Source organism: Oncorhynchus tshawytscha, linkage group LG21 (genome assembly GCF_018296145.1).
Source record: "Oncorhynchus tshawytscha isolate Ot180627B linkage group LG21, Otsh_v2.0, whole genome shotgun sequence".
NCBI lineage: Eukaryota > Metazoa > Chordata > Actinopteri > Salmoniformes > Salmonidae > Oncorhynchus > Oncorhynchus tshawytscha.
Window position 1 is genome coordinate 14283219 of NC_056449.1, and position 269615 is coordinate 14552833.

The following is a 269615-nucleotide window of genomic DNA, read 5'->3' on the forward strand; positions in this document are numbered from 1 at the left end:
AGTCCACCAGCAGGGACTTATTCCACATTTATCTTACAGCAGGAGTCAAACAGTAGAATAAATGTGAGGTGAACGCCAAGCTAGAAATATCCCAATGAATTCATTAGAAAAGTGATAAAATACAGGGTTTTGATGGCTTTTCCCCTCATATATCTAACTCGCTCAACATGCCAACGCCCCAATAAAGAATGTCTCATTCCAGGGCACCCTACTGACTTTCATTCAGCTTTGACACACGTTTGCATAAAATGGCCATGAAGATATTCAAAACTTTGGTGGCTAGGTCTAATAAAAATAAAGACGTCTCTTCCCTTAGGCTAAACATGGGTACATTGTAGTAGCTGAAGCATATACACAAAGTGAAATTGGAATGAACACACAATTTCAATCAGTCTTTGTAGTCATAACATAAATGGAGTTTCTTCCTGGAACAGCGCTGCCTGCAGAGGTGCTGATAGCCAGATGCAAGTATACACTCTGAGTGCATGATGGGAAATCATCTCCTCTGTGGAAGCGATGAAAAGTCAATTAACGAGATGGCTAACATTAAACTAATAATAGAAATAATGTTACTCTCTTATCAATTTCACATTTGCTGTTTCCTACCTATTCTAACTGAAAGACAATGCCAAGACTGTGTGCACTGCCAGGCCAACTACCTAACAGAAAACTGGAAGAGCTGGAATTCAACTGAAATAGTTTGCACCGATTTGAGACAGTTTCAATCAGTAATCTTTGTGTTCATTCTGCTTTTTATGCACATTGCTCTAAAACAGTGTTTCTAAAGACAGCTCCCCCACACATCCTAAATTCCATTTGAACCCTTTTCACCCAATGAACCCATAAATATGAGCCGGAACCAAAGATATTAGTCTTACACCGTTGTTTCACAAGTCACAGTGTAAAAGAAGCATTCTATTGTCAATGGTGTATTGGAGGCGAAGTCAGGTGCAGGAGAGCAGAGTATAATGAACAGGTGCACTTTTAATATTGTTCCAAAAATGAGAGCATTTATATAAATCAAACGTGCTCAAAAAAACGGAACATAAAAGTAAAGCGCGTAAACTAACACGACATAACATGAAACAATTACACACAAAACATGATGGGAAACAGAGGGTTAAATACAAGTAGATTGATTGGGGAAATGAAAACCAGGTGTGTATGGAAACAAGACAAGACAAATGGATATATGATAAATGGAGCGGCGATGGCTAGAAAGCCGGTGACGTCGATCGCCGAACGCCGCCCGAACAAGGAGAGGAGCCGACTTCGGTGGAAGTCGTGACATCTATCATGTGATTCTGAGATGTCAGTATTTTATGAACACCTTTATTGCTGAGATGAATTGGCATGAAAACCTGACAGGTTTAAATACATTTCTGAGGTAACTGTGGATTTTTTGCAAAATTAGCTTGCTGCTCAACACACAACACAAACGATAAGCTACGTCAATCATGTAATGTACTGTCGTGTCTTTACTATCATTAACTGAAGACTTTATGTTTTTATCAAAAATTCTCTGTAATTAGCATTTCGTAATGAACTAATCAGGCAAATTAACTAGGAAGTCGGGGCACCAAGCAAAATATTCAGATTATGAAGTTATAGTTTTACTAATATAACTTTTCAGATATTTTATTTCTAATCAATTAGTCTTCTGATTAATTACTTATTTATTTTACCTCACGTTAGTCTCATTCCAAACGGCGTAAATTGTTGGTTATCTGCACGAACCCATTCTTCACTATGAGTCATCCATACATCAATTGTCTTAAATCATTTATTTACTAACTAAGTAATTCACAGAAATGCATAAACAAACAGTAGATAGTTACAAGGAAATGATAACGGAGTTTTCCTAGTGGGATAAACCGGCATCGCGGCTTTGTGTACAAAAGGGAAGTGGGGGTCAACTGAGATAAGACAACACACAGTTGATAATTATAACAATTGATATGCTAATCCTTTGCACATGAACGCTCACTCATTCAGGAGCAATTGCAATCAATATATATTTACGCTCAGTGTGTCGTCGGGATCTCTGTTGAAAAGTTTGTTTCTGTTGGAGAGCCTGTCCGTCCTCTCTCTCTCTCTCTCTCTCTCTCTCTCTCTCTGTCGTGGTTAGAATGGATAGTTCAGAGTGACATTCATTCATGTCGTTATGGATAGATGTTTCAGTGGTTGTCGGTCTTCGCGTTCAATGATACCGAATTCTTAGCTGCAGACAAGTAATTAATATAAAAGACTTGTTCTTATTCGGTCAGTATCGATAGTCTAAGAGTTTATTAACCACGAGGGATGGTTTAAAAGATTAATCCGTCTGGTCTCAAACCTTCATCTCCTCCAGGAATTTACGACTTCTCTCTGACCAGAGCAGCCTGTGTGTAGGAGACAGGGAGAGGGGGATGGGGCTTGCTGTACCCAAAGAGGGCAACGTCATGACAGTACATATCCCTGTGGCGCGTGTGCGCCCAGATGAATTTTTAAAAAACTTGGTTTGTAAAACTGTTCCTCCTATGGGAAAGTGGCTGCAAAAGCAGCGTCACACATAACTTTTTTAAATTAAACTCCCATTGGCTCCTCACCGCACACTGTTTTGACCTTAAATAAATAGAGTAACCAATAAAAACTAACGGGGCTACTAAGGATGGTTCCTCCATGAAAGTGTTGAAAATATAACAAAAACTACCAAATCATCATCCCTCCATTGTTTGATGGTCAACACACATGACTCAGCAGAATTATAAAATTATAATTGTCTATTGTCAATGGTGTATTGGAGGCGAAGTCAGGTGCAGGAGAGCAGAGTATAATGAACAGGTGCACTTTTAATATTGTTCCAAAAATGAGAGCATTTATATAAATCAAACGTGCTCAAAAAAACGGAACATAAAAGTAAAGCGCTGAGAGCCAATATATAAAGAATTATATATTAAAACATGACCTACGTTAGCACCGTTAGTGCTAAAATTCATTGCCTCAGGGGGCGGCAGGGTAGCCTAGTGGTTAGAGGGTGGGACTAGTAACCAAAAGGTTGCAAGTTCGAATCCCTGAGCTGACAAGGTACAAATCTGTCATTCTGCCCCTGAACAGGCAATTAACCCACTGTTCCTAGGCCGTCATTGAAAATAAGAATTTGTTCTTAACTGACTTGCCTAGTAAAAAAAATAAAACATATAATTGGTAAGCTGCCAAGTGCAACCAGGCCACCGCTTCCTGCTATTGAGTTCTGTTGTTGTTGTACCTTTAAAAACAACAGCTTTGCAGACAGGCAAAGGCTAAATGGTTGTAAAATGGACGTGAGACTTGAAAGTATGTCTGATACGGGCCACCCAGGTCTCAATGGTTGGTTGGAAAACATTTTCGCCACCCATCCATGTATTAAGTGATCAAACATGTTATTCAGTTTAAGAAATATCACACCAAGGACCAACCAAATACATTTACCAGAATTGAAGGTGATATGAGACACTTCCAATTTGACCTTGAACATACACAAAACGGCCAATGAGAGCAACAGAGTAAGAGCAACAGCCCAGGTCTGCAGGGTTAAGAAATATACTACTTCTATGCATATTCTTAATCAATTTAACTAAAAGCATGTTTACTTTTGCTTCACAGAACTATATTATAGACATATAATGTGATAACAACTAGGTAAAGTGATTTGAAGTTATTTGGGAAACATATGTGGGATCTGTAACACTTCATCGTCTGATTTAATGAAAAGTTTGACTTGTTCTAAATGAATTTGAGACAGTAAAGCACATCCATCTGTGCGTTGCTGTATGTCTGACTGCTTTTGAAAGTGATCCATGTTTTTGTACGCAGTTATTGAACATTCTTGGACAGTCAAGAGTGCGGAACGTAGGGCTGATTCATCTACAATAGTAAGTGGTTATGCATGATGCATCATTATCAACTTTTTTTGTTGGTATGGACATGAGAGAGGAGAAGATAGTGCTTCGAATGACAACCATCTCGATTATCACAAGTATGCTATGGCAGATATTATTCTGAGTTGTAATTGTTGGTCAGGGGTTGGTTGCTGTGGCGTGTGAGCCGGTGATTGTCAAGCAAATAACTGCCGGTCTCACGGTAACTGACCGTTAATTAGCATAAACACATTAAGCATCTCCTGGCTTCCAAGTATAGCCTACAAACCACTGATGCAGACCTTTGGAACATCTACATAATTTTAAAAAGTCAAATAAATCCGTTTAATATAGCCTACCCCATCATCAATAAGACAGGTCGAAAGAAAACGTGATATGAATAAAATGTAGTCTATTTCTGAATAACAGAATAGCATGCTCCGAGTTGTCCTTATGTTAGGCCCTGATATGGCTATGCCATATGGATGTGGACTCCATTAGTACATTTTCTCGAAGTGATTTCAAAGGAAGCACATGTGGGTATTCTGTGTTGAGCGGTTAACAACAAAACTGGTCCTCCTATATGCTTAATTTAGTTATTTATACAACTGTAGTTGTGAAAAATGTTGGGCTATATGTTTTGATATTTAATACGTTCTAAGGCTGCATGATGGGACTCTAATGATGATTTGAAAAAAGTCACAAGCCAGCACATAGTGTAGGCACACTAATCTATAGGCCATAGCAGGCCCACACCCTAATCTAGAGAATATAGCAGGCCTCCACACTAATCTATAGGCTATAGCAGGCCTCCACACTAATCTATAGGCTTTAGCAGTTCTTCACACAAATCTATAGGCTATAGCAGGCCTCCACACTAATCTAGAGAATATAGCAGGCATCCACATTAATCTATAGGCTATAGCAGGCCTCCACACTAATCTATAGGCTATAGCAGGCCTCCACACTAATCTATAGGCTATAGCAGGCCTCCACACTAATCTATAGGCTATAGCAGGCCTCCACACTAATCTATAGGCTTTAGCAGTTCTTCACACAAATCTATAGGCTATAGCAGGCCTCCACACTAATCTATAGGCTATAGCAGGCCTCCACACTAATCTATAGGCTATAGCAGGCCTCCACACTAATCTATAGGCTATAGCAGGCCTCCACACTAATCTATAGGCTATAGCAGGCCTCCACACTAATCTATAGGCTATAGCAGGCCTCCACACTAATCTATAGGCTTCAGGCCCCACACTAATCATAGGCTATAGCAGGCCTCCACACAATCTATAGGCTATAGCAGGCCTCCACACTAATTTAGGCTATAGCAGGCCTCCACACTAATCTATAGGCTATAGCAGGTAATCTATAGGCTATAGCAGGCCTCCACACTAAATGGCTATAGCAGGCCTCCACACTAATCTTTATAGCAGGCCTCCACATAATCTTAGGCTTTCCACACTAATCTATAGGCTTTAGCAGTTCTTCACACAAATCAATAGACTACGGCAGGCCTACACACTAATCTAGAGAATATAGCAGGCATCCACATTAATCGATAGACGATAGCAGGTCAGATCTCCACACTAATCTATAGACTATAGCAGGCCTCCACACTAATCTATAGACTATAGCAGGCCTCTACACTAATCTATAGGCTATAGCTTGCCTCCACACTAATCTATAGGCTATAGCACCACCAGTCAGGTGCAATCACATTGGAGTAGTCGTGGCAGCTGTAGCTTGTCAGCCGTGATCGTTCTGGCCCAAGTATCATGGTTAGACCAACCGGTAAGGAGCTAATTTCCTGGCTTAACAACAGTATATGCTGACAATGGTCCTCCTATTTATCCTATCGTTTGTTTGATATTATAGCCCCAAGAGTACCCTGTTATTCCCCAAGTTGCTGCTCCTCACTTTGATTTAGAATTTCACCCCCGTGTAACCTTGCCCTTTGACCCTAGGCAGGATATTCCCTCAATACTCTAGGTACCCAGGGCTTACGGTCCACTGGGACCTGTCAAGCCCTTAATTGCTTATCCTCGTCTGCGTTCAGACGCTCGTGACATTCCAGTTTGTGTGTTGTAGAAGGAATACTAGAGGCTTTGTGGCCTGCTTCTGTGTCTTGGACATGAACACGTACAGTCGGGTCGTGGATGGATAGACGGGTGGGTCAGGGAGCCTGAACCAGGGCAAGCCCAGTTGTGACCGCTGTGTGACTGCTACCCATGTTCCTCAGTCTGCTATCTGAAGAAGACATGCAGTACTACATCACACTGTACTATGGGTGACAGAGCCCACAATCATGTAACAGGTTCTTACAAAAGTGTTATGGTGATGATTCATCTACACTCCATATTTTCAAGAAGGCATTATAGATTGCACTTGGTTCTTTATAATGAGAGTTGGTATGATTTTAAGAATAGTACGGAGAGCTTTTGCTGACCACGCTAACCCATACAACATAGTAATAGGTTTTAAGTTGAGCTGACTCAGTTAAATTAACTCTCCTGCGCTAAGCTATAACTCTGAGAGCTTGTCGTCAGTCTCACAATCCCACAGTCCCAATGCCCAAATAATATCCATGTTGAGTTAGGGCCTGCTCCGCCAGAAACTCCTAACCCTGTCCAACATTCTGCTCTCATGTCCTTGACGGGGTAGCCCCAGCCCCAGACCACATGCTCTTATTCTGGGAGTCCTGGAGCCTGGTGTGTAGTCAGGGTGGTCCTCATTGGGGGTCTGGGTCCCCCATAAAAACGGTGGCCCTTTTCTAAACAGGCATGGACCACTCACCTTAAACGCGGATCTTTCCACAGTGATCTTCCTGTCTGGGTTGGTGCCCCCCCTTGGGTTGTGCCATGACTGAGATCTTTGTGGGCTATACTCGGCCTTGTCTCAGGATGGTAAGTTGGTGGTTGAAGTTATCCCTCTAGTGGTGTGGGGGCTGTGCTTTGGCAAAGTGGGTGGGGTTATATCCTTCCTGTTTGGCCCTGTCCGGGGGTATCATCGGATGGGGCCACAGTGTCTCCTGACCCCTCCTGTCTCAGCCTCCAGATGTGCTACCTGTCCCAGACCTATTATTTGACCATGCTGGTCATTTATGAACATTTGAACATCTTGGCCATGTTCTGTTATAATCTCCACCCGGCACAGCCAGAAGAGGACTGGCCACCCCTCATAGCCTGGTTCTCTAGGTTTCTTCCTAGGTTTTCCTAGCCAACGTGCTTCAACACCTGCATTGCTTGCTGTTTGGGGTTTTAGGCTGGGTTTCTGTACAGCACTTTGAGATATCAGCTGATGTACGAAGGGCTATATAAATACATTTGATTTTATTTGATTTTGCTTCCTACTGCAGGCTACAAGGCTGTTTTTGTTCTTCTTTCCCACATTCAGCAGAAGTTCAGCTCAACTTTGGAAAAAAGACACAGCTTCTCTTTCAGGAACCGCACAATATCCAAATCCCTTCCAACGTGCCACAGGCTAAGAGGGCAATGTAAAGATTTATGCTCAGCTTAAGTGATTTAAAAGTCCTTTAAAATATTTCACTGGGCTGCTTATACTATGGGGGTATAAATATATGGATGGGAGGAGACGGAATGGTCTAATGGCACTGCCTGCCTGTTCCTACACCAGGAGACACATCATTTATTTGTACTTTAGGTGTGCATTTATGGATAGTAGATGGGGGTGAGGTAATATCAAATTGAATGATTTAGGATAAGGTAAATCACAAATTGCAGATATGAGAATTGCACAGCACTGAGTTTTCAAGCTAGGCCTAAGAGTGAGGTATTTTCTTGGCCCTGATAGATGGAGCAAAAAGGGGAAAATCTTGGATCCATTGAATTGACATTGATACATTCTTTCAAGAACTCCTAACTAACCTCTGCTGAAAACTGCTGTCCTCTCCAGCACGTTGCCACACACTCAAACAAACACATTCAGTCTTAGTTTGAGGTTTTAAGATCTTTTTGTAACTAATTTGTTCACACATTTCTTTTTGTGCTCTTATAGCTTTTTCAGATGATGATAACTTATTGTGCCAGTAAGAAATGGCGAAAGCAACTCAAGGGAAGACTCAAAGAAGACCAAAAATTAAAACTAAATGGACAAAATGATTATAGTATGTACGTTATGAGGATCACAAAATTCTAGCTCCGTGTTCTGCAAGCTAACATGGTTAATGTATATTTTCATGGATGATGTCAGACAGTAGAAAGCTTCCAATAATTTCATCTCACTATGGTTTGGAAATAAAAAATAAATTGTAACGTAACAACATAATTCTCTCAACAATATACTACTGCATTATGGTCAAGGGCATGAAAACACCAAGCTTTCTACAACAGATGTGGGGATACGAACTCAATCATTTTCATTGATATGGTATCCCACCATCTAGGAAAAGTTTTGTAGGAAAATAGATCAAGACGTAGACTGTCAACTGTACAAATCCTACAAATTGACCAACCTCACTGATGTTATGACAATGCCTACAGTACATAGACATTAAGTTGAGGATCCAACTCCAATCCCTAATGGTTAAGCCCTTATACATTGAAAGGACACAAGAACAGCATACTTTCACAGCTCCACATTACTGTACGTGTAACTTTGTCAATGTTGCATTTTCACATCACTAGATGGCAGCAGTGTACGTCAATAGGTATTCCATTCAACCACTGGAAAAACTGAATATTGATTTGCAGAGAAAGAGAGTGAGTGGGCAAGTCATAAAAAAATCTAACTCTGGAATCTGGCTCTTTTTGTACTATAGAGTTTGGCCATTTCTTAGTTGTGAGCAAACTGGTTCACTATGTTACCTGCAGGCTGTTCTGCATGTCACATTTCACTGCCTTGTGCAGAACTGACTAACTTCCTCGTCAGGACAAAGGACAAACTATAGGAATCCAGCCAAAGGAAGGAAATAGAAAAAAAAGGATTTTTCTTCTTCTTCTATCTTTTACATGTTGGAGTGATGTTTGAATGGAAACACCCAGGAGTGATAAGGTGGGACGTCACGTCTGGCTTCCATCATACCCCCAGTCTCCTGTATGTTATTCCCTTGGCTGTGTGGAGTGAAGGCTGGAGCTGGCACTTGGCTGGGGCTGCTTCCACACTCCCTCCCCACTGAATCAGTTCCATTGGAATTTGAGGTCACTCTCCTGAAGGATGGACGAGAAATACGGCACACACTTAGAGGGGGAGTTGGAAGTGCATATATCTAAGAAGGATCCAACAAATGCCCGTAGACAGCAAGGAAAACCACAGTATGTCAATTAAAAGAAACTTGTTCTCCGCGGGACCAAAACTAAGCAAAACATTCCCATTGAGCAAAGCCTAAAGTAATTTTGTTCTGTTGTTTCTAAGTTTCCCTTGATTCCAATAAAGGGAGAATCACACTTATTTGTTTACTTCAAGGGGAGGTCCATGGTTTATATCCACAAATATCTCTGCTGATTCCCCAGAGGCACAATTCATTTAGACTACCTTTTTATAGCTTTCAATAAAACATGCTTTAAAAGATGTTCTTTTCCTTTGTCTCTTACTCCAGATTTGATCATCAGAACATCCGAGCCAAGGCCTGTGCTGATTTATTTTCCATTTCAAATAAGATTTTACACATCATTGTTGATATTCAAGGCCATTCATTCCTCTGTGGACTCCCTTCACTGAAGCATTTGGATGTTAGTTGGTGTTCAGTACGGATAGCAGGCACAGTAAATTATCCAACTCTGTTTGAATTTGCTGTCTCCACTTCAAGAGGAGTGTAAATCCTTACCTGTCTTTTGGGATAAGAATATTACAGTACACTAATTTATGGATCTCACTCCTGGGAAAACCCTCCTCAGTCCCGCACCCTTCTTCCTTAGTGGCTTTGTTTTGTCAGACAGATAAACTGAGAAGCCGCTTGTTGTTGTTTTTTTTCTCACAAGGTCCCAACTATTTTTCATGGTATGGTTGATCTTTGATCCAGGTTCTCAGGTCAACACCCATAGATCACATTTTATATTTGAAGTGTGCACCATGCGGACCAAAACAATGGGTTAGCTGTTGGACGACACACCCATCCATCAGAACTTCTGCTTTGATTGTGTATCAGAATAACAAATGGCCTCTTAACAGAGCTCACAGTTGCCTACTAAATCAGACTTAGTAAGGAGGAGCGGTGAGACAAATGTTTCTCCTTGACAGTGGGATACTTGTGCCTGAGCCAGAGAAGGTACCATTTTGACTACAGTATGTGACAAAATGTACTGAGCATTTGCGTGCTGCACTGTAAGCATTTGATTGATTTTAGTAGTACAGTATTTGAATGTATCGAACGCTAGCTAATGTATTGAAGTTAGCTTAAAAAAAAATAAACTAGGCTTCACTGTGAAAATAACTGTCAATTTTGACTGTATCTGTATCCTGTATCCTGAAACCTAAATACACTAAACACTCTTCACTCTGCCCACCCATGATTTAAGCACCTCTCATAATTTAAGTACCACAAGTTGAACAGACGGACTCTTCAACATCAGCCACACCTGCTAAAACCCATTTCATAGAACTTACAGGAATGATACATTACATGAAAGCAGTGTTTCATGGGTGTTCATGTCCACACACCTGTCCAGCCATCACTAGAGTTAACACTTCCAGCTGTTGAGGGCCACAGTATCAACTTCAAGGCTTTCTTTTAATTCAAACATGGTTAAAATATTCCTTGAATAATGGGCTGCGGATAGGGTGTAATGGAAAGGTCAGCTTTCAAAAGCTATAATTTCAATGGATTTTTACTGTGGATATATGCCTTGGGGCTAGCCTGAGAAATCTGTTTATGAAAATCTCAGGCTGGTTACTATGTAGGTTAATCTCTATGAGCAATAATACCGCAAACTGACGAAGTGCAAGACTTGAAAATTAAATGAATTTATAAGCAGTGATGTAGCTCTGTTTAGTGTTTCTTGTCTATCAATCTCTACATACATACTTTTAAATGTATTTCACCAACCTAATAAGATTAGCCAACTTTTGTCAGCATTTCAGATGATGTTAGATGTCTAGCATCCAATAGTTACAGCAGAGTAATAATCCACTCTGTTAATTCATGGTTTCCATCCCTATTTATAGTCAAGACAGAATTACTAATTGATTATGAAAACATCTTCAGGGAGATCTGTCTGTTTGAAAATGTCCCATAGGTTTAGATTAGTTGGCTTTCTTACAAAACTCCAGAATTAATCTATTCCCTTTATCTCCAATTCTGAGAAGAGGAATGGGGCTCCACATGGCATGGCTACAGACAAGGGATCTTCATTTGACTTATATTGTCACAGCAAAATAGTCCTTTAGTTACAGGGCCTTCCTAACAATGCAGACAGAAAAAAAAGAAATAATAGAAAAAATAACACAAGGAATAAATGCAAAGTGAGTAACCATAACTTGGCCATATACATGGGATACCACTATCGAGTTGATGTGCAGGGGTACGAGATAATTGAGGTAGATACAGTATGTACATATACGTAGGGGTAAAGTGATTAGGCCAGATGAAAAATAATAAATACTAGCAGCAACATATACTAGCAGCAACAAAGTATGTGGATGAGTCAAAAGAGTTAGTGAAAAAAGGGTCAATGCAGATAGTTAAATAGTTAACCAAATAGCTACTCGGTCTTAAGGCTTGTTCAGGGTCCTATTGGTTCCAGACTTGGTACATCAGCATCGATACCGTTTTCCGTGAGAGAAGAATCTATGACTTGGGGGGCTGGAATCGGACAATTTATAGGGCTTTTCGCTGACACCGCTTTTTATAAAGGTCCTGGATGGCAGGGAGCTCAGCCCCAGTGACGTACTGGGCTGTATGCAATACCCTCCTTAGCGCCTTGCTGTCGGATGCCAAGCCGTTGCCTTACCAAGCAGTGATGTAATTAGTCAAGATGCAGTAAATCTTTTGAGGGCCCATGCGGAATATTGTCAGAAGCATTGTGGTGCCTTCGTGAAGAAGCATTGTGGTGCCTTCTTCACGACTGTGTTGGTGTGTGGATGATGTGGACACCGAGGAACTTGAAGCTCTTGATCTGCTCCACTACAGCCCCGTCTTCTACAGCCTCCGTTTCCTGTACTGTACTCCACGATCAGCACCTTGGTCTTGCTGACATTGAGGGAGAAGTTGTTGTCCTGGCATCACCCTATAGGCTGCCTCATCATCTTCGGTGATCAGGCCAAACCGCGTCGTGTCTTCAGCAAACATCATGTTGATGTTGGAGTCATGTGCGGCCACACAGTCATGGGTGAATGGGGAGTACAGGAGGGGACTAAGCACGCACCCCTGAGGGGTCCCCGTGTTGAGGGTCAGTGTGGCGTTTGTGATGTTGCCTACCCCTACCACCAGGGGGCAGCCTATCAGGAAGTTCAGGATCCAGTTGCAGAGGGAGGTGTTCAGTGATGTGCTTTGAGGGCTCTATTGTTGTTGAACGCTGAGCTATAGTCAATGAACATTATTTCCACATAGGTGTTCCTCTGGTCCAGGTGGGAGAAGGCAGTGTTGAGTGCAATAGAGATTGTGTCATCTGTGAATTTGTTGGGGCACTATGCAAATTAGAGTGGGTTCAGGGTGTCTGTGATGATGATGTTGATGTTAGCCATCACCAGCCTTTCAAAGCATTTCATGGCTACAGATGTGAGTGCTACAGGGCAATAGTTATTTAGACAGGTTACCTTGGCATTCTTGGGGACAGGGACTATGGTGGTCTGCTTGAAACGTATTAAAAACTGGGTCAGGGAGAGGTTGAACATATGAATGTTAATGTGTTTAAAGGTCTTATTTACATCGGCTATAGAGAACGAGATCACACAATCATCCAGAACAGCTGGTGCTCTCATGCATGGTTCAGTCTTGCTTGCCTCGAAGTGAGCATAGAAGGAATTTAGCTAATCTGGTAGGCTCGTGTCACTGGGCAGCTCGCGGCTGGGGTTCTCTTTGTAATCTGCAATCATTTGCAAGCCCTGCCACATCCAACGATTGTCAGAGCTGATGAATAGAATTCAATCTTAGTTCTGTACTGATGTTTTGACTGTTTGATGGTTCGGCAGTGGTCGTAGTGGAATTGATGGCTCAACAGAGGTGGTCCGGACTCCTTGAAAGTGGCAGCTCTAGCCATTAGCTCAGTGCGGATGTTGCCTGTGATCCATGGCTTCTGGTTGGGATATGTACATATGGTCACTGTGGGGACAACGTCATTGATGCACTTCTTAATAACCTCTTGATCCTACTTGAGACGCAGACGTCCCAACTAGAGCTCTGGAAATGCAAATGCGCTACGCTAAACGCTAATAGTATTAGTTAAAACGCAAACGTTCATTAAAATACACATGCTTGGTATTGAATTAAAGCTACACTCGTTGTGAATCCAGGCACCAAGTCAGATTTTTAAAATGCTTTTCGGCGAAAGCATGAGAAGCTATTATCTGATAGCATGTAACACCCCAAAAGACCCGTAGGGGATGTAAACAAAAGAATTAGCATAGTCGGCGCTACACAAACCGCACAATAAAATATAAAACATTCATTACCTTTGACTATCTTCTTTGTTGGCACTCCTTGATGTCCCATAATCAATACTGGGTCTTTTTTTCGATTAAATCGGTCCATATATAGCCTAGATATCGATCTATGAAGACTGTGTGATAAACGGAAAAAATAGCGTTTCATAACGTAACGTCATTTTTTAAAAGTTAAAAAGTCGACGATAAACTTTCACAAAACACTTCGAAATACCTTTCTAATGCAACTTTAGGTATTAGTACACGCTAATAAGCGATAAAAATCATCAGGAGGCGATGTAAATTCGATAGCTGGTCGTCTGGAAAAAATGTCCGGAAAAACACCGGGCCAATACATCAAGTTGGTGGTCGGAGGGAATCGGTTCCCTTTGGTCGGTTCTACCAAGAATCAAATCCGAATCAAATGAAGACTCTATACATCCTGTGGAAGCTGTAGGTACTGCAACCTCGGCCTCATTTAATACGGTTCACCTTTAACAATGGGTTGAAGTGGCGCATGGATATTTTTTTCCATTTCCAGTGATCAGATTTTCCTGCGCTTTTCGATGAAACAGACGTTCTGTACTAGTCACAGCCGTGATTTAACCAGTTTTAGAAACGTTAGAGTGTTTTCTATACACACATACTAATCATATGCATATACTATATTCCTGGCATGAGTAGCAGGACGCCAAAATGTTGCGCGATTTTTAACAGAATGTTCGAAAAAGTAGGGGGTAGGTTTAAGATTAAGGATCGGCGTTCCGTTAATGAGACAGTTGTAAATCATGCAGCACGTTATGTCAAGATCGCAGATTTTAGAGAATAAATGTCTGTACATATACAGTTGAAGTCGGAAGTTTACATACACCTTAGCCAAATACATTTAACCTCAGTTTATAGCAATTCCTGACATTTAATCCTAGTAAAAATTCCATGTGTAAGGTCAGATAGGATCACAATTTTATTTTAAGAATGTGAAATGTCAGAATAATAGTGGAGAATTATTTATTTCAGCTTTTATTACTTTCATCACATTCCCAGTGGGTCAGAAATCTACATACACTCAATAAGTATTTGGTAGCATTGCCTTTAAATTGTTTAACTTGGGTCAAATTCTTCAGGTAGCCTTCCACAAGCTTCCCACAATAAGTTGGGTGAATTTTGGCCCATTCCTCCTGACAGAGCTGGTGTAATTTAATCAGGTTTGTAGACCTCCTTGCTCGCACATGCTTTTTCAGTTCTGCCCACAAATGTTCTATAGGATTGAGGTCAGAGCTTTGTGATAGCTACTCCAATACCTTGACTTTCTTGGCCTTAAGCCATTTTCCACAACTTTGGAAGTATGCTTGGGGTCATTGTCCATTTGGAAGACCCATTTGCTACCAAGCTTTAACTTCCTGACTGATGTCTTGAGCTGTTGCTTCAATATATCCACATCATTTCCCTCCTCCTGAAGCCATCTATTTTGTGAAGTGCACCAGTCCCTCCTGCAGTGAAGCACCCCCACAACATGATGCTGCCACCCCCGTGCTTCACGGTTGGGATGGTGTTCTTCGGCTTGCAAACATCCTCCTATTTCCTCCAGACATAACAATGGTCATTATGGCCAAACAGTTCTATTTTTGTTTCATCAGACCAGAGGACATTCCTCCAAAAAGTACGATCTTGTCCCCATGTGCAGTTGCAAACCGTAGTCTTGATTTTTTAATGGCGGTTTTGGAGCAGTGGCTTCTTCCTTGATGAGCGGCCTCAGGTTATGTGGATATAGGACTCGTTTTACTGTGGATATATATTCTTTTGTACCTGTTTCCTCCAGCATCTTCACCAGGTTCTTTGCTGTTGTTCTGGGATTGATTTGCACTTTTCGCACCAAAGTACGTTAATCTCTAGGAGACAGAACGCGTCTCCTTCCTGAGCGGTTCTGACGGCTGCGTGGTCCCATGGTGTTCATACTTGCGTACTATTTTTTTTACAGATGAACATGGTAACTTCAGGCATTAGGAAATTGCTCCAAAGGATGAACCAGACTTGTGGAGGTCTACAATGTTTTTTTCTGAGTTCTTGGCTGATTTTTCCCCCCATGATGTCAAGCAAAGACGCACAGAGTTTGAAGGTAGGCCTTGAAATACATCCACAGATACACCTCCAATTGACTCAAATGATGTCAATTAGCCTATCAGTAGCTTCTAAAGCCATGACATCATTTTCTGGAATTTTCCAAGCTTTTTAAAGGCACAGTCAACTTAATGTATGTAAATCTCTGACCCACTGGAATTGCGATACAGTGAAATAATCTGTCTGTAAACAATTGTTGGAAAAATTACTTGTGTAAAGCACAAAGTAGATGTCCTAACTGACTTTCCAAAATTATAGTTTGTTAACAAAAAATTTGTGGAGTGGTTGAAAAACGAGTTTTAATGACTCCAACCTATGTGTATGTAAACTTCCGACTTCAACTTTGTCTTATATCGGCTGAAAGCTTAAATTCTTGTTAATATAGCTGCACTGTCCAATTTACATTAGCTATTACTTTGAAAAAATGCCACGCTATTGTTTGAGGAGAGCTCCTAACAACAAAACACTTTTTTCACCAACGATAGGTTTGATAAATTCAACTCTGAAGGTGAAATGTGTACTTACATTCTGAAATCTTGCTCTGATTTACCATCCAAAAGGTCTCAGAGATAACATGAAGTGTCGTTTTGTTAGATAAAATCATTTTATCATATCCTAAAAAGGTCCATATAGCATGCACAATCGATTTTGTATTTCCACACGTTCAATTTGCAAAGAAAACAATCTGTGAAAATCTCACCCATAACCTTGTTTCAACGAGTGAAATCACGTTCATATCTATTCCTCGGAGATCCTAGAAGGTAACAAGACTTCACTATTTCATTAGGGGTATAGTATATCCTATAGGACACCATGTTTGTTCAGAGAGCGACGCCTTCATGGCACGCCGATGAAGCGGGCGGCCATCACTTGAACGACTGTATTTTTGTCAAATAAGCACCGATCGAGGTGAAGCAAAGCTAGCTGGATAGTCAATGAGCTGGGCTTTACAGGGGTATCCGGAAACCATGTATATGTCGTAAAATGTAGCTACTAACCTTGTACGATAGCATGCATTTTGGACAAAAATTATAAAGATATGAAAACTGTCTGTTTTGCAAATGTTGAACTTATAATATGGCTACTAATACTTGGAAAGCTAAATCAAGTCCAAGTATACAGATTTAACAATATTCTTACAGAACAATGGAATATGAATACGAATGTCTCCTTCACGACTTGCACAAATGTACATGTAACGTACATTAAAAGTCTTGATGTTCACTTATGTTCACTTAAACTTTGCACATACACTGCTGCCACCTTGTGGACACTATCAGAATTACAACCAGAGTGATGGCTAGAACTATGACCTTTCTCTTGCATTTCAAAGATGGTGTATTTTGTTCTACCACATCTAATGTTTTATATTCTCCTACATTCAATTCACATTTCCACAAACGTCAAAGTGTTTCCTTTCAAATGGTACCAAGAATATGCATATCCATGCTTCAGGGACTGAGCTACAGGCAGTTAGATTTGGGAATGTCAGTTAGGTGAAAATTTAATTAAAGGGTGCTATCCCTAAGTTAATGAAGCCGTTGACTGATGTGGTAAACTCCTCAATGTTATCAGATGAATCCCGGAACATATTCCAGTTTGTGTTAGCAAAACAGTCCTGTAGCTTAGCATCCACTTCATTGGATCACTTCCACATTGAGCTTGTCAATAGTACTTCCTGTTTGAGCTTTTGCTTGTAAACAGGAATCAGGAGGATCTTCCAAATGGAAGGCAAGGGAGAGCTTTGTATGAGTTTCTGTGTATGGAGTAAAGGTTATCTAGAGTTTTGCACGCTGGCGCAAATGAGGTAAAATGGATTTCAGTTTTCCTGCATTAAAATCAAAGACCACGAGAAGCGCCACTTCTGGATGTGCATTTCTTGTTTGCTTATGGCCTTATACAGCTCGTTGAGTGCGGTCTTAGTGCCAGCATCGGTTTGTGGTGGTAAATAGACAGTTACGAAAAATACAGATGAAAACTTTCTCGGTTAACAGTATGGTCTGCAGCTTATCATGAGGCATTCTAACTCAGGCGAGCAAAACCTAGAATCCCGGAGTTGGCGTTAGGTCTTGACGATGCAAAGAAAACCAGCTAGATGTACAGTATATTATCCATGTCCTTGTTCAGCCACAACTCAGAGAAACTTAGGATATTACAGTTCTTCAGGTCCCGTTGATAGGATAGTCTTGAACGGAGCTCATCCAGTTTGTTCTCTACTGATTGTACATTCACCAACAGAACTGAGGGTAGAGGCAGTTTATTTACTCGCTGACATAGTCTCGTCAGGGAGCCCGCTCGTTTGCCTCTCTTGCGCCGTCTCTTCCTCTTTCGAGTCCCGGGGATTAGGGCCTGCTCCGGAATGAGCAGTACGTCCACAAAAGAAATCGTATAAATCTTCATCCAAATCAAGGTTAGTGGTCACTGTTCTGATGTCCACAAGCAGTTTTCGATCATAGGAAATTATATCTGGAAATATTATGTTCCGAAAAAGTTTATATCAGCGTAAAAAAGCACAACAAATACTGCATCTATCAGTCTCTCTTACCCAGACACTCTGGTCCATATACGGATCAGTCTCTCTTACCCAGACACTGCAGCGCCATCTTCATCAAGATGACCGTTGAACGTTTAGACACATAATGTGGATTGAACGGTGGTTAGGCTATTAGCTGGCCAAAAGTAGACTGCATGACAAAGGGAAATACTGTTAATATAATCGTGTGGGTTTTTAGTGAATTTATATAGATCTGCATTTCCTGCGGTGCAGTAAAATTCTCAACAACAAAAGTGATCAAATTAACGTCCTACATCTGTTTTTGTCAGTATTTATTTATGTTTTAGGAGGTCTGTGCTGTCATTATAAATCCATTACAGGAGGCCTAACCAAAGACAGTCCAAAGGTTACAGAGCTCCTCTTTTATTCTGCACAAATTACTTACGTGTAACAGTTCATGTGATTTATGACGTGAAGAGCACTGAGCAATATACTGGGCAATGCAAACAATGTGTTTTTTAAAAACTTTCTTACAACCGAAATTTGTGGTATTGCGTATAGGGATAAGGGGGAGACAAGTCAAAGCACATTTCATGATAGGGTTATTTGAGATTAAACATGGCATCACATTGTCATTTGACGCTATGTAGTATGTCAATTGATGAGCTGAAGTGTACACGTGATTTCCACTGTATTTTACACCATTGTCTTCTGGTTGTTGATTGAGTTTAAATGGAAGCTGAGTTGAATAGAACCCTCCTCAGTAACATCCATTGTCAACGAAGCCTATCTCAAATTATTGCAAAGTATTGCAGGAACATCTAAACTATTCCACTACAGGAACTCAAAAGGGGGAAGTGTGAGGCACAACTTAAGGATGAAAGTTTACAGAAGAGTAATCACCAAGTGAATAACAGATGTAACTACTGAAGGTAATGATTATTTTTTTTAAATATGGTAATTAGCCTTCCCTTGGGGTTATCTGATCTAATTCTATATTAACTGTTTATTATATAACCCAAAACAGCTGTGAGGCACAATAAAGCCTTTTAATAACTATTTAATTCCTGTGTTGCTCTTTCCTCTCTTCTCTTTCTTCCCTCTCTTCCTCCTCTCCCGATGTAATCCTGCAGGAGGCCTGATTAGAAACGGATGCAATTTGGCTTTTCCAGCCGCAGAGTTGAGATCATTGAAAATGGAAGACGAAAGTCAAAAGATTTCAGTCTTGATTAGATTTGCACCGATGTGATTGATTTGATGTCTGTATTTACTACCACTTCATAGTTGTCGGTTCCAAGAGAGAGATGTTTCATGTTTCATGGGAAAATGTCAAAGCGTTTGTGCAGATCAGACTTTTTTTCTTGCTCTGTGCATAAAAGTGGTTTGCAGTGAGGAATGTGTGATGTCTTAAAAAAAGGTCTATTTCACACAAATGCTGTCGTAGCTACCTTTCTGCTAGCCAACTCTGGGGTGGAGGCAGTGAGTGGTTGGAAATGGAATTATGGTGATTTCTTCTTCTCAACAGGGGTGCCTGGCCCAAGAATGTGTCTCTCTTACCCAGACACTCTGGTCCATATATGGAGCAGTCTCTCTTACCCAGACACTCTGGTCTTTATACGGAGCAGTCTCTCTTACCCAGACACTCTGGTCTTTATACGGAGCGGTCTCTCTTACCCAGACACTCTGGTCCATATATGGAGCAGTCTCTCTTACCCAGAAACTCTGGTCCATATACGGATCAGTCTCTCTTACCCAGACACTCTGGTCTGTATACGGATCAGTCTCATTTACCCAGATACTCGGGTCCATATACGGATCAGTCTCATTTACCCAGATACTCTGGTCCATATACGGATCAGACTCTCTTACCCAGACACTGGTGCATATACGGTTAAGTTTCACTTTGGAAGAATACATCTATGCCAAACTCCTAACTTTCATTAAGCACTTTCCACTTAGCACCAGTGAGAGGCATATTGCCTCCTCAGACCTTTATGCATTATCAGAGTACAAAACATATTCCTCAATCTGCATGGAGAATCTCACTTATCCACCCACAAGTAATCGGGATTGTTATAGCCTGAGTGTTACCCAATGCACAGAAAGGCAGGGCCTTCTTAAAGGGAGTGCCTGCCAACTAGGGCGATGTCACACTGGCACCATCAAAGGCGCCATCAGCGGCAGGTGGGTGTATTAACATTCTGTGGTTTAGTGCAGTGCATGAGGAGGAAGATGTGCGTTTTCTCCTCCACATGTGTAATCACTGCATCTGGTCTCCCAGAGTTCACTCCCTCCTCCTTCCTCTATGGTTGCGTCATTTCTTCATGGAACAAATTTGATAACATTTGGTAACACTTAAGAAGAGGAGAGGGATACACCTGTTCAGTGGATTATATCACAGAGGGTCAGTGAGCTATGAATCTTAATAAGCGTGTCAGAGTCTCTGTTATGGTGCTCAAAAGCTGTTATGGTGCTCAAAAGCTAACGATGATGTCTATTATGGTGCATGGGAGAGATGATGTACCTTATTATATTATTATGATGATCGAAGCCTGCCTAACCCCCCGATAAAGCCTAAACTTAACCAATCACATTCATTTCTGCCCCTGAGGCAGAGCTTCCCTCAGAACAAGAAAGAACAATTCCAATCTGTATTTAATTCCACTATTTCATACCATTATGACCCAACTTCCCACCGGGCACAGATGGCAGTTCAACATCTAGTTTTGATTTACATTTGGTTGAGTTGCCAACTAACGTGAATTCATTGTGAAATCAACTAAACATTTCTCCATGCCTTTGAATCTAGGTTAAAAGTTAGGTGACAAAAATAAAAATAAATGCCCATCTGTTGATGATTATTTGCAAATCCAATCAGTTTTCTATGTTGATTCAATGTCATCACATTGAATTTCGGTTGTCGAAATGACATGGAAACAACGTTGATTCAACCTGTTTTTGCCTAGTGGGTTGTGTCTGTGTTGTTCCTGTATTCAGCTCCTTAGGGTTTTTTAATTCACAAGAAAAGTCTAACTGTTTTCTGTTTAGAGAGCATGCAAGAGTTTCTAATAAACGCAAGCCCTTCGCAACAGATGCTATTAATTGCCAACAGGAAGCTCATTTAGCTCCTGGAGGTAAATCCGGGGATCATTTTGGTCACAGTCGAGAGAGAAAGCCATACACATCTATGGTTTCAAGAGTGTGTGAGAACAGAGAGACATCTGTCCTGTTAAGCCGCCAGTTCCACTGCTTTCATGCTCATGAGACTACCATTGCCCCTGCCGGTGGTAGTTCATTTGGGATTTTGGAGGTGGTGGAATTGTCCCCAAAATGCGGGGCCGTTTTGGCTCTATGGGTTTCTATGTGTAACACGTTCACTGGGTAACATGCTAAATGTCACTGTTGTTTAGGCCTGCAGTAGGCTTTAGCCTGCTGAATTGTCTCTTTTTTGTATTTTTCAAGACTTTTATTTGTATTTATTTTCTTAGGGAGGGGGGTAGACAATTATTTGTGAGCTTGGGACTATAAGGTTCTATCTGCAAATATATGATTTTGATATAATTGGCTTTAATGTTCATTGGTTTGAATGGAGGTATTTAGATAACTATATAGGTAGAGAACATTGAACAGTATGAGGCTGCTGTGGGGGTCAAAATATGTGTTGCCTTGTTTTATCAAAGGTCATTCCATTACTGTTCTTTCACCGTTTCCTATTTAAACCCTTTTGCATTTCTTAAAATATTTGCTTTCTTTTTCTGTGTTTACCTCAAAAGAGGTCCCATAATGCATTATGTTCGACCTGACCCTAATTCACCTCACACTCAATCAGATAATTCATTTCATAAGTTGAGGTTATGGTATTAGTGAAACAGCCACAGCTTCAGCCAATTAAATAAACAATATTAAAGAGGAATACCATTGATTTATTCAGCTGCCATGTTAGAATCAGCATTCATCTGTCTTTTATCTTCAGTGGGCAGGGCTCCAATAAACAGAGCGAATGAAGCATATTAGTTTGTAGGTCTTTGTTGTGGGAAAGGACCCATTCTGTGTAATGGACAACATTCCAATCGGCACATACAAGTAGTTTTTATTTCCTCTCATGAGTCACCAACGGCCTGTCAAATATGCCCGTTTAACATGGTCTGACTGCAGTTCTCATGTTGCTCCAGCAGATGAGCTCGTTAGACAGATTCTCACGCTCTCACACCAAACGCAAGATATTCAACTCAGTCCTTCCTCCTCATGCGCATGAACTCTACTGTTAACTTTTACTACTTGGAAGTGACCTGACATTAGATGTGGAACTGCATTGCATGGGAAAGTTTGTACGAGGAAATCAGTTCCGCTTGGTTATACGGCTTCCCCTCATAAGGGTACACCTGGGTGTACTCTGCAGGGCCTGAAATCAGGCATTCGTTTCTCCTTGTAGGCCTTACTGGCCAATGAAATAAAAGAAGAATGAAAATCTCAGTCAAAATGACTCCGCTGCTGCCAATGTAACCTGCAACCCCCTTATCCTTCTGTGGCTTCTCCATCCTCTAGGTCTCACTCAGTACAGTACAACACTGGTTTGACTGGAGCAATCCTGTCAGGATAATTTCACTAAGATTTGTAGGCAGTGGCAAAACAGGGGTGGACACTTTCACGCAACCAGGATATTTAGGGAACATCTTTCCAGGAAAAGGTTATGACCAATTTCAGGCCTTCAACGTGTAGCGTCCTGTGTGGCCAATATTGATGGCAGGGAACGTACCACAACAGATGTTCACACAGTGTCCCACAGGACTATCGTTTTCGTTAAAAGGCAGCAGACTTGCAGTACTGTGGACAGGCATTATTGATTTCAAACAAGTATTTGCTATTCATAAAAATGTTCGTAACATACTTGTTTCTTTGCAACTGTTAATTCCATTGTGGAATTATGGTTAAATAATTCAAGAATGATAGGCCTATTGTGTTTATGATAGCTGTATTCAATGGCATTTACTATCGTCCAGTACATTCAAACGTATTTCAGTGTTCAAACCTCAAACCGTTATGTTGTATAACCTTCAAGAAAATCATCCTCACCTGAATGTTTTAAGAGAGTGTTGTTCTGGGTCAGTTTCTGGGTCAGTCTCTGGGTCAGTCTATTCAGATGCTTTAAAAAAGTAAACCTTCCATTCTTTATGAATAGAAACATTTGGTTTTCACCAAGTGGAGAAAATGCAGTGGCGAAACTGCAGAACCTTAGTCGAAGAGCGATTTCAAGGTTCAGTTCTGGTGTGATTTATATCTGTTACATATATGTAGGATATTCATTTGATTACTCCTGCAAAGCAAGAAATGCAAACTTGTGGTGTGTTTGATTTTTTTTCAAGTTTACAATTTCCACTTAGAAATTTCTGACTTGATTTACCCTAACGAAAAATGTATCAACTCCTTTAAAGATTCCATTAATTACACTTAGTATACAAAACATTTAGAACACCTGCTCTTTCCATGACATAGACCGACCAGGTGAATCCAGGTGAATCCAGGTGAAAGTTATGATGCCTTACGCTGTGGCGTACGCTCAAACACTTTTTTAGAACGTCCAGTTTCGATTGACGCAGCAGTCAGCATTTGAGCTAGCCACACTCTTTTTTTCAAAGAAACCTTTTGCACAAACACATTTTTGGATGCAATGTTCAGACATTCACAGAAGTCGCAACAGCATACACAATCATCCAAACTGGAAAATATAAGCTACATTAGTCCTAGCACTAACTGAGGAAATATTGACGTATCACAATCGGTCATATTTAGATAACTCTCGGCTGACAGAAACAACAACATGAATTAGCTAATAACAATTACTATTTATAATTAATCACATCACGGGTGAGCTCAACACTGATCAAAATAATTGATGAAACACTTTATAGAAATCGAAAGTAACCCAATGATGGGTAGTTTGTGCGTGTCACCATGTTTGTTTTTTGTGTCAACCAAAGATAATAAGAAAGAAGAGACAAGATGAGTTTGGTCTGTTTGCAGTATGCATGTTGAAGGGGGTGTGTCATCTACGATCATTCACTTCCCTTCATTCACTTCTGGAAGTTTACCCGAAAGATGAGTGAACCATTATTTCACCTCATTATATCTTCTTTGGTCTGACAGGCGTTTACGTGACACCCAGAATGCATTGTATAATGTCAATAAACGTGCGCCACACATAGTTGGCAAATAGCTTAGAATTAGCTCATTATAATCAGTACAAACCTTCAAAAAAGTATTTTACACACATCATAGGTGTCCATTTCAATCTATGCAATAATTGGAATGCATTATTTGTCACCAGTACTTGAAAACATGGGAATAAAACTGTAAATACATTATGCTCCATACATACATACATACATACAGTGGGGAGAACAATACACAGCCGATTTGGCAGGTTTTCCTACTTACAAAGCATGTAGAGGTCTGTAATTTTTTATCATAGGTACACATCAACTGTGAGAGACGGAATCTAAAACAAAAATCCAGAAAATCACATTGTATGATTTTTAAGTAATTAATTTGCATTTTATTGCATGACATAAGTATTTGATACATCAGAAAAGCAGAACTTAATATTTGGTACAGAAACCTTTGTTTGCAATTACAGAGATCATACGTTTCCTGTAGAAAACCTGCCAAATCGGCAGTGTATCAAATACTTGTTCTCCCCACTGTACATACTGTGTGCTCCTACAGTAGAAACGACAGCATAATTTCCAGAAAATAAGGCACTTACTTTGATAGGAACTCACACATATCCAAAGTAATTATTTGTAAGGAAAACAACAAGGAAGGATATGCGAGCGCCAGCCAGAAATTGTGCTAATTCGTCCAAAACTGCGCAAATGTCTGCATACTTGATCTGCGGAAACATTAGTGAAGTGTGTGGGCTCTCCTCATAAAGAGAAGTTTGTCCGACTAAGTAAAGCCTCAAACATACATTGTCCACAATGCTGAAATGGGCTACTTCTATGCGAATTAATGAGGAGACAGAACGCACCTGAATTCAAACTGTTGTTAGAAAATACAACTTGTTATCAAATATTTTGAAATTGACAAGTTGAAACAGCCTATAGATAATTAACAGGCAGCGTGTGTTAACTGTGCTGTTACGTAACAATCACATTTTGGAACAGTGAGTGCATTCTGACACTAGGTGCATAAAACAACTCACGCTGGTGCGACCATTAGAGATATTCAGAACTCACTTATGAAAATGTTAAATCCACTTCAATCAGTGTAGATGAAGGGGAGGAGACAGGTTAAGGGAGGATTTTTAAGCCTTGAGACAATTGAAACCTGGATTGTATACTGTATGTGTGCCATTCAGAGGGTGAAGGGACAACACAAAATATTGAAGTGCCTTTGAATGGGGTAGCGTAGTAGGTGCAAGGCACACCGGTTTGTGTCAAGAACTGCAACGCTGCTGGGTTTTTCACGCTCAACAGTTTCCCTTGTGTGTCAAGAATGGTCCACCACCCAAAGAACATCCAGCAAATTTGACACAACTGTGGGAAGTATTGGAGTCAACATTGGTTTTTGACACTTTTTAAAGTCCATGTCCAGACAAATTGAGGCTGTCTGAGGACTTAATATTAGCCAGGTGTTCCTAATGTTTGTTACACTCAGTGTATAATCCACATAATAATTCAAATGTCCTGTTGCTGCAGGATTATTTTCCTTCTGTAGCAAACTGGCCTAAGGTAAGATCCTACATCTGTGCAAGATGACAAAGGAAACAACCTGTACAATGTTAATATGTTACTTGTCATAATAATGGCGTGAACTTGAATTAGAGGTATTTTGACACAACCTCTAGTAAAATGTGTTGACTGTCACAATATATTTTACCCAGTCAAACCCCAGAAACAAAATCTGTTGCTTTTGAAAAAAAGACCACAATAGTCCAATATAATGAATATCTAGCTACTCAAATACTGTCTTGTTTTGATGTAGAAAACCCCTAAGTAAATGCAAAGCTCCCAGTACAAAAAATATAAAGGAACCTTTCAAAATGACTGTTTTGTGGCCCCTGATGTCAATGGGTTGTGGATTACAGCTTGTTTGCTAAATTCTCTGCGATCCGCAAGTATTGGTCCTCTTGCTTTAATTTCACAGCACTCAATTTCCATAGTACTTCAAATCAAATCAAATTAGGGGCTCGTAAGTAAGCAATCAAACTGCTTCCTTACGAGACCCTAACCAACAACGCAGTTTAAAAAATATATATATGAGAAAGAATAAGAAATAAAAGTAACAAGTCATTAAAGAGCAGCTGTAAAATAACAGTAGCGAGACAGGGGGGTGCCGGTACAGAGTCATTGTGCGGGGGGCACCGATTAGTTGAGGTAAATGTACATGTAGGTAGAGTTATTAAAGTGACTATGCATAGATGATAACAGAGAGTAGCAGCGGTGTAAAAGAGGAGGGGGGAGGAATGCAAATAGTCTGGGTAGCCATTTGATTAGATGTTCAGGAGTCTTACGTGTATGTTTATCAGTGAACTTGGGATACATCCTTTCATTAAAGTTGGTTCTCAGCCTTTCTCCAAACTTTTAATAGACTCCTAACTGGCATGACTGACATCAAGATAGATTATCTAGATTGTATTTTCCCATGTGATCCTCCTACAACAGGGTGGATGTTTAAGTGATAATGCCAGAGAAGTTGGTATTTGGAGGATATTTTGGTACAGGTGTTTTTAGGCCCGAGACGTAGTCAAGAGCCGGCAAACTGTGTCAATATATCCTCCAAACACCGGCTTCGTGGGCATTATCACTTTTATACAACGGGTTACCAAACATATACTCAACTAATGATTTACATATTTTTATTAAGAATGTTATTTTGATTAATTTATTCAAACAAAGTAGCTGCATTTGCTTAAGCTGTTTTCTAGTGACATTTATTTGGATAAATCCATAACAATGAGCCAATGAGGCGCGATTTCACCTGGCATAGAAAATGTGGTCTCTCGTCAGGACACTGTTTTTCAGAGGAGCTAGCCAACAACACAGCTAACACAATCACTTCTAACTGAAGCTGGAAAGATTGCAAACTAGTTGCACTATGGTTCATTCTACCTGTTTTCTATTGATATTTCTTTGTATAGAGGCTCTGATGCTCATCGTATGTAGCAGGGCTTGAAAACTATTACTGACTACAAAGGGAAACCCAGCCATGAGCTGCCCAGTGACACAAGCCTACCAGATGAGCTAAATGCCTTTTATGCTCGCTTTGAGGCAAGCAACACTGAAGCATCCGGACAACTGTGTGACCGAGTCTGTAATACCTACATGTTTCAAGCAGAACACCATAGCCCCTATGCCCAAGGAAGCGAAGGTAACCTGCCTAAATTATTACCACCCCATAGCACTCATGTCAGTAGTCATGAAGTGCTTTGAAAGGCTGGTCATGGCTCACATCAACAGCATCATCCCGGATACCCTAGACCACTCCAATTTGCATACCGCCCAAACAGATCCACAGATGACGCAATCTCAATCGCACTCCACACTGCCCTTTCCCACATGGACAAAAGGAACACTTATGTGAGAATGCTGTTCATTGACTATAGCTCAGCGTTCAACACCATAGTGCTCACAAAGCTCATCACTAAGCTAACAACCTTGGGACTGCTACTCACTGTTCATTATCTATGCATAGTCACTTCACCCCTACCTACATGTGCAAATTACCTCGACTAACCTGTACTCCCGTACATTTACTCGGTACTGGTACTCCCTGTATATAGCCTTGCTATTGTTATTTTGTGTTACTTTTTAAATCTTTTCTACTTTTTTACCAATGAGCTGAGATAGGGACAGGGCTTTACCTAGCAAAGACTTATAGATGACCTGGAGCTAGTTGGTTTGGTGATGAATATGAAGCGAGGGCCAGCCAACGAGAGCATACAGGTCACAGTGTTGTGTAGTATATGGGGCTTTGGTGACAAAACAGATGGCACTGATAGACTCCATCCAATTTGATGAGTAGAGTGTTGGAGACTATTTTGTAAATGACATCGCCGAAGTCAAGAATCGGTAGGATAGTCAGTTTTACGAGGTTATGCGTAGCAGGATAAGTGAAGGAGGCATTGTTGTGAAATAGGAAGCCGATTCTAGATTTCATTTTGGATTGGAGATGCTTAATGTGAGTCTGGAAGAAGAGTTTACAGTTTAACCAGACACCTAAGTATTTGTAGTTGTCCACATATTCTAAGTCAGAACCGTCCAGAGTAGTGATGCTAGTCGGGCGTGCGGGTGCAGGCAGCGATCGGTTGAATAGCATGCATTTAGTTTTACTTGCATTTAAGAGCAGTTGGAGGCCACGGAAGGAGTGTTGTACGGAATTGAAGCTCGTCTGGAGGTTTGTTAACACAGTGTCCAAACAAGGGCCAGATGTATACAAAATGGTGTCATCTGCGTAGAAGTGGATCAGAGAATCACCAGCAGCAAGAGCGACATCATTGATATATAATGAGAAAAGAGTCTTGAGATTTGAACCCTGTGGCACCCCCATGGATACTGCCAGAGGTCCGGACAACAGGCTGAAGACTGAACTCTATCTGAGAAGTAGTTGGTGAACCAGGCGAGGCAGTCATTTGAGAAACCAAGGCTGCCGATTATTCTGCCAATAAGAATCTGGCGATTGACAGAGTCGAAAGCCTTGGCCAGGTCGATGAAGATGGCTGCACAGTACTGTATTTTATGGATGATGGTTATGATATCGTTTAGGACCTTGAGTGTGGCTGAGGTGCACCCATGACCAGCTTGGAAACCAGATTGTATAGCGGAAAAGGTACTGTGGGATTCGAAATGTTCGGTGCTCTGTTTGTTAACTTGGCTTTCGAAGACTTTAGAAAGGTAGGGTAGGATAGATATAGGTCTGTAACAGTTTGTGTCTAGAGTGTCTCCCACTTTGAAGAGGGGGATGATTGCGGCAGCTTTCCAATCTTTAGGGATCTCAGATGATACGAAAGAGAAGTTGAACAGGCTAGTGATAGGGGTTGCAACAATTGCAGTGGATAATTTTAGAAAGAGGGGGTCCAGATTGTCTAGCCCAGCTCATTTGTAGGGGTCCAGATTTTGCAATCTGGATTTGGGTGAAGGAGAAGTGTGTGTGTGTGTGGGGGGGGCTTGGGCAAGTTGCTGTGGGTGTTGCAGAGCTGTTGGCCTGGGTAGGGGTAGCCAGGTGGATAGCATGGCCAGCTGTAGAAAAATGCTTATTGAAATTCTTGATTACCGTGGATTTTTCCATGGACTTTACAGTGTCCCAAAACTTTTTGGGGTTTGTGCTACAGGATGCAAATGTCTCTTTTAAAAAGCTAGCCTTTGCTTTACTAACTGATTGTGTATAAGGTTCCTAACGTCCCTGAAAAGTTGCATATCGCGAGGGCTATTCGATGCTAATGCAGTACGCCACAGGATGTTTTTGTCCTGGTCAAGGGCAGTCAAGTCTGGAGTGAACCAAGGGCTATATCCGTTCTTAGTTCCAAAAAAAAATGGAATGAGGCATGCTTATTTAAAATGTTAAGGATTGCACTTTTAAAGAATAACCAGGCATCCTCTACTGACTGGATGAGGTCAATATCCTTCCAGGATACCCGGGCCAGGTCGATTAGAAAGGCCAGCTCGCTGAAGTGTTTTAGGGAGTGTTTGACAGTGATGAGGGGTGGTCGTTTGATCATGGACACATTACGGACGCAGGCAATGAGGCAGTGATTGCTGAGATCCTGGTTGAAGACAGCAGAGGCCTTCAATCATCCCAAACTATCTTAATAGTGAATCTGGTTGACAGAATGCCAAGAGTGCAAAGCTGTCATCAAGGCAAAGGGTGGCTACTTTGAAGAATCTCAAATATGAAATATATTTGGACTTTTTTGGTTACTACATGATTCCATATGTGTTATTTCATAGTTTTGATGTCTTCACTATTATTCTACAATGTAGAAAATTGTAAAAAAAAATAAAGGAAAACCCTTGAATGAGTAGGTGTGTCCAAACTTTTGACTGGTACTGTATGTCTCTGCAAAAACAAATCAATGCTAGCTAGCTTCATTTTTCCTCACAGAACTTGTGTTTATGTTTAATCTAATTTCGGTTTGTGTGGTTGTTGGTTTAGCTTTCTGTAACTTTGTAGCAAGTACGGTCTGCATGTGTAGGCACTTATTGCGTCATTATTGCAAGGTTAAGAATAATAAATAAAGGTAACTAGTATTGTCACCCAAGCAGGGTTCTAGACTAACTTTTTCTACTGGTGGCACATTTTTCAGTTGATGGCACCAGAACGTGATTTGGTCGCACCAATTTGTATTTCCAGTTAATGACCTGAACTGTTTCCAGGGGTTGAAACCAAAATTATTTTCCAATCTGTTCCCTTCCGCTGTTCCGACCAGCAAAATAAACTTCTGAACCAGTTCAAACTAGAAAAAAGTACAGTTTTATATAATTCCTTTATGTTTCTTTTTATAACTTGTGAAATCAAATTCAACTCAGCAACAAAAAAAACATCCTCTCACTGTTAACTGCGTTTATTTTCAGCAAACTTAACATGTGTAAATATTTGTATGAACAAAACAAGATTCATCAACTGAGACATAAACTGAACAAGTTCCACAGACATGTGACTAACAGAAATTGAATAATTTGTCCCTGAACAAAGTGGGGGTCAAAATCAAAAGTAACAGTCAGTATCTAGTGTGGGCACCTGCTGCATTAAGTACTGCAGTGCATCTCCTCCTCATGGACTGCACCAGATTTGCCAGTTCTTGCTGTGAGATGTTACCCCACTCATCCACCAAGGCACCTGAAAGTTCCCAGGCATTTCTGGGGGGAATGGCCCTAGCCCTCACCCTCCGATCCAACAGGTCCCAGACGTGATAAATGGGATTGAGATCCGGGCACTTTGCTGGCCATGGTGGAACACTGACATTCCTGTCTTGCAGGAAATTACGCACAGAACGAGCAGTATGGCTCGTGGCATTGTCATGCTGGAGGGTCATGTCAGGATGAGCCTGCAGGAAGGGTACCACAAGGGTACCACATGAGACGTTTTGCCTGTCCTGTGTGGTCCAGTGACGGTGGGTTTGTGCCCATAGGCGACGTTGTTGCCGGTGATGTCTGGTGAGGACCTGCCTTACAACAGCCCTACAAGTCCTCAGTCCAGCCTCTCTCAGCCTATTGTGGACAGTCTGAGCACTGATGGAGGGATTGTGCATTCTGGTATAACTCAGGCCGTTGTTGCCATCCTGTAACTGTCCTGCAGGTGTGATGTTCGGATGCACCGATCCTGTGCAGGTGTTGTTACACGTGGTCTGCCACTGCGAGGATGATCAGCTATCCATCCTGTCTCCCTGTAGCGCTGTCTTAGGCGTCTCAGAGTATGGACATTGTAATTGCCCTGGCCACATCTGCAGTCCTCATGCCTCCTTGCAGCATGCCTAAGGCACGTTCACTCAAATGAGCAGGGACTCTGGGCATCTTTCTTTTGGTGTTTTTCAGAATCAGTAGAAAGGCCTCTTTAGTGCCCTACCGTCTGTAAGCTGTTAGTGTCTTAACAACTGTTCCACAGGTGCATGTTCATTAATTGTTTATAGTTCATTGAACAAGAATGGGAAACAGTGTTTGAACCCTTTACAATGAAGATCTGTGAAGTTATTTGGATTTTTATGAATTATCTTTGAAAGACAGGATCCTGAAAAAGGGATGTTTCTTTTTTTGGTGAGTTTAGTTTTTCCATTTAGCTCATTAAATGTATCCACCAATCGGTGCAGAAAAAGCAGCTTTCTATGGACCTGGCAAGCTAGTTGTTTACATGCTTGATGGACAAACATGTGTAGGGCTCTAGATGCGACTGACATTTTGCAGGGTGGGAGTGAGGGAACATGGAGAAGGCTTGGCTTGAAGCGCTGGGCATCATGATATGATGTTCATTGTAATGTGTTTAGGATATTAGTAGTAGGCCTATCATTACTTCACTGAATTACATAATTACATACTAGCTAGATACCTACAGAGGAGCAGCTAATAATGGAGGAACTTGAACGTCCGGGAGATGGCTCAACGCAGAGGCTAGCTCAACGCCCTGGCCCAGAGCTAGCTATGATGCTTGTGTGTACAGTGGCACCAGAATTCAAAACAAAATAAATCCAATAAGAAACGTGATAACTAGTTAATATCCTTAAGGGCTAAGCCCCTTTTTTCTCAATTTACACCTGAATGACATGCCCAAAGTAAACTGCCTGTTGGCCCTGAAGCCAGGATATGCATATAATTGGTACTATTGGAAAGAAAACACTTCGAAGTTTGTAGAAATGTTAAAATAATGTAGCAGAATATAACACAATAGATATGGTAGCAGAAAATCCAAAGAAAAACCAACCTGAATTTTTGTTTTTGAGAGAGACCGTCCTCTTACAATGGCAAGTATAAGGTCATACTGACAATTAGCTCCCTGGATGCAATTCCTATGGCTTCCACAGGGTGTCAGCAGTCTATGTTCAAGGTTTCAGGCTTGTAACTTCAAAAACGAATAAGAAATATCAGTTTTAGTACATGGACAGCCTTGGAGGTTCATGATTGCACGCGCCATGAAGACAGGACACACCTGCTAAAATCGGTTTCCTATTGAACATACTTCTTTCCGTAAGAAATATTATAGTTTGATTACTTTTTAGGGTATCTGAGGAGTAGATAGAAACGTATTTTGACTTGTTGAAACAAAGTTTAGGGGTAGATTTTTGGATTCCTTTCTCTGCATGTTGAACGAGTGGATTGCTCAAATCCATGGGGCCAACTAAACAGACTTTTTGGGATACAAAGAAGGATTTTATCTAACAAAACGACACTAAATGCTAGAGCTGGGACCCTTTGGATGACAAATCAGAGGAAGATTTTCAAAAAGTAAGTGAATATTTAATTGTTATTTGTGAATTTATGAAACCTGTGCCGGTGGAAAAATATTTTGATGTGGGGCGCCGTCCTCAAACCATTGCATGGCATGTTTTTGCTGTAATAGCTATCGTAAATCGGACAGTGCAGTTATGTTAACAAGAATTTAAACTTTCAACCGATATAAAACCTATATGTACATAAATGTTTAATTTCCATCATTTTTATGATTATTTATTTGAAATGGCACCCTCCAGTTTCACCGGAAGCTGTCCCACTAGCAGGATGCATCGCCCTAAAAGGTCTTAAACTTTATAAGGGTTTTGTTCCGAAACACTATAGATCACTTTCTTTCCCAGTTCTGTTTCCGTTACTTGGAAAATGTTGTTATTTTCCGGTTTTTGGCTTCTGTTCCCTGAACCGGTTCCAACCCCTGCCTGTGTGTCACATTCTGACCTTAATTTCCTTTGTTTTGTCATTATTTAGTATGGTCAGGGCGTGAGTTGGGGTGGGCAGTCTATGTTTGTTTTTCTATGATTTGGGGATTTCTATGTTTCGGCCTAGTATGGTTCTCAATCAGAGGCAGGTGTCATTAGTTGTCTCTGATTGAGAATCATACTTAGGTAGCCTGGGTTTCACTCTGTGTTTGTGGGTGTTTGTTTCCGTGTCTGTTATTTTCACCACACGGTACTGTTTTGGGTTTCGTTCATTCCACATTTATTGTTTTTGTATTCAGTTGTTCATGTGTACTATTTCTTATTAAAAGAACCATGGACACTTACCACGCCGCATATTGGTCCTCCGATCCTTTTCGCCTCTCCTCTTCGGAAGAAGAGGAGGAAATCCCTTACAGAAACACCCACCAACCAAGGACCAAGCGGCGTGGTAAAAGACAGCGACGACAGCAGCAGCAACAACAGCGGCCAGCATCACAGGACTCCTGGACATGGGAGGAGATATTGAACGGAGAGGGACCCTGGGCACAGGCTGAGGAATATCGCCGCCCCAAAGCAGAGCTGGAGGTAGCGATGTGAGGAGGCAGCACGGCAGTGCGATAGGTACGAGAGGCAGCCCCCAAATTTTTTTGGGGGAGGCACACGAGGTGTGAGGCTAAGCCAGGTAGCAGACCTGAGCTCACTCCTCGTGCTTATTATAAGCAGCGTGTTACTGGTCAGGCACCGTGTCATCACGGTGTCGCCAGTACGTGCCCATAGCCCGGTGCGCTTAAGGGCAGCCCCCCGAGAGTGTCATGCGAGTGTGGCTATCCAGCCAGGGCGTATGGTGCCTGCTCAGCGTGTCTGGTCGCCGGTACGCCGTTTTGGGCCAGGGTATCCTGCGCCGGCTCTGCGTGCTGTGTCTCTGGGGCGCTGGGAGGGTGCAGTGCATCCTATGCCTGCGCTCCGCTCGTGCCGGGCAAATGTGGGAGTGGAGCCTAAGGGAGAGGTGTGCGTAGTAGGCACTAGATCTCCTGTGCTTACCCACAGCCCGGTTCAACCTGTGCCTGCACTCTGGAGGGTCCGGGATAGAGTAGTTATCCAGCCTGGGGAAGTGGTGCCAAGGCTGCGCACCAGAGCTCCAGTGCTCCCCCACAGCCTGGTCCTTCAGGTGCCTCCTCCTAACACCAAGCCTCCTGAAGGTCTCCCCAGCATGGTGGTTCCTGTGGCAGCCCCACGCACCAGGCTGTCTCTCTGTCTCCTCCCTACAGGTGTTCCCGCCTGTCCAGCGCTGCCGGAGTCTCCCGCCTGTCCGGCACTGCCGGAGTCTGAGGCGCCAGAGCCCCTCAGCCCAGAGGCGCCAGAGCTTCCGCCCCTCTGTCCCGAGCTGCCCCTCTGTCCCGAGCTGCCCCTCTGTCCAGTGGGGTCATTTAGAAGGGTTGCCATGGTTAGGAAGCCACGGAGGCGGACAATGAGGCGGACTAAGACGATGGTGAAGTGGGGTCCGCGTCCCGCGCCAGAGCCGCCACCACGGACAGACGCCCACCCAGACCCTCCCCTATAGGTTTTGCGGCCGGAGTCCGCACCTTTGGGGTGGTGGGGGGTACTGTCACGTTCTGACTTTTATTTCCTTTGTTTTGTCATTATTTAGTATGGTCAGGGCGTGAGTTGGGGTGGGCAGTCTATGTTTGTTTTTCTATGATTTGGGGATTTCTATGTTTTGGCCTAGTATGGTTCTCAATCAGAGGCAGGTGTCATTAGTTGTCTCTGATTGAGAATCATACTTAGGTAGCCTGGGTTTCACTGTGTGTTTGTGGGTGTTTGTTTCCGTGTCTGTTAATTTCACCACACGGTACTGTTTCGGGTTTCGTTCATTCCACGTTTATTGTTTTTGTATTCAATTGTTCATGTGTACTATTTCTTATTAAAAGAACCATGGACACTTACCACGCCGCATATTGGTCCTCCGATCCTTTTCGCCTCTCCTCTTCGGAAGAAGAGGAGGAAATCCCTTACACTGTGTCCCATAATGTACCTGCATTCCATTCAGAACCAGGCCAATTATGACTAGCCATTTTAGAAATTAGCATGCCCTTGCAGGGTTTGACATTCAGGTGAATTTGCCTGTGGCACACTGGGCCAGTGCAAACTGAAAGCTGCTGGCCCAAAGGAAAAGAATACTGGCCCGGGAAAGCTGATGATGCGCACATAATTTAAATGTTATCTTTAATTTGCGGGCTGAGCAAGTAGCCTATAATGACCTCTCCTACCCTCCATACATAAATCATTTTAACTTGACAATATCATATTTACAGTGATTGTTTGAATTTTGAAAATATACCTTTGCACAATCTCAAAAAGGTGTTATTTTCAGAGATTTTGAATGATATAAATCATTATTACATCATTCTGCCAAGTAGGCCAACTTTGCAGTCAATTGTGATGTTTTTTGGGGAAAACATTTCAAAAATGTTATTCAAACAGCCATGATGACTGAATTGTGCATCACAAAGATTCAATAAATGTTTGAATAAATCTTGAAAATAACAAAACTGTGCAAATTGTGAACCAAAAACGAACGTGACCGGCCTTTTTTTCACTAGCATCCTAGCGACCAATAGAAATGTGTGTTGCAGAGAGCCGCAAATGGAAGTGTTTTGGTAGCAGTTTTGTGCCCTGATCCAAGCTAACCGTGGTTTCCTCATTGAGTTTCATCTATCCATCTCTAGTCACATTCAGCTGATCCATCTCCTGACTTTCCAAGTGTAGGAATAGAGAGCAATCCTAACTGAAATTACTTAGCTGCTGCTGTATTATCAAACACATTGCTGAAATAATGCTCATAGGCTACCACAGCCACAAAGTATTACAGTTCGACCCCCTGCATGTGGAAATGACAAATATTCTGAATGTGGTAACTACTGTCCAAATTATTACCAGCCATTGGTGTTCCCAAAGCACACTATGAGTCAGAGCAAAGCAGACCGACTTCCTGGAAATGTATCTAGGGCTGTGTGAGTCTCCAATGGCACCCTATTCCCTATAGTGCACTACTTTTGACTAGATTCCTATAGGCCCTGGTCTAAAGTAGTGGACTCCATAGGGATCTAATGATGCAATAATTTCAAAAATAGCTTGAGATTCTAGTTGTGGTTCATTGTTACATCGTTTTCTGGGATTCCTGTGGAATTTGATGTTGTATGCACATGGGCATGTGGGTACAATAACAGGAAGGGGAAACATAACATTTTTTTGACCAAACATTACACTTCTCAGGAATCAAATCTGGAAGGTTGTAGACATGGTTTCTGATTCAAATCCCTCCTTCTTCATTTAAAAATGATTTCAGTGTATCTTTTGCTGCGCTCCTGCGATTGAAAGCAGCTGTCCAACAATCCGGATCATATGTGAGATATTTTGTGTAAATATTGCATCGCAGGATCCCTGCTTTACACAGGAAATATGTCAGTAACCTGTTTCTGCCTACTGATGCATCATTTATTGTTTGGTTAAATGTTGTAGCATAGAAGATCACTTCACTATTCCATTGATATACTTTGAGGGACTGAATGATTTTAGTCAAGGCCCTATCAAATAAATGTTTCTGTCCAAGGGCAATTATCTCATTAACTCACTCACTCCATTAACCACCAGTGGTATCTTTTTTTTTTTTTTTACTTTTTCATTTACAAAAAATCTCTCAGAAGTTAAAATTGGTAAGTCGCCTGAGAAGTTGTCTTTTATCATCGTGTCTGGTGTAGGGTCACATGGTCTCATGCATTATGCACTCAGTGGCTTGGATAAATATTGGATTCCAGCTGCAGCTTCTGCCATTGATCCACTATGTATACTTCCAGCCAAAAGTGAAGCGTGAGGATCATCATGGTCTCTCATACAGTATATAGTATGAGACCATTTCGCCATATGCTCCAATCCAATTCTCATTTGTCCAGGAGATTTTCAGAACAGAACGTTGAAGAAGTTTCTATCATGGTGGACAAATGACAATTGGATTGGAGCATATGGCGAAACTTCCAACTTTTACAATGGGCCTCCTTCTCAAGCCAACATTCCAGAAGTATTGCACCTCATCAGTAACACAGCGCTTCGTCAAAACTCACAAGCCACACTTCCATGTGAGGGCACGTCAATTGCACCCTCCATAGTAATGGGTGAAAGTTCAGTTCAGCATCGTTATTAGTAACAAGCACACAATGGGTTCAGAATGGATAGGGTCAAGAAAGCACTCGCTACTTTTACTGCTACCCATTTTAACAGTATCCAGTGTGCCTTGCTTCCAAATGTGATATTTCTACTTCCATGAAACACTGCAACTTATGCCCATGAATAGCTTTTGGCATCCGGCGAAGGTTTTAAAGAGCCAAAACATGCAAAAACACAAAAACATGTCCAGGATTCAAGCCTTTGAACAATACACCTCTTGGCTGGCAACCATAGGATTACATATTGTTCCAGAGACGCAAGTTCATGTTTATATAAAATGAACGGTTCCCTTAAATTATTTAGTATTTTAACAGCTTGCCGTTTAATGTTTTTTTTGGACAGGCCAAACCTTCTTTGATTGATCTACACTTGGGTAATGTCATTATTTTAAAGGGATATCTGGAGTTGTAAAACATGTCTAATATTACAATAAATACGTTGGCACAACACTCCTGACTACCACCCGAATTTTGCTAAAATATCTCAGCCTTTCCAGTACGACTTAGGGTTGTTTACAACTTGTGAGTACCTGTGCTGTGTGTTTTGGCTTTCGTGCCATGGCGCAGATGATTACGGGTCTCGTCCCGTGTGTTAATCATTGTGCTCTTGTGTTATTTATTCGAGGTACTCCTCACTCTTTTGTTTGGGTTTCTACCCTGTGTTTTGTATAGTGTTTGTTTGGTCTTAGTCCTCGTGCCTTTACACGGCACGCCGTAATTTGGGTGAAGTAAAAACCCATATTACGCATTTCTGTGTCTGTCTCCCGAATCATTCAAACCAACATGACAAGAGGGTTCATGGTGAAAATCTCACAACAGTTTCTTTAAATTTACTGGAGGTTGCATGAGACCTTAGTAGACATACAGTGCCCTCCTTAATTATTGGGAACGGTGAAGCATTTTAGAAAAATATATTCAATGACTATGAGGTTAAAGTGCAGACTGACAGAACTTTTTGTATATATTCCCCCCATTTTTGGGGACCAAAGGTATTAGGACAAATTCACTTATGTGTATTAAAGTAGTCAAAAGTGTAGTATTTGGTCCCATATTCCTAGCAGATAATGATTACATCAAGCTTGTGAATTAGAGTAACTCCAAAATGATACAATACATTATTTACCATTCATTTTCAATTGGCCACTAAATAATCTGAAACACAACCAAAACAAACAGCAAATGCATCCAACAAATATGAAGAGTCACAAGCTTGATTTAACCATTGCGTGCTAGGAATTTGGGACCAAATACTTATCTTTTGACAACTTTAATACACATATAAGTGAATTTTTCCTTATACTTTTGGTCCCCTAAAATGAGCGGGACTATGTACAAAAAGTGCTGTAATTTCTAAACGGTTCACCCAATATGGATGGAAATTAAAGCTGACAGTCTGAACTTTAACCTCATAGTCAATGTATCATTTCAAATCCAAAGTGCTGGAGTACAGAGCCAAAACCCAATAAATATTTATGATGTTATTAAAAGGCTCTACTGACAAATGTTCCCGCTCTCCTTAAATACCTGTGGACAGGGGCACTGCAGCGCATCAGAGGGATTACCTTCTATTGGAATAAAGGCACTGCGTGGCTGCTGACAACCTGAGGGTTTGCTATGATGCAAGCGAGATCTACTCAGGGTTTTCTAAAGCTAGCTGGCTCCAGTTAGATTCACATTCCAGCTCAGGCTTCATCCATATTACGACGGTATTGCTTGTCCGCCTGCCGCTAACTCTAGCTTTTAGAAAGGTTATGTCTTTATGTTATTACTTATCGTTAACTCTGTCTTTGGTGTTTTACTGTGTGTGACCTTTCAAATGCATCTTGTCATTGCTAAATGTGTAATTGAGAAGTATTTTTAACATTAAAATTTTTAACAAAAATTATATTTAATCAGCCATCTTCTTCAACTGAAGGGATGATATACACAATCTTTGAGCGAGGGCGGGAGTATGATTTCATTGGGCCTCAACTCGCTGCTCAGATACTTCATTCAGGATACATGGAGTTAACTATGAGTTAGTTTGTCTCAGAGCTGGTTAGTTCTGAAGGATTCGTTGTCATATGCATTTACCAGGCTAAAAGGAGAGCCACTTTTGTGTCACAGGTTTTCCTGAGTTGAACTCGGAGTTGACCAAAGTTACTTCGCTAACTCCTCAAACCAGGTACTCTTAAAGGGCTCTGTTTATTGCTTATTGCTGTCTCTCGTGAATCGCTCTCCTATGGGGTCCTTCAGGTTCAACAGACTGTCTCTTCAGATGGCCTGTTCAGTGGATCCATCAAACTAACCAGCAAAGGTTCATATCACTTATCAGCCCATATTTCACCGGTGAGTTATTGGAAAAGAGACAACTCTTCCTTGTTCGATGGCCTGCGCCTGTCAAAAAGAGTGAAAGCTTTATGAACGGAATCATAATATTTTTAGTTTGCTTCGCTAGAAGGCGGCTGCTAGCCTTTCAACTTGTGTGGCATTGTTGCCTATTCACAGGACCGCCGCCCGTCGTTGGTACGGGTGAAGCCCTCTGGGTCCCAGTGGACTGGTGCTCTCTGTGGGTCAGTAAGGGTGTTCTCGGTGCAGGCCTGCTCCGGGGCCTACGTCTAGTCACTAGATAAACACTGGATGGAAGTCTGTCTCATAACGATGTCCAAACGTAGCTTTGTTTTCACAAGCCATAAATCCCGCAGCAAAAACACGGTGGGCATTCCTTCTTAATATGTCCACATGCGTTCAGGGTTGGACAACCGCAATTGGGGCCCATGGGCACCGACCTACAGGGCCCGTCGGAGGTCGATTAGGGGAGGCTAAAAGAAAATGTTGCCGTTTTAGAACAAATTTCCTGCAATTCTACACTTTTTGCGATGGGTCCTAGAGAAAAAATGTGTTGTTTTATGCTGTAGCTCATCTCATGCTATTGTTCACATTTTGCCATGAAGTTGAGAGAAAATGTTGCAGTTTTAAAGCTAATTTCACAAAAAGCTTGATTCAGAAACTATGTGGGGCTCTGACAAGAGGCTGGTCCATCTGGCCAGCCTGCAGTTTTATGGCTTACAGAGCATCAATGGTTGAATGTTTATTTCTATGATTTGCTTTATAGTTTAGCTGTGGGGCAAAATGTAATCTTGAACATAACAAAGAATGTGTTTTCATGCAATATTTTCTATATTGTCAACCGGATTAAATTCCTCACCACTATGAGCCGGAGATGCAGAACATTACTATAATCCTCTGTGAATGGTAATCCTTCATGTGTTTCGATGTTCATTTCATTAACATAAACTACTGTCACTCTGAGATTTTTTTTTTCTTCCAAGAGTCAGACATTCTTAAAATCTTGAGGTGCTTTTGTCGTATTAGCGTTTATTCCTCATCCACTGTCTCTGAGGGCTTAGACAGGATCTTTTATTACTTCCCAAAGGTCAGAGACCAGATGTGAATGTAATGGAACATTGCTGCTCTGAGAAGGCTATCCTCATCTTACCTGGAAAATATCTCCTTGTCCTCTCTAATAATGTAGACAGTGTTGAAAAGGCCTTCAATTGAAGAAGCTAATAGCAGTTGGCTGACACTTTCCTACACCATTCACTTAAGTTTTTCTTGTATAGAGTGAATATAAAAATAGGAACAAAGACTGTAATGAAGTAAACTCTTCATTGGAAACAAAAACAAACATGGTCAATGTTCATTGTCAGTTTTCTCCAAATATTTTTGCCAGCATCTACAGATGTAGGATCTTAATTTGAGCCAGTTTGCTACAGCATGAAAATAATCCTGCAGCAACAGGAAATGTTAATTACGTGTATTAATTAATGGACTTGTTTTCTAGGGGTTGAGTCGTGTTTTTTCGTTCAGACAAATCAAGTCTGTCTGACATTTTAAAGTGGAAATTACAAACAAAGCCTTTTTAAACCTTGAACACACTACACATTTGCAATAACTGCTGTGCAAGAAAATGATCAGCAACAAAAGAGTAATCAAATTGAAATACTACATCTGTACCACCATCTATAAATAAATGATTTAAATGGGGTGGGTATGTCAACGTCTTGTTCTGTTTCATCTTTGACCCTCCACCACATCCACCATTCTTGTTTTCAGAGACCAATTCAATTATTAGAGGTAATCCAGCAATTATTACAAGTCAACCATGTCTAACCCCGAAAATGCCAGACCACTGCATGCGATCATTCATGGCTCTCACATTATTGCATGCCTTACTGGCATTCGAAATAATTTGTTCACAATAATTTCCCCTTGTTAATACATCTTTATAGGCACCCAAATGAACGTAGTTTCTGTCATTACATAATAGATCAGGTAATAGGTGTCCACATCACGAAGGATCTGTCATGGTCCACACACACCCACACAGTCGTAAAGACGGCACTATCTGTCACTTTATATCAAATCAAATTTTATTTGTTACATGTGCCGAATACAACAGCTGTAGAACCTTTTGAGGATCTGAGGACCCATGCCAAATCTTTTCAGTCTCCTGAGGGGGAATAGGTTTTGTTGTGTCCTCTTCACAACTGTCTTGGCGTGCTTGGACCATGTTAGTTTGTGGACTCTCAACCTGCTCCACTGCAGCCCCCTCGTTGAGAATGGGGGGCAGTGCTCACTCCTATTTTTCCTGTAGTCCACAATCATCTCCTTTGTCTTGATCACGTTGAGGGAGAGGTTGTTGTCCTGGCACCACAGGGCCAGGTCTCTGACCTCCTCCCTATAGGCTGTCTAATTGTTGTCGTGCGATCAGGCCTACCATTGTTGTGTCACCGGCAAATGTAATGATGGTGTTGGAGTCGTGCCTGGCCATACAGTCATGAGTAAACAGGGAGTACAGGAGGGAACTGAGCACACATCTCTGAAGGGCCCCTGTGTTGAGTATCAGCATGGCGGATGTGTTGTTACCTACCCTTACCACCTGGGAGCGGCCCGTCAAGAAGTCCAGGATCCAGGTCCGGAGGGAGCTGTTTAGTCCCAGGGTTCTTAGCTTAGTGATGAGCTTTGAGGGCACTATGGTGTTGAATGCTGAGCTGTAGTCAATGAATAGCATTCTCACATAGGTGTTCCTTTTTGCATCATCTGTGGATTTGTTGGGGCGGTATGCAAATTGGAGTAGGAGAGGTTGAAAATGTCAGTGAAGACACTTGCCAGTTGACTGGCTGGTTGCATCACTGCCTGGTATGGCAACTGCTCGGCCTCTAACTGCAAGGCACTACAGAGGGTAGGGCGAACGGCCCAGTACATCACTGGGGTCAAGCTTCCTGCCATCCAGGACCTCTATATAAGGCTGTGTCAGAGGAAGGCCCTAAAAATTGTCAAAGACTCCAGCCACCCTAGTTATAGACTGTTCTCTCTGCTAACACACGGCAAGCTGTCCCGGAGCACCAAGTCTAGGTCCAAGAGGCCTCAAAACAGCTTCTACCCCCAAGGCATAAGACTCCTGAACATCTAGTCAAAAGGCTACCCAGACTAATTGCATTGCCCCTCCCCCTGTCTTTACACCACTGTTACTCTCTATTGTCATATATGCATAGTCACTTTAATAACTTTACCTATATGTACATGCTACCTCAACTAACCGGTGCCCCCGCACATTGACTCTGTATTGGTACACCCCTGTATATAGTCTCGCTATTGTTATTTTACTACTGCTCTATAATTACTTGTTACTTTTGTCTCTTATTCTTATCCATATTTTCTTTAGACTGCATTGTTGGTTAGAGGCTCGTAAGTAAAGATTTCACTGTAAGGTCTACTACACCTGCGGTATTCGGCGCATGTGACTAATAACATTTGATTTGATTTGAAGTTGGGGGCAACACTTTATAGTTAGAAGGGACCTCTGATATCAAGGGCCCCGGCTTTAATGTAAGGCTATGAGCCGTTCACATTCCATGCTGGACATAAAGTTTCGAGACCAATTCTTGGTACTAAGCGGGACTAGTAAAACACTTAAAGTACTCACAGCATCCTTGATGCCCACTCAGTACAAATTCACAGTAACCTGATCACCCATTGAGAATAAATATTTTCACAGCCTTTAGATTGCAGTTGACGTTGGCCATTTTCAAAACCAGTTGTGTTGCGAGGCTAAGCAGAGGAAGTGCGTTCGCTGTGAGTCTGAAACACAAAACAGGCATGCTCAGAGGCCATGAGGGGGCGGCTGTTTTAAAGGTGTTGCTGGACATTTTTTAAGCTATTTTCATTGTAAAAAAAAATAAAAAAATGGAGTGATTTGCCGTGTGTCGGTGCACCATGATTACAAAAGCAGTTGTGTGAATTATTTGAGAGAGGATGTTAGACTAGCTTTTTACAACTACAAGTGAAGTTTCTGTTGATCACATATGGATGTGTTTTATGCAAAAGTAATGTCTTAATACAATGGTTGTCCTTTTAAAAATGCACTCATCTCTAAAGTATTTCACAATGAATAGTGATGTGTATCTTGGGGAAGGCGCCAAAATCGCCCAAAAATGTTTTGAGTGCATAACTATTGTATACATTTCTATGTTTTTAGGGGAAAGAGGGATATCTAGTCAGTTGTACAACTGAATGCATCTTCCTCATTTAACCCAACCCCTCTGAATCTGAGAGGTGCAGGGGGCTGCCATAATCGACAGTGGGTTAACTGCCTTGCTCAGGCGCAGAATGACATATTTTTATCTTACGGTTACTGGCCCAACACTCTAACCACTAGGCTACCTGCCGGGAGCATCTAAAACAATGAACAATTCAAAAAGTATCACTCCAACTTTAATGGAGGCTGTTGCTGCAGGTGCTCTTTGTGCTTTGTGGTCCTAGAACAGATCACACCTATTAGAGGCAATAACATACCTAAAAATGCTCTCACAACGAGAGATTTTTTGGTTTGATAGACTAGATACCATACATCCTGATGGTCTAAATTATCATTGACCTTTGTTGTAGATTATATGGCAGCGCTGTATTTTGAATGCTTATGTATAAGAATGTCTTCCTACATTCAATTACAATCTTTCTATCCAGATGTCTATTTTTTATACCCCCAAGCATCTATTTTTGTAGGCTTTACTGTGCAATAGGAAGTAACTAAATGCAACAAAACTGTCTTAAATATCCTATATGTCATCATCACACCTAGATGCTGATCTGAGTATTTGTATATGTATGTGTATGTATATTGCAATAATTGTTGGTTCACTAATGATTTTATTACCACTATGTACCACCCTCCCACAGGTGAGGGCAATTGTAATTAACAATGGCCTTGGCACATCTCTTGATGCTCTGATGAAGGCAAAACTGCCGAACCGCACTTGGTGAAATTAAAAGGTGAAATGAGGTGACGTCTTTTTTGTCATTTCTATTAAGGAACTTGGAGTGTCGCCGTTTCCCAATGTTTCTTGAACTTGGGATTTCATTTGAAGTTATTGTTATATATGGCAGAGCACCCAGCTATTAAAGCGGTATAGCGCACCTGTTACCCACTACATAATTGTCCCTCTCTCAGGAAGAGGACTAGTCGATGGCATGAGATTCAATCTCACACACTTTGTTGAAAAGCAGATATACCAAAAATATACATGAATGGCTAAATCCCAGCAGTTACCTTGCAGATACATCCACCACATGCATATCATATGTTTGATGGAGCTTTGCATATACAGTACCACAGCTCACAAGACATGAGGAAATGGGATGGACAATAATTTCTGTCTTAGACTTGAATCAGAGTGGAGTACCTAATTCTTAATATTTCAGAATCTTAAGACTGCCAGGTGTAAATCCATTTGGGTCACACTCACTAGTGGGGATTTGACAGTCAGGGGATCTCATAGTGAACTTAATTAAGTGGAAGTCCTGAAGCGGCTTTTAAAACGCAGAGTGTCACGTATCTTCCCACAGCAGATGGGAAGTTCTGTAGGCCTCATTTGATCGATGAGCTGTACGGTGCACCTGGACCACTTCTTTACAGACACTTGGAGACATGTCCCCTGGGTTTGGCTCTTCCTGTATTAAACCAGACGTTTTTGCTTCTAACTTAACACAAAGAGACAGTTCAGCATAGTCATTTAAGGTCTTGTGATAGTAATCCAACCTGCACTACGCTGAAACCACACAATGTAAATAGTCAAATCCCACTGGGCACAAACTGGTTGAATCAACATTGTTTCAACGTAATTTGTCAACATATTTATAAGGTGGAATCTATTTGGAAAATACATTGGACTTGAAAAAAGTCATCAACTGTTGTTTTGAGGGTGACATTTCAATCAAATGATAGTATATTTTTGGCAACCAACTTTCAACATAGACTGACCTTGTTGAATTTGTACCTATGAAACAATGTCAGATCTTCAATGTTATATCTACAGCAAACCTTTGATTTACCTACAGATACACTTTGGTCTCCCATTCAGGGTTTTTACCAAGCCCAGTCCTGTTTAGCATTGATATTTGTCACTGACTACTACAAATGTGCTATCAGCCAGAGCCCAGACTTGAACCCGGTCGAACATCTCTGGAGAGATGTGAAAATAGCTGTGCAGCAAAGCTCCCCATCCAACCTGACATAGCATCAGAGGATCTGCAGAGAAGAATGGGAGAAACTCCCCAAATACAGGTGTGCCAAACTTGTAGAGTCAAACATAAGAAGACTCAAGGCTGTAATCGCTGCCAAAGGTGCTTCAACAAAGTACTGAGTAAAGGGTATGAATTCTTATGTAAATGTGATATTTCAGTTTTATATTTGTAATACATTTGCAAACATTTCTAAAAACCTGTTTGCTTTGTCATTATGAGGAATTGTGAATAGATTGATGTGGGGAAAAAACAATTTAGTCAATTTTAGAATAAGGCTGTAACGTAACAAAATGTGGAAAAAGTCAAGGGGTCTGAATACTTTCCGAATGCACTGTATATCATCAATAATACTATTTAGACCCATATAGCATTTGCAAAGTCATCAACAGCTATTTTTTCAATTCAACCCATGATTCAACTAACAATAGACAATTACAATAGGACTAGCGTTTCAAGCACTGGTTGATTTCAAATGCAGTCTTCAATTTAATCATTAATGTTGTATTCACGTTTCCATCTCAACCAAATATCTAAATTAAGGTATAGGACTAAATCAAATCAAGCTTTATTTAGCGTGCATTAAATAATGATATGTACAGAATCTCAAACGGTATTGATCACTTGCACAATGTACTTTTAATGTAATTTCAACTGCAGGTAATTTCATTGTGTTTTTAGATGAAACAGTCATAAGAGAATACATTGTTGTTGTATAAATACAAAATATTTGACATTGTATTCCCATTGGGATTTGGTTGTGCTTTTAGATGGTTGAAAGCATAGTGATAACACATTTTGAACTCAACAAACTTCTTGAGTGGGTGAATAAATGATTAAATCACATTGGTGACTGTCTCATACAATGAGGTGGTGTTCCCAGTGGGAATGGTCCTAGTGTCAAGGTCATTATGAACACCGTCCTTAATCCTGAAAATCTGGAGAACTCAATAATTAAGCATTATTACATTAAAACATATATTTGTCCTTTCTGTAAGCTATTTAAAAATGTATATATTGATACAATCTTCAAAAAGGGGACAAGTTTGTCTCCCAAAATCTCCTGAAAACCGTTACTTTTGGGAATGTGCGATGGTATCACAGCCAAGCAATTTCAGATGGCAGATCCCAGAATTGCTTCCAAATGAGTGTGAGGTTCCGGCCTTATCCCCACTTCCATTTGTTCCAGGTTTTTTAGGGAAAACCAAACATGGATCTCGAGGCCTGCTGAGATCATTAGATAACAGGACCTCTCTCTCTCCACCCAGCTTCTTTTTCATTGTCTATGGTTTTATGACTCTGCCTCTCTGTGTGCTCTTGAAAACTTCAATAGGGAACTCCCGACTCACCCTGCAAGCTGCTAGCAGGAATCTGGAAACAATATCAAATAACCGCAGAACTGCATGAAGCTTTTTGTTCCCTTCGGGTCTGACTACACTCACCGTGAACTCCTGCTCCAATGAGAGCGCTACCAAACGCAGCCCTCATGGTCGATAGCCAATCGCTGCAAGGCACAACCAGTGGCTCTGCCAGGCAGATGACAACAGGAACAATGTGTACATTTTGGCTCATTTCTGAAAATGCATTTTACCAAAATGTCTCGTTGTTTCATTGGCTAACAGTGGAGCTCCTGGATGCTTAGTGATGGGTGGTGCTTGGGTTAGTTAGCCTGCCAGTAACCTAACATAGCAGGCGTAAAAGAAACACCTGAGCGACGTTTCTTTCTTTCTGGTCCTGACAAGAAAATAAAAACAGTTGAGAGGTTCTCTTCTGCACTATTCAACCAACCCATTAAATATGGAGAAGTTAACACGAAGAGTAGCCTTGGTAACTTCCAAAAGAGCAAGTCGCGTCCAAGGCTCTCTTTCCATTTCCCCTGAAAACCGGATGCATCCGTGTTTGATCGATCCGCTGAGGGTGGCCTGCCAGAGGTATCCTAGCTCAAAGAAAACATGGTTGTACCCCAGTGAACCATTCAGCTGTGGCAGTCTGAAGCGGTGGAATGGCCCTCACAAAATAATCAGAAACAAATGTTTGTGATACTTTGTTTCTGGGAAGATCCCCCTTGAAAATGTCTACATGATCAACTGATCAAGCCCAGTTTGTCATACAATATGCACTATGAGCAACGTAAACATCTACATTGTTGACAGATATGAACTCATTGAAAAACATCTGTGAAGCATTTTGGCTTGTGACAACCTTAACATCCCTATACTTGACAAATAACTTGAGCACAATCCTGGCAAAGAAACCTATGAAACTGTTCCAAGGTTTACTTAAATTTTTTGAAATCATAATTTCACATTGCCGTTCCCCTTAGTCATAGAGACCCTCATTTGTCAAATGTTTGCATGCAAAACTTTGCTTATTCATTTTCAGGGGTTTTAAGTTTGTATTTGGGATAACTTTTTATAATCACTTAAACAAAACATTGAAACCAAAACCAAACAAAACTGTTGAACAGATATGATGTGGCTTTTATTCCATTGAAGCCAGAGGACCCATCATCACCAGTGTAGACAGTATGACTGAATGTGTTGCTCCTCAGCAAGTGGACAACAGATATAAAACACTTCCATATGTAAGTCTCAATATTCAACCGAAAGAGTGTTTGGAATAAATTGAACTTCCTCTTGTTTGAAAGTGAACTGAGAATCAGTTGTGTTGGTCCATATCGGGAAAATACTGTATTGTATGGTTAAATCAAGTTCAATGAATGCTATTGGATAGCGTCCGTCCCATAAACATATCCAAATAAAAAACAATTTGCATAAGCATGAAACAGATATACACATAATACTACCACCACTACATTAAAAAAAATATTTTAAAAAGCTCCTTAGTTAACACTGTATCTTCCTAGAAAATTTGGTTCGGAGGTATGCCTTTACACTTGAAAAGCTCTTTCCCAGGAAAATGGCCATTCACAGTATTCTTGTTTTATAGCCTGATATTCCACACTCAATGATAACTCATTAAATAGTAAAAATACATTTATAAACACTATGACAATTTGTACATACAGTCGTGGCCAAAAGTTTTGAGAATGACAAAAATATTAATTTTCACAAAGTCTGCTGCCTCAGTTTGTATGATGGCAATTTGATTATACTCCAGAATGTTATGAAGAGTGATCAGATGAGTTGCAATTAATTGCAAAGTCCCTCTTTGCCATGCAAAATAACTGAATCCTCAACCAAAAAAATCCACTGCATTTCAGCCCTGCACAAAAGGACCAGCTGACATCATGTCAGTGATTCTCTCGTTAACACAGGTGTGAGTGTTGACGAGGACAAGGCTGGAGATCACTCTTTCATACTAATTGCGTTTGAATAACAGACCGGAAGCTTAAACAGGAGGGTGGTGCTTGGAATCATTGTTCTTCCTCTGTCAGCCATGATTACCTGCAAGGAAACACGTGCCGTCATCATTGCTTTGCACAAAAAGGGCTTCACAGGCAAGGATATTGCTGCCAGTAAGATTGCACCTAAATCAACCATTTATCGGATCATCAAGAACTTCAAGGAGAGCGGTTCAATTGTTGTGAAGGCTTCAGGGCTCCCAAGAAAGTCCAGCAAGCATCAGGACCGTCTCCTAAAGGTGATTCAGCTGTGGGATCGGGGCACCACCAGTACAGAGCTTGCTCAGGAATGGCAGCAGGCAGGTGTGAGTGCATCTGCACGCACAGTGAGGCAAATACTTTTGGAGGATGGCCTGGTGTCAAGAAGGGCAGCAAAGAAGCCACTTCTCTCCAGGAAAAACATCAGGGACAGACTGATATTCTGCAAAAGGTACAGGGAATAGACTGCTGAGGACTGGGGTAAGGTCATTTTCTCTGATGAATCCCCTTTCCGATTGTTTGGGGCATCCGGAAAAAAGTTTGTCCAGAGAAGACAAGGTGAGCGCTACCATCAGTCCTGTGTCATGCCAACAGTAAAGCATCCTGAGACCATTCATGTGTGGGGTTGCTTCTCAGCCAAGGGAGTGGGCTCACTCACAATTTTGCCTAAGAACACAGCCATGAATAAAGAATGGTACCAACACATCCTCCGAGAGCAACTTCTCCCAACCATCCAGGAACAGTTTGGTGATGAACAATGCCTTTTCCAGCATAATGGAGCACCTTGCCAAGGCAAAAGTGATAACTAAGTGGCTCAGGGAACAAAATATCGATATTGTGGGTCCATGGCCAGGAAACTCCCCAGACCTTAATCCCAGTGAAAACTTATTGTCAATCGTCAAGAGGCGGGTGGACAAACAAAAACCCACAAATTCTAACGAACTCCAAGCATTGACTATTCAAGAATGGGCTGCCACCAGTCAGGATGTGGCCCAGAAGTTAATTGACAGCATGCCAGGGTGGATTGCAGAGCTCTTGAAAAAGAAGGGTCAACCCTGCAAATATTGACTCTTTGCATCAACTTCATGTAATTGTCAATAAAAGCCTTTGACACTTATGAAATGCTTGTAATTATACTTCAGTATTCCATAGTAACATCTGACAAAAAATATCTAAAGACACTGAAGTAGCAAACTTTGTGAAAATTGATATTTGTGTCATTCTCAAAACTTTTGGCCACGAAACTTGGCCACGATGATTAGATCAACCACACACCTGCAATGAACATATTCAAGTACAGGTCACAATTAAATTGTGAATTGATGGTGTGGGGTGAAAAGGAGAGCTTTTAGCAAAAGCAAAGATTCTGAAGCTATCTATAGACCTCCGGCTTGACCACACAGCTGAGTAAGATTAGCAATCTGATTCGCTCAGCTACATGTCTAACATCTCCAGTGTTACACTCATTAGCTTCAACAAGCATTTAATCCTATCAGGTCCCTAAACCCATCATAATCCATGTTTAATCAACTTGTCTTCATCCTTTCCCAGTGATCAACCACAGAGGATAGACACATCTGTACCCAATTCAAGTGCCTTGCTGTCATGGTCAATGACCCTGAGATGATAGAAGAGATGGAACTTATCCAGAGAAGCCCACTGAACAAGATTTCTACACCGAGCCGCTACGATCTATCATGTAATTCATCCCCAAATTGTTTATTGAATAGGTTTGATGTCGGTGAGAACATGCTTGCTGTGGTAATTCCTCTGGTAAAATTTGGCGCCTCGCCATGTCCTGATGAGGTGCAGAGAGAAAGCATGTTTATGTGAAGGGTCGTTAATGGAAAATACATTGCTTCTTATGTCTTCGTATAGCTTCTTTGGCTCGCTGACACGAATGCCCGCAACTGACCTTCCTTACATCAAGTACAATGATTACCAAGATTACGATGTTTTCCTGGGAGCTGAATAAAATGAACAAATAAACATGATTGGAAACTACTAGCCATCAGAAGGCTTAGAACTGGGGGGATATTACCTCCAGAAACCATTCATAAAGTCAAAGAGGACTAATTGCAAAAACATTTGGCTGAGAGATTTGTCTGTGTTCGTTAATGATTTCCTTGGTTTGTGGTAGTGTACAGTGTTACGAAGACCCTTCATATGACCCTAATGTGTTAATGTTAATATATGACCATATGGGTGAGATTGTCTGCGTTTAGACAGGCAGCCCAATTCTGATATTTTATTCACTAACTGGTCTTTTGACCAATCAGATCAACTATGAAAAATATCTGATGTGAAAAGATTTTATGTAATTGGTCAAAAGACAAATTAGTGGAAAGAATATCAGAATTGGGCTGCCTGTGTGAATGCAGCCATTGAGCACTATACTGAGTGATTTGTATCAGTCATAGTCTTTGAGAATTCTGTGGATTTTTTATTTCATTTTTGTGGATTGGACATAATGTGGAAATCATCTTTCGGAAAGCCTCATAACCCTCACTATATACGTGAAGATACTGTACGCTTCATAACATTCTAGACATTAAGAATAGTTTTTATGTAATTCACTTTTAATGTCTTTGGTTGATACACCAGTAGCTATGTTGTAAACTTTGAATTATGAAGACTGAAAAGGAGAGAAACAGCACATATTGAGCATAAAAGTTGGTTATGAGTGGCACATATTGAACATAAAGTTTGTTATGAGATTAACAGCCATTTTTATTTCCAATATGGCCTTCTAGACCATATGGTTACTTAAATCTTCTTGACATCCATTACCATCCCCACAAGAAATTATGCGTTTTGTGGGCTGTCTGTCTGTGTGTACTTGGACAAATTTATGAGGCGTGTATCAAAGTATATCTGTAACTCACTTGTACGTACGTGACTGATGCCGTTTTCTCAAAATTGGCCAAGCCAATATTTCAGCTTTGAAAATCACAAAATATTGAGCCATGACATTTCTCTTGGTTTTTAATTCTCTCCAGTCATGCTTAAAAGCCATTACTGTAGTCTTGCCAAAGGATACATGGGACACACTGGGTTCATCTGTTGTATTCCTCACACTGCCCACATCACAGCCGCTCAAATGGTGCAAAACCCTCCTTGGGCTTCTTCTCCAGGGCTTTGGAGAACATCTGGAGCTGTGGGGTCTGCTCCAAACTCCCAGGAGGTCCCTGTCACAGCACAGCACGTATCTCCTGGAGACACTCCACAACCAAGTCCTTGGATTGGCAAGATCTGTTTGAATAAACCTTTTGTAATTAATTAGCATCTGTCCAAGAGTGCTGCTCGAAACTTGAACCAAGGCTCTCTATTCATTTTCCAGGAGAGAGAAGAAGAAACAAACGATTTTGCTCTGTTCTGGTTTGTGTCCTAAAGGAACGGTTGTGCTTGAGGACTGTGGTGCACTGCAGCATGGAAAGAGTTTACCCCTGCGGTCGCATCATGGTACAAGAATTAGTGTGATTCATGGTTATTATACACACATTTTGGTGCAGTCTCTAACTGTACAATGCTGGATGAAAGGAGAAGCAGTGGAGAAGGGGCACGCTTTGTGTCAGCCTTATGGCTCCTCTCCATCCATATCTATCTTCCCTCTGCTCCCCAGGACCATTTCTATAAAGTTAAATAGATCACACTTTTACATAATGCAAGGCTCACCTGTTACTGTATTTAGCATTGCCAAAGGTTGACAAGTACTTGGCCACTAGTTTTGCATTGTCAGTTTATTTAGGGCAAGCCTAATCGATCCATAATTACTGGCATCTGCTTCGATGAGACAATCTTTAATGATTCAGAATAGCTTTCAGCTGGACTGAGCGTAGATGAAGAGGCCTCTGGGAAATGTAGTCCTAGGAGGAGAGCCGTTCTAATCTTTGTCTGTGGAGCTGATCGTATACTGTATGTCAGAAAGCAAATTCTTATTAAAATGACAGATTTATGCTGACATATTAAATCATCAACATTTGAATGTACAACAGACATGAATAAATTAAGCGTCCTCTGAAAATGTCAATATCCCCTGCCTGTCAAAGTTGCAGCTAAGGAAAGGAAATGAACAACACTTGTGGTGGACCTCTCATGGAGGCTGAATCTTAAAGGAAGAATTTCTCCTTGTATCTCTGCCTAACAGCGGGCACTGGATGGGGCAGCCTGTGAGAGGAAACTTCATCTCATGCAAAGATAAGATAGGAGGGAGTCTACAGCTGGCAGAGATTACGTCCTCTCCCAGTCATCCTCTTTGGAAAATAAAATACGAGAAGAGGGGAGGGGAGGAGAAAAAACTACAAGAAACTAAGGGACAACCTTTGGATATCCTGATGTTATTTGTTACAGAAGATACCCCTGTTTATTAATGAGAAAGTGTCTTGCCTGAAGACGAAGAGGAGTTGACATGGCTGTTTGTTGGTGTCTGTGAGTTCTCTGCAAGGACAGGTGGTTCCCTGGCACTTTTGGCTCAGTGGCATTGCTATTTTAAAATAGTTGCAGAGAAATTGGTAGATAATACACTCAGTATTGCTTGCATTTTAAAGTAGAACCCGAAACAGAATAATTTATCAGCAAAATGCAACATGCTGTAACCCCTTATACAGAGGGTCTCTGTTTCACCTGTTTTGGAATAGTTTCACGTCTTCCTAAAAGTCATCATTTACATCCACCGTTTTATATCCTACAATGAAAAGTGTGACCAAGATTACCACCACCAATAATAATTCATCTGAATTCGACTGGAACAGCAGTTGTCAGCACTTCTGCAGACTTCTGGAAACACCATGTTTCCACACTTCTCTGCCCCTGTGAAGACCTAATTATATGGCTTATCCAGATGTACCCACAACGCACTGGGAGAGGAAGAGGAATTGCCACACTGTGATGGGAAGTGTGCGTGGGTGCGACTCTAGTAGGTGGGAGCTCTTACGCTTTGTAACACTTCTTAGGCCTGCAGTCTTGCCTGTTAATGTTTTCCCCACCATCCATTTTCCTTACAAGCCCATAATAATTGTGGGAGGTGGCCTACGTATGACAAGGTAGCTAGCTAAGTTAGGGCATATCCGAGCCATGTCACGTAACAATAAATAGGCGAAACGCTTTACCATGCATGAATCAAGTGGCTATAATCGATGTCACAGTTAATAATGGCTTGACGCCAACGTCCATAATTAGATATGACAGTGTTAAGAAGCCAATATGATGTGCAGTCATCACCACCTGTTTATATATCCCAAATGAGCAGACCTTGGTGTGTTTAGATCATAATTTGGAACCAGTCCATTACTCCAGAGTGGTGTTTAAAATATCGAGCCAATTGTGAGAGTGATAAATGACTATGGACAAATCCTCCTCCCTTGATAGTTCTGTCAGCGAACAAGGAGGCTCCATGTAGATAAATTCAATTCGACTTCCACATCCTATCTGTAACAGGGAATTTGTAGCTCTTTGCTCTTCCAATCCCCCTGTACAGGATTGGGTACATTTTTATTGTTTTGGACAGATAGGATGAAGGTCAACATAACTGGGAGCTTAAAGCAAAGTCGAGGGATACAACACTTTTGGGAGCATAATTTGAAGACTGAAATGTTAGTGTAACAGGGTCCACTTTTAGAACCTCTGATGTAATATTGGCCTATGAGTATTATGGCTGTGGACATGAAGGGTGCCAAACTGCTCACAGGCTCAAACTAAATTGTATCAAAACAATGACGACTCAGAGAGGAAATAATGTAGAGCTAACATGATAGCACCAAAGCTAATCAACACTGATCAGTGATAAACCATTCTTTAAAAGTGGACCAACCTTGGCGAACCTAACCAAATTGTCTAATATACTGGATATGCCCCACTATCAATCTGTGATATTTTTTAATTTTTAATTTTATTTCACCTTTATTTAACCAGATAGGCCAGTTGAGAACAAGTTCTCATTTACAACTGCGACCTGGCCAAGATAAAGCAAAGCAGTGCGACATAAACAACAACACAGAGTTACATATATACAAACGTACTGTCGATAACCGAATAGAAACATCTATGTACAGTGTGTGCAAAATGTAGAAGAGTAGGGAGGTAAGGCAATAAATAGGCCAAAGAGGCAAAATAATTACAATTTAGCATTAACACTGGAGTGATAGATGTGCAGATGATGATGTGCAAGTAGAGATACTGGGGTGCAAAAGAGAAAGAAGATAAATAACAATATGGGGATGAGGTAGTTGGGTGTGCTATGTACAGATTGTCTGTGTACAGCTACAGTGATTGGTAAGCTGCTCTGACATCTGATGCTTAAAGTTAGTGAGGGAGATATAAGACTCTAGCTTCAGTGATTTTTGCAATTGGCAGCAGAGAACTGGAAGGAAAGGCGGCCAAAGGAAGTGTTGACTTTGGGGATGACCAGTGAAATATATCTGCTGGATCATGTGCTACGGGTGGGTGTTGATAAGGCGGGACTTTACCTAGCAAAGACTTATAGATGACCTGGAGCCAGTGGGTTTGGCAACGAATATGTAGCGAGGGCCAGCCAACGAGAGCATACAGGTCGCAGTGGTGGGTAGCATATGGGGCTTTGGTGACAAAACGGATGGCACTATGATAGACTGCATCCAGTTTGCTGAGTAGAGTGTTGGAGGCTATTTTGTAAATGACATTGCCGAAGTCAAGGATCGGTAGGATAGTCAGTTTTACGAGGGTATGTTTGGCAGCATCATGAGTGAAGGAGGCTTTGTTGTGAAATAGGAAGCCGATTCCAGATTTAATTTTGGATTGGAGATGCTTAATGTGAGTCTGGAAGGAGAGTTTACAGTCTAACCAGACACCTATGTATTTGTAGTTGTCGACATATTCTAAGTCAGAACTGTCCAGAGTAGTGATGCTAGTCAAGCGGGCTGGTGCAGGCAACAATCGGTTGATGAGCAAGCATTTAGTTTTACTAACATTTAAAAGCAGTTGGAAGCCACGGAAGGAGTGTTGTATGGCATTGAAGCTTGTTTGGATGTTTGTTAACACAGTGTACAATGAAGGGCCAGATGTATACAGAATGATGTCATCTGCGTAGAGGTGGATCAGAGAATCACCAGCAGCAAGAGAGACATCATTGATATATACAGAGAAAAGAATTGGCCCGAGAATTGAGCCCTGTGGCACCCCCATAGAAACTGACAGAAGTCCGGACAACAGGCCCCCGATTTGACACACTGAACTCTATCTGAGAAGTAATTGGTGAACCAGGCGAGGCAGTCATTTGAGAAACTAAGGCTATTGAGTTTGCCGATGAGAATGCAGTGATTGACAGAGTCGAAAGCCTTGGCCAGGTCGACGAAGACACTGCACAGTACTGTCTTTTATAGATGCCGGTTTTAATATCGTTTAGGACCTTGAGCGTGGCTGACGTGCACCCATGACCAGCTCAAAAACCAGATTGCATAGTGGAGAAGGTACGGTGGGATTCTAAATGGTTGGTGATATGCTTGTTAACTTGGCTTTCAAAGATTTTAGAAAGGCAGGGAAGGATGGATTTAGGTCTATAACAGTTCTGGTCTAGAGTGTCTCCCCCTTTGAAGAGGGGGATGACCACGGCAACTTTCCAATCTTTGGGGATCTCAGATGATACAACAGAGAGGTTGAACAGGCTAGTAATAAGGGTTGCAACAATTTCGGCAGATAATTTTAGAAATAGAGGGTTCAGATTCTTTAGCCCAGCTGATTTGTAGCATTCCAGATTTTGCAGCTCTTTCAGAACATTAGCTGTCTGAATTTGGGTGAAGGAGAAGCGTGGGGGACTTTGGCAAGTTGCTGCAGGGGGTGCAGAGCTGTTGGCCGGGGTAGGGGTAGCCGTAGGAAAATGCTTATTGAAATGATCGATTATCATAGATTTATCGGTGTTGACAGTGTTTCCTAGTCTCAGTGCAGTGGGCAGCTGGGAGGAGGTGCTCTTATTCCCAAAACTTTTTGGAATTAGTGCTACAGGATGCAAGATCCTGGTTGAAGACAGCAGAGGTGTATTTAGAGGGCAAGTTGGTCAGGATGATATCTAAGAGGGTGCCCATGATTACAGCTTTAGGGTTGTACCTGGTAGGTTCCTTGATAATTTGTGTGAGATTGAGGGCATCTAGCTTAGATTGTAGGATGGCCGGGATGTTAAGTATATCCCAGTTTAGGTCACCTACAATAACAGTACGAACTCTGAAGATAGATGGGGGTCCATGAATTCACATATGGTGTCCAGGGCACAGCTGGGGGATGAGGGGGGTCTATAACAAGCAGCAATGGTGAGAGACTTGTTTCTGGAAAGGTGGCTTTTTAAAAGTAGAAGCTCGAATTGTTTGGGCACAGACCTGGATAGTATGACAAAAATCACAAGCTTTGAACAGGACTCCGAGTTGTGCTTGTTAAGGAAAGTGAGAACATACTCCGATTCTGAATGACTTGGGCTGGTGGCTTCATGCTAAATTACATGCATTCTGCACATCTGTCGCTCAGCTTGCGTTGTCCTTTCACAAGTCTGCCTGACGTAGCAGTGTGTTAAATCTGGGTCTGAATTAAACTTCATGTGCTTCCCATTGTGGATTCCCAGGAGACAATAGTAAATGCAGAGAAATGCATTGAAGACATCTCTGAGGTGTAATCTCTTGGTTTTGACACGGACATAAAAATTCCTATGTTAAATCTGATAATTGGCTAAATAAATTGAAAAGAAGATAGATGACAATATTCCCAGTTGAGCTGTCAACAGAACAATGAGCTATTATTATTGTGTTAACCAAAACAATACTTTCTCCACAATAAATGTTATTTTGCCCTTAATCGTTTCAATTATATTCAGTCATCGTGACTATAAAGCATTGTGTTTGACACAAAGCGATGGGAAAACCAACTTCCTGTTGCTCTCAATGAGATTACACAATGGGATTACTTCATCTCTCCTTTATTGCCATATAATCACAAAGATTTCACTCTTGGCGTTCGAAGTTTTCCCAAACAAACTGGCAGAAGAAAGTAGGACAAGGAGGAGAGAACCTTAATCACAGGCTTTCCTGATGATCTGACAAATGACTTTCTGATGGTTTGAGGCCTTTACCAACACATGGTTCAACAGCTGATTAACTGCAATGGCAAAAGCATGTTGGTTCTTCTCAATGAGAACATGTCTAGAATGAAGTGATCAAGAAGTGTGCACTTAAATGAAATATTTACCCATTTTGAATGTTAAATCGTATTTGTGCATCTCTGTGCAATGTTCCAACTATTTTTGGGGTAATTTCCTGTTTTCATGTGTATCTGAGCTATGGCAAAGCGGGCAGAAATACAACCGGTAGGCCCTTTTTCATGCTAAATGTACTCTGGCTGATTTTGCATATACAAATATTGTCTGTATGCATTGGCCAGTTTTCAGTTCTTGCAAAAATTGGGCACCTCAATGGCCTACATGGTCTATTTGGGTAAGGTCTTGATCAGCAAAACATGGAATGTTAAAAATACAAAAAGCACATTCAAACAGTTAAGATGAAATGAACTCTGATTTAACATTAGGATGCAATGGACAATATTTACAATGACACAAAATGTTTTTTTGCATAGAATATCTACAATAATCTTGGTGCTGGAGACAGCCAAAACCTTCCAATAAAAACACTAGACCAATTATTGTCTCAGTCAGATTCTATTTCTGAAACGATTCTTCTGTATTACAATACGATTATTATTCTATAGGGCGAGTTATGACCCACATATGAATTATCCAGTGTCATGCTGTGCTTGTACAGTGCTGATGTTTGCAATATTTTTCCTTAACATTTCCAACCTGGTAATTGAACTGATTTCCCCTCCTTATCCATCCTGAATTAAATCATTGGATAGAGTGAGGGAATTCCCAGACAGTAAAATATGCCTTCAGAAACACAAGTCGTCTGTTTAACCAGTGTTTCTCTTTATTATATACGGTAGCTAGTATATCACTTGGGCTTCCTGGAGTTGAGGATTGTGTGGATAACCCAGTACAGTGTACAGGGATAAGCCTGTGAGACATTACTTATCATTGCTTTGTTGACCTTTCCCTTTAATGTGGTTTCTGTGATTATGCCAAACTGCTCAAAGCAGACGTTTTGCCCACAGCAACGTGTGTTTACAATGGAATCCCTTTACCCCCTACCCTTAAGCCCCACATGTTTTGGGGAGCGGGTAGGTGCAGTGTTGGTAGATGGCACAAGACTTGGAATATTCCTCTGTGGCCTGTAAAAGTTCACTGTTGCAATCAGGAGTGTATTGGTCTGGACTGCAGACACCAAGTGGGTTGCTGCCAGTGCTTTGAACTATGAAAATAAATACTGAATAGGGCTACATTGTGCTAGCCAGGCCCTGAGTCCTATAGTCATCTGTCTTGGTGTACACACCGGTGGGAGTGTTTGGTTTGGACTTTGTCCACTGCATGTGGTAGCTGTAAGATTTTTCTCTCACTTGATCACACTTTTGAGGGTACATTTAATAAAATTGCTGGCCGGGGAAGAATTCAGACTCATTTCAAACATGCGATAACTTTCCTTTTTTTCTCTCTTTTTTTTACAGAGGTGCCTTGTCAAGATGAGATTTGTATGATTACAAACAGCCAAAACTGTCTAGAGTCTGTTAGAAAAGTTTGTCTGAAAGAGGACTGAAAGAGAGGTCACTGAAAAAGAAAGCATGTGGGACACTCGAAGGAAGGGGAAAATGAAGCACCGGGGATAGGTCTATTTGCATGTCTGAATGAAGGGAGTTTGTATGGTGTCCAATACTCTGCTTTTCCACACAGAAAAGAACTGGCAATAGTTTGCTGTTAGTAACACAGTAACTGTTAGTAATACAGTAACTGTTAGTAACACAGTAACTGTTAGTAACACAGTAACTGTTAGTAATACAGTAACTGTTAGTAACACAGTAACTGTTAGTAATACAGTAACTGTTAGTAATACAGTAACTGTTAGTAACACAGCAACTGTTAGTAACACAGTAACTGTTAGTAATACAGTAACTGTTAGTAATACAGTAACTGTTAGTAACACAGTAACTGTTAGTAATACAGTAACTGTTAGTAACACAGTAACTGTTAGTAATACAGTAACTGTTAGTAATACAGTAACTGTTAGTAACACAGCAACTGTTAGTAACACAGTAACTGTTAGTAATACAGTAACTGTTAGTAACACAGTAACTGTTAGTAACACAGTAACTGTTAGTAACACAGTAACTGTTAGTAACACAGTAACTGTTAGTAATACAGTAACTGTTAGTAACACAGTAACTGTTAGTAACACAGTAACTGTTAGTCACACAGTAACTGTTAGTCACACAGTAACTGTTAGCAACACAGTAACTGTTAGTAACACAGTAACTAGTAACCAGCAATAGCACCGGAACTGTTAGTAACACAAATCAAATCAAACTTTATTCGTCACTTGCGCCGAATACAACAAGTGTAGACCTTACTGTGAAATTCTTACTTACAAGCCCTTAACCAAAAGTGCAGCTCAAGAAGAGTTAGGAAAATATTTACCAAATGAACTAAAGTAAAAAATAATAAAAAGTAACACAATAACATAACAATAACGAGGCTGGGGGTACCGGTACCGAGTCAGTGTGCAAATTTGTGAAATCTGTGTGAAAACACAGTAACTGTTAGTAGGTGTTGGCAAAGGAATTTTAGCAATCAGGAAATGGCAGAGCAATATCTGCATATTGCACATTTAAACAAAGATATACTTTCAATATGTCAAAATTGTATCACAACAGAGGACTCAGATCAAGACTGCCTCTCCATTGTATTCTTGCATAGGTCTTGAAAGTCTCTTTGAGAAACACTTCTATGACAAGTGCCTTGACAACAAAATCCATCAAGTTCAATTGAACAGTGATGGGAACCAGATCATGTTCTAATATGAGAATGTTCACATTGAGACTCCCGCATCATTTTGGTATCAAGATGTGGTGACTTGCTTTGAGAAATTAGACAGTTATGCTTTGGAGTGCGGATCTTGATCCAGGACCAGATTAGCCCAGCTGGCATTCTTTTTCCAGACTATTCTGTTTCTCATCCTCCCTGGATCCCACTAGATCCCGTTTTAGCCATGCAATAGCTTCCATAGAAGACAAAAATGTAATATTTTGGATAAAACTAGAAAGATAAATCAATGGTAGTCAGTCCATCATTTGGTGAAACGGGTGCTATAGCCTACTAGAGTTGTATGGGGGTCTATGGTAACACATTTGGAAAGCGATAAAAACAACAGCCTTGATACAAACCTAACTCAACTTGTTACTCATGTCCGAAGTAAGAGGAGTCCATGGCAACCACCCGCAGTGAGAGATGGTGCTTTTGAGTGAGATCATGAAAGCCCTTCTGAAATGTGAAAAAACAACTACAGCCATGGTTTCTTTCTTGGTACAGTACAAAGTATGCCTTTTACATAAATGTCCCTCTTTAAAAAAGTCAGATGCGATTTTCTCTGCTGTTATTTCTGATGCAATTTGACAAGACTCTCAAAGACCGTGCCAACATTGCTCTCAACAAAAAACGGCTGATCATTGACATTGATACTATCTCGTCTTAAGCTATATTGATATGGCCATCACATTGTTGGAACAGAATATCAAGAAAGAAGAACACTTTCAACAAGTGCACATTCATGTTGTTTGACCCGCTCTCTCTCAACACGAGGATGAACATTGCAGTTGTCTGAAATGATGAGTCCATCGTGCTTCTCATTATCACTCAGTGACTTCATATGCAGATTGAGGCCACATTCAATCTGGTTCACGGCAAACAATAACGGTCGGGGGTGAAACTCGGTTTGGGCTAAACAGCAGTTTACCAGGATTTTGTGTGTTTAGAGTTGAATCAGTAAGCAGCTGCCCCGTGTTGAGTCACTTCTTTCCAGCAGACCATGGTTGTTTTAAATGCCCAGTGAAAAATGCCAGGCTTGTATGTTTGGCTGAACTTGTTGCACTAACCCTCTGCCATGCACGTGTCTTTGTTTAATATCCAAGTGGTTTATGTATCTTCTCAACATCACAGATGCTGGTCATTAATACTGAGCACATGTTTGGCATTTCATTTTTGTTCTTAGCCTAAAGGCCCCAGAACTACCACTTTTTTTGTATCACTTGTTCATCCTTGTGTGTTCATCCTTGTGTTGGACCAAGCTCTGATAGTGCTAAATTATTTGGTGCCTTTTTGGTCATATTTTGACCCAGCGAGTGACCCTTCCAGTCACATGCACCCAGTGGCAGTTTCAGTGGCCCATTCCATTCAGAGAGCAGAAAACAAAATTCTAAATGGATCTGAAGCCAAAAATGAGATCCCAAGATCTTCATAACGACACAACCTTAGGACTAAAGTATGTTTTTCTCCCTCGTACTTCATATTTATCCAAACCACTGATTAGGAAAACACACCAGTCCCAGCCACTTCCCTGGGAGGCGGGACGAGAGCTGCCCTGGACAAGCAATCAAATGGCTTAATAGGAAATGCAGCTTCTTAACATGCCTAGAACTACTGTATTAACATTTTGGTAACGCTGTACTTAACGCCTTGCATCATAACACATTATGAAACGGTCAAAACCATGTTGTAATATGTCATAACAGCTGACATAACATGTCATTAGCTGTAATAATATGGTCACAACACTGTCATGACACAGATATTTCGACCTGATGTGACATATATTGCATTATTTTATGGCCTCCAACTGCTCTTAAACGCTAGTAATACCAAATACATGATTTTCAACTGTTCGCTACCCGCACCCGCCCGTCCGACTTGCATCACTACTCTGGACGGTTCTGACCTAGAATATGTGGACAACTACAAATACCTAGGTGTCTGGCTAGACTGTAAACTCTCCTTCCAGACTCATATTAAACATCTCCAATCCAAAATCCCTGACTTTGGCAATGTCATGTACAAAATAGCTTCCAACACTCTACTCAGCAAACTGGATGCAGTCTATCACAGTGCCATCCGTTTTGTTACCAAAGCGCCTTATACCAGCCACCACTGCGACCTGTATGCTCTAGTCGGCTGGCCCTCGCTACATATTTGTCACCAGACCCACTGGCTCCAGGTCATCTATAAGTCAATGCTATGTAAAGCTCCGCCTTATCTCAGTTCACTGGTCACGTGCTCCAGCAGGTATATCTCACTGGTCATCCCCAAAACCAACACCTCCCTTGGCCGCCTTTCGTTCTCCGCCGTTCTCTGCTGCCAGTGACTGGAACGAATTGCAAAAATCACTGAAGCCGGAGACTTATATTTCTCTCACTAACTTTAAACATCAGCTATCTGAGCAGCTAACCAATCACTGCAGCTGTACATAGTCCACCTGTAAATAGCCCACCCAATCTACCTACCATGTCCCCATATTGTTTTTATTTACCTTTCTGCTCTTTTGCACACCAGCATCTCTACTTGCACATCATCATCTGCTCATTTATCACTCCAGTGTTAATCTGCTAAATTGTAATTATTTCACTACTATGGCCTATTTATTGCCTACCTCCTCACGCCATTTGCATACACTGTATATAGACTTTCTTTTTTTTCTATTGTGTTATTGACTGTACGCTTGTTTATCCCATGTGTAACTCTGTGTTGTTGTTTGTGTCGCACTGCTTTGCTTTATCTTAGCCAGGTCGCAGTTGTAAATGAGAACTTGTTCTCAACTGGCTTACCTGGTTAAATAAAGTTGAAATGAATTTTAGAAAACACCCACATAAGGGTGTCAAAACACACAAAACCTACAGTGCCACACAAGGCAAAACACTCCATTACACCATAGCCTACGTGTCAACAGTATGCTTTGTTATATAATTGTATTTTATTGACCACATTAAATAATCATTGTGCACACATTGACGTCAGACATGCACCTACCCCAATGCTCTGTTGCTGATGACTGGAATGAGTGCAGGAACAGATTTCAGGAGCAGGACAAGACACCTTGTTTTTGACTGATGACTGACATAAGTGCAATAAACGGGCTATCTGGCTTATATGATTCTGATGGTCATAATGCTTCTTGACAGTGTCATAAAGTGTATTTTTCTTAGTCCAAGTAATGTGACACAGGATGGACATAATGCTTCATGACAGTGCCATAAAGTTATTTAAAATATGATGGGGGAAAAAAAGGGATTTAACAAAGTATTTAAGAAATAAACTTTCAAACGAAAGGAGACTTCTTGGCAGGGAAAAAACTAATTTGAATGAATGTGGGTTTTGATACTGTGAAGTAGAAGTCATAACCAGTCACAAAGTAACACAATATATGTCACAACATGAGTAAATATATGGGTCATGACAGTGTTATGACTATATTATGACAGATTATGACACGTTATGTGACATTATGACATGCTTATGACCGCTCCATATCTTGTTATGACACTGCGTGTAAAGTAAAGTGTTGCCAACATTTTATTGTAGTAGTCCTTCATTACTTCTCAACACATCCTGTCCATCAACTCCCTTTAATTTCATTTTTTGAGAACAGTGGACAGTGCTTCACTTCAATTCTGTGATGATGGAGGCATTCCCTTTGCAGGATGTGTGTTATTCTAAATAGATCTACAGCACAATTATCCTATTATCATTATCCTACTGGTTGTGTTTACAGTTTTTACATAATTGGCATGAGGTATGATACTTGAGACAACAGCAATTTAGCGAACTCATACAAACTGTCTGTTAAATTCGGTTCGGTCAACACACAGAACTGCAGATGGGTTTGGAAAACAGTACAATTATCTACTCTAATTTTCTTAGGTCGGAATTAGTCATTTATCAGAAGAAACAAAAACAAACAGAAATTGTACAATAAATGTAAAACATCTGTTTTTTTGCTGAGCATTGAGACACATTTGAAAGGGGCAACAGCTGATGGCTGAAGTGGTTTGGAAAAATAGTTCCAATTGCTTGAAGCATTTTAAAGAAATGTCTAAATGAGGGCAGCATCTTGAACATATGAGTTCTGAAATGTTTTAAGTGTATATCAACTGGCATACTGTATATAAGCACACAGAGAAAATGTTAATTTACAGGTCAGACCATCAGTGATGATTCATGCTATAGCATTGTCAAAATGAGTGCAACTGTCCTTCATTAACAACATCAATGCCCATATCTTTCAGAACAATGTGTTAATACTCAAATAGTCATTGAACAGTGATTGTGCATAGAAACCTAAGAATCTAAGCGTAAGTTATTCTCTTCCACTTTGCCAACCAAAACAATACACTATGTTTGTATTCCACCAATGGAAAGTGGATTTGTTTTTTTCCCTCTACAGTTTAAGTGGGGAAAAACAATCTTCCAAACTCCACACCTTTTAAAAGGTCATGTCCTTAGTGTTCACTTGCAGAAATACTTGTGTGTCACTGCTTTCACAGCTGCTTTACCAGTGAATGCAGTCAATAGCCCTATGGGGTTTATGCCTACACTAATTCAATGCAAGGCACATTATAGCGCAGTGCACTTTAACAGACTATTAAAGGTAATTTACACTTCAGCCTTCATGCGCAGCATTTATCATGAATGCGATCTCCACGAACAGTGAGGAAAATGCCTTTACTTCTAAAAGGCTAAGCTTTTGGGGAGTCGATTCTACTAAGATAACATATGCATTTGTTTTAAGATGGTCATTTAGCTATTTTATTCTGTAGGTATCCCCGAAAAATATTATAATTTGTACTTCCATTAAAAAAATTTAAACGGTACTGGGTTACCTTCAGACGAGTCCCATGACACTTGTGGGGGTCCTAGAGCAAAACGGAGAACACCATTGTGTTAGTTTGTAGCCCAAACTGTGCAGACACTACAGACAGAAGATGGCACATTGGTGGTACCGCCTTCAGACGAGTCCCGTTGGGTTTATAGGGGTCGTAGAGCAAAATAGAGAACACCATCGTTCGGACGCTACAGAGGTTTCGTAAGAAGACCGATTTTCGGGATGTCTCCTGGTCTGAAAAACAACGCTGTAGCTCTGCCACTTTCCACCACAGATGAGGAAGGCCGACATAGGCGGATGTGGTGGATTGAGATGCAGCCCATGCAAAAAAAAGCAGATATCTCTAGCTTAAACTGACTGGTTTTGATGGGGACTTTTTTATTATGTGACTTAGGGTTCGTCAATAAACTCTTAAGGATTATTTTGTATAGTGCACTGCACTAAAATGCCTTAGCATTGAATCCCAGAATCCCAGAAATATGTCATATACTCTCACATACAAACCCCCCTAATTTCTCTAACAGTTAGAGGGGAAGTCTAAAATAAATGTTTAAATCTGTGGGGACAAACAGGGAGACCTCAGGTATGACATTACCTGTTACCTCTTAATGATCTAGAGACATTGTCATTTTCTGGATGAATTCTATTTCCAGGCATTCACAGGAACACAATCTCCCCGACGTCCTGAGTTGCTGGAGCTCAAGTCTCGGGTTTAATCTCTATCTCTCCCAAAATAATTTGCTGAAAGGAATCATCTGATAAATTGAGTTTGGGGCAGCTGGCATGTGGTTGGAGAGTCTGGCTTGCTGCCCCATTGGGTTGAATGGGCTTCCGCTACCGCCATTGGGCGGGCTGTCTCACTGCTAATAAAGGGGGGTGAACGGAGGTCACACAGACCAGAGGAAATGGGACTCTCTAGAAACGCATGGAAAACATCGCTGTGCTCTGCATCAGCCTCATTTGTAACAACAGTAAAGCTCTCAGGGCCAAAGTTTTTTTCTGTTTTCAAATGAGAAAATAAAGCACAGCTCCCGTACTGTTTTTTGTCCTTTGTGGCTGAAGTCCTCACTGCTTTCGCAGCCTTTTGGACACAGTATTGGTCCTCACTCAGGGATATTACAACAACATTGGGGGAATTATTCCCACCGCTATGCATGATCCCTGTGCGGTAGGTCCAAGAGACCTGCCGTGAATCATAGTTTTAATCAGGTGTTGTCGTCGGCTTAACTAAATTAGAAGCCCAATATTCTATCTGTTAGAGTAATGGATTAACTAAATTAGAAGCCCAATATACTCTCTGTTAGAGTAATGGATTAACTAAATTAGAAGCCCAATATACTCTCTGTTAGAGTAATGGATTAACTAAATTAGAAGCCCAATATTCTCTCTGTTAGAGTAATGGATTAACTAAATTAGAAGCCCAATAGTCTCTCTGTTAGAGTAATGGCTTTGTCACACCCTGATCGGTTTCACCTGTCTTTGTGCTTGTCTCTACCCACCTCCAGGTGTCATCCATATTCCCCCTTATCCCCAGTGTATTTATACCTGTGTTGTCTGTTGCCAGTTCGTCTTGTCTCATTAAGCCTAGCAGCGGTTTTCCCATACTCCTGTTTTTATCTAGTCCCTGTTTTCTAGTTTTCCCTGTTTTTACCATTCTGCCTGCCCTGAGCCTGCCTGCCGTTCTGTACCTTGTGACATTGACCTGGATTACTGACCTCTGCCTGCCCTGACCCTGAGCCTGCCGTTCTGCACATTCGTCTTGTCTCATTAAGCCTAGCAGCGGTTTTCCCATACTCCTGTTTTTATCTAGTCCCTGTTTTCTAGTTTTCCCTGTTTTTACCATTCTGCCTGCCCTGAGCCTGCCTGCCGTTCTGTACCTTGTGACATTGACCTGGATTACTGACCTCTGCCTGCCCTGACCCTGAGCCTGCCGTTCTGCACATTTCAGACTCTGCTCTGGCTTACTGACCTCTGCCTGCCCTTGACCTGTCACTTGCCTGCCCCCTATTTTTGTAATAAACTTTTGTTACTTCGAACTGTCTGCATCTGGGTCTTCTCCTGAGCCTTGATATGCTTGACCAAATTAGAAGCCCAATATTCTCTCTGTTGAAGTAATAGCTTCGCTCAAATCAAACCAGCACTGAACCTGCAAACTCATTATTCATGGGACTCATGCCTAAACGCAATGCAACAAGGACGCATGCTATGCTACGTGCGTGTGGGCACCCTTTGACAAAAATAAGCCCCTCGTCGCCCACTGAATCGAAGATGTGTGCATGCGTTCGCCAGGGATTTCCTCCGGCCTAGCCAGGGTATATCCTGCCTGGATCACCCGCTCAGGGCCCTAACAATGGAGCATGTGTGAAATCCTAGTCACGCTGGCTTGACTTCAGTCAATTTGGTCAAAAACACATTGTTTTACTTGAGGGGAAGGCAATAAAGAGGGAGCGTTATGGTAGTTATATGGAGCAGCGGCATCACACGCGTGCAGGGTAACACCTGGCATTGGGTTCCCTCGGGACAGGGGATAAGGGACGCGTCATGTCAGGTGTCCGGCAGGGTAAGGTAGGGCAAAAGGTGGAAGTTAAGTCCTCGCTCGGAGCCACACAGGGTGGCGTGTTAATGAGAAATAAGTACTTTCCCTGAGTGACTCTCATCATGAACCATGTCCTTCTGGTTCTCATTCCACCTGAGTGGTTAACCCGTTCATGCATGACTTATATAAGGGTCTCACGTTGATTCAGTTAATGGTTCATTTATCCCTTAACGTTGATTTGGTTTAAGGAGATAGGATGGGTCTATGCTCCCATGAATGAATGAAAAACATTGGATAATCAGGCAGGCCGTTACCCTTCCTTCCCTGTAAGATGGATGAACTAGTGAGCCTGAACAGTACAGTTACATTGGGTTACACCTGTGGCAATGATATATCATGCACTTCCATGAGCAACAGTGATCAGGCTTTGACTGATGGCTCCTTTTCTTAATGTTCCACACTGTAAAGAGTCATTGGCTTTGACCCTCTGAAATGGGTCCACAAGTGAACCCTGTCCCCAACAACACATTGAGCTACTGGGTGGTTAGTCAACATGAACTCTATAGACCAAATCATTTTGAGATGTACCGATATTTAGAGTAACCACAAGCAAATACAGAATTGTGATTTAATATTGTGGAAGAGAGGTGGTCAGCATACCATATGCATGTGTGTTTTTGTCTCCAAACTCGTCCCCAAAGTGGTATAAAACAAGCCTGTTGAAAGGTTAACGATCCGTGCCCTCAAATGTGGAGTTGGTTGAGCTTCCACAGAAGACTACTGTGCTCGGTCATAGCGAGACACACTAGGACACTCCACACATTGGGTGTTGCTCAGAACACCATAACTAGATCTCCTCTATGCTATCTCAGTCAAGCGTGAGCTAATGTGCGGTCATGGTGGGTCTTGTTATTGCTAAAGTTATTAATCTCTTTGAAGTAACAAATGATGTTGAACTGCAAGACTCATGTTTCCTTTTGTATGCCACTTGTCAAGACATTTTATTTTACTTTTAGAATGCTTTTTCTTAATAGGAAGTTATCTATGCTGAACTGCTCTCAAAATATTGGATGGATCCAATATGACCTCTCTACTCTAAGACCCTATGACCCTTTGAGGGTTTTTGTGTTTAAAGATACATCTTGTGTGTACTTTAAGTCAGTGGCTAACTGTAGACAAGTTATACTGGTACCTCAAATTTAGCACGTTTTTGAAATACGGTCCATTTGTGTCCACTTGGGCTAAAGGTCCAGTCATTAACAAATAGTACTGAATTATTGCATTGCCTTTCATTGACTCAAGTGATACATACACTATTTCAATGTAGGAGCTCTTGTGCAGGGTGGAAGTCCATGTGCTCTCCCTTTGGCCTGAAGACTAGAGTGATAAATGAACCCCATGTCCATGCTCATTCGTAGCTTACTGACTTACGGAACTGAGTGCTACTACTCTGATTTCACAGTGGAAGTATTCTGGATAAACTACTTAGAGCTGGATTAACTAGAATGAACATTAAACAACGTATCTAAACAGGAGAGACGCAGGGTGACAAGGTGAACTAACTAACTACTGGGTTGAGATCTTTCTCTTGGATCCCAGTTACAGATTGTATCTACTGTATATGAAACCATATGAGACTAATGGAGAGGCCTGTGTCTGCAGCACTAGCATCTCCAAGCAACCACCTAATACCCATTATGATACGTCTAGATGATGATGTCATCCAATTTTTGCGAGAGAAGAAATCACAGTATAAAATGATGCAGCTTGAGAACGATCTCCAAGAGGATTGTTCCTTATGTAAAATGTTCTTTAGGGTTGACTACAGTTGGATCTGGTGCTCCATGATTTGGTTATACCACATCTGTATCTGTTGTGTACTGCAGGGCTATGCCTGTAGCAAATCTCTCCCTATTGTGCTGGGCAAAGTATTCATTAACAGACAATCTACTATGTACTCCTGTCACACTAGTCTGTATATGGGGAAAAACTGGCAAGTTCATGTACACAAATATATATGCGTCATTCTATAGCTTGAGGACTTCTGGTTATCTCCAGGAGGAAAAAGTATCCTTTGTGTTTTAATCTGTGGGGGTCTAGTACGGTCTTTTTGCAACCTAGTGTTTAAGTGCTGTCTGTATTCCCAGTGACCTTCACGGTGTGTAAACTGCTAACTGTTCATATCTTGCAGATAGTTGATGACACATCAACCAGGATCAAGGGGCAGGACCATTTGTGACTTGTTTTGGTAATCAGTGGCTTTATTGGAGGGGGAGTGGTTTCTCCTCTCTTAGGCAATCAGCAATTAGTACAGGGATGTGTGCTCTCCACTTCTGTTAGGCTATTAACAATTAGTGTTAGTGCTTCAGTCTCCCCTGGTTTCTCAGCGGCAGCTGTAAGCGGCGGTCGTGTCAGTGGCCGTCTCGTCGGAAAAACTAAGACCATTGCCGAAACTAAGACCGTTCTGCAGAGTTCTTTGATGAAGGCTCCACATCAATCTCTCACTTGAGTATCTTACCTAGTTATGTTGTGATGATCTCATTTGACTCTTTTCTAGTTTTGGCAACTATCTCTACCTGTTGGCTCCTCTTCCTGTAGGCTTTACAGACACTTCCAACCCCTTGGCTGAAACCCTTCTAATTTAGTGTACCCTGCGCAACCCATGTTGGATTCTGGATCTTTGGCAGAGTTTGGAACTGCCGAAATGCGGTCAAGAACGCCAAGTTCATCTCAGCCTATGCTGTCCTTCAGTCCCTATACTTTTTGGCCCTGATGGAGACATGGATCACCCCAGAGAATACTGCTACAACAGCTGCTCTCTCTTCGTCTGATTACGTTTTCTCTCATAGTCAGAGAGCATCTGGTTGTCGCGGTGGTGGCACTGGTCAACTCATTTCTCCCAACTGGAGATTTTATATTTACTTCCTCTCTCACCTGTCCATCTCCTCATTTTAACTGCATGCTGTCATTGTCAGTTGTCCACTCAAGCTGAACATAGCCATCTATCGCCCACCAGGTGCCCTTGTAGAGTTCCTCAATGAGCTTGACACCTTGATAAGCTAATTTCCTGATGATGGCGTGCTTGGTGACTTCGACCTCCTGATGTCTCCCATCGATTCATTTCTTTCCAACTCACTCTTTCCCCTCCTTGTCTCTTTTGATCTCACCCTTTCCCAGTCCCCTCCCACTCACAAGGCAGGCAATATGCGTGACCTCATATTTACTAGAGGCTGTTCGCCTACTAATCTAACTGCAACCCTCCTCCAGGTCTCTGATCACTACTTTGTTTCCTTTTCTGTCTCCCTTTCCTCCAACCCTAACCTCTCAGCCCCCACCCAGATGGTCATGTGTAGGGCTGTGGCGGTCATGACATTTTGTCAACCGGTTATTGTCATACAAAACACCTTTAGCATCTCCAGGTCTCCATGCATACAAGCCACTGATGCGCCATTGAAACATTTAAATGTAAAAAAGTTGAATAAATCAATTTGTAACGAGTGCACTGAGAGTCAGGAAGCAAGTTCAGGAAGTGAGTGTTTTAATAAATAAAAGAAACAATGAACACAAAACACAAACAGCGCACTGACATGAAAACAGAGTCAATAACATCTGAGGAAAGAACCAAGGGGAGTGACAGATATAGGGAAGATAATCAAGTGGGTGATGGAGTAGAGGTGAGTGTCATGAGCCGCAGGTGCGCAAGACGATGGTGACAGGTGTGCAGGATAATCAGCAGCCTGATGACCTAGAGGCCGGAGAGGGAGTATACGTGACTCAATTTAATAAACACCATCATAATATTATTTATTATATTATTTATTATAGTCAGCTCTAAAGAAACATTATGATATGAAAAACCAAGATATGCTTAAGTCCTGTGACATTATTTTATATGATTGTATAGCTGAATAAAATAGAAAGGATATTTCTCCCATTAACTTCTTATGGCTGCAGGGGCAGTATTGAGTAGCTTGGATAAAAGGTGCCCAGAGGTGCCCAGAGTAAACTGCCTGCTCCTCAGTCCCAGTTGCTAATATATGCATATTATTATTAGTATTGGATAAAAAAACACTCTGAAGTTTCTAAAACTGTTTGAATGATGTCTGTGAGTATAACATAACTCATATGGCAGGCAAAAACCTGAGAAGAAATCCAAACAGGAAGTGGGAAATCTGAGGTTGGTCGATTTTCAACCCAGCCCCTATTGAATACACAGTGGGATATTGGTTATGTTGCACTTCCTAAGGCTTCCACTAGATGTCAACCGTCTTTAGAAACTTGTTTGAGGATTCTACTGTGAAGTGGGACCGAATGAGAGAGGAAGGAGTCAGAGGTCTGCCAGCAGTCACACGCTGGTCACATGCATTTCACATGAGAGGTAGCTGCGTTCCTTTGCTTTTCTGAAGTCAAAGGAATCCTCCGGTTGGAATATTATTGAAGTTTTATGTGAAAAACATCCTAAAGATTGATTCCGTACATTGTTTGACATGTTTCTACGGACAGTAACAGAACTTTTTGACATTTCGTCTGCAACTAGGGAACACGCTTCATGACTTCGGATTTGCTTACCAAACGTGCTAACAAAAGTAGCTCTTTGGACAAAAACTATGTACATAATCGAACAAATCAAACATTTAATGTGGAACTGGGATTCCTGGGAGTGCATTATGATGAAGATCATCAAAGGTAAGTGAATATTTATAATGTTATTTCTGATTTCTGTTGACTCCAACATGGCAGATATCTCTATTTGTTTTCTGAGCGCCATTCTCAGATTATTGCATGGTCTGCTTTTTCCGTAAAGAGTTTTTGAAATCTGACACAGCTGTTGCATTAAGGAGTGTATCTATATTTACATGTCTAACAATTGTATTTTCATCGACATTTATAATGAGTATTTCTGTAAAATGATGTGGCTCTCTGCAATATCACCGGATGTTTTTGGAACTAGTGAACATAACGCGCCAATATATACTGAGATTTTTTTATATAAATATGCACTTTATTGAACAAAACATACATGTATTGTGTAACATGAAGTCCTATGAGTGTCATCTGATGAAGATCATCAAAGGTTAGTGATTAATTGTATCTCTATTTGTGCTTTTTGTGACTCCTCTCTTTGGCTGGAAAAATGGCTGTGTTTTTCTGTGGCCTGGCTCTGACCTAACATAATTGTTTGTGGTGCTTTCGCTGTCAAGCCTATTTGAAATGGGACACTTTGGTGGGGTTAACAACAATATTACCTTTAAAATGGTATAAGATACATGTATGTTTGAGGAATTTTAATTATGAGATTTCTGTTGTTTGAATTTGGCGCTCTGCACTGGCAGCCCTAAGAAGTTTTAAGGAGCGTGTGTGCATATGAAGTGGCTATGTTGAGTGTAAAAGTGATCATTTGAAACAGGCCCTATATGCTAGATTTAGAGTTACTTGGCAACTTTAGTTGTGAAGGATATAAACTTTAGAATGTTTTAGAAATCAAAACGTATATGGGCTGCATGGTGCGACAATAGGTTACTGATGATTTGAGAAAGTAGCAAACAAAGTTTTCTCTGTTCCGTGCTGCACAGCTGTTCTCTTGTCAAGTGGTCATATTTTCACCCATCAGAGTGTTCTCAATTTAATTTAATGGGCAGGGAAAAAAATACATTTCATCTGTATGCACTGTATGCGCTTTTACGACGGTCTGTTTTGTAGGCTACTTTGGTTTTTATAGCGGAGCATGTGCTTAATATGAGCAGTTGATAATTAAATATAAGGACATTTACTTCACCATAAACCACTGTTTGAGGAGCATGCTTTTGCTGCCCAACAGGTGATATTCTGCTCAAACTCTGTATGCCATGCTCTCTCCAACCTTGTTCCTGAAGCTACCCAGTGCTTAATTTGGGAGAGCAAGTGAAATTTGTTTGGGAACATCGATAGTAACATGTTTTCACAAGGAAACATATTTCCCTAAACTGTTGACAAGCCCATCTGTGTACTCCAAAAAGGAATAAAGGGGAGGTGGAGGTGGAAGGTGGAAATGCATGATGGTGAGCTATGTTGTATAGCTAAAGGTAATGTGTCACCCAATTAATCATAAAAATATTTTAAAATGCCCTATTACTAGGCTATTCAAATACAAATTCACAAATTGTAGGCTAACTGTAAGCCAACCTGCAAAATAAATGAACCAACAGCATGGCCTAGGGCTATGAGGTCTCTCCCAGACTCATGGATAGACCTTTTGGAATTATAAGGTAACAAGTCTGCATAATAATTCAGTCCACAATCAAAGGCTAGACCAATTATGTACCAAAGACATCTTAAATCAATTTTGTTTTATGTTTTTCTGCCAAGCATAATATCAGGTAGGCTACGTATTTTATAACGGCACAATCCTCATTTGAATTGTTTGTTTTTTTCAGGGCTATGTATAAACTCTAATATGCGTATGGATGTTTTGAATGAATCCCTTAGAAAGCGCTGTCCATTTTGTTGTGTTAGGCTTTTGAAACAACATCCACAACAACCATGTTTTACACTTTTTCAACCTGCTGCTGAACTTCTTTCTTCATATTGATCACAGTGAGTGAGTTTTAAAAGTAAGGTAGACCTATTGTTTTGATGTGTTTGTTGTGATTTTCAATGCATTTGCATTGATGTCAGAGTGGTCAGAGGGACAATAGATCCCTGAGTACCAGGCCATTTGGACCTGAAGATAGTTAGCATGTTGGTTACTACCAAAGCATGTCCAGAGTGCATAAAAGGAGATTACAGTGACTCAAACCGTCACATAGAATTTTACTCCAGCCATTACTCCAGCCATGTGGCGGTAATACGGTCACCCAAGTCATGTGCCGTCACAATCGTCGCTCTCGTTCCTCCCTCTATCATCTCCCCCTTCTGGTAAATCCTTCTCCCTCCTGTCTTCTGATTCTGCCTCTTCGACCATTCTCTCCTCCCTTTTCACATCTTATGACTTGCACTGTCCCCTTTCCTCCTGGCCTGGCAGCTGAGTGGAAATGGAGGAAAGCTAAACTTCCAGAGGACCTATGATTCCCTCCTTTCTACCTTCTCTTCCTCTGTATCTGCCGCTAATGCCACTTTCTATCACTCTAAATGTCAAGCTTCTGCCTCTAACCCTTCTGCCTCTAACCCACCTTCTACCTCCTTAATCCTCCACCCCTCCCTCCTCTGCTCCTCACTCAGCCTATTGAGGCCACTGGTCCCACTCCCACTTAACTACCCTACTCCTTGACCTCTTTCTCCTCTCACTCTCCAGATAAAATCCTGCGACTAGTGAGTTCTGGCCGCCCAACAACCTGCCCGCTCGACCCCATCCCCACCTCCCTTCTCCAGAGTATCACTGGAGACCTCCCATTTCTCACTTCCTTTATCAACTCATCCCTGACCACTGGCTGTGTCCCCTCTGACTTCAGAATGGCCCGAGTAGCTCCCCTCCTCAAGAAACCAACACTTGACTCATCTGACGTCAAAAACTATAGACCTGTATCCCTTCTTCCTTTCCTTTCCAAAACACTTGAGCGAGCTGTCTCAGATCGACTCTCTCGTTATCACTCTCAAAACTATTTTCTTGACCCTGACCGGTCAGGCTTCAAGACCGGTCACTCAACCGAGACTGCTCTTCTCTGTGTCATGGAGGCTCTCCTCACTGCCAAAGCTGACTCTCTCTCCTCTGTTCTCATCCTCCGAAATCTATCTGCTAACTTCAACACTGTGAACCAATCAGATCCTCCTCTCCACCCTCTCAGCACGGTGTGTCTCAGGCTTTGCACACTCTTGGATTGCATCCTACCTGACAGGCCGCTTCTACCAGATGATGTGGAGAGGATCTGTGTCTGCACCACGTACTCTCACTACTGGTGTCCTCTAGAGCTCGGTTATAGGCCCTCTCCTTTTCTCTCTATACACCAAGTCACTCGGCTCTGTCATATCCTCACATGGTGTCTCCTATCATGACTAAGCAGATCACACTCAACTACTTTTCTCCTTCCCCTTCTGACACCCATGTGGCGACACGCATCTCTGCGTGCCTGGCAGATATCTCAGCTTGGATGTCGGCCCACCACCTCAAGCTCAACCTTGACAAGGCGGAGCTGCTCTTCCTCCTGGGGAAGGTCTGCCCTCTCAAAGACCTCCCCATCACGGTTGACAACTCCACAGTGTCACCCTCCCATAGTGCAAAGAACCTTGGCATGACCCTGGATAACACCCTGTCGTTCTTTGCAAACATGAAAGTATTGCTTCGCTCTTACTGGTTCATGCTCTACAATATCCATAGAGTACGACTCTACCTCACACAGGAAGCAGTACAAGTCCTAATCCAGGCACTTGTCATCTCCCGTCTGGACTACTGAAACTTGCTGTTCGCTGGGCTCCCCGCTTGTGCCATCAAACCCCTGCAATGTATCCAGTAAGCTGCAGCCCACATGGTTTTCACACCGCTCCTCCACACACTCCACTGGCTTCCAGTCAAAGCTCTTATCCACTACAAGACCATGATGCTTGCCTACAGAGCAGATAGAGGAACTGCCCCTCCCTACCTTCAGGCCATGCTCAAACCCTGCGCTCCATTCTGCCACTTCTGATCTCATGGCCCTCCCACCCCTATGGGAGGGCATCTCCCGCTCAGCCAAGTCCAAGCTTTGTCCTGGCACCCCAATGATGAAACCAGCTTACCCCTGAAGTCCCTGCCGATCTTCCAAAAACAGCTACCTCTTCATAGAGTATCTTAAATAATCCGCCCCCCTCCAAAAAACAACACTTTCTCTCTCTCTCGTAGAATAATAGTGAAGACATCAAAACTACGAAATAACACATATGGAATCATGTAGTAACCTAAAAAGTAACCTTCAACAAATCAAAATATATTTTATATTTATATTCTTCAAATAGCCACCCTTTGCCTTGATGACAGCTTTGCACACTCTTGGCATTCTCTCAACCAGCAAAGGGTTGTCTACTTTGAAGAATCGCAAATATAAAATATATTTTGATTTGTTTAACACTTTTTTGGTTACTACATGATTCCATGTGTTATTTCATAGTTTTTATGTCTTCACTATTTTTCTAAATAGTAAAAATAAAGAAAAACTCTTGAATGATTAGGTGTGTCCAAACTTTTGACTGGTATATATATATATATATATATATATATATATCTTGTATTCTATTAGTAAAGACAGATGTTGACGCACCACAACTGGTTCAGTAACCCGCCAGACTTGGCTATATCTTCCTCCTGAATTATGTTGTGGTTTACACAGGTGTCAAACCAAACTACATAGTCTGTGTGCATGAACAATTCATGAGGCATAAGTCTCCTCCTCTATCACTCACAATGTACAATTAGGAGAAGAAAGAGCTTTCAATTTATAGCTCATACAGCCAGTAGTCAAATCTTTGCTTTTGCCCAAGTTAACATGTCTGTTTGAGTTAGGGATCTGCGTGCAGTTCAGACGAGACCTCAGCAGGAGCCCTCCTGCCATAACAGTTCCAAACCTTTTGAACTGTTTTGATACAGTTGAGATGGCACGGGGAAGGATGTGGATGGTAATGCCCTTTCACATTTTAATCTCTGTTGCTTTCAAAGATGGACACCCTTTCATCCAAGTAACATCATCATTATCGATGGGGGACGAAACAAGCCAAAACATACAATTCTTTGGCAATTATAGGTTTGCTTCACCAAACATTGACACTACCCATTGATGTTTCAGTTCCTCTGTTTGTTGGACCTCCGACACCACAACTTGCACCTGTTCTATCACCAAACAAGTGTATCCTCCCTTAAAATAATTTCCATAAGACAGAGAACTGAGCACTATGTCAATTGAGGGTCAATGACATAAAGTAGCCATAATAGGTCATTACTTCATAATCCAAAGTGCCTGGGAAGTGAAGAAAACCAAGCATAAATTGGAGCCTACCAGGCACTATAAACATGATACAGATGAAAAAGAGGTGTTTTTGCTATCAAACGAACAGGTGGGCACATTAAGTAGACTTGGCAGGATGTACTAACAAGCTGGAAGGGTTTTTGGAAGGCCGGCCTCTGTCTGTACCGAAGAGAATGAATCCCAGAGTATAAATCAAAGCAAAGTTTATTATTGTGTACACAAATTTGCAGGTGTTATAGCAGGTGCAGTGAAATGCTTATGTTACTAGCTCAGGCAGTGCAGTACAATGTCTTGCAAACATGTCACAGCCGTTGAAAGAACTGGACCAAGGTGCAGCGTGGTGAGCGTACATATTCTTTTATTTAGAAAAGATGCCGAACAAAACAATAAACACTACAAAACAAACCGCAAAACTAAAGGCTATGTGCCATAAACAAAGTCAACATCCCACAAAGACAGGTGGGAAAAGGGCTACCTAAGTATGGTTCTCAATCAGAGACAACGATAGACAGCTGTCCCTGATTGAGAACCCTACCCGGCCAAAACATAGAAATACAAATAATAGAACATAGAATACCCACCCCAAATCACACTCTTACTAAACCAAATAGAAACATAAAAAGGATCTCTAAGGTCAGGGCGCGACAAAATACACACACAAAAAAATCTAAACAAGAAATTAAGAAATGACAGAGTTCAATGAATCATCCAGAGGTAGATATATTAGAGTGAGCATGTGTCAGAATCCAGAATATAAATATGTGGTGTGTATAGACAGTGCATAATTAGAAAAATAACTGATACTGTATGTAAAGTAGTAGGTATATTAGGATGAGCAATGTCGAGAATACAGTATGAACATGGGTCTTTCTGTAACCCTCCTGTTGTATTCCAGTCGAATTGGACCGATTTACAAGTTTTCTCTCTGAAAAATGTAGTTAATTTAATCTGACTGTGGTGTTCCCGGTCAAAAATGACCGGTCATTAGAAATGAATGGGTGAGACTACAATTAGTGTATAAAATTGATGCCAATGATGCACATGCCCATTCATCAGATGGACACACTTCCTCTCCCAGACCCCCACATGCATTTGTGTTTGAACACACACACACACACACACACACACACACACACACACACACACACACACACACACATACCTCACTCCCCAATAGAATCATTCCCCAATAGAATCTTTCCCCCACGGGAACCACACCTGTTGGCATTCTCACAAACAATCGCAACATTGTTTCAATAATATATGCTGTAGAACTTTTCTCGCTCTGGTATATAAAGCTTTTTTCAGGCCTTGCTCACAATTAATTCTGTGGAAACACAATGACCAAATGATATACTCTATGTGAGGCTCTTGATCATATCTTTGATCATGACACTGGTGAGGAGGAGAGAGTGTCACCTTCTGACCTTAGTTCCTTTGTTATGTCTTTGTTTTAGTTTGGTCATGGCGTTAGTTGGGGTGGGTAGTCTATGTTCCATTTTCTGTCTCGTGTTTTCTGCACCTTTCAGGACTGTTTCGGTTTTTGTTTATTTCACATTGTTATTTTGTATTTTCAGTGTTCAGTCAATAAACATCATGCACAGATACCACGCTGCGCATTGGTCCGACATGTCCTACTCCTCGTCAGAGGAGGACGAATAATATCTTTACAGAGAGGCCAGGAAACCGACAGTGAAGATGCATTAGAGGAGGAAGTGTCAGAAGTTGAAGACAACACAGAATATGATCCAGACCAATAGTCAACCGATGTGGAACAATCCAGTGATGAGGAAGAGGGCGCTGCTGAGGTTGTTGTTACATTCCAGTCAAATAATGGGAATTTGCCCTGGTCTTCATACCCACCTGAGAGGAGAGGTCGGCTGTCAGTTGAAAATGTTATCAGGGCGGCCCCAGGGCCAACGAAATACGCCATATCCCGGGTTGATGACATAAAATCCTGGTTCAAACGGTTCCTGACAGAGTCAATCGAAACTATATGTGCTAAACATGACCAACTTGGAGGGGAGACGCGTTTACAAAGACAACTGGAAGGAGGTAGACCGGACCGACGTCCAAGCAGACATGGGTCTCTTGATTTTGGCTGGTGTGTACAGATCCAGAAACTAATATACCACCAGTTTATGGGATGCAAAGTCTGGTCGGGTAATTTTGTTGTGCTATGTCACTCCAGAAATTTTACGTGTTGGGCATGGTTGATTCGCTAAGACAACAGTAATAGAAGACCAGGTCGACGTCAACAAGACAAGCTGGCAGTGATCAGAGAGGTTTGGTGCAAATGGGTGGAGCGCCTGCTACTCATCTATAACCCAAGTCCGGACATCACAGTGGATCTGGTTGCTTTTAGGGGATGCTGACCATTCAAACAGTACATGCCAAGCAAACCGTCTAAATGTGGAATAAAGATGTGGGCAGCAAGTTGTGCCTGGAACATGCAGGCTTACACTGGGAAACCTGCTGACGGTGTTCCCGAAAGGAACCAGGGAGAGCGGGTGGTCCTGGAAATGACTGCAGGTCTCCAGGGGCACAACATAACATGTGACAATTTCTTCACCTCATATGCTCTTGGTCAGGAGCTGCTCCAAAAAATGTTTACCATGGTGGGGACGGTCAGAAGGTACAAGCCTCAGGTGCCTCCTGCCTTACTCACTACCAAGGGCAGGGATCGTTTTCCTCTAAATTTGCCTTCACTGATACACACACTCTTGTGTCCTACTGCCTGCCCTAGGAAAAAGAAAAATGTGCTCCTGATGACAACTCTCCACAGGGATGGCGCTGTGAGTACCAGGGAGGACAAGAAGCCCAATGCTGTCCTGGGTTTACAACAGGAACAAAGGGAGAGTTGACAGCCTTCATAAGGTATGTTACTTTTTATCTTTCAAGTCTCAAGTCTCATGTACTTTTTTTTCTATTACCAGATTGTTTTATCTGCACCATAAAAATAAGACATGTTGTTGTTTGGTGAAATGCTCATTGAGTTTGTGAACAATATGGAGTCAATTCTATTCATTTCAATATGTAAATATGTTTTAGATGTGGTAAATTAAAACAACACTTTGATGCAATTTTTCACATTACTATGCAAGACATGAAGTATCACTTGTATGTACTTATTATTTTATTGACTGACTGTTGCACTTTTGCAGGTTACTGGCACGTTGGCCCATGGTGGTGTTCTTCAACATCCTGGATGTGTCGGCCTACAACACATTTGTGGTGTTGATGGAGGTGAATCCAGGCTGGAAGCAGGGGAAATTCTTCAAGAGGAGACTATTCCTAGAAGATTTGGGGAAAGCCACGGTGGCACCCCTCATTCAACGGTGCCAACACCTTCCTCCAACATCATCCTCTGCTGGATTGGTGAGAGATATACAAAGGCCAAAAGATCTACAGCCGCCAGAGACAGTAGAGACAAAAGGAAGAGGTGCAATCTGTGCGCACCAAGCGATGTCAAAGCGAGCATTAATGTACCATAAATGCAGTGCATATATTTGCAAGGCACATATTGTCCAACATGTGCACGAGGACACACCAAATGTAACCAATATTGATTGACAGACTGTGAACATTTAGTAATGCTGTTATTGTTACTGTTGTTCTTTAATGTGGTCAGACATTAATTTTGTAATATAGTAAAGTTTTCATGTGTAGTTTTGGGCCTATGTCCTTTCTTTAATAATAAAATCCTACCGGTCAGTTTTGACCCGGAACACAACAGATGTTATTTTGTGTCACTATTTAAAGATGTGAAAATTTGTTTTGAAAACAAATGTCCTTGTTAAACTTTGACGCAAAGTAGTCTGTGATAAATAGCACAATATGTTTCATCTGAGTGTTTGTTATAGTCAAAATAATTCATACATTATGCTTTTTTAAAACTTAAAAACGAGTTGTATGAGCTCAGGTCAATGAAGTTCAGAACTTGTAAAGTTCACAAGAACTTAAGTTGATAAAAAGATCTAACACAACATTAGGTGATAATATATGTATTATCATGGATTTACAGTCAGCTATAATGGGGAGGTCGTTTTGGACCGGGAACACAGAATGAATTAACATGAAACGAACACAACAGGAGGGTTAAACTAGGGCACCAGTGAGGATTTCCTACACCGGGCAACTTGTTACAGATGTTGATAAGTCATTGATAATTTGCTTTTTTTTATGTCACTATATTAGGATATAATGGGGGATCATAGCTATATTCAATCAAATGCATGAGTTGATTTAACCCTGTTTAACCCTTTATCATGGTTGGTGTCTTGATGGATTTGTCTAAAATCATGACATAAAATTAAACTTTTCTGTCCTTGCATTTATGGCAGTGTAAGTTGTCGTTATATCATCTATTAAGCATTAGTCAGTAAAAATAGATATTTAACTTGAACCCTGGAAGAATCCTGGATGTAGCTGTTGGTGTCACGCCCTGGCCTTAGTTATCTTTGTTTTCTTTATTATTTTGGTTAGGCCAGGGTGTGACATGGGTGATTTATGTGTTTTGTCTTGTCTAGGGGTTTTTGTAGATTTATGGGGTTGTGTTCTTTTAGGTGTCTAGGTAAGTCTATGGTTGCCTGGATTGGTTCTCAATCAGAGGCAGGTGTTTATCGTTGTCTCTGATTGGGAGCCATATTTAGGCAGCCATATTCTTTGGGTATTTTGTGGGTGATTGTTTCCTGTCTTTGTGTTTTATGCACCAGTTAGGACTGTTACGGTTTTCACGTTTATTTGTTTGTCGTTTGTTCATGTTTGAGTTTTCTTATTAAAGAACCATGAACTATAACCACGCTGCGTTTTGGTCCGCCTCACCTTCCCAGGAAGAAAGCCGTGACAGAATCACCCACCACAACAGGACCAAGCGGCATGGTGACAGGCAGTGCCATCAGGAGCAGCGCAATCAGGACTTCTGGACGTGGGAGGAAATCCTCGACGGGAGAGGACCCTGGGCAAAGCCAGGGGAGTGTCGCCGCCCCAAGGTGCAGCAGGAGAAGCGGGAGCAGGAGCAGCGCAAGGAGGAATGGACATGGGAGGACGAGTTGGACGGTGACGGACCCTGGACACAGCCGGGGGAATATCGCCGCCCCATGGCAGAGCTGGAGGCAGCCAAAGCGGAGAGGCGGCGGTTTGAAGAGGCAGCACGGAAGCAGGGCTTCCGTCAGCCCCAAAAATGTATTGGAGGGGGCACACAGGAAGTATGGCGAAGCCAGGTAGGAGACCTGCGCCAACTTCCTGTGCTTACCGGAGAGCGAGAGAGACCGGGCAGGCACCGTGTTATGCTGTGGAGCACACAGTGTCCCCAGTGCGGGTGCATAGCCCGGTGCGGTACATACCAGCTCCTCGCATCGGCCGGGCTAGAGTGGGCATCGAGCCACGTGCCATGAAGCCGGCTCTACGCATCTGGTCTCCAGTGCGTCTCCTTGGGCCGGCGTACATGGCACCAGCCTTACGCATGGTGTCCCCGGTTCGCCTGCACAGCCCAGTGCGGGCTATTCCACCTTGCCGCACTGGCGTGTCCTTGGCCCAGTACCACCAGGGCCGGCACGATGCATCAGGCCTACAGTGCGCCTCATCTGTCCAGAGCCGCTAGAGTCTCCCGTCTGTCCAGAGCCGCTGGAGTCCCCCGTCTGTCATGAGCCGCCAGAGTCCCCCGTCTGTCATGAGCCGCCAGAGTCCCCCGACTGTCATGAGCCGCCAGAGTCTCCCGTCTGTCATGAGCCGCCAGAGTCTCCCGTCTGTCATGAGCCGCCAGAGTCTCCCGTCTGTCATGAGCCGCCAGAGTCTCCCGTCTGTCATGAGCCGCCAGATTCTTTGTTCATGTTTGTTCATGTTTGAGTTTTCTTATTAAAGAACCATGAACTATAACCACGCTGCATTTTGGTCCGCCTCACCTTCCCACGAAGAAAGCCGTGACAGTTGGACAGTTAGTGGTATAGAAATCTCAGAAATGCATTATAGCTATGTAGCATTTCGTGTCTCCTTATGTCATGGGGTGAAAACAGTTTTTTCATGGGTGTACAAATCCAAAATGATGTACGCAATTGCAAAATGTAATGTTTCTAACTGAAAAAAGTCACCTTAATTTGATACTTAAAACCTAAATTGATAATGTCATTAACGTGGTTCTTTAACAATAACGCATAATACTTGTTGGATGCGCATTTGGTGTCCAGGTGATTCGTTCCACAGTCATATTTTCACACATCATCATCTGATCCCGGAAGGAATTTTCCTGAATGACAGTCAGGTGGCGAACAGCTGTTGTGACAGCACATGTGATGAAACAACGTCCCAAGTGCTAGAAAAAAAGGTGTTCACAAGGAATGTCAATAATATTTTGGTGTCTCATTCATTATGAGGGCGAAGACAGTTGTGCCTGGATCCACATTGGATCTAATATCCCTAGCCAATTAACGTTGAACATCTGTTTGATTTACATCAGGGTCTTGTTAGATTTAACAGAGAAAGCATTAAGGTAACGAGTTCATGTTTTCATATGTTTTTGTGCCTTAGATTGGACACCTAGTCTATTGTACACAATTGTGTAGGATAGACAACTGCCCAATGCTATTCTTGTTAATTATTCTGGATTTAATGACAACAAATTATTTGGTAATGAAATATGACAAATACTTTTTGTTTTCCATGTTAGACCTGCAATTTTAAAGTTTGAAGTAGCTTAATTGAACTTGAATTTGGAGCTCAGAAATTCAAGTACTGGAATAGGCCTACCTTGAAAATCAGACATTTCCTCAAGTTGGTGGTTGAAAGTTATTGTAATTGTTGTAGCCAATTTTTAGGTTCTCCTGCTCCCTTATTATTTATTTGTGATTTCATTTTTGGTGCATTTTTTACGAGAGACTTTTGTTTGTTTCCTGTTGCTTGAATTTAGGGGTGTTACACTACTCTGTTGCGGTAAAACCACGTGCTGTTATTATGAGGACAACAACATCCAATGTTGACTTCAACTTTCCATACAAATACTTCAATTAAAAAAGAAACCTAGTTTGTGGTCACTTTCTCATTGTAAAAACAGCGATGTTGAGATTCAAATGGTGAGATTAATGCTGCCGCTATTCATGGCTTTATTATGTGGGCTTGTGTCTGCCACATAGGCTACAGAAAAATGACCACGCATCCAATCTATTTAGTCAGGCAATGTCTACATTATTCACACATATTTCAGAATGTAATAATCACTTGAATATCAATGCATTGGCAAGGTCTAAAAAGTAATTATTCTTAAAGTGGTAATAGCCTACTTTTAAAAAAAGTGCATCATTTTGGGGGGAATGAGGGGGGAACGAATTTTAGGCCCAATATGTACACTTATTTAAATTATACCAATTTATAACATTGTGGTCCTTGAAAAGTACAAGAAGTGTTTGAAAAAGTCCCTGAAAGTCCTTGAATTAGACTTGCCAATGTCTTTATGAACCCTGCTTAAAGGATGTATATTCCTAGGCTCATGTTGTTGTATAGGTGGAGTTATGGGCCAATTTGCATATATTCCCTTTTATTCCTCTGGTAGACATGTGGAACTGCATGACAATCCTTTTTTTTTTTTTACCATTTTGAACCACATTGACCCCAATATTTATAGAAAGACCCACATACACAGTGAGTAAACAGCAGAACACAAAGAAAAACAAAATACCGCAAAGTTGGCTATGAGCTAGAAACAGGGCGACCGTATAGACTGACATATTTACAGCAACTCCAGGAACGCACAAATGAATGGGTGTGCACTTTAATGGATTCCATATTTTCATGAACTTCAAAAGGAACTCTGTAGCTTTAAATCTGATAAGGGTGATTCTAATTGTACTACCCAAATTAAGAAATGCTAAATAAGCACCTCAAGGATTACAGGATTCATATTAACCGTAGGAATATAATGGCCTTATGCTAATCAACTGGAAGATGACGGTGAATATGACCCTTAGTGTTTTGAGAAATTCTGCTTTTGGTTATAGGATGTCCTTTACTGTTTTGACCTTTTGTTTGACCTTAAGACTCTTGCTGACTGTAACTCACTGCAAACCTCATCTTACGTAATATGAAACGTAAGGGAAAGAACGAGCGGAATATTAAAAAGTCTCCCCAAAACATTGACAACATTTCAACCCATGCAATACCAACATGTACGGTGTCCATTTTATTAAACCTTCATGGGAGTTGAACTGTGTCCAGCTGGGTGTCCAAGTCACTGAGAATTGGTGGTGATGTGTGAGAGTGTTTCTGTGTGATCACATGTTTATGTAAATCATCATTGGGTCATTCTGTTGCAGTCCTTTTACTAGGACCATTAGTGATTAGCTTTGGTGCCAGTTACATTAATATAGAACAGTACAGAACATTCTGAAGAACACCTGCTCAATCAGTGTCAGTGATTGTTAGCCGACACTTTGTGACCAAATGAGAACGACACAACTGTGTACCTCAGATGAACAATGAATTGACCAGTAACAAAATGTATGAAAATAATTGTAAAAGCATTACGTCGGAAAAACATTATGTTTACTTAAACATGATGCTCCTTGGGCTCCTCGAGAGAGAGAAGTTCTTAACTTTCTCCCATGTCCATTTCTAAAAAGGTTTGTCCTGCTTGAGATCATATCAGCACCCATTCTCTGGCGAGTGTACTAATAAAAAATCCTATGCATGTGAGTAACTACCATCAAAGCCCAGTTGTAATATTTTCTGTGGGAAAATTCAACAGGGACATGACCTAGATGAATTTAGATTCTAATCATTATTAGCTATTTTAATTTTTTACTTAGGAAACTTTCAGATGTTGTTGTCGTCAAAATATAATTGAATACAGCAAAAGGTTCAAGGGGGTAATTAATAATTGAGAATGAAGAATTACTCATTTCGAATTTTTGAGAGGCATCAAAGTTATTGTGTTTATTGTTCAACTTGGCTATGCTCACGGGTATGAAACAATATGCTAAAAGCAATATATTTAAATATTGTCAAATTCGAAGAGCATAAATAGCTGTGTTATCATAGTAGTATTAAGAGTATTTTTTGAGAGGGGCAAATGAGCAAAAGAGACCAAACCTGACGAAGCCAGACTGCGAAACACTCATTCACATTTGGACTTGTTTTCAAGTTTTGATTGATCACCGTAGCAAAGCTAAATGACAACATTTATTTGTATTTTGGTTATACAACCTGGTCCAATCCCCTTGGCTGCTATCACAGTAGGCTTGGTAGAACAGACTTGCCCAGAGCCTAAGCAGCACATTCATTGTCTTAACCTGTAGGGACATAAGCATGACAAAACTGAACTCTTCAACACCACCATCGTATGTGCTCTTGTTTTGTTTTCACACTCAGACAGCTGGTTTTCCACTCAACCATGTTGAGTAACAGCAGCCCCCATTAAGTGTTGTTGCACTATCCACAAGGTATCCACAAGCATACATTCTCAAACCGGAAGAATGTGTCTAATCCAAAGTATGGAGTCGAACAAAGGTTCTCTGCAGTACTATGACAATAATACATTATTTTGCTGGTCGGATGATTTGCAACAATCAGTAGCAACAACCTAAGAATAACTATGATGTACAGATCAAGTCAAATGTTATTTGTCACATGCGCCAAATTCAACAGGTGTAGACCTTACAGTGAAATGCTTACTTACAAGCCCTTACTACCCAACAATGCAGTTTTAAGAAAAATAAGTGTTAGATAAAAAATGGATAAGTTAAAATTATAAATAATAATAACAAATCATTAAAGAGCAGCAGTGAAATAACAGTAGCGAGGCTATATACAGGGGGTACTGGTACAGAGTCATAGTGCGGGGGCACAGGTTAGTCGAGGTAATTGAGGTAATATGTACATGTAGGTAGAGTTAAAGTGACTATACATAGATAATAGCAACACTGCATGCTTCAGTGTTGCTTGCCTTGAAGCGAGCATAGAAATAATTCAGTTCGTCTGGTAGGCTCGTGTTACTGGGCAACTCGTGGCTGTGCTTCCCTTTGTAGTCTGTAATAGTTTGCAAGCCCTGCCACATCCGACGAGCGTCGGAGCCGGTGTAGCACGATTCAATCTTAGTCCTGTATTGACGCTTTGCCTGTTTGATGGTTCATCGGAGGGCATAGCGGGATTTCTTATAAGCTTCTGCGTTAGAGTCCCGCTCCTCTTCAATGCCATTGGAAGAATCCCAGAACATATTCCAGTCTGTGCTAGCAAAACAGTCCTGTAGTTTAGCATCTGCTTCATCTGACCACTTCTTTATTGACTGAGTCACTGGTGCTTCCTGCTTTAGTTTTTGCTTGTAAGCAGGAATCAGGAGGGTAGAATTATGCTCAGAACCAGAGCCGGTGTTGGAGGTGAGCGAAACAGAGACTGTGAAGGAGTTAATGGGGAAATTGGAGGAGAGAGAAATGAGGGAGTTGCTGTGTTGGTGCTTTTTGCATGGAATTCGCCCGACGGAACGTGTTGGGGATTTGATGGCACCTGGGTTAGCGCTCCATACTCTTCCTGAGGTGCGTGTTAGTCGGCTGGTGAAGTTGGTGCCAGCCTCACGCACCAGGCCTCCTGTGCACATCCCTAGCCTTGCACGTCCTGTGCCAACACTGCTCTCAAGATCTCCAGTACGCCTTCACGGTCTAGCCCATCCTGTGCCACCTTCACACTCCAGTCCTCCGGTAGCAGCTCCCCGCACCAGGCTTCCTGTGCGTGTCCTCGATCCAGTACCACCAGTTCCAGCACCACGCACCAGGCCTTCAGTGTGCCTCGCCTGTTCAGCGCAGCCAGCGCTTTTCTCCTCTCCTGCGCTGCTGGAGTCTCCCGCCTGTTTAGCGCAGCCAGAGCCTTTCTCCTCTACAGCGCTGCCGGAGCCTCCCGCCTGTTCAGCGCAGCCAGAGCCTTCCTCCTCTACAGCGCTGCCGGAGTCTCCCGCCTGTTCAGCGCAGCCAGAGCCTTCCTCCGACACAGCGCTGCAGGAGTCTCCCGCCTGGCCAGAGCTGCCAGTCTGCATGAAGCAGCCAGAGCTGTCAGTCTGCATGAAGCAGCCAGTCTACATGAAGCAGCCCGAGCTGCCAGTCTGCATGAAGCAGCCAGTCTACATGGAGCAGCCAGAGCTGTCAGTCTGCATGAAGCAGCCAGAGATGTCAGTCTGCATAGAGCAGCCAGTCTGCATGGAGCTGACAGTCTGCATGGAGCAGCCAGTCTGCAAGGAGCTGCCAGTCTGCAAGGAGCTGCCAGTCTGCAAGGAGCTGTCAGTCTGCAAGGAGCTGTCAGTCTGCACGGAGCTGTCAGTCTGCAAGGAGCTGTCAGTCTGCAAGGAGCTGTCAGTCTGTAAGGAGCTGCCAGTCTGCAAGGAGCTGCCAGTCAGCACGGAGCCGCCAGAGCGGTCAGTCTGTAAGAAGCCGCCAGAGCTGTCAGCCTATATGGAGCAGCTAGTGCCGCCAGTCTGCCCAGCGCCGCCAGTGCCCCCAGTCTGCCCAGCGTCGCCAGTCTGCCCAGCGCCGTCAGTCTGCCCAGCATCGCCAGTCTGCCCAGCATCGCCAGTCGGCCCAGCACCGCCAGTCTGCCCAGCACCGCCAGTCTGCCCAGCGTCGTCAGTCTGCCCAGCGTCGTCAGTCTGCCCAGCGTCGCCAGTCTGTCCAGCGCCGCCAGTCTGCCCAGCACCGCCAGTCTGCCCAGCGTCGCCAGTCTGCCCAGCGTCGCCAGTCTGCCCAGCGTCGTCAGTCTGCCCAGCGCCACCAGTCTGCCCAGCACCGCCAGTCTGCCCAGCACCGCCAGTCTGCCCAGCGCCGCCAGTCTGCCCAGCATCGCCAGTCTGTCCAGCGCCACCAGTCTGCCCAGCGCCGCCAGTCTGCCCAGCGCCGCCAGTCTTCCCAGCGCCGCCAGATCTGCCAGTCAACCAGACTCTTCCAGATCTGCCAGTCAACCAGACTCTTCCAGATCTGCCAGTCAATCAGACTCTTCCAGATCCGCCAGTCAGCCGGGATCTGCCAGAACTGCCAGTCAACCAGGATCCGCCAGTCGACCAGGATCCGCCAGTCGGCCAGGATCCGCCAGTCGGCCAGGATCCGCCAGAACTGCCAGTCGGCCAGGATCCGCCAGTCTGCCAGGATCCGCCAGTCTGCCAGGATCCGCCAGTCTGCCAGGATCCGCCAGAACTGCCAGTCGGCCAGGATCTGCCAGTCGGCCAGGATCTGCCAGTCGGCCAGGATCTGCCAGTCAGCCAGGATCCGCCAGTCTGCCAGGATCAGTTAGATCCGCCATTCAGCCAGGATCCGCCAGTCTGCCAGGATCCGCCAGAACTGCCAGTCGGCCAGGATCCGCCAGTCTGCCAGGATCCGCCAGTCTGCCAGGATCCGCCAGTCTGCCAGGATCCGCCAGAACTGCCAGTCGGCCAGGATCTGCCAGTCGGCCAGGATCTGCCAGTCGGCCAGGATCTGCCAGTCAGCCAGGATCCGCCAGTCTGCCAGGATCAGTTAGATCCGCCATTCAGCCAGGATCCGCCAGTCTGCCAGGATCCGCCAGTCTGCCAGGATCCGCCAGTCAGCCAGGATCCACCAGTCAGCCAGGATCCGCCAGTCTGCCAGGATCCACCAGTCAGCCAGGATCCGCCAGAAGTGCCAGTCAGCCAGGATCTGCCGGAACCACCAGCCAGCCAGGATCTGGTAGATCCATCAACCTGCCTGAGCTTCCTATCACTCCTGAGCTTCCTCTCACTCCTGAGCTTCCTCTCGGTCCCGAGCTTCCCCTCGGTCCCGAGCTTCCCCTCGGTCCCGAGCTACCTCAGTCCAGTGAGGCCCGTGGTTAGGTTTCCTAGGCCAAGGTTAGCGGCAAGGGTCGCCACTCAGGGGACACTAAGGAGGTGGACTAAGACAATTATGGAGTGGGGTCCACGTCCAGCACCAGAGCCGCCACCGCGGACAGATGCCCACCCAGACCCTCCCCTACAGGTTTAGGTTGTGCGTTCGGGAGTCACGCCCTGGTCAAAGTATTTTGTGTTTATCTTTATGTATTTGGTCAGGCCAGGGTGTGGCATGGGGTTTTTGTAATTGTGGTGTGTTTGTCTTGGGGTTTTGGTGGTGGTATTGGGATTGTAGCTTAGTGGGTTATCTAGCAAAGTCTATGGCTGTCTGGAGTGGTTCTCAATCAGAGGCAGATGCTTATCGTTGTCTCTGATTGGGAACCATATTTAGGCAGCCATATTCTTTGAGTTTGTCGTGGGTGATTGTCCTTAGTGTCCTATGTGTACTCTCGGTTAGTTTGCACTAGATAGGCTGTTTCGGTTTCGATTACGTTTATTGTTTTGTGTAGTGTTCGTGTTTCTTCGTTTGATTAAACATGAATCTAAATCGACACGCTGCAGTTTGGTCCGACTCTCCTTCATCACCACTAGAAAACCGTAACAGCCACCCCTTGTCTTACCGGAGGCGGCTGTTCTTTCTTGCCGATGCAGCGTAAATCCCATCAGCTGCATGTTAGCCATGACTCGGTGAAACATAAGCTATTAAAGTTTTTAATGTCCCATTGGTAGGATATTCGTGATTGTATTTCGTATATTTTGTTATCCAATGATTGTACATTGGCTAATAGGACTGATGGCAGAGGCAGATAACCCACTCGCCGTTGGATCCTTACAAGTCACCTCGACCTATGGAACCCCGACCTATGGTGCATATCGTGCCATATTGTCCTTCTGACGTTATTTTTGAGAAATGTCATTTCTATGGCCTTGGAAGCCAAGAACATTAAAAAGGATACCTTCCTAATGGGAGAATGTAGTTGATTCGATGTTACACTGAACCAAAGTCAATGAGAGAGGATACTGGCCTATAAGTGAAAAATCATTCCCCTGACTTTGCTTGACCGCATAACAGAAGAGCCAGACATCACTTCCACATTACATGACACATCTTAGCCCTTTTTTCCAGGTTCTTGCCATCGTGAACCACCCTATGGGACTCCCAGTCATGGCCGGTTGTGACACAGCCTGGGATCAAACCCGGGTCTGTGGTGACGCCTCACTGCGATGCTGTGCCTTAGACTGCGGTGCCACTCGGAAGGCCTGAGGCCTCCACTGCTTGATACAGTTCAAACACAGGAATTCCCCTGTCTAAAAACATCCCGTGTGAATTTATGCTGTAAACCTGTTGTGACCTGTCATTTAATCTACACCAACTTTCTTGCTGATCCATGTCAACAGATCACTTCATCGTCATTTCCATTCCGTTTTTAGTATGTTTTGGACTTTGACCAGCTAGTCCTACAGGATATTAGTATTCATATGCTACCCCCGCCTTTCTTCTCCTCTCAGCATCCCGAGGCGGTGTGGAGCCATGTAGTGTCCTGGACATCGGAGCTAATTAGAACTCCCTTCCGGAGGCTCTCAATCTAAGTCTCCGTTCACAAATTTCCCCTCCAAGGCCATCGTGTGTGAGAACCAGCATCTTAAACGTGTTTTGAGAGGAGTTCAAAGTCATTGAAGGAGGATGGAGCATTGTTTTCCCTTTAGATTGGACTGAAGAGACCAAATGAAGTGAAAACCATCGCCATGACAAGCCTAGTCATGTGTGAAAATAAGTGCCAGTGTATTATCACGGTAATTAACACGTAGCCACGTGTAATTAAAGCAGCAAAATATTTAAATAATGGACCACGCTGGGCTGTCTCTTAGAAAGCGGGGCTCAATGGGAAATTGAAATAATGAGTTTGTTTTAGTCTAGCAATGTTCTTAAACTTTAGGCATGGCCCTAATGTAGGACTGAGCTCAGGAGTCGGGAGATTCAAGGTGTTTAAGAGTCATTATAGGACAGGATTTCCAAGTTAGCATCACTACCTGTGTGTATGTTTCCCGCTTTTACTTTTTTCTCGAGACCATTTCATGCAGGTGGAAGAAACACACAAAAAAGTGAACTATAGTACTGCAAAAAAAAACAGTACTTTTAGGGTTTATTATAGTAAACATTCTTGACACAAATAGATTCAGACTGTATAGTGTCTAGAAAAGATCCGCTCCCCTGTTTAAGAACCAGTCAAGTTTTTTAAGAGCCTCAAGGACAGGCACAATAAATTACTGTACATCAAGCGAGGTGTAAGTATTCACACATGGTGGAGAAGCCCTGCTAGGGTTTCGATGTTCTGAGCACCTTACAAGCTGATTAGAACTAGCCGTTTATGAGGCCTGTGAAATACAGCGGTTGTCCTTCTACAGAATGTGTTGTTTACAATGCACAGCGCCTTACAGAAAAAGCTTTGCAAAAAAAGTACAGATAAGTAATTAAGTTTTTAGCGATGCAGGTTTTTGTTTCATGTTATTATGGGAATCTGTTTTCAAAGCAAGTGTATAGGTCAGATCAGATCTGAGCCCAATTACAGAGAGGTATGGAGTCTATGATGTAAAAATGTACAAAAGATGTTTACTGAAATCTTGTCAACAATTCTATTGGTCTATTTGGTTTTGTTTAAGTTTCAAATTGGTTCCTAACATAGCTCAGTAATACATGAACACGTTATGAATTAGGCAGTGACACAGGTGTGCTTCACAAAACATTTCTAATAGCTAATGTTTACCCAAGGGAGGGGGCCCTCCCTCATAGTGTTATCATTCCACACACTGTCCAAGAATCCTTATGCTTCGGTTCTATTTAAAGTATTAGCAGCAACAGTAATCATAACAGTCTTCTCTTGACGTTGGAAGAGCAACCCTGAGGAATAGCATTAGACTGGTTCAGTCTCGGGAGTCACGTTACCTGCATTAGACTTGTTCAGTCCCGGGAGTCAGGTTACCTGCATTAGACTTGTTCAGTCCCAGGGAGTCACGTGACCTGCATTAGACTATCCCTTGCATCCAAATCCAAGTTTTACCTTAATTTTTTTCTGAACCATTTCAGTGGATTTATTAACAGCTAACCTGTTTAAACCCTTAGAGTCAATGTCCACGCCCCTGCTGATCTAATTAGCATAATAACATAAAAATGACATACAAATCTGTCAGTTTAAGCTAGAGCTAACTGTTTATTTTTACCCTATGCCCTAACAAAGATGAGGGCCATTTTTACATGACTTCGGTTGAAAATGGATCTTTTCCTAATGATGTACTGTGAACTCTGCAATGATTGCAGTACATCCGAAGCCCAATAAAGATCACACTCTAACTGGTAACTATAGACCTTTGTCTATGTAATTGTTGTGTCCTGAGGTTAACTTGTATGCTGAAGTTCTCTCAGCCCATTTAGAGTCGTATATGACTACACTAAAGCATCATGACCAGACAGGGTTTATTATACTTCAGATAATGTGTTGTTTATTACATGTTGTTAATGCCGCTAATGACATTAAACCTCCATGTGCCGTTTTCTCCTTGGATGCTGAGAAGGCATTAGATAGGTTGGTGGGATTTTCTATGGTCGGTATTAGAGCGCTTTAATGAAGGAATTGAGTTTATCAGCATGATTAACGTTTTATATGCAAATCCTTCTGCCATGGTGACCACAGTGGGCAATTGCTCTACGCAATTCCCTACAACCAGAGGCTGTCGCCAAGGATGCCCAATCTCGCCTTTGCTCTTCGCTCTTTCCATCGAACCGCTAGCACAGAACATCAGACCGTACCAATATAGTTTTAATAATACCTCCCATCACATACCCTTGTTGATGGCACGCATCTGTATACTGATAATACTGTCTCTTCATGACCATATACTCTCTACATTTGATGATTTTATCGCCCTCTCAGGGTACAAAATTATAATGTCACTAAGCTTAGGACTCAGTCCGTCAGTGGTACCCAATCACATCTCATTGGTCTCTTTAAATATCTGGGTATTGAGATATTTTCCTACATGACATTAAATATTCTCCAAGGAATATGTCAGTTAATAATGGTCACAGCTTCCAAACTCTCTACAAGCTAGACTATCCATCATTAAGATGAATATTCTTGCCCGAATTCACTTTTTATATGCAATGAGTCCACTAGCTCCACCTAAGAAATACTGGGACAATATCCACTCATTAGTCTCTACATTTGTATGGAAAGGAAAGCGACCTCAAATTAAACTATCTACTATGCAGTGTAACAAGGAAGATGGTGGGATTTCTTTGACTAACTTTCATTTTGACCTTTGGGCCTTTGTGCTATGCCCACTCTTAACATGGTTTGATCTGAACGCTTTAGTCTGCTGGAGACCTATAGAAGACAATTTGGCATTACCACCCAGACTTCAGGATATCGTCTATTCTGCAGGAGCATTAAAACATGCTCAATTACATCTTGGTCCATTAATTTCCTTCTTCCTCACAACATGACGCTTAGTAGAAAAGTAATCGAACACAATACAGAAGTGGCATTCTCAGTCACCAATTTTTCACAATCCCTTCTTTCTGGGGGTATCCCCTTTCATTCACTCAATGGGAGGATATGGGTGTTCATGTTTTGGATTGGCTTATGGTCGAGAACTGAACATTACATTCTCTGGCAACAGCTCTGTTGGACAGTCCTGCAGTCAGCATGCCAATTGCACACTCCCTCAAAACTTAAGACATCTGTGTCATTGTGTTGTGTGACAAAACTGCACATTTTAGAGTGGCCTTTTGTTGTCACCAGCACAAGGTCCACCTGTGAAATGATCATGCTTTTTAATCAGCTTCTTGGTATGACACACCTGTCAGGTGGATGGATTTTCTTGGCAAAGGAGAAATGCTCACCTACAGGGATGTAGTAAACAAATGTGTGCATGTGTGCATAAAATGTGAGAAAAATAAGCTTTTTGTGTGTATGGAAAATGAACATGTTGCGTTTATAATTGTGTTCAGTATATTTAGAGATGAAGGTTTGCAAGCCTTTAATGATCTTAGGGCAATATTTCAATTACCTGGTTCGTCTTTATTATTTTATCACCATACCACCACCATTGTCCCTTGAGGCTCATCCCTCCCACAACATAAACTACATAGAATATTAGATAGACATGGTAACAAAGGGTTTGGTTACTGATCTGTATACGGTTCTGTTAGTTGCAGCTTACAAATCAGTAACGAATCAATGGATAAGAGAACTATCTACTGACGATATCATTATGGAATAACTTAGTGGGATCATCTGAGAATCCCAGTCATCGGCTGATACACAAGGTATACCTTACAACAACATCACAACACATCCTCTGTGTGCTCTATGTAACCAAGGTGCCTTGGACTCCTTTATGCATGTGTGCTAGGACTCAGAGTGCCCAGGTGTGGATACATGTTGTCTTCTCTGATGTACTTGATATCACCAAATTGTTATTACTTAATAATCCATCACTTATCATGTCATGACTTCAAACATGTACAATGTTGTCAGATTTGACATCAGCTACAACGATGTTGGCACTAAGATGGCAACCACCAAATTCTTTGGCTATGCCCCATTGGATCCACACTTTTATAGATCATCTATTTAGAGCTATCCACTGCTAGGATCCATGGGGCTAGCCAAGCAACAATTGACATTTGGTTATCTGCAGCTGAAACCATCAAATAAGTACTGTAGGGTGTTTATTTCCCATCAGATTGCCTGTTTATTAGCATGTTCTTCATTTGTAAATGTTCTGTCTCATGTGCAAAAGTGTACCCAGCTGATTCTATCACAATTGTTGGATTTTGTATTTCATTTAATGGAAATCTGGTTGGGTGGGTTGGAGTGGTCACCAGGAGGGGTTGGGGGTGGGTTGATGCAGCTCGGGTGGACAATATTATGTGCATAGCCTATGTGGTCTATTGTAGTTGTATATACCTACAGTACCTACCTGCTTTTTGTTATTGTCTGTGTTCCTTTGAAAATAAGTAAAAAGTTGATCACAAAAAAATACTGGTTCAATCCCAGGTGCAGTTTATTCGGGCTGGGAATGTTAACTAACTTGGGCCTCAATTCAATCATTTTCAGATAAAGTAAATCCACACAAGATTCAGTCAGGAGGAAACTGTCAGGATGAATCTGAAGCTGTAAGGACAGGTGCGACTTTGAGTCAATATCCAATGATATACCCAACACCGTTATGGTGCACCTCAAGGCTCAGTTTTGCCCCCCTTATTTGTTCTATTTTCAACTATCTCTAATTAATGAAGATTCACATGTTCATTTGTATGCTGATGATACAGTTCTCTTTGCATCAAGTTCAAATATTTCACAGCTATAAGCATAACACAGTAGATTAATGTTTCTGCAGCCAATCTTACTTGTGGTAGAACATTTGTTGAACATGTCCTTTTTGGGAGGGGTCAATTCCTCAACATTGTCTGTACAATAGGAACCTTGATTAATAGGCCCACATTTCCTGCCAGGACAGGAAGTCATTTAGTGAGGCACTAAGATAGATTCATGGAGAGGAAACAGTGAAGCAGTGCAGACCATTTTTTAAATGACTGTAAAATGAGACGACTTGTGAAAGGAGTGTAACATGTCTTTGACAGATGGGGGGGATTTCTGTCCTCAAGAGATAAGGTATAAGTCTTACAGTAGGCCCAACTTTCTGCTGTGTTTTCATGCATCACTGGTCTCTTTCCATGGTCACTGATGTATTGCAGATAATGTGTGATAACAGTAGCAAATAAGTAAAATCTTACAAGGTGTCTTGTTCATTTTGAAGGGTGTTAAGTGAATGTTATCAGTTTCCTGGTCAGTTCAATGTACTTGGTTACTAGTTTCCTTTGGAACAGCTGGTTGACACGCTGTGCCACCACATGACAAGATGACCCACTGACCTAGACCTACCCTTGGCACTGGCTGCAGGCAGCTACTTGCCAGCATTTGATTTGCCACTTGAGTTTCAAAGTGGAAAACCAACTCTCTGGTCTGCAGATAGGAACCCAGAGAATGATGCTGTCTGAACAGATGGCCTGGATAAGTCTCCATCACTATGTTCAGGTAATTGAGAATAAAGAAATGCCACATTTCGTTTCACCTTATCTGTTATGGCAACATCTTAATTCAACTTTCTAGCTGCTGTATGGTTTTATTGTCTTATATTATGTCTCCTCCATGGATGTAGAAGAATTTGACTTTATAGATGATTGTGAGGCCTAGGGAATAAACTGCTGGATTCGGTGGTCGTACAGTGATTTATCAAAAGTTAGTTAGTTTTAACACAAGAATGCAACAGCACAAGTACACTGACGTTTTGGATTGTAAGATAATATTATACTGGATAGCAAATGTGTAATTTACAGTAGCTGTCCGGAGAATTAAAATGAATTCTGAAATGCATACAATTATGAAAATAACTATTATTTACCATGGTACTAATGTTGAGGCAAACTGACACAGTGGAATGTGCGGGGTATATTGTATGTTGTGTCAAAAATATGTCAAAATTCCAAGACAAAGATCTCTTTTCAAATTCACCTCCTTTTCTTGTCCATTTCATAGAAGGTCAAAGGCTAATCCCAGGGATAGGGATGAGATAAATATCAGGCACTTAAATTGATTTACCTTTTTCCCCTACAGAGACCTCTGACTGGTCACATGAACATCTCTGAGCATCGCTCCAGTGCAATTTGGATTTAGTCTTACTAACTCAACAAAAGTATGTTTGTTGATTTTTGTTGTGAATCATGGACATGTTACTCTCTGTCTTCGACCTTGTATTTGTCAATCTGTGCTACTCAGCTGAGGAGATTCTCTCTCCCTTAGCCTGCCGCCCTCACTATGTTTTGTCCTTGACATTTGGGGAGGCTGTGAGGTTTTTCATCTACTCCTGAGAGAATGCCACACACCTTTAAACTATAAAGCAGAGACGTCGGCCAGAGACAAGGCTCAGAAAAGCAAACGTGATGCCTCAAAACTCAATGGGATGTCTGTATACAGTAAGGCAGTCATTCAAAGGTCATGGCAGGAAGTTATTCCAATGTACATGATAAGACTTGGTGACATTGATAACGACATTCATAGGGCCCTAAGAAATTACATTCAAGGTGAGGATCTGCACTCACACATGGTCACTGAGAGCGACTAACCAGGTTGGCATGTATAATATTCATGGTATTCGTTTCTCTCTTTATCTCTTTATATCATCACAATGGAACTGTTGTAAGAGTGGCAGAAAGCAATAAATCCTCTATAATAATGGAAGAGGCCCTGCTGACTGAGTTTTACCACTTTTTGGCTTCCATTCGTAGTGTGGCAGTGTTTCCTGTCATTGTGTGCCAGGAAAACGCAGGCCTCTTGGCTGCTCTCAAACGTCCTGCCCCTCTTACAGACCGTTTGAGAGCAGCCCCCCTCACACAATCTAAGTGGAGTACTTCGTACCACCAACTACATTACCAGAGAAACAACAATCTCTTGAACAGTCTTAACCAAGTGTGTTCTTCTGTCACGGAAAGGCTATGTTGTGGGGGAAGTTCAATGGCTTAAAAGAAAAACAACTCAGGAAAACAGCAGTCCACTTTCCTTAAAGTGCCTTCATGAGGAAATATCTCATTGATGCACCTCATCAACGGAGTGGCCAGACTGCTGACTCAGGACTTGGTCTGACCTGCACAGTCTGGGCATTCAGCTGGATTCATGATTTGGGCCTGGCCTGCACAGTCTGGGTATTCAGCTGGATTCAGGGCTTGTGCCTGGCCTGCACAGTCTGGGCATTCAGCTGGATTCATGATTTGGGCCTGGCCTGCACAGTCTGGGTATTCAGCTGGATTCAGGGCTTGTGCCTGGCTTGCATGGTCTGGGTGTTCAGTTGGATTCTCTCAGAAACTGAGAGTTTAGTCTCAGAAGCCAATGAACGAGAGTTTGGGAAAACCATCAGAGCCCGCTAAATCTTCATGGGACATAATATCTGCCAGAGTATCCCCAATTATTGGACCACATTTGTATGATTGCATCATTGTGGTCAATGTACAACTACATTTTCTAAGAAGTAAACCACAAAGGCTATTTTTTAAAACTATTTTCTCAGATGTCTACATTGAGTATCTTCTACAGAGTTACAATCCAATGAACGTATAGACAAGCAGGTCACCGCAGTTCCCAGGCCACCACACAGTATTGATTAGATTGGTACAATTTACACATACAGGCATTTATTTAGTTGTTCACTATGCATTGATTATCAGAGTAGGTATACTCTAACACATAGCCAGCAAGAGTAGGGAGCGTAACCAAACTCAATGTGGTATTTGCCCCCTAACTCAAGATAACAACATCAAGCACCATCATTTAGTGCAATCAGTTAACCTTGGAGACACTTCCATTACATGCTAGAGAAATTATAGAGGATCTAAACGGTAACACATTGATACAGTATCTGTACATTTCTGCATCTTAATGTACAACTGACCAGATAATGACTTCGCTGACACTCTTCCGCAAAGACGAGAACTGTGAGAGGAAAATATGGTGCCATAAATCTTTTGATCTGTTTTATAAAAATACCTGAATGGACTCCAAGATGTACTTGTACAAAAAAGCATTAATGGATCCCAGTAATTGTGTAGTAACACAGACTGTGTGCATTTCTGTCTCATCCAGAACAGTTCTAACTCTGGCATTATTCACACTGAAGCCAAGGCATATAATAAATGACTTTTCCAAATGGTACAAAACGCTGCTTTCTACCTCGAGATGTCCCCTAAGACACTTTTAAGTATCAGCATGTATTTTATATCTCAAAGAGCTGAAATCAAATAAGAGGAAGATGTGGTGTCCAAAGAAAGCAGATTGTCCAGGTGGAATAGGAACCCGGTTTGGAGTTTGGAGGCTCTTCACAAGAATCTCACCATTGAATTTAATAGCCTGGAAATATTCAGGCTAAGCCTCCTTGACTAACCTGCTGAACTTCAACACACTCCGCGTCAACCCTCTTACCTGCTCATTGCCGTTACGGAGCTATTTGATAATTACTGTATGAACCGCCGCCTTTCAGAATCATACCACAGCCAAAGCCAACATTGACAAAAAAATATATATTTTTACTGTACCTGTGGTAGCCTTGTTTTAGTACCCCATTTGGTCTCACTTTACATTAAGTGTCACTAAATAATTACATAAGTAGGTAGAACGTAATTACAGCACAGAGCACATACACATGCAAATGTTATTCAACCCTCAAACAGGTTTCTCAGTTACAAGAAACAATGTCCATCTGCAATGTAGTTATACTGTATCTCTCTAGATGTAATTACTATGTAAATACATTGTCATTAATGACACATGCTATGAATTTGGAATAGTTAGACGTAAGTAGGCTACTCAATAAACATTGGAATAAGCATTTGTGTTTTTTTTGTTATGATTCTGAGGAAAAACATGAATTGAAATAATATCTTATAGAAGGCTGTTCTACCTTGCCAAGAGAGGACAGCATGATAATAAACTTCAACAGTACAGTGAATGAGTAGAAATTTGGGTGGATAAACACGTCAACAAGGATTTCGTTTCACATTGTTTACTTCGATTCATGCATGCATCCCAGTATCATGTATCACTGTTTTGTTCTTTTTAACTCCGCAACAATTACATTTCTAATTGGGACTTTTTAAAACTGTCTTTGATTTACAGCTCAGGGTACTTTTTTGATAAAAGAGTATCCCCTTGCAGCACTAACAAAAGATTTATGCTTTTTTCATGCCATAAAACCTGTGTTATGGAACCATGGAGAGAGGATTTCATTCAGATGCTGTTTTACGGATCTTCTCTAAAGCTGCCCGCATAAGCAGTTTGGACGACTGAGTGTTCCCAGCTGGAGACATGAAGACCTGATCCAGGACCAGCAGATTGAGGACCAAGAATCGTTCCATACTGTGTGGGCCTGAGTCGAGGCTTAACTGCGGTGTTGTGAATTCTGGGTGGCAACCAAAATCTATAGAGAAAATAAAGCAGTGCTCTTTATAGCATCATGGGTTATTATTACATTGGAGAGTATCACATTGGAGATGTATTTATCATCCTCTTCTGAAATAGCAGAGCTATACAGTATCCTGAGCGGCATCTGCTTGTATTGGCAATCGTGATGGGACAGAATTGAGTTCAGCTTCAGGCCAGCCACGGTGTTGAACTTTAAACATTTATACTGGAGAATTAAGTAATAATTTAGTTTGCCTTCATTGATAAACATGTGGAGGTGCCCTTGTGTACAATGTCAAGTATGCCGTACACAAGGTCCCCTATTCTATTTCATGTTCTTGGCTCTTGTTTCTGGCACAAACCAAAAGCCATTGTTTAGCAGACTTTCATTGTTATCTTACAATCACAAGGTCAAGAGGTGAATGAGGCTCCTATAGGATATGCATTCTCAATGTCCTCGTGCACATTTAGCCACATCCCAATCTATGAGAAATTAGAAAGGCAACTTTTCTACACCTATAGAATTTACAATCCGACCTGAAATATCATGCCAGAAGAGTAATAATAGGGACAACAGCAAGGTTTTCCCCTCAAAGTTGAAAGGGAATTACAATTAAGTCATTTTTGGCATTTTAATGGCCCGGTGACATCAACAGCGACCAAGGAAAACATTAAAACTTGAGAAAAGAATTACGGCTTATTATTGTATACTGCCATGCTGGAACTGGTGACTATAAATTGGAGTTACACGAATCGAGGCGTGTAATAAAAACTAAATCAACCAAACCCACAACAGAGAACAAAAGACACTGGAAGTCGAAGGCTGAAACTTCAGCCCAGTCCATCTAAGTGTTTGGGAGTAGTCATTGGACCATCCCTTTGGGTTGAGGTTTCAACCAAATGGCGTCAAAGGAAGTCTTCATAGAACGTAATGCTATTCTCCACGCTTTTTGAGGAGAGGCAACTATATAGCCCTATCATTAATGATATCCAGTACAATTCATCACTAGGAAACAGTTGTTTTCTAAGATGTTTTATACATTTTTGGATGCATAGTTAAGTCCGTGAAAACAAAAGGTTACTGAGGACATTTCTGTTTGGACAGGCCTTTGCATTGAATAAAAGTGCCATTACCATGGTGATTTGGTAATCAATAGAACGGGTGTCTTCACATCCCAACCAAGTAACCCATAATGTACTCTAAATGTTCTCTCCTAGAATGGTCATACCATCATGCTTAACAGAACACCTATTTATCTTAATAGCAGCCTACCATTAACTTCACACCTACTTCTAGTCTAATTGGTGAGAGTGGAATTTTCACATTGCTCCATATCTATATTTAAGTCTCCTCTGCTCTTCATCAATTGGTAAGAGCTACAATCAGGAACATTTATTGAGTCAACACAGATTCTCTCATAACATTCTATAATTGCCTCCATGCTCATGACATCATAGAAGAAATACATCATAGTCACTGATGCTGTCACGGCTCCTCTCCTTGTTCGGGCGGCGTCCGGTGGTCGACGTCACAGGCTTTCAAGCCATCGCCGCCGATGTTTCATTGATCCATTTGTTTTGTCTTGTTCCCTGCACACCTGGTTTACATTCCCCAATCACACTGCATGTATTTATTCCTCTGTTCCCCCTCATGTCTTTGTGTGATATTGTTATTTGTGTTATTTTGTGATGCGCCTGACTGGTGTTCTTATATTCCGTGTTGTTCACGAGGTATGTTTATTTGTTAAACATACATTTTGTGACTGTTTGCGTGTTTTTGCACTTTTGCAATTTGGCCTGAGGTTTCGACACAGTGGCGTACGTCTGTTGGTTTCTCCTGCCTCAATAAAGTGTGCGCCTGTTCACAACCCTCTGCTCTCCTGCACCTGACTTCGCTACCAGTACGCACACCCTTGACAGATGCGTCATTGAGTTTTCCCTGATAGGAATCAAAATCGTAATAATCACCCTTGACGACACTCTGACCATCAATCAGAGAAACACAATCATCTGGTTTTTGCAATTGAGTCAACACGAGTTGTGAATGCTCGCTGTGTCCCAAAAAACGAAAGCAGATGTGGATATTGCAATGAGAGAAGTAAATATTTCCCCACCAGCTTTCATTAGGCAGCAATTTCACTATGAAATGAAGCATCTCCATCATAACTCAAGCAAACATTACACTAATGTTGAATACTTTAGAGACTGTTCCCAAAAAATAAATAATAATAATATAAAAATAGCAACAATGTGGAAGCAATTTATGCTAATTAGGCTTTTATTTATGGTCCAATAATTGGGCACATTTTAATTGTTGATGATGTTTTTTCTCTTCCATTTTTTGCTATCCCCTGTGCTCTCCCCTTGCTCTCTTTCTGAGACGATCAAAGGAAGCCCACTTGACTAGATGGTCATGCTCAGTGGTTATGGTTTATGTGGACACAATTAGAACAATTTATGTGTGCCATTCACTTAGGAACTTCCACTTAACCCACGGAAAGGGGCTTTACCTCTTGTGCTATCTTGTACAGTCATTAAGGATAATGTCAAAATCAAGTGCATGACCGCACTGCCATTCAAACTGACAGATTCGGTCAATACAAGTGAAGCACTTTTAATAAGATATGCTCAGATGATTTTAATACAACAAACTCCTTATGGATTAAAGTAAAGTATGTCCAATCTCATCCTTAAAGAACTTAATACAGTGATTGACCCCCATCCGGAATTGTGCTATCCGTTTCCCTCCAAAACAAGACCCCTAATCACGTTTTTCTTGTATCGTAGTTTACATCAAATGCTCGGAGCATGGCTTGCCTAATACAGTCCCTTTCTTCTCCTCCTGCATTTTAATGAGACCACAAATGGTTCAGTCCAGATTGAGCTGAGGAAACAAGGTGCATTATGTAGCTGGGAGGTAACCCAGCCATTGACACACAATTAGCATGAAGCCCAGACCTTGGAACAAGCAATGAGGCTGCCGAGAGCTCGCCTGACAGCATGAAAAGATGAAGACTTGAGAAAAGATAGTGGGGGCATGGGAAAGTCCAAAGGGGACGCGGAGCGGCTGAAGTATACGCAATGAGTGAAGGTGGACATTTAGGCAAAGAATGTTTTTGGGAAAATGAATGTGCCTGAAACAGCTGCCAAGTGTCTGTGCATTCCTTCACATTAAAGAGAAGCATTTATTTGGACATGAATGTTGTTTATCCCCTCTATATGTACATGCAAGCCTGTTAAAGAGAAAAAGACTAAAACTATTGAAGTACAAAATCCCCTCAGGTACAGAATTAGGTCAACTTGGGATCCATAGTCCTACTTGGGATCCATAGTCCTACTTGGGATCCATACTGCTACTTTAGTTCCAAAGTTCTACTTGGGATGCCACCCAGTGCAGCCAAATTCTAACGAGGAAATACATTATTAAATGGTGGTATTTTACATTATGACCATCATCCAATTCCTCTAAGTCCACAGGAAGTATTGAAAAGGTCCTCTGGAAGAGTTGCTACTTAGAGTTGCTGCCCAGAAGGTCAGTGTGTGTAAAATCACCCTATAGAATGATTTCATAAACATTATAACAGCCATGCTGTACTGAAATACATGGTGATTACATAGAAGGCAGCTGTTTCTACATTTCTTATTGTAGTTGAGAGAACAAATCAGCAACTCATAATTCAGAGCTGTCCGGTCTGGGCCTCACAGTCACTGAAAAAAGGGAATATTATAAAGATATGCTTTAAAATGAGACTGTGTATACCTCCCTTAAAACTGTTCTCTTCTTCGGGAAAAGTACATGGAAAAGGACTAACCGTGAGTGTGATAATAAAAAAATAAAAAATTCACAATGATTTTTCGCGTTGTTCGTAACTTTTGTACATAATGTTGCTGCTACCGTCTCTTATGACTGAAAAGAGCTTCTGGACAACAGAACTGAGAGTACTCACCTTAGATTAGACAAATACTTTTTTGTTCAATGAGTCAGATGGGAGGGATATATTACAGACACCCGACCAGGCCTCATTCGCTGGAGAAGGAAACTGAGATTTTGCTGAAAAAGATCAGGGTGTCTTGTGAGGAATAGGCGACGAGTGGCTAATCTGCCTTTGCCTTCTGTCCTGCTAGCTAATATTCAATCGCTGGAAAATAAGTGGGACAAACTGAAGGCACGTACATCCTACCAACGGGAAATTAAAAGCTGTAATATCTTATGTTTCACCGAGTCATGGCTGAATGATGACATTAAGAACATACAGCTGGCGGTTTATACACTCTACCGGCAGGATAGAACAGCAGCCTCTGGTAAGACACAGGGCGGGGGCATATGCATATATGTAAACAGCTGGTGCACGATTCTAAGGAAGAGGTTTTGCTCGCCTGATAAGCTGAAGACCACACTATCTACCTAGAGAATTTTCATCTGTATTTTTTGTAACTGTCTATATACCACCACAGACAGATAATGGCACAAAAACCTAATTCATTGAGCTGTATACTGCCATAAGCAAACAGAAAAACGCTCATCCAGACGCAGCGATCCTAGTGGCCGGGGAATTTAATGCAGGGAAACTTAAATCAGCTTTACCTAATTTCTATCAGCATATTAAATGTGCAACCAGAGGAAAACAATTCTAGATCACCTTTACTCCACACACATAGACGTGTACAAAGCTCTCCCTCGCCCTCCATTTGGCAAATCTGACCATAATTCTATCCTCCTGATTCCTGCTTACAAGAAAAAATTTAAGCAGGAAGCACCAGTGACTCGGTCTATAAAAAAGTGGTCAGATGAAGCAGATGCTAATCTACATGATTGTTTGGCTAGCACAGACTGGAATATGTTCCGGGATTCTTCCGATGGCATTGAGGAGTACACCACATCAGTCAGTGGCTTTATCAATAAGTGCATCGATGATGTCGTCCCCACAGAGACTGTACGTACAGTTGAAGTCGGAAGTTTTCATACACCTTAGCCAAATACATTTAAACTCAGTTTTTCACAATTCCTGACATTTTATCCTAGTAAAGATTCCCTGTCTTAGGTCAGTTAGGATCACCACTTTATTTGAAGAATGTGAAATGTCAGAATAATAGTAGAGAGAATGATTTATTTCAGCTTTTAGTTCTTTCATCACATTCCCAGTGGGTCAGAAGTTGATATACACTCAATTAGTATTTGTTAGCATTACCTTAAAATTGTTCAACTTGGGTCAAACGTTTCAGGTAGCCTTCCAAAAGCTTCCCGCAATAAGTTGGGTGAATTTTGGCCCATTCCTCCTGACAGAGCTGGTGTAACGGAGTCAGGTTTGCAGGCCTCCTTGCTCGCACACACTTTTTCAGTTCTGCCAACACATTTTCTATAGTATTGTGGTCAGGGCTTTGTGATGGCCACTCCAATACCTTGACTTTGTTGTCCTTAAGCCATTTTGCCACAACTTTGGAAGTATGTTTGGGGTCATTGTCCATTTGGAAGACCCATTTGCAACCAAGTTTTAACTTCCTGACTGATGTCTTGAGATGTTGCTTCAATGTATCCACATCATTTTCCATCCTCATGATGCCATCTATTTTGTGAAGTGCACCAGTCCCTCCTGCACCAAAGCACCCCCACAACATGATGCTGCCACCCCCCTGCTTCATGGTTGGGATGGTGTTCTTCAGCTTGCAAGCCTCCCCTTTTTTCCTCCAAACATGACAATGGTCATTATGGCCAAACAGTCCTCATCAGACCAGAGGACATTTCTTCAAATAGTATAATCTTTGTCCCCATGTGCATTTGCAAACCGTAGTCTGGCTTTCTTATGATGGTTTTGGAGCAGTGGCTTCTTCCTTGCTGAGCGGCCTTTCAGGTTATGTCGATATAGGACTTGTTTTATTATGGATATAGATCATTTTGAACCTGTTTCCTCCAGCATCTTCACATGGTCCTTTGCTGATTTTCACTTTTCGCACCGACGTACGTTAATCTTTAGTAGACAGAACGCGTCTCCTTCCTGAGCGGTATGACGGCTGCGTGGTCCCATGGTGTTTATACTTGCGTACTATTGTTGTACAGATAAACGTGGTACCTTCAAGAATTTGGAAATTGCTCCCAAGGATGAACCAGACTTGTGGAGATTTACAATTTTGGCTATTTTCTTTAGATTTTCCTATGATGTCTAGCAAAGAGGCACTGAGTTTGAAAGTAGGCCTTGAAATACATCCACAGGTACACCTCCAATTGACTCAAATGATGTCAATTAGCCTATCAGAAGCTTCTAAAGCAATGACATAATTTTCTGGAATTTTCCAAGCTGTTTAAAGGCACAGTCAACTTTGTGTATGTAAACTTCTGACCCACTGGAATTGTGGTACAGTGAATGTACAGTGAATTATAAATTAAATAATCTGTCTATAAACAATTGTTGGAAAAATTACTTGTGTCATGCACACAGTAGATGTCCTAACCGACCTGCCAAAACTACAGTTTAACAAGAAATTTGTGGAGTGGTTGAACGAGTTTTAATGACTCCAACTTATGTGTATGTAAATTTCCGACTTCAACTGTAGCTTAGTGCTGAGCGAAACTATTTTTAAATCCACAAGTGTCATAGAATAAAAGTCAAATTAAAATTGTTTTGATATCTTCTCTGTTTACTTTGACTTCTCCCCCATGTTTATAAGAGGATGTGGTGTGGCGAAATTGCCTTTCTTAAATCATCCAGTTCCTTCAAAATCTGCCCAGAGTTTGTTTATAAAGATTGATTATTCCTAAGATTCCGGGCGTCATGGTGTTTGATTAAACAATAACAGCTTAAATTACGTGGCTTTTAATTAAAAGCATCGTCATATGACCATGATCCTTATCCACTAACAAGAGTCAAGAGTTGTTGGTCGATCCTAAATCATATTCCGGGAAGTGGCATCTTTCATGTCTTTAAAGCTGAAGATGATGATCTACTAATTGAAACGTCCTACAATGACTATCTTTTTGAGGCAGGTGTTCAGGTATCCTTACAGAATCTTAAGGCCTTGATGGATACATGGAAGACAAATCACTGGCTCATTCGTGAAATATGCGCACGTGAAATAACAGCAAAAGACACATCTACAAATGATTGCTTCATCTTAATAAGGAGTGTTCATGTTCACATCTGCATCAAAGCTGTGTCGTTGCCTTCGAAAGTGTTTGTCAATGCTGTGCGTACTGCAGCCAAGTCGATGCCTTTCAACTGACATGAAAGCATCAATTAATTAAACTGTAGGGAAAGGGAAAAATAAACATACTTTTCTATGTCTGCAAATCTTTGGAATATAATATATATTGTTTCTATGACTTGGCACATTTTCTAGTCCAAGGGGTAGTATTATGTAGGCTTATACGCTACCCTCTTGAAAACGTTAACAGAAGTGTCTGTTAAGTGCTAAGCAGCGAACATCAACTAGTACCAAACATCCCATTTCAGTGTCACTACATAGTCAAACGATGTGACATTACTGGCTCAGCAGTTTCTTTTGTTTTCTAATTCAGGGGGATGCTGACTTAAGTGCCACCTAGCTCTCCGTGCTTGGCAAAAGGTTGAAGTAGTGTCCCCTGGGAAAAAAGAACACTCTGTACTGTATTTGCCATGGGGTTTTCTGTAATTTTTCCTTGGACTTGGAAAGATAGTGTCAACCAGAGAAAGAGATATGACTGATTTAGGATGAGATACAATCAGCTATGACTCCAGTATCTACAGTGGACAGTGTCTTCAACCCAACACAGAGAGAGGTCTCCTTCAAATCATCAATGATCTCAGCTTCAAGACAAAAACATAGAAAAAGAGATTGTCAACAAGCAATGGTCAACAAGCAATAACCAGTCAGACTGAACATAAGATAACAAGTAGAAACATGTGGGCTAAATCCCTTTTGGGGGAATTTCTATAGAGCAAAGAGACAACTGAGACCAAGTCAATGCTGCTAAGACCTAGCACAGAACATCGTAACTGGGAACACTAGTCAATTGAAATTGTACCACAGTGTCATGACGTTGGCCTGGGGGTAGGTTTATGACAGTCATAAATACCTCTTCCCCCCTTTTTCCTCTCTCTACCCTACTGCTGTTACATTTGAAAGAGATTCTGGGAACATCAGAAGGTGGGGGGAAATGAACTATATTCTGGTAATCCGACCAATTGAACATATGCGGTGGTACTTAATGAATATGATGTCAGTTCGGTTGTCATCTGAGACATTCTCATCAATGATAAGATGACATAAACTCTACAGTGGAAAGTCTACACATCAGAGTTATCGGATTCACATGGAATTGTTGTTCAAATTAAATGTTTGAATATGAAATTATTTGTGATGGGATGAAATGTGATTTTAGCTTCTAAAATGTGAGATTTGGGTTTTCATAATCTGCTCAATCAGTGGCCCGCCCCAGTGAAGGGACATGGGCTATAAAACTTTTCAAACACGCCCTCCTCTCCCTTCCTATATAAAGCCTTGACAACAATATAACCTCCTGTTCCGAGGATGTGAGGACGACTGCCCGATGTCAGAATGGTTCAGATAATAACTACAGAACGAAGCCAACATCAGCGTGAGCTTTGGATGCGAATGATATGAACTTTGAAATCTTATTCACTACAGAAGTGATACCTCCTAGCCGTTGAGTTAGCAACAGCCGCTGCAAACAAGGGTTAGGAAGGAACAGACAGAGTATCCCATCTACCACACAACTACGTTACTACAACGTATTCAATTTACCAGCAGAGACATTCTTCAAAGGACTTGGTTGGGCGACACGGTCTTCCATCTACCACCAACCTACTGAAGCACAGCTCAGAGTAAATAGTTGTTGCATTTTCCTTTTCCAAATGAGCGGTAATTTAGAATGCATAAGATACTGTATTTACAATAGCACAGCTTCGCCCTTTGTTCCTCAGTCTTTCCGCTCTTTCACTCAAACCCAGCCCCTTTTATTTTGTGTAACAAGCTGTCATATCTGTTCCGCCCACTAGGGATGTTTTCCTTTATGACGTAATTTGTAATCAAGTTATGATTTAATTATGTGTATGTGTAATTATGTGTGATTAGTAAGGTATTTAGTAAATAAATAATTAAACCCGATTTTGTATTGCTGATTCAACTTGTTAGCCAGGGTTCGTGCAGATAACCAATAATTTACAACTTTCAAATGAGAGTGAATTAAGATGACAATTAATATTGACTGCTATTGATGTGAAATATTACTAGGCCTTTAAGAGGTTATTCAGAAGATAACAGCTCTATAAATATTATTTTGTGGTGCCCCGACTCTCTAGTTAATTACATTTACATGATTAGCTCAATCAGGTATTATTAATTACGGAGAAATTATTTTATAGAATAGCATGTCATATCACTTAATCCGGCATAGCCAAAGACACGACAACAGTTTCCTAGGTACTTCAAGCAATCACTCGTTGCACTATACATCGGTTTAATTAATCAAATCAAATTGTATTTGTCACATTTGGACCTTACAGTGAAATGCTTACTTACAAGCCCTTAACCAACAATGCAGTTTTAAGAAAATAACAAAAAAAGTAAGAGAAAGAATAACAATTAATTAAAGAGCAGCAGTAAATAACAATAGTGGGGCTATATACAGGGGGTACCGGTACACAGTCAATGTGCTGGGAGCACTGGTGTCGAGGTAATTTAGGTAATATGTACTAGGTAGAGTTATTAATGTGACTATGCATAGATAATAACAGAGAGTAGCAGCAGCGTAGAAGGGGGAGACAATGCAAATAGTCTGGGTAGCCATTTGATTAGCTGTTCAGGAGTCTTATGGCTTGGGGTTAGAAGCTGTTTAGAAGCCTCTTGGACCTAGACTTGGCGCTCTGCTACCGCTTGCCGTCAGACAGTCTATGACAATGTGGCTGGAGTCTTTGACAATTTTTAGGGCCTTCCAATGACACCGCCAGGTATAGAGGTCCTGGATGGCAGGAAGCTTGGCCCCGGTGATGTACCGGGCCGTACGCACTACCCTCTGTAGTGCATTGTAATCAGAGGCGGAGCAGTTGCCATACCAGGCAGTGATGCAATCCGTTATGATACTCTCGATGGTGCAGCTGCAAAAACTTTGCCAAATCTTTTCAGTCTCCTGAGGGGGAATAGATTTTGTCATGCCCTCTTCACGACTGTCTTGGTGTGCTTGGACCATGTTACTTTGTTGGTGATGTGGACACCAAGGAACTTGAAGCTCTCAACCTACTCCACTACAGCCCCATAGATGATAATTTATTTGTATTTATTTTTTATTTCACCTTTATTTAACCAGGTAGGCTAGTTGAGAACAAGTTCTAATTTACAACTGCGACCTGGCCAAGATAACGCATAGAAGTGTGAACAGACAACAACACAGAGTTACACATGGAGTAAACCATAAATAAGTCAATAACACAGTAGTAGAAAAAAAGAAAAAAAAGAGTCTATATACATTGTGTGCAAAAGGCATGAGGAGGTAGGCGAATAATTACAATTTTGCAGATTAACACTGGAGTGATAAAAGATCAGATGGTCATGTGCAGGTAGAGATACTGGTGTGCAAAAGAGCAGAAAAGTAAATAAATAAAAACAGTATGGGGATGAGGTAGGTAAATTGGGTGGGCTATTTACCGATGGACTAAGTACAGCTGCAGTGATCGGTTAGCTGCTCAGATAGGAGATGTTTAAAGTTGGTGAGTGAGATAAAAGTTTCCAACTTCAGTGATTTTTGCAATTCGTTCCAGTCACAGGCAGCAGAGAACTGGAAGGAAAGGAGGCCAAATGAGGTGTTAGCTTTAGGGATGATCAGTGAGATACACCTGCTGGAGCACGTGCTATGGGTGGGTATTGCCATCGTGACCAGTGAACTGAGATAAGGCGGAGCTTTACCTAGCATGGACTTGTAGATGACCTGGAACCAGTGGGTCTGGCGACGAATATGTAGCGAGGGCCAGCCGACTAGAGCATACAGGTCGCAGTGGTGGGTGGTGTAAGGTGCTTAAGTAACAAAACGGAGTGCACTGTGATAAGCTGCATCCAGTTTGCTGAGTAGAGTATTGGAAGCTATTTTTTAGATGACATCGCCAAAGTTGGGGATCGGTAGGATTGTCAGTTTTACTAGGGTAAGTTTGGCGGCGTGAGTGAAGGAGGCTTTGTTGCGGAATAGAAAGCCGCCTCTAGATTTGATTTTAGATTGGAGATGTTTGATATGAGTCTGGAAGGAGAGTTTACAGTCTAGCCAGACACCTAGGTACTTATAGATGTCCACATATTCTAGGTCTGAATCATCCAGGGTGGTGATGCTAGTCGGGCGTACGGGTGCAGGCAGCGAACGGTTTAAAAGCATGCATTTGGTTTTACTAGCGTTTAAGAGCAGTTGGAGGCCACGGAAGGAGTGTTGTATGGCATTGAAGCTTGTTTGGAGGTTAGATAGCACAGTGTCCAAGGAAGGGCCAGAAGTATACAGAATGGTGTCGTCTGCGTAGAGGTGGATCAGGGAATCGCCCGCAGCAAGAGCAACATCATTGATATATACAGAGAAAAGAGTCAGCCCGAGAATTGAACCCTGTGGCACCCCAATAGAGACTGCCAGAGGACCGGACAACATGCCCTCCGATTTGACACACTGATCTCTGTCTGCAAAGTAGTTGGTGAACCAGGCAAGGCAGTCATTAGAAAAAACGAGTCTACTGAGTCTGCCGATAAGAATATGGTGATTGACAGAGTCGAAAGCCTTGGCCAGGTCGATGAAGACGGCTGCACAGTACTGTCTTTTATCGATGGCGGTTATGATATAATTTAGTACCTTGAGCGTGGCTGAGGTGCACCCGTGACCAGCTCGGAAACCAGATTGCACAGCGGAGAAGGTACGGTGGGATTCGAGATGGTCAGTTATCTGTTTGTTGACTTGGCTTTCGAAGACCTTAGATAGGCAGGGCAGGATGGATATAGGTCTGTAACAGTTTGGGTCCATGGTGTCTCCCCCTTTGAAGAGTGGGATGACTACGGCAGCTTTCCAATCCTTGGGGATCTCAGACGATATGAAAGAGAGTTTGAACAGGCTGGTAATAGGGGTTGCGACAGTGGCGGCGGATAGTTTCAGAAATAGAGGGTCCAGATTGTCAAGCCCAGCTGATTTTAAATGGGGGGGGGTGCTCAGTCCTCCTTTTCCTGTACTCCACAATCATTTCCTTTGTCTTGATCACACTGAGGGAGGGGCTGTTGTCATTGCACCACATGGTCAGGTCTCTGACCTCCTCCCTATAGGCTGTCTCGTTGTTGTCGGTGATCAGGCCTATGACTGTTGTGTCATCAGCAAACTTAATGATGATGTTGGTGTCGTGCCTGGCTGTGCAGTCATGAGTGAAAGGGAGCACAGGAGGGGACTGAGCACGCAAACCTGAGGGGCCCCCGTGTTGAGGATCAGCGTGGCGTATGTGTTGTTATCTACCCTTACCACCTGGGGGCAGCCCGTCAGGAAGTCCAGGATCCAATTGCAGAGGGAGGTGTTAGTCCCACGGTCCTTAGCTTAGTGATGAGCTTTGAGGGCACTATGGTGTTGAACGCTGAGCTGTAGTCAATGAATAGCATTCTCACAGCATTCTCACATAGGTGTTCTTTTTGTACAGGTGTGAAAAGGCAGTGTGGAGTGCAATAGAGATTGCATCATCTGTCGATCTGTTGGTGCGGCATGCAAATTGGAATGGGTCTAGGGTTTCTGGGATAATGGTGTTGATGTGAGCCATGACCAGCTTTTCAAAGCATTTCATGGCTACAAACGTGAGTGCTATGGGTCGGTAGTCATTTAGGCAGGTTACCTTAGTGTTCTTAGGCACAGGGACCTCTCATGTTCACATGTTGGTATTACAGACTCAGACAGGGAGAGGTTGAAAATGACAGTCAAGACACTTGCCAGTTGGTCAGCGCATAATCGGAGTACACGTCCTGGTAATCCATCTTGGCCTGAGGCCTTGTGAATGTTGACCTGTTTAAAGGTCTTACTCACATCGAATGATAAGAGAGTGTGATCACAAAGTCGTCTGGAACATCTAATGCTCTCGCATGTTTCAGTGTTACTTACCTCGAAGCGAGCATAGAAGTTATTTAGCTTGCCTGGTAGGCTGGTGTCACTGGGCAGCTCTCGGCTGTGCTTCCCTTTGTAGTCTGTAATAGTTTGCAAGCCCTGCCACATCCGACGAGCTTCGGAGCTGGTGTAGTACGATTTGATCTTAGTCCTGATGCTTTGCCTGTTTGATGGCTCGTCGTGGGGTTATAGCAGGATTTCTTATAAGCTTCCGCGTTAGAGTGCCGCTCCTTTAAAGCGGCAACTCTACCCTTTAGCCCAGTGCGGATGTTGCCTGTAATCCATGGCTTCTAGTTGGGGTATGGACAGTTGAAGTCAGAAGTTTATATACACTTAGTTTGGAGTCATTAAAACTTGTTTTTCAACCACTCCACAGATTTCTTGTTAACAAACCATAGGTTTGGCAAGTCGGTTAGGACATCTACTTTGTCCATGACAAAAGTCATTTTTCCAACAGATTATTCCACTTATAATCCACTGTATCACAATTCCAGTGGGTCAGAAGTTTAAATACACTAAGTTGACTGTGCCTTTAAACAGCTTGGAAAATTCCTGAAAATTATGTTGTGGCTTTAGAAGATTCTGTTAGGCTTATTGACATCATTTGAGTCAATTGGAGGTGTACCTGTGGATGTATTTAAAGGCCTCAAACTCAGTGCCTCTTTGCTAGCCAACATGGGAAAATCAAAAGAAATCAGCCAAGACCTCAGAAAAAAATTGTAGTCCTCCACAACTCTGTTTTATCCTTGGGAGCAATTTCCAAACGCCTGAACGTACCACGTTCATCTGTACAAACAATAGTACCCAAGTATAAACACCATGGGACCACGCAGCCATCACACCGCTCAGGAAGGAGACGCGTTCTGTCTACTAGAGATTAAAACCTCTTGTGACTAGCGGGCAGTATTTTTTTTTGGAAAAATAACGTTCCCAAAGTAAACAGGATATTTTGTCAGGACAAGATGCTAGAATATGTATAGAATTGACAGCTTAGGATAGAAAACACTCTAAAGTTTCCAAAACTGTAAAAATATTGTCTGTGAGTATAACAGAACTGATATTGCAGGTGAAAGTCTGAGAAAAATCCAATCCGGAAGTGCCTCATGTTTTGAAAGCTCTGCGTTCCAATGCGTCCCTATTGAGCAGTGAATGGGATTACTTTTTCTACGTATTCCCCAAGGTGTCTACAGCATTGTGACATAGTTTTACGCCTTTATGTTGAAGAATACCCGTAAGCGGCTACATTGTGTAAGTGGTCACCTGATTGCTCTCAGAGTGATTCTCGCGTAAAATACAGAGGTAGCCATTATTCTAATCGGTCCTACTGAAAAACCAATTGTCCCGGTGGATATATTATCGAATAGATATTTGAAAAACACCTTGAGGATTGATTATAAACAATGTTTGCCATGTTTCTGTCAATATAATGGAGCTAATTCGAGCTATTTCGCCTACAAAAATAATATTTTTGGAAAAAAGGAACATTGGTTATCTAACTGGGAGTCTCGTGAGTGAAAACATCCAAAGCTCATCAAAGGTAAATTATTCAATTTGATTGCTTTTCTGATTTTCGTGACCAAGTTACCTGCTGCTAGCTGGACATAATGCTATGCTAGGCTATCGATAAACTTACACAAATGCTTGTCTTGCTTTGGCTGTAAAGCATATTTTGAAAATCTGAGATGACAGGGTGATTAACAAAAGGCTAAGCTGTGTCTCAATATATTTCACTTGTGATTTTCATGAATAGGAACATTTTCTAGTAATATTTATGTCCGTTGCGTTATGCTAATTAGTGTCAGTCGATGATTACGCTCCCGGATCCGGGATGGGGTGTCACTAGATTAACGTACTTTGGTGCAAAGTGCAAATCAATCCCAGAACAACATCAAAGGACCTTGTGAAGATGCTGGAGGAAACAGGTACACAAGTATCTATATCCACAGTAAAACGAGTCCTATATTGACTTAACCTGAAAGGCCGCTCAGCAAAGAAGAAGCCACTGCTCCAAAACCGCCATAAAAAAACAGACTACAAATGTCCTCTGGTCTGATGAAACAAAAATAGAACTGCTTGACCATAATGACCATCATTATGTTTGGAGGAAAAATGGGGAGGCTCACAAGCCGAAGAACACCATCCCAACCGTGAAGCAGGGGTGGCAGCATCATGTTGTGGGGGTGCTTTGCTGCAGGAGGGACTGATGCACTTCACAAAATAGATGGCATCATGAGGGCGGAAATTATGTGGATACATTGAAGCAACATCTCAAGACATCAGTCAGGAAGTTAAAGCTTGGTCGCAAATGGGTCTTCCAAATGGACAATGACCCCAAACATCCTTCCAAAGTTGTGGGAAAATGGCTTAAGGACAACAAAGGCAAGATATTGGAGTGGCCATCACAAAGCCCTGACCTCAATCCTATAGAATATGTGTGGGCAAAACTCAAAAAAGTGTGTGCGAGCAAGGAGGCCTGCAAACCTGACTCAGTTACACCAGCTCTGTCAGGAGGAATGGGCCAAAATTCACCCAACTTATTGTGGGAAGCTTGTGGAAGGCTACCCGAAACGTTTGACCCAAGTTGAACAATTTAACGGCAATGTACCAAATACTAATTGAGTGTATGTAAACCTCTGATCCACTGGGAATGTGATGAAAGAAATTAAAGCTGAAATAAATAATTCTCTCTACTATTATTCTGACATTTCACATTCTTAAAATAAAGTGGTGATCCTAACTGACCTAAGACAGGGAATTATTGTGAAAAACTGAGTTTAAATGTATTTGGCTAAGGTGTATGTAAACTTCCGACTTCACCTGTACATGGGAAATTGCCTCTAGCACAGTCTTGTTGGCATCTCTGTCATTATCACTTGCTTGGAAAACAACTTGTTCCAATTTCAACTTTGGTAACTTCATGTGGCGAATGTTGATAAAGTAGTCACACTGCACTGCTAAATTTACATTGTTAATCATGTGAAGTCATTCTAGACTATGAGTGTTGTCCATTTTACTCTACTGAAATAACATTAACTGTATATATGTGGTAACCAGCTAATGTAAATTATTACAAAAAGACAATGCTGCAAACCAATTTTTGCAACAACAAATCCTTCTTGGGCAAATATATCTACTTTATATAGTAGGACAATGCTCCCTTTATGAAGCAGCCTTGTCTCCATGGGTGGACTGGGACCAGAAATCTAACACACCGGACCATTTTTCCCCCTCAGGCCCCCACACCGGCCATTTTGTTCCCTTGAGGCCCTCATTATTAGCAAGATTATGATTTGCACACCAAAAAAAAAAAAAAGTTAGGCCCACTAAGGAAAAAGAAACACCATCCCATCTGGCATTTGCTGGTATTTATTTTTGCCATCCGCCCCTGTCTGTCTCCCTCTCACCTATGGGGGTATGTCTCCCTTTCTAATTCACATTTAGTTAGAGGGGAGTGCATGCTATGCAATCTTCGACTCCTCTCTCGGTTTCATTTTGATACCCTGCCATGCCAATCTCACACAGCAAAGCGAGAGAGCTGCTGTGAGGTTTATTTGAATTCATCTTCTCTTGTGTTTACACGAGGTCCTTTTTCACTTACTATCATTATCCTTATGAGTGTTATTATTTCAGCATCGGCATGGTACAGCATTCCCAAGCAGTCTACGTCAACATTGGTCTCGGCAGGACAGAACCTCTCCAGGAGTCCACAGTAATCTACCAGATTTGGGTTGTCACTCTTCGCTTGGTTCATGGCTCCCCACTCTCTCTCTCTCTCTCTCTCTCTCTCTCTCTCTCTTCGTGGCCCCTCTCTCTCGATGACGGAGAAGATAAGCATGTTACATACCAGATCACCAGGCTACAAAAAATAGTTCTACTCAATAAGCCAGATGTAAATAATTGTTGAAAGCAATAGAGGGCCCTGCGTCGCTGAGTCCGCTGGATGTTGTGCTTGGCTGCCAGCACTGTGGCTCAGTTTCATTTAGGTCCTCAATGGCCTTTTAAAATGTTTTGTTCAATTCAGCACATGCTTTATTTAAACTCTACTCACAACAGTCTTAGAGTCCTTAGAGTATAAAATACCATACCACCCACATTAATGAGCTGCAATCTGAGCTCAAAAGGTGCCCCCCCCCCACAGGATTGCAGTGAGATTGCTTACCACATGACATGCTCACTTTGTATTGAAAGAGACCTTTAAATAAATATGTTTTATTCTGTTATTGGCTTTTTACATGTACAAAGCGTAAAGTGTGTTATAGTTTTATCAAAAGTGGGAAAATACTGACGTTACACATGTAACAAATGTAAAAGATAAGTCTTCAATCTTACTTTCCCTGAAAGTAAGAACACACTTCAGCATGTGAAAATATCCATAAAACCCCATCTTAAGTCATTTAAGTTAATAAACAGTACAAAAAGTAGAAACCATACATTTAAAAATAATGCACAAAAACACTGACAACGATGACATCCATGATTTCCCATGAAAACAGAAAAATATACACAAGTTCAATAGTCGTACTAGGGTGGGGTTCACGTCATGACGGGATGGATCAGCTATCATCGGCCGAACCTTTTGGCTGGTCAAATAACACTCAGGCTCGGGGGATTGTGACCCAGACTATTCATCACAGAACCTTCCCTTCCCAACCCCGCCAACAGAAACAATAGTATCCTCAGCATCCTTAAATGTCTGTAAGGCAGGGACTTGATTAATCCTAGCTCTTGGAGTGCTTAGCCAGTCATCTGAGAGAACACATACAGCCAGAGAGCGGTTATCGTGCTTGGGTCATAACACTGGCAGGCCTCGATTACCGTGCAAGCAAAGTGGTGTGCTCATTTTTACACGAGGGCTGTATCTGGATGCCTAGAGGTGTAGTAGAATCATACACATATGCTTCCTTTTAAAAATTAGAAATGGGACAAAAAAGACACAGGCTGGGGTTTCTATTGCTATGGCCTTTGGAAATTCTCTTGCGAGTGTTTCAATGCTATCGCTCATCTTATCTTTCACAGGTGAATGTGACAGACGTTTTGCAAAAGAGCGGCATTATTGGTAATACAGACCAGCTACATTTGATGAAGATCAAATTTAGCTTTGCAGTCATCAAATTGAATTCAGACCCAGGCTTTTTGTTCCAACCATTCAGTGTTAATGTATAACGCATAATGAGACCGTAGAGATGATTGTACAATTAGAGGTCTGGAAAGGACTGGTATACTCTTCCAAGGGGCTAACTCCATTAGAAGTAATATTACAGGTGTCATTTTCTGCTTTACTGCATTGAAGGTTGTCTTATTTCCACAAAGAAATTAACGGAGACGGCTAGCCCAATGTGCTCTGCTTCTTATCTACAGCGTCTTAGTTTCTCTTTTAGAGAACATACCATACTGTACAGGATTGTAATAAATAGTCTCATACATATTGCTCGGCCTCCCCTTCGTTCAGAATGGTCACTGACCCATCCCCACTGTTCATCTCAATGTTCATCTCAATGTTCATCTCTTTCGCGGCTGCGTTCTCCGGCAGCAAGGCCAGGTCCTTGAACACATCTACGTAATGGCCGAAGCCTGGGCCCCAGTTCAACAGGTTGTCCCAGTTGAAGCCCCCGGCTTGCTGGCCCAGTTTATGGGGCAAAGTGTAGTGGTCTGTCATCGGCACCTGTGCAGCGGGCCCGCCCTCGGTCCGCCGGCTGGAGTAGCGCCTCTGCTTGAGCCGCCCGCCATAGTCCTCATCGTCGGCGTCTGACTCGTTGACCTGCGACAGCTTGGGCACCCTGGAGCTGTAGGCCACGGGCTTCTCCCGGTCGTACTCCATCTCTGAGCAGGTGAAGGAGTCGTGGGAGTCGCTCTCAGATGATGACTCCGGGGCAGGGATGCCATCGGCTGGGTTGCGCACCCGTGACAGGGGCCTCCGGCAGTCCTCTTCAGACGAGGAGCGGCCGTGGTCTGCGCTGCAGATGCTGGGGTTGCGGGGCCGCGGCGTGTTGAGCCGCTCCACCTCCTCAATGGACAACCCCACGGGGGGCCCTGTCTCCAGGGGGATCTGCTCGATGGGCTGCTTGAGCCGGCTGCCTGGCCTGGAGCTGTGGCCCCCCATAGTCTGGGGGCTCTTGCTGCGTCGGCCCAGCCGGTTGCCGTAGTTGAACATGGCTCCCTGCTGGCTCATCTCATTGTGGTGCAAGTCCAGGGGGCTGCCATCCCTGCGGGCCAGGTTAAGCTCTCTGGTGGGGGTGTTGCGGTAGAAGGACGAGGGCTTGGTGAAGGGGGCCGGGCTGTGCCTGGAGAGGGGGTTGGGCGTGGGGCAGGCTGAGTGGCTGAGAGGGGTGGACCTCAGGGCCTGGCTGTACTGGGGCTGGTAGGTGTAGCTGGTGGCCCCCAATGGCAGGGGAGACTGTCTGGCAAAGCCCAGAGGGCTGTGTCTCTGGATGGAGAACTTGGGCGTGTGGCTGCGGAACTGCTTGTAATGCTGGATGATGTCGGCGTCGGACGGGGCAATGCTGCTGGCGTTGTCTATGTCATAGTGTTCCATGTCTGCCTCAGGCATCTGGCAGGGGGCACAGGGGGCGCTGGGGATGGTCTCATTGTTGTGGGGAATGTCCGTCTCGTCGTATATCAGGTAGGGGTTTTCCCTCTCGATGATGTCAGGCTTGGGGTTCCCCTCAGGCTGCTTCCTCACCGTCATTTCATCACCGTACGGAGGGATGTTATCTGGGTCGTCAAAGGCCACGTTCTCACTCCCTTTTTTTTTCTTCTTCTTCTTCTCCTTAGGCTGCTTCTCCTCCTTTGGCACTTTGGTCTTGTTGCGGCCCTTGCAGTGGTTGCAGAGGATCAGACTGAGCACCACCAGGGCCAGGGCTGTGGCACAGCTTCCCACAATGGCTGGCACTGCCCAGATGGGCAAGGTAAGCTCCTTGGCTGTGGGGCTCGGGCTGCAGATGAAGCCGCCATTGTTGGCCGTCTTGCAGAGGGTGCCCTGAGGGCATTGAACCCCCAGGCAAGCCACCAGGGTCTCGCAGGTCTTGCCAGTGTAGAACTCAGAGCAGACGCAGGTGTAACTAGAGCGGGGGCCAGGGACGCAGCTCCCTCGGTTCTGGCAAGGGCTGGAGGCGCATTCGCCGGGCGGGAGGCACTGGTAGGTGTACCACTGGTTGACGCACATCAGGCCATCCCAGCAAGGGCTGCTCTCACACAGGTTGGGCCCTCTGCAGCCAATCTTAACGGCTGAGCTGGTCTTGGAGATGGTGACAGCACTGTGATCTCCACTGAATGGTAGATTCTCCCCATTGTACTTCACATAGGCCAGGCAGCCGTCAAAGCCTGCAGGAAGAATAGGAAGAGGTGTTCAGTAAACAGGAAGTAGTACTTCATATTGCATCACAATGTCCCTCACAGATGTAAACATGTTTATGGAATTTATTACAATATAAATTAAAACTATTTTGTCCTATTCATTATAATCTTACTAGTTGAATGCACACAGCTGCTTCGATACGCATATTGAGCGAGGGTCAGGTCTTATTTGGTGCAGGCGTGGAAACTGGGACCAGATTATCAGTGTGCTAGGCAAGGCAGCCTGCAATAGATCTGCGTGTTCAGAGCGTGTTTATTTTTAAATATATCCTGGACCTTGCTGTGTGAAAGAGGCCAACAAATCATTCAAATTGCTCATTTTTTACCATATTAGTCCAGTCCATAGTATTAAGTCATTTTCTTTCCCCTAAAAGTCAGACATTTACAGCGGTGTATCCCTCCCTCTGGAAGCCCTCCCGTTCACCCTATCCAAACTATGTTCAAGTCAGAGTTGAGGACATTTGATATGTGATTTAGGCCTAACCAAACCCGAGGTTCCAGAGCAAAGAGATTAAAACATGAAAGCATCAAAGGCGGGGCTCCCCCACCTAATTAAACTAGTTTCACATTAGTTATTGTCTAGAAATGATCCGTCAAAGAGAGCAACATTAACTCTCTTCTACTGTAAATATTTCACAGTCAAATATGTGTCCAATGTCAAAAACACAATTTACACTATCTCCAGTCAGCAGGACTGGAACACCACCTAATATGGTCAACAGAAGACCTTTTATTCAGTGAAAAAGGTATCTACCATTCACATACTACACTGTGTGTACAAAACATGTCTTTCCATGACAGACTGACAAGGTGAAGGCTATGATCCTTATTGATGTCACTTGTTAAATCCACTTCAATCAGTGTATATGAAGGGGAGGAGACAGGTTAAAGAAGGATTTTTAAGCCGTGAGACAAATGAGACATGGATTGTGTATGTGTGCCATTCAGAGGGATAACGTGCAAGACAAAAAATATAAGTGCCTTTGAACTAGGTATGGTATTAAGTGTCAGGCGCACTAGTTTGAGTGTGTCAAGAACTGCAACGCTGCTGGGATTTTCACACTCAACAGTTCCCTGTGTGTATCAAGAATGGTCCACCACCCAAGACATCCAGCCAACTTGACACAATTGTGGAACGCATTGGAGTCAACATGGGCCAGCATCCCTGTGGAACTCTTTCGACACCTTGTACAGTCCATGCCCCGATACATTGAGGTTGTTCTGAGGGCAAATGGGGGGAGGTTCCAACTCAATTTTCGGAAGGTGTTCCTAATGTTTTGTGCACTCAGTGTATGACAATAACAGCAACTTCACATTTCACCAAATCACCTGATGCAATTTTCTGCTGTGTGGGGCCAGAAGGGACACCACCGAGGGACATGGTCAGGACATTAAGACCCCCAAAGTCCTGGGTGGGGTGCTGGATGAGCTTGAGGAGGGTTCCGTCCACGTGAAGGGAGGTGGCAGAGCCGTTTTTGAAAATCTGCAGGACGTGCCACTGGCCATCTGATAGGACCATCTCCCCCAGGGTCCTCTCCACCTTACCTCCCACGCCCGCGTCAGAGATGTAGTGGACATTGCCATTTTTTAACTGGGGGAAAGAGACAGAGATGAAGTTAGATGGATGGATGGATGGATAGATACACATGTGGACAGATGGACGGACACAGACGGGCGGACACAGACACACGGACGCAGACAGATGGACGCAGACAGACAGACGGACGCAGACGGGCGGACAGACATACTGTATTGTATATGTTTGTTGAGAAGGAGAGCTCGGAGAAATGGATAAGCATGATGATATGATTATATGCTCAGGCTCTGATAATTCTCAACTCTGGGATGTTGTTGATGTTTCATTTCAGTTGGAGAGATGTTCTTGTTTTGGAATTTTATTTACAGTATCGTTACTGTAACAGGTAGGAGAGTTGATTGAAAACACATGTTCCTTTACAATAATGACTGTTGCAGTTAGGTTTGCAAAGGCAGAGTGTATTACTGGAAACATTAGAAGTTTACCAGTAAACTACCAGAATTGTGGTGTCTTTCAAGGATTTTACGTAATCTATCACAAGACATCTAGTGGCTCTTTTGGGTACTTCAGATTATCACAGGTGTCCCCAATAACCTGTGTCCCTCTGTGTGGCCTTATCTTGTAAAATATATGAAATAATTAAATAATACAAAATAGAATGACAAAGCTGTAAAACATTATCCTATATATTTTGTCCTATTCTAGGGTCAGTTTGTTATATCTGGAGTACTTCTCCTGTCCTATTCGGTGTCCTGTGTGAATTTAAGTGTGCTCTCTCTAATTCTCTCTTTCTCTTTTTCTTTCTCTCTCAGAGGACCTGAGCCCTAGGACCATGCCTCAGGACTACCTGACATGATGACTCCATGCTGTCCCCAGTCCACCTGGCCGTGCTGCTGCTCCAGTTTCAACTGTTCTGCCTTATTATTATTGGTGGTCATTTATGAACATTTGAACATCTTGGCCATGTTCTGTTATAATCTCCACCCGGCACAGCCAGAAGAGGACTGGCCACCCCACATAGCCTGGTTCCTCTCTAGGTTTTTTCCTAGGTTTTGGCCTTTCTAGGGAGTTTTTCCTAGCCACCGTGCTTCTACACCTGCATTGCTTGCTGTTTGGGGTTTTAGGCTGGGTTTCTGTACAGCACTTTGAGATATCAGCTGATGTACGAAGGGCTATATAAATACATTCGATTTGATTTGATATATAAACCATCAATTTAGTGAATACCATTGGAATGAGGGTTTTAGCATGAAATGTCCTTTATAAAAATTGTTTTCCTAACTTTTATTCATTTTACTATGTCAATATGTATTTGCAATGTTTTCGCATCAAACTGGCGGTAGTTGTGAAACAAGTCAATATTTTGAAATTAATACCATGACTTGATGATTTTTTGATTAAATAGGCTATTTCCTCTGCAACCATATGGTCTATCTACTAGAAACAACATGGACAGACATAGAATAAATGAACACTATATATAAATACATATACATGTTTATTTGAAGTTATTCGAAATTACAATAGATTTCCATTGATTTGCTGTTAATTACCAAAATCACTGAAGATTCCGGGTAACTTTGGTGAATGACCAGTCACTTTGCAACCCTCGTTGCAGTGCAGAGGAAAGTGTTGCATGTGCCAAATACCAGTAAACCGGACTGATATTATTATTATGATCGTGTTATGTTCTGTATGCAGGACCAGTTAATACTTTTACTTTCACTATGCATAAACCATATCCATACGCAACAGAGTTCATTCTTTAAAAGTAATGAACCAATATGACTTTCTCTTACAAAATGAATGTGTGCCAGGCATTGTGTATGGTCATCTCATACATTTCAGGAGGAATTGATTTTAAAGGTTCACGACAAAATCTGGAAAAGGAAAAAAATCCCACGAGCCAAAAAACACAGGAAAAGAGATCTGGAGAACCAATTAAACTTATCTCTTTTACATGATTTATACTCCTGTACAAATTATTCTCATTTTCTAGGGTCACGCAGTACATTCAATATTGTTCTTTGGGCTGTATAGTAGTAGTGGTAGGGGTGATTCTGGGGGGCTGCTCTGCACTGGAAAACAACCAGAGAGACCCTCTGTGTCCTGGAGGAAAGGAAGGCCCTTGGGCAGCTGCCCCGAATCACTCAGAGCCTTGAAGTTTATAGCAGCAGATTGAAGGAGCGTATGGAGCGTATATATATGGGTAATGAGAGGAGGTGATGAAGACAGGTCCCCTTATAGCTTTGACTCAGGGATGGGGAGCTAAGGGAGGACTGTGTGTATGAGTGACATGTTTACGTGTGGATCTCAGGATGACGACCAAGTAGCAAATGGAGAAATTGACAAATATACTAACATGCCTGTATGTACGCTCACTTGTGCCTCCGGATGCTTTGGGAACAGCAGACACATTCTAGCATGTCTCTGGCATCGCTCCGTGGAGCCTTCCTTTACCTTGATGGTGGTGTAGTTGCTGCTCTCCTGGACATGGAGCAGGGTGCCACTCTTGCTGCGGGTGCGGAACTTGACCTCAAGGCTGCTGGGCCCAGAGAGGTCAGAGGGCAAGCCCATGAGGCTCTGGCGTAGCAGGACGTCCCGTTTGGGGCTCTGGCGCATGGCGTAGTCAAGCCGACCAGTCCCGTCCAGCGAGAGAGCCGTGTCGGCTGTGATGTCTATGAAAAATGAAAGGCACAAGTCAGGGTAAATCAAAGGAAATGATACAATCTGCATCTGAGTGATGGTCAAATTCACAAGAAGTGTATGACTCAGACTGCAAGCACAGTCAGCCAAAATTCCCCTCCAAAGGGATTCTTACATTTCTCACAGTTTTTGCCAGTGAAGCCTTCCATGCATTTGCACTGCTGCCAGGACCAGTAGTCAATACAGGTGCCCCCATGTCTGCAGGTGTTGGCTGTGCAGGCTCCCTCCAGTCTGGGACATCTACGGACAGACAGACAAGTCAGCCCCCATGGTGGACAGCGGGCCCTCTACAGGACCCGGCAGATGCAACTCCTCCAATACAAAAACCATAAAAGACCCAGGGAATTAGCATAGTAAAAGATCTGTCCTCGCCACTATTCACAACAAACTAAAAGAAAAAATCTCCATTCTACTATTCCAAAAAAACTGTACGTCTGCTATTTATATCAAAGATGGCTTTTCAGCGGTTCTTGAGGGTTGAGAGCTACAGAGAATGACCAGATATCGTGCTGGGAGAGTTTGGGGGTTAGGGGGTTGAGTAGGATGGAAGGATGTAGGAAAGAAAGAGGTAGGGAGAGAGCTAAACCTGTCAAGGATGCCATGGGATGCCAGGGCCTGACTGGGCTCCAGTGGGCGGCCGTTGACGGCGAACTCCATGATGCAGCCCACAAAGTCGTGTGTGGCGACCTGGCCATGGCGATGAAGGACGGGCTCTATTGACCTGACGCCTCCCACCGAGAGACGGTTGGGCCCAACGTCCAGGATCCTGCGAGGAGGAGAAGGAGAAGCCGCTGGGGGTCAGCGCCTCTCACAACAACATGGCCCTACAGGGGTCCCGGCCCTCCACAAATAAACTGCAGCAGACCGTCCTCATCTGCCAGATCACTCACTCAGTCTCACACACAGTTCTCCCCCTATGGATCCAGACAGCTTTTCACTCTGGGCCTCTCACAATGCTAAACGATACATGTGATGTCCATGTATGTGTTTACAGACACTATGGTTTACACAAGCCAACGTGGATATGCAAGGGTTCATTGAGAACAGTCGACATGATGGATGGGTCCACAGACTGTTCCATTAGCAGAGACATGAGATATTGTTGTATTGTTGATATTTTCAACTTCCCAGAATGAGAACCAATAGTGACCGATGAGGAAGTTTGTATAAATTGAAAGTGACCAGAAAGAGCTACTCTGACAGTAAACAGCTTCAAATGGCATTATGTTTTTTTTTCTCTCAAGGAATTATATTTATTTACTACAGTATATCATGGAAATAAAGTGCTATTTGCATCTGGAAATAAATGCTTCCCTTATTTATACCCAAAGTCTCTTCTACCGAATTGAGCCTTTCACTATGTAGTTGACAGCTGGGTGTACATTGCCAGGATGGACTGTGTGGTAAGCTCTATGTGACGTTATGTGTTCTTACCAGTCAGTATGGACAGCCACGTTGCTCACAGCACAGTAGCCTGGCTCCTGATCGTCCCCACACAGGTCGACTGTCAGGGACGCAGCCTGAATGACGAGAGGAGCAGAGACACGGTCACGCACATGTTATTCTGCTTTGACTGTACAGCACACATACAACACAAAACAAATTACCACACACGTTGCACCTTCCTGATGTTTGTACCAGCACAGACAGTAATATCTTACTCAGATGAGCATTCCAGTTTGCAGGAAGACAGACAGACAACAGTAAATACAACTACATGACTGATTTTGTAAGTTACAATTCATGTTATTTTCGATAGCATACTGTATTTGAAACCATCATTATGAAGACGCAGTAGACCTACATGGAAATCTAAAATTCCCTAAGATATGACCTTCACCGTTAGCCAAGGCTAATAATTGTTCTACTTTCTCTTTAATTCTGTGGTCTCTGAAGCTTGACTGAGGTGAAAAAACGAGGTGGCAGGAGAAATGAAAAGTGTGTGAACGTGTTGAAAAACCATGACAGCATGCTCCACATACACCAAGATCTTAGGTAAACACGGAGCGGCCTCGGAACGTGAGCACAAATCATCCAAGAGATGCCAGAGAGAGTGACTCCACCATCCCTTCCTGCGGCAATTGCTAACACAGAAATGTAAAATTTACGAGGCAAAAAAACAACAATGGAAAAAAATATTCATTTGTCTCAGGGCTTTGTCGCTGTTGCTGAAGGGCAAGAGCTACCCTTCGGCGCCAGATGGGCATTTTATTAATGCTTTTCTCTCAGATCAAAGCCCCTGCAGCCAAACCACAGCCTACACACCCTGTCAAGTGTCTCACATGACTGGCGAAGGGTTTTCTAGAGGAAACACCCTCTGAAAATGGATATAAAATGTGACAAAAGACCAGGAGCATTGTTTCTGTTTGTTTAACTTTCAGGTTACAGGGTAAACACCGCAGATTAGTGATGTCACAACATAAGAGGGCGGAAAAGTGTCACTGGAGAGCATCCTTTTCCAACGACCAACCCTCTCTGCTATTGTCTTCCATTCGCCATGATTATTTACGTGAGAAAGTCAGGTTCAAGACTCGTTGAGGATGAAAACAGAACGTGGATGCTGAAGGGTGCGACTAGTTGTAAATTATTTATGTGAGGCCTAAAACCACTCACAATGGGAAGGAATAGGAAATAAGGCAAAAATAGCCTTGAGAAGAACACTACAACAAATGTTGCAGTTAAATTGCAAATGACTGTATTACAAATGTAAGCTGCATTAGTGTTCTTAGTGGTCATACTCATAACTATTGCTGTTATAATACAGAGTATAGACAATATAAATGATGCTTGCTGGGGTGCAGCTTTCAGTTGGGTGAACTAGAATATGATTTAAATATAAACAACAGTGTCCTTGACTCTCTCGGTGTGTCCTACATTACTAGGACTATGACTGGTGTCTGGTTATCACATCTGCTCAGAATCCAAAAGTGGAGGAACTGAAAAATGCCCTTCACAGGCATAGCCGCGGGAAGTAGGGGTGCTGCAGCACCCCCTGACATATCGGAGAAAAAATACTCGTCAGCAGAGCAGAAAAGTAGATAATACACTCTGTTTTCGTTCTTATAGCTCGGTTAAGAACCTCAACATCGTAATTCCTCAACCTACACATATTCGCAGCGCATCGCATTTCTCACTACACGTTGAGCACCTGTCTATCCTGTCACTCTCTCAAAGCTGACAATTTAATGATTTTGCCAGTTTCCTATGAAATCCCTGTGCATGATGGGAAATTACAAATCTGAAGTCCGGCAGGAGACTTATACAACTTTGGACAGGCTGGTCATTTTTTTAGCCCAACCACTGAACAACTGGCAGAGAAACAACTAGATTTGGAGCAAATAGAAGGAATTTCAGAGTCTGAGGCTATTTTGGAGGCCATATTGTAAATCACAACAAGCAATCAAATATAATTACAACTATGAAAACTATATGCAGAACTACCAGTGTGTGGGCAGTTTAATTATCATCTCACGGTGCAAAAAAAAAAGAATATGAGGCCAAATTTGGACGCTGCTCTCAGCTATAAAAACCCAGGAGGTCATAACTGCTATTGAAACATAAACTTCTATATAGGCCTACATGTGGGGGCTTTAGAATGCTACTCTACATTTGTGCAATTATATGTCCATAAAACCATTGACTTCAAACCAAATATATTTTCCAACTGTTTATGGTGCAAAACAAATAAAAATCAGCTTGGTAATAAAGCCATATATAACAAAAATGCCTCTCACCATTCCAGCTCTCCTTGCGATGACTGTGTGGAACTGTCCATCTGAAACTTTTATCATGGTGATTAGTTTATAGGTCCCGCTTCCCAAGTTAAACGAGAAGCGCATCCGTCCCTCAAAGATTTCCAGAGCCAGGAATTCCGCCTTGTCTCCGGTCTGGTTGTCATGGTTGTACATGAGGAGAGCGTTGCTCTTTAGTGTGGCAAACTTGATGTAGATGTAGTTGTTGTTGGGATCCAGGCTCGGAAACTCCATGTAGGACAGCTCCTCAAAGCCGTAGCTGTTGAGTTCACAGTGTTTTCCAAAGACCCCTGAGGAGGAAAGGAATGAAAAAAATTAAACAGGCATGTCATGAATAATTCACCATACTGCATCTACAAAATCAGCACACAGCTGGGAATCTGTTGTCATCCGCTATCATAGGCTAACCATAAGGGTATCATGCTTAGAAGAGAGAAACAGTTACACAACATACAGTATGTGAATAAATGTGACATGGAGACATGCTATCCACAGTGTCAAGCTATCCCCAGTCATTTTGCCAATCGAGATAGTTTTCAATCACGTAGCAGTTTCCTCTAAGTTAATACTTACCAAATGGACAATGACAGTTATACCCATCCACTCTGTTCTGGCAGGAGCCGCCATTAAAACATGGGTTACACTCACAGTGATTGATGATGGAATCACACGTTTTTCCTGGGTTCACAAAACAACACAAATTAAAATGAACGAGGTGGGAAGACGTGGGGGGGCAAACACAGGAAGATGTGGGGGAAAACACAGTTCATGTTGTTTTTATTCCTATGGCACCCTGTCACTGATGCTTAAAACCACAGAGGGTCTACGCCATAGTTTCCCAAACTCAGTCCTGGTGCCCCCCGCTTGGTGCACGTGTTGGTTTTTGCCCTAGCGAAGCTAATTCAAATAATCAAAGCTTGATGAGGGGTTGGCTATTTAAATCAGCTGTGTAGGGCTAGGGCAAAAACCAAGACGTGCACCCAGGGAGGGCCCCAGGACCGAGTTTGGGAAACCCTGATCCTAGGCTATTGTAATCTTATAAGAGTTTCTTTGAAACTTGCATGTGTGAAAAAGTACAAAAATATATAGAGATTTTAGAACTGTAGAGTTCTTTGGATCTCTGAAGCCAATGAACTAAAACATGATGAAAATGTGATGAATAACATAAGATAGTACAATAACAGACCGAACAATGTATGCAAGGGGCGACACTGACAATGGCCTGCAGCTTTATGTATTTCTAAGCATTTTTAAGACTCCTGTACCATTAGAAAAATTATTTCACCACAACCAGGCATGGAAAATGGGAAGTGTGGAGTTCAACGGGAGGGCATGCAAACGTCTGTAAGTCAAAAGGTGCAGTTCTTCAGGAGGGCCATTTGTCTCGATGAAACGACGAGGTGTATGGTCATTTGTTATGGTCATAATCAAAAAAGACAGTAATGACTGGTGCTGAGGCAACATGTCTGCTGGTGATCATTGGAAATGTCTATCAGCCACTACAGCCAGCAGCTGATCAAACAGACATGATTCAAACTACTGTTCTCATTTATGCTTCTCCATGTGCACTCCCTTCATTAAGAGTAATATTATTGTATTTATCACACCATCAAATTCAAGTACGGAGGGAGTGATTTACACAAAAATAGAGTGGCTAATTATCTATAGTTCACTCAAAAAAATGTATCTTTAAGGATCTGGAAGGATCAATCTTTAATACATCCTAAACCTCTCAATGTTTGAACAAAAGAAAGATGAGCAGAGACCTAAATATAAAAAATGTGCTTAAGTACTGTAGAAAGAAAGGCATGCAGAGGAATATGAGACTATATGAGACTAGTGAACTGTGTACAGTCCACAGTAAGGCCCTTACTGGGGTCAATTTCGCATCATCCTTTTTATTAAAGTAAACATGACAAGCTGATATGCATCAAAGCTGATACCCCCCAACTTGTAATCGTAAAACCAAACAGTTTGGGGTTTTTGGCAGTCAAGCCTGTATGCTAGGGTTACAACACCTCTTGCATTCGTTTGGAGGCAAATATTGTACTTGGACAAAAAAGTGTGAGTCATGTGCAGTGTGTGTATACTTGAGCCTAGCTGAACATCTGTGGTTGTGTTGCTCATAAAATCTAAATGGCTCCTAAGGCGGTGTACGGTACCTGCAAAGCCAGATTTGCAGAGGCAGTTGAATCCACCGGGGTAATTTTGGCACAGCGCTCCGTTCTTGCAGGGGTTGGAGAGGCATTCGTTGACGTCCCTCTCGCAGGCCATGCCTGTGAATCCCTCTGGGCAGGTGCAGGAGAATCCTCCCACCAGGTTGTGGCAGGTCCCGCCGTTATGGCACGGAGACGGCAGGCACTCGTCTATATCCATCTCACACAGCGCCCCTGCGTACCCTGGTCTGCAACTGCAGGCGTAGGGCTGATGGGGGTGGTTGGAGACAAGGATCACCGGGACACTATCCTCTGTCTTCATATCTGGCCCCACGCTAAGGCGCCTCTTGCAGCTGCCCCCATTTTGGCATGGGTTACGTGTGCAGGGGTCGTGATCCACTGAGTCTATCTGTACACCACTCTGCCTGTGCAGAACATCTTTAATGCTCTGAAAGAAGGTGGCAACTCCACTGGGGTTGACATACTGTCCGTGGCTTCGCTTTATGGCAGCCATCAGGAATGTTTGGTTGTTGAGTTCAAAGGCGCCATACAGCTGTACTCCAGTGCCAAGCCCTGCCAGCTGTGAGTTTGCGATACGGACAAAGCTGAGGTAGTGATTGGTGAGGAAGGTGGTAACCCCCTGGGTACGGAGGCGAATCAGGATACTATTGTCCACAGTGGCGTTGGTGAACCCCACGAAGAAGACCCGGACGTTACTACTGACAGAGCCGTGGACACCATCACTACTTCGGACAGCTAATTCGAATGTTCCGTCTGTTGAGCGGGCCTTTGAGTTGAGGTCACAGGTGCCTGTTGGGATGGTAAACAGACTGGATGAAGGAGGGGTCAAGGAGCAGTGGAAGCTGTCCTGGATGTCTGGGTCTTGGGGCTTCACAACCCCAAGGGATCCTCCGGGGAACATGTTTCCGAAATAGTGGATGAAGATCTCCACGGAGCGTGGCTCTGATGGGTTATCATTCTGATCGTTTACTTTTACGTGGACTGTTCCAGTTGAGGACATCTGAGGGACACCGGAGTCCTTAATCACCACAGAGAGGTAAAAGTCGCTGATCTGCTCCCTGTCAATCTCTCGATTGGTGGTCAGCACTCCAGTGGGGCTGAGGCTGAAGTAATTACTGGCTGAGCCCGAGATGAGCAGACTGTATGAGAATGGACCTTGATTGGGTGACAGGTCTGGGTCGGTTGAAGTAAGAGTTGCGACATCTGTCCCAGCTCGCTGGTTTTCCATGACTTCTGCACTCACCGTCTTCAGAGTAGGACCGTTATCATTAATGTCCTCCAGATTCACAACCAGGGTGGCACTTCCAGTTGCGGAGGGTGAGCCAGAGTCCACAGCTAGCAGAGTCAGGCTGAACACAGGAGTGGTTTCCCTGTCCAGCTCAGCTGCTACAGACACTTGGCCAGTCTGGGGGTTGATAGTGAAGACATTTTTCTCTAAATCTGAGGCTATGGAGTAGGAGAATCTGCTCCAGCTTGGGACAGAGTCAGAGTCTTGGGCACTAACGAAGGTGACCAGACCGCCAGGGGATAGACCCTCACTGATCTGAACATTATACAGTTCCTGGCTGAAAACAGGAGGATCATTGGCATCCAGGATTGTGATATTCACAAAGACCTCGTCAATATCAGCCCCACGGATGCTTCCCGCATTCTTCGCCAGGACTTTGAGTGAGATCTTTTCCTCTTTCTCACGATCGAGGGGGCCTGTGACGTGGATCTGTCCTGTTTTCCTGTTGATGCCGAAGCCCTTTCTTCTGCTCTTCCCGAAAATTAGGTAGTAAACCACTCCGTCATCCCCTTGGTCACGGTCACTGGCGAACACCTCTCCCACCACTGTGCCTGTTGGAGCTGCTTCAGAGATTTCAAAGTAATACTGCTTCGAGACAAAGCGGGGAACGTATTCATTGGCTCCCTTGAGCTGAATGTTGACATTGGCAAAACTACAGCGCTCCTCGTCTGGGACATTGAAGGCCTTCACTGTTAAGTGGTAGACCTGCTTAGCCTCGTAATCCAGGAAACCCTGGGTGGTGATTACGCCTGTGTTTGGATCAATTACAAAGAGGTCGCTGTCTGACGACTGAATCACGTAAGCCATGACAGCATTGGGCCCTGAATCTCTGTCTGTGGCATTCATTTTCACTACCGTTGTGCCACTGGGAACGTTCTCCTGTACCACAGGGAAATACTCATCAGGTTCAAATATAGGTGGGTTGTCGTTCACATCGGTCACATGGATTGTGACCATGACGTAGCTGGTCTTTGCAATCCATCCCCCGTCGTTGGCTGTCACTCTGAGTTCATGCTTTTGCTTTTCCTCAAAGTCCAGATGATTGGCCAGAGATAGGACTCCTGTTTTACTGTTCACGGTAAACAGGCCCTTGTCATTACCTGTGGTGATGTTGTATGTGATAAGCCCGTTCATCTCTTTGTCCTTGTCCCTGGCAGAGAGCGTCCTGATGGCTGTCCCCACGGCAAGGCTCTCAGGTATGGTAGCTGTGACTTGGCTTTGGGAGAACTCTGGTGTGTGGTGGTTCTCCTCAGTGACTGCCACTTTCACAGTGGTTCTAGCACTCAGAGGGGGGTTCCCTTTGTCTCTGGCTGTAACATCCATGAGGAACACCTTGTTCATATCTGAGGTGAGTGAGGAGGCGACTGCGACCCATCCACTCTGTTTATCCAGCTTGAACTTGCTAGTGCTATTCCCTCCTGATATTATATAATCCACCTCAGAGTTGAGGCCAAAATCTTTAAGGTCAAGAGCTATGACCCTGATAAGTTTGGTGCCAACTTTGACACTTTTCGTGACAGGGGTAAAGTAGCTAGAGGATTCAAACTTGGGTGGATTGTCATTACTATCTACTATGTTTACAATGACTGTAGTTTCACTCATCAATGGCTTGGTCGCACGGTCTGAAGCAGTAATGATGAAACTGTGCCGATTTATGTTTATGTTGCTGCCAGTTGAGTTTTGATATTTTAAATGCTGCTTGATAAAGATTTCTCCCGAGCTTGAATTGATCCTGAAATATTCTGACTGGGACCTGATGAAATAGAATATTTTGCCATTGACACCTTCGTCGGGGTCAGTCGCAGACACCTGAGTAACGAGTGACCCCACCTCTGTAAGCTCAGGGTAGTCCAGGTAGTAAGATGGCCGACTGAATCGGGGGGCATTATCATTTACATCCGTTACAAATATTGTGACATCCGTGCTAACTGTCCAGCCAGAGTCATGGGCAGAAACTTTGGCAATGTAATGGCCAGTGTCTTCCCTATTGAGTGGTCTACTGATAGTTATGTCTCCAGTACTTGGATTGATAGTGAACGGTAGACTTTGGTCTGTGATTGAATATTTGCTTATGGCATTAGCACCTGTGTCCTCGTCTGTGGTTGTAACCCTGGTGACAGTGTAACCCACTGGGGCGTTTTCGGGCACTGTGGCGCTAAAGATCTTAGAGAACCTGGGAGCGTTATCATTCACATCTAATACATTGATCAGGACTTGAACAGCTGTGCTTTTGGGAGAATTGCCACGGTCGGTGGCCTTCACTTTGAGGGCATATTGAGCTAGTTTTTCCCTGTCAAGAGGCCTGGTTGTTCGGATTTCACCAGTGGCCCGGTTGATGCTGAAGCTGTTCTCCTTGTTGCCGTCGATAATGGCATATTCCAGCTGACCGTTAGGGCCGCTGTCCTGATCCATGGCAGAGACCATGAGCACCCGCTGAGGGGACAGGTTCTCCAGTATATCTGCATGGAATGGTTCCCTGTCAAATACAGGGTGGTTGTCATTTACGTCCAGCACTGTGATCTCCACTTTCTCATAGGAGGAATGGGGGGGGAATCCTTGGTCCCTGGCCTCAACCCAGAGCACATATTTCTGAATGTGTTCAAAGTCCAGTGAATGTTTGATTGACAGCTCTCCAGTCAACTGGTCAATGTGAAAGGCATTATCCAGGTTTCCACTGGCGATGTAGTATGATAGGGCCCCACCACGTGTAGAGGCCCCGGTCACAATGGTAACGATTGTGTTTGTGGGTTGGCTCTCTGGGAATGTGAAAGTAGTATCCTTCAGCTTGATGACAGGGAAGTCTCCCCCAGTCACAAACCGGACGGTCACAGTGGTCGAGTCTGTTTTGGGATTGGTTCCTCCGTCTTTCACTCGGACAGTGAGGGTAACCTCCGAGCTGCCTGTCAACCTCTCATTGGCTGTTATGGCTCCTCTTACGGGGTCAATCTTGAACTTCTCGGAGTTGCGGCCAGTTAGAGAGTAGTGGAGCTGAGCATTGAGTCCAGCGTCCTCATCTGTCACCGTCACAGCGAATACCAAGTTGCCTGAAAATGAGAATGAGTGGATGAAATGAGACAAAATACCTCATAATAACTACTATAAGTACAACAGATATTCACTTCATCATCAATATTTTTCACAAAAGTAATAATTTCATAGGAGTTCATATACAGTACACTTTAATTATATAATCATATATTGCACTGTGTAAGCATGATATAATTCGATATAGAAGAACATTAATATTTGACATTAAGATGAATTTATCAAATCTGAACCCACCTGCTGTGGTGAAGGCGGGGATGTGTGTGACGTAGGGGTGGTGGTGGAAGCGGGGAGGGTTGTCGTTGATGTCGGCCACCACCACTGACACAGTGGCGGAGCTGGACATGCCCAGGGGCTGCCCCCCGTCTGTGGCCACAACTAGGAGCTGGTAGTTGGCTCTGGCCTCCCGGTCCAGTAGGGAGCTGGTGATGATCTGGCCTGTACCTGGGTTGATGGAAAACTGACCGTTGCCTCCAGTCAAGCTGTAACTGTAGGGACACACAGAAGAGGACATGTGGAGGACACAGCTTTAAAGAGGCAGAGAGCACATTTAACAGAGAAACACAGATCTAATGTAACTTCCTTGCTGTTTCTTTGGTTTGAAGAAAGCACCATCTATCAAAGCATTACCCAATTCTTAAGGTATCCATCTTAATATTCTATCCAAGTTGGTACTTCCATTTTCTCCTGTATTTTTTCATTCTCACAGAGGCTTCTAATTCAAGCTGCTCTCTGCTGAAGTTCAGGGTTGGAGACACCCCAGAATTATTTGTGACCAAAGAGCCATACTTTTTTGGTTTCCAAAAGAGGATAGTGTTTCACTCAACTTTTCAGAAGTTTCCAGTAACTCGCAGACACAAACATATACTGACATCTACATGTACACAAGAGCACATATTTTGAAAAGGCTTCCTAGAAAAGCATTTCCCCTGAAACTGGTGACAAATTATGGAATAAAGTGTGAACACAGGCAGAACACAGACTTATTCGGACAACAAACAACCAAACTGTCTACAACCAGAATTGGTCCAAACAGTTCAAAAGCAGAAGTAAAAAAGCCCAAGTTAATGGGCTGTGAGAATGGAAACTAATAACTGATGGCAACTGGTTCTGATTTCCAGTAAGGCCTAGAACCTGTGGAACCCCCGATACTACTTCTGTCATAGCCAATTAACATCGTCATTACAATGTTTTGGGAAAGTGGGGCAAGTTGCCTTACCCACATGCGCCTCCCCATTGGGGGTACCGGGTCGAGGGGAGGGTGAACAAGCGGAGTTCCGATCTGAGTAAAATGTCCAACTTGGGGTAACAGGAGCCCGCCTATGACCCTAGGGAGGGAGTGGGGTGGGCGTCTGGCTCTGGAATGTACCTTATGATACCGTTGAGGCCCACGTCTGCATCGGAACTGTTAACCAGGAGCACGTCAGTGCCGGTGGGGGCGTCCTCTGCAATGGTGGTGTGGAAGGTGGACGAGGTGAACACAGGGACGTTGTCGTTGACGTCATCTACCAAGACGGTGACCGTACCCGTTCCACTCAGGGGAGGAGAGCCTGGTCATAAAAGGGGGAGGAAAAAAGACAAAAAGGGAATGAGAGGATATCAAAGGAACAAGAGAAAACTCTATTTGAAATACCTAAGGCAGTTCCATATGAGCACAGTTAGAATATCATTTTGTGTGAAAGATGAGTTATTGTGCGGGTTTATCGTTTACATGCTGAAGCAATTTATATCCTTGCAGGGACTGCACCACAAGATCCCTGCATTTAATCCAGCAAACGTCTTCGGTCACCACCAGTCCTGCTTTCTGAGCCATGCTGCCACATCAACACACAACACGTCAAAAGACATCAATAGCTCTGAAACAGAATCTTTAGAACGTGTCCTTCCCTGGGTCTTGGACATCATAGATGTAATCTGGTTGCTGAGGTACCGGTATCTATTTTGAGGCAAGCAGCACTCAGTGAGTTACTTTGTGGAAATCGAGAGAACAGAACATTCTATTTTCAGCAAAAATCTAGCCGTTCCTTCGCCAAGCGAGTGACGAAATAAGGCACTTCGGGCCCTGAGGGATGGATTTAAATCAATAGTAGATTAAAACCAACTGCAAAGCAGAAACACAGAGAGGTTCAAACATCTGCTGGCTCAAGTTGCCCCTTCACAAACTTCTCTTTCGTTGGCCTGTTAATGTACAGTGTTACCAACGAACTTGTGGCTAATATGCAGCTGTATATTCAGCTGTTAATGTCAAATAATTGAACCTTGTGCAGAGGTACGGATTAATAATACAATAATAAAAGAAACATTTGGAAAGAGGCCATGAATAATCTCTCTTGATCTGGAGCCTGTGCATAATCAAAACATACAGAAACTCCAGAATGTAATGCAGGGGGACAATAGGGAGCATATCCCTTAGAGCCAGGAGGGCTCTCTTGATGTGTAAAGATCATGTTCATTAATAACACATGCTCATAAGCTCTTTGCCGCATAACTAATGCTTATCTGCTCATTTGGATGACAAAGGGATTATGGTCCAGAGAAGAGCCTTATATTTATTGAATGAGCGGTGGGGTGATGGCACTTCTGCAAGAAATCCTTCTCAAATACTTATGTTAAATGAAATAACTTCATCTAATACCTGCAGATTTAGCTAAATCCTTCATACATTCAGCTGCTATGATCAGCACAGCAGTTGTTAGCACAAACACACTGCAAATTGCTACAAACACCCCAAACAAAAAATGCATTCCAGTACAAAATAAATGATAACATACACAGCGAAAAAGTCAACAGTTTTATCCCAAAGTACCAGGCACAGAAACCGCAAACTATACTGGTGAGTCATTACAAGGATGAGTCATTCATTGCTTTGCTTCAAGAAAAGTTGCTAATTTTCACAATTGTATGTTTATTAGCAACTCTAGGCTTTGTTAGACTTTGAAAAGCGCATATGACAAGGTAATTTACGATCATGCAGTACATCATTTCAAGCAAAATATTTCAAAGTAGAAAATAGGGCAGCCTTGACTTACGAATTTGCTCATTCAAAAGCAATACAATTTTTAAGACCCCCCCCAATTAAATGCATGGAACATTGAATACTATAAATAGCATTACGTTGGATTGTCATCATTAAATGACATAACCAGTGGCACCAGTATCAGAACATATGTGTCAGCAAACTGCTTAGTAGTGGTCCGATGTGATTTACATGTCGGTCTCTGTGCTTAGTGTCATCACCCATACGAGCGTGCGATGTGACGGGATTGACAAGATTGAGTCATTGTTTCACCGGTTGTTATGGAAGCAGATTAAATGGCTGCCACTCTACAACTGATCCTCTTAATCCATGTCAGGAGGTGTCTGCATCGGTTTAAGGTAGGGAACGCTGAGCCACTGTTTCCGGGCAAGCTCTGTTTGGCAGACAACAACTCGTAAGAGCCCTGCAATGTTGCCGGCTAAGGATGTTCTGGTCTGCAACTCCTTGACCGATTAGAGTCTTTTAAAACCAATTGACTTTGTCTGCAACAGTCATTAACTCAGTGGAGCATGGATATCTGTTGAACTTATCTAGAAGTGATTCAATGAAAAACACCCTTGTTGACAGCCATGGTTTATATGAGGTATTTTCCACATCTTTCTGTGTGGATCAGTCTTACACCATCCTTCTCTCTCCACAGTCTACTTCTTAACCTCCCAGGGATCATTGCTAGCACATAACAAACATAAAGTTTCTTCATTTTTACCTGCTGTGTGTCCATAATGTGTACATAGTTCTGAAGATCTCTTACTACATTCTGTGGGCTCACAGATTCAGTCATCATGGAATGAAATACTGTGTGCAAATACAAGTATGCAAAGTATGGTGCTGATGCATAGTTTTGGTTAGGAGAAAACATTCCATGACTGCTTCTGTGACATTGAATACGGGAGGAAGAGAGCATAGCTACCACCCACACCAATATAATGCTAAGTTCCCACCCATATTGATAACAAGACAAGTTCAAGAATGTGACTGTGAATGGAGGGATAAAACAGTGAGAAGGTGATGCTGTTTCAACACTGGAATCTGGCAACCAAAGTATCAAGGTCAACAATTTTGCCGACTTGAATGGTGAACGTTTCCACCACTTGTGACCAATGGCTTGAGCCTGGGTAGATATGGCAGAACTAGGCATACAGTAGGTTTGGCTGCAAGCAAACCTTGTCTGGCCTGCAGATATATGACAAATTACATCATCGTGCCATGGAAAGAGAGCTGGTGGAAAGTTATACTGGGATGTCTGCAGCACTGGTGGTGGTGCCATTCATTGTGGTTATAAAGTATTGTTTCCATAGACAAAATGTGTTCCCAGAGAGCTCTTTCTTCCTGCTGCACCAGCAGTTCTGTGTATTTGACACTATTTACGAGCTAGTATGAAACCGCATCATGTTTTTTGGTGCCATCTCCAGTGATACTCCAGGGTAGGGCCAAACTTCATTACATCCGCTGGAAAAAAGGCTTAAATATGATTTTTTTTAAATTACTTAACTTAAGATTCAACTAAAAAGACTAGGCTGAAATCAACCTTCTGAACCTTGTTTACTCTACTTGAGGAGCTGGAAATGTCAGATATCAACTCTGCTCTATTGGACTTGAGTTAGCCTCATTAGCATAATTTTACACCGGGGTTAATCTAAGAAAAAAATGTGCTATCTAGAATCTTGAAGGGTTCTTCGGCTTAGCCAATAGGATAACCCTTTGAAGAACCCTTTTTGGTTCCAGGTAGAACCCTTTTGGGTTCAATGCAGAATCCTTTCTACAGAGGGTTCTACATCGAACCCAAAAGGGTTCAACCTGGAACCAAAAAGTATTTTCCTATGGGGACAGCCAAAGAACCCTTTTGGAACCCTTTTTTCTAAGCATGTAGGAAAGCTGCTCTGACCTGACAATCCTGTCTTGATTAGACTTTTATAGATCAGTATTTACCTCACACCGGGACATATCAACAACACCGCTCACATCTTTGGGAGACACATTGTATATAATACTTGGGGGACTTTGCTGTGATTCTAAAATGTTTTGCCAGCAAACACCACTCATTGTTTGGCGACAGGCTGATGGTATTCAGATAACCGTGTAGATTCCATCGGCAGCCATTACAGTACAGGAGAAATAAGACAATGATAGAGACATTGAGTCATCATAGCCCATTTCACACGCAGAAACACAACACCTCAGATAAATACTTTAAGCACTAACGCAGTATGAGGATCCCTCACCACCTTAATTCAATCAGAAAAGCAATACCAATTTAAGCATGATTCATTCCCCCTAGGCTCGCTCAATGACAATTCGGCCAGCTGAGACCAAAACATAACTGTATTTGATATTTCTAAATGATACCGAAGAGACTGGAGTGGTCGTGAGAAGAACAATGTTCAATTCCTTCCTAATATGCAATTATTGCATTTAAGCCTATGCGCCTAAAATGTTTGTTATTGGTGGGATCAAATGAGCGAATGGGAGAACCCTAAATAACCCTAAGTGTCAGCGTCCAAAATAACAAGCCCTGAAGACTCACTGGGAGTGCTGTGTTCCATCTGCGTTGCCTGCTCTGGCTTAAACACACACTGACAGCTTTCCCTGTAAGCCGGCCTTAAGCCCTCCCCAGTAAGCATTGTCTAGCATAAACATATGGCCGAGTCTAAGCACCTTATTAGTGTACATTACCAGAGGACAAATCACATTAGCCCTGGAAAAGGTGGCATGGGCCATCCTTTCAGAGCTGGAGGGGGTACAAAAGACATATAATTACAATTAAACTATCTGAAGCTGGTTGGTGAGCATATGCCACACACTGAGATCTGTGCAGGGAGTTGACTTGCAGGAAATGGCTGCACCCCCTGAGGAAGGTTGTTGTGTCCTCCAGGGATTGGCCAGTCTGAGCAGTGGTAAGAGCTGGGTTTGGGTGTCTTACTGACTCTGGGGATAATCTCTGCCTTCAAAATCATTGAGTGATCTCTCATTGAACACCCTGGTTCATCAGAACAATAGCATCGTTGTCCAAACTCTAGGGTTCATTAAAGTTGGAAGCCCCAGACAGGTTGACTTAGGAAGAAGGATGGATGTGTACATTTATCTGACAGCCATCTGTAGCTGGGAGTTTAAGGCTAAACTGTTAATTACGCTTTATGGACAGCGGCTAGATTGTGTTCTTTTGGGACGGCATAAATAAAACACATCATTACTCACAGTGAATTGGCCGCCATCTCGCCCGACATTGACATTTTTCTCTTCCTGAGAACCTGTTGCTTTGCGACCAAAGCTGCTTTTAATGTGCCCGCTCCAACACGCCTGAATGGGGATGGTGAAGCTGTGTTTGTCGGGTGCGAGCTATCCCACTGCTGGGTTTGCCAAATGTAACAAAGTAAACAGGGCTTTTTCTCACACTTAATGAGCGAGATAATATAACAGGATATTCCCAGCTATACACAACAGACCACTCCCCGTTTCAAAACCCGATTTCTAATAATACAGCAATCTCAGAAGTATTCATCAAATGATACCTGGAATGTTATAGAGCTTTCAGTTATTTATGGAGTGCTGTATCTGAATGGTTAGACATATTTTTCCCCCATTATGTTATGAATAGGGGTTGGCGGTTTGCAGACAGACAGGAAAAGTCCATTCATAGACAAACTGCCATTTTCTCCTACTGCAGGACACGTACTGGGAGTTTATGAAGTGATTTGCCTCTTGTGCTTTTATTACCATGACGCTTTTCATTTGCTTGAACTGTTCAATGGTTTTGACATTGTTGTCGCCCAGTAGGCCCACAGGTCTTTTAAATGACATGTTTTTCTGCTGTTTCCAAAAGTGAAAAAGAGTAACAACTGAAGAGCCGTCTATGCCGTTAGTTTTCAATGCCCATGGAGTACGACTTAGAAGACACTATTGGAATTATTGTGGCGGAAAATCGCCTATTTGAGATGAACTGTGTTGTGTGTTAGTGGCGTGATCATGGTTGAGAAGACCGCATCAGAGTCACAGAGAGCCACGGTTTTTAAAACGTGGATCTCCTGGCTGCCGCAAAGCACTAATCATCCAACCCACGCCACCTCTTTAAAACACTTATTAGACACTAAAGCTATTTACACAAACATTATGTTCCCACAATTGTTAAGCGGACCAGAAACCAGGAGTGGAAAAAGAGGCATAGCAAAATAAAACGTCCTGCAAGACCACATTGTTACTGCGCCGGTTTTTAAGAGTTGATCTAGAATGTTACAGGTCTGTTAAAGTTCATTTGAGGAACCTGATATTTTATTTGGCCTCGTCTTGTGTTGCCACTAGTCTGCCTTGGAGAGGACTTCAGAAATGGACCCCATTAAATATTTATTGTGGCCAGCTTTGGACAATGATTTGGCAAGGTCCCATCTATGCTTTTACAACACGTATCAGTAATTCTCCAAACTTTGTTAGCTTCACTTTCCATTGAAATCATTCTACTGAGCTAAGTACTAAAGCACAGTAGGGGCGAGGTGAGACATCTCTCAAAAACCTCTTTAAAAAGCAATAGTTATAATCCAAGACAAAGATCATCTTTAAGATGACCAGACCATTTGTTCCTAACAGGGATAAATCCTACACTGGAAATACTTAAGAAACCTAGGAGGTTTTCAGACCAGATTCATAAAAGATCCTGCATTCAAATGGGACGTTCATTACAATCCTTTATCTGCTAAGCGGTTGTTTAGACCTGAAAGGGAGAAAGTACACACACTTTGGCCCTATGGCGAGATGTGAAAGAGGGGATTTCTATGCGATGGTAAGCGCCACCATAGGCATGGGCTGGGGGATTTACTGTGTCCTCCTCTTTAATAAATGGGACCAAACGTGGTGCATGTCAATGTTCCTCCGGAGACCTTCTCAACACACGCACGTGACCTAGACAATGGAGACATTCTACAGTATGAGAGTGAGCACAACCTGTTAACGTTCGATGTCATCTAGCATCACACAAAGGCAGTCGTCTATCGTGCATTATAATTGTGCTATAAGCATTCACAACAGAGAATGGCTCCCAAGACAGCCTAAATGAATGCATGTATAATGCCTTCAGGTTGCATCAACACTTAGTGTAGTAACTTGACAAGGAATGCCCACATGCATTTCTATATTACTTTTCATTATTTCCAACCTAAGAAATAAAAGGTGTACAGCCATGTACAAACGGTACAAACACAGCAAAGCGATACAGCGAACTCAACATGTGATAGAGTCGCCTTGTACAGATCTGTCTCCGGGTGATGACCTCATCACGGTCAATGCCAATGCCAATAATAACCATGCACACATGAATAGCAATCCTACTATACTGCAGGCAAGTACAATACATATTCAATGTCATTATTTATGAAGTGTCCACACTATAACACATCTCCCCCCATCATTTCAATCCCCACTGTAAGGAAAGGACATAAGGTTAACCAGTAAACCACATCAGTGTTTTCTTTTCTCTTCTTCACAACACTTTAGAACTTCTGCTAGTGTTACTGTAAATGTAAAACAATCAAAACAATCTGAGATAATACATGAACTGCACTGTAAACATATGGACTAACATCTACAATTCCTGTTTGGTGAGAAGCAACTCTGTGAAAGTTAACGATGCATACTCAAGGTTAGCTGCTACTATAACTTACCAACATGTCATACAGAAAATGTGTTTTTTCATACTGTGGTGGCTGAGTAAAACAGTTCCAGTATCACTCATTGCCAACATATTGTAGCGTGTGTGTGTGTGTCCAATGTCTATTGTATGTGTGTGTATGTGTTCAGATTTTTTATTGTCCTACATTTTTCTATGAGGGGGATAACTTGTACTGGTATGTGGCTAGGCAGTGGGCTACAAATCTGATTTTCCTTCAGTTGATGCCAGATGTTTGATGTTAAACCCCATATAGCTATTACAGTTGCCTGGGACTCCACAGTCCCGTTATCTTTCTCTCTTGGTCACACTTTTCCCTCAGAAATTATGCCAACAACTTTCCACTGCAAGGGGATCTGATCTTCAAGTTTCCTTTCAACAAGCCTCCTTGTAAAACACCTTTATGCAACTTGTATTTGTACCACATTTCAGGCCAGAGCGCAGAGTTCCAAACATTGACAGGAGTGTGCCAAACTCCCTGTTCCCCAGCCAGAAAGCATTATGAGAACCAGGACCAGAGAGCTCTTCTGTTTCCATACATTTCATGACAGATTCCACTCAACAGAGTTGGCCCTGAAATTCCACTCAGCCACCGGTTAATGAGTTTACCTTCGTTGAAACCCTCAGACAGACCCTGAAAGAGTGTCAGCCACAAGACAGAGGAGCAAAACAAGCCCTGAAGTGGAATTCCTTCCATGATCCACACATCAACCATATTTTAACTACACATAACTAATCATAGGCCTACTTTATGTCACCCAAAGGAATCATCAATTAGACACGACAGCTCGTTCTGAATTGTGCAATTAAAACACTTTCCAAAACTACTGTAATTAACTTTTTGAGAAGTGGTCTTGCAGTAAACAAAGAGTTAAAATGAACATATTCAACATCTACCTTAAAGATGTCCTGCCAGATAGTAAATGGGGTGACCATTTCCCTCCCTGTCTTAGCCTTAGCCTCAACAGGGTAATTTCGACTGTACTATGATTATGGGTTTTTCAATTTTCTACTCAAATCCCTCTTTTTGCATTTTCATTGGAAAAACTTCCAAAATGTTCTATCAGCATATTTTGCATTTGTTGACAGGGCTTCAAGCAATGGCATACTTTTGGAGCAGATATCAAAAGGAACACAATAATTGTCCTAATTGGTTTAGAATGGTGTAGTTAATCATGATCTGAATCTCTGAATTTGAGCCTATTGTAAGTAATAAATCAAACAAAATAAGTATAGGTGTGTCACATTTCATGGCTTTGTCACTGCCATAGTTTTAAAAGACAAGTTCAGTACTTTTGACTGGATATTAAAGTTATAGATTGTGCCTTTAAATCCTTTGCACATGTCCAAAACAAACACTGGGGCAAGATGCCACCCAGGGTCTGACACAATACACCTTTGAGACATTGCAAAGAGGGAAGCCCCGACTATAATCCATTATCCTAATGCACACTAGCCAACATTATAGCACACTACAGAGAGTGAATCTCTTTACTGTAAAATTTCTCACCAAAGTCAATGCCAAGTCAAAAATACCCATCATTACTACTGGTCACATGGTCAGTCCAGGAATTAAACAGAACCACCCTTTCACCATGACGGCCATGCCAGAGTAGACCAAAGAAACATATACTTAACTTACATACCATGTGATTTGGCTCGGACGAGGATACGCATGTACTCGCTTAACTGCATATTTACTGACCTCTATGGAATAACAACCTAACCTTTTATCTGGATAAAACAAGCTCCACCACTGTATCCAAACAAACAGAGAAGGGCCCTATGAAATGCTGCAACAAGGTTTCCTGGGATATACTTAAAAAACCTTGCGCGGAAATAATTAGGGCTGGGAATTACCCGGGACCTCACAATATCATATTATCATCATACCTAGGTGCCGGTACGATATGTATTGTGATTCTGTATGTATTGAGATTCGATACAGTAATTTTATTGCCGATTCGATGTTCCAATTTATTGCGATTTGATGTATTGCTCACCATATGTCTGCTGCAGAGAGTCGAGAGAGAGCATGAGACAATTAGTTTTGATCAGTCATGGAAATAAAAGTGCTGGAAACAAATTGGCTCCCCAAATTGGCTCCCTAGAAGCTGGAGAACAAGCGATGAAAGAAAAACACTGGAGTTTCGGTGCATGTACACACAACTAGCTGTCAAAACTATACGATTTATCGTCAAAGAAAATACCCCTAAACAATGCGTAGCTTACAGTGTGAAATAAGAATGAACTCGTTGAAATAGTTGCTTTGTGTTAAGATACTTGGGTCTATGTCCATGTGATGTAACACAGACGCATCCTACGGAGCATCGCTCTTCCTTCCTCTTTTCAAGGAGATGATAGACACTAAGTTGAACATGTTGAATATGGTAGGCATTTAGCACAGATGTGCCACTTCGAACACCAATGGACGACAACACGTAATAAAACAGTCGCTGACCATCTTCATGCTGTCGTGTCAAAATGCTAGAAACACTTGAAGATTATAAATGGACCGCTCTCAGCTGTTCTTACCGGAGTCGGTTGCCGTGATGACGAGGGTGTAGTTCCCCTGAGCCTCACGGTCCATGGTCTGGGTGAGGATCAGCTGACCATTGGACGACAGACTGAAGGCTCCTTCTTCGTTCCCACCGCTCAGCATGTAACTCAGCTGGCCATTGGAACCCAGATCATCATCCCTGGCCATAACCTAGAGAGCAAAGATGAGACGGATAAGTCAGAGTGAAGCACTCCTCATGACTCTGAGGCTATCCTAATATGGACACAATAAAAATAGATTTTCTCAGAGATCAGAAAAATGTAAGTCTGTAACATCTGTCTGGGAGGACAGACATTACTGAAAATATGCCCAAAAAATGTCAGATATGATATTGGTCTTTTCCAACCTCCTCTCCAGATGCTGTAAGGTTGGGCATAAATCTTCAGACCAAAAGGACTCATTTGAGAGTGCCAGTCAGTGGTGTAAAAAACCCGAAATTGTTATACTTGAGTAAAAGTAAAGATACCTTAATAGAAAATGACTCAAGTAAAAGTCACCCAGTAAAATACTACTTGAGTAAAAGTCTAGAAGTATTTGGTTTTAAATATACTTAAGTATCAAAAGTACATGGAATTGCTAAAAATGTACTAAAAGTGTAAACCATTTAACATTTCTTAAATTAAGCAAACCATATGACACAATTTTTATTACATTTTTTTATTGACGGATAACCAGAGTCACACTCCAGCACTCAGAAATAATTCACAAATGAAGCATTTGTGTTTATTCCGCCATTCAGATCTAGTAGGGATGACCAGGGATGTTATTAAGTGTGTGAATTTGACCATTTTTGTATCAAAATGTAATGAGTACTTTTGGGTGTCGGGGAAAAGTATGTAGTAAAATGTACATTATTTTCTTTAGGAATGTAGTGAAGTAAAAGTAAAAGTTGGCAAAAAATATAAATAGTAAAGTAAAGTACAGATACCCCAAAAAATTACTTAAGCAGTGCTTTAAAGTATTTTTACTTAAGTACTTTACACCAGTGGTGCCAGTGCATTATGGGCTCTGTCTTTAATGCCCGCCGGGGCACAGATAGAGGGCCAAATCAGGTTGGCACAGGGACATGTTCTTGTGTGGCGACCCACTGCCGCTGGAGCCGTTTCCACACAGCTGCAAAATAATTTCCTTGTAGGAACAGTATACAGACAAGCTGCACTGTGTGTGTCTGCTCACCGCAGTGGAGACAGGTCCTTTGTGTGTCTGCTCACCGCAGTGGAGACAGGTCCTTTGTGTGTCTGCTCACCGCAGTGGAGACAGGTCCTTTGTGTGTCTGCTCACCACAGTGGAGACAGGTCCTTTGTGTGTCTGCTCACCTCAGTGGAGACATGTCCTTTGTGTGTCTGCTCACTGCAGTGGAGACAGGTCCTTTGTGTGTCTGCTCACCGCAGTGGAGACAGGTCCTTTGTGTGTCTGCTCACTGCAGTGGAGACAGGTCCTTTGTGTGTCTGCTCACCGCAGTGGAGACAGGTCCTTTGTATGTCTCCTCACTGCAGTGGAGACAGGTCCTTTGTATGTCTCCTCGCTGCAGTGGAGTCAGGTCCTTTGTATGTCTCCTCGCTGCAGTGGAGGCAGGTCCTTTGTATGTCTCCACGCTGTAGTGGAGACAGGTCCTTTGTATGTCTGCTCGCTGCAGCGGAGACAGGTCCTTTGTATGTCTGCTCGCTGCAGTGGAGACAGGTCCTTTGTATGTCTCCTCGCTGCAGTGGAGACAGGTCCTTTGTATGTCTCCTTGCTGCAGTGGAGACAGGTCCTTTGTATGTCTGCCCGCTGCAGTGGAGACAGGCCCTTTGTGTGTCTCCTCACTGCAGTGAGACAGGTCCTTTGTGTGTTTTCTCTGCATTGGAGACAGGTCCTTTGTGTATTTGGTCTGCAGTGGAGTCAGGTCATTTGTATGTCTGATCTACAGTGGAGATAGGTCCTCTGTGTGCTTGCTCTGCAGTGGAGACAGGTCTTTTGTGTGTCTGATCTTGAACATTTAATTTAGCACAGACATGGAACAGGACAGGAACAGCATTTGAACCGGGTAATACAAAGGCATACGACAATCAATGCTGAAGCGGGGAACAGAGCTGAGGAACAGACAGATATAGGGAAGGAATTAACACAGGAGATTGAGTCCAGGTGGGTGCAATGAATCGCTGATGGGCGTGATGAGGGAAGCAGGTGTGCGTAATGATGGTGACAGGAATGCGTAATGCAGGGCAGCCCGGCGCCCTCGAGCACCAGGGAGGGAGAGCGGGAGCAGGCGTGACAGTACCCGTGCCACCCGGCGTCCCACCTGGACTAGCCTGACGGGCCTGCCGAGGCATAGGCACTGGACCAGCCGGCTGGGGCGTAGAAACCCGACGAACCAGCAGACGCGTAGGAGCCTGGCGTACCGGCTGAGGCACGGGAGCCTGACAATCCAGTCGAGGCGTGGGAGCCTGACGAAATAAGACTGAGGTGATTGAGACTGAGGTGATTGAGTCCAGGTGAGTGCAGTGAATCGCTGATGCGTGAGACGAGGGAAGCTGGTGCGCGTAATGATGGTGGCAGGAGTGCGTAATGCAGGGCAGCCCGGCACCCTCAAGCGCCAGGGAGGGAGAGCAGGAGCAGGCGTGACAGATCTACAGTGGAGACAGGTCCTTTGTGTGTCTGCTCTGCAGTGGAGACAGGTTCTATGTGTGTCTGCTCGCTGCAGTAGAGGTCCTTTCTCATTCACTTCAATTTGATACTTTGGATTGTAATACCTCAAAGAAATTTTCTAAAGAAATATTTTTTTATCTAAAAAAAAGTGAAACTAGCAGTACTCATTGCTATCATTCTTTATCTTTTTAATTGCCTATTTTCTATGCTAATTCGCAAAATCAAGACCACCATGCTTGATGTTTTTTTATTTATTTAACTAGGAAAGTCCGTTAAGAACAATTTCTTATTTTTAATGACGGCCTAGGAACAGTGGGTTAACTGCCTTGTTCAGGGGTACAACGACAGATTTTTACCTTGTCAGCTCGGGGATTTGATCTTGCAACCTTTCGGTTTCTAGTCCAACGCTCTAACCACTAGGCTACCTGCCACTCCGCAAGTATGTATGGTATGTAAAGTTTGTAAACTGATACCATACATACTTAATGGCTTAATATTCCTAGAAATTAAGTTAAGCCATTAGCTTGTTGAAGGTCTAAAGCTTGGCATATGAATTGGTGCTTTGTTTATGAGACTTAAATTCCCAGTCCAGAAATGTCAATAAAGTTTGACCATGATTGTCTAGAATGACTAACAAAGTGAAAGACCTCACTGACCTGTAGTATGTTGCTGGGGAGACTCCCCGCGTTCTCCTGAACGTTCACAGAGTAGGGAGAGAGCTCGTACACCGGCGGCCAATCATTCACATCCAACAGCACAATGTTGACTGTGGCGCGGTCCACCCTCAAGCTGCTTCCGCGGTCGGCAGCCTGGACCACCAACGAATAAGACGTCCGCACCTCTCGGTCCAGCTGCTTGGCCACCGAGATCCATCCGGTGACCGAGTCAATCCTGAAATCAGATTTGATGTTACCCCCAGCGATGGAGAAGCGGATCTGCCCGTTGGTTCCCTCATCAGCGTCGCTGGCAAACACCTGGATGACATCGGAGCCCGTCAGCGTGTCCTCCTCAATCTCGATGTCGTAGATGTTCTGCGAGAAACTGGGTGTATTATCGTTGACGTCCAGCACCAGCATCGTGACATCCATGGCTGAAGACAGCGGCGGCTCGCCCTTATCCTTGGCCACCAAAGTCAATGTATAATTGGACATCTCCTCCCGGTCCAGTTCGCCCACCAGCCTCACATCTCCATCGATAGTTCCTATGCTGAACTTGTTCCCAAAGGGGCTTTTCAGTGAGTACTCCACGTAGCTGTTGGGCCCACTGTCTGCATCAATGGCCTGGGCCGTGAAGACCACCGTGTCCACTGGAGTATTCTCCTGGATATAGGTCCTCTTCTGGGAGGTGAAGGTTGGCGGGCAGTCGTTGACGTCCAACAGGATGATGGACACCTGAGCCGTGCTGGTGTAGCGAGTCATGGGGGCGAGGGCCAGGTCGTGGACAATGACCACCAGGTTGTAGAAGGACTGGGCCTCCCGGTCCAAGGCCTTTCTGGTCTGGAGTACCCCAGCTTTGGTAATGTCAAACTGGCTCTGAGGATCTCCCGATGCGATGGAGTAGAGTAGCTGGGCATTCGGACCTGGAAGACAAGCCATAGCAATAGATTTGGGGTTGGTTACCTTGCGTTAGTTGCTTGTACTAGAAAATGTGAAGCTCTGAAGAAGCTTTGTGTGCTTGCTTCAGCTGTTTGTTATGGTAGGGGGTAGTTACAGTATAATGGCTCTTTCTGTTTCAAGTCGAGAAGTATTCATCTGGAAGGGGTAGGATTAGATTACCTTAAAATATCCCAGAGAACATGTCATGTGATATACTGCACTGTACCATAAACACATCAAGCGTAGATAATTTGGACTGATGCCAGTTTGTTTAGATATGACTGTTAGATACTGCATGTCTGAATTATAATGTTATATTCGCTATCAACATGCATTTCCACATATTGCCTTAATGTCTTCACAAAGACAACTGTCTCAGCAGCCTTCCACTTTCTTCCTCCAAATGGAGGATGTCTTTATGCAGGGTAATCAATCCTTTTCAAAAGAGAAATCGCACAGCAACTTAAAATCACCTCCTTTACTGATTCTACAATTTGGAGGTTTCCCTCACAATCGAAACGTTAATTTCAATGAAATAACTAACTGCAGAAACCGCGCAAATGCAAACTATTAGACCTTGAAATCTAGCTTAATCCTTGTTCTTCACCTGGAGCCGGGGGAAAAAGAGCTTAAATTTTGCGTCTGTAATTCAAGTCATGGGGGTATTCATGTGGAAAGCGGCCCAGCACCTTCCCACACTCCAGACGTTATTACTGAACACAGGTAACCCCTTATCAAGAAGGCCAAGTCTACTTCTATCCTTAGGTTACAACCACGTCTACAGGGGTCAAGGGTTGAGGAACCTCTGTGAGTGCTACCAATAATGATTAGTGTTGAGGGACGGGGGGACGCTGAGAGAACATTGAGATAACAGATCATTGAGAGAACGTTGAGATCACAGAGAGAGAACAGTGACTGACTATCGACTATCGGCTTGACGTTGGGAGACACAAGACAGGCTTCTGCCCCAGGAATGTGGGTCACAGTAACAGCATTAGGCCTGGTATGGTCAGAGCGGTAATTGCAGTCAGAAAGGGATGGCAGAGCTGTTATAACAGCATGAAGCAGTCTAAGGTAACCACCTGAAATTGATAAGTACCTCAAGCCTAGTGGACCGTATTTCACAACATGATCCCAATGTGACAGGAATGACAAATAGAAAATAAATACATGACTTAATATTATGTTTAGCTAACTGCCTTCACTACATGATCATTACAGGTGTTATGTCATAACAATAGTTATGGGCCATGCTATATTGACCATGTTCACCTGCATTTTTCATGAACCATCCGTTTACGTCATTGGTGTGGCAGATTATTCTATTATGGAAATCAGCAACTGACAGAAGGGACATACATACCGTCATCTGCATCACTGGCCCCTACAGTGATGATACTGGAGCCAGGGGGGAGGCTCTCGGTGACCGAAGTGCTGTAGGAAGTGGCATTGAAGATGGGAGGGTTGTCGTTGACGTCCAGGACGTTGAAGTAAACCCTGACTGAACTGGCCTGACCACCGCCGTCCTGGGCCCTCCCGGTCAGGATGTAGTACTGCTGGGATTCATAGTCCAGGGGCCGCGTGACGTTGAAGACCCCCGTGACGGGGTTGAGCAGGAAGGTCTCGTCTTCGTCGTCCTCCTCCAGGGAGTACGTGATCTCGCCATTCATCCCCGAGTCCGAGTCACTAGCCAGGATCGCCGCCACAATGGAGCCTGACAAGTCAAGAAGCAGACAGTCAGACAGTGAGGGTTTGAGAGGGTTTTTGGATTGTTGGATTGGTATTCCCTCACGTCTGCCTACCAACTCATTCAACTGCCATAGAAAAAAATACAACACATTTCATATTTCCAAGTACCACAGTTTAATGTACAGATTCAATGTCCCAGTAACACTTTATTTTAATGGTTTGTAATAAACCATTTATAAGGAATATATAAATTGTTTGTTCACCATTTATTAATAATTACTCCCAAAAAATGTATTGTAAATGCCTTATAAATGGTTTATTATGGACCCTTAAAATAAAGTGTTACAATCTTTGTTGACTTCACTAACGAGCAAAACGTCTGCATTAAAAGCCTTTAAGATATAGATAGACTACATTCACGTGGAATGGCATAAACTTTAGCAGAAATTAATTTGGAACTTTCACACTGAGTAAGCATGAAAGAACCTGGCAGTTACAAGCAACGCCATGTGACAGTAAGCCTTTTACCTGATGTCATATCCTCGGGAATGTCGAAGGAGTACGTTCCACGGGAGAATCTAGGCGTGTGATCGTTGACGTCACTGACAGTGATGTTCAGCCTCATATCTGAGGATTGCTTTCCATCGTCAGCTCGGACCAGCAGGGAGTACTTGGAGCGACGTTCCCGGTCCAGTCTCTTGGTGGCGATCAGGTCCCCTGATTCTGGGTCAATCCGGAAACTGTCATCGGCACCACTGATAATGGTGTAGGTCACCAGTGCATTAGGACCCTGAAGAAATACAAATTGCTATAATTGGTTATTTCTAATGGCAGAAAGATTCAGTATCGATTTTTTATTATGAGGCTTTATTTAATAACCTCTATAGGATCGGTGGGTCCCCCCGGGACGGTTGAGCTAACGTAGGGTAATGTGATTAACATGAGGTTGTAAGTAACAAGAAAATTTCCCAGGACATAGACATATCTGAAATTGTCAGAAAGCTTACAATCTTGTTATTTTAACTACATTGTCCAATTTACAGTAGTTATTACAGTGAAAGAATATCATGCTATTGTTTGAGGAGAGTACACAGTTGTGAACTTGAAAATCTATTAATAAACCAATTAGGCACATTTGGGCAGTCTTGATGCAAAATTTTCAACAGAAATGCAATGGTTCATTGGATCAGTCTAAAACCTTGCACATACACTGCTGTCATCTTGTGGCCAAAATCTAAATTGCGCCTGTGCTGGAATAATTATCTTGCATTTCAAAGATGATGGTACAAAAGTTAGAATTTTAAACATTCTTTTTCTTTGTATTATCTTTTACCACATCTAATGTGTTATATTTTCCTACGTTAATTTAACATTTCCACAAACTGTTTCACTTTGAAAGTGTTTCCTTTCAAATGGTATCAAGAATATGCATATCCTTACTTCAGGTCCTGAGCTACAGGCAGTTTTAGGCGAAAATTGAAAAAAAGGGGTGGATCCTTTTACACGAGACCGTGATGTTTAACATAGGTTAAGGATTATGGTTAGTCAAAGTCCTGAAGGGGGAGAGAGGGACATCATACTACTTTCTTTGTGAGAGTGAAATTCACGTTCACAACCACCCACTGCGTGTGTTCACACTTTTATCAAATACCTTATTCTAGGGCTAATAGATTAGACATTATTATATTAGAAATCTCAATGAGTAAAATATATCGCAAATGCATCACTTAGCAAGCTCCCCTCAGAATAGAATGGTCATGTGGGTGAAAAGAAAAACTCACAGGAGCTGAATGGCAGTATTCTCTTGGGCCTTTCTCTTGGTCTTTGAACTCTGGGGCTATAGAGTTCCTCTATAAACGCAACTAATAGATCCCATGATACCTTGGACAAGTACAACCCAGTACACATGTGAAAGCCATAGTGGTCCTTTGCAATTGGAGTAGAGGACTGGACGTGGTATGACAACTGAATAACAGTGGCGACAGATTTTAACATTTATGTTTGTGCTGAGCACAATACCAGAGCAGATGACTCTCTCCTGATGTCTGATGCTAAGTGAGGGAAAAAGGTAAACTTTAAAAGCTACTACTTTTCAAAAGAGGAATTATGTTTTGACTTCTCAAAAGCTAAAAACATCTTTCATTTCAGGGTGATTTCAAGGGTACTTTTGATCTTGACAAGATACAATAAAATGGAGTTGATGCAATAAAATAAAGTTGATGTATCTCCCATTTAGTAAGTAGTAATAGTTTATTGCTAGTTTATCAAGGACAAAAACCTCATCATTGTGAGTTACCCCCATTGCAATTCCAGAGAGCCCATTCTCCTTCCCAGACCTACAGAGTGGTACATTTTTTTGTGAGAGGTCAGATTGAGGCTGTGTTCATCTAACAGGCCCTTGTCATCAATTCAAATGCTGGATCTGGGATTCCCATCAGCCACCTGGGCTGCAAACTGGAACCAGACACCCTTCGTCTGCTAATTAATTCTCTGATAGGGTTCAAAATGAGAGAGGAGGAAAGGGAAAAAGAGGGGGATGGGAGGGGAGAGGAGTAGGGGGTTAAAAAAGAGGTGGAGGAGTGAGGAAAGAGGGGGAGTGGAGGGGAGAGGAAGGAGTAGGGGTTAAAAAGAGGTGGAGGAGTGGGGAAAGAGGGGGGTGGAGGGGAGAGGAAGGAGTAGGGGTTAAAAAAGAGGTGGAGGAGTGGGGAAAGAGGGGGAGTGGAGGGGAGAGGAAGGAGTAGGGGGTTAAAAAAGAGGTGGAGGAGTGGGTAAAGAGGTGAGTGGAAGGAGGGGTTAAAACAGAGGTGGAGGGTGGGGGAAGAGGTGAGTGGAAGGAGTAGGGGGTTAAAACAGAGGTGGAGGAGTGGGGGAAAGGGTGAGTGGAGGGGAGAGGTTAGGGGGTTAAAACAGAGGTGGAGGAGTGGGGGAAGAGGGTGAGTGGAGGGGAGAGAGTAGGGGGTTAAAACAGAGGTGGAGGAGTGGGGGAAGAGGGTGAGTGGAGGGGAGAGAGTAGGGGTTAAAACAGAGGTGGAGGAGTGGGGGAAGAGGGTGAGTGGAGGGGAGAGAGTAGGGGTTAAAACAGAGGTGGAGGAGTGGGGGAAGAGGGTGAGTGGAGGGGAGAGAGTAGGGGTTAAAACAGAGGTGGAGGAGTGGGGGAAGAGGGTGAGTGGAGGGGAGAGAGTAGGGGGATTAAAAGGAGAGAGGAGGAAAGGAGTAGCGGGTCCATCGTCTCCCGCTGACACTGACCATTCCCCTGACCTCCCCTTGTAAAAAGACTGACTAGTTTACAGCCGTCCCAAGGCACAGAGGGAAGAAAGAAGGGGGTGGGGGGCAACCAATTAAAGAGCAGGATTCCCGGGCTAGACTTGGGCATAAGGAAACTCATTTAGCAGATGAGTTGCAGCAGCAGCGCGGGGTGAGGAGAGAGACTCCTAGAGCTGTCGAGAAACGGCCTAGTCCTGAAACAAGACTAGGCCGTATGAGCCAATCACAAGACAGGTGTTAAAAGTCCAATCACAGCAACGTGTTGAGAGGTGATGTGTACTAATGCTTCTATTTACAATCCATCAATTTAAACTGATACAGTCATTTAAGAACTAGATTTGTAGGTGATGCACAGTACCAAAAGAAGGAACTTTCAAAGTTATGCTCCCCCTAGGACTGTTGATTTAGTAAATGACTGTGTATTTACATGTGAGGTAAATACACAGTCATTTACTAGGCTTTAGTACCTGTCTTGTGGGAACTAGCTTCAGTCACGCTCATTTGCATTTTCAGCAGTCTTTTTGGCTGTTACGTTGTTATTTTGCTTCTTTAGCACCCAGTGTTCTAGATACTTTTCTTAGTTAGGCTTGCTATTGGTACCTGCATATTTTCCACTCTGTGTCAGAATGCTAATAAAACGAGAATGTTCTTTCCAAAAATACAAAAAGTGCAGCTTTTTTTCGATTCTTTCAAATAATCAGGTGAGAACCATTTTCTCCAAAAGAGGCCTTCATAACAGGAGAGAGCAAAGCTTTATTCTTTTTCTTTTCCAAACGGAATGCAACCGTTCCCTTCGCTTCGGGAGTAGCGAAAAACGGATGCATAGAAACAGCATTTTAATATGCTCACACATGACTCCCATATGTAGCACTGTTAAATTGGATGGGATTCAGCCAGTTAGCTGGCCAACAGCTTGCCACGCCTGGTTACGGCTCCGTGGATCACATGGGGATTTCTGAATAGGGCCTGAATGCATTCCATACGCTTAGTGCCAGCGCAACTTGCGCTTCCTGCGTTAGGATGTGGGCAGAAATTAGCCGACTTTATCTGGAGTTCAGTTTAATGATCATATCTGAGTGCAACTACTTTGTCCGAGGCTGCGTCCCAATACTCTAAACAAGAGCCTTTTCCAACTATAATTTCCTTCATGACCCATAATAGGTAAAATGACTGGATAGGTTTCATCATATTGCTTTCCCCTTTCAGGTACTTTTGGATCAGTGGTCATGAAGGAGAGGAGGCAAGGGAAGGCAGTTATTTGATACTACTGGAACACAGCTCAAGTCTTTCTTCCCTTTGATTTTGACTATGAGGAAAAAGTGATAAAGAAAATAACGGAAACCGTCCAAGTCCATTTCATTTAAAATCCTTCAAGATCAGAGCTCCGAGTTCAAGTTCACTTGAGTCCAAGAGAAGTTACTCAAATGTCCTTAAAACGCCCTATTAGTCAAAATATTGACCTGACTCCAGGATTTACAGTCAATGTTCTATTCCGAATACAATGACCATTCCAGAAATGGACTGTGATTTTTCTCACATTCTAACTGGCGAGGTTGGTGAGGTAACAGCTGTGTAATAAAAATGTGTGGCCTCATAAGTTAACGTTAAGTATGAGTGCATATTCTCTCACACACTAATCCCTCCTCACAATGGCCCCGGTTCTTTCCATTCAGATCCCCTGTCTCATTGGCAGGGCCAAGGAACCGCAGGCCTTGGAGATGCTGGGAGGACCTGATTTTCGCTCAGTGCTGGATTTTATGTCCACATCCTGCCTAAGCTGCGAAAGATGGAGCCTTTTTCTAATCAAGGGTGAAGTCAGTGATGTAATGTGAACTACAGAGGCCCGCGGAGGGACAATCTGCCCGGCGCAAGGAGTCAATTGTTAGCTGCTCTCCTCAGGGCTCGGTGACACCTGTGGTCCCTAGCCATCTCATGTAACGTCAAAACACGTGATTGTGTGTGTCTGTGTGTGTGAGCAAGAAAAAGTGCTGTAATTTCTCCAACTACAAGTTGTGGTCACTGGTGTACCAGACAACCTCAAGGAGTAAGGGTGCACGAGCACTGGAGGCCCATGCGCCCATCATCGATTGTCAATTTGTTTTTGCTTCATAAATAATTTTGACAGTAACCCTCCAAAAAGTCATTCATAAACCTTTTTCATTTCCATATGTACTAGGATTCTAGTGTTTGTTTCTTGGGCTTCAGGAATGTGACTGATCAAACTGCATTACACCAGTGGCTGTGGTCGGATACTTGGTCAAATAATTGCAGAGCGCATTAATTGGACGGAATTCTTATTTAATTTTTGGGATATTGGAAACTACGTTTCTACCTGCAGCCACTTTAAGAAATCCCTTAACAGAGGCTCACATCTGCTCATTTCCAGATTTTCATTTCCAAGTTCCTATATGCAGATAAGAGCAATGTAGTATATTTAGGAGGTTGAGCGCTTTACATTTAAGTGCGGCACCAGATCTAGTCAAGATGTACATATAAAAAACATCGATTTTGATGGTAACACAGAGATAACGACGGTATGCCTTGTACATTTACTTTTTGTAATGGCTGCCTTTTGGCTGATCCTTCCCTCTAGCATGGGGGACGGGGACGGGGGAGTTATCTGCCAGAGTTCCATTCAAATAGGCAGAAGACAGAATATAGAAAAGGCCAATCCTGGGAGACTTTACCTCATCGGCATCTGTGGCTGTTAGCTGCATTATCTTGAAGCCATCACTGATGTTCTCTTCGATGGTCACGTCAAGAAGATCGTTCGGGAAAACAGGTGGGTTGTCGTTGACGTCCTGGAGCGTAATTTCCACCTGGAGAGAAAGAAAAACACCACCATTTCCATGAAAACAGTGCCAAACTATGCCTGCTATAGCCGTTAGGTTCACTGCGAAACGTTCTGCTCGCATTTCTGACAGATATGCGCCCAGCAGGGACAAGTGATCATTCTTCCACTCTTCATAAAACTGCAGAGGGCTGAGGAGAGGAGAGTTACTGAAATGTCAAGTGTTTCATATTCACATTCTGAATAGTCTTATTTTGATGTCAAGTGTAGAGATCAATGGTAGTTTGATGCCAAATGTAGAGTGTAGTTATCAATGCATTAGACTGGGACAGTTCCATCGAGAGGGAGCTGCTTCATGGTTTTACACACACGTCTACACAGTGTACAGACAGTATTCAACTACTGCCTGGAGATACACACTTTTTATTAGTGTTTTACACAACCCAAAACCATTCTGTGGTATCTTTAGCATAATGAAAGAGAGAGGTGAAGGGAGAGAGAGGGAGAGAAAGATAGAGATATTATGGTGTCAAATTGTGTCGAGCCCATAAATATTACATTTCCACTCATACTCCACAATCCAATCTCATCCCCTAACCCAAATATGCATTTCAATGCCAGTAAACAGTGTTCACTTTGAATCATAACAGACATTTCCGTTTGCATTCTTTGTTTATTGCTTCTATAAATATGGAAAAGTCGGGTTTGAATTCTCCAGTGTTGCCAAATCCATTAATGTTGACAGTGATTATGGTAATTATTTGCCTCTATGCAGTCTTATTCAGTCCTACAGTTGAATCTGCCACTGTGCGGGATGATGTGTGTTGCTGAGGCGCAATAGGCCCCAAAAACAATATATATACCTTTTGGATCATGTGTATATTGATATTGTGCTGCTAGATATTACTGCTCTGTTGGAGCTAGAAACGTAAGGATTGAGATATTACTGCACTTTTGGAGCTAGAAACATAATCCTTTACATATTACTGCACTGCTGGAGCAAGAAACATCGGGCTGTCCCAACAAAAAATTATCTTGGTCGACCGAGAGTCGTGGGTTCTTTCGACGAATCGATTGGTCAAAATGTTTAAACATGTATTTTTCCATATATAGACTATATGTAGGTTACTGAGTTTGTCTGATGCTTTAAGCATTGCGATTAAAAATTAAGACACAAATTACTAAAGAGGGAGCCAGAGATCAATATAGTCTCGCCAGAAGAAAAAACCCTCCTCCTCCCGCTGCCTCCTGCTGCTGGCCTTCACAGATTCTGACACTAAACTCCTGAAGTTGCCAGTAATAGGCTACACCAGCAGTCGACAACCTTTTCGATTTGGAGTGCCAAGTTATCATACCGTTTCTACTGATCTGCGTGCCAGTTATGATTTTCATATGCATATTTTCATGGAACAGTTTCATTTAATTTATGTCTTCATATCTCAAAATAATTTAGAATAGTCTTCATATGTGACCCAATTCAGGAAACTAGGCGTATGTTGCAAATCACGACTTCAAAGGAGCACCTTTTGAACGCAATTTTTTTTATTTTTATGAAAATGCTTTTTTTTGGCAGAAATGCCTTCTCGAACATGTGAACTTTCATGTGCCTTAATATCAAAGGTGTATGTCATCTGTAAATACAAATAGTTAAATTATAAAATTGTGAGCCTAGTTGGTTTAGCCAAAGAAAAATTCAGCAACCTTCCCACTAGCCATGATTGGCTGAGATAATGATTGGGCTGGACATGCCGAGAGATGAGTTTGGATTGGTCTGCGGAGTTGCATCTTGTGTCTATAAAATGAGCTGCTCGTAATGCGTAAATAATCCTTTCTACTGCAGTTTTCTTGAAAGATATGTTAGCCATGGACAACTGCAAATATGTTGCTACTGCTCTCAATAACATTGCTTCCCTGAATTTACAAGGCACTATCGACCAAGGTCAGTGGGAATAAGTTGTGATGGACTACTTTCTGGATGACGAACATGCCATGCAATGCTGACTCTCTCATTTTATAACAAATCAGTGGAACACAATGGGCCAAACAAGCTGTGCAAACTAAACAGAAACAACACAGGATGTCTTATAAAAGGGGTTGCAGTCTGCCGTGAGCGCTTTCATCCATGTATACAGGTAAGAATCTAGCTACAGATTCAGATATTATACATTTCTAATTTTGTCAGAAAGTTGTTTTCACTGCAAGCTAAAGCTTGCTGTTAGCTAGCCAGCTAGAGTTTGATGGTTGGCTTGCTAACTAAAAATGAACCTAACGTTATTTGGTTAACTTTAGTTTGCTATGACAATCGGTTTGTATTGTTAGTAACGTTACTCTATGGATTGGGATTATAGTTCATTTTTTAGCTTGCTAGCTAACGTTAACGTGGCATGTCTAAACAAAAGATCCCAAGTTAGAGCTTGATGTTAGCTAGCTAACTTTAGCTGAGGTTAGGTGGCTGGCTTGCTAGCTAACATTAACTTATGTCAATGAAGCATGTGTAACGTTAGCGATGTTTTCTCAGAATTCCATTTCGCATTGCTAGATATAGCCTAATGTTAGCTGGCTAACATTGAACTTATTGGTTAACTTTAGCTAGCTATGACATTTGGTTTGTATTGCTAGTTAAAGCTTGCTATTAGCTAGTCAGCTGATGTTAGATGGCTGGCTAGCTACAGTAGCTAACATTACCTGAATGAACTGTGTGTAGTGATGTTATCTCTGAAGCTTCTGATAGGCTAATTGACATCATTTGAGTCAATTTGAAGTGTACCTGTGGATATATTTCAAGGCCTCAAACTCAGTGCCTCTTAGTTTGACATCATGGGAAAATCAAAAGAAATAAGCCAAGACATCAGAAAAAAAATGCAGACCTCCACATGTCTGGTTCATCCTTGGGAGCAATTTCCAAATGCCTGAATGTACCACATTCATCTGTACAAACAATAGTATGCAAGTATGAACACCATGGGACCACGCAGCCATCCTTCCACTCAGGAAGGAGACGCGTTCTGTCTCCTAGAGATGAACGTACTGTGGTGCAAAAAGTGCAAATCAATCCCAGAACAACAGCAAAGGACCTTGTGAAGACGCTGGAGGAAACGGGTACAAAAGTATCTATATCCACAGTAAAACGAGTCCTATATCGACATAACCTGAAAGGCCGCTCAGCAAAGAAGAAGCCACTGCTCCAAAACCGCCATAAAAAAGCCAGACTACGGTATGCAACTGCATATGGGGACAAAGATTGTACTTTTTGGAGAAATGTCCTCTGGTCTGATGAAACAAAAATAGAACTGTTTGGCCATAATGACCATCGTTATGTTTGGAGGAAAAAGGGGGAGGCTTGCCAGCCGAAGAACACCATCCCAACCCGTGAAGAACAGGGGTGGCAGCATCATGTTGTGGGGGTGCTTTGCTGCAGGGTGGACTGGTGCACTTCACCAAATAGATGGCTTCATGAGGCAGGAAAATTATGTGAAAATATTGAAGCAACATCTCAAGACATCAGTCAGGAAGTTAAAGCTTGGTCGCAAATGGGTCTTCCAAATGGACAATGACCCCAAGCATACCTCCAAAGTTGTGGCAAAATGGCTTAAGGACAACAAAGTCAAGGTATTGAAGTGGTCTTCACAAAGCCCTGACCTCAATCCTATAGGACATTTGTGGGCAGAATTCAAAAAGCTTATGCGACAAGGAGGCCTGCAAACCTGACTCAGTTACACCAGCTCTGTCAGGAGGAATGGGCCAAAATTCACCCAACTTATTGTGGGAAGCTTGTGGAAGGCTACCCGAAACATTTGACGCAACAATTTGAAGGCAATGCTACCAAAAACTTCTGACCCACTGGGAATTTAATGAAAGAAATAAAAGGTGAAATAAATCACTCTCTACTATTATTCTGACATTTCACATTCTTAAAATAAAGTGGTGATCCTAACTGACCTAAGACAGAGAATTTTTACTAGGATTAAATTTCAGGAAATGTGAAAAACTGAGTTGAAATGTAGTTGGCTAAGGTGTATGTAAACTTCCGACTTCAACTGTAGATGTTTACCTCACTCAGGTTTCAACTCAGGTTGCATGGCCTTAAGTTATGTATGGAATACTATGTGATAGGTGCGTGTGTAACAGTATATAAAGTATGCTAATGTGCTGGTGTGAAGGCATTTGGGCAGTGGTGTAAAGTACTTAAGTAAAAATACTTTAAAGTACTACTTAAGTTGTTTTATGTGGTATCTGTACATTACTTTACTAAATATATGTTTGGCAACTTTTACTTCACTACATTCATAAAGAAAATAATGTACTTTTTACTCCATACGTTTTCTTTGACACCCAAAAGTACTTGTTACATTTTGACATGAAAATTGTCCTATTCAAACACTTCTCAAGACAACTTCCCTGGTCATCCCTACTGCCTCTGATCTGGCAGACTCACTAAATACAAATGCTTCATTTGTAAATCATGTCTGAATGTTGGAGTGTGACCCTGGCTATCTGTCAATAAAAATAATACAATTGTGCCGTCTGGTTTGCTTAATATAATGAAGTTGAAATGGTTTATATTTTTACTTTTGATACCTAAGTACATTGTGTCCCTGGCTATCCGTCAAATTATTATACTTTTTTTATATACAATTTTAAATACAGTTTAATATAAGGAATTTGACATTATTTATACTTTTACTCAAGTATGACAATGTAGTACTTTTTCCACCACTGGATGTGGCTGGGGGTTATAGCATTTCTTTCACATGACCAATCAATTTAGACAAGTGTATCTGGGTAAGCATCATCTAATATTTATCAAATATTTTTTCTGGACACTTCTGTTTACCTGGAATGTTTCCTTATTGTAGACTACTACCACGTTCAGTCTTTAGCACATGACCTCATGTGAATCCTTAAAGAGATGGGTGGGGCTGGTTTAAGAGGGTGTGAACAATGCTGGGTGTAGACAAAGTAGAGCTCTCTAGTAGGTACCAAAACATTCAAAGGCCCTTTTCTCAAAAGTGAGTTTACGAATGTATCAACTTTCAAAGCATAATTACTTTCCCATTGTTTCCTCAAATGTGGTGTATGATATACCATTTTGTAGCTATGAGTCTCTACTTTGATCCAGTGTAAAAAACAGAAATTCAAATTTTGCTACATAAGAATGAATCCAGGTGGTGAGTCACATATTTCAAAATCAATGTCATGTGGTTAATCAAAATTATATCTAATGAAAATGATACAAATCTAAAAGTAACTTCTATTGCCATTGCCAATACGTAAAAAATAGCCTACATAAAGCCAACAAATAAAAACATTGCAGCGCGCAGGTAAAAAATATTATACAAATAAATATCCTATAAATCATATTGGCTCTCCATGGCCAGTCTGCAAGGAACTTGAAACATTGTATCAACTATTAACTTGGGTCAGGCCTGAAGCTTGTGCTAGCAAACTTGCAACATTGTATAAAATATGCTGGGTCCTCAAGAGTTTCCTGTACCAGTGAGCCCTGGAACAGACAGACACAGCTGTAGGCTATTTGCACAAGGGATAAGAAGTAATCAGGCAGGCCTTTTTTTATGACATTGCCACCGGATCAGAACGTGACATTTTTTCCTCTTTCATGCTGAGAGGTTATCGAAAAGGACAGACCTGGAAAGATTTTTCAAATAGACTACATTGATGAACTATTATCATTATCAAAGGATATAAAAAAAGACTGTTTATTTGTTTTTAGAGGCAAAGAAAACATTCCTTTGAGAATATCCAGTGACGGTGAGTTAAGATAACCATCAATAGCATCAGATCCCCAAATAGACACATTTCTAAGCCTACATTCGTGCAAAGGCCAGGTAGGCTAAGTTCTATGCGTAATCAGGTGTATGTCCTTACTCAAGATTGACAGGAGCGCTCCAAACAAAAGACAATGAATAAATTGAAAATGGAATGAAATAAACCAAAAGTTATTCCTCACAAGTGTAGCCCAGGTTGTGCGCTCTGTCCATTCCTACACTAAAAACGGTAAGACTGTAATAATTAATATATTGAATGCATTAACAGAAATGATTGTCACCAAACAAACATGGGTTTGGAATGGTGGGCCATTCCTGTGGCCTCCGCAATGGATTAGTCGACTCAGACAGGCATGAGTCAAACAGGTGTCTCGTGTGCCACACATATATATATATTTGACACTGGTTGCCAAAACAGCCTATCGACCAAACAATCGTCCAGTCGACTAAATAGTGCCAGCCCTAGTACGCGACCAACTTTGCATCACGTCCACCAACCGAAGTTTCCCCCACAGGCATTTACTATGCAGACAATTGGCTTCAAGGCCGCAGGACCACCAAGAGGGGGAGATACAGGAGTCTATTCATGCCTGCCATTGACAGGAAAAACAGACCTCACGTGCTCCTGCAAATCCACTCTAAAACAAGCCGCATGCAGGATCTACGAGTAAATGCCACCATCCAGACCCTTTTCAAGAGCTGCAGCCCATTACAGATGACCCAGTTTGAAAAGCTTTAAGACGCCTGGACAGAGAAGGGCTTAACATATTGAATTGAGATCCTTCTCATTGATGACTTGAGCACTATCAGTGCTTTGCTATAACTATTTTCATTCACACATTACAAAGCCAGATGAAAATTGCGCCATTTACACGGTAAAAACAAGACGGGAGACGACATCACTTGCAGAGCCAAGGGACTCGGCAAAGTCAACAAACAATGCATATTTATCTTCCAACCCATGTCCTCTTGACGTGTAAAAAATGCAAGGTCCAGTTCAGAGGAGTGAACTAATTAGAGAAGATGTGCGGTTATGAGAAATAATTATAGTTTACATTACCCAAGCTCCCCTGGGTGAGAGATATCAAAAAGACTCTTTGGTGAAAAATTCATCAGAAGAAGATGAAGCGAGGTCTGGATGGAGGAAGGAGTTGTTTCGTTCCCCTGCTCAAACCTGTCACTCAAGCCCAGACGCCCCGGTGTGATACAGGTGAAACACATAGTTTACAGGGGAAAAGATTGTGTTTCAGGCCACTACTATTTCGAGTTGCAGCTGCTAACTGGCTGCTATTCTCCATTATTTATGCCTGCCATGAATGATTCACAGGCCGAGCCACTCCTGAATGCTGTCGATTATGATACCTTAAGTGGCCAAGGACAATTTGCCAGGGTCTACGCCCATCTAAGCCTGCAACTTGGACAGAGGATTTCTTGTTCACACAGTCTAGTCGGTCAAATCGATAAATCAAGGGCACATATTTCTTAACACAGTGAGGTGGATTCCTATTCTTCTAGATGATTCATAAAATCCTCCATGTACCATTCCATTCAACCTTCTGGCCAAACATTCTAGCCCTTAGCCAATTATGAGAGAAGAATTGCACACACTTCATCCATTGAGCTACTAGGAACCTTGCGGGATTTAAACACTTCATAAGCTCAATGTGCAGTCTCAACAAGCCATATCTTCAAGCAAAAAAAGGCTGAGACTGCAGACACTGAACGGTTTCACTCCCTCTCACTAACAGTAACAAAATGTACTGAAACAGCCACTCCATCCTGGTGCGCTTGAGCCATGTGGTGCACGGTGAGGAGAAACACAGGACCTGGTTTCCATGGTATAGGCATCGCCTGCATCCCTGAGAGCACACTACATTTCCCTTCTAATCATCCTCATATTGTAAAAGGTGGAACCACTGGGAGTGATTCACACACACTTTCCCCCCATCATACCTGCAGCCGTGCCAAGATGACTGCACAGAGATGGGGTGACATTACCCCCTATAGTCAGTACACATATTTTGTGAGTTAGTGAGTCAGTCAGTTTTCTACCAGTGGAGGGGGCCGCTAATGAATTAACTCAATGCTGGTCTGCATTAAAGATGAGTAATAAGCTACACATCAGTTACTCCTACTCATTACTGTGATGGCAAAGACTCCACCTGAAAAGAGTAAAAGAAACATCAGCAAGGTAACGTCTCTCTTTTCTAACACTATAACTTCTGATGCAACATGTTGGAAAGCCAAGTCTGGTTCAATTGATCATGAAAACTGACAGGGGAAAGGGGTGCGTCTCGTGTGGAGAATAATCATTTCAAAATGATTACAGGTCTCATTAGACATTGTTGACGGCTTGAGGTGAAAGTTCTTGGAAGTATCGACTTCCAGCACATCATTTTTGGGCCTTTTGAAAATGGAATAATTCCATTCTACATAACCAAAACATGATTTTGTAGCAGTAGTGTACTTGGAACTAATGTGCCGAAAACCTGGATCACCAGGGCTATTTCACTGTAACACTTCATCATAGCACAAGGCCAAAATTATGAGCAGTTAAAAGACATTACTCAGACGTTGGCTTTGAATAAAATAAAGGATACAAAGAATGTTTGTATCGCCAGAAAATGAACTCGATATTAAAACCTTTAAAACGTGTTGATTCTATAAAAATAAAAATTTTAACGTTGGCGGAGGCCGACTGCACTATTTGTTTTCAGTGAAATTACGTTCATCTGCTGTTATGTTTGGCCAATAATTCAATAGGGCCTTGAGGTAGCTGGAGTATGGACAGAGATGTTGGGAAAGAGAGGAAATGGAGCCATCACTGGAGCATCTCACATTCACTTCTGACTTCCAAGCACTAAGGAATGGATGCAATCCGTAGCGACGAAGATCACCGTTTTAGCGTGGTTGAAATGTAAAGGTCATTTTCAATTCACTGTGAATGCAGGTAATATTTTGGCGCTATGGACTGAATCCACCTTCTTACTACCCATTACTAAGGTCAGCCAAGACACTTATAAAAAATAAACATCTTGTATCAAAGCGCCTCTCCTCTTTCAAGAGATCTAATTGAACTGTACTGTAAGAATATTAATATGTATATAGGAATAGTGTGTAAATAGTATTTTTGTTGTCTCTTGGTATCTTCCTAATGTAACTGCATGTATTATTTTCAAAGTAATGTAATTTTAAATGTAATGCAATAACTCTTATTTCTTTTTCTTTTTTTCACTTTAATGTAATATGTTACGTTGTTCATGTCTATAACTATTCTGTACTTTGTCAGGTATTTGTACGTTTGATGTGGACCCCAGGAAGAGTAGCTGCTGCATGTGCAGTAGCTAATGGGGATCCTAATAACTAAACTTGAATGAATAAAGATGGTCATTTCATACAATGAACACACCTTCCATGGTTCTAAGCAACCCTATGCATTAGTGAGATCATACCCTTCCATGAGATTCAGTAGTATTTAAGAGGCACTGTATTGTTTGAAGGGTTCTGTCATCTTCCTGACTCTGGGAATGGATGGCCGACCCTCTAGAAAACCCCAGGCCCGGTGTCTGTGTTTGCATTGCTTAATCTGAAAAGCGTATGTCATGAACCATGCACGTCTGATGAATGCCCTGCTATAGCTCAGAGAATGTAAAGGCGGACTGGGGTGATATAACGGCACATTCAACATTATTTATTTCCTGTGGCTCCTGAGACTTGCAGACAAAGACCATCTTTATTTCACTTTATCTTCACTCTCTCTCCCCATCTCTCTCTCTCTCCCTCTGTCCTTTACTCATTTCACTGTTTAGATATAACGTCAGCGATTTTTTTGGGGCCCCAGATTTATGGCCATGGCGGCTTAGGAACCGGCGAGTTCCGAGGGTCAAGCACAACTCCAAGTGCCATTCCAGGCTTGGTTTTTAAGAGCAAAAGGAAACATAAGCATATAATAAAGGTGACGGCTCAGGTATAAATTATCTTATCCTCCTGCTTTTTACACATACGCAATCACGACTGGCTTGATTTGTCAAACAAAAGCCCCCGCCACGATCAATCTTCCTGACCGCAGCCGGCGGCGTGTGCTCCAGAGATGGGAATTGGACTGTGCCAGGACTGGGAATGTACACGGGGAAAAGCTAGACAAAGCTGGAACGCCGCCAGACCCCAACACACAGTGCTGGGGAGAAGTCAGAATACAGTCCTATCCCCCGAGTTTCCAAATCTTCTCCAGCCGGAAAAAAAATCCACGGAGAGAGAAAACTAAACAAAACAAGAGTGCCTGCAAACGATCACAAAGCACCTCGTTCTTATGTAACCAACGAGTGGTGGAGAGACAATGCCGGACAAGTGGCTTTAATAAAGAGGATCACCGTCCTCTCAGAGGAGCACTTCAGCAACTGTTAAAAGATAGTTTGTCTACAGTCGGCCCTCCAAACCCCCTGCAGCCTCTGCCAAGCAAGGTTCCCTCAATGTGTTTAGGAGGTATATATAATCCTAAACTAATAACCCATAGTCTTTTTGGACTGGAGTATTGTTTCATAGAGTTTCTGGGCTCGTTGTCGAGTACTCCCCACATAAAGACTTGAAACAAATCATGACGAATTGTCGTTTTTAATGGTCCAAGGTCTTGCATTATCCAGAATGTGAATGCAGCACTGCTATTTTTCTCCATAAACAGTCATATTTCTTCTATATTGTTGGTACCAGGGAGAGTTTAGTGGAAAGTTTAATTAGTAGTTGAACTATATCAGAGCTAACGAAACAGACGAGAGACAAAGTTTACCTCTCCTTGAGGCCCCACCCCACTACAAAGGTATCCTCAAAACCACCATAGCCTAAAAACTACATATCCCAACGATAAAAGGTTAGAGAAATTTAAGAACATCAAAACAAGCGCACCTTATTTCTCACCAAGAGAGAACGATAAGGTAAAAAACTAAAACAGGATTTGCAAAAATTCTGCTTTGAAGTTTACAAAAACACATTTTTATCAGTCTTCCTTTGGCTTCTGACAAAATGGAAATGGACTGCTATGGGAGAACATCTCCATCTCCATCTTGGAGCTATGAGCCCTGTGTGAGCCTATGGCCTCAGAACTACAGTTTATTCACTAACACCATCCACTATCGCATTCAAACCACATTGAGCATGCAGGAAAGAAATAGGGGGAATAAAACACTATGCTAATTGCTCATAAAAAAATATTGACACAAATTCAACTCAACCATTTCAACCAACTCAACCATTTCCTACCACAGCCTGCTGTTAACCCTCAAAAACTGATGAAGAAAAAATGACAGAGTACAGTACAAATGTCTTTCCCATTGCCAACTGATAGTGATTCAGAGTCATCATAAATACTGGAAGATAATACTGAGTGCCCCTGCATGCAGTTTCAAGTTCAACCCAGGGGATATCAACAAGACAACTACTAAATCTAAGGGATACAGATACAAGGCATGTCTCTTTCAAGCCAAAGTCAGTCTCCAAGACTTCTGGAAGGAGAAGGCTTTAAAGACTATTCCGGCATCCATTTAATAGTCGCTGTCCGCAAGTGATTGATGCATAAGATTTTCAGAAGCAGGGAGCAGAAAAGGCACTGGCGATATGCTCGTCTGGAGTTGGCCAAACTATGCATGGAAGACAGTCAAATCTGCAGAGGCTGCTCATTTATCTTCAGTGATGTACGTCACGTTAAACTATTATGGAAGCTAAGAAATTGTCATTAAAAAGTGAGGGCCCTGATGTGGCTTCGAGGGCATCAGGGGAGGCAAGAGCTGACCACATGCCTGACCACATGACCTCTCCTCAGTCCACTAACAGAACATGATTGGGAAGGTGAAAAATGAGGAGGGATTGGGTGGGAGGAAGGAGGAAGGAGGAGGGAGGAGGGATTGGGGTTGGAGGAAGGAGGAGGGATTGGGGTTGGAGGAAGGATACTGAAATCTTGTGTGCATTTTATTCTACAAGGGTGAATGGAGGGTAGTGTGTGTGTGCGTGCATGTTTGTGTGTGTACCCTCCGGCTCGTGCGTGACTGTGTGTGTGTGTGTGTGTTTGTGTGTGTGTGTGTGTGTGTGTGTGTTTGTGTGCGTGTTTGCGTGTGTGTGTGTGGAGTGATTAAATCTAAAACAGGACAAACTCTGTGTGAGAACAGCTCTGGGCACCCCCTGCAGCCTCTGTTCATGTGAAAACCCCTGAAAAACAGTAACAATGGGAAGAGTGAACAGAGAAAGACAGCGAGAGGGAGGAGTGAGGGGAAAAAGAGAGAGAGGGAGAGAGAAAGAGAGCCCAGCGGCCGGTACCTAATCAGGAATGGTTGTGCATGCCGGCGACTCTCCAAGCTCCCTGACTGTTTAACAGCCTTCGAGGGAACTCGGAAGGAGCAGACATGCTCTGGCCAACAGTCGCTCCAGGATCGCTGCTAGAACACAAACATGCAAATCGCAAACCACAATCACACTTGTATGTGTTTACTAGTCACTAACAGGTTGCCGAGTTAACTTTTTTTCAGTCCCAGACAACAAATTATGATGATAATGTAGAAACAGTTGTTGAAATGTAGTTGCGAGAGACTTGCTGCTAGCTTTTTGGTAAAGAAACTGAAGTACACAGCGTTCATCTGTGACAGTATTATCATACACTACACTAGTATTGTACAGAAGTAACAAGACTAGGATGGTTATTCATTTGAGTTGAACGAATTAGCCTAGCATATGTGCAATGACGTTTTAGATTTTATTAAGGGACCTTAGTCTACTACTGCAACTACTACTGAAGAGCTAGCGTGAGTTAACACTGCTTCAATCATACAATTACATTTGGTAATTCCTGATCCAAAGAATAACCCATTTTTTTCCTCCTCCGTAACCATGCAGCTATTTCTCATTTTGCGTCCCATACATCTGCGTCGGTCATTTAGGAACCTGACAGGAACCGTTTGGCAAGATGGCCTGATCCGAAGACGTTTTGAGGGGCAACAAAAAAAACATTCAAGAGAAATGTTGATGCATTAAACATGAGACAATTTTTTTTTTTTTGAAAGAGTTCTGCCAAAGAACTTGACAATAAGGGACAGTTTCCCCCCTACAGAGGCCATTCGTAGCAACAGACTGGTGCTGGAGCTAGCCTCTCCTCTCCACTGAGCAGCCTGCTTTTCAACCACCCTCAAAAGGAGTTTAATGTTTAGTGTTCACTCGTGAAGATGGGCTCTCTCTGAATACTACCCATCGTCAATAACTCTTCATTCGTATGCACTTCAGCCGCCGTCAGTGCTAGCATGGGAAGCAATCGACTGGCTAAAGATGAGCTCTCGAATCACTGAGATCATTACTGGATTAAAACATAAATGGCCCCACCATGTTGCCAGTGCATGTTAACTAATATCAAGGACTGTTATTATATATTTTCCATGTAAAATGTACATCTTTGCTACTTCAAAAAAATGACGTTTCTTTTATGAAGACATGATGCACATCTTCCACATACTGACACTTTCCATCCCTTCTAAGTACGTTATTCTGAGTAACCTTCCTTTGAAGCGATCTCCTCTTGATTTACTGTCTGTAGCATGAAGGGCTCACTGTCCCAATAGCATAAATGAATGATGTACACGGTGTCCTGTTGGAACCTCTCAAATGGGTCATTATAATTACTGTCTCTTCAGCAAGAACAAACATGTCACACTCAGTTTGTACCCGTTTCCAATCATTTTCAAACCAGAAAATGCTGTTTAAGAAGACAAGTGTTGGATTATTTTAGTTAGTATTAGTTAGCATGTTTAGTTTGGCACATGCTGAATTTGTGACTAGAGCAGTAGGGTCTTCCCTTTGGGCCTGTCTGAGGAACAAAAAGGAAATGTTTCAAAAAGATCCAGCTTCAGAGCCACCCTGTTTTTTCTCGTGGCGCGCTTGACTGCAGCCGAAAAGGCTTCAAAACAATCTGTCTCAATTCCCATTCAAGAAACTTATATAGACGATTACTTGTGAACTCATGAACCCACAGAACGAGCTATGGGGTAGGAAGCCACTCATACGTCCCTACTGAGGATTTAGCTAGCTACTGCTCTCCTCTCTCTGTCTTTGCTATCATCCATAACATCTATGGGCTTTCTGGGGATTTTGGGGTCACTTCACAGGGTCAGAAGAGCATTGGCATTGTGGGAGCTCCTGGATACTCATGACCCCAGTTTAGCACAACACTGTCATTTGTTAGTTGACCTTTACTGCAAACCCTGACATCTATTTTACATCCATTCCTCCATTCTCCAGTTTTCTAGAAGGTGGAGGAAAGGAGAATGGGGGGACTGGCTCTGTTGTTCATTTGTATTGCTATTCACCAAAACCATCCCCCTTTTATTACACAAGTAGACAAACTGTACAAAATAAAAAGTTTGTGGTTTACAGAGAATTTGAGCATAAATACTCAGACAACATTCCAACTGTCTCTCTGGTGACTGTAGTGGGAAGGCTAATCCAGCACTGTAAATTAACTCCGTCACAATAAATACAGTTGTGTTTATTAATGAAGGAATTGTTTAGTCTGGCAAAAAATACTGAAAGTCATTGACATAACAATGGCTGACAATGCTCCTTAGGATATGCAATCCAAGATACACAGAAAGTAAATGTACACGCCTACAAACACACAACTAAATGGACCGTAGTCATGTACTTATTAATTCAACATTTACTCAACCTTCGTGACAGTACACACACAAAAATGACCAATTAATTTCTATCCCCAACCTTTGTGAGATACTGTATGTTTTCTCTCCGGTCTTAAGATGAGGCAAATAAAGCGTTTGTCTTTAGGGGCTGGCAAAAGGCAGGGTTATTCCCCACATTATTTACTGTCAAAGAAACAATCAGGTATTTAAGATGCCGTGAGAAAACTCAAAATCCGAGATGGCTGCCATTCTGTTCATGTCACGTTACAACCATGACTGTACTGACATAAAAATAACTTAATACTTTTGCAACAAATAACACTATATTCTATCTATTTAACCCAACGTTCTAGACACTAAGTTGCAAACACACTTTATTAATTCAACTAAACGCACACAAAAACATGTTTGGTTTAATCCGATCGTCTGGTCGATGTCAATCAGTGGAGGACAGAGGATTTAAGAAGGGCTGCGCTGGGGTAAAAGGGCTTACAATGTCACATATGATCTAGTCAAAGACAGGAGCAGCCACCACTTCCACCTCCCCCAGACCGCGGCACGCAAAGCTCGAAACCACCACTTGGCACTGGCCAGAGAGGAAGGGAGGGAGAGAGATAGGGGAGAGAGGCAGACAGAGGCAGAGAGAGAGAGAGGGAAAGAGAGGGGAGAGAGGCTGAGAGAGGCCAAGAGACACATTCAATTGAGCCTCCTCTTTAGTCTCCTAGCTTCCTCTCTTTCCTTCTCCTCTGCTCTCCTCCTTTATCTTTCCTTCTCCCCTGCTCTCCTCCTTTCTCTTTCCCCCTTTTCTTCCCTCCTACTTTCTCTTTCCTTCTCCCCTGCTCTCCTACTTTCTCTTTCCTTCTCCCCTGCTCTCCTCCTTTCTCTTTCTTTCTCCCCTGCTCTCCTCCTTTATCTTTCCTTCTCCCCTGCTCTCCTCCTTTCTCTTTCCACCTTCTCTTCCCTCCTCCTTTCTCTTTCCTTCTCCCCTGCTCTCCTACTTTCTCTTTCCTTCTCCCCTGCTCTCCTCCTTTCTTTCTTTCTCCCCTGCTCTCCTCCTTTATCTTTCCTTCTCCCCTGCTCTCCTCCTTGCTCTTCCCTCCTCCTTTCTCTTTCCTTCTCCCCTGCTCTCCTCTTTATCTTTCCACCTTCTCTTCCCTCCTCCTTTCTCTTTCCTTCTCCCCTGCTCTCCTCCTTTATCTTTCCTTCTCCCCTGCTCTCCTCCTTTATCTTTCCACCTTCTCTTCCCTCCTCCTTTCTCTTTCCTTCTCCCCTGCTCTCCTCCTTTATCTTTCCTTCTCCCCTGCTCTCCTCCTTTATCTTTCCACCTTCTCTTCCCTCCTCCTTTCTCTTTCCTTCTCCCCTGCTCTCCTCCTTTATCTTTCCTTCTCCCCTGCTCTCCTCCTTTCTCTTTCCACCTTCTCTTCCCTCCTCCTTTCTCTTTCCTTCTCCCCTCTCTCCTACTTTCCTTTCCTTCTCCCCTTCTTGTCCTTTCTCTTTTTTCTCCCCTCTCTCCTCCTTTATCTTTCCTTCTCCCCTGCTCTCCTCCTTTCTCTTCCCTCCTCCTCTCTTTCCTTCTCCCCTGCTCTCCTCCTTTATTTATTTTCTATTTATTTCACCTTTATTTAACCAGTTAGGCAAGTTGAGAACAAGTTCTCTTTGCAACTCCCCTGCTCTCCTCAAGATCTTTAAAGCCCAGCTCTCCTCCGACTCTTTACAACTTCCCAGAGTTCTCACATGGAATAACTTTCTCTTTCCAAAAGCTCTCCTCCTTTCTCTTTCTTTCTCCCCTGCTCTCCTCCTTTATCTTTCCTTCTCCCCCATGCTCTCCTCCAAAAGTCTTCCCTCCTCCTGCAAATCTCTTTCCTTAAATAGGCCCTGCTCTCCTAGCAATTAAACACTGGAATTATCTTTCACCAGAAGATGAATGTGCAGGTAGAGATTCTGGGGTGCAAAGGAGCAAAATCTTTAAATAAATACCAGTATGGGGATGAGGTAGGTAGATGGGCTGTTTACAGATAGGCTCTCCTACAGGTGCGGTGATCTATAAACTGCTCTGACAGCTGGTGCTCTCCTCCTTTCTCTTTCCTTCTCCCCTGAGTCTCCTCCTTTTTTTCTTTCTCCCCTGCTCTCCTCCTTTCTCTTTCCACCTTCTCTTCCCTCCTCCTTTCTCTTTCCTTCTCCCCTGCTCTCCTCCTTTCTCTTTCCTTCTCCTCTGCTCTCCTACTTTCTCTTTCCTTCTCCCCTGCTCTCCTCCTTTCTCTTTCTTTCTCCCCTGCTCTCCTCCTTTATCTTTCCTTCTCCCCTGCTCTCCTCCTTTCTCTTTCCACCTTCTCTTCCCTCCTCCTTTCTCTTTCCTTCTCCCCTGTCTCCACTTTCTCTTCCCTCCTCCTTTCTCTTTCCTTCTCCCCTGCTCTCCTCCAAATCTTTCCTTCTCCCCTGCTCTCCTGAGATATTCCCTCCTCCTTTCTCTTTCCTTCTCCTATGGTGACCAGTCCTGAGATCTTTCCCCCTTCTCTTCCCTCCTCCTTTCTCTTTCCTTCTAGCTCCAGTGGGTTTTCTCAGTTCTCCCCGCTCTCCAACCAAATCTTCCCAAATCCTTTCTTTCCTTCTCCCCTGTCCATACCCTGCTCTGGTCCTTTAGCAGATGTGCTCTCCTAATATCTTTCCTTCGAAATGCTCTCCTCCTTTCTCTTCCCTCCTCCTTTCTCTTGCAGTAATCCCCTGCTCTCCTCCTTTATCTTTCCACCTTCTCTTCCCTCCTCCTTTCTCTTTCCTTCTATGCTCTCCTCCTTTATCTTTCCATAAGGATCCTCCTGAATCTTTCCTTCTCCCCTGCTCTCCTCCTTTATCTTTCCTTCTCCCCTGCTCTCCTCCTTTCTCTTTCCACAGTATCTTACCTCCTCCTTTCTCTTTCCTTCTCCCAAGTGGCCTCCTTTCTCTTTCCTTCTCCCCTGTCCTCCTTTCTCTTTCTTTCTCCCCTGCTCCTCCTTTGATTTCCAGAGTACAGTCCTCTTTCGTTTGCATATGAGATGAACTTTGTCTCCTCTGTAACATTATATCCTTCTAGCATTGTTTAAAGTTTCTAGTGATATATTTATCTTTCATTTCCCATGATTAAAGTGGCTCCACCTTCTCTTCCCTGTCATTGACTTTCCTTCTCCCCTGCTCTCCTACTTTCTCTTCCCTCCTCCTTTCTCTTTCCTTCTCCCCTGCTCTCCTCCTTTATCTTTCCTTCTCCCCTGCTCTCCTCCTTTCTCTTCCCTCCTCCCTCTTTCCTTCTTGCTCTCCTCCTTTATCTTTCCCCCTTCTCTTCCCCCTCCTCCTTTCTCTTTCCTTCTCCCCTGCTCTCCTCCTTTCTCAGGCTTCTGGCTCTCCTCCTTGATCTTCCTCCTCCTTTATCTTTTTCTGGCCTCCTCCTTTAGCTTCTCCCCTGGTCTAGGTGTCCTCCCTCCTCCTTTCTCTTTTTCCCCCTGATCTCCTCCTTTCTCTTTCCCCCTCTCTTCCCTCCTCCTTTCTCTTTCCTTCTGAGGGCGGTCCAGTTTCTCTTTCCACCTTCTCTTCCCTCCTCCTTTCTCTTCTCCTCTTCTGCCCTTTAATTCTTTCTTGTCCTTTCTACTTTTGTCTCCTCAAACCCTCTCTTCTACTTTCTACCTTGTGTTTGTCTTTTCCTCTCAGCTGTCCCCTCCTCTCCTTTATTTATTTTCTATTTATTTCACCTTTATTTAACCAGTTAGGCAAGTTGAGAACAAGTTCTCATTTGCAACTGCGACCTGGCCAAGATAAAGCGCAGCAATTCGACACATACAACAACACAGAGTTACACATGGAATAAACAAAACATACAGTCAATTATACAGTAGAACAAAAGAAAACAAAAGTCTATATACAGTGAGTGCAAATGAGGTAAGTTAAGTAAATAAATAGGCCATGGTGGCCGAAGTAATTACAATATAGCAATTAAACACTGGAATGGTAGATCAGCAGAAGATGAATGTGCAGGTAGAGATACTGGGGTGCAAAGGAGCAAAATAAATAAATAAATACCAGTATGGGGATGAGGTAGGTAGATGGGCTGTTTACAGATAGGCTAAGTACAGGTGCGGTGATCTATAAACTGCTCTGACAGCTGGTGCTTAAAGCTAGTGAGGGAGATGTGAGTCTCCAGCTTTTTGCAATTCGTTCCAGTCATGGGCAGCAGAGAACTGGAAGGAAAGACAACCAAAGGAGGAATTGGCTTTGGGGGTGACCAGTGAGATATACCTGCTGGAGCGCATGCTACGAGTGGGTGCTGCTATGGTGACCAGTGAGCTGAGACATGGCGGGGCTTTACCTAGCAAGACTTGTAGATAATTAGCCAGTGGGTTTGGTGCGTGTATGGCAGGGCCACCAACGAGAGCGTACAGGTCGCAATGTTGGGTAGTGTATAGGGCTTTGGTGACAAAACGGATGGCACTGTGATAGACTGCATCCAGTTTGTTGAGTAGAGTGTTGGAGGCTATTTTATAGATGACATCACCGAAGTCGAGGATCGGTAGGATGGTCAGTTTTACGAGGGTATGTTTGGCAGCATGAGTGAAGGATGCTTTGTTGCGATATAGGAAGCCGATTCTAGATTTAATTTTGGATTGGAGATGCTTAATGTGAGTCTGGAAGGAGAGTTTACAGTCTAACCAGACACCCAGGTTTTGTAGTTGTCCACATATTTTAAGTCAGAGCCGTCCAGAGTAGTGATGCTGGACGGGCGAGCAGGTGCGGGCAGCGATCGATTGAAAAGCATGCATTTAGTTTTACTTGCGTTTAAGAGCAGTTGGAGGCCACGGAAGGAGAGTTGTATGGCATTGAAGCTCGTCTGGAGGTTAGTTAACACAGTGTCCAAGGAGGGGCCAGAAGTATACAGAATGGTGTCGTCTGCGTAGAGGTGGATCAGAGAATCACCAGCAGCAAGAGCAACATCATTGATGTATACAGAAAAGAAAGTCGGCCCGAGAATTGAACCCTGTGGCACACCCATAGAGACCCGTTAAGGGTTCTCTCTTCCTAATTACTCTTCCACTCACCCCTTTCCCTTCTTTAGCCCTCTGCTATTTTACACTGTAGTTGACATCTTCTTTCATGTGGGATATCCCTAGCACAAGCTTTATGATGGTAATGTTGGGCCTGGTTCTTTACACCTTTGTTTAACAATAGAACTGGCCAAGCATCAAAATAACATTGAAGGTGATTAATGACGTCCGTTGACAAGAATTTTGCATAATTTAAGGACAATATATTATTACGAAGGTTTTCATACTAAATGTACTCTTGAAAGTAATCTTATTTGACATTTTGCATTTCATATTTGATGCCTAAAATGTTTTCTTTCTCTGAAGGCTTCTGTAGCTGTTGGCTCTTTGCAATACCTTGATACAAACTCATTAAACAGTATACTGTTCAATTAAATGGCAGGTTACTACAGTAATCCACTGAATGAAATCACTAATCCAGATTCATCCAATTCCATTCCCTGTCAGACAGCCAGGGAATGGAATTATCTAAAGCACTCGCTTTGAAAGCTGCATACATCGGATACTTTTGGCTAAGGGTCAAACGAGTTCGTAGGAAATAGACACCACAACATGGATGGTCTTTTCACAGTGTGAGAGCACTGAGGTTTGTCATAATCCCATTCAACAATTGTTTGTTGGGGCATAAATGCATAGTGTGTGAAAAGTTGTGTGTGTAAAACTTGACTGTGTTCCTTCATGACTGAATATGTATTAGTGATACTACATGAAAATTGTTGGATTGATAGCTGTTGTCACCGACACTGCCAAAATGCGGTATCAGTTTCATAGGCCAAGACCGCTGTCACTCTCTCTTAAACACACATGAACGGACACACACGCAGGCACACACAAACAACCTCACTAAGAGACACATGCTGACCTTAAACACACTATGCTGCCTAACATAAAAATATATATGTCTCAGTGAAAATTACGGGTTTATGTCATTTCTGTCGATGGATGGAGCACGAACATGGGACATCAGGAGAAGCTGACACCATGTCCTTTGGATGTGTGTGATTAAAACATGTGGTAAATGCATCAAATACAGTTGAAGTTGGAAGTTTACATACACCTTAGCCAACTGCATTTAAACTCAGTTCCTGAAATGTAATCCTAGTAAAAATTCCCTGTTTTAGGTCAGTTAGGATCACCAATTTATTTTAAGAATGTGAAATGTCAGAATAATAGTAGAGAGAATTATTTATTTCAGCTTTAATTTCTTTCATCACATTCCCAGTGGGTCAGAAGTTTACATACACTCAATTTGTATTTGGTAGCATTGCCTTTAAATTGTTTAACTTGAGTCAAACGTTTTGGGTAGCCTTCCACAAGCTTCCCACAATAAGTTTGGGTGAATTGTGGCCCGTTACTCCTGACAGAGCTGGTGTAACTGAGTCAGGTTTGTAGGCCACCTTGCTCGCTCACGCTTTGTTAGTTCTGCCCACAAATGTCCTATAGGATTGAGGTCAGGGCTTTGGGATGGCCACTTCAATACCTTGACTTTGTTGTCCTTAAGCCATTTTGCAGCAACTTTGGAGGTATGCTTGGGGTCATTGTCCATTTGGAACATCCATTTGCGACCAAGCTTTAACTTCCTGACTGATGTCTTGAGATGTTGCTTCAATATATGCACATAATTTTCCATCCTCATGATGCCATCTATTTTGTGAAGTGCACCAGTCACTCCTGTAGCAAAACATCCCACAACATGATGCTGCCACCCCCAAGCTTCACAGTTGGGATGGTGTTCTTTGGCTTGCAAGCTTCCCCCTTTACCCTCCTAACATAATGATGGTCATTATGGTCAAATAGTTATTTAATAATAGTTATTTTTGTTTCATCAGACCAGAAGACATTTCTCCAAAAAGTATGATCTTTGACCCCATGTGCAGTTGCAAACCGCAGTCTGGCTTTTTTATGGCAGTTTTGGAGCAGTGGCTTCTTCCTTGCTGAGCGGCCTTTCAGGTTATGTCGATATAGGACTCGTTTTACTGTGGATATAGATACTTTGTAGCTGTTTCCTCCAGCATCTTCACAAGGTCCTTTGCTGTTGTTCTGGGATTGATTTGCACTTTTCGCACCAAAGTATGTTCATCTCTAGGAGACAGAACGCGTATGACAGCTGAGTGGTCCCATTGTGTTTTTACTTGCGTACTATTGTTTGTACAGATGAACGTGGTACCTTCAGGCATTTGGAAATTGCTCCCAAGGATGAACCAGACTTGTGGAGGTCTGCAAGTTCTTGGCTGATTTCTTTAGATTTTCCCATGATGTCAAGCAAAGAGGCACTGAGTTTGAAGGTAGGCCTTGAAATACATCCACAGGTACACATCCAATTAACTCAAATGATGTCAATTAGCCTATCAGAAGCTTCTAAAGCCATGACATCATTTTATGGAGTTTTCAAGGCTGTTTAAAGGCAGTCAACTTAGTGTATGTAAACTTCTGACGCACTGGAATTGTGATTATAGGTTGACCGATTATGATTTTTCAACGCCGATACCGATTATTGGATGACCAAAAAAGCTGATACCGATTAATCGGACAATTTCTTTTTCTTTTTTTGTAATAATGACAATTACAACAATAATGAATGAACACCTATTTTACCTTAATATAATACATCAATAAAATCAATTTAGCTTCAAATAAATAATTAAACATGTTCAATTTGGTTAAAATAATGCAAAAACAAAGTGTTGGAGAAGAAAGTAAAAGTGAAATATGTGCCATGTAAGAAAGCTAACGTTTAAGTTCCTTGCTTAGAACATGAGAATATATGAAAGCTGGTGGTTCCTTTTAACATGATTCTTCAATATTCGTAGATAAGAAGTTTTAGGTTGTAGTTATTATAGGAATTATAGGACTATTTCTCTCTATACAATTTGTATTTCATATACCTTTGACTATTGGATGTTCTTATAGGCACTTTAGTATTGCCAGTGTAACAGTATAGCTTCCGTCCCTCTCTTCGCTCCTACCTGGGCTCGAACCAGGAACTCATCGACAACAGCCACCCTCGAAGCAGCGTTACCCATGCAGAGCAAGGGGAACAACTACTCCAAGTCTCAGAGCGAGTGACGTTTGAAACGCTATTAGCGTGCACCCCACTAACTAACTAGCCATTTCACATCGGTTACACCAGTCTAATCTCGGGAGTTGATGGGCTTGAAGTCATAAACAGCACAATGCTTGAAGCATTGTGAAGAGCTGCTGACAAAACGCACAAAACTGCTGTTTGAATGAATGCTTACGAGCCTGCTGGTGCCTACCATCGTTCAGTCAGACTGCTCTATCAAATCATAGACTTAATTATAACATAATAACACACAGAAATACGAGCCTTAGGTCATTAATATGGTCGAATCCTGAAAATATCATCTTGAAAAAAACATTTATTCTTTCAGTGAAATACGGAACCATTCCGTATTTTATCTAACGGGTGGCATCCATAAGTCTAAATATTCCTGTTACATTGCACAATCTTCAATGTTATGTCATAATTACGTAAAATTCTGGCAAATTAGTTCGCAATGAGCCAGGCAGCCCAAAATGTTGCATATACCCTGACTCTGCGTGCAATGAACGCAAGAGAAGTGACACAATTTCACCTGATTAATATTGCCTGCTAACCTGGATTTCTTTTAGCTAAATATGCAGGTTTAAAAATATATACTTCTGTGTATTGATTTTAAGAATGGCATTGATGTTTATGGTTAGGTACAGTCGTGCGCTTTTGTTAAATCATCCCCCGTTTGGCAAAGTTTGCTGTCTTTGTTAGGAAGAAAAAGTCTTCACACAGTTTGCAATGAGATAGGCGGCCCAAACTGCTGCAATATACCCTGACTCTGTTGCAAGAGAAGTGACACCATTTTTCCTAGTTAAAAGAAATTCATGTTTGCAGGCAATATTAACTAAATGTGCAGGTTTAAAAATATATACTTGTGTATTAATTTTAAGAAAGGCATTGATCTTCATGGTTAGGTACATGTTGGAGCAACGACAGCCCTTTTTCACAAATGCCACCGCATCGATTATATGCAACGCAGGACACGCTAGATAAACTAGTAATATCATCAACCATGTGTATTTAACTAGTGATTATGATTGATTGATTGGTTGTTTTTTATAAGATAGGTTTAATGCTAGCTAGCAACTTACCTTGGTTTCTTACTGCATTCGCGTAACAGGCAGTCTCCTAGGGGAGTGCAATGTAATCAGGTGGTTAGAGCGTTGGACTAGTTAACCGTAAGGTTGCAAGTTTGAATCCCCGAGCTGACAAGGTAAAAATCTGTCGTTCTGCCCCTGAACAAGGCAGTTAACCCACCGTTCCTAGGCCGTCATTGTAAATAAGAATTTGTTCTTAACTGACTTGCATAGTTAAATAAAGGTGTAAAAATAATAGTCCAAATCGGTGTCCAAAAATACCGATTTCCGAATGTTTTGAAAACTTGAAAACGGCCCTAATTAATCTGCCATTCCGATTAATCGGTCGACCTCTAATTGTGATACAGTGAATAATAAGTGAAATAATCTGTCTGTAAACAATTGTTGGAAAAATTACTTGTGTCATGCACAAAGTAGATGTCCTAACCGACTTGCCAAAACTATAGTTTGTTAATAAGAAATGTGTGGAGTGGTTGAAAAACTAGTTTTAATGACTCCAACCTAAGTGTATGTAGACTTCCCAACTTCAACTCTAGGTACTTTGAACCTATTCCAAACTGCAGATAGCAATAGCTGTATAATAGCTGTATCTGTTGAAATATCATTGTGGAGCTTTTCATATCCACTCCAGACTACTGTGTGGTAATTGACAGATCAGGAGGTGAAAAAGTGTTAGTCAGGTGGACACGGAGGATAACACTTCATATACTGGATCGCCACTCCCTCTCTGCGCTCCGCTGAACGTTTTCAGGTGGGATGCTAACATTTATCCAACTGGGTCTTTGCTTTCGTAGAAGGGTCGTGAGGAAGGAACAACGTAGTGAGCCAGCTGTGTTTGGAGAAGGATACCATTTTTTGCAACCGGGAGTGATATATGGCGCATCTCCCCTCTAACCAGGGTCAAGGGTCAAGCTCACGTTGTCTCATCAGCACTGCTCGCCGAGATCCATTACTTTCCCATCCAAGACAGATACTCCGTCTGAACGGAGGCCTCCCTCTACAATTAGTGCATTAGCAGCTGGGAAGAGCATTAAGACTGCACTCAGTATTCACGCCTTCTTCTGTGTTTAGAATAGACTCCACACCGCTAGAAACTCTGGCAAACTAATGAATTGTGTCTAGTCACTGCCAACAGAGACATGTCATTGGGACACAATGGAGCGAGGGAAGGAAGGAGAATGGTTATGGTGATGTCACCTACTGTATGGGGTGGAAAGGGTTGGGAAATTATATTAAGCTGTGTCGCATTTGCAGATCTTCATTATAGTTTGGCCATGGTAAATACTGTGAAAGAAGAGGTCGTGACCTTTGTCTTTGGCCAATCAATCATTTGCTTGACTAAATTCCATCACTATCCATTGTGGTCTCTATCCAATGTGCAATAGAACACAGCTGTGAATGTTTGCCAATGATGAGAAACATTCATACCTCAAAGTTATGCTTGGCTTGTTTAAGGTACAACTTCTGTCCAATACTGTACATGTTATACATCCAAATAACAACATGAATTTACCATTGAGGCAGTGATGGGAATGGTGAGAATCTTTGTAGTCTAGAAATGTTTTCTCAACTGTCCAAATTACCATTCTGTAAGATAACACAGAAGTTGGATCGCTCAACACGATTCTCCCACCTAATTTGAGTTCTCAGTCTAGAAGTCTGTATTATCTCTGACTTTTTCCCCCAGGTCCACTCCCCATTGTTTACAGGTGCAATTCCTCTTATATAAGTCAAAACGAGGGCAAAAGTATATACACACATTCTAAAAACGTTGGCTCGGAAACATGCAAGGTGGTAGATATGTTTTGAAGAGGTCACTCTAGACTGTAAGTTGAAAAAGGTTAGATAAACAGGGAGCTTGTCCACGAACATTTCCCACAGTGGAGCCATCGCGACTGAGAACGCGACAGGACGCGGAGTCGTTTTTTTGGTGGAGTTTAGGCCATAATATTATTTATTTTTCCCAGCGAAGAGTTCTTTCTCTCTTAAACTACAGACTCCCCTTCTTGTTATTCTCGGCGAACACTGCTGGTCTGGCAATCGAAAAGAGTGATGCTATTTTCTGTTGAACATTTTCTCCCTCTTTTCTTTGGTATTTTTCTCTCCTTCTATTCCTGTAACAGTATACAGTGAATATGTTGATTCTTTGGTCAAGAGTGGGCTCAAATCTAAGGCCTGTAATCCGTTTTCCAAACCCTCTCCGCCTCCACTTTGCCAGCAGCGACTGTTTATTTCGAGCTTGATGACATTGTCCAACGTTGCTTCATGTTGAAGTATGAAACATTAGGCCTCTCAAAAACCTTTTGCGTTTCGTATTATGATTAGAATGCCGAACCGAGCGAGCCTGCTCGCTGTTCACTACATTTAGAGTAAGATAAATACAGAGAGAAGATTTCACTCGCTTCGGCCAGTTAATCAAGGAGGGTATACCCATTTATCTGAGTGTGGGGATTCCAAATTACAGGGTATTTATTATGTATTGGACATTTTAAACACGTCCACAAGGGTAACACTCGGTGTGCGCGTTACGCACTACACCGCCCATGACCTCTGACATGAAAACAAATGGAACAATTAAACCACTGTTGATGCTAATTAAAGCAATGCTGTATCCAAATCTGGAGAATAAACAGGGTTAAGTCTGATTAAGTTCATGTGGTAAACCAACTGCAGCCTGAGATTGTGGGCTTCACTATACATTCTCCCTGGCGTCTTTGTTATTTCAGGGGTACCCATGATGACTATGTTGACACTACAGTATATAACTACGTGACCCCATTTTATAGCCAAATTAGGACAAATTTAATCACATCGAACTTAATCACAGTGGATTAAACAATCGACAATGTGCAATGCAGCATCCTATCAAAAACACCTGGACCACGCCTTGAGATATGTGCATTATTTCACGACAACGATATGAGTCTATGGAAGTCCTAAAACAAGAGTCATTACGGAGACAGAGGAGTGGGGGTGGAAATACAACGGCTGGGATTGTTGTAAATGTTGCAGCACGGCCAGGTTTCCTGTTATTTGTTTTGTAGTAAATGCTGATTCCCTCCAGGGGATTAGACTGACCCTGCATGTCTGACACCAGTCACCTTCCCCCGAGCTTTACTGGGAGGAGTGTAGTAGTAGAAATATGTGTACGGGGGTATGCAGAGCTCGGAGTAAATCTAACAAAAAAAAGATATACAAATCTGCTCTCCTTCATCAAAACTTAATAGCCCGGGACATTCCTTGCTCCATTATCTGGTTCCAAAAGTTCTGTTACTTCTCAACAGAGGGAGAGGGAGAGAGAGACAGAGGGTGAGGGTGAACAAAGAGAGAGAGAGAGAGAGCAGGCAGGCAGGTCCAGAGCAGACTCTGTGGCGTGAGTTTTATTGTCTAACTACTTCATTGTAAATAACAGGCCCAGGGATGTGAGCGGCCATTCATTCTCCAGACAGGGTGATTAATCCATGCTGGGACTTTGGGAGTGAGAGAGGCCTTTCTCCTCCATCCCTCTCTCTCTCTCCCTCCCTCTCTCCATCTCTCTATCTTCCCTGTGCAGATCCTAATTGGCTAATTTCATAAACTCTCTTTGTAAAAAGGCCCTGCTTTGGTGAGGGTTTTGAGGGAAGGGGAAGCATTGCAACCTGCAGTTCCTTGGGTCTTTGTTGGAGCGGGGGGAGTCAGACAGAGACCACGGGGGAGCCTGGAGAGAAACAGAGAGGATATAATAGCCAGAGTTTAGTTTCACAGGCCAGATGGGGAAGAGTTTGAGCTGGTCACTTCCAGTGCTTTGTCCAGGGGCAAGACCCCATTGAGTTACATGTCATTTCAGCCTGAGGTGCCACCGTGGGCTCCAGGGAGTGGGTTGGATGGAAAGATATGACTCTGCATGGAAAAGTACAGTTGTTTTGGTATTTTATTGGAGTGCATAGCCTTTGTTTGGTATCATACGCAGTTATATTAGAGTCTGAATATTTACTTGGTATCAGATCAAGCAAGCTATTCCTTCCATATGGGTACTGGAAGAAAGAGTTAATTTTCTTGAAATAACTCATGATTAACAAACCATGGCTGTACAGTGTAGCACGAAGGCAATCCTTCTACGATATATAATTGCTTGCGCGCCTTAGAAATTGGTGCAGTTAGACAGCCGCACGTCTACATCGGTTACTTCACCCTGCTAAGAGACGCTGCCACGATACGTGGCACTCTCATAAAGGAAGCATAATTGAAACCTTATCATGGCTTGCGATCAGCGTCTGAAACTTGCCTTAAGTGTTTTCCCTTACTAGAGCCGAACCGCTGTGAGCCTCAAACAATGTTTCCACACCTCGCCATGGCAGAGTGGACTGTACATGCGTGTGTCTGGTCCAGAGCGAGATACCAATCGAGCATTTCGTCCCGTGCGGCAGCTGTAACATTGTTTCCCCTCCCTCAACCTTGTGATTATTTATTTATTTTTGCTTGCACGGTATCTGCTTTACGAGGCGAATTCCAGCCTTTGTACGTTGGAGGGCCGTCACAGTCCAAAACGGGAGATAAACCCAAAGTATAAACAGGCTCCCATTAGGCTCTGGCGGCCAACCAGCATTACCTCAAAGGGATCTGTGTTATCAGTCCAGCGCCTGGATCTACACTGGACTGATTCACTGCAGGACTTCTGTTCTGTTACGCCTTGCCTTGAGGCAGGACATCATCAGCCGTAGTCTCAGCCTCTCAGGCTAATCCATCTTCATAAAAATGTCATTTTACCAAAATAAAGAAATGGGGTGGCAGAATGCTTTGAGCCATGTCTTCTTTCAAACACCACATTGATGCTTTTTAGTTTGTGTGCAAGACACAGACTGCATTAAATCAGTGAAATATGAACCTTCTATAACATAAACAGGTTGTGGCAGTATTCCTAACATGTTTTTATCTTCTAATAGTTTAATAAAATACTCTATTAAGCCCTTGACACATAGGATCCCAGGTATGGGTATTGATGGCCACACTACATCAACCAGGTCTGTGGCAGGCTCTACACGACTAGCGTAATCCATCAGCATCATTGGACCCATTTACAGTTCTATAAAAGTGTCCCTCTGTCTTTGCCTGTCTATAAATCAGGTGTCTAGGACTCCAGCTCATAAGTAACAAAAAATGAAGTAAATGAAGAAAGCAAGATGGCCATAAAAAGAGAATAATGTGCCATGGGAACATCTCCTACAAGGCCTGGCTACTTTTCATTCTCCTAGCTTCACAACAGCATCTTAAATGTATCATTGAGAGTAATGGGCATAAGGTTTGCAGTTGTTTTGACTAGGACCATAAGATGCTTGGATTGTGGTCCAGTGTACCACAGAACCATACGTACACAAAAACAACCAGAAACGTAAAACAAAATTTGAGCATGAACACTTGGTGAACTGCAAAAGAAGTTGTGCGAAGTGGGCTGTGAACGGCTGAAAAATAGAAACACACTCTCACATCTGTGACTTCTTTCATCTTGGCTCACCATGCCTTTAGCCATGACCACTGTTCGCATTAGCATTTAGATTTGACTCCGCCCCCGTTTTATTTTTGCTTATTGAGAACCGCTTATCAGTTGCAGTTCCCGACCCAGCATAAATCCTGAGGATTAAGGGACTTTAAAAAAGTTTTGGGTTGGAAAAAAAATCAGATAGGATGAAAAGAAGTTGGGGGCCCATAGAAATCCTAAGGAAGTGCCATTTTTTTGTTGCTCAGGGGGAGGAAGTTCCCAGATCCGCCACTTCATTAATTCATGCTATTTAACAAGCAGGATTGAGGGGGCTTCTTCGGCCCCCTTCATACTGGAACCAACAACAGTGCCATCAGTAACTGACAACCCCCTGGGCGGCGTAGCTATGGCCTCTGGGGTCCATGCTGCAAACACAGCCCCGGGAAGCAGAACCTTTGCATTCAAGAGTTCAGCCATTATTTGTCATCCCTGTTCCCGTACCCAATCACAGGCCCCGGGGAGGAGGATAGAATCCTCTGTTTTCTATTAGGGGTGCTTGTCAGCAGAATCAGTATGCTCATCCATAACTTCTAACACTCTTGCTGACGAGAGCGGCGGTGGGAAGGGATGGGCGTGGTGTGTGAGAGGGTCTGGGAGGCAGACGAGAAGTGTCAGAGCAAGAGAGAGGAGAAATGACAATATCCCTCTTTCACTCAAGACAAACCATTTAAATGCATTGTTTTTTGTAAGAAAATGTACCAAAAATGTATCACACATCCTCTAAGCCTTTCCTGACAACCAGACAAGTGGAAACATGAACGACTACAAACGTGTGTTTAGGTCAGGGGTCTCCAACAGGTCAATCACCAACTACCAGGAACTACCAGGAGCTCGCCGAACACCTATGAGTAACACGTCAAACAATTCGGAAAGTACATGCAATTTGCATGTGATCCATTGCAAACTGTCATAAACATAAAGCTCCCAGCTAATACACGCAACATTGACATTAAGCAACCACTGGTTAGCCACTATTGGCTTAAAAAGCCAAACCTAACACAATATTTGCCAATTAATTTCCAGCAATATTGCCCCTTTCGGTCTGTGTGGTGTGGGCGTTTGTCTATTACTCCATGTGTAGCCGGTCATTTGTGAATTAACTGCTTTTTTTAAACAGCACCGATTTGGTGAAGGTCAGGAACCGAATCGCATATGTGAAAGAGCCGTTCATTTGGCTCCCTGATTTGCATACTTTTACTATTGCTTTTTGAGCTCCAGACAACTATTATCTGCAGATAAACTATAAAAACATTCTCTGAAGATGGTAATTCCTCAGTGCAGGAACAATATAGTGAGCCTCATTCAGTCTGCATTTTTTGGGGGAGGTCATCTAAACATTTGGTCAGGAAATGTTTGTTTTTTAAACTTACATTTCACAATCTGACATAATGGTAGGCAACGTTTTAGGCTTTATGTTATTATTTTCTTTAAATGAAGGTTTTAGGTTCATTTCTAAGCATTACTGAACTTAGAGCTGTTTGGGACTTACAGGCTCTTATAGGTGAACCGACAAAAGATCTGGCTCACAGAAAAGACTCGGAATGCCCATCACTAGTAGCCAGTTGATGTGATAACCGGCTTGTGGGTTGACAGAAATACTTTCCCCAAAACCTTCTCAATCAAATGTTAACTGTAAAGTAGGCTTACCTGGCAGAAGTATACTATGAGTAAGTATATCATTTGTATCTATTATTTGTTATTTGCAAACTTTGCCATGCAGTACAGTACCATCAGTAGACAGGCACATTAGATGGCACACAAGATGCGCAGTTAAAGGCGAATTACACTCAAAAATATAAATATGTTAGTTTTCTTCCAGACCTAAAAAATGTGTCTTTTGATGTGATTTATCGATTGATATCAACTCAGAACATCCACTTTTGTTGTTTCTCTATGAACAATTGTCATTTTGAGAGAGAAACCCCCCAAAATCTAAACCAAAGAAAATCATGTACCTATTTGAAAGTTAGAAAGGAAAGAGTAGCTGGCGACATGTTTCCTATTTTAAAAAGCAGTTCTCATGCTAGAAAAGGTTGGAGACCCCTGGTTTAATGAAAATGCTTAGCCAACGTAGACAGAGACATGGGGGAAAAGACTGGTCAGAGAGTTACTCCCCCAGAGACTAAAACCAAGGGATCACCATGAACGTAACGTTAGAAGGGCACTTCACATGGCTGTTGTACGTCAGGTTTACCAGGGGTTTGAGCTCAATGCCGCAGACTTACACAAATACCCTGAGCATGCATTACGCCTGTGACCGATCCTCTTGCACATTCAGTCAACATTTTTACAAATCTAATTACTATCTTGAAAGAATGTTACCCACAACTCCAGGAAACATCCCTAAGGCCTAAGAGCATATCGCTCATGGTGACTCCAAGTGTTGAAAAAGGGGGGCTTACGATATGAACCCTCACACCCGATTTCAATATCTTATTCCACAACCCCCCTTCATACATAACACTCCACAATCTATGACTAAGGTGACTGAAAGGAAACAGAGCATATATCTGTTATCATAGTGAATGGACATTATCTATTGTGCTTGGGTTATCTGTTATCATAGTGAAGGACATTATCTTTGTGCTTGGGTTATCTGTTATCATAGTGAATGGACATGATCTTTGTGCTTGGGTTATCTGTTATCATAGTGAATGGACATTATCTATTGTGCTTGGGTTGTCTGTTATGGAGAGAAAAGGAGTGAGAGGAACATGAATAAAGTCTTCACACAGCTCATTAACCCAAATGCCATTCGTCTCCCAGGGGCGAGAGGAGAGGAGCAGAGGGGTCTGTCCTTTAATTACTAATATAGTTATTAAGGGGTGCCAACGGGAGACCACCGGGGCAGGATCATCCCTGCATTATCACAGTTGCCTTTCAAGGCCGTGGAAATCCTCCAAAGCGATGGCTCAGTGTCAGTAGTGGTTTTTATCATCTTTGCACCAGCGGGCCCCCGGGTGGATCCCACCCATACCCCATAGGACCCCCCTCCCTGCTGTCATACAAGCACACCATACACACACACACACACGTCATTCACACACACATCCTACACACGCACACACACAAACACACGTCATACAAACACATACACACAAACATCCATGTTGCGCATGCACTTGCATCATACAAACATACGCATCACACACATACAGTACCAGTCAAAAGTTCAGACACACCTACTCGTTCAAGGGTTTTTCTTCTTCTACATTGTAAAATAATAGTGACTACATCAAAACTATGAAAATGTCCGATCTGGTTTGCGCTTAGTGGGACTATCATTTGTTTTCAACAGGAAAATGACCCAACACACCTCCACGCTATGTATGGGCTATTTGACCAAGAAGGAGAGTGATGAAGTGCTGCATGAGATGACCTGGCCCCAACAATCACCCAAACTCAACCCAATTGAGATAGTTTGGGATGATTTGGACCGCAGAGTGAAGGAAAAGCAGCCAACAAGAATATGTGGGAAGTCCTTCAAGACTGTTGGAAAAGCATTACAGGTGAAGCTGGCTGAGAGAATGCCAAGAGTGTGCCAAGCTGTCAAGGAAAAGGGTGGCTAGTTTGAAGAATCTCAAATATAAAAATATATTTAGATTTGTTTAACACTTATTTGGTCACTACATGATTTCACATGATTTCACATATTCTACAACTTTTGACTGGTACTGTATACTATCGTAAAGTACACAATGGCCGCCACAGAGGGAGGGTCCAAGAATGTGGTTGTGTAAGTACCTATAGTATCTGTATGATCAGGAGACTGAAGGAAGAGCACTGTCCCTCTATCTTTGTGGTGAAAGTGTGTCTGCGATGGGTTGGGGGTGTTTAGTCCAGAAGATAATCACCATGCGCATTCTCGGAAAACGGCTGGACCATCAAAGGACAGTGTAAACAAAACTTAATTTGTCTTTGGTCAAAATAATGATGCAATTTCGTTTAAGAGCGATCATCCATCTCCATCCTTTAGAGATGAGTGTATCAAAAGTACTGTTTATTCTGAAATATACACAGAATTGAAATGGAAACGCTGGCGATTAATACATACATTTTCCCCTCTGTGTAAACCTTCTCCCAATTCCCAAGAGCTAAGTGCACCGTCACATACATCAAAAAGACTACGCCATTTAGATCTGGGGCTTCTCTTCTTCGCCATGTCTCAGTTTGAAACATTTCCCAGGATGGATACATCCTTTCTGAATGAGGTAATGAGCATTAGGGTTAGACTGGCGCACGGCAACCACAACCTCCTTCTCCTTTTTCCCCCTTCGGCTGATGATTTAAACACACAGGGATGAAGCTGAGCATTTTTTCCTTAGCCAAACAAGGGGAAATGCCTGGGAATTACCTGTTGGACCCGAGAGATCTTGGCGAGCCCATGCCAGGGCACAGGGGCCATGATGCAGAACGTTCACTTTAACAGACAAAAAGAGAGAGGCTAGGGAGGGGCCTCCAGGGAAAAAGTCGCTAATTAATTCCACTTAGCTCAATTGTGTCCGGTTTTCAGTGCTTATTGAATGACAGAAGCGGCCCATGATGACAGTGTTAAGACATCTTCGTCTTCGCTACACAATACGCTTAAAGTATTGTAAACATGATGCTGTAGACGCAGTAAATAAAATTGACACTATAGCTAAAATTGGCAGGGAGGAGTTTTTCCGACCCAGTCCTGACGACAATGATTTAAGTGAAAAGAAAGGAGCCCTTAACACAGTCACATCTGATTGCAAGCGTCGCTCAGCAGGGTCGAGTTAACCATCAAAATGGTTCAATGACTTTTAATGCCAGTGCTTTGCCAGGAATGACAGCAGCACTCAATAATTGTCAAAAAAGGAAAGCGGAAATCCTGCAAAACACAACACACAGTTGAGCTGTTGTCTATGGGCAGTAAAAAGAAATCTTGAAAAAATCGTTCGAATTTCAACTGCAGTTGCACAGATGTGTTGCACTTCCATGACTCAATTCTCTCTCTCTGGCCTTATTGTCCGTTTGACTCATGATGATGATGATAATGAATAGTGGAAAAGAATGGCCAAGTTTCCCTTTGAAGGCTACCAAAAAAATACCTGCTAACACATCATCTGGGCCGTCCCAGGCTATGCCACTAGTGCAGGCAGCGCCTGAGCAAAGAGCTGGCCTCTGTACTTACTCAAGCAGCTCCGGCTCGTCTAACTCCCATCAGATACTGGGAAAGGAGAGCAAAAAAAGCAGGCTAGACTCACAGACTCACGGCCTGGCTGGCAAACCTGTCACCATTCAGGACATCCAAATTGTCCACGGAGATAAAACAGCTACAAAAACAACCCAGCAGTGACTTCATACCCAGAGAGGATGGGGAGAAAGAAAGGTGATCTTCGATTAATGGAATATGATAAGGAGAGAGTAAGAATGTTTACCAAAACTGGCCTCAATGATAACTCAAAAGGGGTTTGAGGTTTAGCGTTAATGGTATTATCCAAAACAGAGTTTCTTTTTTCCAAGTAATGGACAGAGCGAGCAGAGCAAAGGTGGCAGGTAAGATGACTCCCTCGTGTCCTGGAAAGTTTCACTTCTTCCATGGACGTTTGGGTCTGACCCATTTTTAGCGTCTCCCTCGGACCGCTTGATTCATTCTGCTTTTGTCCCGCCCTCCTTGGAGGGTTTAACCTTAGGTCACCACCAACTTCTTAATCAGCCCAGCACATGACCAGCCCTCTCAATCCTTACATAGCAGAGGGAAGCACACCCTGATACAGTATATTAGGATAAAGAGCTCATGACCAAATAGAGAGAGCTATATCCCCATATGAAAGCCAGGACTGATACATCAATGGGGGGCGCAAAACACTTCTCCAGAAAATCCACACTTCAAAAGAACCCCTGTCTTAGACAGAGTGGGAGTGAGGGGTGGAAGTAGGGGGGTGATGTGTGTGTGTGTGATTACGGGGACCCAAGATGTTGAAATAGCATGTGGTGTGTTCCCCCACCAAACCTTATTGCTCTTTAAACATTTTACTTTTTCAATGGCCTCTAATTACTATCAGTTGGCTCGTAATAACTTTGACCAAATGAGTGAAAGGAAAGCAAGGGAATAGGGTCTGTGTTGATTAGTTCTCAGGGGGAAGAGCGGTTTCCTTGGTTGGCCAGAGCACTAAAAAAGGTCAAAGGGTGCACCGAGAGGTCGGAAGCCCAATGGGTCAGAGTTCAACCCACACTGTCGTGGTTCTTTCCCCCCACCCCAAGAAAATCCCACCTCCAAAAAAATGTAATCATGTGATTTCTCCTCATCCCTTATCATCTCTTATAATCTCATAACTCTTCCTGTTTACTGTCCCGCCAATCTTCTAGTCCTTGTTTGACCAGAACACATATATATGCAGCATGTAAGATTAGAAGCCAAACACATCACAGGATAATGTCATTATTGAGTACAAAACTATTAAGTTACTGAGCAACTTCTTACAATTGTATCGAGTTTCTACACCATTATAAAGCTATTTTTCAATAACAAAGTCATTCTGGTGTAGGTCAGTTTATTAGGTACACCAGCCCATTCACGAAAATGGTTTGATCCTACAGACAGTGAGTCACGTGGCTGTGGCTTGCTATATAAAGCAGGCAGACAAGAATTGAGGCATTAAGTTACCATTCGATTGAATGTTAGAGAATGGGCTAAACGAGTGACCTTAAGCGACTTTGAGCGCGGTATGATCGCCGGTGCAAGGCTCGCCGGTTCCAGTATCTCAGAAATGGCTGGCCTCCTGGGCATTTCACGCACGACTGTGTCTAGGGTTCACCGGATGGTGCGACAAACAAAAACATCCAGTCAGCGGCAGTCCTGTGCGTTAAAACAGCTTCTTGATGAGAGAGGTTAAAGGAGAATGGCAAAAATCGTGCAGGCTAACAAGTCGGACCACAAATAGACAAATAACGGCACTGTACAACAGTGGTTTGCAGAACAGCATCTCGGAACGCACAACTTGTCTGTTCAGAGGGGTTGGGTTAAATGCATCCAGTTGTACAACTGACTAGATATCGCTCTTTCCTTTCCTTTTCCTTGTCACGGATGGGCTATTGCAGCAGACGATCACACCAGGTTCCACTCTTATCAGCTACAAACATCACCTGGTCCGACGAATCCCGGTTCCTGTTGCGTCATGCTCGTGGCAGAGTCAGGATTTGGCGGAAGCAGCATGAGTCCATTGCCCCATCCTGCCTGGTGTCAACGGTACAGGCTGGTGGCGGTGGTGTAATGTTGTGGGGAATGTTTTCCATGCACACATTAGGTTCCTTGATCCCAATTGAACAACGTTTGAATGCCACACCTTGTAGAATCCATTCCTCTAAGAATTCAGGCTGTTCTGGAGGCAAAGGAGGGTCCGACCCGGAACTAAATGTGTACCTATTAGGTGTACCTAATAAACCGGCAACTGAGTGTATATTATAGAATAACTCTTATCCATTTATCAGAAAAATATACTTCATAATTCATTGGTGTTTTGAAAACATCAAAACATCAACTAGATAATATTCCATCCCTCAGAAGTCCTGGCCTACATCCCATAGCCAACCAACGTTTTCATCCAGGGAAAACAGAGCTAACACTTAACTTCAAAGACTGGCCTGATAAGCCTGAACTGATAACCCAGACTACTGAACTACAGCCATGGTGAGTGGGGGGCCAACTGTTTCTCTGTAACAGTAAGTCACTGGAAACTACTGCCGATATTTGAGAGAAAGGAGTACAGATACATATACTACATGTCCAGCCTGAGAACCATTCAGGTTCATTAAAGAAGTCCCCTATAAATGAGGACGGCAAACAACCTCTGCACTCTGTGTCAGGGAGAGAGACTGCAACACCTTTGCAGACACTTGACAGAGTGAAAAAGGGGGGAGAAGGTTAGGGGAGTGGAAGGGAGGAGGAGGAGAGTAGCACTTCAGCCGAATGGGAGACACAAGCCCCGGCAGCAGTCAGAAGCGGGGACACAGGGTCTACTGTTCCCATTGAGTGCTTTGTCTCTGGGCCTCTCTTGTTTTTCCTCAGCAAACCATGGTACAATGAAGGCGGCATGCTCCACTCCCCTTTCCGAGGCTGTCAATACTGGACCTATCAGGATCTGAATGGCCGAACCAGCCTTCCCATGAAAATCAAGTCAATGACCTGCGTCCCCGCTCCCCTTGTGAAGTGGGTGACTGAGGGGTTTTCTCACGTGTTTGGGGGCAGTTCGCCCAGCCCTGCAGCCCAATATAAAATGCATTAATTCCTTCTCTGTGAGCTCACCGTAAATTATTTGATTGTGGCTGATTCGACATGGTTTTCCTGGCTTCCCCAGAAGAGGAAAACAAAATGCAGGGAATGTTAAGACAATTTTCAACCACACATTAACTTCAGCCTTGTGACCCAATCAAGTGGAAGAGACTTTTGTCTACCTATGCCCATCCAAGGAAAGTGCAACAGCGAAAGAAAAAAGGAAAATAAATGTAAAGATTTTGCCAAGCTTTTGTCACGCTTTAAGGGCTGGTTTAGTCAATTGCTGTCAGATCAAGAAGACAGACAGAAAAACAGCCGCGGTTGCCTTATATAATAAACACTATCTCTCGCAGCCAAGTCGGGAGAGTCCCAATACACAGAATTACACAGTTACTTTTAAAGGATTTGCATTTAAAAGATGGCCTAGAGGCCTGAATGCAGGTCATTTCACTGTGACCATAGAAACAGTAGAAAAGATGGAAAATTCAGTCCACTAAACTTTAAACAGCTTTAATAAAGTGTCACTAATCAGAAGTGAAAGACACAGGGTTTTAGTGTTTGGGCAAACTTACAGAAAAACTCTGAAAACGCTTAATGACCTGCTAAGAGCATTACTTTGAAAAGCCATGTCGACGGCAGAGTTTAATAAAAAATAAACTCCTTTTGCTCACAAGAATTTGGCTTAAATGTCAAATTACATTTTCAGTCTGCAGTTAAGGAAATGATCCATTCCCACTGCTTTAAGAACAATACTAAATGACTTCTTCATTCAATACTAAATGGCTTCAATACAATACATTCAATACAAAATTACATTCAATGACTTCAATACAATACATTCAATACAAAATTACTTCTGTCCTTTCCTAACAACTTTAAAGAGGCTTAAAGCTAATTCTACAACAATGTTTAATTTCCGGTCGATATTATCACATATTGCAAACACGTCATTGAATTTGGTGAAAAACAAGCAGGAATACTGATTTCTATAACTGGAAAAAAATTAATGACATATCAATACCTAATCCTGCTACTAATTTACAGATTGTCAATAACTGATTCTAAAACATTCTGGCATTTTTTGCCCAAAGAAATCTCTGGATCCTAAGCAGAAAATGGCTACCATCACAGCGTTTAATGGGATAAAACTCAAAGCATAATCCCTGGCTAACAATAGTGATGTTTGAAAGGACTCCTGTGAGTCCCGTTTGGTGTCTGCCAGGACGGCCGGTGTTTTACAACCACCGGCGGGGCTATGTAATCTCCTCTCAATGGCCTACGAGCCACAGACCCGGAGAGGAGACCTCCAGATGAGGCTCTATCCTTCCATCTCTCCATCCATCCATCCGACCAGCAAATCCCCAGCGACGGCGAGCCAGCCTCATTTCCATCCAACTCTGATGGAGGTCTAGTAATCGCAAAGAATGAAACCAGACTGCGGAATAGACTATTATGAAGATATGGAGAGAGAGGGTGGGGTTTGGGGGGGAGGATGAATCCAAGTTGGTGCGAAAGAACAAGAGCTTCTGATCTTCACTGCTTGTGCTAATCATACCACCCTAAATGAATCATCCTGGGAGTATTTTTCTTAGTGCTGATTTAGGTAAGAAATGAATTAAAGTGGTACTCGAATTGATGTATGCAGAGTGGAAAAACAACAACAACAACGACGGGATAATGATCCGAGAGGCTAATTTATGTCATAATGATATGAATGGGACATCTGCTTAATGAGCAGGGAAAATAGGGCTTTTTGAAGACTAGAGGATCTTAAATGGGGTGGAAGGGTGCTATCCACTGCTTGTTCTTTTCATAATTTGTGCATAATTTATACTTATCCAAACATTGTAGTAGCCTACATCACAACAGAGTTGCGTACAGAATGCTTTCCATGTCATAATTCCTTTCAATGTTATATTCAGTAGCGTAAGTGAATGGGGGGAAAACATCAAGACAACAGCATAGTCAAAACCATATGTCCAAGATTAACACTAATAAACATTTCCTTCTTAATTTTGCAAATCTTAGAGGCAAACAAGTTTATACAAATCCAGATTTTAAGAAGCACCACAGTCACCATGGCCCTAATGCCAAACAGTACAGTGTCTGCAAAGCTGCTATGAAACCTAATGCAGTGGTCAGACAGGCCATTTGACGGTCAGAGGAAAGAAATGGCCTTCTCTGATTGACTCCATATGACCAATAATGTCAAGACATCAAGCAAGGGCAACCACTTTCTGGCTTACTTACTAGTATCTTGACAGTAGGATGGTATATGATCTTGGTGAATAGAGATTAGGTTTCAAAGACAAATCTGAATCTGTTTACTATTATAGCCAGGCCTCATACTCAGCCAATGAAGACAGCCAATGAATATGAATGATATATGGAATAGTGTGATCTCTGCACCAAGGAACGTCTGGGGCTAACTTTTGGATAACTTGCCTTTCACCACGTCTGTGCTATTTGACCTAGCACTAACACACATTTTCCTATTATTAAAGGAGCATTATGTAACTTTTTGGGCAACCCAACCAAATTCACATAGAAATGTGAGTTATATATCTGTCCTGCTTTTTGAAAGGTAGTCTAAGAAGTGGTAGATCTGTTCTGTGCATGTTATTTCTATGCTTCCCGTTCTTAAGTTTAATTTTTGCATCTTTTACTTTCAGCTTTGTTCACCAGCTTCAAACAGCTGAAAATACAATATCTTTGGTTATGGAAAATATATTTCACAGCGGTTTTGATTGTACAATGATTCTCTACATGCTACTTGCTTGTTTTGTCACATAAACTGAAATTAGGCGAACTATTAGAATTTTTGCAACCAGGAAATGGCAGAGCGATTTCTACATATTGCACCTTTAATCTACAGAATGTACAAATAATTGTAATGCTTTAAGTTGTCGGATTTTCAGAATATAATTGTTATAGGTTTGAAGACTTGGACTCAGCAAAAAAAGAAACGTCCTCTCACCGTCAACTGCGTTTATTTTCATCAAACCTAACATGTGTAAATATTTGTATGAACATAACAAGATACAACAACTGAGACATGAACTGAACATGTTCCACAGACATGTGACTAATAGAAATGAAATAATGTGTCCCTAAACAAATGTACAAATGTAACAGTCAGTATCTGGTGTGGCCACCAGCTGCATTAAGTTCTGCAGTGCATCTCCTCCTCATGGACTGCACCACATTTGCCAGTTCTTGCAGTGAGATGTTACCTCACTCTTCCACCAAGGTACCTGTAAGTTCCTGGACATTTCTGGGGGGAATGGCCCTAGCCGTTCCCCCCAATGACAACAAGCTCAGTTCGATGATGCTGTGACACACTGCCCCAGACCATGACGGACCCTCCACCTCCAAATCGATCCAGAGTACAGGCCTCGGTGTAACGCTCATTCCTTTGACGATAAACGCGAATCCGATCAGGGGTGAGACAAAACCGTGACTCATCATTGAAGAGCACTTTTTGCCAGTCCTGTCTGGTCCAGCGACTGTGGGTTTGTGCCCATAGACGACGTTGTTGCCGGTGATGTCTGGTGAGGACCTGCCTTACAACAGGCCTACAAGCCCTCAGTCCAGCCTCTCTCAGCCTATTGCGGACAGTCTGAGCACTGATGGAGGGATTGTGCATTCCTGGTGTAACTCGGGCAGTTGTTGTTGCCATGCTGTACCTGTCCCGCAGGTGTGATGTTCGGATGTACCGATCCTGTGCAGGTGTTGTTACACGTGGTCTGCCACTGCGAGGACGATCAGCTGTCCGTCCTGTCTCCCTGTAGCGCTGTCTTAGGTGTCTCACAGTACGGACATTGTAATTTATTGCCCTGGCCACATCTGCAGTCCTCATGCCTCCTTGCAGCATGCCTAAGGCATATTCACGCAGATGAGCAGGGACCCTGGGCATCTTTCTATTAGTGTTTTTCAGAGTCAGAAGAAAGTCCTCTTTAGTGTCCTACGTTTTCATAACTGTGACCTTAATTGCTTACCGTCTATAAGCTGTTAGTGTCTTAACGACCGTTCCACAGGTGCATGTTCATTAATTGTTTATGGTTCATTGAACAAGCATGGGAAACAGTGTTTAAACCCTTTACAATGAAGATCTGTGAAGTTATTTGGATTTTTACGAATGATCTTTGAAAGACAGGTTCCTGAAAAAGGGACGTTCCTGAAGGTGTTTATGAAGGTGTATTGGCTGTGACTTTACAAAATCAAAATGGAACTTAAAATGAATAATGTTGAGCCCAGAACCTGGGCCTGAGTAGAATCATAATGTGATGTGCGTATGACAACATTACTTGCTCTATGGGCAACCAATCAGAAACAAAAGGAGCACACAGAGCTGTTTTATGGGCCGGCCTGCAGTGAGGCATGATGGGAAGTAATAACCACATCATTATTAACAGCGTGTCAGCCTTGTCACACGTCAGACGCATAAAGACACCATGGGGAGATCAGGCTCTGGTCTGCCAGTCTCCAGCACTGTTGGGCCCTGTCACACACACACAGCTGGCACAGTGGTTCAGCTGCCAAGGGACATTGCTTCCGCTAATGCTGCAGGCTCTGCCAAGGCAAGCCAAATGTCACTACATTCACTGGCAACCTGACCCTTTGCAGTGTGAATGTTCATCACCTTCCCTCACGGAATGTAACGCGTTATCAAGCCAAGAGTGAGGCGACAAAGGCCTTTATCTCATTTATGTGCTGCTAGAATCATATTAATGACATTTTTTTATGTATTCCATTTCATGCCAATACTCAGAATGGAGACTAGACTGCAATGGGAGTATGTGTCTGTTTATAAGGTAGGGGAACAGGTCGGACAAGGACATCCCATCCTTTAGAAAGGAGTTCTGCCTGATTTCATCAATCACCAATGGAGGGCAGCGACAGAATGATAACACAGACCGAATGCACCGGGACTTGTATCCCCCACTTGTAGGTTTCTGCTGTGTGTTCTACCACAGAGCAAGTCCAGAAAGTTAGGACCAACAGCACAGACCACATAAGTAGTATGTGGTCACTTTCAATGTATGATTACAGTGCATGATGTCCAGGGAAACTACTTCCAATGTATGATTACAGTGCATGATGTCTAGGGAAACTACTCCCAAGGTATGATTACAGTGATGTCCAGGGAAACTACTCCCAATGTATGATTACAGTGCATGATGTCCAGGGAAATTACTCCCAATGTATGATTACAGTGCATGATGTTCATAGAAACTACTCCCAATGTATGATTACAGTGATGTCCAGGGAAACTACTCCCAAGGCATGATTACAGTGCATGATGTCCAGGGAAACTTCTCCCAATGTGTGATTACAGTGATGTCCAGGGAAACTACTCCCAATGTATGATTACAGTGATGTCCAGGGATGCTACTCCCAATGTATGATTACAGTGATGTCCAGGGAAACTACTCCCAATGTATGATTACAGTGATGTCCAGGGAAACTACTCCCAATGTATGATTACAGTGATGTCCAGGGAAACTACTATGATCACGGTACATGATGTCCATAGAAACTACTCCCAATGTATGATTACAGTGATGTCCAGGAAACTACTCCCAATGTATGATTACAGTGATGTCCAGGGAAACTACTCCCAATGTATGATTACAGTGATGTCCAGGGAAACTACTCCCAATGTATGATTACAGTGATGTCCAGGGAAACTACTCCCAATGTATGATTACAGTGATGTCCCAATGTATGATTAAGTGACTACTCCCAATGTATGATCACAGTGCATGATGTCCAGGGAAACTACTCCCAATGTATGATTACAGTGCATGATGTCCATAGAAACTACTCCCAATGTATGATTACAGTGATGTCCAGGGAAACTACTCCCAATGTATGATTACAGTGATGTCCAGGGAAACTACTCCCAATGTATGATTACAGTGCATGATGTCCAGGGAAACTACTCCCAATGTATGATTACAGTGATGTCCAGGGAAACTACTCCCAATGTATGATCACAGTGCATGATGTCCAGGGAAACTACTCCCAAGGTATGATTACAGTGATGTCCAGGGAAACTACTCCCAATGTATGATTACAGTGCATGATGTCCAGTGAAACTACTCCCAATGTATGATTACATGTGCATGATGTCCAGGGAAACTACTCCCAATGTATGATTACAGTGCATGATGTCCATGGGAAACTACTCCCAATGTATGATTACAGTGATGTCCAGGGAAACTACTCCCAATGTATGATTACAGTGATGTCCAGGGAAACTACTCCCAATGTATGATTACAGTGATGTCCAGGGAAACTACTCCCAATGTATGATTACAGTGATGTCCAGGGAAACTACTATGATCACGGTACATGATGTCCATAGAAACTACTCCCAATGTATGATTACAGTGATGTCCAGGGAAACTACTCCCAATGTATGATTACAGTGATGTCCAGGGAAACTACTCCCAATGTATGATTACAGTGATGTCCAGGGAAACTACTCCCAATGTATGATTACAGTGATGTCCAGGGAAACTACTCCCAATGTATGATTACAGTGATGTCCAGGGAAACTACTCCCAATGTATGATCACAGTGCATGATGTCCAGGGAAACTACTCCCAATGTATGATTACAGTGCATGATGTCCATAGAAACTACTCCCAATGTATGATTACAGTGATGTCCAGGGAAACTACTCCCAATGTATGATTACAGTGATGTCCAGGGAAACTACTCCCAATGTATGATTACAGTGCATGATGTCCAGGGAAACTACTCCCAATGTATGATTACAGTGATGTCCAGGGAAACTACTCCCAATGTATGATCACAGTGCATGATGTCCAGGGAAACTACTCCCAAGGTATGATTACAGTGATGTCCAGGGAAACTACTCCCAATGTATGATTACAGTGCATGATGTCCAGGGAAACTACTCCCAATGTATGATTACAGTGCATGATGTCCAGGGAAACTACTCCCAATGTATGATTACAGTGCATGATGTCCAGGGAAACTACTCCCAATGTATGATTACAGTGCATGATGTCCAGGGAAACTACTCCCAATGTATGATTACAGTGATGTCCAGGGAAACTACTCCCAAGGTATGATTACAGTGATGTCCAGGGAAACTACTCCCAATGTATGATTACAGTGATGTCCAGGGAAACTACTCCCAAGGTATGATTACAGTGATGTCCAGGGAAACTACTCCCAATGTATGATTACAGTGATGTCCAGGGAAACTACTCCCAAGGTATGATTACAGTGATGTCCAGGGAAACTACTCCCAATGTATGATTACAGTGATGTCCAGGGAAACTACTCTCAATGTATGATTACAGTGATGTCCAGGGAAACTACTACCAAGGTATGATTACAGTGATGTCCAGGGAAACTACTCCCAATGTATGATTACAGTGATGTCCAGGGAAACTACTCCCAAGGTATGATTACAGTGATGTCCAGGGAAACTACTCTCAATGTATGATTACAGTGATGTCCAGGGAAACTACTCTCAATGTATGATTACAGTGCATGATGTCCAGGGAAACTAATTCCATTAAGAGCTAACTTCATTAGGAAGTTCCTATCAACAGGGGAGATATCAGAACACAATGCTTCAGCCAGCATATTTCGCCTGTTGCTGCTTTGGCCAACAAAATAAGGCATTCTTGAGTTAACAACCTGTTAAGTGTGATAAACATACCTGCATTCGCACGCTTTCGCATACACACACACACACACACACACACACACGCACACACGCACCCGCACACGCACACACACCATAGGAATCAGATACAATACAGCTGGTCTAACTAGGCCACTGCAGCAATAGGAAAAGTTGAGGAGGGGAAAAAAATAGCACTATGTCAACGTGTGTAATCGAAAGCAGAGGAACTGTTTCAGTGTCCCAACATACGGAGCACAAACAGTAAAAAGATTCCCTTTGCTCCTTGTGATATCGTCTGGTTTAATAAAATCATAACTTTTGCCTGACAACAATGCTCAGAGAGAGCTGCTTAGGTACCCAATCAGGAATGAGAGCCTGAGTCACGTTGGCTGGCCCCAACTTTGCTGCCCCGAAAAAAAAGTGCTTCACCCAGATGTTTTCAATTAGGCAGCCTTACCAGAGGGGGGAGAAAAAGGCTGCACTCACCAAAATGGCCGAGAGGAGAGCTCTGTTTCTCACTCAAACTGGAGATGTCAGTTGTTAGAATTGTGTAAACAAAAGTGTTGTTTTGTCATTAAGGCAAGGTTTATTTGTTGCCGTGCGAATTCAATCCATTTGTTTTGAGTCTTAAATATTCTTAACTCCATTTTTCAATGTAAATCGTGTGGCCATCCTCTTAAAATCTTCTTTAGAAACTCTTGGAGACTACAAACTTGTTTTGGGGAATAGCTTTTGAAAAATATCTCATGAGCCAAAGTTGTCTGCTTGATTCAGCTCACTTTTAATGTAGCATAATATGGTCTATCTTTAGTGAGCATTACTTCTGTCATATGAAAAGGCCAACATATTTTCAAGAGTAGTTCCTCTTTTATCAATTGCCAAACATGCCATAACTATTCAGTTACACGCTGGTGTGCATGTATAATGAAAGCTAATAAAAAGTGAATTTAGAGAGATGCTTCAAAGCACACATGCCCCCCACACACACACACACACACATTACTCCATACATAATTTTTAGATAAACACCTGCCAACACTGTAAAAACAGGTAAAGCTTAAATCACCCTTCACCATCAAAACCTTCTGACACAGCCAGGATACAGTAGACTGCCCTGCACCTTTTCCCCCTCTTGATGGAAAACCTCTAAAATAAGAGGGAAGAGAACAATAACATGAACATTCTTCTCTGGAACCAGTCTCTCTCTCTCTCCTTGTCTCCAGGCCTGACGCTGCTGAAGCTCACTCTGGCCCTCTCCCACAGCTCAAACCTCAATCCCCCCTCCTCCTCTCCACCTCCCTCCTTTCTCTCCATCTCTCTCTGCTCCTAAATTATCTGTCTGCCTGCGGGAGATAGCCTTCCTGGGACAGGAAGGCTATCAACTGCAGGCTGAAAGAAAAGAGGAGGGGGTTTAGACTTTGAAAAAAAGCTCACATCCTCTTTCCCCCCTCTCGTTTGATGTCACAGGGGTGGTGGCGTGACTTAATGGCACCTGGAAGGTGCTGATGATATAGAGTCTGGGAATCGAGATCTCTAAAAGTACAGGAGCTTTTTTCTTTCAATTTGAAATGGAGATGCAGTGTAGTTTTGTCCAGAGAAAACAATGGAGGCCTAGGGGTAGGTGTGTGTGTGTGTGTGTGTGTGTGTGTGTGTGTGTGTGTGTGTGTGTGTGTGTGTGTGTTGCAGTGTCAGTCACGTGTAGAACAAATCATTCTGTAGCTGGGATCAATTATTACTGCATTGAAAATTAGCCTAAATCCACCCCTCCCACCCCCCTCACACACACACATCTCTTCCCAATCTCCCTTGTACACTCTCTTTCTCGAACTACTAACTTTTTACTAGTCCAAGTAGTGGAATCTTGTTTTGCTGGAATTGGACCAGATTTACTGTAACATTTCCTTTACAGACCAATCAAGCTAAGTGGACTCGAGCAGCATAGCTATTACAATAACCACACTGCAGATGACTACATTACTATCCTGTTGCCACACAATGATAACGTGAGTGTAACGTTAAATAACAGACGGTAAACAACACCCGAAGACACAGTTTATCAGCTTGAACCCGTTTCTATACCGGCTGGACGCTAACAAAAGGTTACACCTACACCAGTTAGCCAATCATAGACATTCCTATTTCAAAGTTACCCAGTAAGCCCATGGCCCTGTTGCTGTTTGATCATCTGTTCCATAGACCAAAACAGCAGGACATTCCCAGTGGACCTGATACTCTGTGCTCGGACCACTCGTGCTGAAAAGACCAGGAATGACCTGCAAAATGAGGCGAAACAACCAAAATTCACAGAGGTCAAACTAAAGTCCATGCGAGCTCTTTGGAGCGCGCGCACACCTCTCGCCACATTCATTTATTATTCCAACGGGAAACCTGTGCTCTCTTTGGAAGACGACCGAGTCAAATGGAGGGGTGGGATGAGGCAGCCGACCGAGCAGACCGTTTAAAGACCGTTTTGAAACACATGGTCAGTCTGTGGTCTGAGGCTGACCCTTTGTTGACATTAGTCGACCTAATGTAGTGCTTATAGCATTTATGTTCAATGGCATTTCTATTCTATGAATAAAACTACTGAATTGATGTGTGCTAAATATGCGTTTGATCCGCTATTTTGTCGGCACATTTTATGGTGGTGGTGGGGGGAGACTTAGCAACACATGGCCTGGATAAGGACCTACAGCCTTGTATTCAACATGAGCCTTGAGTGTATCATCGTTGCTAAACAGACGCTCATTGTGAGCGACGATTGCCGCTAGCTTTGAAACCGGGAGAGATAGAGAGAAAGTTTAACAAGTAAACAGAGACAGCTTAGTGTGGCTTCTGTGTTGTGGGGACATGCCCCACAATGCTATCGCTGGAACAGCATTGCTATTGGAACAGTCACAGTAATTCTTCCAGGGGGAATGATTTAAAGTGGTAGCATGACAACTGGAGTGTTGATTTCTTGGCATGGAAGATAATATGTATGAACTTGAACACGATACTTGACCTCTTGCCCTGTAATCCACCTATTAAATAAAACACTGAAAACAAATAGGGCAGCTGTATGTATGTATGTGTGTGTGTGTGTGTGTGTGTGTGTGTGTGTGTGTGTGTGTGTGTGTGTGTGTGTGTGTGTGTGTGTGTGTGTGTGTGTGTGTGTGTGTGTGTGTGTGTGTGTGTGTGTGTGTGTTTCTCCCTGCATGCCTGTGAGGAGGGGTTTATAGTTTGTGTCTCGTAAAAGACAGGTACTTAGAGAGAGTCTCCTGTTTGTCTCAACTTTGACCTCAGAGAGGACCACCAACATGGGAGGACCAGCATACGCATCAACTCCATGCAGGCTGTGAGAACCCTGGCGATGACCGCTACAAAACACATATCCAGCCAATTTACCCGGTGAATTTACTGTCTCGCTTGCCTCAGAAACCCTTCATCCCCCATACCAACAACCATATCATATGGTACCAGGGCAGCGCAGCCCTCGCTCTACCTTGTTGACCTGCCTGTAGAGGTTTTACGATTCATAGTGCTTTTCTATCTACACTACATTAAGCACTCCACCCGCTACTAATGCCCTAATCACATTTCCTCACGGTTCAAGTCTGAGGAGTTTATCGGACCTGGGGTTCAAACAGTAGTTGTTTTCTTTCAAATACTTTGAGCATTTGATTGAGCTGAATCAAGCACAGCTACAGTATTTGAAATGAAATAAAGACTATTAGAACCCAGGGCTGGTTTAAGTGTGCTGGACTGACACCAGGCATGTTAAGACATTCAAGGTTGATTCGCAGTCTATTTCATGTCCAGTAAGCATGCTTCTAACTGCGGGGCTACATTAATAAACAGTCTGTTTTTCCAACTGTTTCGAAGTATACAAGACGATAGAGGGTTATTGTCTGGACAAAATGTTCCTTGCAAAGGAGAGGGGGAATAAAGAAAAAGAAAGTGTGAGGAAGAGAAAGATGGGAGAGAGATAATGAAGAAAGGGGGTCAACTCCACTGTCCTGAGTAAAATAAACACTAATAAGAGCCGTCTATCTAGCCTAGCCATCTGCATTCCCCTGTTGCGATGTCCAGAACACCAGTCCACCAGAACACCAGGCCACCAGGCAGAATGCTGATGCCCCCCTCCTCAGTTTGTGAGATGATCCGAAACGTATCCCAAGTCTTTTTTTCTCCACTCCGACTCCCACTTCCCTATTCCTCTGTCAGGGAGGAGGGGGTCCCATACACAACCCTAAATCTGTCATTGAATGACGCTGGCACAGACAAAAAAATAACAAATCCCACTGAACCAGTGCCAGAGCGGAGCAACACTATATCTGTGAAGGCAAAACAAAGGAAGGACTGTTGCGGTCGGCAGTGTTTATTTCCAGAAGGAACAATGCTTTCGGCAGGGCAAGAAGTGATGTAGCACTTCAGGCTCTCTCCTAAAAGATCCTTTATTCATTTTCACAATGAGCAAAAGAAAACAATTCAGGCTGGAGCTGGAGGGAGTGGGCTTGAGAGTGTGAGAGTGGAGAGAGAGCGAGAAGGGCAGAGAGTGAAAATAACAGAAAGACAGAGAGACACAGAGAGAGAGAGAGAGAGAGAGAGAGAGAGAGAGAGAGAGAGAGAGAGAGACGGCCAGACACCCTGACCAATATTGACTGAAGGGTCGAGCGATAAACCGGGTTGTTACAACATGTTCTGAAACAAGATTGTTACAGTATGTTCTAAAGCAGGTCGTTACATGTTCTAAAGCAGGTTGTTAAAACATGTTCTAAAGCAGGTCATTACAACATGTTCTAAAGTAGATTGTTACAACATGTTCTGAAACAAGATTGTTAAAACATGTTCTAAAGCCGGTTGTTACAACATGTTCTGAAACAAGATTGTTACAACATGTTCTAAAGCAGGTCGTTACATGTTCTAAAGCAGGTTGTTAAAACATGTTCTAAAGCAGGTCATTACAACATGTTCTAAAGTAGATTGTTACAACATGTTCTGAAACAAGATTGTTACAACATGTTCTAAAGCCGGTTGTTACAACATGTTCTGAAACAAGATTGTTACAACATGTTCTAAAGCAAGTTGTTACAACATGTTCTAAAGCAGGTTGTTACAACATGTTCTAAAGCAGGTCGTTACAACATGTTCTAAAGCAGGTCGTTACAACATGTTCTAAAGCAGGTCGTTACAACATGTTCTAAAGCAGGTCGTTACAACATGTTCTAAAGCAGGTCATTACAACATGTTCCAAAGCAGGTCGTTACAACATGTTCTAAAGCAGGTCGTTACAACATGTTCTAAAGCAGGTCGTTACAACATGTTCTAAAGCAGGTCATTACTACACATTCTAAAGCAGTTTATTACAACATTTACTAAAGCAGTTATTACAGGTTGTTACAACATGTTCTAAAGCAGGTTGTTACAACATGTTCTTAAAGCAGGTTTTTACAACATGTTCTAAAGCAGATTGTTACAACATGTTCTAAAGCAGGTTGTTAGAACATGTTCTAAAGCAGGTTGTTACAATATGTTCTAAAGCAGGTTGTTACAACATGTTCTAAAGCAGGTCGTTACAACATGTTCTAAAGCAGGTTGTTACATGTTGTAAAGCAGGTTCTTACAACATGTTCTAAAGCAGGTCGTTACAACATGTTCTAAAGCAGGTTGTTACAACATGTTCTAAAGCAGGTTGTTACAACATGTTCTAAAGCAGGTTGTTACAACATGTTCTAAAGCATGTTGTTACAACATGTTCTAAAGCAAGTTGTTACAACATGTTCTAAGCAGGTTGTTACAACATGTTCTAAAGCAGGTTGTTACAACATTTTCTAAAGCAGGTTGTTACAACATGTTCTAAAGCAGGTTGTTACAAGATGTTCTAAAGCAGGTCGTTACAACATGTTCTAAAGCAGGTCGTTACAACATGTTCTAAAGCAGGTCATTACAACATGTTCTAAAGCAGGTCGTTACAACACACGTTCTAAAGCAGGTCATTACAACATGTTCTAAAGCAGGTTGTTACAACATGTTCTTAAGCAGGTCATTACAACACGTTCTAAAGCAGTTCATTACAACATTTTCTAAAACAGTTCATTACATGTTCTAAAGCAGGTTGTTACAACATGTTCTTAAGCAGGTTTTTACAACATGTTCTAAAGCAGATTGTTACAACATGTTCTAAAGCAGGTTATTAGAACATGTTCTAAAGCAGGTTGTTACAACATGTTCTAAAGCAGGTTGTTACAACATGTTCTAAAGCAGGTCGTTACAACATGTTCTAAAGCAGGTTGTTACATGTTGTAAAGCATGTCGTTACAACATGTTCTAAAGCAGGTCGTTACAACATGTTCTAAAGCAGGTCATTACAACATGTTCTAAAGCAGGTCGTTACAACATGTTCTAAAGCAGGTCGTTCGTTAACATGTTCTCTAAAGCAGTTCATTACAACATGTTCTAATGCAGGTCGTTACAACATGTTCTAAAGCAGTTGTTACAACATGTTCTAAAGAAGGTCGTTACAACATGTTCTAAAGCAGGTTGTTACAACATGTTCTAAAGCAGGTTGTTACAACACGTTCTAAAGCAGGTCGTTACAACATGTTCTAAAGCAGGTTGTTACAACATGTTCTAAAGCAGGTTTTTTACAACATGTTCTAATGCAGGTTGTTACAACATGTTCTAAAGCAGGTTGTTACAACATGTTCTGAAACAAGATTGTTACAACATGTTCTAAAGCAGTTGTTACAACACGTTCTAAAGCAGGTTGTTACAACATGTTCTAAAGCAGGTCGTTACAACATGTTCTAATGCAGGTGTTACAACATGTTCTAAAGCAGTTACAACATGTTCTCTAAAGCAGTTCATTACAACATGTTCTAATGCAGGTCGTTACAACATGTTCTAAAGCAGGTTGTTACAACATGTTCTAAAGCAGGTTGTTACAACATGTTCTAAAGCATGTTGTTACAACATGTTCTAATGCAGGTTGTTACAACACGTTCTAAAGCAGGTTGTTACAACATTTTCTAAAGCAGGTTGTTACAACATGTTCTAAAGCAGGTTGTTACAACATGTTCTAATGCAGGTTGTTACATGTTGTAAAGCCGGTTGTTACAACATGTTCTGAAACAAGATTGTTACAACATGTTCTAAAGCAAGTTGTTACAACACGTTCTAAAGCAGGTTGTTACAACATGTTCTAAAGCAGGTCGTTACAACATGTTCTAATGCAGGTCGTTACAACATGTTCTAAAGCAGGTAGTTACAACACGTTCTAAAGCAGGTCGTTACAACATGTTCTAAAGCAGGTCGTTACAACATTTTCTAAAGCAGGTCATTACAACATGTTCTAAAGTAGGTCATTACAAGATGTTCTAAAGCAGGTCATTACAACGTGTTCTAAAGCAGGTCGTTACAACATGTCCTAAAGCAGGTTGTTACAACACGTTCTAAAGCAGGTTGTTACAACACGTTCTAAAGCAGGTCGTTACAACATGTTCTAAAGCAGGTCATTACAACATGTTCTAAAGCAGGTCGTTACAACATGTTCTAAAGCAGGTCATTACAACGTTCTAAAGCAGTTCATTACAACATTTACTAAAGCAGTTCATTACAACATGTTCTAAAGCAGGTTGTTACAACATGTTCTTAAGCAGTTTTTACAACATGTTCTAAAGCAGATTGTTACAACATGTTCTAAAGCAGGTTATTAGAACATGTTCTAAAGCAGGTTGTTACAATATGTTCTAAAGCAGGTTGTTACAACATGTTCTAAAGCAGTTCGTTACAACATGTTCTAAAGCAGGTTGTTACATGTTGTAAAGCAGGTTCTTACAACATGTTCTAAAGCAGGTTGTTACAACATGTTCTAAAGCAGGTTGTTACTAAACATGTTCTAAAGCAGGTTGTTACAACATGTTCTAAAGCAGGTTGTTACAACATGTTCTAAAGCAGGTTGTTACAACATGTTCTAAAGCAGGTTGTTACAACATGTTCTAAAGCAGGTTGTTACAACATGTTCTAAAGCAGGTGTTACAACACGTTCTAAAGCAGGTTGTTACAACATGTTCTAAAGCAGGTTGTTACAACATGTTCTAAAGCAGGTTGTTACAACATGTTCTAAAGCAGGTTGTTACAACATGTTCTAAAGCAGGTTGTTACAACATGTTCTAAAGCAGGTTGTTACATGTTGTAAAGCAGGTCGTTACAACATGTTCTAAAGCAGGTCATTACAACATGTTCTAAAGCAGGTCGTTACAACATGTTCTAAAGCAGGTCGTTACAACATGTTCTAAACAGGTCGTTACAACATGTTCTAAAGCAGGTTGTTACAACATGTTCTTAAGAACAGGTTGTTACAACATGTTCTAAAGCAGGTCATTACAACACGTTCTAAAGCAGTTCATTACAACATTTTCTAAAGCAGTTCATTACAACATGTTCTAAAGCAGGTCGTTACAACATGTTCTAAAGCAGGTAGTTACAACATGTTCTAAAGCAGGTCGTTACAACATGTTCCAAAGCAGGTCGTTACAACATTTTCTAAAGCAGGTCATTACAACATGTTCTAAAGTAGGTCGTTACAACATGTTCTAAAGTAGGTCGTTACAACATGTTCTAAAGCAGGTCGTTACAACATGTTCTAAAGCAGGTCTTTACAACACGTTCTAAAGCAGGTCGTTACAACATGTTCTAAAGCAGGTCGTTACAACATGTTCTAAAGCAGGTCGTTACAACATGTTCTAAAGAAGGTCTTTACAACATGTTCTAAAGCAGGTCCTTACAACACGTTCTAAAGCAGGTCGTTACAACATGTTCTAAAGCAGGTCCTTACAACATGTTCTAAAGCAGGTTGTTACAACATGTTCTAAAGCAAGTTTTACAACATGTTCTAAAGCAGATTGTTACAACATGTTCTAAAGCAGGTTGTTACAACATGTTCTTAAAGCAGGTCATTACAACACGTTCTAAAGCAGTTCATTACAACATTTTCTAAAGCAGTTCATTACAACATGTTCTAAAGCAGGTTGTTACAACATGTTCTTAAGCAGGTTTTTACAACATGTTCTAAAGCAGATTGTTACAACATGTTCTAAAGCAGGTTATTAGAACATGTTCTAAAGCAGGTTGTCACAATATGTTCTAAAGCAGGTTGTTACAACATGTTCTAAAGCAGGTCGTTACAACATGTTCTAAAGCAGGTTGTTACATGTTGTAAAGCACGTTCTTACAACATGTTCTAAAGCAGGTCGTTATAACATGTTCTCGAGCAGTTCATTACAACATGTTCTAATGCAGGTCGTTACAACATGTTCTAAAGCAGGTCGTTACAACATGTTCTCGAGCAGGTCCTTACAACACGTTCTAAAGCAGGTCGTTACAACATGTTCTAAAGCAGGTTGTTACAACATGTTCTAAAGAAGGTCGTTACAACATGTTCTAAAGCAGGTTGTTACAACATGTTCTAAAGCAGGTTGTTACAACACGTTCTAAAGCAGGTTGTTACAACATGTTCTAAAGCAGGTTGTTACAACATGTTCTAAAGCAGGTTGTTACAACATGTTCTAATGCAGGTTGTTACATGTTGTAAAGCCGGTTGTTACAACATGTTCTGAAACAAGATTGTTACAACATGTTCTAAAGCAAGTTGTTACAACACGTTCTAAAGCAGGTTGTTACAACATGTTCTAAAGCAGGTCGTTACAACATGTTCTAATGCAGGTCGTTACAACATGTTCTAAAGCAGGTAGTTACAACACGTTCTAAAGCAGGTCGTTACAACATGTTCTAAAGCAGGTCGTTACAACATGTTCTAAAGCAGGTCGTTACAACATGTTCTAAAGAAGGTCTTTACAACATGTTCTAAAGTAGGTCATTACAACATGTTCTAAAGCAGGTCGTTACAACATGTCCTAAAGCAGGTTGTTACAACACGTTCTAAAGCAGGTCCTTACAACACGTTCTAAAGCAGGTCGTTACAACATGTTCTAAAGCAGGTCATTACAACATGTTCTAAAGCAGGTCGTTACAACATGTTCTAAAGCAGGTCATTACTACACGTTCTAAAGCAGTTCATTACAACATTTACTAAAGCAGTTCATTACAACATGTTCTAAAGCAGGTTGTTACAACATGTTCTTAAGCAGGTTTTTACAACATGTTCTAAAGCAGATTGTTACAACATGTTCTAAAGCAGGTTATTAGAACATGTTCTAAAGCAGGTTGTTACAATATGTTCTAAAGCAGGTTGTTACAACATGTTCTAAAGCAGGTCGTTACAACATGTTCTAAAGCAGGTTGTTACATGTTGTAAAGCAGGTTCTTACAACATGTTCTAAAGCAGGTTGTTACAACATGTTCTAAAGCAGGTTGTTACAACATGTTCTAAAGCAGGTTGTTACAACACGTTCTAAAGCAGGTTGTTACAACATGTTCTAAAGCAGGTTGTTACAACATGTTCTAAAGCAGGTTGTTACAACATGTTCTAAAGCAGGTTGTTACAACATGTTCTAATGCAGGTCGTTACAACACGTTCTAAAGCAGGTTGTTACAACATTTTCTAAAGCAGGTTGTTACAACATGTTCTAAAGCAGGTTGTTACAACATGTTCTAAAGCAGGTTGTTACAACATGTTCTAAAGCAGGTTGTTACAACATGTTCTAAAGCATGTCGTTACAACATGTCCTAAAGCAGGTCATTACAACATGTTCTAAAGCAGGGCGTTAGAACATGTTCTAAAGCAGGTTGTTACAACATGTTCTTAAGCAGGTCATTACAACACGTTCTAAAGCAGTTCATTACAACATTTTCTAAAGCAGTTCATTACAACATGTTCTAAAGCAGGTTGTTACATGTTGTAAAGCATGTCGTTACAACATGTTCCAAAGCAGGTCGTTACAACATTTTCTAAAGCAGGTCATTACAACATGTTCTAAAGTAGGTCGTTACAACATGTTCTAAAGCAGGTCGTTACAACATGTTCTAAAGCAGGTCTTTACAACACGTTCTAAAGCAGGTCGTTACAACATGTTCTAAAGCAGGTCGTTACAACATGTTCTAAAGCAGGTCATTACTACACGTTCTAAAGCAGTTCATTACAACATTTACTAAAGCAGTTCATTACAACATGTTCTAAAGCAGGTTGTTACAACATGTTCTTAAGCAGGTTTTTACAACATGTTCTAAAGCAGATTGTTACAACATGTTCTAAAGCAGGTTATTAGAACATGTTCTAAAGCAGGTTGTTACAATATGTTCTAAAGCAGGTTGTTACATGTTGTAAAGCAGGTTCTTACAACATGTTCTAAAGCAGGTCATTACAACATGTTCTAAAGCAGGTCGTTACAACATGTTCTAAAGCAGGTTGTTACACATGTTGTAAAGCACGTTCTTACAACATGTTCTAAAGCAGGTCGTTACAACATGTTCTAAAGCAGTTCATTACAACATGTTCTAATGCAGGTCGTTACAACATGTTCTAAAGCAGGTCGTTATAACATGTTCTCGAGCAGTTCATTACAACATGTTCTAATGCAGGTCGTTACAACATGTTCTAAAGCAGGTTGTTACAACATGTTCTAAAGAAGGTCGTTACAACATGTTCTAAAGCAGGTTGTTACAACATGTTCTAAAGCAGGTTGTTACAACATGTTCTAAAGCAGGTTGTTACAACATGTTCTAATGCAGGTTGTTACATGTTGTAAAGCAGGTTGTTACAACATGTTCTAATGCAGGTTGTTACAACATGTTCCAAAGCAGGTCGTTACAACATTTTCTAAAGCAGGTCATTACAACATGTTCTAAAGCAGGTGTTACAACATGTTCTAAAGCAGGTCGTTACAACATGTTCTAATGCAGGTCGTTACAACATGTTCTAAAGCAGGTAGTTACAACACGTTCTAAAGCAGGTCGTTACAACATGTTCTAAAGCAGGTCGTTACAACATGTTCTAAAGCAGGTCGTTACAACATGTTCTAAAGAAGGTCTTTACAACATGTTCTAAAGTAGGTCATTACAACATGTTCTAAAGCAGGTCGTTACAACATGTCCTAAAGCAGGTTGTTACAACACGTTCTAAAGCAGGTCCTTACAACATGTTCTAAAGCAGGTCATTACTACACGTTCTAAAGCAGTTCATTACAACATTTACTAAAGCAGTTCATTACAACATGTTCTAAAGCAGGTTGTTACAACATGTTCTTAAGCAGGTTGTTACAACATGTTCTTAAGCAGGTTTTTACAACATGTTCTAAAGCAGATTGTTACAACATGTTCTAAAGCAGGCCGTTACAATATGTTCTAAAGCAGGTCATTACTACACGTTCTAAAGCAGTTTATTACAACATTTACTAAAGCAGTTCATTACAACATGTTCTAAAGCAGGTTGTTACAACATGTTCTTAAGCAGGTTTTTACAACATGTTCTAAAGCAGATTGTTACAACATGTTCTAAAGCAGGTTGTTAGAACATGTTCTAAAGCAGGTTGTTACAATATGTTCTAAAGCAGGTTGTTACAACATGTTCTAAAGCAGGTCGTTACAACATGTTCTAAAGCAGGTTGTTACATGTTGTAAAGCAGGTTGTTACAACATGTTCTAAAGCAGGTCGTTACAACATGTTCTAAAGCAGGTTGTTACAACATGTTCTAAAGCAGGTTGTTACAACATGTTCTAAAGCAGGTTGTTACAACATGTTCTAAAGCATGTTGTTACAACATGTTCTAAAGCAAGTTGTTACAACACGTTCTAAAGCAGGTTGTTACAACATGTTCTAAAGCAGGTTGTTACAACATGTTCTAAAGCAGGTCGTTACAACATGTTCTAAAGCAGGTCGTTACAACATGTTCTAAAGCAGGTCGTTACAACATGTTCTAAAGCAGGTCATTACAACATGTTCTAAAGCAGGTCGTTACAACATGTTCTAAAGCAGGTCATTACAACATGTTCTAAAGCAGGTCGTTACAACATGTTCTAAAGCAGGTCGTTACAACATGTTCTAAAGCAGGTCGTTACAGCATGTTCTAAAGCAGGGCGTTAGAACATGTTCTAAAGCAGGTTGTTACAACATGTTCTTAAGCAGGTCATTACAACACGTTCTAAAGCAGTTCATTACAACATTTTCTAAAGCAGTTCATTACAACATGTTCTAAAGCAGGTTGTTACAACATGTTCTTAAGCAGGTTTTTACAACATGTTCTAAAGCAGATTGTTACAACATGTTCTAAAGCAGGTTATTAGAACATGTTCTAAAGGAGGTTGTTACAATATGTTCTAAAGCAGGTTGTTACAACATGTTCTAAAGCAGGTCGTTACAACATGTTCTAAAGCAGGTTGTTACATGTTGTAAAGCACGTTCTTACAACATGTTCTAAAGCAGGTCGTTACAACATGTTCTCGAGCAGTTCATTACAACATGTTCTAATGCAGGTCGTTACAACATGTTCTAAAGCAGGTCGTTACAACATGTTCTAAAGCAGGTCGTTACAACATGTTCTAAAGCAGGTTGTTACAACATGTTCTAAAGCAGGTTGTTACAACATGTTCTAAAGCAGGTCGTTACAACATGTTCTAAAGCAGGTCATTACTACACGTTCTAAAGCAGTTCATTACAACATTTACTAAAGCAGTTCATTACAACATGTTCTAAAGCAGGTTGTTACAACATGTTCTAAAGCAGGTTGTTACAACATGTTCTAATGCAGGTTGTTACATGTTGTAAAGCCGGTTGTTACAACATGTTCTGAAACAAGATTGTTACAACATGTTCTAAAGCAAGTTGTTACAACACGTTCTAAAGCAGGTTGTTACAACATGTTCTAAACAGGTCGTTACAACATGTTCTAAAGCAGGTTGTTACAACATGTTCTAAAGCAGGTAGTTACAACATGTTCTAAAGCAGTTCATTACAACATGTTCTAAAGCAGGTCGTTACAACATGTTCTAAAGCAGGTTGTTACAACATGTTCTAAAGCAGGTCGTTACAACATGTTCTAAAGCAGGTTGTTACAACATGTTCTAAAGCAGGTTACAACATGTTACAGGTTGTTAACATGTTCTAAAGCAGGTTGTTACAACATGTTCTAAAGCAGGTTGTTACAACATGTTCTAAATGCAGGTTGTTACACGGTTGTTACAACATGTTCTAAACAAGATTGTTACAACATGTTCTAAAGCAAGTTGTTACAACATGTTCTAAAGCAGGTTGTTACAACATGTTCTAAAGCAGGTGTTACAACATGTTCTAATGCAGGTCGTTACAACATGTTCTAAAGCAGGTAGTTACAACATGTTCTAAAGCAGGTCATTACAACATGTTCCAAAGCAGGTCGTTACAACATTTTCTAAAGCAGGTCATTACAACATGTTCTAAAGTAGGTCATTACAAGATGTTCTAAAGCAGGTTACAACATGTTCTAAAGCAGGTCGTTACAACATGTCCTAAAGCAGGTTGTTACAACACGTTCTAAAGCAGGTCCTTACAACATGTTCTAAAGCAGGTCGTTACAACATGTTCTAAAGCAGGTCATTACAACATGTTCTAAAGCAGGTCGTTACAACATGTTCTAAAGCAGGTCATTACTACACGTTCTAAAGCAGGTTGTTACAACATTTACTAAAGCAGTTCATTACAACATGTTCTAAAGCAGGTTGTTACAACATGTTCTTAAGCAAGTTTTTACAACATGTTCTAAAGCAGATTGTTACAACATGTTCTAAAGCAGGTTATTAGAACATGTTCTAAAGCAGGTTGTTACAACACGTTCTAAAGCAGGTTGTTACAACATGTTCTAAAGCAGGTTGTTACAACATGTTCTAAAGCAGGTTGTTACAACATGTTCTAAAGCAGGTTGTTACAACATGTTCTAAAGCAGGTCGTTACAACATGTTCTAAAGCAGGTTATTAGAACATGTTCTAAAGTAGGTCGTTACAACATGTTCTAAAGCAGGTCGTTACAACATGTTCTAAAGCAGGTCGTTACAACATGTTCTAAAGAAGGTTTTACAACATGTTCTAAAGCAGGTCTTTACAACATGTTCTAAAGCAGGTTGTTACAACATGTTCTAAAGCAGGTCGTTACAACATGTTCAGGTTGTTACAACATGTTCTTAAGCAAGTTTTTACAACATGTTCTAAAGCAGGTTGTTACAACATGTTCTAAAGCAGGTTGTTACAACATGTTCTAAGCAGGTCATTACAACACGTTCTAAAGCAGTTCATTACAACATTTTCTAAAACAGTTCATTACAACATGTTCTAAAGCAGGTTGTTACAACATGTTCTTAAGCAGGTTTTACAACATGTTCTAAAGCAGATTGTTACAACATGTTCTAAAGCAGGTTATTAGAACATGTTCTAAAGCAGGTTGTTCACAATATGTTCTAAAGCAGGTTGTTACAACATGTTCTAAAGCTCGTTACAACATGTTCTAAAGCAGGTTGTTACATGTTCTAAACATGTTCTTACAACATGTTCTAAAGCAGTTGTTACAACATGTTCTAAAGCAGTTCATTACAACATGTTCTAATGCAGGTCGTTACAACATGTTCTAAAGCAGTTACAACATGTTCTCGAGCAGTTCATTACAACATGTTCTAAAGCAGGTCGTTACAACATGTTCTAAAGCAGGTTGTTACAACATGTTCTAAAGAAGGTCGTTACAACATGTTCTAAAGCAGGTTGTTACAACATGTTCTAAAGCAGGTTGTTACAACACGTTCTAAAGCAGGTCGTTACAACATGTTCTAAAGCAGGTTGTTACAACATGTTCTAAAGCAGGTTGTTACAACATGTTCTAATGCAGGTTGTTACATGTTGTAAAGCAGGTTGTTACAACATGTTCTGAAACAAGATTGTTACAACATGTTCTAAAGCAGGTTGTTACAACACGTTCTAAAGCAGGTTGTTACAACATGTTCTAAAGCAGGTCGTTACAACATGTTCTAAAGCAGGTCGTTACAACATGTTCTAAAGCAGGTAGTTACAACATGTTCTAAAGCAGGTCATTACAACATGTTCTAAAGCAGGTCGTTACAACATGTTCTAAAGCAGGTCATTACAACATGTTCTAAAGCTCGTTACAACATGTTCTAAAGCAGGTCATTACAACATGTTCTAAAGCAGGTCGTTACAACATGTTCTAAAGCAGGTCGTTACAAGTTACAACATGTTCTAAAGCAGGTTGTTACAACATGTTCTAAAGCAGTTGTTACAACACGTTTACAACAACATGTTCTAAAGCAGGTTGTTACAACATGTTCTAAAGCAGGTTGTTACATGTTGTAAAGCAGGTTGTTACAACATGTTCTGAAACAAGATTGTTACAACATGTTCTAAAGCAAGTTGTTACAACACGTTCTAAAGCAGGTTGTTACAACATGTTCTAAAGCAGGTCGTTACAACATGTTCTAATGCAGGTCGTTACAACATGTTCTAAAGCAGGTAGTTACAACATGTTCTAAAGCAGGTCATTACAACATGTTCCAAAGCAGGTCGTTACAACATGTTCTAAAGCAGGTCATTACAACATGTTCTAAAGTAGGTCGTTACAACATGTTCTAAAGCAGGTTGTTACAACGTGTTCTAAAGCAGGTCGTTACAACATGTTCTAAAGCAGGTCATTACAACACGTTCTAAAGCAGGTCCTTACAACACGTTCTAAAGCAGGTCCTTACAACATGTTCTAAAGCAGGTCGTTACAACATGTTCTAAATCAGGCCGTTACAATATGTTCTAAAGCAGGTCATTACTACACGTTCTAAAGCAGTTTATTACAACATTTACTAAAGCAGTTCATTACAACATGTTCTAAAGCAGGTTGTTACAACATGTTCTTAAGCAAGTTTTTACAACATGTTCTAAAGCAGATTGTTACAACATGTTCTAAAGCAGGTTATTAGAACATGTTCTAAAGCAGGTTGTTACAATATGTTCTAAAGCAGGTTGTTACAACATGTTCTAAAGCAGATTGTTACAACATGTTCTAAAGCAGGTTGTTACAACATGTTCTAAAGCAGGTTGTTACAACATGTTCTAAAGCATGTTGTTACAACATGTTCTAATGCAGGTTGTTACAACACGTTCTAAAGCAGGTTGTTACAACATTTTCTAAAGCAGGTTGTTACAACATGTTCTAAAGCAGGTCGTTACAACATGTTCTAAAGCAGGTCGTTACAACATGTTCTAAACAGGTGTTTTACAACATGTTCTAAAGCAGGTCTGTTACAACATGTTCTAAAGCAGGTTGTTACAACACGTTCTAAAGCAGGTTACAACATGTTCTAAAGCAGGTTGTTACAACATGTTCTTAAGCAAGTTTTTACAACATGTTCTAAAGCAGATTGTTACAACATGTTCTAAAGCAGGTTGTTACAACATGTTCTAAAGCAGGTCATTACAACACGTTCTAAAGCAGTTCATTACAACATTTTCTAAAACAGTTCATTACAACATGTTCTAAAGCAGGTTGTTACAACATGTTCTTCAGGTTTTTACAACATGTTCTAAAGCAGTTGTTACAACATGTTCTAAAGCAGGTTATTAGAACATGTTCTAAAGCAGGTTGTCACAATATGTTCTAAAGCAGGTTGTTACAACATGTTCTAAAGCAGGTCGTTACAACATGTTCTAAAGCAGGTTGTTACATGTTGTAAACACGTTCTTACAACATGTTCTAAAGCAGGTCGTTACAACATGTTCTAAAGCAGCAGTTCATTACAACATGTTCTAATGCAGGTCGTTACAACATGTTCTAAAGCAGGTCGTTACAACATGTTCTCGAGCAGCAGTTCATTACAACATGTTCTAAATGCAGGTCGTTACAACATGTTCTAAAGCAGGTTGTTACAACATGTTCTAAAGAAGGTGTTACAACATGTTCTAAAGCAGGTTGTTACAACATGTTCTAAAGCAGGTTGTTACAACATGTTCTAAAGCAGGTCGTTACAACATGTTCTAAAGCAGATTGTTACAACATGTTCTAAAGCAGGTTATTAGAACATGTTCTAAAGCAGGTTGTTACAACACGTTCTAAAGCAGGTTGTTACAACATGTTCTAAAGCAAGTTGTTACAACACGTTCTAAAGCAGGTTGTTACAACATGTTCTAAAGCAGGTCGTTACAACATGTTCTAATGCAGGTCGTTACAACATGTTCTAAAGCAGGTAGTTACAACACGTTCTAAAGCAGGTCATTACAACATGTTCTAAAGCAGGTCGTTACAACATGTCCTAAAGCAGGTTGTTACAACACGTTCTAAAGCAGGTCCTTACAACATGTTCTAAAGCAGGTCGTTACAACATGTTCTAAAGCAGGTCGTTACAACATGTTCTAAAGCAGGTCATTACTACACGTTCTAAAGCAGTTCATTACAACATTTACTAAAGCAGTTCATTACAACATGTTCTAAAGCAGGTCATTACAACATGTTCTAAAGCAGGTCGTTACAACATTTTCTGTTCTAAAGCAGGTCGTTACAACATTTTCTAAAGCAGGTCATTACAACATGTTCTAAAGTAGGTGTTACAACATGTTCTAAAGCAGGTCGTTACAACATGTTCTAAAGCAGGTTGTTACAACATGTTCTAAAGAAGGTCGTTACAACATGTTCTAAAGCAGGTTGTTACAACATGTTCTAAAGCAGGTTGTTACAACATGTTCTAAAGCAGGTTGTTACAACATGTTCTAATGCAGGTTGTTACATGTTGTAAAGCCGGTTGTTACAACATGTTCTGAAACAAGATTGTTACAACATGTTCTAAAGCAAGTTGTTACAACACGTTCTAAAGCAGGTTGTTACAACATGTTCTAAAGCAGGTCGTTACAACATGTTCTAAAGCAGGTCGTTACAACATGTTCTAAAGCAGGTTGTTACAACATGTTCTAAAGCAGGTCATTACAACATGTTCTAAAGCAGGTTGTTACAACATGTTCTAAAGCAGGTCATTACAACATGTTCTTAGGTCATTACAAGATGTTCTAAAGCAGGTTGTTACAACGTGTTCTAAAGCAGGTGTTACAACATGTTCTAAAGCAGGTTGTTACAACATGTTCTAAAGCAGGTCATTACAACATGTTCTAAAGCAGGTCGTTACAACATGTTCTAAAGCAGGTCGTTACAGCATGTTCTAAAGCAGGTCGTTAGAACATGTTCTAAAGCAGGTTGTTACAACATGTTCTAAAGCAGGTCATTACAACATGTTCTAAAGCAGTTCATTACAACATGTTCTAAAGCAGGTTGTTACAACATGTTCTTAAGCAAGTTTTTACAACATGTTCTAAAGCAGATTGTTACAACATGTTCTAAAGCAGGTTATTAGAACATGTTCTAAAGCAGGTTGTTACAACATGTTCTAAAGCAGGTTGTTACAACATGTTCTAAAGCAGGTTGTTACATGTTGTAAAGCAGGTTCTTACAACATGTTCTAAAGCAGGTTGTTACATGTTGTAAAGCAGGTTCTTACAACACGTTCTAAAGCAGGTCGTTACAACATGTTCTAAAGCAGGTCATTACAACATCTTCTAAAGCAGGTTGTTACAACATGTTCTAAAGCAGGTCGTTACAACATGTTCTGATGCAGGTGTTACAACATGTTCTAAAGCAGGTCTTTACAACATGTTCTAAAGCAGGTCTTTACAACATGTTCTAAAGCAGGTCGTTACAACACGTTCTAAAGCAGGTTACAACATGTTCTAAAGCAGGTTGTTACAACATGTTCTAAAGCAAGTTTTTACAACATGTTCTTTACAACATGTTCTAAAGCAGGTTGTTACAACATGTTCTAAAGCAGGTTGTTACAACATGTTCTAAAGCAGGTCATTACAACACGTTCTAAAGCAGTTCATTACAACATTTTCTAAAACAGTTCATTACAACATGTTCTAAAGCAGGTTGTTACAACATGTTCTTAAGCAGGTTTTTACAACATGTTCTAAAGCAGATTGTTACAACATGTTCTAAAGCAGGTTATTAGAACATGTTCTAAAGCAGGTTGTCACAATATGTTCTAAAGCAGGTTGTTACAACATGTTCTAAAGCAGGTCGTTACAACATGTTCTAAAGCAGGTTGTTACATGTTTAAAGCACGTTCTTACAACATGTTCTAAAGCAGGTTGTTACAACATGTTCTAAAGCAGTTCATTACAACATGTTCTAAAGCAGGTTGTTACAACATGTTCTAAAGCAGGTTATTACAACATGTTCTAAAGCAGTTCATTACAACATGTTCTAATGCAGGTCTTACAACATGTTCTAAAGCAGGTTGTTACAACATGTTCTAAAGAAGGTCGTTACAACATGTTCTAAAGCAGGTTGTTACAACATGTTCTAAAGCAGGTTGTTACAACATGTTCTAAAGCAGGTGTTACAACATGTTCTAAAGCAGGTTGTTACAACATGTTCTAAAGCAGGTTGTTACAACATGTTCTAATGCAGGTTGTTACATGTTGTAAAGCAGGTTGTTACAACATGTTCTGAAACAAGATTGTTACAACATGTTCTAAAGCAGTTGTTACAACATGTTCTAAAGCAGGTTGTTACAACATGTTCTAAAGCAGGTTGTTACAACATGTTCTAAAGCAGGTCGTTACAACATGTTCTAAAGCAGGTTGTTACAACATGTTCTAAAGCAGGTTGTTACAACATGTTCTAAAGCAGGTCGTTACAACATGTTCTAAAGCAGGTCATTACAACATGTTCTAAAGTAGGTCATTACAACATGTTCTAAAGCAGGTCGTTACAACATGTTCTAAAGCAGGTCGTTACAACATGTTCTAAAGCAGGTTGTTACAACATGTTCTAAAGCAGGTTGTTACAACATGTTCTAAAGCAGGTCGTTACAACATGTTCTAAAGCAGGTCATTACAACATGTTCTAAAGCAGGTTGTTACAACATTTTCTAAAGCAGGTCATTACAACATGTTCTAAAGCAGTTGTTACAACATGTTTAAAGCTATTACAACATGTTTCATTACAACATGTTCTAAAGCAGGTTGTTACAACATGTTCTTAAGCAAGTTTTTACAACATGTTCTAAAGCAGATTGTTACAACATGTTCTAAAGCAGGTTATTAGAACATGTTCTAAAGCAGGTTGTTACAACACGTTCTAAAGCAGGTTGTTACAACATGTTCTAAAGCAGGTTGTTACAACATGTTCTAAAGCAGGTTGTTACAACATGTTCTAAAGCAGGTTGTTACAACATGTTCTAAAGCAGGTCGTTACAACATGTTCTAAAGCAGGTCGTTACAACATGTTCTAAAGCAGGTCATTACAACATGTTCTAAAGCAGGTCGTTACAACACGTTCTAAAGCAGGTCGTTACAGCATGTTCTAAAGCAGGTCGTTAGAACATGTTCTAAAGCAGGTTGTTACAACATGTTCTTAAGCAGGTCATTACAACATGTTCTAAAGCAGTTCATTACAACATTTTCTAAAGCAGTTCATTACAACATGTTCTAAAGCAGGTCGTTACAACATGTTCTAAAGCAGGTTGTTACAACATGTTCTAAAGCAGGTCGTTACAACATGTTCCAAAGCAGGTCGTTACAACATGTTCTAAAGCAGGTCATTACAACATGTTCTAAAGCAGGTCGTTACAACATGTCCTAAAGCAGGTTGTTACAACACGTTCTAAAGCAGGTCCTTACAACATGTTCTAAAGCAGATCGTTACAACATGTTCTAAAGCAGGTCGTTACAACATGTTCTAAAGCAGGTCATTACTACACGTTCTAAAGCAGTTCATTACAACATTTACTAAAGCAGTTCATTACAACATGTTCTAAAGCAGGTTGTTACAACATGTTCTTAAGCAGGTTGTTACAACATGTTCTTAAGCAGGTTTTTACAACATGTTCTAAAGCAGATTGTTACAACATGTTCTAAAGCAGGTTGTTACAATATGTTCTAAAGCAGGTTGTTACATGTTCTAAAGCAGGTTGTTACAACATGTTCTAAAGCAGGTTGTTACAACATGTTCTAAAGCAGGTTGTTACAACATGTTCTAAAGCAGGTTGTTACAACATGTTCTAAAGCAGGTTATTAGAACATGTTCTAAAGCAGGTGTTACAACATGTTCTAAAGCAGTTCATTACAACATGTTCTAAAGCAGGTCGTTACAACATGTTCTAAAGCAGGTCGTTACAACATGTTCTAAAGCAGTTGTTACAACATGTTCTAAAGCAGGTCGTTACAACATGTTCTAAAGCAGGTTGTTACAACATGTTCTAAAGCAGGTCGTTACAACATGTTCTAAAGCAGGTTGTTACAACATGTTCTAAAGCAGGTTGTTACAACACGTTCTAAAGCAGGTCGTTACAACATGTTCTAAAGCAGGTTGTTACAACATGTTCTAAAGCAGGTTGTTACAACATGTTCTAAGCAGGTTGTTACAACATGTTCTAAAGCAGGTCGTTACAACATGTTCCAAAGCAGGTCGTTACAACATTTTCTAAAGCAGGTCATTACAACATGTTCTAAAGTAGGTCGTTACAACATGTTCTAAAGCAGGTCGTTACAACATGTTCTAAAGCAGGTCTTTACAACACGTTCTAAAGTAGGTCGTTACAACATGTTCTAAAGCAGGTCGTTACAACATGTTCTAAAGCAGTTCATTATAACATGTTCTAATGCAGGTCGTTACAACATGTCCTAAAGCAGGTCATTACAACATGTTCTAAAGCAGGTTGTTACAACATGTTCTAAAGCAGGTTGTTACAACATGTTCTAAAGCAGGTTGTTACAACATGTTCTAAAGCAGGTTGTTACAACATGTTCTAAAGCAGGTTGTTACAACATGTTCTAAAGCAGGTCGTTACAACATGTTCTAAAGCAGGTTGTTACATGTTGTAAAGCAGGTTCTTACAACATGTTCTAAAGCAGGTTGTTACATGTTCTAAAGCAGGTTCTTACAACATGTTCTAAAGCAGGTTGTTACAACATGTTGTAAAGCAGGTTGTTACAACATGTTCTAAAGCAGGTGTTACAACATGTTCTAAAGCAGGTTATTAGAACATGTTCTAAAGCAGGTTGTTACAACATGTTCTAAAGCAGGTTGTTACAACATGTTCTAAAGCAGGTTGTTACAACATGTTCTAAAGCAGGTTGTTACAACATGTTCTAAAGCAGGTCGTTACAACATGTTCTAAAGCAGGTCGTTACAACATGTTCTAAAGCAGGTCATTACAACATGTTCTAAAGCAGGTCGTTACAACACGTTCTAAAGCAGGTCGTTACAGCATGTTCTAAAGCAGGTCGTTAGAACATGTTCTAAAGCAGGTTGTTACAACATGTTCTTAAGCAGGTCATTACAACACGTTCTAAAGCAGTTCATTACAACATTTTCTAAAGCAGTTCATTACAACATGTTCTAAAGCAGGTCGTTACAACATGTTCTAAAGCAGGTCGTTACAACATGTTCTAAAGCAGGTCGTTACAACATGTTCTAAAGCAGGTCGTTACAACATGTTCTAAAGCAGGTCGTTACAACATGTTCTAAAGCAGGTCGTTACAACATGTTCTAAAGCAGGTCTTTACAACACGTTCTAAAGCAGGTCGTTACAACATGTTCTAAAGCAGGTTCGTTAGAACATGTTCTAAAGCAGGTTGTTACAACATGTTCTTAAGCAGGTCATTACAACATGTTCTAAAGCAGTTCATTACAACATTTTCTAAAGCAGTTCATTACAACATGTTCTAAAGCAGGTCGTTACAACATGTTCTAAAGCAGGTTCTTACAACATGTTCTAAAGCAGGTGTTACAACATGTTCCTAAAGCAGGTCGTTACAACATTTTCTAAAGCAGGTTGTTACAACATGTTCTAAAGCAGGTTGTTACAACATGTTCTAAAGCAGGTCGTTACAACATGTTCTAAAGCAGGTTGTTACAACATGTTCTAAAGCAGGTTGTTACAACATGTTCTAAAGCAGGTCGTTACAACATGTTCTAAAGCAGGTCGTTACAACATGTTCTAAAGCAGGTCTGTTACAACATGTTCTAAAGCAGGTCTTTACAACATGTTCTAAAGCAGGTCCTTACAACATGTTCTAAAGCAGGTTGTTACAACATGTTCTAAAGCAGGTCGTTACAACATGTCCTAAAGCAGGTTGTTACAACACGTTCTAAAGCAGGTCCTTACAACATGTTCTAAAGCAGGTCGTTACAACATGTTCTAAAGCAGGTCATTACAACATGTTCTAAAGCAGGTTGTTACAACATGTTCTAAAGCAGGTTTTTACAACATGTTCTAAAGCAGATTGTTACAACATGTTCTAAAGCAGGTTATTAGAACATGTTCTAAAGCAGGTTGTTACAATATGTTCTAAAGCAGGTTGTTACATGTTGTAAAGCAGGTTCTTACAACATGTTCTAAAGCAGGTTGTTACAACATGTTCTAAAGCAGGTTGTTACAACATGTTCTAAAGCAGATTGTTACAACATGTTCTAAAGCAGGTTATTAGAACATGTTCTAAAGCAGGTTGTTACAATATGTTCTAAAGCAGGTTGTTACAACATGTTCTAAAGCAGGTCGTTACAACATGTTCTAAAGCAGGTCGTTACAACATGTCCTAAAGCAGGTCATTACAACATGTTCTAAAGCAGGTCGTTACAACACGTTCTAAAGCAGGTCGTTACAGCATGTTCTAAAGCAGGTCGTTAGAACATGTTCTAAAGCAGGTTGTTACAACATGTTCTAAAGCAGGTTGTTACAACACGTTCTAATGCAGGTCGTTACAACATGTTCTAAAGCAGGTTGTTACAACATGTTCTAAAGCAGGTTGTTACATGTTGTAAAGCAGGTTCTTACAACACGTTCTAAAGCAGGTCGTTACAACATGTTCTAAAGCAGGTCATTACAACATCTTCTAAAGCAGGTTGTTACAACATGTTCTAAAGCAGGTCGTTACAACATGTTCTGATGCAGGTTGTTACAACATGTTCTAAAGCAGGTCGTTACAACACGTTCTAAAGCAGGTCATTACAACATGTTCTAAAGCAGGTCATTACAACATGTTCTAATGCAGGTCGTTACAACATGTCCTAAAGCAGGTTGTTACAACATGTTCTAAAGCAGGTTGTTACAACATGTTCTAAAGCAGGTTGTTACAACATGTTCTAAAGCAGGTTGTTACAACATGTTCTAAAGCAGGTCTTTACAACATGTTCTAAAGCAGGTCTTTACAACATGTTCTAAAGCAGGTCGTTACAACATGTTCTAAAGCAGGTCGTTACAACATGTTCTAAAGCAGGTTCTTTACAACATGTTCTAAAGCAGGTCATTACAACATGTTCTAAAGCAGGTGTTACAACATGTTCTAAAGCAGGTTGTTACAACATGTTCTAAAGCAGGTCCTTACAACATGTTCTAAAGCAGGTCGTTACAACATGTTCTAAAGCAGGTCATTACAACATGTTCTAAAGCAGGTCGTTACAACATGTTCTAAAGCAGGTCGTTACAACATGTTCTAAAGCAGGTCTTTACAACATGTTCTAAAGCAGGTCCTTACAACATGTTCTAAAGCAGGTTGTTACAACATGTTCTTAAGCAGGTTTTTACAACATGTTCTAAAGCAGATTGTTACAACATGTTCTAAAGCAGGTTATTAGAACATGTTCTAAAGCAGGTTGTTACAATATGTTCTAAAGCAGGTTGTTACAACATGTTCTAAAGCAGGTCGTTACAACATGTTCTAAAGCAGGTTGTTACATGTTGTAAAGCAGGTTCTTACAACATGTTCTAAAGCAGGTTGTTACAACATGTTCTAAAGCAGGTTGTTACAACATGTTCTAAAGCAGATTGTTACAACATGTTCTAAAGCAGGTTATTAGAACATGTTCTAAAGCAGGTTGTTACAATATGTTCTAAAGCAGGTTGTTACAACATGTTCTAAAGCAGGTCGTTACAACATGTTCTAAAGCAGGTTCATTACAACATGTTCTAAAGCAGGTTGTTACAACATGTTCTAAAGCAGGTTCATTACAACATGTTCTAAAGCAGTTCATTACAACATGTTCTAAAGCAGGTTGTTACATGTTGTAAAGCAGGTCGTTACAACATGTTCTAAAGCAGGTTGTTACATGTTGTAAAGCAGGTTCTTACAACATGTTCATGTTACTAAAGCAGGTTGTTACAACATGTTCTAAAGCAGGTTGTTACAACATGTTCTAAAGCAGGTTGTTACAACATGTTCTAAAGCAGGTTATTAGAACATGTTCTAAAGCAGGTTGTTACAACAAGGTTGTTACATGTTCTAAAGCAGGTTGTTACAACATGTTCTAAAGCAGGTCGTTACAACATGTTCTGATGCAGGTTGTTACAACATGTTCTAAAGCAGGTCGTTACAACACGTTCTAAAGCAGGTCATTACAACATGTTCTAAAGCAGGTCATTACAACATGTTCTAATGCAGGTCGTTACAACATGTCCTAAAGCAGGTTGTTACAACATGTTCTAAAGCAGGTTGTTACAACATGTTCTAAAGCAGGTTGTTACATGTTGTAAAGCAGGTTCTTACAACATGTTCTAAAGCAGGTCGTTACAACATGTTCTAAAGCAGGTCATTACAACATGTTCTAAAGCAGGTCGTTACAACATGTTCTAAAGTAGGTTGTTACAGCATGTTCTAAAGCAGGTCATTACAGCATGTTCTAAAGCAGGTTGTTACAACATGTTGTAAAGCAGGTTGTTACAGCATGTTCTAAAGCAGGTCGTTACAGCATGTTCTAAAGCAGGTCGTTACAACATGTTCAAAGCAAACTCTGAATCCCAAAAGATGGATAAAAACAAATCAACAAACAATGGCAATTATACTCACTTAATTTGACACCAAGAGGCTTGTTCAAAACAAGTCAGCAGCAACTTCTGTTTTCATTGCAAGCTCAGCGCTATGTCAGGTTGTTTATGATACCAATCATTGAGACGGCATACTGAACTGAATTCTTTCTTCTAGTCTATCCAAAACATTGTGCAAATCAAATCAAATCAAATCAAATGTATTTATATAGCCCTTCGTACATCAGCTGATATCTCAAAGTGCACAGTGCAAAGCACAAGAAAAGCCGCTGTCAAAGTTTTTTTAATAATCAATATGACTACTTCTAAAAGGCTAATGGACTTAAAGCTGAGAAAGTGAAAGCGTTTCCCTCTTTAGGGACCTTAAAAGTTACGTTTTTATTTGAAATGTATCAGTCTAAGCCCAAAACCTGTCATATGTCCCACCACTGAGCAGTACAGTACCTGAGACTACTTTCAAGTAGGGCATATCTAAAAGGCCACTATCACCCACAGGAAAGGTAGCTTAAAACCATCAAAGAGCTATTACACTTCAGAACTAACAATAAAGAGAGTGCCTATACAGTTATGGGGTATGTTTAAGTCATCTCTCAGAGGACAGAAAAAGTATAAAACGCCACTGGACTTTGAGAACAGGGTTTGTACATGGAAAACCTAAGAAATATGTGAAGCATTATTTCTCTGATCGACTGCAGAGTTTTCAAACGAAGAGATTAGTATCTGTGGTGGTGCAGGCAAAACGGGAGAGCATTTGATATCCCCTTTTGACCAAACTAACATTAAGTTAAATGACTTAACGCCATTTTGCTAAATCTGTGATTTTAATCATATTTGAGTTTGCCTCCAAATACCCGATTATTGTATTGGATTTCAATTTCAGTTTTTGTAGGTTAGGCCCTTTGCAAGCAACTTCCAATAATAAAAAACACATTTTCTTGTAGGAAGCAGCAGTGAAATCTTTTCTGGTTGCGCTCAGAAAACTCCCAATTTATAAATGCGTATCATCAAGCCTGTAATAACATGAAATTCTAGGTTCCAGTTGAAATTTCCAATACACATATATAGCATATAGAATCACATGTTTTAAATCTGAGGAGTGGCTAGGGCTTAACCACCCAAAGCTGGGTTTACAGTTTCAGCACTGCACTTCAGAGGATTTAACTCCACCCCCAAGGGAAGAGGTGCATCACATAATGCAAACTGAATAGAGAGCTTAAGTTTCAGTCTTCGAGATTTCTTCCCCTTCTTCTCTCCCTGAAAATCTTTTCACAGTCTTAGGAGGTCATGCAATTTTAACGGTCACATATTGCCTGTAGAGCCCGGCCCAGTGGTGGAGGAGAATACCACAGGAACACCCTTAAACCAAAACAGCCTCAGGCTTAAAACTCTGGCCGGATATAGTCTACCTGCACTAACTCATCATGATATTTTCTTTGTGTGTTCCATTACTACCTATAGAAACCTGGAACAATTCATCATGGATCTTTATCATATGAAGCAACCCAGGACGATAATGCCTGCGAAAGAGAAAAAGTGCTACATTTCGATTTGTGTAGTTCTTATTCACTGATAAGAATATCCACGTTCATAACAGCATGAGCACAGCACAAAAACACAGGATACGAGGCACTCATTTCCCCTTCCCAGAAAACACAGACAAATGCTAGAAGGATTGTTATGGCCAGTCCTTTTTGGGAACTGGAACAATACAGTTATCTTGCCAAAAACCAAGGCCTACTTACTCATGTCCAAGGCAATTTAGATTTTATGTAACACAGAACTTTTAGCAATATATTTAAAAAAGGAATGTAATTAATGTGCATACGAATGCACTAGGTATACCTGTTTTATGTGCGACTTGGATATTTTCCTTTCACTCCCAGGTTTTCCAGTCGAAACCTTGATCTCATTTCATTTAATCCCACTAAACGACTTCAACGGCTGTACGGGTTCCAATTATGCTGTCTGGAAGCCATCGACCACAATATGAAGAAGCCATTGCCCTCCAAAAAGAGAAGAGAAATAAACGCACTACTAACCTCAGCCCTCTGCGTCCTGGGATGACTGGCGTCCGTCTCGATGGCGTACACATCCACCAGGTAGAGGTCAGAGCCCTGTTCCCGGTCCAGTTCGGCTGCGGTCTGGATCACTCCAGTATGGCGGCCTATGGTGAACAGGCGTCCCATGGCCTTGCTGCCGCTGCGGACTGACACAATGAAAAATTCCACCTTGGTGGCTGAGCCTCTGGGGCTGGAGGCATCCAGGGAGATGACGTTGGTGCCCGGTGGTTGGCCCTCCTTCAGGATGGTGATGTATTTGGGCTGGGAGAAGACGGGCCCATCGGCGCCCTGGAGGATTATGGCGAGCTCGGTCCTGGAGGTCTTCCTGTCCGAGCCATGGTCGGTGGCCGACACGGTCAGGCTGTAGATGAGGCGAGACGGCACCAGCTGTGAGGCCAAGCGGATATCCCCGCTGTAGCGGTCCATGATGAACGTGTCCGAGTCTCCCTTCACCAGCTCGTACTCCACCTCGCCGTTGGAGCCCTCGTCAGGGTCGAACGCCACCACCGTCGTGAGGATGGAGCCAATGACTATGGTGGACTCCGCAACCAGAGCATTCTGGGAAACAAACGTGGGGACATTGTCATTCAGGTCTGTCACCCATATTGTGACATTTTTCAAGGCAAAGCGCCGGAATTCCACAGGAACTGCCTGGTCAGTGGCTTTAACTGTCAACTCAAAGAGATTGGAGAACTCTCTGTCAATCTCCTTGTTTGTGAATATGAGCCCACTGCTGGAGTCAATGCTGAAGTGACCTCCCCTGGGTGTCTGTTGAACTATGGAGTATTCCAGCTGTCCATTAATGTCTGCATCCGTGTCATGAGCAGTGATTGTCATTACTGATGCAGAGACGGGCATATTTTCAGGAATGGATTTAAAAATGTCACCGGGGGTAAATATGGGAGGATTGTCATTGAAATCTCTGACATGAATGACCACAGGAATTGTTGAGGACCTTGGTGGTCTCCCATTGTCCTTTGCAGTGATGTTCAGTTTGTAAAAAGACTGAGTTTCAAAATCCATCTTTTTTACTAGGAAGATGCTCCCTGTGTTGGGGCTAATGCTAAATGTCCCGTGGTTGTTTGTGGCTGTGATGCTGTATGTTATGTCTGTGTTATGACCCGAATCAGAGTCCGTGGCTGTCACTGAGGCCACCAGCTCTCCAATCCTCATATTTTCCAGAACATCCACAGATATGGCAGATTTGGGGAAGGAGGGGGAGTTATCATTCTCATCCTGTATGCTAATGCTGAGCATACAGGACGAGGAGAGGGGCACGGTTCCAGAATCAACAGCAATCATTTTTAACGAGTAGGAGGATGTCACCTCATAGTCCAGCTTTCCCACTAGTGTGACCTGTCCTGAGCTGCTGTCGATGGTGAACTGGCTCTCCTCGTTGCCCTCCTTTATGTGATAGTGGACCAGTCCATTTTTGCTCTCATCCACATCGACGGCAGACACTCTCAGCAGCTGCGTCATGTTCTGGGCCGACTCGGAGATGGAGGCCTGGTAAATGTCTTTGGTGAACTTGGGCGGGTTGTCATTGATGTCTTGGATGTAAACCTGCACTTTAGCCTGGTCTCTCAGAGGCTTGGGGAGCCCCTGGTCTGAGGAAACTACTGTAAAGCTGAACACCGCTGCGCCTCTCTGTCTCATTAGTGACTCACGGTCCAACTGCAGAGTACTGGTCAACTCCCCCGTGATGGCGTTCAGCTCAAAGTTGGGCTGTTGAGTCTCAAACGCGTACCTGACCTCACTATTGGGGCCAAAGTCCTTATCCACTGCAAACACTCGCCCTACCAGCGACCCTCTCTTCTGCTCTTCCTCAAAGTGGAACACATAATTAGTGCTGTTAAAGAGGGGGCGATTGTCATTCACGTCGTCCAGAATTACACTGACATTGACACTGGCACTTAGTGGCTCCACTGCCCTGTCTGTGGCCACCAGCACTAAGTTATATCTGTCCTGGACTTCTCTGTCTAGCTCAGCCTTAATATACAACTGCCCGTCTGGAAAGATCCCAAATACGTTGGCTGTGTTCCCGTCAACTATGTCATACATAACCTCCCCATTCAGGCCTGAGTCTTTGTCGGTGGCTTCCACCTTAAAAAAGCGACTGTTGACTGGTTCAGACTCTAAAATAATGACCTCGTAGGAGAGCTGATCAAACATGGGAGAGTTGTCATTGACGTCGTACACGCTTACTGTTAACATTAGAGTGGAAGTGAGCAGGGGGACCCCCAGATCAGAGGCCAGGACCTCCACCTGGTAGGAGCTGGTGGTGAGCTCCAGCGGCCCTGTCAGTGTGATAAGCCCATGTTTCTCATGGATGTGGAACAGGCCTTTGGGGTTCTGCTTGAGGCTATAGACCACCATGCCATTGGTGCCCTCGTCAGGGTCGGCAGCTTTAGCTTGGAATATCAGATGCCCTGTGCGCCAGTTCTCCACTGCACTGACGTGCTCGGTGGCGTGGATAAAATGGGGGGCGTTATCATTTAAATCCTTCACTGTGATGTTGACGAGGGCCTCGCCTGTTACCTCACCACCTCTGGCTATGACTTTGAGTTGATAGAAAGGCTGCTCCTCTCTGTCTATCTGACTGGATGCTTTGATTTGACCTGTTGCACTACTGACAGTAAACAGCCCCCTCTGGTCCCCTGAGGTGATTAAATATGTGATATTTGTATTCAGATCGACAGTGGTGGCAGATACAGTGCCAATAACTGTGCCAATGCCCACATTTTCAAACATGACAAAACTGTAGGCATTCTGACTAAAGGTAGGGGGGTTGTCCTGTGTGTCTATGACATTAATGGTGACGATGGCCTGGGTGTGTGAACGGAGGTCTCTACCATCTGCTGCTGTCACCTGCAGCTGGTAGGCGGTCTTCTCCTCTCTATCCAGCGGCACCAGGGTGGTGATTTTGCCCGAGTTACTATTAATGTGAAATTTAGATGTGTCTCCAGCAGATATGATATACTTCACTGTGCCATTTCCCCCCAGGTCAGGGTCCGTGGCTAATGCAGTGGTTATGAACGAGCCAGAGGGTTCATTCTCTTTGACATTGGCAAAGTACTGGACTGGGTAGAAGACGGGCCTATTGTCATTGATATCATTCAGAGTTACGTTTACTTTACCAATGGAGTGGAGAGGGGGGCAACCGGAGTCTGTCGCCTGGATGTAAAGTAAATAACTCCCTTGGTCCTCCCTGTCCAGTTCTGTGGCTGTGCTCAACCTGCCTGATACAACTTCCAGGCGGAACAACTCTTGTACACTAGACGGGGTCTCCGGGTCAAAAGAGAACCGGATAGTTCCATTGGCCCCAAGGTCATCATCTGAGGCTGACAGCACTAGGAGCTCACTACCAGCCGGAGAGTGCTCCACCAGGGACACATGATACGTGCTCTGTGTAAATGTGGGCACTTGGTCATTCACGTCAGTTATGTTGACTATCAATTTAGTGTAGGAGATTTTGGGTTGCAACCCCTGGTCTTTGGCACTGATGTTGAGCACTATTTCAGATGCTACTTCCCTATCCAACAAAGCGACGCTGGTAACCAGACCACTGTTTTCACTGATGGCAAACCAGCCCAAACCGTTTCCAGACACCAGGGAGTAGCGAAGGTTGGCATTTTGCCCGGAGTCGCCATCTGTTGCAGAGACCCCTTTAATGTAGCTGCCTTTTGGAATGTCTTCACTGATATCTACTCTGTACATGACTTCCTGGAATATGGGTGGGTGGTCATTGATATCATTCACAAAAATAACCAGGCTGGCAAAAGAGGACCTGGCCATGGGTTTGCCATTGTCTGATACCGACACAGTCAGGTTGTAGGAGGAAATGCGCTCTCTGTCTAGAACACTAGCCACTTTGATCAAGCTTAGGTTGGGAACTGGGGAAGTGTGCACTTCAAAGTGTCTCTGCTCATTGCCCCCCAATATTGAGACAGATATATTACCATTAGCTGTGGGAGAGTCGGAATCTGAGACTGTCAATAAGGCTACCACTGTACCAATCTGAGCATTTTCATCAACAGAGGCAAACTTAGATGTGGTGGGGAAATATCTAAACTTCACAACTGGGTCATTATCATTGACATCCAGTAGTTTGATAGTGGCCTCTGACCTACCTGACAGAGAAGGTACCCCGTTGTCCATAGCATGAATAGTCATAGAGTATTCTTTCTTACTCTCATAATCCAAACGTTCTTTTATAACGATGGTACCTGCTTTAGGATCGATTTGAAAAGGTGTTCCCTCGTCTAAAAAGTACCTGATGTCTGCATTAGCTCCCTCGTCTTGGTCTGATGCTGTTATCTGCAGAACACTAGAACCCACTGCCGTATCTTCAAAAACATTTGTTTGATATTGGTCATGATCAAACATAGGGGGGTTGTCATTGATATCTTGAATAGTTACATTTACTTGCAGGTACCCAAACTTCTTAGGGTCTCCTTTGTCCTCCACTTCAATCAAGAGTTGGTAGAAGGGAGTGATTTCCCTGTCCAAGCCTCCAGTTGAAACGAGGTGACAGAATGCCCCCTCTCCACTAGGATTCACTGTAATATCCAAACGGAATTTCCTTTGCTCGTTGCCATTCACTATTCTGTAGGTGGTGTGATCCACTCCATTACTCCCAATGTCAGAATCTGTAGCAGTGTCCAGAATCACTTGTCTGCCACTGCTGGCGTCTTCTTTAAACGAAACTACAATTGATGCGTCGGGAAACACTGGCGAATTATCATTTATATCCAGTACAACAATCCTAACTTCGGTAGGATAGGTAGGTTGGCTGGAGAGGACCACCACATTGATGACATTACTTTGCAAAATCTCCCTGTCAATCACAGAGGAGGTGTAAATGACTCCAGTGGTGCCATTAATTGCAAAAAGTTTGTGGTTTTCACTGAAGCGATAGGTGAAGCTGGGTCTCGTCTCTATCGTCCCCACATAGGTACCAAACGGTTGCTCCTCCAATACCTGAAACTCTTGACGAACTTGGCTGGATGAAGAATATTGCGATAGAGTCCATAGCATCAATAAAATCAAATGGAACCGGCCTAAGTCCCTACCTGTGAGCGCCATGGTCGAAATCCAAGTCCACCTTTATTATAAAAAGTCCATGCCGAAGATGCATCAACTTTATTCGAGTTTGGCCAACGCTAAAGCATTGTATTCCAAAAGTGCGCGACACACTGTGGTAATTCCAGAAATTATACGGATATTTCCACTGAAGTATTTTCTCCCGTATCTAGATGTAGTAATTGAATCCTTGGGATGCAATGAATCCGTGGTGCTCAGACTTCCCTTGCTTGTCAATTAAGTTTCGCCACTACTCCCCTGTAGCAGAACGCATCGTATGTGAGCGGCAATGCATGATGGTTTATATGCGCAATACACTTACGGATGAATAGGAACTACAAAAGTGAAAAATACATGCCAATGTTAATTCCTCTCCGTTGTCAAAAGTGTATCCAAAAGTTAAAATGGATTAAATAATTGCTTTTATAGAATATGGAAAGCAAGGCACAAATACTCTCAGTGGTACCAATACAATGTCCCGTGGAATAACGGTGCAGAAGCTTCAGACATCATACACGCTTAGGTACCTACTAACTTAGAACAAAACTCGAGTTAGACAAACTCCCTCCCACCTGTGATCCCATTGGACAACTGTGCTCCTGCTCGCCCTCCTTGCCTTTCCTTTCTATTGTAAACCGGAGCCCTTGTCGTGGCTTGTGGAGGACAACGTCGATCAAATTAAAGAAAGATCTTTATGGCATGAGAGACAGGTAATGAGTGTACCGTTAGTTTGTAACAAATGTAGCTTATTAGGTTACAATATGGGATGCACTGATCTACCTAAACCACACAGGTTGATTAGAAAAGTATCTAGTATTAATCTCCAAGTGGAAGTCTACCAATTGCATTTATCATATAGTCACACATTTAAAAAAATATATATGTTACCCAATCTTGTTACTCCTAATGTAAAAATGCAAAACAAGATTGCAATTTGGAAATGTATTAATAGACAGAGAGTTTCACCGTCTTCTTATGAGGAGTGATCGTTTACATATAAGTATGTACCTCCATCTAGTGTCTTAATTAAATCATCAAGCAGCAAGAAGGTACAATTATATTCCACCTATGTTTGATAGAAGGCAACATGCAGCGAAAATATCGCACATACTGTAGTTTACTAACGTTCCAATAATATTCTTAAGTGACTGAATAGATGACTCCAAATACCTAAATGACTACAATGTGTTAATAGTATGTAGCATTAAACATTTTAACTTTCAATTGGCTTGTCATGTGACTTTAAATATATACAGTACCAGTCAAACGTTTGGACACCCCTTACTCATTCAAGGGTGTTTCTTTATTTTCACTATTATCTATGTTGTGGAATAATAGCGAATACATTTAAACTATGAAAAAACACATAAGGAATCATGTACTGTAGTAACCAAAAAAGTGTTAAAAAAATCAAAATATATTTTATATTTGAGATTCTTCAAAGTAGCCACCCTTTTCCTTGATGACAGTTTTGCACACTCTTGGCATTCTCTCAACCAGCTTCATGAAGTAGTCACCTGGAATGCATTTCAATTAACAGGTCTGTCTTATTAAAAGTTCATTTGTGGAATTTCGTTCCTTCTTAATGCGTTTAAGCCAATCAGTTGTGTTGTGACACGGTAGGGTGGTATGCAGAAGATAGCCCTATTTGGTAAAATACCACATTTCAAGAACTTTGAAAGTTTCTTCAACTGCATTCGCATAAACCATCAAGCGCTATGATGAAACTGGCTCTCATCAGGACCGCCACAGGAAAGGAAGACCCAGAGTTACCTCTGCTGCAGAGGATAAGTTCATTAGAGTTTCCAGCCTCAGAAATTGCAGCCCAAATAAATGCTTCACAGAGTTCAAGTAACAGACACATCTCAAATGTTCAGAGGAGACTGTGTGAATCAGGCCATGGTTGAATGGCTGCAAATAAACCACTACTAAAGGACACCAATAATAGGAAGAGACTTGCTTGGGCCAAGAAACACGAGCAATGGACATTAGACTGTCGGTGATTTATTTGGAATTCAAGGCACACTTAGCAAGCATGGCTACCACAGCATTCTGCAGCTATATGCCATCCCATCTAGTTTGCGCTTAGTGGGACTATCATTTGTTTTCAACAGGACAGTGACCCAACACACCTCCAGGCTGTGAAAGGGCTATTTGACCAAAAAGGAGAGTGATGGTGTGCTGCATCAGATTGTAACGACCGTTGGTGGAAGAAGGTGAGGACCAAGATGCAGCGTGGTAAGTTAAACTGAACACTAAATACAACAAGGAACAAAAGAAACAAACGAAACAGCTCCGCCAGGTGCAAAACACACTAAACAGAAAATAACTACCCACAAACCAGGAAAACAGGCTGCCTAAGTATGGTTCTCAATCAGAGACAACGATTAACAGCTGCCTCTGATAGGGAACCATACCAGGACAAAACAAGAAATACAAAACATAGAACAAAAACATAGAATGCCCACCCCAACTCACACCCTGACCAAACTAAAATAGAGACATAAAAAAGGAACTAAGGTGACACAGATGACCTGGCCTCCACAATCACCTGGCCTCAACCCAATTGAGATGGTTTGGGATAAGTTGGACTGCAGAGTGAAGGAATAGCAGCCAACAAGTGCTCAGCATATGTGGGAACTCTTTCAAGACTGTTGGAAAAGCATTCCAGGTGAAGATGGTTGAGAGAATGCTAAGAGTGTGCAAAGCTGTCATCAAGGCAAAGAGTGGCTATGAAGAATCTGAAATATAAAATAGATTTTGATTTGTTAAACACTTTTTTGGTTACTATATGATTAGATATGTTATTTCATAGTTTTGATGTCTTCACTATTATTCTACAAATTAGAATATAGTAAAAAATAAAGCAAAACCCTGGAATGAGTAGGTGTGTTCAAACTTTTGATCCATAACAGTGTCTGTTAAATTGTAGCACTCATATGTGACCATTTGCGCAGTGAGGTCTTGATCAGTACATAGATGTGCTGGAGAATCGAAGAGGACATGACTCAACCATACTAATTGAATTACAAACGGGATCATTGGCACAGACTGCATGGACTGACAGCCAATGCACACACCCATTCAGTGTTCCAGTAGCCTACCAGACAGAGACAGAATGTATCAAAGCAGATTAGCTTCCCACACTGTCTTTCCTGACTGACAGCCAGCCAGTTAAACTGATTATGCTATGCCTGAAGCTTGCAGGATGCTTTTAACATCAAAAATCATCTTGTTATTGTGTTTGTGCTATTTTTTTAAGAACTTGGACTGATGTCTTCATGAGCTATTTCAAAGTTGACAGTTTTCAATCCAGATGACTATTTTCCCCAAGTCTTACCTCTTGTAACAATCAGCTTGGATCTCAAACTAACCATTTTAAAGTTCAAGGAAATACTTTGTTAAAATGAGTGAAAAAAACCAGACTAACTGTTATGAAGTGAGCAAAATAAGCATAGTGTCACAATATCAGAGTTTCAAACAAAATAAAAGTTATTATCACAAATACAATCCCAACCAAAAGGCTTCATGTCCAACTAAATAAGGAAGTCCAAAATCCAATCAATCAGAGTTCGGAGAGCAGAGATGCTAGGCTATGGCCATCTTTGATTTGTCAGTGCAAATAATGCATGCAGGCAGATACAGTACAGTACATCACATAAACAGTTTGAAAATCAAACATCACATAGGGAGGTTTATTCTTGCCTTGTATATGTGTGTATGTGCCTATCACCTAACATTTGTGGCAGTGTCACACTCTTTTGCCTTCAGTCACTGGAGTCATGGGGTTTCTGTTATTGAGCAGTGAATTTGGGTTCTTTATCTTTCACATCTCAATGTGCACAGTATGTATTTTTTTTAAGCAGGGACAATGTAACCTTATCACAGTGACCATTTGTTTGATAGCTATGAATCTTGCATCTAAGCACATCACCACCACACTTGTAGACTTCTGAAAACAGATGTTTCTCTACCTATCGTCTCAGAATCACAAGTGAAATCCCTTGATCTGATTACCTTGTTGGACCCCCTCAAGGACTGGAACATTGTAGCCTGTTTCCTTTTAAAAACACATGAGCAAAACCCTGCAGGACATGTACTCGTAAAATCTGTCAACATACAGTAAAGTCGAGGCCCAGTAATAAAGATCAAATTCAGCAGTCAATGAGAGGATGAAGGAGTGCCATAATCCAAAACAGACCTGATGTGCCTCATTGGAAAGTTTTACTGTCATCAGCCGACAGAATGGGACTGAAAGGCGAAGCGTTAACTCAATGGGAGAAGGACGCATACGGTAGGAACATAATGTTAATAAAAGTCTAGTCATTATTTGAATTCAAATGAGTGGGACATAGTTTCAGGGCTTCCTTTCACCTCAATCTTCAAGTAAACAGTGGGTAAATCCGTCGTTGTACAGTAGAATAATTTATTTGAGTGTTCAAGCAAGGGCAGAATAAGTTCAAGTGAAAGTCACAAAAGGTTATTGTACAACCAGGAAGCACGAGCCTGTGAAACAACAGTCCCCCTTTTCAAATAACCAGTGTGTGAACGGCCAGGCATTAACGCTGACAGTGGATCTATTGCGTGTCTGTATTTGTTTAACATGCCTCCAGGTTTTAAATTGTCGTCCATGATTTCTCAGGGATTTTCCCTGGACCCCTTATTGCTAAGTAAGATGTAAAGGCCTCCTGTTACCCAACATGCTCTGTTTTTCCCGTGGCGTACAACTATGAATTTCCATCTCCCTGGCCAGTTGTGCTTAGCAGGTCTCAGCACCGGGATATAAATATCAATCAGCCAACTCGTTAGAATACATCTGTGTTGCAGGTACAAGAGATCATTTGTATTTTTTGGAGGAAAACCAGAATATTGTGGTCACATTTTCTTGAAATATCCCACTTGTGTAGAGTCTAACATTACACAGACATTTTATATTTGGACTGGAAGTGACTGGGCGTTAGGAGATGTGGATAGCACTAGAGAGTGTTTTGCATGAACCTTAGTGTCCATCCATAAATAAATGGTATTCATTAAATCCATGCACTAAAACCTGTCCCTATGTCAGCATTTGCCCACCAGATGTCGCCATTGTATCACCATACAAAACAAGGTCATACTCAAACAATACTGGAGAAGAGGAGTGCTTGTATTGTTTTTTTTACCAGGCCTCCATCCATGCACAGAAATGTAATTTAAACCATTGTTCCATTGACAAGAACGATCATATTTCAAGATAAGATAATGGCGGCGATTCGACAGATCACATTCGTTTATCCCTTTGAAAACAATCGGAAACTTTAAACCCAGCGCAGAGGAGTTAGGAGGACAGTGACAAATTGCAGCAAATGGAGTATGGTTCTGTTCATTAGGTCCGTATCCATTTCACACTTGCATTGGGGGTGGATAATATGGATTCCTTAGATGTCCTTTCAAACGTCAGACCCCAAGTAGATCCTCAGTTAAAATCCCTGAGATGCAGTGTGACGATAGCTTTAACCACGGTCACATTCAAGTATCTCATGCGTGCAAGCTCCTGTGACCACGCAAAGGGACTTGAGATGGATAGGCATATTACAGAGAGAAGAAGAGTGACGTTTCAAAAGGAAGCTCACAGTAGATGCTATAAAAGGGAACCGGTGCATAGAGAAACAGTGATCTGCACACTATATAATGCTCGTAGAGTAGAAAGTGTATGAAGTTTGCCGCCACAGTTATGATCAGCATGATCATGATGATTTTGTGTATTCACTTTAGTTTGAAGGTAGTATCTTCAACTTGAATCAGTTCTTGACGATTTTGAGCGATTGCAGAAGACGTATAAATCATTTTTTTGAAAGGATATTCTTTTCAATCTGTAAGTACGTTTGAGGCTTCATCACAGCTCGTCAATTATTTAGGAATGCAAAGTTGTGCTTGGTGTCATAAACCACCACCCTTCCCCTCCACAACCATAAAATGTTGATGTGAAGAAAACTGCAGTGGACCTGTTGTATGCCACGTCAAGGGCATCGTTTTACAAGCCATAAAGATATTCCATTAAGCAGGAATTGCGGTTAGGGTTTTTATTCGGGCTGTTTAATGACACATACACATTGATGATTGGAATCTTCACGCTGCATTTGGATTCTGCTTGAAATGTGGAGTTATAGGTTCGAAGGAGGTGCAGTGTATAAGGCTGAGGCTGAGCAATTATGTCTACAATTAGACTGATGAATATCGAAGTACATCAACTCTGATGTTTACAGCATTGTTAATTACCATTAATTAATGACAGTGAGCTTGAGATATTTCATTCTCACCCAACAGCAACATCATGCAGCACTGTTGTGTTGGCATCAATATTTCCACCTTTTCAGCATTAAAATGTGAAATTCGTCTTTTTCTATGTGGGTGTTATGCCGGTTAAAGGGCTTCACATAATTCAAATATTGCCTCATATTACCTGTGCTTAATTCTATTCCACCATTTTTGCTTTTCCTAACATTTCACATTTCTCAATCACCCAAACAAATGCATTCCACATTTCTTAAGGAGGAATGTGATATCTTTGACAATATTACATCCATGGAAATGTTGTGCCCAAGAGCCTTATTTTAATGTTCTGACTGTGGGGGCAAGCACATAAGTCTCCTAGGAAAGAACAATACTGTCTTCTCCGATTCAGTGATCACATATCCTGCCTGGTGGCGGATTGGAAAAGTGTTGGGATAAGGACCAATCCCTGAGGCACTCCATTAAACCAAGTTTAACTGTGGAAGCATTTTTGAGTTTCACCGGTGTCAAATGTAGTTCAACCAATAAGGTGCCTGGGGTAAAAAATGTCAAGATAAAAGAAAAGGGACATTCCACCTCAATCCCCCAAACTTTAAAATCACAGCTGGAATAAAAATCAATGAATTAGATCAAATTTGTCATGCTACTGTACAAAGCAAAACAAATATCACATTTCTGGTCGATAAGCCAATAATAATAATGTCTGGACAAAACCTTTTTTTTTACCCATATGAGAAGGGAATAGGAGTTTCAGTGAGTCCAGGAAGTGGGTCCAGGAGTTTGGCAAGCACATGCAGAGTTCCATTGAGGTTGGGAGATGTTCTGTAATTTCCGACCCCTGGCTAATGTGTCCAGCCTGCTCTGTGGTGGGAGTGTGATTTCCACTTCAGATGACAAAATTGTGCATGTGAACTCGCTTATGTGCTCCTTGTCATGTTTCTAGTTAAATGCATACTCTACAGAAGTCACTGGGTTCGGGGCAATAATGGCCTCTGTGCGAGGGCCCTCTCCTCCTCAGCTTCACTTTATGTATGTCGGCATGGTGACAAAACCCCTGGACGTGCTTAACATGGAGTATTGACGTGCACAGAATCTGTCTCCACGACTACAAAAAAACTACAGTAGAAACTGCAGAGTGGCGCTATAATGGTGAATTCTTAGATGAACAACCTCATGTCTATTCGGAACTAAATGACTGACAGACTGACTTCACTAGCTAATGGAGAACACTGTGACTCAGAACAGGTTCAGAAGGTGAATGTGGGTGAATATAATTCAACTCTTATGACAGTCCATTTTGTTTATTTTTTTGGAAAACAGATAACGATTTGAGTAGAACTTTCCACACGTCTGTGAAGGATATTCATTTGGTTTGGAGGCAATAATGTGAAATTCTCACACCATAACGCAGATCTGTATCATGTAACAAATCCTGTTTTATCTCTGACATTCCTTGGAAAAACATCCATCTCCCCAAAATGGGATTCAATGTCACTGTACAAACACGAAACCCTCTACTCGCTTGAACGCATTGCTTGTAGAGTATCTCTTTGATCAAAGGTGTAGAACGTCTTTCCTTGAGAGTGTATCTCCATCCATCACGTCCAACAACGGAAAAACAGCTGTGCTCTATCAGATGCTTGTTCGCACGTCAGTGATGTATCAAAATAGCTTAACTTGCTGGAGTATTGTTATAGTACATGTAAATAAAGCTAATGCCGCTTTCATGTCCCCTGTCAATAGTACTATTAACGTCACTACGCACACACCCTTCTCCAGACCGACTTACAGCTGGGGGTGTATACATTTTCATATGGTCCCACCTGGGAATTGAACCCACTACCTTGGTGTTGCAAGTGCCATGCTCTACCAACTGAGCTACACGAGACACTGTTGGATGTACAGTATTATTGGTCTTGTGCGTCTTTGAGAATCATCCACATAGAGATGTGTAGGTGCAGTACTGTGTGTATTATGTGTGTATTATGCACTGTGGGGAAATAGGAATAACATTTTGAGCTATTGTTCTGGAAACAAGGATGGAGTCTCAGTAAATGATCTATTGTTTCTCTATACACAAGCAGAGGCCGTTTATCAAACTTGTTTTGATGGACTTGGGTTTGTGTTGTCAACTGAGCAAAATGGTCTCTGGCCAAGGCATTCGGGGAGGCCTGAATATGCTTAGGTGGCACAAAAGCAATTTGAGCTGATTATGGTGCCGCTGTGAGATGCCAAGGGGATTTTATGATATCATAAGTGTTAATTGTGGCAGCATTAGCAAAATGCGGTACAAGTATTTGCTTTAGTGTGTTTGCCATTGTCTATGTTAGCCATTTAATACCCAGCAAAATAACCTCAAATACATGAGGGGCTAGCATTATATATCGGTGTAATATGGTATGTGAAATATGCAATTGCCGTAATATGTAATCATAAAATCATGTTTATTAGGTTGTTATACGTTTATTAGGTTGGTAGCTTGATACTTATAGTCATCCACATATGGATTTTAACAAATGCTATTTCAATCTGACACTACACAAATCAACAGGCTAAAATTATTTCCTTTACAACATACTTTCTGATACAGTGTTGTTGCCATTCTAAAATGAGGTTTGACTTCAGAATTTGCTTTCGGGAGTCAATTATTGACTTAATCACTGTTTAAGTGACTATGTTGAACTCATAGCATTGTTTTCTTCACTCTGTGAAAGTCTGTTATGTCTGTTATTATCTAGATGGTTTACTTCAGCGAAACACAGTTGGATTGTGACTTTTCAATTACAGAGAACACCCAGCTAGCATATTTGGTTTCTTGGAAGTTGTGGGAACGTATGTTTTTGGTATTGTATTAGGATCCCCATTAGATGTTGCAAAAGCAGCAGCTACTCTTCCTGGGGTCCACATGAAACATGAAACATGACATAATACAGAACATTAATAGACAAGAACAGCTCAAGGACAGAACTACATAAAAAATGTTTTACAGGAACATATAGCCTACATATCAATGCACACACACAAACTATCTAGGTCAAACGGGGAGAGGCGTTGTGCCATGAAGTGTTGCTTTATCTGTTTTTTGAAACCAGGTTTGCTGTTTATTTGAGCAATATGAGATGGAATGGAGTTCCATGCAATAAGGGCTATATATAATACTGTCTGCTTTCTTGAATTTGTTCTCGATTTGGGGACTGTGAAAAGACCCCTGGTGTCAGAGCTGTGTGTAAGTTGACTAAGCAAACAATTTGGGATTTTCAACACATTAATGTTTCTTATAAAAACAAGTGTCATTAGTCAAAAGAGACTGGCCTGAATAGTATTTACATCAGCCCTCTGATTACAATGAAGAGCAAAACGTGGCACTCTGTTCTGGGCCAGCTGCAGCTTAACTAGGTCTTTCCTTGCAGCACTGGACCACGCAACTGGACAATAATAGAGATTAGACAAAACTACCTGCAGAACTTTCTTTTTGGAGTGTGGCGTCAAAAAAGCAGAGTGTCTCTTTATTACGGACAGACCTCTCCCCATCTTTACTACCACTGAATATACAGTTGAAGTCGGAAGTTTACATACACTTAGGTTGGAGTCATTAAAACTTGTTTTCAACCACTCCACAAATTTCTTGATAACAAACTATAGTTTTGGCAAGTCGGTTAGGACATCTACTTTGTGCATGACACAAGTAATTCTTCCAACAATTGTTTACAGACAGATTATTTCACGTATCACAATTCCAGTGGGTCAGAAGTTTACATACACTAAGTTGACTGTGCCTTTAAACAGCTTGGAAAATTCCAGAAAATTATGTCATGGCTTTTAGAAGCTTCTGATAAGCTAATTGACAGCATTTGAGTCAATTGCAGGTGTACCTGTGGATGTATTTCAAGGCCTACCTTCAAACTTGGTGCCTCTTTGCTTGACATCATGGGAAAATCAAAAGAAATCAGCCAAGATCTCAGAAAAAAATGTAAACCTCCACAAGTCTGGTTCATCCTTGGGAGCAATTTCCAAACGCCTGAATGTATCACGTTCATCTGTACAAACAATAGTATGAAAGTATAAACACCATTGGACCACACAGCCATCATACCGCTCAGGAAGGAGACGTGTTCTGTCTCCTAGAGATGAACGTACTTTGGTGCGAAAAGTGCAAATCAATCCCAGAACAACAGCAAAGGACCTTGTGAAGATGTTGGAGGAAACAGGTACAAAAATATCTATATCCACAGTAAAACGAGTCCTATATCGACATAACCTGAAAGGCCACTCAGCAAGGAAGAAGCCACTGCTCCAAAACCGCCATAAAAAAGCCAGACTACAGTTTGCAACTGCACATGGGGACAAAGATCGTACTTTTTGGGGAAATGTCCTCTGGTCTGATGAAACAAAAATAGAACTCTTTGGCCATAATGACGATCATTAGGTTTGGAAGAAAAAGGGAGAGGCTTGCAAGCCGAAGAACACCGTGAAGCAGGGGGGTGGCAGCATCATGTTGTGGGTGTGCTTGGCTGCAGGAGGGACTGGTGTGCATCACAAAATAGATGGCATCATGAAGCAGGAAAATTATGTGGATATATTGAAGCAACATCTCAAAACATCAGTCAGGAAGTTAAAGCTTGGTCGCAAATGGTTCTTCCAAATGGACAATGACCCCAAGCATACTTCCAAAGATGTGGCAAAATAGCTTAAGGACAGCAAAGTCAAGGTATTGGATTGGCCATCACAAAGCCTTGGCCTCAACCCTATAGAAAAAGTGTGTGCAGAACTCAAAAAGCTTGTGCGAGGAAGGAGGCCTACAAACCTGATTCAGTTACACAAGCTCTGTCAGGAGGAATGGGCCAAAATTCACGCAACTTATTGTGGGAAGCTTGTGGAAGGCTACCCAAAATGTTTGATCCAAGTTAAACAATTTAAATGCAATGCTACCAAATACTAATTGAGTGTATGTAAACTTATGACTCACTGGGAATGTAATGAAAGAAATAAAAGCTGAAATAAATCATTCTCTCTACTATTATTCTGACATTTCACATTCTTGAAATAAATTGGTGATCCTAACTGACCTAAGACAGGGAATGTTTGCTAGGATTAAATGTCAGGAATCGTGGAAAAACTGAGTTTAAATGTATTTGACTAAGGTGTATGTAAACTTCCAATTTCAACTGTATATGTTTTGATCATGACAGTTTACAATCTAAGGTAACGCCAAATAATTTAGTCTTCTCAACTTGTTCAACAGCCACGCCGTTGCTTACCAGATTCAGTTGATGATTAGAATTTAGGGAATGATTTGTAACAAATACAATGCCCTTAGTTTTAGAGATGTTCAGGACTAGTTTATTAGAGCGTTGGGCCAGTATCCGAAAGGTTGCTGGATCGAATCCCCGAGCTAGCAAGGTAGAAGTCTGTAATTCTGCCCCTGAGCAAGGCAGTTAACCCATTGTTCCCCGTGTGCGAAGACGTGGATGCCGATTATGGCAGCCCCCCGCACCTCTCTGATTCAGATCCCGTAGGATCGGTGTCCCTATACCGGGACAGTTGTTGCTAACATGCGCTAGTGTGACTAGAATAACAGCAAACTTTCCAGGACATAGACATGTCTTATATGGACAGAAAGCTTAAATTCGTGTTAATCTAACTGCACTATCCAATTTACAGGGGAAATGGGAAAGGGGGATACCTAGTCAGTTGTACAACTGAATGCATTCAAAATAAATGTCTCTTCCGCATTTAAATGTGCTGAGAATGTTCCAAAGGCAAGCAACTATCCTTCACCATTCCCAGAACATTGTGGGACGGTTGTATGCAAATTAACTTTAAGACAACCACGCTCTCACCAAGCTCTAAGAAATATATGGTTCTCAGAACGTTATGTGCTAGCTGGGTATAGTTCATGATTGTGTAAAATAGAGGCATTCAGGCCATCAGCCAAGCAGCACATTTTGCCTCTGTGAAATGACTCACAATTAGGTTCATTGAGCCAACTGTCAGCAAGGCAAATCAGTCTTCTTTACTAATTAAGGGAGAGACTTCCCCATTGTTTACACAAGACATGATAAAGTATTCAGGAACAGTGGCTCCTTTGAATAGTGGGAAAGTGTTCTTTCATCCCTAAGGCCATCGTGCGGGTCCTTAGGCATCAAAATGTGTCAGAGCTTTTTGATGCAGGACTCAGAAAGACAAGTCACCTGCATCTTTCACGTTGTCGAGGAGAGCAATGAGAGACGGGAGTTGTCTGAAGTGTGTAAGACTGACTTGCAGTTGGTGCTGTGTGTGTGTTTGCCATCCCTCCGCGACTAAGATAGCCCAAGGTCATCTGGCCGCCCAGGTGAGCAGGGTGGTTACGCGAGGAGGAGAGAGGGGAGGCTGGGTAGATGCCTGTCGGATTACCTTCTGAGGTCGTCTTTGTGTGCATGACCCGGGTTAGCTGGGATTCAGGGGTCAATCAAAGCCTGTCTCACCGCAACTGGAATGTGGTAAACAAGACTGCGTGGTATCGGGAACCCGGTGTAGATAGCATTCCTGCAGTCAGCGCAACAATGTCACACCTCTGCATTTCTGCTAGCATGGCAGCAACACCTGAGGTTGAGAGAGAAAACGCAGCCCGTCTATTTAGTGGCTAATGAAATGCCAGGTACATATACCCAGAGGCAGCGTGAACCGAGGTAACTATTCAGATATCGAATAGTGCACCTTGTATCCTGCTTATGGTCCTTTTTAACATCCTCAAATACTGGATACTATTCAATCAAACACATTTACCAGGTGTAGGGGGTAAAAATGATATTCCTTCGGCACTACAGATGGGCTTTATGATTGACTCCCTTCTGTTTTACACAGACTATTTATTTGTTCATTCCCCGATGAGTACAATTTCACATATGTATTGTGCAGCCCACAATACAGGCTACATTGTAGAGTGTTAGCAATCACAAATCCTTACGTGCTCATTTGAATACACAGCACATAAATGCCCTTTGTCTCTAAACTCACTTTATGTCGAGGGTTCAGATTCAAGCCTACTCAAACAGCTGCCAAAAGCATTCCACTTGCAGAGTGAGTGGGAGTGGTCTGAATGCAGTGGACAGTGTGTGTGTGTGTGTGGGGGGGGGGTTGACTAGGATAACACAGCGCCCTCTTATTTCTCTCTTGCTGTGTTTCTCTGTAGACACTGTGTCAGTTTGTATATGCAAAGTCTTCAACTGCTGCGTATAGAAAGATTCATAATTCATTTATTCATGACAAGAACAGTGCATTGTCCATCCAGTACTCAGCAGCACGTACCCCAGGCAAAACAGCTGCTCAAACATTTCACTTCTTTCATCAGCACCTAATGGCATTAGATTTTTCATCTTCAGTCCTCTCGCAAGATGGATGTCGCACACCTGTTAGTCTAGACGTGCAAACAGCTGGGTTAATTCTATCAGAATGTCATTGCAAAACAAGAATCTGTTCTTAACTGACTTGCCTAGTTAAATAAAGGTTTTTTAAACAGCCCATTTCATAATTGACACTTAGTTTTAACACTAACTGTCTTGTCAAGGAGTTGATTCCCAGGGAATAAAATCACTAAGGATACTGTACACAATGCTATGATGTTTAGGCCTTCTCTTGCTTCTGTACCAACACGAGATATCGCCTTTGACCCATTCTCTACTATTCCAGTTGATAAACCTGACAGTGAGATCACTTTAGCTAATTTAACCAGCTATCCCTAGCGGTACACACCTATAAACAAATCCTGTAAGACATTAATACAGACAGGCATTTTGTTTTTCTCTCATCCGACCTGGCTGACACCAATCTCAATTACTTTAGCATGCATCGAATCTCTCCAAACAGTTATTTAATTAGCTAAAATGTCTCATCTGTCACAACAAAAAGTTCAGCCAGTCCATGTCAACCCACTGCTCCCTGGGTTTATCTTGCCTTAAAGACACCCTTTAAGTGCTTATTGAAGAGGATCAATAGATAAGTGCAGCAGGAGCAGCTGCCAGGATAGACCGCCCTCCTTGCTCTCATAAAGGAGGGAGAAAATCAAAACACCAACTGCCGAGAGTCCCATTACAGTTCCGTTGGTTGGATAACCATTTTACAATCGCAGTAATGTTGACAGAGGTTGCTTTATTTTCATTTCTTTCCTCATCATCATGCACCAGCCATCCACCTCAATCATCAACCATACTTGCCATGTTGGGGTTGCAGAGTTGTATCGTATTTTTAGGTTGAAACATACTTAAAATTAACGTGCAGAGCATGTAGAATCACGATGATATGATACTTGGCAACTGAGAGCTAATTGAAACTGATGTTGACGTTTGCCAGTCTTTTACGGCTGATGCATATTTCAAAGTGCAGCTGCCCTCAGTAATTTGACAGTGTCCCTTACCATGAGAACAACTCAGATGTTCTAGAAGCTCAGTCAGAGCCGGCCCTAGCCACTAAGCGATATAAGTGACCGCTTAGAGCCCCGCAGCCACTAGGCGGCCCATGACCCCAAAAAATAGGAACTCAGTGTTGGTCTCAACTTACTGTTGAGAGTTAGAAAAGTAGAATAAGTAGAATAAGTAGAATACACGAAGTGGAATTTGGAAATGTGGTTGTCCATCTGCATTTTTTCTTGTTTTGTCAATCACTGACAATCACTCAATTAGCCCATGTCAGCTTACATTGTTTATATTGTTAAGTTAGTCTAGCCAGCTATCTAAACTTGTAATAATCATGGTCGAATTAGCGACTGGGTATGTAGGACAAATGCCCAGGTGCCCTGGCCTCCAGGGGGACCCCATTGACTTTGTTAGTCACTCTCACACAGATTCAGTACCAGTCAAAAGTTTGGATACACCAACTCATTCAAGGGTTTTTATTTATTTTGTACTATTTTCTACATTGTAGAATAATAGTGAAGACATCAAAACTATGAAATGACACATATGGAATCATGTAATAACCAAACAAGTGTTAAACAAATCAAATATTTTATATTTGAGATTCTTCAAAGTGGCCACACTTTGCCTTGATGACAGCTTTATCTGTGTGAGAGTGACAACATGTATGTGTTATTTCATAGTTATGATGTCTTCACTATTATTCTACAATGTAGTCATTGCAAAATGTGTACAATTGCAGGAAATTAACTGTAAAACTACAACAACAACAAAAGATCTCTGCAGTCAAGAGGGGGCCCACTAAAATGTTTTGCCTGCGAGTTGCCACACCCTCCCCCAATTACTTTTTCAGCTCAGTGTGTGAAGAACACAGGGGGTTTAGAATGAGCTGTTGTTAATTTAATTTAATAATCATAAGATATATTCACTATATTTAACTTAACAAACATGAATTATACTTGATGACTGCATGTACAGTACAGACACATTGTACTGACTCGCTCCGCAGTGGTTGGGAAAGTGTATGGGGGCTGAACGCGCAGCGACCCAGACCCCGTTACTCTCGGAGATCACGCCTGCTGACTCAAGGTAGCCGGGGGATTGGAAGGGCAATGATAATGATGATGCTGACAATGACGTTTCCAGTACCTCTATAATGAATTGCTCTGCTGTAAACCTATGCTTAAACAATTATACAAATATAGTTTTTTTTTTTTTAAAGAATAGTGCCCAAAGCAATGGTACTGGCCTGATTTCCACAGAGCACAACTGGTGATGTCTTCCCTTTCTGAGAAGGTCCTTTATTTCCCAGAGGAAGGCTACTATTTGCTCTGTGCTTATGGGGGTAGGGACGAGGAGAGGATACAGATGAGGGATTTAATGGAGTGGATCTGTTTCTCTCTCAAAGGAACTGTATGTCTGATATGTTTACGTTCAGCCTTCTAAACAGGCGAAGGGATTTTGACTCCAGAGTTGTAGATCCATTTAGTTGAGGACACGTTGCTTCTTAGAGCAATGAGAATTGTTTGTCAAATATATTCAATCTATATGTTGACGAAGTAGTAATTCATGACACTATAAGAAATAAGTCATTATCGAGCACTAAAATGGCTGGTTTTGAAAATGCAGTTTTGTGTTCCAGTGAATTCTGTTAAAGGTTAATGGTTCCTATACAACCCAACGAAGGGGAGTTGGAGCGGTATACTAAGTTGCGTAGCATGATGAAACAAATGTCAATAATCAGGTGCTGTAGCCACCGAAGCAGGTGACACCTCAACATCTGAACAGAGGTCGAACAGAGGTTGAATAGATCATTGCGGGAAAAGGACAGCTGTGCACACCTGGTTGTGTAATTAGCTGAATAAAGATCCAACATGTGACACATACCGTAGAATCAAAGAAGGTTAATACACAGCATGTGATATTTGATCATGTAAGGATTTCAGATTTAAAATGTTTACATTACTTATTTTATTCAGTTCTCAACGTTTTTGTCAAAATCCAAAAAGAGGCTTCTCTGTCGAATAACACTTACATTATTCATGGTTTGGGTGGGGTGGTGGAGGCCTGTGTTTTGGGTGGGGTGGTGGTGGTCTGTGTTTTAGGTGGGGTGGTGGTGGCCTGTGTTTTAGGTGGGGTGGTGGAGGCCTGTGTTTTGGGTGGGGTGGTGGTGGTCTGTGTTTTAGGTGGGGTGGTGGTGGCCTGTGTTTTGGGTGGGTTGGTGGTGGGTGGTCTGTGTTTTAGGTGGGGTGGTGGAGGCCTGTGTTTTGTGTGGGGTGGTGGTGGTCTGTGTTTTAGGTGGGGTGGTGGTGGTCTGTGTTTTAGGTGGGGTGGTGGTGGTCTGTGTTTTAGGTGGGGTGGTGGTGGCCTGTGTTTTGGGTGGGTTGGTGGTGGGTGGTCTGTGTTTTAGGTGGGGTGGTGGAGGCCTGTGTTTTGGGTGATGGTGGCCTGTGATTTGGGTGGGGTGGTGGAGGACTGTGTTTTGGGTGGGGTGGTGGTGGTCTGTGTTTTAGGTGGGGTGGTTGTGGCCTGTGTTTTGGGTGGGTTGGTGGTGGGTGGCCTGTGTTTTGGGGTAGGGTGATGGTGGCCTGTGTTTTAGGTGGGGTGGTTGTGGCCTGTGTTTTGGGTGGGTTGGTGGTGGGTGGCCTGTGTTTTTGGGTAGGGTGATGGTGGCCTGTGTTTTGGGTGGTGGTGGCCTGTGTGTGGTTATCCCTGACAGGGCACCACATCTGTTGATGGGGCCTTTTCATTCCCCCAGAGTGTTAAATAAACTCAGCAACAACAAATAAACGTCCTCTCACGGTCAACTGCGTTTATTTTCAGCAAACTTAACATGTATAAATATTTCCACAGACATGTGCCTAACAGAAATTGAATAATGTGTCCCTGAACAAAGAGAGGGTCAGTCCTGTCTGGTCCAGCGATGGTGGGTTTGTGCCCATAGGCGACGTTGTTGACAATGATGTCTGGTGAGGACCTGCCTTACAACAGGCCTACAAGCCCTCAGTCCAGCCTCTCTCAGCCTATTGCTGACAATCTGAGCACTGATGGAGGAATTGTGTGTTCCTGGTGTAACTCGGGCAGTTGTTGTTGCCATCCTGTACCTGTTCCGCAGGTGTGATGTTCGGATGTACCGATCCTGTGCAGGTGTTACACGTGGTCTGCCACTGTGAGGACGATCAGCTGTCCGTCCTGTCTCCCTGGAGCGCTGTCTTAGGCGTCTCACAGTACGGACATTGCAATTTATTGCCCTGGCCACATCCGCAGTCCTCATGCCTCCTTGCAGCATGCCTAAGGCACGTTCACGCAGATGAGCAGGGACCCTGGGTATCTTTTTTTTTTTGTGTTTTTCAGAGTCAGTAGAAAGGCCTCTTTAGTGTCCTAAGTTTTCATAACTGTGACCTTAATTGCCTACCGTCTGTAAGCTGTTAGTGTCTTAACGACCGTTCCACAGGTGCATGTTCATTAATTGTTTATGGTTCATTGAACGAGCATGGGAAACAGTGTTTAAACACTTCACAATGGAGATCTGTGGATTCTTATGAATTATCTTTGAAAGACAGGGTCCTGAAAAAGAGATGTTTATTTTTTTGCTGAGTTTACATGCCAACTCATGTGATATTAGTCAGATTGAACAGCCCTGAAAGCACAGTGTAATTATGCTCAAATCAGATCAAGGAGTGATGGTTTTGTTGGGAAAAACAGCATGGGGACTTTTACAGCATAACTGCTGTATGCATTTGCTCTGGTTGTCTTCAGTATCTGCTGTGGATTATCTGCTGTGCCAACTACTGCTTATTCTCAGTCTATAACCTTCCTCCCTGGCACAATATTGGGTTAAAGCTCTCCTATGGGAAATTCAATGATGCGCATAATGCGGTACCTTAGCCCTTCAAACACCCCATTTCCATCAACTGATGATATCGCTAAAAGTTATTGTACCTCAGTGCACAATTGATTGACTTTGGCAGCCATAGAAACTTCCTGAAGTTAATGCCCTGTTTAGAGTGGAGATGGGCTCTCCCACCAGAGTCTCAACTGCAGGACTTTGAACCTTGGCACATTCTCTTTGAAAGAGGGTCATGCCAAGTCGTGCTGACCTCCACATCTTTATTAATGTTTCTCTTGATAGTCAGGAGCAGGGCAATTTCATTTAGCTAATGCGCAAATTTAATTCAAATTTATCTCTCCAAGTAACTGATTTAAAAGGGACTCAACTGTTAACCTGGTCAGGAGAAGTCTAGCCAGTCTGACCTACCTCAAGTGTCCAACAAGTCACAGGCTCAAGACTGCCGACGAAGGACAGTGTGGTAGCTAGTGGCTCAGTGGTATCTTTATGCAGCCATGCAGGACAACTGTGACCACTTTCACCCAGCCCAAAATATATAATCTAATTGCGGGGCCATGAATAAGGAGGGTGACGTTGCTAAGTGGCCAGGAGTAGCTGATGGAGATAAGGGGAAGTAGCCAACGCTCAGCCTGTCACAGCATGCCGCCCACATTAATTAGCCCCGTATAACTCACAGCTGATCTGACACAGCCGCCTAATTTACGGGTGGCTTGACAAAAGCACTAGAAAAAACAGACGATCCACGATCGAACCACTTTGTTATGCTACTGTTTTTCCTCGCCACCTGAATTTTGACTGGTTGTGATGAGATATATATACACTGTTTCCCTCTTCCTCCTGGTCTCATAGGACATCGAGAGGCTCATTCAATTTGCAAGACTAATGCATTTAAGAACACATTCTGTTACAACTAGGAATCTTTCATTTCCTTAGCAAAATTATTAAAGTTTCAAACAGATTAATAAATAATGGCAAGTGTCCATTCCCCTTAAGCCAGTGGCTGTGTGTCAGTCTCAACCTTGAGATGAGAACATATAGACCCCAGAGAAGGCACAAAGGGGGTCGATATAATTTTTTGGCAGCCCTCCTGTGTAAACCCAAAAGGATCCTCCGTATTCATCACGGTGATTATGGGCTGACCTCCGTCTGCTATTAATTCTGCACTATACACCTACCACAGAGGAGTGTAAGCAAACTTGACACCCAGCCAATTACGTCTCTCCGAGGTGAGGGAGAGGTTATCGGTGGGGTGTTAGGGAGGTTGCAGATGCCAGTGGTGTGATCCCAGCTGGATCAAATCACTGTTTGCTTGGACAGGCCACGTTAATAAGATTGCTAACATCTTGCACCAGCAATCCAGTTTGAGAGGAAAAGCCTTATGGTTCCGTTACAGAGAATTACACAGCATGAAGCAGCTGCCATGTGTAATGAACACTCAGGGAGATAAAGGTGTAGATTCACTTGCAGAACATTGTAGGTGTTTATTTTGCCTTCACAGAAAGCGTGGTCACAGGCAGGCAATGGTCATACACAGTTAGGCAAACATGCAGGTGAATCAAAACTAGGACTGAAGGCTATAACTGGTTCTCACAAACGAGCTAGGAAAAGGCTTAGTAGAGTCCAAACGAACAATACCTCACAAAGGCACAAACAGAGTGAACTGAACTAAATAAGGAGCTGATGAGACCAGGTGAGTAACTAACACAGGTGAAATCAATGAACAAAAATGAAAGACAGGGCTACGTTCAAGAACACAAAGAAACAGAACACAAGGTTGACTAAGAAAATAAATATAGAACCTTAACACCATGAATCAAATTGACTAGCCAATAGTATATTTAGAAGTACCATATATAAAGAAGGATTAAGGTTCTGTTTGTTTTCCACAATCACCTTAGACTTATCTGTGCGAACGTACAAAGAGTGACCAATTCAATTAAATGTTAAACAAAAATGTTAATCCTTTGACCCTGAGTCCCCTGTAGAGTTTAGCCTGTGAATGATAATTATATCCAATTAAAACATAGCGGAGATTCCTAAATCGGTGAGTTAGGCCAGGCTCCTCATTTCGAGCCTTTGATATGCAGACCAGGATTAAATTGCCATTTTGAATGTACTAAACAACTCAATTAAAACCGCCAGACCCCGTCAGCGAGTGCAGAGATGGAATTCAATCGAATGAGTGCACCAGGTCTGGCCTTGATAACGCACTGAGTGAGATGTATATTCATATCTCCAGTACGTGCCTGGTCCTGTTGTGTCTGAGTCCGGTTCATCCATGACAAGAGCTCAGCAGAGAGCAGCAGGTCTAGCTTCTAGAATACAGATCCTGTCCCCTTCGTATCCCAATGGCTTCACTAGATGCTGTTAACTTTATGGCTCATTAGAAATGGAAATAATGCGTATTCCATAGATCAAGCGGCATGTATTTATTTGGCCATTTGTGTATGAATGAGAATGTGAGTTTTTTTGTTGTATGTCATCAGAACATTGGGATTCTAGGATGTTCATTTGATAAATGTCCTGGGCCCAGTTTTTCAAAAGTGATCTATATTTCACCTATCAAACAGGATTAAATGCATAAAAATAGAAGAGGATTCCCCACTCAAGTCAATGATTTGTCCATTCTATTCATTCCATTTCTATGCATTTAATCCCATCGGTTAAGCGAAATCCAGATAGATAACTTTTGAAAAACTGGGCCCTTGAGTAGTTTTCTGAGAAGAATTGGATCCGTTTGAGGTAGAAAATATGAAATCTAGACATGAAGAATGCTTTGGTCCCAGGTGAGACTAAATGTATTTTGACAATGACATCTAGTCTGTGTATCATAAGATGTGTAGCAGGGTGTCTGAAACAAGCCCTGGATCCTGAGAGTGTTATGTTTTTACAACCTGAGGCAGTGTTGATATGGAGAATCATACTAACTTCCTGTATTGGAAGCCAGCCATTGGCTGTAGACAATGTGTTCAAGATCATCACCATTACATGTGTGAGCTATAACACATCTCATCTACACTCGTTTTACGCAGCTTCAAATGAATCAACATCAGTTATGCCACAACATTTGTTCTGGGATCCTTCCATGTCTAACTAAATTCCTTTTTTTTCAAAGCGCCACTTAGCAAAGGACTCCAACAGAACAGAAGCTTATGTAACCATAAAACAGGAAATATAATTGATTGGCACTGTTGATGGAGAATAGTCCAGCCAAAAGCATGGTGTGAACAACAGCTGTGGTAGACACAATGACCTATTCAATTAAAACCTATATCCAGGTTCACTGGGGTTGGACAAGATTAGTCTTGCTCTGTGAATCCGTTGAAAGTAGAACTTGTCGTTAGTTTAACACAGTAAGCACTGTTTTATTATCAAATTAATTCCAACATTCATTATTTTAGTAGAAAAAAAGAACGAAAGGGAATGCTGCTGGGATACAACAGTAGAACTCTCTAGGTATAAGGAGCTCTTTGGTGAAAGGATTAAATGGTCTTTAAAAAAAATGACCAACGAACTCTTCATATAATTAGTTTAAATGCCTTTAAGTTATGGAATGTTCAATAGAACAAAAAGTTTAAAACACTGACGCATTTCGGCAGCATGGCCTTGGTCAGGGAGTACAAAGAGGGTTGTTATAGTTCTTATAGTCTATTTGTTTTTCTTAGCTTTTTGCATTATCCATAGGAAATTCTGTAAATGGTTTAAGTTAAGTAGGTTCCCGTTTGCAACATGTGTCATAAACGGTTTTATCAGTGAGTGGCACCTGATGTTCTCTTAGGGTAGCAGATGCATAAAGAGTTTTGTCTTCTTGTAGATAGAATCTGAACCCCTGTAGTCAAAACAAACATTGTGCTGAGACAAATACACGGTTGAATGGCAATGCTCAGAGGATTCAGCATGACTGGTAGCCAACAAAGATTTCAGTCACTATGAAATACTCTGACATTTTAATGTTATGCAGGGTTATTGTGTTATTGAGACGGCCATACATACACCATAGCATATTATTGGGTGGCTGGGAGAGGGAGTTTGACTATTTCAGGGGCCTTGTGTAAGTGTCTGCTTTTATATCAGGAAAACTGGTTGGGAAGCAGTCAGTTGAAGTTGCATTGCGGAGACAAAATGTTGATCTTATGAGAGAAAATGTGGCTTTTCAAGCAGAGAAGAGCAATAATTATATTTGCTGAGTAGAAGCTGTGTTTTCATGCAATTTCAGTACATTCCCCATTCAGTCAGTTTGGGTGGTTCTTACAGTAAGGTCAACATTTATTCTGCCTGGGCGATCATGGCCTAAAGATGCATCTAAAGTAGAAACAGTATAGGCTGTGATCATACATTACCAGGCATGGAAATGTAGATCACTCAGCTCATAACCATAAGTATGAGATAATTGATCATTTCAATAAGCATTTTTCTACGGCTGGCAATGCTTTCCACCTGGCTACCCCTACCTCGGTCAACAGCCCTGCACCCCCCCCAAAGCAACTTGCCCAAGTCTCCCCCATTTCTCCTTCACCCAAATCCAGATAGCTGATGTTCTGAAAGAGCTGCAAAATCTGGACCCCTACAAATCAGCCGGGCTAGACAATCTGGACCCTCTCTTTCTAAAAGAACTATAACAATCCTCTTTGTACTCCCTGACCAAGGCCATGCTGCCGAAACGCGTCAGTATTTTTAACTTTTTGTTCTGTTGAACATTACATAACTTAATGTCTAAAATGATCTAGAATCACTCTGGGAGCCATCAGGAGACCAGTTGCGCAATGTAGCCGCTTACGGGTATTCTTCAACATAAATGCGTAAAACTACGTCACAATGCTGTAGACACCTTGGGGAATATGGAGAAAAAGTAATTTGGTTGATAGCCCATTCACTGCTCAATAGGGACGCATTGGAACGCAGAGCTTTCAAAAGATGAGTCACTTCTGGATTGGATTTTTCTCAGGCTTTCGCCTACAATATCAGTTCTGTTATACTCACAGACAATATTTTTACAGTTTTGGAAACTTTAGTGTTTTCTATCCTAAGCTGTCTATTATATGCATATTCTAGCATCTTGTCCTGACAAAATATCCTGTTTACTACGGGAATGTTATTTTTCCAAAAATGAAAATACTGCCCCCTAGTCACAAAAGGTTCAAGTCTAAAATGATCCTGTTCAACCTCTCTTTCGTATCGTCTGAGAACCCCAAAGATTGGAAATCTTCCGCGGTCATCCCCCTCTTCAAAGTGGGAGAACCTCTAGACCCAAACTGCTACAGACCTATATCTATCCTACCCTACCTTTCTAAGGTCTTCGAAAGCCAAGCTAACAAACAGATCACCGACCATTTCGAATCCCACCGCACCTTCTCCGCTATGCAATCTGGTTTCAGAGCTGGTGCACCTCAGCCACGCTCAAGGTCCTAAACGATATCATAACCGCCATCGATAAGAGACAATACTGTGCAGCTGTATTTATCGACCTGACCAAGGCTTTGAACTCTGTCAATCACCACATTCTTATCGGCAGACTCAACAGCCTTGGTTTCTCTAATGACTGCCTCACCTGGTACACCAACTACTTCTCAGACAGGGTTCAGTGTGTCAAATTGGAGGGCCTGTTGTCCGAACCTCTGGCAGTATCTATGGGGGTGCCACAGGGTTCAATCCTCGGGCCGACTATTTTCTCTGTATACATCAATGATGTCACTCTTGCTGCTGGTGATTCTCTGATCCCCCTCTACACAGACGACACCATTCTGTATATGTCTGGCCCTTCTTTGGACACTTTGCTAACTAACCTCCAGACAAGCTTCAATGCCATACAGCACTTCTTCTGTGGCCTCCAACCGCTCTTAAATGCAAGTAAAACTAAATGCATACTCTTCAACAGATCGCTGCCCAAACCTGCCTGTCCGTCCAGCATCACTACTTTGGACGGTTCTGACTTAGAATATGTGGACAACTATAAATACCTAGGTGACTGGTTAGACTGTAAACTCTCCTTCCAGACTCACATTAAGCATCAACAATCCAAAATGTAATCTAGAATTGGGTTCCTATTTCGCAACAAAGCATCCTTCACTCATGCTGCCAAACATACCCTTGTAAAACTAACTAATCTACTGATCCTTGACTTCGGCAATGTCATTTACAAAATAGCCTCCAACAGTCTACTCAGCAAATTAGATCCAGTCTATCACAGTGCCATCCGTTTTGTCACCAAAGCCCCATATACTACCCACCACTGCAACCTGTATGCTCTCGTTGGCTGGCTCTCGTTGGCTGGCCCTCGCTACATATTCATCGCCAAACCTACTGGCTCCAGGTCATCTATAAAAGTCTTAGCTAGGTAAATCCCAGCCTTATCTCAGCTCACTGGTCACCATAGCAGCACCCACCCATAGCACGCGCTCAAGCAGGTATATTTCATTAGTCACCCCCAAAGCCAATTCCCCCTTTGGCCGCCTTTCCTTACAGCTCTCTGCTGCCAATGACAGGAACGAACTGCAAAAATCACTGAAGCTGGAGAATCATATCTCCCTCACTAGCATTAAGCACTAGCTGTTAGAGGAGCTCACAGATCACTGCACCTGCACATAGCCCATCTGTAAATAGCCCATCCAACTACCTCATCCCCATACTGTTATTTATTTAATTTATTTTACTCCTTTGCACCCCAGTATCTCTTCTTGCACACTCATCTTCTGCATATCTATTACTCCCGTGTCTAATTGCTATATTGTAATTATTTCACCACTATGGCCTATTTATTGCCTTACCTCCCTTATCCTACCACATTTGCACAGACTGTATTATTCTATTGTATTATTGACTGTATGTTTGTTTATTCCATGTGTAACTCTGTGTTGTTGTTTGTGTCGCACTGCTTTGCTTTATCTTGGCCAGGTCGCAGTTGTAAATGAGAACTTGTTCTCAACTAGCCTAACTGGTTAAATAAAGGTGAAATAAAAAATGTAAAAAGTAAACTTCAAACAGTCCTGACCCACCATGTTCATTTGAACAGTACACAATTTTCGATCTTTATTTAGATTTGAAACACCAAATAATAAAAAGCCTCAAATGTTTGATTTTACCATAACTTTTCGATTATTTTTTATCGAAGCCTGATGTCTGAGGATGTCCGAATATGGATGCTTTGATCCACACAGACATGAGTGGGCGAGAAAGGTGAACTACAGAAAGAGATTGTGCGATTGGACACACACCGGCATTGTTGATACTCTAAAGCTAACTTATGGTGCCTTCGGAAAGTATTCAGACGCCTTGAAGCTTGGCACACCTGTATATTGGGAGGTTCTTCCATTCTTCTCTGCATATCCTCTCAAGCTCTGTCAGGCTGGATGTGGAGCATTGCTGCACAGCTATTTTCAGGTCTCTCCAGAGATGTTCGATTGGGTTCAAGTCCGGGCTCAGGCTGGGCCAATCAATGACATTCTGAGACTTGTCCCGAAGCCACTACTGCATTGTCTTGGCTGTGTGCTTAGGGTCATTGTCCTGTTGGAAGGTGAACCTTTGCCCCCATTCTGAGGTCTTGAGTGCTCTGGAGCAGGTTTTCATCAAGGATCTCTCTGTACTTTGCTCTGTTCTTTGCCTCAATCTTGACTAGTCTCCCAGTCCCTGCCGATGAAAAACATCCCCACAGTATGCTGCTGCCAGCACCAGGCAGCATTAAAGCCCTGTCAGAGTGACCATCTGGTTCTTGGTCACCTCCCTGACCAAGGCCCTTCTCCCCCGATTGCTCAGTTTGTCTGGGCAGCCAGCTCCAGTAAGAGTCTTGGTGGTTCCAAACGTCTTCCATTTATGAATGATGGAGGCCACTGGGGACCGTCAATGCTGCATCATTTTTTTGGTATCCTTCACCAGGTCTGTGCCTCGACACAATCCTGTCTCAGAGCTCTACGGACGATTCCTTTGACCTCATGGCTTGGTTTTTGCTCTGACATGCACTGTCAACTATGGGACCTTATATAGACAGGTGTGTGCCTTTCCAAATCATGTCCAATCAATTGAATTTACCACAGGTGGACTCCAATCAAGTTGTAGAAACATCTCAAGGATGATCAATGGAAACAGGATTCACCTAAGCTCAATTCCAGAGTCTCATAGCAAAGGGTCTGAAAACTAATGTAAATAAGGTATTTCTGTTTTTCATATTTAATACATTTATGACATTTCTAAAAACCTGTTTTCGCGTTGTCGTCATGGGGTATTGTGTGTAGACTGCTGAGGAGAATGTTTTATTTAATCCATTTTAGAATAAGGCTGTAACATAACAAAATGTGGAAAAAGAGTTGGGGTCTGAATACTTTCCGAAGGCATTGTATATGTCCAAAAATGGATGTAGTAATTGCAGATTGCCCCTTTAAATGCAAGCTGGTCCCTTACTTTCAGGTGAAAATAAAAATGCTGCCCATATGTTGTATTACGCTACGTGAAGCTTTGACCTTACTCAACATGTAAATATATACTGAACAAAAATATAAACACAACATGCAACAATTTCATTGATTTTACTGAGTTACAGTTCATATGAGGAAATCAGTCAATTAAAATAAATTCATTAGGCCCTAATTTATGGATTTCACATGACTGGGAATACATATATGCCTCTGTTGGCCACAGATATCTTTAAAAAAAATAGGCCTCACAATGGGTCTCAGCATCTCATCATGGTATTTTTGTGCATTCAAATTATACCATCGATAAAATGCAAATGTGTTCGTTGTCTGTAGATTATGCATGCCCATACCATAACCGCACCATAGGGCACTCTGTTCACAACATTTATATCAGCAAACCGCCCGCCCACATGACGCCATACATGTGGTCTGTGGTTGTGAGGCCGGTAGGATGTACTGCCAAATTCTCTAAAAAGATGTTGAAGGTGGCTTAAGGTAGAGAAATGAACATTCAATCCTATGGCAACAGGTCTGGTGGACATTCCTGCAGTCAGCATGCCAATTGCACACTCCCTCAAAACTTGAGACATCTGTGGCATTGTGTTATGTGACAAAACTGCACATTTTAGAGCAGACTTTTATTGTCCCCAGCACAAGGTGCACCTGTGTAATGATCATGCTGTTTAATCCACTTCTTTATATGCCACACCTGTCAGGTGGATGGATTATCTTGGCAAAGGAGAAATGCTCACTAAAAGGGATATAAACACATTTGTGCACAACATTTAATAGAAATAACCCTTTTGTGCGAACAGCAAATTTCTGGTCTATTATATTTCAGCTCTTGAAACATGGGACCAACACTTTACATGTTGCGTTCATATTTTTATTCAGTGTAGTATGTTCAGACTTTTTTCTTTTAGAGGCTAACGTTGAGAGACATAGGCTTTTCTTTCTCTCTCTGAACAACCTCTGATTGAGAAGGCAGCTGTTGCGTTTCTCAGGGGCACTATCAGTAGATCTGAACTAGCTAACCCCTGTCTACAACCAAGTCCTTCTAATCGAGAATGTGTCAGCTGGCGGACCTCTACTGCTCTCCAATTCACAGCACAATGCTTACCTCTATTAGGAAGTTTTGTTTGTCGCTCACTGCAGCCAGGCTAGTTTGACAGTGACACCCACTAACTAACTTCTGATGGCAGAGGTTTATGAACTTCTGGAACCAATTAGACATGCCAGAATTTGACATGATCAGATATTGTAAGGCTTGTGCAAATGTTGATGAAAGAGAAACCCCAAGATGGATTTGCTATGACTCTGGCTTATAGTACTGGCCTAAAAGATACACTTGGAGATGCATCATTTCAGATTTTGGACGAAACCAAAAACATTACTTCTGCCTGAAAGCCAGACCAGTGTATCCCAGAAATGTCATTTATAAAATGTGTTGCTTCCTGTTGCCCTACTTTTGTCTACTGTCCGAAATAGTGAAATGACAGAACACACACACGCGCGCACTCGCTCGCTCGCTGCACACACACACACACACACACACACACACACACACACACACACACACACACACACACACACACACACACACACACACACACACACACACACACACACACACAGGAACAGGATGGGGTCTGATTCAGGGCTGGATGGAGAGAGGCAAACTCCAGGGCTGCAGTATACTGAGGATTCAGTGGAAACCTAATTACTTTTGTCTGTGGGAGATGTACGCCTTTGGCTCGTCAGCAGAATAGCAGACGAGATTTAGGGCCCTCAACAGCGCTGGGCGACACTGCTGCAAGGCAGGCTGGGAAGGACGGCTGCAGACTGCTCAGACGGCCACTGACAGGGCTCTGCTCTCATTATACAGCCTCTATTAGTGGGCCAATGACACGTTTCATTGCTGTCTACAGTTGACGGGCATGTTTCCAGAGGCCACCCAAAGGCTAGTTATAGATACTGTATATACAGTGCCTTGCGAAAGTATTCGGCCCCCTTGAACTTTGCGACCTTTTGCCACATTTCAGGCTTCAAACATAAAGATATAAACTGTATTTTTTTGTGAAGAATCAACAACAAGTGGGACACAATCATGAAGTGGAACGACATTTATTGGATATTTCAAACTTTTTTAACAAATCAAAAACTGAAAAATTGGGCGTGCAAAATTATTCAGCCTCTTTACTTTCAGTGCAGCACACTCTCTCCAGAAGTTCAGTGAGGATCTCTGAATGATCCAATGTTGACCTAAATGACTAATGATGATAAATACAATCCACCTGTGTGTAATCAAGTCTCCGTATAAATGCACCAGCAAAGTCTCAGAGGTCCGTTAAAAGCGCAGCATCTGAAGGACAAGGAACACACCAGGCAGGTCCGAGATAGAAGAAGTTTAAAGCCGGATTTGGATACAAAAAGATTTCCCAAGCTTTAAACATCCCAAGGAGCACTGTTCAAGCGATAATATTGAAATGGAAGGAGTATCAGACCACTGCAAATCTACCAAGACCTGGCCGTCCCTCTACACTTTCAGCTCATACAAGGAGAAGACTGATCAGAGATGCAGCCAAGAGGCCCATGATCACTCTGGATGAACTGCAGAGATCTACAGCTGAGGTGGGAGACTCTGTCCATAGGACAACAATCAGTCGTATATTGCACAAATCTGGCCTTTATGGAAGAGTGGCAAGAAGAAAGCCATTTCTTAAAGATATCCATAAAAAGTGCCGTTTAAAGTTTGCCACAAGCCACCTGGGAGACACACCAAACATGTGGAAGAAGGTGCTCTGGTCAGATGAAACCAAAATTGAACTTTTTGTCAACAATGCAAAACGTTATGTTTGGCGTAAAAGCAACACAGCTCATCACCCTGACCACACCATCCCCACTGTCAAACATGGTGGTGACAGCATCGTGGTTTGGGCCTGCTTTTCTTCAGCAGGGACAGGGAAGATGGTTAAAATTGATGGGAAGATGGAT

The 269615-nt window shown here is 42.1% G+C and overlaps 1 protein-coding gene across 1 annotated transcript; it reads right to left on the minus strand.

Moving 5' to 3' along the window:
- Positions 1-119814: 119814 nt before the first annotated feature.
- On the minus strand, positions 119815-240218 carry LOC112221014 (protocadherin Fat 4). Its single transcript, XM_024383056.2, has 17 exons — positions 234601-240218; positions 160593-160724; positions 155170-155431; positions 154316-154666; positions 152014-152936; positions 148705-148879; positions 138849-139029; positions 137717-137967; positions 133132-137478; positions 131543-131647; positions 130952-131259; positions 128652-128737; positions 127804-127983; positions 127333-127457; positions 126972-127189; positions 124304-124565; positions 119815-122941 (listed from the first exon to the last, which is right to left on the minus strand). Exons 1-17 carry the CDS (start codon positions 239704-239706, stop codon positions 121038-121040), a joined length of 14916 nt encoding a protein of 4971 aa, XP_024238824.1. The 5' UTR covers positions 239707-240218; the 3' UTR covers positions 119815-121037.
- Positions 240219-269615: the final 29397 nt, after the last annotated feature.

Coding starts and splice junctions, on each gene's coding strand:
- LOC112221014 (XM_024383056.2), bottom strand. CDS start 239,706: ATGGCGCTCACAGGTAGGGACTTAGGCCGGTTCCATTTGATTTTATTG. Junction 131,260..131,542: donor TAACTGTCATTGTCCATTTG/GTAAGTATTAAC, acceptor TTTCCTCCTCAG/GGGTCTTTGGAAAACACTGT. Junction 127,458..127,803: donor TCCCATGGCATCCTTGACAG/GTTTAGCTCTCT, acceptor GTCTGTCCGTAG/ATGTCCCAGACTGGAGGGAG.